Below are 288,358 nucleotides of genomic sequence, written 5' to 3'. Positions count from 1 at the left end.
TATGACTCGTTGAGAGGATATCGTAGACTGCTGGTGTCGGTGATCTCCACCATGTACATGCTGTTGCTGTGGAGGTGCTTCAGCAGCATGTCTTCTGTCTAACTCATCATTCTGCTTTACTTGAATATAAATTAGCTTTATCTTATTTGTATAGTGTGTACAATAAGTGTTAGCTTTAGCATGCTTCGCTGCAGTGAAGTCATCATGGGGTTCTGCTGCAAACAAGGAGATAGCATCAATCAAAGCTTTTCTCTGCTCTGTAGCATCCTTTTGCAAGTCCTTTAGCTCATCAGCTGGAGTATTAGGAGGTTCTAAGTCAACAAAAATGACATCAAAGGTAGTTATTGCACGTTCATAATCAGCAAGAGCCTTTTTCATGGCAACAGTAGATCTTGCCATCCTGGGTTTAATTGTAACAATACTAGCAGCAGATTCAGGTCTCTCCTCTTCACTATCACTCAGTTCAACATCAAGTGGAGGTAGGGTTTTCAAAACAGTAGCACTGGGAAGTTGGAACTGATCTACAACATCATCTTCTATGTATAGGTCGTCTTCATTGACATCTTCTCCATCAGTTGATAACTCGGGTAATGTTTCATCAATGAAGTCGCCACAATCAGCAAGACCATCACACACTTGAGCATCAAGAGAAGTCTTCAATCTGGGTCTCAGGTTAGGTTTACCAATAAACAATTCTGAAGGTAATGGAGGAATCTGTTCTCTAGGATCAGCTGAACTAAAAGCAGTCTTTAAGCTACTATGGCTTTGGTTAGCAATAGTTGATGTACTTTCGTTTAATTCTTCATAAACACTGTTCTCTTCCCAAGGCGCAGCTGGGTCCTGTAAAGTCCCACGGTCCCTTGGGTCGGAAATCACACCTGTAGTGGATGGAGAAAGCTGGTTGACAATGCTTTCAGATGTACTATTCATATGTACCACAGTTACAGTTGTTAATTTTACTGTAGCGGACGGCTCACCTTTGCTTTTCAGAGCCACTTAATCTTGGTCCGCTGGTGTTTCATTTCTGTGGTTTAACATTTTATCAGTTTCTTTCAATGTAGTCTGGAAATAGTAGAGCAGTTATTTTGACTCGAATGTTCGGTAAAATTAACCTAGAATAAAAAAAAACAATATTAATTCTAGGTAGTTACAATAAAAAACGGGTTGGCTAATAAAAGTGCACTTATAAATAAAGAAATGAAAGAATAAAAAATAAATAGAAATTTAATTTACAATTTACATTCCATACTAAAGTCTTTGTTCACTTAAATTTCATTCTACTTAATGTATTAAAGAATATGAGCTATAAAGTACTTACATTGGCTCTCTGTTAGGTTTGAAGTTTGGTTCCAGTAGAATAGTACATATCCAATTAATCCCCTAGTTGCGTTGTTAGGGTTGGTGTTCTTTCCTTGATGGTATTTAGCTTGAGTTATTGTGACTTGTTCTCATTAGCTTTGGTTGTAGCTGTTCTTGTTAACTTCCTGCAAAGATAACAATTGTTAGACAAGGCCAGATTATATTTCCTTATTGACGTCAGATTATTTAAACATTATTTTGAACATTTACTTGAATCCTTGCTACAATAAAGAAATTAAAAAGAGTATAATATTCTATACCTTTTATTTCAGTGTGATAAGCAAATCCCTTTACAGGTAGGGCACACTAGTTTCTCCAATTATCCAAGGCTGGTTTTCCGCCAATCAAATTAGTTCTGCTTAGGGGTCTTTTGTTTAGGGGTCTTTCTAGCATTAGGGGTCTTTCACACAACACAGATCTGTTCTCTGTTTGGGTATCCACCTAAAATGGAACAGTATTATTGGAGGCCATTATAATGGAGGTTTAAATTAGGTACTTTAGCTCTTTATTCTTTATATAATTTACGTTGGTTTGACTTTACCAAAACATTTAATACATTAAGTTTACTTCAGTAGAAAGTTCATTAAGTCACTTGATGTTAGTTTGACTTTAACAAAACATTTGAAACGTTGTTTAATTTAAATTCAATCTTCATATGATTTAGTGTTAGTTTGACTTCAACAAAACATTTGATACTATTTGAATATTTTCACCTTATTGTTCATTTATCTTGCATTGGTGTATCCTTTCAACAACTTCGCTGTTACAAATTAAATATAAAAATTTTCTCACCTAGATAGCCACCCGTTATATTAAATATTTATTTATTCACTTACTTTTACTTTCTGAAATAAGAAAAAGGCTTTAAAACTTTAAGTTGCTTTTGATTTTGCGTGCACATATATTCTTTACAATGATTTCCTATGAACAAATACAGATTTAAATTCTTTTTGGACGTAATTGTCTTTATTTTCTTTGCTTTAATTACTTTGGACACAATTTTCATAGAATAAGTATTTAAGAGTGGGAATGAAATTTAGTAATTTAGAAATTAATATTTAGTACTATAATTGGGTGGCGTGATGTGAAGATAAGCTGTCGACAAAGCAGTTTGTAGGCTCAGGTCTACTCTTTTCTCAGAATCATGTTGTAACTCTTTTCTCCTCTTAAATTTTTCTCCATGATTTCAACAGTTAACTTGTTCATCGTTTACAATGTCTTCGCCCCTTTCTCCAGTAAATCTTTGCCCCTTTTCTTCATCAAATTACTTGTTTCTACACCACAACATTACTACTCTTTACTCGGCACTCTATGGCTTGTGTCAACATCTCAACTGTGGCTCATAACTCCTAAATAGTTAGGATTAGCATACGTCCGTTACACTCCCGGCACAGAAAGGCAACAGTTGAGGTTTGTACTTGATCAGAATTTGTAGGTATTCAGTATTTCTTCATTACAGTATGGGTAAAACATTGATAAAACTTCACAGGATAAATTAATCAGTTTGTACAATATTTGTAGTGGGGTTTAAGCAACCCTGTTGTAGTAGTTCCACAGGTGGTCCATGGCAAATTCAGCCTCTATCTGACCTCCTAGGTCAAGGTCTGTTTCAACCTCTAAGATAGCCACATCTCTAAGGCTCCTCATGACAGTGCTTGTGGTTTTGGACAACCATAATCTGTATTCAATTTCAACCTTGCGAACAACACCATCTTTAGACTCAAAGACTTGCTTGATTCTGCCAATACGGAAGATGCTGGAACCAAAAGCATTTGACAAATCTCGTAGAAATACAACAATCTGCCCCACTTTGGGCTGGTGAGAGGTGTGGGTCCATTTGTTGGACTTAGGGAAAAAATCAGCTAGCCTTGCATTTTTGAATACTTCCCACCAAGCTTTCTCAATATCATCAATAGAACTCATCATTTTACCAGGACTTTCAACAGTAACTCTACCTAGAGCTGTCCTACCTTTGTTTCTTCCCATAAGCAGTCTGCTAGGGGTAAGTAAATCCAAACCATCAAGATTTGTGTACCTGTTTCCAAGACAGAAGGGTAGGTTATTAAGTTCTGATGCAATATAGGCCAATGCTGTCTCAAATTGTATAACAGAGAAATTCCTTCCTTTGAAAACAGTATTTAGCATTCCTTTGATTTCCTTAATTGATCTTTCAGCCATCCCGTTCCAATTGTGAGCTCCAGGAGGGGCAACTTTGAAAGAAATACTTGAACCAGTCTCAACATTTAAGGTCTTGGCAACATCTGCAACATAAATCTTCATATCCTTGAAACCTTTGATCAGCTGGGAACCAGCATCAATGCGGACTTGGAGCGGTGTACCATACCTGTATATATGCCGCTGGAAAGCTAGTAAGAAATTGTCAGTATCATAGCCAATCATCACATAGAGGCCAAGAGCATTGGTAGCACAGCATTTGATTGCGACACCCCAGGCTTGAGCAGTCTCCGTGTTACGTGTTTGTCGTTGGTGGACTTGGCATTTCATCTCATAGGGGCCAAATAGATCAAGTTGGCATATTGTGAAAGCTGGGGCAACATTATAACGGGCATCATCAAGTTTACCCATCTCAATTTGGATGGTTTTAAGTTTGTACCGCTGACAAAAGGTACACTTTGTCTTAATTTCTGTAGCAAGTGACCTTCCACCTATAATAAAAGCAAATTCATAACTTTTCAGTAGAGAAGATACAGCTCCCCCATGATGAGTCAGTTTCTCATGGCAAGTTCTCATAATACAGTATGCTACTGGACTGTTACGGTCCAAGACAGGTACAGCAAATGAAAGTCTGGATAAGTCCAAGGAATTGTCGGCAAGTTCAGCCTCATGACCAGACAGTATTCTGCCAGTATAAACAAATATATCATTTTTCATCTCACCAAGCGCATCAATCTTCTTCCATTCATTAAATTCAAATAATTCTTTAGTTGTCTTCTTGAATAAGTAATTCTTGGCTCTATCTATGTAACTATCTTCAACAATAACCACACCTGGGTTGTCATGAATGATGGTATCATTTCCACTCTTCACACCTTTGAATTTATCTGCAGCAATCAGAATTATAGCAATCCTTCTCAATAGGTGGTTCCAAGTGTATCTCATAGGGTCAACAAGATAGTCGCTAAGGTCATTTCTAAGGCTTATTTTATTGTTGAAAGCCAGTAGGGTTAGCCCAGGGGCACCAGAATTACGGATCTCCAGTAAAGCCAGCCGTTGCTCCTCATGATCCATAGAGATCTCTGCTAGTGATTTAAGTGGCATGTCTGATACTTCCTCTCGCATCCAATCTTTACCCAGCTGCCATTCGGAATCATCTGTAACCATAGAAGCATCAGCAGTGCGGGTAGCAATATCAGCAGGGTTCAAGGCAGACTCTATATGCAACCAATCATCAACATTACATAGCCTGCGAATATCAATGACCATGTTTCTAACTGACGTTTGTAGTGGGCGAGAATCACAGTTCATCCAATAGAGGGCAATGACACTATCGGTGGCAAAGATGACTCTCTTGACACATTCTCCAAAATCTCTTACAACCAGATTTGCCAAAACACAGCCCATATTACAAGCTTTTAACTCTGCCTTTGGGACTGTGAGTTTAGTGACCAGCTTAGACTTGCTCATGACAAGATTACAGATCTTTCCTCCAGAATTAAGATTCATTTGAGCATATACAGTAGCTACTGCTATGGATTGACTAGCATCAGTGACTACCAAGAGTGTTACTCCATTGGTAACATCAACATCATAATTAAATATACTGCGAGGCACTTTAAAGTCAGCAAGCAATTGCACTTGTTGAAGATTGTGTACCCAAACATCAAGCAACTCAACTGGCAACATATCATCCCAATCAACTTTCAGTTTACATATTTCACTTAAGTCTAGTTTCAGTCGGCCAGTAACAGGAACAATAAGCCCTAACGGGTCAAAGATGACTGCAACAGTACCAGCAATCACACGCTTGGTAAATCTACCTGATAAAGCTTCTCGGATATCACCTTCAACAGAGGGTGGTCGTTTACCTCGTTTCCGCTTGCCAAGATACAAAGGTTTAATATCAAGTCCAATCAGATCATCTTTGGGAGCCCATTTGTAGCCAAGTAATCCACAGTTAGCACCATCAGTGGTAACTTTCTCATCAGGTTCATGGCCACTCTTAGTGACAGCTTTCACTTCCATTGTTCCATAATTTAATGTCTTTTCAAGACAGTCTCCAGCAAGATCTCTAACATCATCATTATCATAAGCAGCAAGTATATCATCAACATATTTCTTGTCTCTTAAAGTATCGGCCCCAAGTTTCAGATCTGGCTCTTTCTCTTCAGCAACATCAGCAACCAGATTAAACCCTTCAGCTGTCAGCTGGCCAGCTGGCTTTACGCCATAAATCAATGTCCGAATCACCATCTCTATTGTATCACCATCTATAGATAAACAGTCCTTCCAAAGCATTTTTTGATACTGGTAAAACTCTGATTTCAGTTTAATGGTGTTATAAGCCATACGGATATCTGCAGACAGTGCAGCTTTACCCTTTCGAAATTGGACAAGAAGGTGGAGTAGGTTAGCTAGTTTGGAGTCTCCCTTTGCCAAGCAATCATTCAAGCTGTAACCTGTTCTAGTCCTTGAGCTAGCATCAAACACAAGTCTGCAGGGAGTACTGATGCTTGAACTTGAATACACAGCTCTCCATGGTATCCAGTAGCCAGGCTTGTTAGCTAATTCCTTTTCTGCCTCAGGTAGGTCACTTATTTTCACAAGGTGGCCATTATCAACTAATTTTTGAAAACTTTTGATGATCTCTTCCTTAACATTTTCATCTTTAGTGGCAAGTTTAACTTGGCTGTCAAGGATTTTCATAGCTACATTTTTGTTATCAGTCAGGTGGGTTGTAGGATCACGGATAAAGGGAAGCTCTGTCATTACCACTTTATTCCTTTCATCATAAGACACACAATTCTTGATCTGATATGATTCTTGTTCCTCCTTCAATGACACTTCTTCTAATCTCTCACCATCTTTACACGGATTACAACTTCTACACTTAATGCATCTGTATCCAAGCTCAGCACCTATTTCATCCAACAGTTTAAATTCCTTCACTTGGCGTCCAGCACTTACAGCATACATAGCAGAAATTACAGCGCGGTCATCATCAACTAGAGGATTCTCAAGAAGCTCTCCACATTCACAAAACAATGACCAATTTTCAGGTGGGCTTAGTTTAATTGGTTCTTCATGTACCGGAGCAAGGTTGTTCCAAAGAGTATCACACTGAACACGATAAGCTCTACATTCGAAGGATAGGTAAGCTCCAGGCCCCATAAAACTACTTGCAGCTCCAACATGTTGCCAGAGGTGGTGGGGTCCAGCAAGGACAGCTTGGTTGCCATTCCAACCTTTAAGAACAGCCTGCCTTATTTCAAGACCTCCAGGTAACGAGAATAGTAATTTAGGGTGATATTTATTGAACTTAATACCAATCATAATGTCAACATCTTTATTTCCAATACAGTCTTCAATGGTAGGAAGTGATTTACAGGGATGCAGCTTGTTGAACTCAGCAGAGATATCATCATAAACCTTTCTCAATGGCCAATTAGGAAATGGACAGCTCACATTTTCCATTCTCAATCCAGTAAAAGTTGCCATACGATCCTTTCCAGAATCAGATTTACCATCTAAAGGTAGCCAGAACTTTTCTTCACCATAAGGGATATTAATCTCAGCGCCAGCTGCTACTTGAAGGGTAGTAGGACCTTCTCTCACAGTTACAGTATCAAGGGCTGAGTAAGCACTATTGCTCAAACCTGAGGACCAACAACCTGTGTCATAGAATACAAGGAGTTTTTCATTGTTTTTACCAGAAATGTACTGTAACTGATAAATTGGACAATCCTTAACTTCCGGCTCAATCACAATGGTAGATGGATCCTTACCATTTAAATACACAGCCTCATCAAAGGCATCTGTTTCTGGAGTGGTCTGAGCCGAGGATAAGTAGGAAGCGAGAAAAAACGTTACATCACTCTCTAACTTACTCTTGTCAAGAGTCTTGATAAACTCAGTCTCAAACTTCTTATTCTCTTCTTGATGAAAAGGACAAATTAAGATATGATTTTTTCTGATATCATCCTTGTCACCACATCTGTCCACCTTACACAGCCACTTGTCACTACAATTTTTCATATGATTCTTCAGCCATGAACTTCTGTTGTCCATATCCAATCCTGCATCAGTCCTTAAACAGCGATAACAAGCCTTCATTTTCATGATCTTCCTCCATCTTTTCTTAACAGGGGTGTCTTGGAAATCCTTGCAGTATGCCAAATTAGTATGGCTGTGATCACAAAACTTACATTTTATTGCTCTGGGCTCAGTGTTGTTAGACATAATAGGCTGTGATAAGCAGTTACCACCAACATCAAGAGACTCAATCTGATTATCATCAGAATCCTCCGACACTTCATCCAAATCATACAGGTCCTCAAGATCATCATTCTCTATTGGCATAGCAGAATATTTCTTAGGCTGGGTATGTTTACGGCTGTCTTTATAAGGTTCCTTTGCTTTCTCAGCAGAAGGTGGCTTAGGACCCTTTATTCCATCGAGTAGCTCACGATATGAACTAAAACTGGTAGCCGCCATATAGTCGATATCACAATTTGTGTCAATAGCAATATCCTCCAAAAAGCCCAACATAGCTTCAAGGGTGTAACCACGGGTAATTACCATTTCTGGCTTTGCTTTCATCTCTTCCCTCATAACCTTTCTGAAGTCCTCATGATCCTTGGGTAACATGATCTTCTGTAGCACTCCTACAATGTTTGTGGACTCAAACATCATGGTTAAGCCGTGATCCTGTGCCAATTCAGTTAAGGATTTTATCTTTTGGGTAACATTAAATACCCAGTTGCGTTTTTCAACAATCTTTTCCGGACACTTCCCACATGACTTTAAATCTTGAACCTTGTTCATAAAGACCATCGTAGGTTTACCAAAGTGGGATTTTAGCAAATGCATGGCAACGTCATAAGAACTGGCAGATGCAACACATTCCTTGGCTGGGGATTTAAGACAGTCATTCCGTAGCTTTAGAAGTTTTTGTGCAGTAGACAATGCACCAGTCTGGCTAAAATACTCATCTAGTCGTTTGGAGAAGGTAAAATAGTCAAGTTCTTCTGAAAAGACTCCAGAAAACACAGGAGCTTCAACAGTTATGTTTTTACCACTGATTTCAATCATTCCTGGGAGGATTCCAAAGGAACCAGTAACATCATCTAATCTTTTTCTGGTGTCTCTCTTTGACTTATAGAGAGATATGGACAAACCATCCAATATTTCTATTGAATCAGGGTCTCCAGCACAGGTAGCATTTTTATTTAATTCCTCTATTTGTCTGCAACATTCTTGCATGGAGTCACAGTTAGACTTGAATGCATTTTCCAGCCCTTTCAACTCAATGGTGGAGGTTACAGGTTGGAGGCGTATCTCAGTGAATTTAGCATTTATATCCAATACACTTTGTTTTAGTGGAGGTAATAATCTTATGACTCGTTGAGAGGATATCGTAGACTGCTGGTGTCGGTGATCTCCACCATGTACATGCTGTTGCTGTGGAGGTGCTTCAGCAGCATGTCTTCTGTCTAACTCATCATTCTGCTTTACTTGAATATAAATTAGCTTTATCTTATTTGTATAGTGTGTACAATAAGTGTTAGCTTTAGCATGCTTCGCTGCAGTGAAGTCATCATGGGGTTCTGCTGCAAACAAGGAGATAGCATCAATCAAAGCTTTTCTCTGCTCTGTAGCATCCTTTTGCAAGTCCTTTAGCTCATCAGCTGGAGTATTAGGAGGTTCTAAGTCAACAAAAATGACATCAAAGGTAGTTATTGCACGTTCATAATCAGCAAGAGCCTTTTTCATGGCAACAGTAGATCTTGCCATCCTGGGTTTAATTGTAACAATACTAGCAGCAGATTCAGGTCTCTCCTCTTCACTATCACTCAGTTCAACATCAAGTGGAGGTAGGGTTTTCAAAACAGTAGCACTGGGAAGTTGGAACTGATCTACAACATCATCTTCTATGTATAGGTCGTCTTCATTGACATCTTCTCCATCAGTTGATAACTCGGGTAATGTTTCATCAATGAAGTCGCCACAATCAGCAAGACCATCACACACTTGAGCATCAAGAGAAGTCTTCAATCTGGGTCTCAGGTTAGGTTTACCAATAAACAATTCTGAAGGTAATGGAGGAATCTGTTCTCTAGGATCAGCTGAACTAAAAGCAGTCTTTAAGCTACTATGGCTTTGGTTAGCAATAGTTGATGTACTTTCGTTTAATTCTTCATAAACACTGTTCTCTTCCCAAGGCGCAGCTGGGTCCTGTAAAGTCCCACGGTCCCTTGGGTCGGAAATCACACCTGTAGTGGATGGAGAAAGCTGGTTGACAATGCTTTCAGATGTACTATTCATATGTACCACAGTTACAGTTGTTAATTTTACTGTAGCGGACGGCTCACCTTTGCTTTTCAGAGCCACTTAATCTTGGTCCGCTGGTGTTTCATTTCTGTGGTTTAACATTTTATCAGTTTCTTTCAATGTAGTCTGGAAATAGTAGAGCAGTTATTTTGACTCGAATGTTCGGTAAAATTAACCTAGAATAAAAAAAAACAATATTAATTCTAGGTAGTTACAATAAAAAACGGGTTGGCTAATAAAAGTGCACTTATAAATAAAGAAATGAAAGAATAAAAAATAAATAGAAATTTAATTTACAATTTACATTCCATACTAAAGTCTTTGTTCACTTAAATTTCATTCTACTTAATGTATTAAAGAATATGAGCTATAAAGTACTTACATTGGCTCTCTGTTAGGTTTGAAGTTTGGTTCCAGTAGAATAGTACATATCCAATTAATCCCCTAGTTGCGTTGTTAGGGTTGGTGTTCTTTCCTTGATGGTATTTAGCTTGAGTTATTGTGACTTGTTCTCATTAGCTTTGGTTGTAGCTGTTCTTGTTAACTTCCTGCAAAGATAACAATTGTTAGACAAGGCCAGATTATATTTCCTTATTGACGTCAGATTATTTAAACATTATTTTGAACATTTACTTGAATCCTTGCTACAATAAAGAAATTAAAAAGAGTATAATATTCTATACCTTTTATTTCAGTGTGATAAGCAAATCCCTTTACAGGTAGGGCACACTAGTTTCTCCAATTATCCAAGGCTGGTTTTCCGCCAATCAAATTAGTTCTGCTTAGGGGTCTTTTGTTTAGGGGTCTTTCTAGCATTAGGGGTCTTTCACACAACACAGATCTGTTCTCTGTTTGGGTATCCACCTAAAATGGAACAGTATTATTGGAGGCCATTATAATGGAGGTTTAAATTAGGTACTTTAGCTCTTTATTCTTTATATAATTTACGTTGGTTTGACTTTACCAAAACATTTAATACATTAAGTTTACTTCAGTAGAAAGTTCATTAAGTCACTTGATGTTAGTTTGACTTTAACAAAACATTTGAAACGTTGTTTAATTTAAATTCAATCTTCATATGATTTAGTGTTAGTTTGACTTCAACAAAACATTTGATACTATTTGAATATTTTCACCTTATTGTTCATTTATCTTGCATTGGTGTATCCTTTCAACAACTTCGCTGTTACAAATTAAATATAAAAATTTTCTCACCTAGATAGCCACCCGTTATATTAAATATTTATTTATTCACTTACTTTTACTTTCTGAAATAAGAAAAAGGCTTTAAAACTTTAAGTTGCTTTTGATTTTGCGTGCACATATATTCTTTACAATGATTTCCTATGAACAAATACAGATTTAAATTCTTTTTGGACGTAATTGTCTTTATTTTCTTTGCTTTAATTACTTTGGACACAATTTTCATAGAATAAGTATTTAAGAGTGGGAATGAAATTTAGTAATTTAGAAATTAATATTTAGTACTATAATTGGGTGGCGTGATGTGAAGATAAGCTGTCGACAAAGCAGTTTGTAGGCTCAGGTCTACTCTTTTCTCAGAATCATGTTGTAACTCTTTTCTCCTCTTAACTTTTTCTCCATGATTTCAACAGTTAACATGTTCATCGTTCACAATGTCTTCGCCCCTTTCTCCAGTAAATCTTCGCCCCTTTTCTTCATCAAATTACTTGTTTCTACACCACAACATTACTACTCTTTACTCGGCACTCTATGGCTTGTGTCAACATCTCAACTGTGGCTCATAACTCCTAAATAGTTAGGATTAGCATACGTCCGTTACAAGCTCCTAAACCTAAAGGCTAATTTTATTTTTTCCTTCAAATATATAAAGAACATCCAAATATAAGCTCATTTTGTTTAACAAATATACCATTAACTGTTCAATTGAGAGAAGTTTGATTTTTACCTGTCCAAGTCTGCAGGACCAGAACTTAAGAGGTCGATTTTAATTTTTTTTCTTCAGTTATGTTAATCCAAAAAGATGCATATTCTTTTTTATAAGTTGACCTTTAACTCTTCAAATAAGAAATTTGAAATTTTTACCTGTCCAGAGTGGACATGGAGGCCTACAGGACCAGAACTTGGAGGCCGATTTAAATTTTTTCTTCAGATATGTTCATAGCATTCAAATAGATGCATATTTTGTTTTATTAGTTGGCCTCTAACTCTTCAAATTAAAAAAAATATCTATAACCTGAGTGTCCAGAGTGGACCTGGAGGCCTGCAAGACCAGAACTTGGAGGCCTATTTTAATTTTTCTTCATTTATGTTAATAACATCCAAAAAGATGCATATTTTGTTTTACAAGTTGATCTCTAACTCTTCAAACTGAAATCTAAATTTTTTTACTTGTCTTGAAACCACTTTTCAGAATAAATTCAGATAGCCTGCAGCACCTGAACCTGAGACCTATCCAAAAAATGATTAAATATATGTGAAATACTAACCAAAAGTAAATTTTTATCTTAAATAACCTATAGTCTCACATTAATACCTAGCCTAATAATCACAGAGTAAGCCCCTTATGTGTGAAATTGCTTTGATAACAGCTATGCTTTGAGTTATTATTGATGATGTATATACCATGTATTACTTAATAATTCTAAGTCCGATACTATATCATACTATATGAGTTTTAAAAGATATACTATATATACTATATGGATTTTAAAAATATACTATAAAAATACTATATTTTTTTTGTTTTGGAGTGGTCGCCCTGTATACCTAAACCGTTTATAAAATTAATTATTTTAGACTGCTGAGGAATTATTATTTGGAATATTATTGTTGTACCAGTCAGTACTTGGGTCTCCAAAGAATTTCAGATTAAAATCATAATATATCTAGGTAAGTAGTTTATCATCATTGTATGTCTACAGTTTACTAGCATTGTATTTCTATAATTTATTTGTGCAGGATCTATATTAATAAAGCTTCTCTAATATTGAATAGAAATTTATAATTAGTGTTAGGAGATTCTACTTGATAATTATATCAATTATGTATAGTATTGAGATACAACCATCAAATAATAACAATTTATTTGTTATTTTTAAATTATTTAATATCTGGCATCAGGCTCACTTACAATAATACAGCAGAATATTACTTACCTACCATTAATTATATTTTAATATCATTGAAATGTATATACATTATAATAAAGAATAGAAAGTAAATACTTTAGTTTATTCGAAATTATATAATTTTACTATTACAGATTTGTGACTGGTGCCACACTAGGAATATCAAATATCTATAATTATATAACAGCATAAAATAATGGATATTGAAAAAGAGAAGAACTCTTGTCAGATTTGTGGCAAAACATTTAGTACAGCTCAAAGTAGAGACATTCATTTGAGAACACATACTGGAGAAAAACCATATTCATGTGAAATATGTAGTAAATCATTCTCACATTCAAACAGTAGAGAAAGGCATATGAGAATACATACTGGAAAGAAACCATATTCATGTGATATATGTGGGAAATCATTCTCTGGCAAGCGCGATAGAGATCAGCATATGAGAACACATATGGGAGAGAAACCGTATTCATGTAAAATATGTAGTAAATCATTCTCACATTCAAACAGTAGAGAAAGGCATATGAGAATACATACAGGAGAGAAACCATATTCCTGTGAAATATGTGGGAAATCATTCTCACGGTCTCAACATAAATATAGTCATAAGAGAACACATACTGGGGAGAAACCATATTCATGTGATGTTTGTAGTAAATCATTCGCACGAGCATATAGTAGAGATATTCATATGAGAACACATACTTGTGAGAAACCACACTCCTGTAGTGTTTGTGGAAAATCATTTACTCAATTAAGCAGCAGAAATAAACATGCTAAGACACATGAAGTAGATACAATTGAGAATAATATATCTATGAGTGACAGCAATATTGATATTAGTGACAACAATATTGATAATCCTGAATTTGAACAAGTATTTATAAAGGAAGAGGACAAAACTAATTTTTCTCAAGTGAAAACAGAAAATGTTGAAATGCAAGTTGAAAAAGAAGATTTGGTGAAAAAATATTGGGAAGAATTTACTTCAGATTTGTTCTAGTACCTTAGTATCCAGCTAGCACAGACATTGTAATTTAAATTTTACTAGATTTGAGGCTCAAAAGCGTAACAATTTACTAAAGTAGAAAAAATAATGTAAACATATGAACACGAAGGTTTAAATAATATTTAAGTTTTATATTTTTATAATGCAGAGATTTTTACATGTTTTTCCTTTGTAATAAACTTTGTTTTTTTTTTATAATTTTAAGGTAATGTCATTAAGTTTATTTATTCAAAAATTGTTTTAAAGCTTTGTTCTTTTTAAATTTAAATCTAATATAGGTACTTATTTACCAACTCACAAATATTATAATACCTAATATTTTTTTACATTGCAAATTGTTTTATGTACAGATATGTAAAATTCTCAGATGCGTATAATAAACTCTAAAATATGATCTAATACAATTCTAACATGAGGGGGGGGGGGCGTAATGACATCTATTCTTAATCCGTGAGCAAAATGGTCTAAATATTTAGCTAGACCCTTCAAACTTGGTATATAAGCCTAGTCCTGTAGGTATTACATCTAAATGGCAAAAAAATCCAAAAATTTTTATTTTTAGGCTAGGTTAGGTAAGAAAAACCCTGTGGAAATGGGGTTTTTAGGCTTTTTTTGGTCTATTTTGATGTAGAAACTTATCTTAAATTATTTTTTCTTAGGGTTTTAACTTAAATACACTGTGTCTATTCATAAGGACATTATCTAAGATGATTCAGCAAGTTGGGGACCGACCCAAGGGGGCTAGGTTGATGATGATGAATCTCTCGGAAGGACCGGAGATTGTAGTTGTTGGTTTTTGGCTCTGCTTCTGCTGCTTATGGTGTTGCTGCTGTAGTAGAGGTGGATGCACGGCGTAGACATGACCAACTTAGCATCCAACTAACTAAAGTCATGCCTGTGCGGCCCCACTGTGAAATGCTTAGTAAGCAATTTTTACTCGGCACACAACGGGAAAATCATCCCAACAGAACCATCCTGAACAGACGTCCCCCTCCACGGCAGATGAAACAAACTCTTACATCTAAGTTTGGTAAAGAAATTAAGAAAATTTCTCGTCCTAATCTACCAGAGAAGGAATACAAGTCTAGGTTGAAGCAAATCCACACCAAATCAGTACAAGAAGTTATCAAAAACCTCGATAACAATAAAGTACTGAAAACTAAACCTCCAGACATCAGCAAGACTGAGATGAAGCTGCCCAGGTCAACCAGAAGCTAGCCCCAGCGGGCTAGGTTGGTGGCCCGCAGGGGTTAAATGCATTATTTTTTAATATATATCTTGTTATATATCAAAATATGAGTTTTTAAGGTCAAGAAACTCAAATTCTGAGCGAAAATTGGCATCAGACTTACCTGAAGCTAACCCCCTCGGGCTTTGTAGATTCTCCGCAGGGCTAATGTGCATTTTACCTAACCTAACCTAGAAACTTACTTATTCTTTTTGTTTTTTTCCTTGAATAAACTGTGTATTAATGAGGACATTATTTTAGATAATCCAGCAAGTTGGGAACCGACCCCAGCGGGCTAGGTGGGTGGCCCACAGGGGTGTAGTGCATTTTTTCTTAAGTATGTGTTGTCCTACAATTATAGATTTTTTAGGTCAAGAAACGCAGTTTTATTCAACAAATCCTTAAGATCTGGCACTGTACCTTCTGATTGGAAAGATGCGAATATAACACCCATTTTTAAAAAAGACAGCAAAGAAAAATCTTGTAACTATAGACCAATATCTTTAACTAGTATTGTTTGTAAATTACTGGAGTCCATAATTAAAGATGCTAGCTATTAATGACCATATTATTAGATACAACCTGATGAAAAGCAGCCAACATGGATTCCTGAAAGGCAAATCATGCACCACCAACCTTCTAGAATTCACGGAGCACATTATGAAAAGCCTGGATGAGAGCATACCTGTAGATGTTGTTTACCTTGACTTTGCCAAAGCATTCGATAAAGTCTCAAGAACCAAACTCATGAAAAAAGTCCAAAGTTTTGGAATTCAAGGGGAAATATTTACCTGGATACAAAATTGGCTAACTGGAAGAAAACAAAGAGTTGTTATAAATGGCAAGGAATCTGACTGGATTGAGGTGAAATCAGGAGTCCCACAGGGCTCAGTGCTTGGCCCGCTCCTGTTTTTATTATTTATAGATGATATTGATGAAAATGCTATTCTGATTGCAATATTGAGAAAGTTTGCCGACGATACCAAACTTGGTCATCCTGTCAAAAATGATGATGATAGAAAATTGTTACAGTCTCAATCAGACGCTCTTTTTGACTGGTCAGTATCCTGGGGAATGCCATTCAATGTGGACAAGTGTAAAATAATGCATGTTGGAAGAACAAATAAAAAATTTGATTACACCTTAAATGGTCAAACTCTGTTAAAAGCTGAAAGTGAAAAAGATGTTGGAGTTTTATTTGATAAAAATTTGAAGCCAGGTTTACAATGTAAAGAAGCTGCACGCATCGCTAATGGTGTTTTAAAACAAATTTGCCAAGCATTTCACTAAAGAGACAAAGTAACATTTTTAAATCTCTATAAACGTTATGTTCATGTTCATATGGAATTTGCCACCCCAGCCTGGAACCCATGGCAAATAGGAGACATTAACTGCCTTGAAAAAGTCCAACAAAAAGCTGTATCTATGATTTCAGGTCTATCTGCAAATTCATATGAAGGAAAACTAAAGGAGTTAAAGCTTCTCAGCCTACAGGACAGAAGAGTTAAAGCTGATCTTGTTCAAACTTACAAAATTTTAAATGGCCTGGACAAAGTAGACCCGGCCACCTGGTTTAAATATGTTGACCCTTCCCGACCCACCACCAGAAATATAAACAACGTGAACTCTTTACACATAGAACACAGGAGGACTGAGCTTGGAAATAACTTTTACAGTACCAGAGCTGCAAAGAAATGGAACGAACTGCCAAATGATATAAAAATGCTGCCTAAACTGTCATCATTCAAGAAAAGAGTTGCTGAATATTTAGCCAACCAAAACTGATGACTGCTGCCCAGTAAACCTCTTATTATAGCCCTATGTTTGGGCTCTCAAGAGTATTATCAACATAAACATAAACTAAATCCGTGAAGGACCTAATCAGCAGCACCACCAACAAGGTCTTAAATGCCCGCACACCAGAGATCAGTAAAACTGAACACGACCTCCCCAGAGCCACCAGATCAACCCTGGCACAACTGAGATCTGGATACAGTACTTATCTTAATAGTTACAAGGCCCGCATAGATAAGACTGGTTCCACAGTTCCCACACAACATCACATTTATTCAACTGTCGACAAAACCCAACCAGCCTCACAGACAAGGATTTGTGGAAAAACCCGGTGAAAACTGCCAGATTACTGAATCTGGCAACAGATGTTGATGATCATGGATAGAAGGGTCAGGGCTAAAAGAAGAAAAGAAGAAGACGTACATTGATTAGGCTTCATTAGATGATGTAAAAACTCAAAGAACATTTCTTCTAGCCCTACATTCAGGGATGCAGAGCCGGAGCTGATGAGCCGCCATATTATGCCTAAGCCATTATTTTTGTTGAATAACAACTTCGGCTACGGATTAGCTAAAAAAAGAGGTTTTTTATTAATTATAATTTGGTAACTCTTTTGTGTCGTGTGCAAATGCCCCTTTTAAGTTTTTCAAGTCCATTTTTCTAATTGAATTTTTAAAACCTTCAAAAGTCAAAATTAGACTTAGAAAAAAGAATTTGTTGCGTTTTTCTTTATTTTGGCACCAAAAATCATAGAGTAGTAGACCGACTTGGCTTCATACTTCAATTTCTCAATTTTTATGGATCAAGCAATATAACTTAGATTTTTCAGGTGAGGAAATATTGTTGTACCAATCAGAACTTGGGTCTTTAAGATATTCAGATAAAAATCGTAATATATAGGTTAGTATTTTTAGTACTATTGTATTTAGACTATTTATGTTCATTTAGCTCACCTAATAATGAAAAATTACAATTATTATTCTCAAAATATTCTTACTATCTTCTTGATTATTGTTTCCTAAATATTGCGGAAGTCTTAATGAATTTTTTTTGAATGATTTTGCTTTTAACTTGATATTTCAGGTTTGTAACTGATGTCACTGTAGGAATATTAATTATCTATAATTATAAAACAGCATAGACTAATGGATGGTGAAAAAGAGAAGAGCTCTTGTCAGATTTGTGGCGAAACATTTAGAACAGCTAGTCATAGATACAGGCATATGAGAACACATACGGGTGAGAAACCATATTCATGTGAAATATGTGGTAAATCATTTAGTCGTTCAGATCACAAAGAAAGACATATCAGAACCCATACTGGTGAGAAACCATATTCTTGTGAAATATGTGGTAAAGCATTTTCTTTACCACATCATAAAAAAACTCATGTAAGAACTCATATTGGAGAGAAACCATTTTCATGTGAAATATGTTGTAAATCATTAATCACTGCTCAAAGTAAAGATTACCATATGAAAACACATACAGGAGAGAAACCTTATACATGTGAAATATGTAATATAACATTTACTACATCTAGTGATAAGAATAAACATATTAGATTACATGCTAAAGAAAAACCATTTTCATGTGAAATATGTTGTAAATCATTCACCACAGCTCAATGTAAAGACATACATATGAGAACACATACGGGTGAGAAACTATATTCATGTGAAATATGTGGTAAATCATTTAGTCGTTCAGATCACAAAGGAAGACATATGAGAACCCATACTGGTGAGAAACCATATTCTTGTGAAATATGTGGTAAAGCATTTTCTTTACCTCATCATAAAAAATTTCATGTAAGAACTCATATTGGAGAGAAACCATATTCATGTGAAATATGTTGTAAATTATTCACCACAGCCAAAAGTAAAGATTCTCATATCAGAACTCATACTGGTGAGAAACCATATTCATGTGATGTATGTGGTAAATCACTTACTCATTTAAGCAGCAGAAATAAACATGCCAAGACTCATGAAGTACATATAAGTGACAACAATATTGATATTAGTGACAACAATATTGATATTAGTGACAACAATATTGATATTAGTGACAACAATATTGATAATAGTGACAACAATATTGATATTAGTGACAACAATATTGATATTAGTGACAACAATATTGATATTAGTGACAACAATATTGATATTAGTGACAACAATATTGATATTAGTGACAACAATATTGATAATAGTGACAACAATATTGATATTAGTGACAACAATATTGATAATCCTGAATTTGAACAAGTATTTATAAAGGAAGAGGACAAAACTAATATTTCTCTAGTAAAAACAGATAATGCTGATATAGAAGTTGAAGAAGAAGATTCGGTGGAAAAATATTGGGAAGAATTTACCTCAGATTTGCCTTAGTACCTAGCTACTACTAAAGACATTGTTATCAATAATGACATACTGTAAATTTACATGTATTAGGTATTAATATTAATATTCTATTTTTGCTTGTAAGGGGAAAATTTTTTGAAAAAAATAACGTAGTATCAAATGAGTTTGAAAGATACTAAAACTTGGGGTAATTAGTGACACAACCAAAAAGATTTTACTCAATTATTTCTAAAACTAAGGGAGTAGCACCCAAAATAAAATTGCTGGTATGTGGTGGCACGAGTTACCACCTTTTACCCCCTTTGACACATATCTTTTTTTTTAAATAGAAAATCTATTATATTACAACCTTCCTTCCTCTTGTTGATATCCTATTATAGAAAGTAATAAGCTTTATTTGTCTGTAGTAAATGATCTCGCTAACCAAAGAACAGATATGGTTCTTCTTAACAGTGAAGCTTTTTATAGGTCCAGGGAAGGTTTTTAAATATTTTGAGGAGGGTATCTTAGATTTAAAAAGAGCCAATGGACTTTCCCCCTCCTCCAACTTTAGTTTCATAGCTGCTAGTAAAAGATAAAGTAATTTGAAATGGTTCTTTTAGGTTGAATTAAATAATATTCCAAGAGAACCATTTACATAGTTAAAACTCCACAAACAAGTTAGAAATTATTGATTGCAATGTAATGTCCCACAAGAAAATTTTTTTCAATTTTGTATAAATGGTTCCTATTTTCATTTGTTAATGTTAATGTCGTGTGGGTAAGTTGCACCTGGACTGAACAGTCAACTTGTCAACTCAAGGCCAGACTCTTGGTCCTTCACCTCATACCCGTAGTACAGTACATTACAGACAACAAACCCTTTGATTGCACGATCTTTTTCTGGAGATCCTAACTGTGCATGGTATTGAGTTGCGCCTGTTTGGGGCCAAGGCATTCCCGCTACTCTGCAATTTTTTTATGTACTGTGCCGAACAATGCAGGTAGGTACCACACATAGCGATTCTAGAGCAAGAAACTTTAACTTTCAGCAATCAACAAAGGAAAACTTCAGTCCTATGTAATTTTGGGTCCAGAATCATAATCTGTTAAAACTAAAATCCTATGTCTTCCTATTTGCAATAAAATCGCATTCAAATTGCAACAAATATTTGCGATACCTTATTTTCATCTTATAAGAAACAATAATCCATTTTGCTAAAATAAAAATTAAAGTTAACCATTTATTAAATACTTTCATATCTTTAAATTTGCAAAAAAAAGATATTTTTTTGCAGAATAATGCCATTTATGTCAGCGATATAAAAAGTCTCCTTAAAAACAGATTGTTAGAAAAAAAAGTAAATGTAAGTATTATAATATGTTTTTCTGAAGTCATTCAATAAATTTATACAGTAAAAACCAGAATTGTGCAACTTATTTCAATGAAAAGCCAAAAAACGTAATTTGCAAAAAAATTGCAACCCCTATATCACATAGAAAAATAAACTTTTAACCAAACTAAAGTAATATGTTTTAAAAAACATTAAAAAATATTAATCTTTTATAAAAGAAAGTTTGTTAGAAAAGTTCTAATCAAATAGAACAGGGCAAATGTATTTTTTCAAAATGTAAACAAACACTTAACTTTGAATATTTCTATACTTTTTCTAAAACTTAAAAATCAAATCGTACTTAAAATCAATGTTTTGTTTGTTAAATCTTCTTGTGGCGAGATTTTTAAATGTTATTTTTTCATATGTATTGAATAATAATAAAAAAAGAAAAAAAATTGCATTAAGCCGATTCAAATATATTAAATATTTCCTTATAAAGGCAGCAAAATAAAAAAAGGTGTTAAATAAAAATTATTTATATTTATTTCTTAAGCTGTATAACTTTTTAAAAAATTTTAAAACATGATTTTTGCTAAAATAGATATTTTTTCATTAAAAGGAAATATTGTTTATCAAATCAGCTGTTATCAAAGAATATATCGTTTTCTTATGTTGGGCTACGAATAGTAGTTTCAAGGGATCGACAGCCGCGCACAAGCCTAAAATTCCGCAGGTGTGCAAAATAAGATTTTTATAAGGAGAATTGTCTGTTAAGAAACAAGTTTAGATTTTCAGCTTAATTTTAAAGATATAATATGACGATTTAACTGAGGCTTACCCGCGGCTGTTGAACCCTGTTAATTTAAATTAAAAACTATATATCTTTAACAGTCTTTAACCCTCAAAAGTAGGACCCCTTTCCGCATCTTAACCAGTTGTACTTAGCAGCTCCGCCGCAGATGGTGGTTGGCGGGAAAACTTTTTCATGAAATTTTTTTCATGAAGCTTTAGTTTAAAATTTTTAGTTTCCAGCCTAAAATATAAGAAGTAGGATGTCCTCCTTATTGAACAAAACTCAAATAAAAGTTGGGTACGATTTAGGAAGCGAAAAAGCTATATATTTCTGACCACAAAATGCTGATTTTTACTTTTCTAACAGCTTTTGTTGATATAATTATCATATTCATCTGATTTTTAGATTACTCACAACAATTTTATAAGCGAAGCATCTCTATATTCAAATGTATGTTCTTCAACAGTATTTACGTAATTTTGCAACTTTATGTACAATTTGTTTAATAACTACAAATTAATTGCCTGCTTATAAAGTTCTCACATTCTACTTTTGCATGCATCTGGGCCCTATTTTTTCATTTGCAAATTGAATACATGTTTGCGGGAGATAATTTAAATTTCGTCTTGGTTACCGCAAAATAATGCGGCACTGCTTTGACTGTAATAAAAAAACTCCAATGCTAATTGCCTAATAACACGTTTTTTATAGTATTATTTCTTATAAAATCAAATACGAACGCTAATGCATTAAAAATCTGTTATAAATTACAACAAATTAATATTATTATTTTTTTACCACTGGGAGTTATTTATATGAACATTTAGGTTATGTTGTGAACATTTTAGCAGACAATTATTTATTTTAAATTTATAAAGGTAAAATTTTCAGGGATATAAAAAAAAGTTTAGATTTTTTTTCATTTTAAAAGATAATTTAATTAATTGTCAATAATCGTATTTCAATATAATATATTTTTGATAGGCAATATATTAGTCCTAAAAATTGAAAGTCGTCGTACTGATTTTAATGATAAGGTTTTTAATTTAAAAAAAAAATTAAATATCTCTGAAGAAGGGGAAAGAAGGATTTAACTGTAAATGAAAACATGAAATATAGGCCTTAATTTTATCAACACACTTTGCGGATTCTTGCGGAGAGGTGTGGATAGTATAATTCGCCTCTGACTCGATGTGACCATTATTAACGTCTTTGGTATGACGCGGATTCGAGTCATCCTTTCCAACAGTTTCCTTGACACTTTAATTAGAACCTGTGGGCAATTTACACGTCAAACTTAAGGGTGGAGAGTTAAGGTTTCGTTATTTTTTGGTCACGGTGTTATTGCGACAATTAATGCAACCAAAGCATGAACATGACGCTGTATCAACAATGACTGAAGCCACATAAAATCCTAGGGACTTTTCAATGCAACCTAGGATCTAACATGACCCCTAGTCATTGAACTAACATTTACACATGTCTATAATTATTAACAAAAGTATTACCTACCTAGTGTAAATATTATTCTATTGATATTGATATTTGGATTTCCCATGTTACTTAATTATATATTTTTTTCAGATTAATAAAATAAAATGAAAGAAATGATCTAAATTATAAAGAACTCAATCCAAGGTTGTCTGAATAACTTAAGGTGATTAGTTAGTGGAAATTTTTATGCCTATTTAAAAAAAGTATTTATATAGTATTCACTTCTTCCACCAATTCAAAAAAAAGGTTTTTTAACAACCTAGATATATACCTAGTAATTATATTTTAGGGTTGGCAATCCAAATCCGGAATCCGCCCAATTTTTGGTCAATTTTGGAATCCGAATTTGTATCCGGAATCCGTTTTTTAATAGCGGATTCGGATTCTTAATTGGTAGGGTAAAATTAGCGTCTTGAGTTTTTTCTTTCTACTCCCGCTTTTTGAAGGCAAAGAATATCATCATTACATATAAAATCTTTTAAAATCTGGTTTGATTCTCGGAAGTGAATTATAGAGAACACAAAGAACATTAATTTTAAAGACATATGTAGCACTTAATTTTTTTTAAATTAAAAAAAGCCTTTTAAAATATTGCTAGAATCCGGAATTCGCGGGAATCCGCCATTTTTTTTTTTTTTGACGGATTCTTGTAAGAATCCGAGTCCGGTCCAAAGAATTGACGGATTGCCATCCCTAAAGGTATATTTGTAAATTAGTAAGATTTTTTGTCTGTAGCTTAAGATTTTTCCTTTGAGGTAAGCTTTAGACCATTTTTTCTTTAGATTGAAGTCTAGGTTTGATTTTTGGCTTTGTGTTATTGATGCTTTGCCCCCACTTAGCTTTAGTCATAATTGTCTCCACTTAGGGCAAGTGTCCCATAGTTAGATGCAGTGGAAGGGGCGCTTCTGTAAATATTCCTCTTCTGGATAAAATTAAATGTACTACATGTGTATATTGTTGACAATAATATTATAAAATTAGAACTATCTAGGAATTACAATTCATAAGAATTATTTTATCTAGGTATATTGAGAAGGGCATTCTACTGAGAAAAATTGCAATAAAAAAACCTCCTCCCTCTAAAAACAAGTTTTTCCCGTCTTAACTAATTTTTAAGGTGGTTAGTTGACCTGACCTCACCATCCCCTTTTGTATCAAATATCCTAGATCACTATACAGGCATGGATTCTAGTTTTATTTATCGGAAACTTAAATTTACAATCATATCATTAATAAAATCTGTTGTAGTCGTAATGACGCTGAAAGTATCAATCCCCTTTTTTATGACCATTTAAGCAGAATATGTTATCTTGCTGCACTGTTTACTCATTTGACTCTATTGGATATTAAATCCTGAGAAAATTAGTATGATTCATGCTCTCCATTGTATTATGTTAATTGTTAATTCTCTAAAATTTCAAAAATTGTTTTTGTATCTTTTTTCCCTAAAAAGGGACTTTTTGTACTTTAAATTTGTCCATTTTTTTCAGAAGTTTTATCAAAACATTTTCATTTTCGGACAAAATTTCCCCAAAATTTCCGCGGAAAAAAGGTCTGGGAAATTAAGTCCATTCCTTATCCCAGATGGGACTAAATGCCACATAACATTTTATACTTTTATACATTTTTATACATTTTATACTTCTTTCAATTAAGCAAATTAAATTTAATGAAATCTTTAAGTTTTTTTTAAAGTTTTATTTGAAATTTTTTTTTAAATTTTTAAATATTTTTATTTTCTTATCCATGTTATAAGTGATAATTTTCCAGACCAAATGCTACTCTACATTTGTTATATTGTAATAACTCAAGGCTGAAGATTTTCTGATGATCCGTTGAGAGACCCCTGACTACAGACATTTTAATTCTTTGACAGTCTTAGTCATCCACTTGTCTGCATGAAGCTCCCCTCTCTTTGTCCTTCTGATGCTGGTCATCCCTCTACGAGCCTAGTTATGCAATTAGAAGAAAGCTTACAAACCCTGATATCTGAAGTAAGATTTAATATCAACCAAATTTGAACTATTGAACTTAGTGAATGTAGCTTGGTCTATTTTAACTTAAATTTTTGTTTACTTTAAATTATCTAGTCAATTGTAACTTATAATTCAATTGTAATGTTCTTTAAATAAGTTTAGCTATGTTGTTATAAATAAGGCTATAATAGTTATTTAATCTTTATTAATTAGATTTATCTTTTTTAGGTAAATCTTTTTACCTTTTCACCATGAAACGAGTAAATGTTGCTGAAGATATCATACAATGGGTGCTGTCCGAATTTGCTATCACCCACCTTGGACTATTTTTGACCACAATAATGGCCCACCTATACCCTCTATATTTGGTTGCCAGTACAAAATCCATTTTATATCCTTATTAAATCTTTTTATGTAATACTCTTTTTTTCAGGTGAGGAAATATTGTTGCACAAGTCAGAACTTGAAACTATAAAGATCGTAACATTTAGGTAAGTATTTTAAGTTTAGTTTCCGGAGCTGCAGGCCTCCAGGTGGTCTCTGTACAGGTAAAATGAAAAAAAAAATTTTTTTTTAAGTTACAGGTCAACTAATAAAAAAAAATATGCATCTTTTTCAATGTTATTCACATATTTGAAGAAAAAAAATGCATATTTTGTTTTATAAGTTAATTTGTAACTTAAATTTTTTTTTCTCATTTTTACCTGTACAGAGACCACCTGGAGGCCTGCAGCTCCGGAACCTGGAGGTCTATCCAAAAAATCTTAAAACTTCGTGAAATTCATCATATAAGAATGATTTTATCATTTATAACCTATCCTCTCAGTCCAAAGATAAAGCCTAGGTACCAGGTTTACGCAAATGTGTCAAAACTTCCCCCCACCCCTCTTAACTCCCTTCAGAACTTATGAAGAACTTTTTAAAAGCAAAGTTGTTAAAATAAATAATCTTTGCTTTTCTTGTCATGATTTGATTGAGCGGTAACTCATAGTGGATGAAAATTTAACTTGAAATTTTCAAATCTAATTTTCTCAAAAAGACCCCGCTGAATTTTTTTGGTTTTACCTGAAATCATCATGGTTTTATGTCTAATTTCACCATACATAGGTCCCAGAGCTCGGGACTTACTTTTATCTTGATTCAATTGTAGCCTGGCGTGTGATATTTCTAATTATTTTATATCGGATATCAGACTCACTTATAGTATTGCAGTATATTATTTATTATTAAGTATTGCAGTTGTTCTATTTTAATACCATTTAAAGCAATATACATAATAATAGCAAAGAATAGAAAGAATTAATAAGTATACACTTTGTTTTATTTAAACTTATTTAAGTTTACAATTTCAGATTTGTGACTGATGTTACTATAGGAATATCAAATATCTATAATTATATAACAGCATAGAATAATGGATAGTGGAAAAGAGAAGAACTCTTGTCAGATTTGTGGAAAAACATTTAGTACAGCTCAAAGTAGAGATATTCATATGAGAACACATACTGGTGAGAAACCATATCCATGTCAGATTTGTGGTAAATCATTCTCGCAGTCTGGTGATAAAGATAAACATATGATAACACATACTAGAAATAAACCATATTCATGTGGAATTTGTGGCAAATCATTCTTACAGTCAAGTCATAAACATACTCATATGAGAATGCATACGGGAGAGAAACCTTATTCATGCGAAATATGTAATAAATCGTTCTCAGGCTCAAGCAATAAAAATAGACATATGAGAACACATACAGGAGAGAAACCATATTCATGTGAAATATGTGGAAATTTGTTCTCTCAGTCTGGTGCTAGAAATAAACATATGAAAACACATACAGGAGAGAAACCATATTCATGTAAAATATGTGAAAAATTATTCTCACATTCTGGTGCTAGAAATAAACATATGAGAACACATACTTGTGAGAAACCATATTCCTGTAGTGTTTGTGGTAAAGCATTTACTACTTCAAGCAACAGAAATAAACATGCTAAGACTCATGAAGTATATACTAGTGAGAATAATATATCTGTTAGTGACAACAATATTGATATTATTGACAACAATATTGATATTATTGACAACAATATTGATATTAGTGACAACAATATTGATATTAGTGACAATAATATTGATATTAGTGACAACAATATCGATATTAGTGACAAAAATATCGATATTAGTGACAAAAATATTGATAATCCTGAATTTGAACAAGTATTTATAAAGGAGGAGGACAAAACTAATATTTCTCAAGTAAAAACAGAAATTGATAAAATGCAAGTTGAAGAAGAAGATTTGGTGAAAAAATATTGGGAAGAATTTACCTCAGATTTGCCTTAGTACCCAGCTACTCCTATAGACATTGTTATCAATAATGAAAATACTGTAAATTTTAATGTATTATTAATATTAATATTCTATATTTGTCATATTCTAATTTTACTAGATCTAATGCTTTAAAAGTACTTAAATATGTATCTACTATATTTAAAATTAGAATAATGTAAATACTTTAATGAGAATGGGCAAATAATATTTAAGGTATATTTCTTAATACAGTAGAATTTTGCGCATTGATTACGAGATGGTTGAAATTACCCCTCCCCCCCCCCCTTATTGCCCCAATGATTACCTAGAGTATATTTTATTGTATTGATATTTGTATGTCTTGTTTTACTATAATATATTTATTTCAGATAAATACCTAATATGAAATAAAAGATATAAGCTAAACTTTAAAAACTAAATCCAACTTAAAATTCAGGTGATTAGTTAGTTGATAATGTATTATAATTGATATATATTATGGAAAAAGGCTCCTTGTTTAGTCGGCTCAGTACTATTTGTCAAAAAATTATTTTTAATAAAAACATTATCTAGCTTAAAATATTTATAGTGTCCACTTGATAACACATTTAGTGTAATCGGTAGAATATTTTATTGTCGTGTTAAGATGTTGTTTTCAAGTAATTAATTTTTTTAAAACCAACCTTAAAGCACAAAATTCTACCAGAAAAAATGCATCATATGAAACCTTTTGAAATATTTATGCTCTAAAACACCTTTTCTAAGTATAATGTTCCTTCTAGTTGAATCAGAAAATCGGGAAACGCACTTTATTCTGAATCACCCTGTAGATTATGGAAAACAAAGATCCCTCTTTAGTCGGCTCAGTAATATTTGTTATATAGGTAAATTTGTCACAAAATTATTTGTAAAAAAAAACATTATTAAGCTTAACATATTTATAGTGACCACTTGATAATTATAACACAAAATTATCTGCCATTAGATAACAACAATTAATTTGCATTATATTACTTACCTTTAAGTATGGCAGGTTTTTATTTCAATAACATTGAAACTAATATACATTATAATATTAAAGAATAGAAAGTAAATACTTTAGTTTATTCAAAATTATATAAGTTTACTATTTCAGATTTGTGACTGATGCCACTGTAGGAATATCAAATTGGGAAGAATTTACCTCAGATTTACCTTAGTACCAAGCTGTTATAAACATACTAGACTTGAAGGAAACCATATTCATATGACATATGTTTATAACCAGTATATAAGCATAATCATGTAAATACTATAAGTCTCATTAATCCTTATAAAAAATAAAGGATCTTTTTGTCTGTCTGTACTAAAGGATCTCGCTAACCGCTGAACTGATTTGGTTCTCCTTTACAATATAGCTTTTTAGGTCCTGGGAAGGTTAATAAGGTGGGGGAGGGGGGTGTTTTAATGCAACCATCTCGTAATCAATGCGCAAATGGCACTTAGAATCCGAATTTCAGGATGAAATTTGGTATGAGTAATCCTTGGTAGGTCTATTTTCCCTAAATCAAATAAAAAGTTTGAAAAGTAAAGACTAATGGCTGCCGGCAACATCCTAAGACAAATCGCCCCAAGAAAAAATGAACCCCCCCCCCAATTTTTTTTATATTTTCTTTCTATCAAGGGGAGAAGCCGCTAGTATTACATAGAGTCCTGAAATTGAAGGGAAAAATTTGGATATAAATGTGTTAATAAAATTTTACCTTTAAGATTTTTTAAACTTACCACTTTTTATTTTATATATTTATAATCTAAAAGTAATGCAATGCTTCCTATTTGCTTTCTTGTTTTAATTCAATCGTAGAAAGTTTTTAATTTTAAACATTTTTTATTTATTTTTATTTATTAGCTTTTGATTACATAAATATACAACTTATAACTACAATATAAATTATACATTTGTAAAAATATACTTTGCATTAAATATCATAATAGTTATTTATCGCAGCATATCATTGACAGTCTTCCGTGGATATTAAAATAAAAAATTATAAGTTTAAACCCAGTTTTGTGGGGCCTAAGGTCCAGACTATTAATTTATGATTTTATTTTAATATTTGTAGAAAAATTCTGTAATACGATGCAATACATGAATTTTCAGTATGGCGGAGAAACGGTTCTAAGCCAGCCGATATTAATCGGTTTTTAAGCCATACTGAAATATTTATGCTTGTTAAATATGAGCAACACAATTTCAAATAGCAAAAAAATTTTGTGAAACAGTTTTAATGGTACATTACATTTGTTTATTTTTAACAGAACTTTATTTATTTTTATATGCTTTGTAATAAATAAAAAAATTATTTAAATGGACGGTTTTCAACTTTTTAAAAGAGCAATATTTACCAATATTTTTTGGCGAGATTTCCTATTTCAAGTATCTATTTCACTTAAAAACATAATAGAAGGCTGGGGTGGATTCTTTTTAAAAAATGGTAGCCAGATCACCAAAATTGTCTTTGGAAAAAAAATCCTTCAAAATCATATAAAAAAATCAACCAAAATTAATTTTATCATATGTTAATAACCCTACTATGATTTTTTTTTAACACTTTTCTTTAAATATATAGACAATTTTGTAAAAAAAAAATAAAATTTTGTGATCTGGCTACCATAGCCGTTTTAGCGATTTTTATATTTTTTAAGAAACCACCTCTAATAGTTTAAATAAAGATTCCTAGAAACATGGATTAGAATTAAAAATAATCAATAACATAAAATAAAAACTATACCTATCTATTTGGACATTTTGAAATTAGAAAAAATACCAATAAATAGAATTTTGATATAGATGCTTATTTCAATTAGCCATTATAATACATGTTTTTTAGGAAACCAAAACTTCTATTTTAGCTTTAAAGAATTGTTTTAAGGGACCTAAATAATCTGATTACGAAATATCTACAATACAACATTTCCCCTTTCATTTATAATTTCATTTCATATTTTGTTAACGATTTCAGTTTTAAGTATCTTTTAAAGTTATTTATCGCATCATATTATAGACAAAATTATAAGATAAATACTAGTTTTGTTGGCACCAAAGGGCCGAAACCCCGGGCTAACAAAACCGGTTCTAATCCAGCGGATATTGATTGGTTTAATTACTCCTATCTTAGAAATACTCAATATTGACATTGATATATAGGAATAGTAATTTTATCTACAAAATTCCAACAATATTTACTTTGTAATTAAAGATTTTATACATACCCCTCCTTAACCGAACTTAAGATTAAAAAAATGTTCCTTACATTCGGACAATTCGGGCGTTCAAAGAGGACCTAGTGGTAGTTAGAATCCGTTAAGAACAAAATCCTAGCTGTTTATTTTGCAAGTTTTAAGATAATAGGTCAAATTACACTAAATATCCAAATACAAACTTCACTCTTGTCTTAATTTTTTTAGTGTAATGTCCAAAAATGTAAATTTACACAACTTTGCAAATAATCTATTATCAAAGTCCCCTCTAAGAGATTGTCCTAATGTGTGGGACATTTTAAAATCTAAAGTTCGGTTAAGGAGTGTAGCGTCAAATATAAGTACTTTACAAACTTTGTAATTAATTTTAATTTTATTGGCAATAACGTATTTTTTTCACTTTTAAACGGTTTGTTTTATTTTTATATGAAAAAAATAGTTAAGTTACTTATCTTTAGTTATTTTTAAAAGCGAAGCTTTTCTATGATTAGGGACAGTCGGTCCGTTGAACTGGTTAACCTTTTCCATAAATTTAGACAGGTTAGAGTATTCCTATCGATTTCAAACTTAGCATGGCGAATCCTGTAACAGTTAGGTACGATTAAAAAGCGTAGCAACTCTATAATCGTTACCAGATAGTCCGTACGTTCATTTAAAACATGTTGATTTTTATTCACATTTTATATGTTTGTTTAACTTCAAATTATGCTGAAATGTTTTCACTTTGGTTATGAAAAGCGAAGCTTTTCTATTATAGGGTCGGTCCATCCGTACGTCCGTAACAGATAGCTTTTTTCGTTAATTTAGGCATGTTAGAATTGTCCTATCGACTTCAAACTTTGCATGATGATTCCTGTAACATTTAGGTACGATTTAATATATAATCGTTACCAGCTAGTCTGTACGTCCATTTAACACATGTTGATATTTCACATTTTATATGTTTGTTTAACTTCAAATTATACTGAAATGTTTTCACTTAAGTTATTAATATTAGAATTATCACATAAGCCATAGGAACTGCATGATTTCTTCATCTTTGGGAGGATTTTTACTCTTCAACATTGAGGAATATTCTTCTAGCTTATCTGAAATATTATGTAAATATTATTAGAATAGTTCCGCGCCATGACTAAAGACGTTAAAACTGGTTTCTACTGTTGCTATATCAGATGCGGTACATATATATTTAGAGTATGTGGAATTCCTTGGCCCAAAATAGGCGCAACTCATTACCATACTCAGTTGGGACTTCTCAGACAAAAGTCGGCAATCAAAGAGTTGGTTGTCTGATACCCTGGGCGATTTAGCGCGTTACACTGCAATTCAAAACGTATGTTCAAAGATGACGTGGAGAGCACTTGTACCTGAAGCGTCACAAAGCCCTCTATACTATTAAGTCATGTCTTAAGGTGTAGATTTTCTATAACTAAAGTCAGTCCTTTAGACCTATCAATTTTGTTAGCTATGACCGTAACAACTCTATAATATTAATCATTGCAAGAATTTTAAGGGAAAATTTACCATCAAATTTTAACTTTCTATTTATATATTTTCTATACCTTTACAAATATTAAAATCTTTCCAAGCTCTTTCAACATTCAACTTTTTCAACAATTCTTCCCACTCTTCCAACGCCTGTAAAATAAGATAATCAATAATCCTTATGTAAAATAATCAGGATGTCTTTTGATTTTTTATCTGTCTGTAGCTAAAGATCTAGACAACTGCTGGATTGATATAATTCTCCTTTACATTGAAGTCATAGATGGATCCAGGAGGAAACCTAAACTCATCTAACACCTGGATGTAAATCCCTCCCTCCCCAAACAAAATTTTTAACAAAAAAAAACCTTTTTCTTTTTAAAACGAAATTTAAAATAAAAATATACACCGTTTCCTCATTTTTTATTTTATTTGTTAGGTTAATAATAATAATACAGAAAGTCCCGAAGAAATGTGTTAATTTGGAGAAACAAGTCTAGTTTTCATGGAAAATGGTGCCTATTTGAAATGAAGAAAAAACTACTGTCCTTTTTATGTAAAAACATACAAACCGTAAACATCTAGGAATTAATCAAAAAAAAAATAACCCCAAAAACGCCCTTGACATCTTATATTCTCCTTTGTAAACTTACTCAGAGATATCATGGACATATCTAATGGATGGCCAGACTTACCCTAATTATAGAGTAGCATTACCCTATTAATAAGGCAAAAATATTTATTTGGCAAGGTACCTAAAGATATTATTTTTATATTTTTTGTATACCTGTTTCAACATAGTTTCATTTCTGGCAAGTTGGGACAGGTGGACCAGGGAATTATATTCTCTGAAAGATAATAGTTATTTATTGCATCTTTCCGTTGGTATTAAACATGAAAATTTTAAGATTAATTTTATGATTTCCATTTAATTATTCGTAGAAATTGTCTGTAATACGATGAAGCGGATAATATTCTGTTTCGAAGCCGTGCAGTAACCGGTTTCAATCCAATAGAAAAAAATAGGATAAGAGTCATACTGGAATACTTATTTATCGCATCGAATTATGGACAGCATTCCGCCGATATCAAAATGAAAAAGCCCGTGCCAACAAACTTTGTATTGATATTATTATTTTCATTCTAATGCTCATAGAAAATTGTCTGTTATCCGATGCTATACATGCTTTTTCAGTATGGTTGAAAATCAGTTATTGTCAGTTTTAAAGCCGAACTGTAAAAAATTGTGATTTACCTGAATAATAATAGTTGAGCAGACATTAGCTGAGATACGAGGTCCAGAATTTCTTTCTGTAAACTGAAACATAAAAAAGAATAATTTTTATCATGGAGGAAGAGGACATTGCTAAGTTGATTACACTTGTTCCCAATGTTTTCTAATAACGTTTCTAATTCTTTGATTTAACAACTTTGGTGACTTTTGTTAAATTTTGACTGGTTGGTTCAATAAGTTGAGTTACCAAACGTTTAATACTTATTGTAATCTACAGACGGGGTAATTTTGTGCATCATCAATTGAAATGTAGATCTATTAAAAGGCCTTATCCCTTTAGATTCCCTGCCAGAAGCAATGAAGGAAAACGCAGGGAGTAAGGGAGGGGTCAATGGATCGAATATTCAATTTTTAGGAGTCTCAGACTTTGGGTACTGGCTTAAAGGGAATGTACAAGAATTTAGCAGTTTCTGACTGACTTTGGGTACTAGCGCACAAAATGCCGCGCACTCGTGTGTTAGATTTGAATATAGCAGACAAGTATCAATACACCTAATTTGTTATGATGTGGCTGGTTTTAACAATTTTTTTCTCTCCAGAAAATATCATTTCATAGATAAAAACTTTACTGTGATATTCGTTTAAAAAACAATTTAAGAACCCAATTAAATTTTAGGTTATGGGGCTATGGGTTGAATGGGTTCCAGGGAGATTTTTCTAGTTATTAATTACAGAATGGTTACGTAAGTCTGATGTGCTGGTATTATAATTTTCAAATGAATGCTTTTTTCTTGGAACTTTCTTCTTATTTTATAGTTTTCTGTATTTATTAACTCTCCCTTTACAATTTCCTCCATATTTTCTGGATTAATCTGGATTTCATTGTCTTTCAGCCAAAACTCTTAAATTGAAATAATTGCCCTTTGTCCCCTCCCTTACTCCCTGAGGAAAACGTGGGTAAATTAACAGTTTACATCAGGACATTACAATATTTCTTCTATTTGTCTGAAGTAAAAAAAAATTATCCACTGGACTAATTGGGTTTGCTTTTCAGAGCAGTTTTTTAGATTATTCAGATAATGTTAAACCCATTCTTTGTTTTCTACAAAATAAGAATTCTATTTCAAATGCCCAGAAATAATTCAAATAAATTGAAATTAATCTTGTAGTTATCAAGATCTTACAAAACACATAAATTGAGCTATTTTAGTAGATAAATTTTATTATTTTCACCTAAACATTTTAAAGTAAAAATATTGTAAGTACTTTGAAATGGTCATTTATAATATGCGTGCCGCGTGTCAAAATAAAGTGTCTGACAATAATGGATATAGTAAACGTGGATATATTGACAGGGGAAAATTTGTGGTCCATTTGGGTTGCTATTTTGGACCTCATTTATTGGTCATTCATCCTGTACGAGGGGATGGGATTGGGTTGAAGGAGTAAATGGGGGGGGGGGGGTTATATTATTTAAGACAGCTGCGAGTATCAGTTTATCAGAGTACATGAAAAATCTAATGCAACATCCAAGTAATAATATATCGATTTTTCCTTTCAGCTCAAACTATTTTAGTTTGCTTCATTTGCAATTCAAAATATAAATAGAATTTGAACATTTTTTTCATATAAAAGTAACAGGAACTCTGTTTGTGTCTGTCTCTATCGAAGGATCTCGTTAACCACTGAACCGATATAGTTCTCCTTTACAATGTAGCTTCTCATAGGTCCTAGGAAGGTTTATAGCTATTTCATGGTTGGGAACCACCAACCTGCAAGAGAAATCGCCCTTAGGAAAAAATATTAGATGTTTTAGGTGAGTGGATACCTTAATTTTTTACGGGAGTTGGATACACACCACATCCTTACGCCTCTATATAGAAAGATAGCTAGATACTCACTAATAAATGTTATAAGTATAGATGTATAACCCAGACAACTACCTGGTTAAAGTAGTGGAGACCATTCTCGTCTGCTAGCAAATAGCTTTCTGCTCTTTTGTAGCGTTTGACTGTATTTATATTTTAGACGCTATTAGTTGATATTCAAAGACCCAATTGAAAGTCGGTACAAGGTCCTCTCCCCGTGGGTAGAGTAACATATAGCTCGTGCCGCCTCTATTAGTTAAGTTTAATTACTCACCTACAGAGGGTAGGGTAACATATAGCTCGTACCCCCTCTATTAGTTTAGTTTAATTACTCACCTACAGAGAGTAGAGTAACATATAGCTCGTACCCCCTCTATTATTTTAGTTTAATTACTCACCTACAGAGAGTAGAGTAACATATAGCTCGTACCCCCTATATTATTTTAGTTTAATTACTTACCTACAGAGAGTAGAGTAACATATAGCTTGTGTCCCCTCTATTAGTTTAGTTTAATTACTCACCTACAGAGAGTAGAGTAACATGTAGCTTGTGTCCCCTCTATTAGTTTAGTTTAATTACTCACCTACAGAGGGTAGGGTAACATGTAGCTTGTGTCCCCTCTATTAGTTTAGTTTAATTACTTACCTACAGAGAGTAGAGTAACATATAGCTTGTGTCCCCTCTATTAGTTTAGTTTAATTACTCACCTACAGAGAGTAGAGTAACATGTAGCTTGTGTCCCCTCTATTAGTTTAGTTTAATTACTCACCTACAGAGGGTAGGGTAACATGTAGCTTGTGTCCCCTCTATTAGTTTAGTTTAATTACTCACCTACAGAGAGTAGAGTAACATATAGCTTGTGTCCCCTCTATTATTTTAGTTTAATTACTCACCTACAGAGGGTAGGGTAACATATAGCTTGTGTCCCCTCTATTAGTTTAGTTTAATTACTCACCTACAGTGGATAGAGTAACATATAGCTCGTACCCCCTCTATTATTTTAGTTTAATTACTTACCTACAGAGAGTAGAGTAACATATAGCTTGTGTCCCCTCTATTAGTTTAGTTTAATTACTCACCTACAGAGAGTAGAGTAACATATAGCTCGTACCCCCTCTATTATTTTAGTTTAATTACTCACCTACAGAGAGTAGGGTAACATATAGCTCGTACCCCCTCTATTATTTTAGTTTAATTACTCACCTACAGTGGATAGAGTAACATATAGCTCGTACCCCCTCTATTATTTTAGTTTAATTACTTACCTACAGAGAGTAGAGTAACATATAGCTTGTGTCCCCTCTATTATTATTTTAGTTTAATTACTCACCTACAGAGAGTAGAGTAACATGTAGCTTGTGTCCCCTCTATTAGTTTAGTTTAATTACTCACCTACAGAGAGTAGGGTAACATGTAGCTTGTGTCCCCTCTATTAGTTTAGTTTAATTACTCACCTACAGAGGGTAGGGTAACATATAGCTCGTGCCCCCTTTATTATTTTAGTTTAATTACTCACCTACAGAGAGTAGAGTAACATATAGCTCGTACCCCCTCTATTATTTTAGTTTAATTACTCACCTACAGTGGATAGAGTAACATATAGCTCGTACCCCCTCTATTATTTTAGTTTAATTACTTACCTACAGAGAGTAGAGTAACATATAGCTTGTGTCCCCTCTATTAGTTTAGTTTAATTACTCACCTACAGAGAGTAGAGTAACATGTAGCTTGTGTCCCCTCTATTAGTTTAGTTTAATTACTCACCTACAGAGAGTAGGGTAACATGTAGCTTGTGTCCCCTCTATTAGTTTAGTTTAATTACTCACCTACAGAGAGTAGGGTAACATGTAGCTTGTGTCCCCTCTATTAGTTTAGTTTAATTACTCACCTACAGAGAGTAGAGTAACATATAGCTTGTGTCCCCTCTATTAGTTTAGTTTAATTACTCACCTACAGAGGGTAGGGTAACATATAGCTTGTGTCCCCTCTATTAGTTTAGTTTAATTACTCACCTACAGTGGATAGAGTAACATATAGCTCGTACCCCCTCTATTATTTTAGTTTAATTACTCACCTACAGTGGATAGAGTAACATATAACTCGTGCCCCCTCTATTATTTTAGTTTAATTACTCACCTACAGAGAGTAGAGTAACATATAGCTCGTACCCCCTCTATTATTTTAGTTTAATTACTCACCTACAGTGGATAGAGTAACATATAAATCGTGCCCCCTCTATTATTTTAGTTTAATTACTTACCTACAGAGAGTAGAGTAACATATAGCTCGTACCCCCTCTATTATTTTAGTTTAATTACTCACCTACAGAGAGTAGAGTAACATATAGCTCGTACCCCCTCTATTATTTTAGTTTAATTACTCACCTACAGTGGATAGAGTAACATATAAATCGTGCCCCCTCTATTATTTTAGTTTAATTACTCACCTACAGAGAGTAGGGTAACATGTAGCTTGTGTCCCCTCTATTAGTTTAGTTTAATTACTTACCTACAGAGAGTAGAGTAACATATAGCTCGTACCCCCTCTATTATTTTAGTTTATTTACTCACCTACAGAGAGTAGAGTAACATATAGCTCGTACCCCCTCTATTATTTTAGTTTAATTACTCACCTACAGTGGATAGAGTAACATATAAATCGTGCCCCCTCTATTATTTTAGTTTAATTACTCACCTACAGTGGATAGAGTAACATATAGCTCGTGCCCCCTCTATTATTTTAGTTTAATTACTCACCTACAGAGGGCTCTCCAGTTAACAAGGGCGGGGTTTTTATCACATTCCTAAAACATAAAAAAAAAATTTAAAAGCGAAGCTTTTATATGATTAGGGTCCGTCCATAACTGTTAGCTCTTTTTGTAAATTTAAACAGTTTAGAATTGTCCTGTTGATTTCAAACTTTGCATAATGATTCATATAACAGTTAGGTAAGACTTAGAAAGCGCAACAACTCTATAATCATTATCAAAAAGTCCATTTAAAACATGCTGATTTTTTACTTTTTTGACAACATTTTTTTGTATGTTTCAATTTTGAGATTCATCTGATTTTTGGTATATTGATTCCTATTACAACAAGGTACAATGTTAAAAGCGAAGCATCTCTATCATGAAATCCTAAAAACGTAAGTATGTCTCCTGAAAAAGTAACATGTTCTTAAGCAGTTTTGCAACAAATTTTGTTTTGATTTATGCATTAATATTCTTCTTAATCAGTTCTGACACTCTACAAGTGTTAATGTTCGTTTATCCTTCCAATGGGCTATTTATAATAACGTTTTCTTATTTGTTTGCTTAACAACCTTGTGGACTCTTATGGAATTTTGATTGGTTGGTGCATTTAGTTGATTGTCCAATCGTCCCAACCACTAACTGTAATCTATAGAAGGGCTAATTTTGTGTTTTATCATTTGGGATGTACATCAATTTATCGGCCATTGTCTTATCTCTTATCCCTTTGACTACAGTACCTATATCTTATCTTAGAATTTTTTTGGACCAATACAAACACAGAATATGAACAATCCGACTATATTATTGGGTTGAAAGTGTACACAATTGTTGCTAATAAGCATCCATTGGATAAGTGAGCCTAAGATGATTAAATTTATAGGATACAGCTTTGCTTGGGGATATTTTAGCGTTGGAGCCGTTCTGGAAAAACCTTTCCAGTATCGAAAACGATTGATATCCTTTGGATTAGAACCGTTTCTCAGCCATATAAAAAAAATATTATAGACAAATTTAACGAATAATGAAATAGAATAAATAACTATTAAAAATCTTACTTGAGTCATTTCTTGTTGAGTTTTGACAATTTCCGCTTTGATATTGTCCTCCTTCATCTACAATAGTTTAATGGATATAATATTATTTGGATTTTACACCAGATTTTCATGTTCACGTGAACTCTGTAGCGAGCTAAAATAACGATCTCCCCCTACCTTACCCCATTCCCTCCCCTCCTACTGGATAAACGGCCCGACAAATAAAAGCGAGGGGAAATACAACTTAAATTGACGACTAATATCTAGTAATACATCGATTAAAGGGACTGTGAACGTAAATTTTTCTCATCTTAATATAAAATCTTAACATTATCTCATTCATAATATCTCACAGATAGAGCAAAACGCGCTTTTGTTTGCTTAAAAAACGGCTTTTTCCGACGATTTTTATAAGGTACGGGGAAAGGAAGAAATTTTCCGTATTATATAAAATGTGCATTAAATTGCTTTTTTCTCCCATTATAGCTAAAATTAAACTTTTTCACATAGTTCTAGATTTTTCCTAACAGTTAAGCTGGCTTTTAACATAATCCTTGCTTTAATCCAATGTATAGTTACTTAGAAATTGATAAAATAAGCAATATTTTTTTATTGAAAACCAAATACAATAACAAAGCCAGAAACAGGTTTTTTATTAGTATTCAATTAACTTTAAATGGCCCATCTCTCGCCCACCTTTAATTACAAATTTGTAAATAATAAAGACGCAATATTTCTTTATAAACAGTCTGATAAAAGTGTAAACTAATTCTCCAAAGTGGGTTATTTATTGTTCAACACAATAAAAAAGGATATTATTATTTTATATAACCTATGAGATTCAACCCTTTGTAGACAGTGAGGTATTTTTTTTGTCAATAATACGAATTTAAAATATGTCTTTATTGCCTAATTACTACGTTATAAAAAAACGAATTTGCAATTTTATAGCATAAAATAAATCCTTAACAGTAAGTAAATTGTTTCAACTATATATGACAAGGTAAATATCCCTACAAACATTATAAGAAACAATAACGTTCAGATTTTCCCTGTTTTTTCCTTTTTCCCTCTCAAAATACCATAAAATCAAGGCATTATTTCTGGATATTTTTGTGAATAGGACATTTTTGGTTGATCAGTGTAGTGAAATGTGCTTAGTAAATGTTAAGATTTGATAATCAGATGAGAAATTTTTACGTTCACACTCCCTTTAATAGTTTAAAATATACAAGGACAAATAGATAAGAGCAAAGAAGAGCTTTGTAGGTTGAAGCACAGAATAGACATACATACGGACATATAAACAGACACAAAGACACCTCCTTGGTGTTCAGCCACCCAAAAAAGTAAAAAAAAGGGCTTCCCTAGATTGGTGCAGGGGTGTGTGACCCTGATACCCCCCTTGGCTATTTCAGCGTGGTGTAGACCCTTGTCAAATGAGAGTATTGGGGCAGCTAGGGGAGGGGGGGGGGGGGGGCAGATACACCCCACTAATTTTGTCTGCACAAAAAATAAAGACTAATATACAATCCTTTTACGCTTTTAACGCCCGAAGAAAAGTGTACCTGTAATTGTGAATGTTCATCATTGAAGTCACAAAGATTACAACAACACCTAAATTAAATTACGGTTACAAGTCAGGGATCTAAAGGGATAAGACAATGAACGATAAAATGTTGTACATCCTCCAATGATGATACACAAAATTAAACAATTAGTGGTTGAGACGTTTTGAATATCAACTTGTTGAACCATCCTATCAAATTTTTTTTTTATAAAAGTACTTAAAGCTAACGAATAGTAAAATAAACAGCCCCAAGTCCTGATTAGAAGTACATTCGTAGCAGTTTTTATTCTGACAAAAAAAACTTACTGATTCATATTATAGGTTAAGTTTATATCAATCTCACTATATAATAACTAGCGGCTGCGCCCATAGCATCTAGAAGCAAAGCAGGAAAATGCACAAAACTTAAATATAATGTAATTGCCTAAAACCTTCCTGAACATTTATGGAGCTTTAATAAAATGGAGAAGTCAATCAATTCAGTATTTATCGATATATCAAGCTACCGACAAAAAAACCTACAGCTTTAAATTAGAGGATTAATCAATATTTATTGATCAATTAGGCTAAATTTATATCGACATATTTCTAGACATTTATCTTTAGGGAAAAGTACATTTAATTCATTTTCAGCTGAGGTCAGCTAAAATTTTGAATTGGTAACAAAAAAAAACGTTATTTGACATAACCTAGATTAGGAAAACTCGTGAATATGCCCTGTCAAAATATTGTGTACGAGCAGTTACGCCCCTAGCGTAACTCTAGCGGCACATATGTATTTCTTTTCTAGGGGTGATTTCTCTAAAGAGGGTAGTGGTACCATTGTAAAAGGATTGGTTATTATTAACGAGGAAGTGGAAATTGAACTGTAAATTACACTGGCAACCAAAGATTTATAACTACGTTAAATTATTCGTTGGTTAATAAACTTTGGGTACTTTGATTTTTAATTGGGTGGTTCAAAACAAGTAGTGATTAAAACTAGTAGCTCTGAAACTGTAGAACAGACGAACATTAGTACACTTGTAGGTCGTCAGAAAATATTAATTTACAAATCTAAACAGAATTGTGTATAAATTTAAAGCAGAATTACTTCAATACAGGATACTGTTTAGGGACATTTTAAAGAATTGATTATTTATTGCTTCGCCAATAATATTGAACATTGTTGACCTAGAAATCATTATTTCAAAAATTAAAATTAAAAGAACGGACTGACCCTAATCATAGAAAAGCTTTGCCTGTAAAAATTACTTACGTGAACCCCCAACCATCTAATAATCTCCTCAATCTGGCACTCTGAATTAAATTAAGATCTCAGAAACAACAAAATAATTAATAATTTTAGTCCTTGGATTTTACATAACAGATTTTATTTACATTTCACTCCGGAAATATGTGATTTAACCCCCTTATAAATATCTTTTTTCGTAGGGGGAGGAGGTATAAATGGTCTCATCATTCTCTTTCCAAGAAAAAGTTTAAATATGCTAAATATTTACTATTAGTTTTGTTAGCCCAGGCCTGCGAGAAAACTTTTAAAACCCGCGGCAAATTGTCTATAATAAGATGCTATAAATAACTATTCTAGTGCATCAGATATAAGTATTTAAAATTGCTATGTATAGGAGAAAACTTTTATGAAAGGAATTGCTTACGAGTCACTTTAAGAATGAAAACATCTTTTCTTAAATTATATTTTTAGATTTTTATTCGAAATGCTTACGCTTAAAGTTTGCTTTATTCTATTTCACTGTAGTTTCAAAATAATTTTGTTACGATTTAATAATACAAACACAAAACAGTTATTTATCGCATCGTATTGTAAACAGTTTTCCGCGAATATTAAAATGAAAATTTAAGATTGAAATCAGTTTTGTTAGTCCCGACAGTCCGAATGGCCAGGCTATAAAAACAGGCATTAATTCTATGGTTTTATATTAATAACCATGGAAAATTGTCTGTAATTTGATACTATATATACGAACTTATAAAAAATTAGGGCTTGGCAGCCGCGCGTCAGCAGCCTGTAAGCCTCAAAGAAATCAACCTTTTACAATTATAATAATCGGCTGGAAGTCTAAACCTGACTCAAATATGGAAATCCCCCTTTTTAAAAGAAATTCAAAGCATTCAAATGGGTTTAAATTTAGTGCTTAGTCGTGGCTGATGCACAGCTGCCGAGCCCTGTAAAAATAAATATCTTACTTTATTTGAGAATCTAGCTTCTACAATGATATAGTTTACAGTTACTTCTTCCCCGGCAGATATGACCTAAATAGATTGATAGATTAATTGACAGATAGATAAATGCAGTAGCTTTACTGATAGAAAGATTGATGAAGAACAGCTTATAGATAGATAGATCTTAGATAAAATAGCTGTGTGATAGATAGATAGATGAATAGATGTATTAATATATAGATAGATAGATGAATAAGTGGCTTTATTGATATAAAGAACAGCTTATAGATATATTGATGTATAGATGTTTTTATAGATAATGAATGGATAGATAGATGAATAGATAAACAGACATATTTTTTGAATAGGTGTCATTAATATAGATATGAAACCAAAACTTGGTAGAAAAATTCAGGGGTAGCTATTCTAAGCAACAATTCTACAAAAAAAATCACGAAACCTTATAAAATATCTGGTGGTATATTTTGTTTTTGTTATGTAACTGAAGAGGGGTCGGAAAGAAGGGGAGGAAAAGTGGAAGAGGGTTGTAAGGAAATTTCTCTTTAAAGTTGTTTGTCAGAATAATATTCCCTTGTCCCTGAGAGAGATTAAAAATAAAATAAATGTTCTGATTATTAAGCAGTTTGAACTTAGCAACGTGTTTGATAATTTACTCTGATGTACTTATATTTCAGTTAATTTTCTGTTGATTTTTTAAAAGCAAAGTTTTTCCTACATTCAGTGTAGGTTCGTCATTCCGTACGTCCTTAGGTTAGTCCTAAGTTTAGGCATGTTAGAATAGTCCTAATACATTCAAACTTTGTAGCGTAGTGATTCTTTTGAACAAATTTTACCTTGCTGGGTATTTAAATGTGTAGCCGCTGACGTAGCCGTGGCCAGAGGTAAAGCCACTAACCTAATACCGATCTTTATATCAATTTGACTACGTGTGGACTCGGCTATATGGGATCTTTAAATCACAACCACTTTTTAAATTTTCAGTAAAAATATGAAGAAAAAAATAATAATAATACGTAAAATCTTCAAACATTTAAAAATCAATGTTTTATCGGCAGCACTGGCAGTGTCGACGGCTACGACTACGGCCACGGCAACGGTAACACATTTAAAGATCCAGATTTATGATATTCATTGGATCTTAAAGGATAAGACAATGCACGATAAATTGATATGAATACCTAATCATGATATAGGTTAAATTATTGGTTAAAAAGTTTGGTCATGCCAAGTTTTAAATATCCAATTAGGATCCAATGAAAGTAACCAAAGTTTTCAATTTAGCAGGCGAGAGAGCTTATTTAAATTTTGTATTTTACAGTCCAAATTCCATTCCCTCCATGAATAAAATTAGATGTATTGTGGTAATACGACAACCAGACGGACAGGCAGTTTACAGAATTGCTACGCTGTGACTTATCATAACAAACCCTCTGCACTAATCTTATTATATCACCATTTATCTCATGACCGATGTTGACCCCGCTATCCAGCGGTCAAACTGGCCTGCCTAAATGTGGGGAGGGGCTCAAACACGCAGCTATCACGTGCCCCTCACGCGATTATACAACCGGGAGGCGCTGCCTCCCCTTTTACCACAGCTGCCCCCACAGCCTGTCTACCGCCGGGAGCTAAGCCCTTGCGTCCCACACCCCCTTCAAACCTAACCATTGTTATAATCTGTTGTATATATATAGTAAACATCCATTGTAAATATTATTCAGTTAAATATATAATTTCTGTATGACTAAATCCTGCTAGTTTGTTTTGGTAGAATAATTCAAGGCTAAGGCTCGTTGGACTCGAACTCGCAACCCTGTGAGCTGAAACGTTCGGCTTACCACATCTTGGTGTCAGCGTGTTTCAATCGAGCCTTACAGAAATTAGCCTATTCTACCTCTGATTGGACCCTTTGGCAAGTAAGGGGACAATCAGCCGCCAACTGAGAAGCCAACTGACCCGTGAGACGGCCTTTTTAGGTCGAATTTCCATCATTTTGAACGCAATATGTGGGCCTTTGGCCTACGGCAAGCAGATTTAGCCTGCTAAAAGCGCCAGTTAAGACGCTTTCTCCGTACCGTGTAGGAGTAGCGCTAGGTGCGCAGCCACGGTAATCGGATAATTTAGCTCAAACGGCTACAGAACTGAGTCTAAATTGGCAAGTGTAGCTGGGACAAGCCCCAGGACACCCAGGCCAAACCTACGAGACAGACAGCTGGGTGCTGGTCTCCTTGAGAAGGCAATGTGTGGCTGCGAAGCTTCAGCACACAAGTAAGGCCTACCACTGCGACGGATAGCAGAATTTGAGCCACAGGCACGGCAGGACGGGACATTCCCTGCCGCTGCCTTCCAGGATTCGAACCCGAGGCGCTGTAGGACGGGCCATTCCCTGCCGCCATCTTTCGGGATTCGAACCAGCGGCGCTGTAGGACGGGACATTCCCTGCCGCCGTCACCCCTCTGAACCTTGCAGGACGGACATTCCCTGCTGCCAGTGCTTCCAGAATCACACCTAGAGCTCCTAGTGATAACAACACATAAGTGTGTATAAATGTCAACCAAGTGATAAAAAGAAATATAAAATTGTTGACCCAGTGATAATTGATAAGCTCTAGTGATTCGAAGCTACAGTCTAAGCCACCATGGTAAGCGATACCACCATAGCTGCGGTTCGGCCACCACCGAAGTTTCTGCCAACCCCAGCCGAACGGGAGGCCCCCTTGTCTCAAGGGCAGGACCTCCACTTCCCCTGCCATATCAGGGTGAGGTTTCCCACTCCTGACCCTGCCCAGCATGTACAGGTTGATGCCATGGTCGATTCTGGCAACCGTGTACCAGGGTCTGCTGTAATTTCTGAACACCTCATGCACGCAATGGGAGTGCAACGCATGTTGATTCCAGACAACACCCAAATCCTGACTGCTAACGAGGAAGGCCAGCCCCTCCAGGTAATAGGAAAATTGAAAGAATTATATATGGCAGTCTCACACACCCTTATACTCCATCTGTACCACGTGACTGTGGTACGGAATCTCTCACACCCTCTGAACCTAGGAGGGTATTTTCTCAAGGAGTTCGGAACTAGGCTCTGTTTCGACATGCAACCCCCTTGCTTGTGGGTGCGTGGGGAGTTCATCCCACTCCGTGGCGTTCCCATCGACCGGGAGACAGCCGAGAGAGAGTTGAGTTACGAGGGGCCTCTGCCAGGCCCACTGCCAGAGCAGCCGCGTGTGGTCGAGAAAGGCACGCACTGGGTGGACACTGCACTCAACGCCCATAGGGGGACCAACCTGCTAGCCATGGGGTTGCCCCCAGTGCCCAAGGTGCCGCTGGAGAACCTGCCAACAACGTTCCCTGAGATTGCCAGCCCTCCAGAACCAATCTTCTCCGCCGACACCTTCATCAACGGCCAGCCGTGTCCACCTGGCCCCCTCTACCTGGGACCCCCAGCCATTCAGCCAGCCAAGTCCGAGTCCAGACCCGTCAAGTCGCGGTCTGATGCACCCGGAGCCACACTCAACTCCCAGGAATCAGCCTCTCCCGGCGCCGTGCCCGTCAAGTCGTGGCCGGCCGCCTCCGGAGCCACGCATGGCTCCGCTGCCTCAGCCTCTCCTAGCGCCGAGCCTGTCAAGTCGCGGCCGGACGCCCACGGAGCCCAGGCTGGTCCCAGCGCCCCGGCCTCTCCCAGCACCGAGCCCGTCAAGTCGCGGCCGGTGGGTCCCGGAGCCGAAGCTGACCCCGCACCAGCCACGTATAGGCTAAGCGCTGTCACTCCAACTGACGGCCAGCCACCCCAACTCCGCACGGCCAAGCGGGTGGTCTTGCCTGGCCGCGGTGTCATGGCTGTCCCTGTTGAATTAGTAGGACACCGTACCAAGGATGCCATCCAACTAGCTGCCCCAGAACAGAGGTTTGGGGAGGATCTTGTCATCCCAGAAGGCCTGTATGCCCACAGGCCTGGCTCCGCCAGCGTGTTTCGAGTGCTGGTGGTAAATGAAGGGGAGACGCCCCTCCTGCTGGACGCTGGCCTCCCAGTGGCTGGGGAGCTAGTCAAGCCTGACATTTTAGAGGTTTCTGATAAGCCTCCCCCTCGTCTCCACTCGTTCCAAGAGCCTGTTGAGCCCCCAGATATGCAGGAGCTGTGGGAGGCCCTTGAGATGGAAGACAACGAGTTCCTGCGCAAGGACCCCTTGCTCAAAAAGGAGGTTTGGACCCTGTTATCAGAATACAGGGACGTCTTCTCCAACTCTACCCCCGGCTGCACGGACGTAGTAGAGCTGCAGCTGCGCCTCAAACCAGGGACCCAGCCGATCCGCCAGAGATTTAGGGATCTGAACCCGCGGCAGGAGGCTGAGCTGGAGAAACAACTGGACACCTGGCTACAAGAGGGAGTCATAGAGCCTTCAGACTCCGCCTGGAGCAGCCCCCTGGTGCCCATCAAGAAGAAGGACGGGAGCACCCGCTGGGCCGTCGACTACAGAGCCCTCAACAAGTGCCTGGAACTGGATAGCTACCCTTTGCCCAGGATCCAGCAGTTGGTAGAACGAGCTGGAGGACACCGCGTCTACAGTGCCCTAGACGCGGTGGCCGCGTACTACACCATCTGTGTGTCTGAGGACAGCCGGCCCTGCACCGCCTTCACCACCCCCAGGGGCTTGTATCAATGGAAAAGGATGCCCTTTGGCCTTGCTACGGCACCGTCTGTCTACTCCAGATTTATTGCAGGGGTCCTAAATCCACTAGGCACAGCCAACCTCCAGTCATATCTTGACGACGTCCTGACCTTCCACCAGGATACCTGGGCCCACCTGGCTAGGCTCCGGGAGGTCTTGGAAGCCCACCGCAGGGGAGGAATCCGCCTCAAGCCAGCTAAGACCAAGCTGTTTTGAGCCAAGGTGGATTATCTGGGCCACACCCTCAGCCGTGAGGGGATAGCCATGCAAGAGGATTATATTGACCATATCCTGGACTGGCCGGCCCCCAGCACCCCCAAGGATTTGCTGGCGCTTCTGGGGTTCTTTGGATACTACCGCCTGTTCATCCCAGAGTATGCCGACCTCACCTGCGAGATGAATCGGCAGAAGACGGCCAAGACCCTAGCCTGGATGCCTGAGATGGAAGCCCAGCTGCTACAGCTCAAGGACAAGTTCCGCCAAGCCCCCATCCGAGCGCCGCCCAGGTTTGACTTGCCGGCGGTATTCCAGCTCACCACAGACTTCAGCAGCCGCGCCATCTCTGCCATTCTGAGTCAATGCCAGGACGGCAAAGAGAGGCTGATTGCCGCCGTGGGGCGCAAGACAACCGACTCCGAGACTCGCTACCCGTCCTGGAAGGGAGAGATGGCCGCCATTATGTATGGAATCCGGAAATTTCACGGCATCTTGTCCTACCGCAGCTTCCAGATCAACACTGATTCCTCAGCCTTGCTACAGATGAAGTCGCTGAACACATCCACAGGGATGGTGGCCCGCTGGCAGGAGGAGCTAGCGGCCCTAGATTTCACTGTCTGCCACCGTCCTGGCACCCAGAACACCAACGCTGACGCCCTCAGCCGCCGGGAGGACGCCAACATGCCGACAGCTACCGCTGAAGAATTAGCAGAGCAGGCTGAGTACATCCACAACCTTTGCCAGCTAGGGGAGTCCGCAGCTAGCCGGCCCCCTGCCGCACGACTGGACCCGGCTAGAGTATTAGAAGCCCAGACACAGGACCCTCTCCTGCTCCGTGTCCGCCAGTGGGTGGCTGATGGCAGAGCCCCAACTAAGGCTGAGCTGCGCGGCAAGGAACGAGACGAGCAGCAGTACGCCAGCCGCTTCACAGCCCTGGGACTTGACGAGCATGGCTGCCTCACCACCACTGACCAGACCCTGACAGGGGAAAGAACAAGATACCTGCTGCCTTCGGCCCTCCAGCAGGACGCGTTCTTTTTAGCCCATGGGACCCCCATGGCCGGGCACTTTGGAATGGACGCTACTATCGCCCGCGTCGCCATGCATTTCTGGTGGCCCAACCTGTCCCGTGACGTCCGCCTGATGGTTCAGACTTGTCCTGAGTGTGTCCAGAAGGTTACCAAGGAAAGGTTGAAGCTAGGAATACATGTGCCCTCCCGCCAGGGGTATCCACAGCAAGTCCTGGTTTATTGACCTGGTGGGGCCGCTGCCAGAGACCCCAGCTGGAAACCGCTATATCCTCACCTGTCAAGACGGGTTCAGCCGGTTTGTCAGCCTCTACGCCATCCCCAACAAGCGCACCCTCACGGTGGCTGAAGCCCTGCTGCACCGCCACCTGGCCACGTTCGGATGCCCCCTGAAGATCCACTCCGACAACGGGATGGAGTTCACCGGCCAGGTATTCAAGGAGCTGGCCTCCAAGCTTGAGATTGGCCTGACACATCCACCACCCTACAACCCGCAGTCCAACCGAGTGGAAAGGTTCCATCGGACGCTCAACACAGGCATGCGTCTGTTCCTAGACAGAGACGACAACAACTGGGAGCCACACTTGCCTGCCATTGCCTTCGCCTACAACACCAAGGCCTGCAGATCCACCGGCGTGACCCCGTTCCTGGCCTACTTTGGGAGAGAGGCCAAACTTCCGGTGGACATGGTGCTCCGGCTGCCAGACACAGAATATGCCTCGGTTCCAGCCAACGTCCAAGCTCTCCTGCAACGCTACCATGCAGTGTATGACGCCATCCAGCAGCGAGAGGAGGGAACCATCCGGAGGAGCGCGGCAGCCTACGAAGGCACGGCCAAGTACGAGGTTGGAGACTTGGTTTGGTACCTGGCCCCCCGCCTGGTGCCAGGGAAGGCAGCCAAGATTACCAAGAGATGGACTGGCCCCTGGAAGGTAGTGCAGCAAGCTACAGACGTCCATTATGTCATCAAACCTGCCTCTCCAACCGCCAGGATCTCGGAAGTCACCGCGCATGTAGGCCGACTGCGCAAATACACTGGAGATGTGACTGCCCACCAGATTCCAACAGACATTCAAGGCGACCTGGACGGCGACGAGGATGCCACCGAGCTGCCGGTCGGAGCTGCGGCGCCACCAGCTAGTGACCCAGGACAGTTCCCAGTTTACCAGCCAGCCGCAGCCGCCCCACAGCCTAGCGGCCAGGATCGTGACCCAGTAGAAGAGAACCTGCAGGATCAACCCAACGAACCACCGCCGCCGCCGCCAGCTCCAGAGCCACCCAGAGATGCCATCTGGAATCCTGATACGGACATGGAGAACCTGCCGGCCAGCAGCGAGCCTGTAGGAGGAGAAGCGGCCACTGTGATGGAAGAGGCAGCCCCAGAGGACGAAGCTGAAGCAATGTGCCCCCTGTTGATGACAGCCATCCCCATCCGGGTAGGAGCTAGGAGGCCAAGCAACCTGGATCAAGCAGGCGCCCCCATGGAATTTTATGCGCCTTCCTCCATCGTCATTCCCCCCTTGGGAACCACCAGAGTTAGCCTAGGCCTCCATGTCCAGCTACCCGCTGAGGCAGAGTTAGTCCTGCAGACGAGGCAAAATTTCCAGCGACGGGGCTTGGCCGTCGCCAACCCACGGCTGGAAGCCAACCAGGAGTTGACAATGCTGATATCCAACCACAGCCAGACAGAGCAGCGCGTGTCCCGCGGAGCCTGTGTAGCCCGAGCTGTCCTCCACCGAGCTGTGCCCCAGGAAGAGCCTGTCCTGCGCAGATATAGGTTGTCGTATCCCCAGGTTCAAGGCCTGGTGGCTCGAGAGCCCCGCAACCCTTGAAGGGGAGGTTGTGGTAATACGACAACCAGACAGGCAGTTTACAGAATTGCTACGCTGTGACTTATCATAACAAACCCTCTGCACTAATCTTATTATATCACCATTTATCTCATGACCAATGTTGACCCCGCTATCCAGCGGTCAAACTGGCCTGCCTAAATGTGGGGAGGGGCTCAAACACGCAGCTATCACGCGCCCCTCACGCGATTATACAACCGGGAGGCGCTGCCTCCCCTTTTACCACAGCTGCCCCCACAGCCTGTCTACCGCCGGGAGCTAAGCCCTTGCGTCCCACACCCCCTTCAAACCTAACCATTGTTATAATCTGTTGTATATATATAGTAAACATCCATTGTAAATATTATTCAGTTAAATATATAATTTCTGTATGACTAAATCCTGCTAGTTTGTTTTGGTAGAATAATTCAAGGCTAAGGCTCGTTGGACTCGAACTCGCAACCCTGTGAGCTGAAACGTTCGGCTTACCACAGTATAAGAAAATATACAACATAATTAATAAGATTCAAAATACATTAATAAAATCCCCCTCCCCCTTCCCACTTATATTAACTTTTTGAAAATGTGTTTTTAACCTTTACTAAAATGAGGATGAAATTTCGTTTTTATTTTTTTAATTGTGGTTCATTTTCAAGTTAGAGTGGTTTTGCCGGTTTGCACAAAGAGAGAGGGGACAATGTTATTTGTTTGCATAACAACTTTGGAGACTTTTACTGAATTTTGATTGGTTGGTTTATTAAGTTGAGTGTTCCAACCACTAATTTTAATTTACAGAAGTGTTAATTTGTGTATCATCATTGGGGTTGTATAGTACACCAATTTATAGGCCATTGTCTTATCCCTTTAGATCTCTGCGTTTTGCTCTATTATTCTCAGAAACTCTTAACTTTTGCTTATTATGGAAAATTTATATTCATTTTACCGTATATAAGAGACAGAGAAAGAGAGAGAGAGAGAGAGAGAGAGAGAGAGAGAGAGAGAGAGAGAGAGAGAGAGAGAGAGAGAGAGAGAGAGAGAGAGAGAGAGAGAGAGAGAGAGAGAGAGAGAGAGAGAGAGAGAGAGAGAGAGAGAGAGAGAGAGAGAGAGAGAGAGAGAGAGAGAGAGAGGGAGAGAGAGAACTTAGCGATATTTATAGAAGTAATGTATTACACGCAAATAAAACTTCGTCAAACTATAGATGTAAAAATGGCACCTGGTTCTTTTATATATATCAAAATACAGTTTTGCCTAAATAACCTAATATATATAAAAATTATACCATTTAATAATTCTAATTGAATTTGTTATTCAGAACATTGTTTTTTATCTGAAAAAAAGGTTTACCTTAGCTGCTCGCAGTTCCAGTTGTCGCGGGTTTTTACTTCCTCCTAAAAAAATACATGTAAGTTATTTTAGGGAGGGAGAGCTGCGACAATGGACCTTAAATCGTACTGGTCTCCAAATCAATTATAAACACAGGTCGGGAGGGAGGGAGGGGACACTGGTCCGTAAATCATAGTTACAATATTTTATCTTTTAGTCATAAGAATCATTATTTTTTTAAATCAGATAATATAATGAATTGTTTTGCACGTTTTTAATAGACGTATTGACTTTCTGGTAACTTTCTAGATCGTACCTAACTATGACAGGAATCATCATACAAGGCTTGCAAACGCTAGGAAAATTCTAACGTGTTTTAATCAACGAGAAGAGCTATCTTTTATGGAAATACGGAACAACACTAATTGAAGAAAAACATTGCTTTTGTTTTATTTAGTAAACATAATATTTAAAAATAAAATTAGATTAGCAGGAAAATTTTTAAAAATATTATTGAACAAGTTTATAGATTTGGTCAGTTCGTTCATTCAGTAGGAGGAGAGGGAATGGGGTAAAGCGGGACGATGGGGGGGGGGGAGGGGGTATCGTTATTTTAGCCAGCTGTGAGCATCACTTTATTAAGAGTACATGTAAACCTGGTACAACATCCAAGTAATTATTATATATCGATTCGCACACATAATCTTTTTTACTTCCGCTTAGAAAATATTCTAATTTTCCTAGTTTTAAAGTTGCTGGGAATTTAAAGTACAAGTATTTAGTCGGGTCTATAGACATTTATTCTCAGTAGAATAACAAAAAGATAATAGTCTAAGTAATACTGAAAGTGAACTGTGATATTAAGGATATTATAATTATGAAATCCGCCAATTTGCGTCACACACGGCGAGCAAGCATTTTTTGTGACAGTGGCTAAATTGATGTATGTAAACTTTAGTTTTAAGAGATTATTTTTACACTAATATGTTTTAAAGGCGAAATTTCCGTAAGTTTCAATCTTATTATTTTTTCTGTACTTTGATAATTTTAAGTTTTTAAAGGCAATGTTTTTCTATAATCTGGTTATTCTTACGTTCATAACGGATAGCCCTAATCATTTACTAAGGCATAATAAAAATTCCTTATTGATTTCAATCTTTGCATGATGATTCCTGTAACAATTATGTACAATTTAGAAAGCGTAGCAACTCTATAAACGTTATCTTACGTTTATTAAAAACATATTGAATTTTAAACAGCAATTTTTGTATAACATAATTATCCTATTCATCGGATTTTTTTCATAATGATTCTTAGGACAACAAGCACATAAGCTAATCATTTCTACAATCCTAAAGACATTCGAAACCTGTATTTAAGCAATTTTACAACAAATTTGTGTACAATTTTTGTTTATAATTACAAATTTATATTATGCTTATTATGTTCTGACACTACAAATTTATGTTTTATGCTGTTACAGGGATCTTTGACTGCATTCAATTTGCAATGAAGCATTGATAAAATAAAATACAATATTTTTACAATTTTATGCTTTAGGGTCAACGACACATTTATATTCGATACATTTTCAAATTTGCTTTCTTTTAAACAATAAAGTAAGGAAGATCCAAAAGTAGCGAAACATTTAAAAATCATGGATGATAATACCGACAAGGAGATTTAAAGATCATTTGTTAAAATTAAGAATCATGAAACCGTTTATCATATCACGAAACCTTTCTCACATATTTTCATATTTTTTAATGTTTATATTTTGTATCATGACTGAGAGACAAGTTTACAAAGTAAATTACAAACTGGATGCTCATTAGTATAGAGAAAATATACAAAAAATCGTGAGAAAATCACATTTCCCCCAAAGCGGTAAGGACTGACTGACGGACAGACAAAGTGAATTATATAGTAGCTTCGCAACTAACAAGAAGGATAACACACTGTAGTAGCAAAGCTTTTAAAAAGTAGATAAATTCGCAAGAATGTAGCCTAAAACTAATATGACCTTTCCATGAAAAGCACAACTATTTTAGACGTTTGCTTCCAATAAAAAAATATCCTCTTCCCAAATAGTTTTTAAATCTTCCCGTGACCTGCGGGAAGCTTTACTGCACAGAATAGCCCTAAAAGTCCAGTGGATAAAGAAATCTTTATGATCGGACAGAAATCATTTTAAGGTACTTCTAAATAAGGATATCTTTAATATCCTTTCATAAAATACTAGCAGATGCTTCCCTAGCATCCTGGGTTTCTATATACAAAGGGATATAGCCTAAAACCATACCCAGACTTATTCATAAAAATTAAACAGCCTAAAACAATCTCAGGACCTATAATAAGCCTCACTGTAAAGGTGAACAATTTCGGTTAAGCGGTTAGCGAGATCCTTCGCTATAGACAAAAAGCTTACTACTTCATATACTAGGATCGAGCATAAACTTTATAATTTGTAGTTCTAAGTATTATTTCTTGCTTAAAAATATAAAAACTTAAAAAATATTTCTTTATATTTAAATAATCTTTCATCTGTATAAATTACGAGGGACAATTTAGATAATTTCTTTTCATCAAGCCTAAATAATGGTGTTTATACATTTATTTTTTAAAAATTGGCGGGGGGGTATTTTCTTTCTTATGGTTTTTTATCTTTAGAGCGTGGTGGTACCCTCCCTCAAAATAAATGTAAACTTTCCCAGGACCTATGAGAGGCTAAATTGTAAAGGAGAACAAAGTCAGTTCAGCAGTTTGCAAGATTCTTCAGTACAAACAAACAGACAGACAAATATACATCCTGTTACTATATTATGAGGATTGATATGATAACAGCTGAATAGTTTTACTAATTGTATAAACCTTACTGTTGAAAAATAAGGTCAGTAAGACAATTTCAAATTTTACAAATTCCACGGCCAGGCATTAAAGGGATACATGGATGGGAAAACGAAAGATAAATGCATCTCCCACAATTTTATTTCTAAGTGTCTTTTAAAAATACTTGTACTTTTTGATCATTGGAAGGAAGGAATTTTGTTGTTATTTTATCAACAAAAACACTCTAAGAATTAGATTTTAGATGACAATAATGTATTCTGTATATCCTTATAATAAAGTAACAGGATCTCTGTGGGTATGTCAGCACCGAAGGATCTTGCTCACCGATAAACCGATTCGGTTCTCCTTTACAAAGTAAATTCTCATAGATCCTGGGAAGGTTTATCACTATTTTTTGGGGAGGTTACCACCTACTTTCCTATAAAAATCACCCCTAGAAAAAAAATAACCCCCAACCCCCCCAAAAAAGTTAACTTTGTACTTATATGTTTAACAGTATAAACACCTTTTCTTAGTAATCTAATGAGGAACAAAAAATATGTTCATATAATTAATCAAAAAATAATATTGAAAAAGAGCAAAAGTCTTTCTATATATTACCTATATTTATTAACACCTAGGGGCTCAGTATATATTTGAAGGGAGAGGGCATAAATAGCCGAAAACCAACCCCAGACCAAATTAACTAAACTGATTGTATATTTGAATCTAGATTTTAGATTATTTATGACTCCTTTTGACCTTGCCACTAAAATAAAATAAAAAGTAACATTTTTACTAAAATTATTTACTGTTTTTAAGTTATACCTAATGCATCTACGCCTAACTAAAAGAAAAGATATTTGGTGTGCTATTTATGTCACACATACAAAGTTTTTCATAATCGCAATATACATTAGCAAAGCAGGTATATGAAGGGATAAGACAATGCCCGATGAGTTGATGTACATCCCTTATGATGATACACAAAATTACACCTTGTGTAGATTCAACAAAATAAATTAAACAAACAAAATTCAGTAAAAGTCTCCAAGGTTGTTAGGCAAACGAATAAGTAAACGTTATTATAAAATAGAAATTCAACACTTAAGCAGTATTAAAGTTGCTATTTACCCTTTCAACTTGCTTTTAATAAACCCAAGTTTTATTGTTTTTTTTTGTATGTAGCTTAAGATTTCAATAACTACAGAACCGATTCTTTATTTTATGGATGCTTCTTATAGGCCCCGGAAAGTTTTAGGCTTTCAAGTCTTATATCTTGGTTTTAGGCTATTTTTCTATTTTGCTAACTCCTTCGACTACAGAGCTCCTAGATGCTAGGAGCCAAACCGCTTGTGTATAAATTATGCAGAAGGAAGGGGACACCCTTGATATTTTTTGTTCCTAATGTTAGAAAAGTATTTCCCCGCCTCAACTATCATGTGACTCAGAGATGTGCTGAAAATTGATTGCCCATTTCTTCCCTAATTTCCAAATTTGTACAGCAGAAAACCCAATTATTGCAAACGCTATTTTCAGCTACTCCGGTCAAAGGGAAAAGCGATATAATGTATAAACGATTTATACATTATACATTCAAAATTTAAATTTTTCAAATTTGAATATTTTTTTTGAAGTTTGAAGCTTTTTTAGCTAGTAGTAAATATTGAGATAGGACGCGGAAGCTAGGTACATTTCGGAAACTAAAATTCAGTACATCGACTCAGATCTCAACATGGATTTAGGGATAGCACAATGGAGATAAACTTTATCATTATTGTAGAAAAATCAAGTATCTAGGGATCTAAATGGATAAGACAATTTCCGATAAATTGATGTACATTCCCAATGATGATTCAGTAGATTAAAATTAGTGGTTTAAGTGATTAAAATTACTCAACTTAATCATCCAACCTATCAAAAATGAGCCAACGAATAAGTAAACGTTACTATAAAACTTTGGAAATTAGAGTAATAAACAGCCCATTGTCCTCTCTCTTTCTGTCAAGTATCACTGTTTTTGCTATGCTTATTTGAGGAGATTTTAACAAACAGTTTACTGGACTTATATAAAAGTAACAGGATGTCTGTCTGTTTGTCTGGAATGATATGGTTCTTCTTTGCATGTTGCTTCTCAGAGCTCCTGGGAAGGTTTATAACTTTTTGAGGGGAGGGTGCAACCACCATCCCAAAAAATTCCCCCTAGAAAAAATTAGCCATACAAAATTTTTTCATCCCTTTTTTTAAAACTAAAATTGAAAGTAGGGAAGGGTCGACTCATCCCTCCCCCCCCCCCCCCCAACCACCTAAGACTCTCTTAAAGGGGCGTAATTTATCCCTAAGTTTTACCTACGTTATCCACCGATTTAAAGGGATAAGACAATGGCTAATGAATTGATGTACATCCCCATTTATGATCCACAAAATTAACCCTTCAGTAGATTAAAATTAGTGGTTAAAACGTTATGACACTCAACTAAATGGACCAACCAATCAAAGTTACATAGAAGTCTCCAAAGATGTTAAGCCAACGGATAAGAAAACGTTATTATAAAACTTTGGGGACTAAAAATAAACAGCCCAATGTCCCCTCCCTCCCTGTTCATTATCTCATGTGATCAACAGCAGGAATATAGGGATTGGACAATAAGCAATAAATTAATCTATCTAATCAAAATTCTTTCATAGCAAATCTTTTAAGTAGCCATCCAAAAGTACTTATCTAACTCATAAACGACTAAAAGTCGATGAAAATATTTTTCCAGTATGGCTTTGAAACCGGTTAATCAAGTATAGACAATTTTCCACGAATATAAAATTGAAAATCATAAATACCAGTTTTGTGATCCCCGAGTTGCCAAAGGTTTTAATCATATATTTTTTTCATTTTAATATCCGCGGAAAGCAGTCTATAATACGATGCGATGAATAACTATTCTTGATCTTTTTTTAAAAAAAAGATGGGTTTGTTTATATTTACTTTTGCATCATTATAAGGAATGTTGAAAAATAAAAACAAGGATGACAACATTTAGTTGATTCCCTTTACATTTTGTTAATTTTTAGCAAATAGTCAATATTAATGTAATACATATTATATCACATAAAAGCATTTTTATAAGGAGAAAAATGGGGGGGGGGGGGTTGATTTTTTTCGGGAAAGTGTAAATATTCCCTAAAATAGTTTAAAAAAACCTTCCATGAATCTATAAGAAGCTTAACTATAAAGGAGACCGAAATCGTTTGGTAGCGAGATCATTCGCTACAGACAAAAAGGCTTACTAATTTATATAATAAGATGAATAAGACAATAGACGATAAATTGATGTACATTATCAATGATGATTAACAAAATTGACTATTATGTAGATTTATTTATTGGTTGAAAAGTTTAGACCAACAAATTGAGATTTAATAAGAGTACCCAAGTTTTTAATTTAACAAATAAAAGATAACAAAACTTTTGGATTTACAGTCCAATGGATGTTGTCACCTAGGAATTCTCAAGCTACATTATACTTTCTATTTTACTTTTTTAACTAAGAATAACACCATCCATAAAAGCGAACTCTAAAATCAGAAGGAAGGACAAACAAACAATAACTCTTGTAGAGTGTTATGACTTAAAAGCAAAACATTGACTTTTAAGTTTCAACAAAATTGAATATAAATCTCTTGTAAAATTGAATAAATACAGGATACAAAAAAGGAAACATTATTTTTTTAGATATTGATTATAGAGACGCCTTGCTTATAATACTGTACTTTGTTTTCCTAGAAATCATTATTCCAAAAATAGATAATTATATCATACAAAAAGTTGTTGTTAAAAAAGTTGCTACGCTTTCTAAATTGTAACTGTTATAGGAAGCATCATTCAAAGTTTGTAATCGATAGAACAATTCTAACATGTCTAAATTAATAAAAGAGCTAGCCATTACGGGCAAACGGACGGACCTGGCCTATTTATAGAAAATCTTTGTTTTAAAAATTTATTGCACATATATTTGCTTTTTTTAAACATGCAAATTTTGTTCTAGTAAGATTAGCTTATCTCAACCCTCTTAATTTGATGCTAAAGGGAGGAAATTTACAATGGACAATTAATGTATGAGTACATATGTAAAACCCAGAAAACTACCTGGGTCCAGTAGTGGGGAACTTTTTTACTGCTAGCAATTGCTTTCAGCTCTTTGTAGTGATTTGGCTGTGTTAATATTTCCGACGCTATTGGCTGTTATTCAAAGACCCAATTGAAAGTTGGTACATGGTCCCCACCCTGTGAACATACATTAATTTAACCCCAACCCCCTTTATTATTTTTACTCTAATTATTAAACTGTAAATTATACCTAAATACATTCTCTCTTATTCGTTAGCTTTAAAAAGAGAGTTTTTTTCACACATGTATTTTGGTTTTACAAACTAGCAGTGTTCAGCCAAATAATTTTAATCTACAGAAGGGGTGGTTTTGTTTATCGTAATTAGGTTTGTTGGTTTTTGTGCAATATCATTTAATCAATTTTTATTTTATTATTACATTTGTAGACATTGTCCTTTAAAAAAAAATTTTATTATCATCATTAGTACTTATATAAAAGTTGGATCTTTAAATCATTTCAATGGTGCGCCGAATTACAGCCAATAACAGCGAAGCATTTCGTAAAATGCTGTGATCTCATTGGTGGAAAGTTGGCTCACCCCGATTTGGCGCACCATTGAAATCATTTAAAGATCCAGCTCTGGACCAATGAACTTCTCAAAAAAGTTACACTAAATAACCTTTGCTTTTAAAGCTTGTTTTAACAATTTTCAAGATGATTTTTACGTGGAAACTCTTTTCTTCAAAAATAAACAGGGCATGTTAAAGAAGTTTAAGTTGTTAAATTTCACATTAATCTTTATAATGGCGTGTGTCAAAAAATGTCATTATCAGAATAAAAGTATTATGAAAATCTTTGATGTTGGTGAATAGAAATAGAAGAGTAGAAGAATATTCTGAACCCTTTTTTCGTCAACTCTAAGAGAGAACATTCCTAGCAGACAAAAGTATTGTTTACTTTCGACTCAAGCTGATGTGAATTCTTAAAAAATGATAGACTCGCTATTCGATAGTGAGGCAAAATTATTTTTGTGAAAAATCATCCAAAAGCACATTAAAAATCTACAAAAATTAAACAAAATCATATGTTAATAACCCTCTTAAGATTTTATTTCATTTTTGTAAATTTTTTTATTCGATTTTGGAGGATTTTTCACAAAAATAATTTTGCCTCACCAGCGAGTTGCCAGCCTAACTTTTTTTTTAAGAATCCAACTTTGTTTCAAGCTTTCAAATTGTAAACGAAATTTTTGGGCAATTAATTCTGATTCCGCAAAGCTTTCTACTAAGAAAATATACTGTTAACAGCTGACTTTTATGTATGTATGAAATGAAAAAAAACATGCCTTCGTAGGAAAATGTGTACATAATTTCAACCAATGAGATCCAATGTAAATTCCGATGCGATTCTCCTATTGGCTCAATCAGACATTCCCTCTCTTTCTTAGTACCTTTATTTGTTGGTGTTAATATCAACGTAAAGTTTTATAAATATAAAGGTATGTCGATGATATGTCAGTCTTGAACATCTAAAGGGATAAGGCAATGGCCGAAAAATTGATGTACATCCCCAAAAATAAAATACAAAATTACCCCTTTCTCTAGATTAAAATAAGTGGTTAAAACGTTTGGAAACCCAACTAAATGAACCAAACAATCAAAATTAGATAGAAGTTATTAACCCAACGAATAAGAAAGCGTTATTATAAGATATTGGGGACTAGTGTAATACACAGCCCAATGTTCTCTCCCTTTCTGATGTCGATGATAAGTAAGTCACAAGAACTTGCTCTTTGCTTTTTTTGGCGAACACCTTTTTTTGACATGTTATTGCAAGAAATATTGCATTTTAAAAACGTAGCTGTTCTATACATTTAGGATTTTTAAATCAACTGTCCGAAACATATAGAATTCCAGTTTATATAGCATATCTTTTTCTCCATTCTCCCTTTTAGTGACGCATCATATAGGTCCCAAGATGGTTTTAGGCTATTATATATTAAAATCTTAGTCTTAAGAATGGTTTCATCCTATTTTTCTTAACTTCCTACACTTTCGAATATAGAGCCTCTAGAAGCTAGGGGCACATCCGCTAGTATAGAATATGTATAGGAATCTCATCAAATATATACTGTGTATGAAGAATGATTACTATAACAATAAGGCATAATCTGGTAGGTGTAGCAACTCAATATACTTATTACCATTACTTAAACATCAAATCTATTTATTGATTCTTAGAAAAATTCGGCATTATGTTATTATCGTAGCAAATTGATAATTGTGGATCAAACGAAGGGATCTAAAGGGATAAGACAAAGGCCGATAAATTGGTATACATCCCCAATGATGATACACAAAATTACCCCTTCTGTAGATTACAACAAGTAGTTGAAATGTTTGGACACTCAACTTAATAAATAAAATTTCCAAAAGTTGTTATGCCATGCATTAGAAAACGTTATTATAAAACTTTGGGGACTTCTATAATAAACAGCCCAATGTCCCCTCCCTCCACGTCTCAAACGTCAGAGATCGTACATTTTTACGAGAGAATTAGCATATTTTTTTAATATTTATAATCAATGTCTAATATGTTAAGCTACGCTTTTATTTCAGTTGTCATCCTTGTTTTGTATTATATATGTTTAATAATGTTATTTTAACATTTCTACTTCATCAAGATAAAACTATCATAACTCATAACATGTATTTCAGTATGGCTTCGAAACCGATTTATATCCGCTGGATTAGAACCGCTGTTAACTAAAACATCATGTATCGTATACAGACAATTTTCCCCGAATATTAAAATGAAAAATCATTAATAGACAAAAAATGGCAAAACGGCTGAGCCGCCAGCCGTTAGCCGTTACTTTTCCAATTTTTTTTCGATTTAGGGAAAATAGACCTACCAAGGATTATTCATGCAAAATTTCAGATCGAAATTCGAATTCTAAGTGCCATTTAATCATTGATTACGAGATTGTTGCATTAACCCCCCCCCCCCCTTGTAAATTTTAGTTCCACTATTGGAAGAGTAGTGGTAGGTATCCTCCCCTAAAATAGTTTAAACCTTCCCATAACCAGTTTAGTTAGCCCGGAAAAATTAATCTTATATTTTTTAATTTACTGTCCGCGGAAAGCTGTCTATAATACGAAGCAATAAATAACTATTCTAAACTTAGATTCAGAGATAAAAATACTTTGTTAAAGCGAAGTTTTTATTGTTAATTCGAAAGTTTTAAGAGGTTCTTTTAGAACACTTTTTTTGTGAATGCAAGTTTCTTGTCTGCTATTGAAAATATACAGCTAAATTCCCCCTCCCCCTTGCTTTAAGGGATAGACTTCTGAAATTCTTAAGAATACTTCTGTCATCAATGAGCATCTACCCTATAGCTATAAACGTCCCTTCCTCTGCCTAGCTTTAACATTATGGAATTTTAGAACACATTGATAAAATAATTTTTTTATTATTTAAGAGAAAAATTAAGTTGTACAATAAGATATATAAGTTTTCTGGAATTTTAAAGTTAGGGGGAGATTTGAAATCTGCATCAAATTTTAAGGATTTTTTATGAAATTCGCTTTTTGTATCTTTATCTAAAAGCGGAAATACATTTTAAGTTAATTAATTTTGACCAATAGGATAGGTGGATTTCAAACTACCACCGCTCTAATTGGTTGAATGATGTACGACATCCAATCAGAGCGCCGATTTTTTAAATCCACCAATCACAGATGCCAAAATTAATTAACTTAAATTGAATTTTCGCTTTTAGATAAAGAATTATACAAAAACGAATTTTATAAAAAATCCTTAAAATTTAATGCAGATTTCAAATCTCCCCCTAACTTTAAAATTCCGGAAAACTTAAATATATCTTAATGTACAAATCCTAGTCAGAAACTGAAAAAGTGAGTTTTAGAGAAATAGTTACAGAAATTGATAAAAATAAGGAGAAGATGAGAGGAGAAGTAGGAAAGAAAACCCCTAAAAAATAAATGGATAATCCCTCATTTTTATGACGTCACATGGCTGATTTTTTAGTCACTTAATCCCTCTACAAATAAGGTTTATGTCTTTTGAAGCATGACCGATAGACAAACGGACAAAACAATGCATGGATTACATTACATAAATATTTATAAAAAAATTTATCTTCATAGCAGCCGATAAATCACATTTCCCTTAGAGCGTTACGGACTGCCTTACTGGCTGACGGATGGACAGACAAAATTAATTATAGGGTAGCTTAGCTATACTAAAACAGCTGCTTTTACCTGTCCAACTGCTGTTTGGTGCACAGCTGTGATTTGTGAGGGCCAGCTTCAAAAATAGGCACTACGGTGATCAATATACTTTTAAGTATTAAAATATATAAAATTAGCGGCTAAGCCCCCCCCCTCTTCCGCTTTCTCGAAATTAAAGTAAAGAATAGAGGGGACACAAGCTATATGTAACTCTGTCCAGAGGGCGGTAACTCTATTCCAAATTTGTATTGGGTCTTTGAAATCAGCCATTAGCGTCGGAAATATAAACACACCCGAGTCACTACAACAGAACTGAAAGCAATGTGCTAGCAGATGAAAAGGGTCTCCACCACTTAGGATGGGTAGTTGTCTGGATTATTCATCTATTCTTATACATTTATTGTCTCTGCCACTAGTTTTCTTAATAAGAAAGAGAAAGTACTTATGTCATTACACCTCATAATGGATATAGAATATATAGAATACGTGGATATATTGACAGGTGAAAATTTGTTGTCAATTTAGCTTGCTACAATGGTTCTCATTCATTAGTCAGTTTGCTCATCCAGTAAGGGGAGTGGATGGGGCAAGGGAGTGTATAGGGGGTATTGTAATTTAAGCCAGCTTCAAGTATCACTTTATTAGAGTATATACATGAAACTCTGGTGCAACATCCAAGCGATAAAATATCCATTCACCTCATGCATTTTTGTTTACATGACACAAGACACGACAATTTTCTCTCATCATTAACAATAAATGTATAAGTATTGATGTATAATCCAGACAACTAGCTTCCCCAAGTTACAGAGATAATTTCGTCTGGCAGCAAATTACTTTCTGTTCTTTTGTGTTTATATTTATGACGTTATTAGCTGATATCAAAATGAACTTTTCTATCTACCTATTCTATTTAATTTATCTATGTTATGTATCTTTTCTATCTATCTATCTATCTATAAAGTAAATATTCCTTGCAGTTATCCTCTGTCTTGATGTCATTGTTGAAAAATATTGCAGTTTCCTGAACAAAAAAAAATATCTTCATCATCGTTTCAACATAGAAAAAAAGCTTGATAGAATAGACAAGTAGGTTGCTAATATGGACTTTATTTATTGGTCAGTTCGTTCATCTAGTAGGAGAACTGGGGAGGGTGCAAGAGGATGGATAAAGGGTATCGTTATTTTAGCCAGCGGCTTGTAATATTTTATCAAAGCACGTGAAAATTTGGTGCAACATCCAAGTAATAATACATCGATTGACACGTATGTAGTTATGTATAATGTCCTTATATATTATACAGTAAGAGTACTGAAAATATGTAGATTTAAACTCAAAACATTAAACTAAAAAATTGTATAAATATGAATTTTCTAACTTCTGAAGGGAAATGCAATTTTGTGAACTTCTAACAAATATCATTTTCTATGCACGTGATACTTATGAAAGCATCGAGAAAATATGTAGTATCCATAATATGTTACATTTAGAGCACCAATAACCGCCCCCCCCCCCCCCCCCCCCCTAGCACAGGATATAGTGAAAGGACAAACTTTCATTTTTCGGATTTGATCATAGTACAAAAAATAGCATACTGATTTTCTGGTAACGATTTTAGAGTTGCTACGCTTCCTAATTCGTACCTAATTGTTATATGAATCATTAGAATGAATCGATGGGACAATTTTAACTTGTCTAAATTAACAAAAAAAGTAGCTATCTGTTACGGACGGACGAACTGATCCTAGTTAAAGAAAAGCTTCGCTTTAAAATAAAAACTAAAGGAGGAGGGTTATATTGGCTCATATTTGAAAATTAGAAATTTAGCCGGCAAAAGAAATGCGAATGAATGGAATTGGAGTGTGAAAATCTAGGGATCTGAAGGGATAAGACAATGGCCGATAAATTGATGTACATCCAATTAGTTTAAATTAGTGGTTGAAACGTTTGAACACTCAACTTAATGAACCTTCCAATCGAAATTTAATAAAGTCCCCAAAGTTGTTAAGAAAACGTTATCATAAAATTTTGGGGAATAGTGTAATAAACAGCTTATTGTCCTCTGGTGAAAATCATTTTTCATTACTAAAGTTATGAACCTTATTTATTAGTCATTTCGTTCATCTAGTAGAAAGGATATAAATGATGTAAAGGGGGATGGGTGATGGTTATCGTATATTTAAGCCAGCTGTAAGTATTACTTTATGAATGAGTACATGAAAATCTGGTGCAACATCAATTTAACATATATCGATTCTTATAGCAAATGAGAAAATTAGACGGACAGAGTTTCAATCAATTTTGACATAAATGAGAAATATATTGATTGATGAATTTAGTTGCATAAAATATTAGAAATATATTGATTAATGAATTTAGTTGCATAAAATCAGACAAGACGGATAGTGCAACTCAATGAAAACTATTTTATCCTTTTTTTCTGATAACACTGCATAATTCTAAAGGGATAAAACAATGGACGATAAATTTATGTACATCCCCAATGATGATACAAAAAATACCCCTTATGTAGATTACAATTAGTGGTTGAAACGTTTGGACAATAAACTTAATGAGCCAATCAAAATTCAATTAAGTTCCCAAAGTTATTGAGCCAACAAAAAAGAAAACGTTTCTTTAAAATTTTGGGGACTAATCTAATAAACAGCCAAGGTTCATAAACACGATCTCTCATTCAATGGATAAAAAACTTTGGGGTAAACAGAATATTAGAACGTGATCTTACCTCAATGGTCCTAGCAACAGTTTTAGCCATCTCCAATTTCTTTTCATCATCTCCAGCGGCCTCCAGCAGGTTCTCAGATACCTCCAGCAAACCTGGAATTAATATCAACATGATTAAATCTCCAGCAGGTTCTCAGACACCTCCAGTTTACCTGGAATTAATATCCATATAAATATCTCAAACAGGTTCTCAGATACCTCCAGCAAACTAGATATTAATATCAGCATGATTATATCCAGCAGGTTCTCAGATACCTCCAGCAAACCTGGAATTAATATCAACATGATTATATCCAGCAGGTTCTCAGATACCTCAAGCAAACCTGGAATTAATATCAAAATGATTATATCAAGCATGTTCTTAGATAACTCCAGCAAACCTGGAATCAATATCAACATAATCGTCTCCAGCAGGTTCTCAGATACCTTCAGCAAACCTGGAATTAATATCAACATAATCGTCTCCAGCAGGTTCTCAGATACCTTCAGCAAACCTGGAATCAATATCAACATAATCGTCTCCAGCAGGTTCTCAGATACCTTCAGCAAACCTGGAATTAATATCAACATAAAAGTAACAAGAACTGTGTGTGTCTATTTATACCAAATGATCTCGCTAACAGCTTAACTGATAGGGTTCTTCTTTACAATGTAGCTTCTCGTAGGTCCTGGAACGGTTTATGACTTTTGGGGTAGGGTGAGGATACCACCACCCTCCCAAGAGAAATCCTTTAAAAACTATAAAGTTTTCACTTTTTCTTTCTGAAACTAAAATAAAATAGTTTCATTTACTGTTTTTATCCTTTAGTTCTCTATTAAAAATCATAAATTTATAATACACTTCTATTTAAACCTCCTAGTACTTTAACTTGTTAGATATTAGCCATACATTTTAAGAGTTAATGTATTATCAGAGTAATAAATATATAAAATTAAAAAACTAAGTGAATAAAAAATTTTAATTCGTAGTTTATTCAAACTAAAACTTCTCATTTTTTGAATTACTAAATAGTTGAATAAAGTTTATTTCTAAAAGTTAAGCTTTTTTATAATTAAGGTCCGTTCATACGTTTTTTTCGTCCGAAACGGTTAGCTCTTTTCACTAATTAAGACATCGATACCAGATCGTACATATGTCCATTTAAAACGTGCTGATTTTAAACTTTTTTACTACAAAATGTGTATTATAATTTTCCTATTCATTTGGGCTTTGGAATAATGATTCATATAACAACAAGGTACAATGTTATACGCGAGACATCTCTGTAATCTAATCTTCAAAAAGAAAGTATGTCATTTTACTGTATCCTATATCTACGAAATTTTGTAACAAAATATATGTATAATTGTGTTACGACTTACAAATTAATGTTCTGCTTATTAAGACACTCTACTAGAGGTTAATATGTTCGTTTGTTCTACGGTTTCAGAGGTCCGCTTTTATAGGTGTTGTAATACTTGTTTATAACACAACCTATGATTGTATAAATAGTACAAATATAATACATTAAATAGCAAAGCAAGGACATATTAACAACTTTTCAACTGTAAAAGAAAATAAGAATTGATGGTCAATTACGATAAACAACATTACCCCTTGAACTCTAAAATTTTTAATCCAACTAATGGAAGAGCGTGTTCATGAAACTTTGGGGACTATTATAATTTACAGTCCATTGTCACCTCTATCTTTGATTTCGCAGGGAAGTATTATTTTTCTTTCATTTAGTCCCCAAAGTCTTATATGAACGGTTTCTTTATTTGTTGGCTTAACAATCGTTGAGATTTTTATTGAATTTCTATTGGTTGGCTCATTTAGTTAAGAGTCCAAACGTTTCAACCACTAATTGAAGTTTAAAGTAGGGGTAATGTTGCGTATCATCATTGGGGATACACATTAATTTGTTATTGTCTTATCCCTTTATATCCCTCACCTTTTTTCCTCGTCAATTTGTAGAATTCCTCTTGTTGGGTCTTAGTCAGCTTTTCTACTTGTCTAGATAGATAGATAGATAAGTAGATAGATAGATAGATAAATATAAATGATTCTTAGTAATCATTAGATACCAGAGGCTGCGCCGCTAGCATCAGAGGGAAATAGAGGAGCTAGACAAAATTGTAAACAATCCCAAAACTTAATTCTCAAAATAAAATAGCTTAAAACCAACACAGGACCTATGTGAAGCTTAACTAAAAAGAAAATCAAGTCGGCTTAGTAGTTATTGAGATCTTAAGCTTCAGACAAAAAAACTTACAACTTTATATAACAGTATTATACACATATAGATAAAGGTATGTTTGAACCAAAATGTAGAACTTTCTTGAAGTTAAATAAATAAAAACAGTTTTAGCAGTTTGATATTTCCAAAGCTTTTGACTACATAACTAACAGTTTTTTTTCTAAACCTTAAAGTTAAAGTAATCTCCCTCCAAATCATTTGTTCTACAAAAAAGGTTAATATATTGATTTATTATCTACTAGCGGCTATGCCTCTAGATGCATCAAGCAGCACTTTTAATAATGTTTTCTTTTGAAATAGTAAATTAGTAAAAATCTTTCCAGGATCATATGAAGCTACACTATTTTGGAGTACCATTTTGGTTTAGCAGTTAGGGAGATCCTTTAGTACAGACAGACAATCTGTTATTTTTATATGAGAATTAAAACTCTCCCAGTATCGAATAATCCAATGAAAAACTTTACCTGTATATTTTTTCTCCTGCTTCCCAAATTCCAGTTTCTACAAGTTTTCAGACATTTCAAAAAACTCATCAAATGAACTAAAACATGTTAGAATTGTCCTATACATTTTAAACATTTTTCATGATATAATTATCCTATTTTTCTAATTTTATTGGAACAATGATTCCAAGGAAAACAAGGTACAATATTCGAAGCTACACATCTTAATAACTAATAGAAATAAGTAATTGTGTCCTTAAATAGGATCCTGTATATATACCAAATTTTGCAACAAATTTACATACAATTTTGTTTCAACGAATAAAGTAATATTCTACTTATTAGATTCAGACACTCTAAAAGTGTTATTGTTCATTTGTTCTACTGTATAATTTTAGAGATTCTTTTTATGTGTGTTTCATCCTTGTTTTACATCTTATAACGACCTATTATATAGCAGTTGGATTTGGAGGATTAGCTGTCTGTTACTTACGGATGGTGTCTTTTTAAATTATTATAAAATGTCAAAATTCCTTCTGGTAAAGCGATTGTAGCAGTCTCTCTTAAGATCAACTCTCCCATCTACAATATATTATTTTATTAACCAATAGGGATTTAGCCCCTAGAGGACTAATTTAATTCGACCCATTCTTATAAAATGAAAAGTAAAAAAAAAATTTCTTGTCGGGGGTAATTTCTTTTCTGTGGGCGATTTATCTTGGGAGGGTGGCGTTGCCCTCTCGAAAATTTTTATAAATCTTCCCATGACCTATGAGAAGCTACATTGTAAAGGAGAACCATATCCGTTCAGTTTTTTCTTTGGTAATAAAATATCTAAAAACCTTTTCTGGACCTACGATAAGCTTCACTAAAGGAGAACCACTTCGTTGCAGTGCAGCGGTTAGCGAGATCCCTAGCTACAGATATTAAGATACTTTTATATAAGGACAGCCATCGACTTTTGACTCTTAGAGGCTTCAAAACAAAGTATAGATGTATTACCAGACAACTACCTGGATCCCCCTGTTGAGGACCTTTTTCGTCTGCTAGTAAATTGATTTCTTCTTTTTTGTAGCGATTTAGCTGTGCTAATATTTCCGACTCTATATGTTGATTTTCAAAGGTCCAATTGAAAGTCGGCACATGGTCCTCGGGCAGAATAGCATACAGTTGTTCAACCCCCTCCCACCGTATTGTTTAACTATAATATTAACTCTATTGTTTAACTCTAATATTAACTCTATTGTTTAACTCTAATATTAACTTTATTGTTTAACTCTAATATTAACTCTATTCTTACGATGAAACTAGCCTAAAGTAAAGAATTCTGGGAATTAAAATGTTCTCTTTAATTTAATTGTGCAGCACGCGAAACTTATATAAACTTTCAGGAATCTAAAGGGATAAGACATTTGATATACATTCCCAATGATGATGCACAAAATCACCCAATCTGTAGGTTACAATTAGTAGTTGAAACGTATGGAAACTCAACTTAATGAGCCAATCAATCAAAATTCAATAAAAGTCCCCAAAGTTATTGAGCAAACGAATAAGAAAACATTATTATAAACCTTTGGGTATTATTTTAAGAAACAGTCCACAACAAGGCCAATTAATGTGAAAAAGAAAATCCTTATATGAAAGTAGCAGGATCATTGTCTGTCTGTCTGTCTGTACCGAAGAATCTTGCTATCCTCTGAATTTATATGGTTTTTCTTACTTTTGGGACTTTTTTAAAGCTTGATTGGTCGGTTCTAACTTTTCAACCAATAATTTAAATATACAAAAAGGTTAATATAGATCATTATTATTAGGGATATAAATTATTTTATCATCCATTGTCTTATCCCTTAAGATCCCTGACATAACTGAACAGAATGATCAAATAGTTTCTAAGTATTTAACAGTATCAAATGAAAAAAAAATCTACAAGTTTCCTTAAGTGCAATAAAAAGTTTCTATTACATTGTAGTAATAGTTATATAGCATCGTATTAACAGTTTTACGCAGATGTTAAAATAAAAAAATTAAGATTAAAAACCAGTTTTGTTAACCCCGATACTAGTATCCATATTTAAAAGTAGCAGGATCTGTGTGTGTATGTCTTTTACCGATGGATCGTGTTAACAGCTTAACCGATGTGGTTCTCCTTTACAGTGTAGCTTCTCAAAGGTCCTGAGAAGGTTTTTTAATATTTTTCGGGAGGACCTCCAACCTCTCAAGATAAATCGCCCCTAGAAAAAAATTATCCTACCTAATAAAAAAAGTTTCTTTACACTTTTTTTAGAAACTAAAATTGCAGGGGGCTACTCTGTTCCTCCATTCAAGGGTCCCTAGGGGCGTAGCCGCTAGTTTTATATATTTTTTTACCTTAATTTTTCTGGTTGCCACCTACTCACCATTCTAATCTAATAACTTTTCATATCCGCGGAAAGCTTTCTATATGATGATTAGTTCTTATCATTCTTATTATGAAAAGTTCTTATTGATAAAATGCTTCTTTAATTTATATATTTATTTTGTTACCTTAATTTTCCTGGTTGCCATCCACCCTCTGCCAGCCTAACCAACATTCTCTGTATCTATCTATCCATCTATCTATCTATCCATCAATCTATATATCTATTACCTTAATTTTCCTGGTTGCCACCCACCCCCTGCCAGCCTGACCAACATTCTATGTATGTATCTATCTATCTATCTATTCATTACCTTAATTTTCCTGGTTGCCACCCACCCTCTGCCAGCCTGACCAACATTCTCTGTATCTAGCTATCTATCTATTACCTTAATTTTCCTGGTAGCCACCCACCCTCTGCCAGCCTGACCCACATTCTGTGCAGATACTGGGTAGCATATGGCTCTGTGCTTCGGCCAGTCTGTTCGTTGGCACTCTTGGCTGCAGTAGCTCACTAGTATAGATAGATAGATAGATAGATAGATAGATAGATAGATAGATAGATAGATAGATAGATAGATAGATAGATAGATAGATAGATAGATAGATAGATAGATAGATAGATAGATAGATAGATAGATAGATAGATAGATAGATAGATAGATAGATAGATAGATAGATAGATAGATAGATAGATAGATATATATATAGATAGATAGATAGATAGATAGATAGATAGATAGATAGATAGATAGATAGATAGATAGATAGATAGATAGATAGATAGATAGATAGATAGATAGATAGATAGATAGATAGATAGATAGATAGATAGATAGATAGATAGATAGATAGATAGATAGATAGATAGATAATAGATAGATGCAAAATCTATTATGTTTACTATTTTATTTTTGGAACTCTTAAGTTTAATAATATTTTTGTTTATCAATCAATTTATTTACCATCTTTATATATTCTCTTAGAACGTACTATTGTCAATAAATAGGAAATAAATAGACAATAAATAGACAAGACTCATGGGGCCTTTAAGCCGGGGAGGAGGGGGGAGAGGGGAAGTCCCACTTTCAATTACGGTTTTAAAAAGATTTTTAAAAAAATTTCACTATATAGGGTGGTGGTACCCTCCCCCAAAATAGTTATAAACAGTCCAATTACCTATGACAAACTACCATGTAAAGTAGAACCATATCGGTTCAGTGGTTAGCGAGATCCTTCAGTAAACACACACAGACAGACACACACAGGTCCTGTTTTTTTATAATCTACAAATAAAATTGTTTTGACATAAATAATATTGAGAAAATCTGGTGTAAACCAGAATTTTCCTTTTTGATGAATAATTGATTAATATAATTAGAAAAAGAACTAAACATAAAAATGTATATCAAATAATTATCATGGCTCTGCAGCCGCCCCCTCAGCCGCACATAAGCCTCAAAGTTAAATCCGCTTGTGAGCAAAAAAAATGTTGAAAAGATGGGTTGTCTGTTTAGGAACAGGTTTAGATATCCAGCTGAATTTTAAGGTTATAAAATGATGATTTCACTGAGGCTTAAACGCGGCTTACGCGCAGCTGCCGAGCCCTGATAATTATACCCTTTCAAATAATTGATTTATTATTTCTTGGTTTTTCTACTGAGCATCTACTTTTTAACCAGGTTTGTCCGTCTGTTCAATCAATGTTCTTTTTTTAACCTAAGCATGTTGTCATCCTTGTTATTTTGAAAATAATCAGAAAAATATATTTCTAACAAATAGAAATAGAACATTGAATCACGTAATTTTTAGATTTATAGAAATTCTATACTTCTCTTTTTTGATAGAAAAGAATCAAAACAAAACTGTAAGTAAATATAGGATACTGTTTAAGGACATACTTACTTTTTAGGGCTTGATTATAAAGATGCTTCGCATATAACATTATCCTTTGTTGTTCTATGAATCAGTATGATTATATCACATAAAAGTTATTAATAGATGTCGGACATTATGGTAAAGAATATAGAGTTGATACGCTTTTACCTATTATAATGGAAAATCTTTGCTTTTAATAATTATAGAAAAGCTTGCTTGCAATTAGTACATATCAATTTATTACTTTTGAGGTTTATTTAGTTTCACATATAAATTATTGTTGGTTGGATTATTTTCAAATTTGTGGATATTTTTATATAACAATCGAATAAAAATGTAACTTTTTTATTCTACAGAATATTTTTTCTTCGCTTTTTGGGTCCAGTAAAGTTTTAACAAACTTTTTTTCTGATCCGTAAAACTATCTATCGATCTATCTTTCTTTTTATCTACCTATACCACTATCTATCTATCTATTAATTTCTCTTCCTATCTATTAAAAGAATTAAAAGATAATTGGAATTGAAGATTGCTATAATGCATGAAACATGATGCGTTGCAAATAATCTTTTATTATTTATACTTATTATGTGGACCATATATCTATCTATTTATCTTTAAATCTATCTATCTACTTTTCTGTACCTCTATCTATCTAATTATCTGTCTAACCATCTATCCATCTGTATATCTATCTATCTATCCATCTATCTTATATCTATCTATTACCTTTACAACAATTGGTACATTTTTTGGCTTGAGTCTTACTACACGTGGAACATCCTTCTGTTCCCATTTTTATATCTGAAATAGTTATTTATCGCATCGTATTATAGATTTGTAAATCAAAGCAAAATTGTACGTAAAGAGACCAGTAGGTTGCCGATAAATTCCATAATGGTGTAAGTTTTAAGGACAATAGAACAATAATATTCACTTAATATGTGTATTCCTTATTGAAAAGAACTATAGACCCCAAAATAATTTTAAGTAAAAAAAAATTGTGAAAAAACTCAAAAAAATCATTGAATGCTTCACTAATGTCAAACTGACAATAATAACAAAATAGACAATCATAAAAAATTATTGGAAATAGTTTCAAAAATTACAAATAATGCCAATTATTTTAAAGATATTAATTTTTTTAAACATTATTTGATTGTCCAAGGTAATTCTATGTATTATATGTTTAAAATTTATTATTGTCAACTTGACATTAGCAAAGCATTCAGTGAAAAATTAAGGTTTTTAAAAAAACTTTCAGGTATTGTTAACTGGAAAATTTATTTTTGGCTATGGTTCTATTCAATAAGTAATACACATATGTAGAGAATATTATCGTTCTACTTCTGTTTTTAAGCCTTAAAACTCACACCTTTACGGAATTTACCGGCAACCTACTGGTCTCTTTGTTGCAAAATGAAGAAAATACAGGGTGCATGCAAAGTTTGAATCAATTTGACAATTCCAACATTTCTAAAATAATGAAAAGAGCTATCCGGACGGACAGACCCGAATTGTGGAATGCCTTTCAACTAAAAGGTAGATGAATATTGTAAAAAGATTGTTTTCATAGGACGGATAAAAAGCATGTTTTACAAATCGATATATTATTACTTGGATGTTGCACCAGATTTTTATTTACTCTAATGAGGTGCTACTAGCAGCTGACTAAATTAACGGTAACCCTCACCCACCCCCTTACCACCTAATGGATGAAAGAACTGACCAATAAATGAAGCTCATATTAGTCACCAAAATTGACGGCAAATTTTCCCCTGTCAATATATCCATGTATTTTATATCCATTGTTTTACACTTTAGTACGAATGAAAGCAAAATATAATATGTTTCCCACAAATAACAAATATTTTTGCTGTAATATTTTGTTATTGTTAATTTAAGCATGTTAATATTGTCCTATTGATTTCAAATATGATAATTCTTGTAGCAATTAGGTACAAATAAGAAAGTGTATCAATTATAAAAATATTAGCAGAAAACTTAATTATCGCATAGTATATTAGACAACTTTATCAGGATAGTAAATGATTAATTATTAGATTAATTCCGGTTATGTTAGCCCCTAAGGGCCGAAGAAGTATGTCTGAGAATCGGTTCTTTTCCAGCGGACATTAATCGGTTTCGAAGTAACTTTAATAGTTCTTTATTTTTTAACTTTTTTCGTTATATTATAAAATCCTATTGAACTGATTTCTATGACGATCAGGAACTATGTTTTGTATGTCTGATTTGTTGAGTTTCTCTTTTTTGATGTTGTCATCCTTGTTTTTTTCAAAGAAATGCTAATTTTCAAATTTTGAACAAACGCCAAAACATCCATGTTATAGCAGCGACCTATATTTGAATCTCGTTGTAAAAAGGTACGCGCCGTAGTAGTTATACGGTCAACTAATAACATTATCTGTATATCTACCCCGAGAAAGAGGGGACAATTGCCTGTTTATTACACTAGTCCCCAAAGTTTTATAAAACAGTTTTCTTATTCGTTGGCTTTGTAACTTTAGGGACTTAAGTGAATTTTGATTGATTGGTTCATTAAGTTGAGTGTTAAAACGTTTAAACTACAAATCAATCTACAGAAGGAGTGATTTTGTGTTTCACTATTGGGGATATACATCAATTTATCGGCCATTGTCTTATCCCTTAGTTCCCTGATATCTACCTATCCTTCTTCTAGATAACTATATTAGGCATCACATTATATTCAGCTTTCCGCGAATATTAAAATGAAAACTTTTAAGAAAAGAACCAGTTGTCTAGCCCCGAGAGACCGAAGGCCCGATCTAATAAAACTGGCATTAATTTAATGATTTTTATTTCACGAAAAATTGTCAAAAAATCAATGCTATACATGAAAATTTCCAGTATATATGATAGAATAAAGATTTGGCCGATAAATTGATGTACATCCCGAAAGACCCCTTTTGTAAATTAAAATTAGTGGTTGAAACGATTGGAAAATCAACTTAAAGAACCAACCAAAAGTTGCTAGGCCACAAATAAGAAAAGATTACTATATAACTTTAGAGACTAGTGTAATAAACAGCCCAATGTCCCCTCCCTCCCTGTATAGAATAATTTGTCCTTTCTAAAATTCTTATAATTTTATCTATGCTGAAGAAGAAAAAAACTTTACTACTTTCTGTAATACGATTACATTTATCCTTAAAACTGTCACTTTGAAATCACTAGAAATATATAGTATGCACTGTTGGGGAAAATAAAAAGCTACTGAAACAAAAATTTTCTTTCACAGATTTTTCTCTCAAGTGAAGGCGGGTTTCAGAGTTACTTTATATTATAATATCACATTATGTTTAGAGTATATTAATACTGTTACTGTTTGAGACGTATTGTTCTAGGAATCGTCTTAATAGAACACATATAGAGGAAAGGGTATTCTACAATGTTATGAAAATTATAAGTAAAGTCAAAATTATAGAAAAGTATTAAATTAAAAAAAAATAAAAGAGTTAAAAGAATTTTAAAATTTAGAAAACATTGTCAAATAAAAATATCATTAAACAAAGGGATTCTTAATTCGCCTCACCCTGTGTCATGACTAAAGACATTAAAAAAGCAATGTAAAAACTTCTCATAAGGACTTCCTGACAAAGGTTCAGAAGTAAAATAAATTCCCATATAGGCTATCCGAGGATATTGAACATTTTTACTGTATTATGTTCTTTTCCTAAAAATAGATTCTTAAAAGCATAACTAAAAATTGAATATTTTATAGATTTTTAAATATTACTTTTTTGTAAGATTCTCATGAAAGATATCATGAATAAGAGAAAGGTGAGAGAGAGAGAGGGAGAGAGAGAGAGAGAGAGAGAGAGAGAGAGAGAGAGAGAGAGAGAGAGAGAGAGAGAGAGAGAGAGAGAGAGAGAGAGAGAGAGAGAGAGAGAGAGAGAGAGAGAGAGAGAGAGAGAGATAGGGAAATAGAGAGAGAGAAAGAGAAAGCAAGAGGCTTATAGAGATAATGAGAAAAATGGAAAGTATTCAGATTCAGAGATCTAAAGGGATAAGACAATGGCCGATAAATCGATGTATATTCCCAATGATGAGACACTAAATTACCCCTTCTGTAGATTAAAAATAGTGGTTGAAACGTTTGGTCACTTAAGTTAATGAACCAACCAATCAAAATTCATTCAAATTCCCAAAGTTGTTAAGCCAATGAATAAGAAATTATTATTATAAAACTTTTGGGACCAAGGTCCCCTCCCTCTCTGATTAGGATAACAGATTCCTAGGTATAAATATTTTCTTAATCATAACAGCAGGTTTCAAGTCTAATTGAGACTTATATAGAACTGTTACTGAACAACTTTAGAACCTTGCTTAGGATAGATACACAGAGATATAGAGAGAGAAAGATACGGAATACAGAGATAAAAGGGATAAGTCAATAGCTAATAAATTGTTGTACATCCCCCAATGATGATAAATAAAATTACCCCTTTTTTAAATTACAGTTAGTGGTTGAAATGTTTGGTTACCTGCAAGAAATACCACGCTTTAACTGCTGAAAGACTGCCACAAGTAGACCCAATACCCCAAATTTAAAGACTTCAGCTTCACTAACAAAAAAGTTCTAGGCATTTCAAAAAAAAATTTATGTACAATGAAAATTTTGAAAGATTTACAATCCTTATAAAAAAAAAATATTAAATTACGTCGCCTATACACAAAATTATGACTTTATTTTTGTCAGAAACTAAGATTGCCGGTAACTGATTACATTTTTACAATAAAAACACAACATCTCATGGTCAAAATCCATGGAAAAAATTCGATTTGAATTGCATTTGTAAACGAAAATCATACAGGGGAGAAACTATTACAAGCTCAGCTGTGATTGGTTGTTAAGCTGATTCAACCTTCTGATTGGCTACAGTACACTCGGTACAACGCAAGTTAAACTTAATTTTTTTTAATGATTTTGACTATAAAAATGGGTATTTTATATAAATAGTTACTGGTTGCCTAAATTTATGACAAAAATAAGCTTATAATTTTGTTTCTAGGCCACGTAGTTTAATTTAAAAATTTCTAACATTAGCACTGTAATTCTTTCAAAATTTTCATTGTACATAAAATGTCATTTTAAAATGCCTAAAACTTTTTTGTTATAGAAGCTGAAGGCTTCAAATTTGGGGAATTGGGTCTACTTGTGGCAGTCTTTCAGCAGTTAAAGCGTGGCATTTCTTGCAGGCTTCCTTTAAGGGGTGCCTACGTCACCCCCAGGGTAGGGGTAAATTTTAAATGGGAGGGGTAAAATTGCAAGAAATTCGTTTGGGGGGAGGGGTTATCACCATTTTACCCCCCTCCCCTTGGACGTCTTTGCTCTTATTGTTGATTTAGGTGTATTAGTTAGGTATGATTTATAAAAGATAGCAACTCTCCAATTTTTATTAGAATTTAAATGTTGAATTTCACCTTTTTTACAACAATTTTGTTGTTCTATTTATCTCATTATTGGAATACTAAGGTTATAAACAAAGCATCTCTATATAATCAAGTCCTTAAACAGTATCCTGTAATTAAGTAATTTTGAAACAAATTAACTTACAAATTTAGACTACCATGCTAACACTCCACAAATGTTAATCTTTGCTCTCCTACATTTTTAAAGCTATGCTTTTATTTATATTGTCATCCTTGTTTTGATTAAACTATGCCATTCTATTCATCATATTTTCCCATTTTATTTAAATTTAACAGAAAAAGTAATAATTTATATACAGGGTGTTTTTTTTTAATGGAACAAAAGTATTGCTTAATTTAACCCACTTGCCATTAATAGAAATTAATAATCTATATCTTAAATTCTTCATTGGGTTGGGGAGTTTTGTATAAGAAAAAAATGTTTAGCGATTTTCAACAAATTATGCCTTAAAAACCGGTTTTTCCAAAGTACCTATTTTTGGAAGATCATGACCAATTTAAAGAGTGTGCAAAATTGCGTACATTTTTAAAAATCAAATTGTACGGCTTGTGTTAATAGTAGAAAATTGTTACGCATACCGTTAGAATTGTCATAAACTCTAGTTTTTGTAAATACATGTATCGTATTTAGTAGTGTCAAAGCTTTTCCAACAAATATTCTAGAAAAAAAATTAAGTTTAAGTTAAAATATTCCAATTAAATTGAAGACTAATCAAATATAATTTTTGTGCTCCAATAGGTTTCAATATGGAAAAGCAATTTTATCTTTTTTATATATATAATCAGGTGAAATAGGGTGACGCTACTCTAAACCAAATGTCTATTATAAGCTAGCTTTAAAAGGAGACATCTGATTGGTTATCTATAGTGCAAAATAGAATTATGTCTGTCCGTCCGTCTGAAACTTCATATATCGGTAACCGCTAAACCGATTTGGCTCTACTCTTCTTAACCAAAAACTGATACGGGGGGTAAATATATCTTTAGCTTAGGCAGAAGAGGGGAATTCTCCATCACCTCATGGTGCGACGCCCCTTTAGGCTAGTTTTCTATAACTTAGTACAGGAAGATAAATTAGGTTCCTTATCTAAACTAAATCAATGATATTAGTATTTGGGAAAAGGATGGTCTTGTTACTTCAAATCTAAATTAATAATTTCTTGTCTGTTTAATACACCTGAACCTTCCATTAAACTAATTGCTAAAATTTAGAACAAATTAATTTTGCTTGGATAGATACACTTAAAGTTTGCTTTATAACGTATTTTTGAAGCAACAAGGATAATAAACTATATCCATTGTTTAAAAATATTTGCGAGCAGGGATCTAAATGGATAAGACAATTTCTGTTAAATTGATGTACTTTAACAATCTGTAGATTATTATGATTGAAACATTTAGAAAAATCAATACATAAAACTATATATATGCTATTGAAAATAGGATATTGAGGCGTAATTTATTGAAAACTGCTAAAAAATAAAAGCCAATGAAAAAAATAAGACATTGATTATTATTTTTCTGACAAGGATTACGGCTATGCTATTATATAAATTTGTATGTTTTTTTCTGTAGCTTAAGATTTCATTAAATACTGAACCGATTAAGTTCTCAGTTTAAAGGAAGATTTACATAATTCTCGAGATAGTTTTAGGCTATTTTAGTTTTAGAATTAAGTCTTAGGATGGTTATATATTATGTTTCTGTCATTCCCTACAATTTTGAATACATACCCCCTAGATGCTAGGGTCGCAGCCACTAGTACTGTATAAAGTAAGAAATAACCTTTCTTAGAACGAAGTGTATTTCAAAAATTCTTTTTAGTCGTAAAAAACTGGTGAAAAGTTTCTTTTTGTTTGAATAATTTTATTAACTTCAAAGAAAAATAAATTGTGGTTAAAATTGTTGACCGTCCTATAAGAAGTGTATTTTGTTCGCTATTTTACATACTAATATGAGAATAATACATGTCTCAACTACTACTAACCCCAGAAAAAACTCAAGCTACTTCATTTTAATATTTATTTCCAAATTTTCGAAAGAAGGCATCTTTTCTCATCAGGGCCTAAAATTACAAAATTTATGAATTATTTATAAGTTTTTCATGCACTAAATCAACAATTTTTCAAATATTTAACAAAATTATAAATTTAGTACAGCATTTTTGATCATTAAAAAGTCTAAAGTTAAGCTTCAATTTCAGAGATTCAAACGGCTAATATTTTACATTTTATTTTGGCAGTAAGATATATTTATTCACCATTATGTTTATTTAAAATTAATGTTTATAATTTTTATCAATCTAGTTAATTGGAAAATTGAAGCTATAACATCAATCATCTATTTTTTACTTTCTACTCCGAGCTGGTTAATCTTGTAATTTTTTATTTTGATATCCTCGGAAAGCCGTCTATAATACGTTGTGGTAAATAATATAGGATAATTAACATCTTTAGTAAATCAAACATTTTATTAGTTTAAAATCTATTCTGCATTTAATGATGTTTTGTTGAGACATTGTTTCAACTTAATTTTCAGTTGACATAATTTTCAAAAATAAAAAACCTTCCCACCCAAACAAAAACCTCTTAATCCATTTAACAAAATCCTAACAAAAAGACAACCATCTCAAAAACTTTTGTGATCCCTTTCAAATTGATCAAAGGTTATAATTTTGATTAAATAACTTTGAATGCAGCTAGCTCCCAAATGGCATTATGATTAAGCAATGCTTTAGATTCATTCAAAGGAAACACCGTATAATGTAAAACATATTTAAAGTTAAATTAAATTATTTAAGTATTTTAAAGATAATTATACAAACTAATATAGTTTATAAAAAAAATAATCAAGAAAATATAACCAATTGGTTAAACGGAGATGCGGGTTTAGTCGTATTTTTACAGGTTAGATAAATATTAAAGGGTTTTCTTTCCATGATATGGTTAAACTAATATAATAAATGAATAAGGCTTACCTTTAAGCTAAATTAACCAGTAGAAACTAATAAATTTTAATATTTCCAGTTCATATTTATTAGGACATACAAGTGTTTTGAAAAAATGATTATTTTTGGCAGAAAAATTTTAAATAAAAAATCACAAAACCTTTCCTTAAACCTATAAATATTTTTTTAGAATATTGGGCATTAGCTCCAATCATAGGTTTAATATTTTGAGAATATAGATATATTGTTGAAACAGTACAGAGACATTGAAGTCTATTTGCGTTGCCCCCATTAAATATTCACAGTGTCCAATCAAAAGTAAATTGAATGTGTGTGTGTATCCTATCAGTTATTTAATGGATAAGCCAATGGATGATATATAAATGTACATCCCCATTTTGATACACAAAATTACCCCTTCTATAGATTACAATTGGTGGTTGAATCGTTTGGACACTCAACCAACCGAAATTCAATAAAAGTCGACAAACTTGTTAAGCCAACAAATAAGGAAACGTTATTGTAAAACTTTGGTGACTTGTGTAATAAACAGTCCAATGTCACCTCCCTACCTGGTGTTTTATTTTACCCAATTTTCCAAAGGATATAATTTCGTTGAAGATAACAATGATTCCCCCACTCCTTCTTTGGGAGATGTCAATAGAGGCCACGAGGAAGCCACTATTGTGATACCAAATCAAATTAAGGCCTTTAATACTTTGTTTTTAACACTCATATACCTTTAAGAAATGCTAGATTAGAAATTTGATGACCATTTTGTTAGAATCAAAAAAAATAATTACCTTCCTTTCTCTTGATTGACATTATAGTTATACTTAAACTAGAGGCGGCGTTCTAAAATTATCCCGCTATAAAATAATGGGTCTTATTGTTCCTAGTCAATGAGAGTTTATTATGGATTATTGGAGCACTATGAGTTTTAAACGCTTATTAATTGGAAAACTTGAGCTCATTTATAGATATTTTTTTCCTATATAGATCTGTCATAAATCTTGATGCAATCCAGCAGGCCGTTTTGTAAATGTTAAAAATTGGAAGATTTCATTAAATAAATGTTGTTGCAGATATATTATAGAATGACCCAGTAAAGTTTATTGTAGTCATGTGCCCGTTAGGATGTAAATACATTTCTTTAGAAAAAAAGAGGCAAAAAGTTTTCAGGAATCTGTGTTAAGAACTGTTGGAGAAAACTTTTAGCAGCGGACATCTTATAGGTCAAGGGAATTTTTGGGGAGTTTGGGGTACTTCCACCTTTCATAGAGAAATTGTTCCTAGAAAAATATTCACCACCGCATAAATTGTTCATTTTTTTAACTATGGGTCAACTTAATCTCTTCCCCTTCTCTCAAGCCTTCCTTGAGGCATAAGAGGGTGGCGGTGTCACTAGAAAACAGACAAAAACATACATAAAAATATAAGTATTTTACTGTATGCAATTAAACTTAGGCTAAAACGTAAGAACTGAGTTTAACAAAGGTATTGTATGACTAAAAGCTTACACATTCGTCTGTCCATTTGTCCGTAGGGGTAATTGTGCAATACTTTGCTCTTATTAGAGATATGCATATGATTTTTGTAAAGATTCCAAACCAAAACAGGCGACGCCATGCACAGTTGGGACTTCTAAGACAAAAGTTGTGCAATCAAAGGGTTTGTTGTCTGTTGGATGTTACATAACCTAATATCCTTGGGTGTTTGAGTATTGCATCCCAATACAAGCGTATGATGCTCTGGATTCTCTAGATAATCACTTAAAAATCAGGGCTGTAACTTGCCCCTACGAGGTAAGCAAGTCATTCTGTAATGATATGGAGGAAGTTGACTCAGCTGATAAGCTAAACCACTGTTTTTTTTGACACAATCCCAGTATTATGGAGCATATCCTTTTACTAAAGTAACAGGATGTTTGTCTGTCTGTGTGTCTGTACTGAAGGATCTCGCTAACCGCTGAACCGATCGGGTTCTCCTTAACAGGGTAGCTTATCATAAGTCCCGGGAAGGTTTATAACTATTTTGGGGGAGGGTACCACCACCCTCCCAAGAGAAATGACAAAAAATCGAAATTTTTTAAAATCTAGGGGAGACTTCAACGTCAAATAAGGTGGCATCGTACATAAAAAATTAACTTTAACAAACAAAAACATTTAAAGTGCCACTAGAGGCCACTAGGGGCGTAGCCGCTAGTTTAAATATAAAACATCCATGACTGTCCGACTTCTTTTAAGCAGCTTTTTAGCTGCTTTAACCTTTATTCTGATTTGAATTTCTACTATGGTCCGATTTTAAATTTTTAAAAAGTAATAGAATCAATATTGTATTTTCCTTCGTTCTAAGGGATTTTTGTGTTCATAGATGAAGGACAAGTAAGAAAGTTTTTGTGATTTTATCATTCCTAAGATCTATAATTCTCATATTCTTCTTTATCTTTTACCCTGAAATGTGTTTAACATTCCTCTTTAAACACCCCCCCCCCCCTTTTGACATTTCTTTAAAATAAATTAGATTAGTAATAGGGCCAATGACACAAACAAGTGTATTTAACCTTTCATTAATTACTTTTTAGTGGCAAAGCTAAACTATAATTCCAAATGTCAGTCCGTTTGTCTGTAATAGACGGATTTGGGGAAAACTTGATTTTAGTCAACGATCCCATCATAAGGAGCATTATTAATTATTAGTTATTCAACATTTTATCTAACGGAATAAGGCTGAAACATAGGAGATTTCTTAAATATAAATGGACCAAAATAAATTTACAAGGTTGCTACTTTAGTCTTCATTTATTTGCCAGTTCTTACGTCCAGTAGGAGGGGAGGGGATATCGTTATATTTTCATGCGGGAAAGGCCATTTTATTTGAGTTGGAGAAAATATGGTGCATAAATGTACATAAATGCGCAAAAAAGACTTATTTTACATTTTGTAAGTAAATTTGTTGCAAAACTGATTTAATGCATGTTACAGTTTAAGGACATACTGACGTTTTTAGGACTTGATTATAGAGATGTTTCGTTTAACACACAAAACCTTATTGTAATAGGAATCAGTATTCAAAAAATCAGATGAATAGGATATTTTTAACATTCAAAAATTTGTTGTCAAAAAAGTAAAAATCAGCTTGTTTTAAATGGAAGTACAGACTTTCTAGTAACGATTATGTGTTACTTTCTATATGCGAAATATAGGAAATATTTGTTCAGACTTCGAATTAAAGTTAGTAATGAATATTTTTAAGTTCTATTGCACCAAATGATGAGGGGGGGGGGGGTAAGCCTAATTATAAACCTCTTTATGTTCGAGATTTTAATGTAACTAAATAATCGTTTCTATAGATTATTACAAATATCAGGGATCTAAAGGGATAAGACAAAGTTTGATAAATTGATATACATCCCCAATGATAATACACAAATTATCCCTTGTGTAGATTAAAATTAGCAGTTAAAACATGTTATAAACAGCCCAATGTCCCCTCCCTCACTGCGAAAAGGTAAATTTAATTTGCAAAAAACTTGGTGTTCTTATAATCAATTGAAATTGGAATAAGCAATTAGTCTACCTGTCTATCTATTGGTAATTTTTGATTTTAGATTATGTAGTTACATGGTATTCATGTTTAACGTCAGCAGTTTTATTTAGGAAGGGAGGGGACATTAGGCTGTTTTTTACACTAGTCCCCAAACTTTAAGTTTTATAATAACGTTTTCATATTCGTTTGCATAACAACTTTAGGCAATTTGATTGATTTTTTATTGGTCGGTTCATTAAGTTGAGTGTCAAAACTTTTCAACCACAAATTTTCATCTACAGACGATTAATTTTGTAATATAATTTAATGTATCAATATTTGGGATATTCATACATTAATCGGTTATTGTTTTGTCCCGTTAGATACCTGGGTGTTAATCTAAAATACAAAGTAGCTTGCTGTCTGTTTGTATGTCCGTCCGTCCCATAAGATCTCGGTAACCAATAAACCGATTGAATTCTACTCTTCAGGGAATATATCTACTGGTCTTGTGGTGGTTATAAGCTATTTTTCAATATTTTAAGGCATTTAATTTTTTTCTTTTTAAAAGTGAAGCTTTTCTATAATTAGGGTCAGTCCGTCCGTACGTCCGTTACAGTTAGCTCCCTTCATTCATTTAAACAGGTTAGAATTGTCCTATCTATTTCAAACTTTGCATGCTGATTCCTACAACAGTTAGGTACGACTTAGAAAGTAACACATAATCGTTACTAGAAAGTCTGTACTTCCATTTAAAACAAGCTGATTTTTACTTTTTTGACAACAAATTTTTGAATGTTAAAAATATCCTATTCATCTGATTTTTTGAATACTGATTCCTATTACAATAAGGTTTTGTGTGTTAAACGAAACATCTCTATAATCAAGTCCTAAAAACGTCAGTATGTCCTTAAACTGTAACATGCATTAAATCAGTTTTGCAACAAATTTACTTACAAAATGTAAAATAAGTCTTTTTTGCGCATTTATGTACATTTATGCACCATATTTTCTCCAACTCAAATAAAATGGCCTTTCCCGCATGAAAATATAACGATATCCCCTCCCCTCCTACTGGACGTAAGAACTGGCAAATAAATGAAGACTAAAGTAGCAACCTAAATTGACAACAAAATTTTCCCTGTTATAATATCCACTCATGTTAAAGTTATTATTATAGAGTATAGATGGATTGATAGATGGATAGATAGATGGATAGATAGATGCATAGATAGATGGATAGATAGATGGATATATAGATGGATAGATAGATGGATAGATAGATGAATAGATCGATGGATAGATAGATGGATAGATATATGGATAGATAGATGGATAGATAGATGGATAGATGGATAGATAGATGGATAGATGGATAGATAGATGGATAGATAGATGGATAGATAGATGGATAGATAGATGGATATATAGATGGATAGATAGATGGATACATAGATGGATAAATAGATGGATAGATAGATGGATAAATTATTTCCAAAAATCTATGAATTTTAAAGCCTGCTAGCTGCCAAACGGCTGAACGTACAGTGCATACCCGCACACCATTTAAAGCGGTATAAGAAGGCCTACAAATAATCTGGAATAGCCAAGATCCAATTATGCACAGAGAAAGCTTCACTGAAGAAAAAAGGCGTAAAATAGGTCTTTTTCGCGCAACTCTCTGCACTTCGAGATAATTATGCATTAATGATTATTGCTATTCCATATTATTTGTAGGCCTTTTTATGCCGCTTAAAACAGTGTGCAGGCATGCACTGTACGTTCAGCCGTTTGGCAGCTAGCAGGCTTTAAAATTCATAGATTTTTGGAAATATTGCTTACCAGCAATATTTTACCTTGAACTGCAGTAGATCCAAATTTTAATATATTTATTGGGTTTAAATAATAAATTTTTTGTTTGAACGGGAATTAGTAATTAACACCTATATATTTAAATTCGTCCAGTCAAAAAAGAATATTTGTCTGTGAGGATTTCGCTAACTAAAAGCATCATATATTTAATTATCTTTGTCAGTCAATCCGTCCATTATGCTAAAGTTTTAGTAATTAGATTTTCTCGTATTCATTCGAATCCGGTGGATAGGAACCGGTTCTCATCCTATGTCTAGCATCGTATTATAAACCACTTTCTACGAATATAAAAATGTACAATCATAAGATTAAAACCAGTTTTTTTAGCCCGTTCCTTAAGCACCTTGGTTTTAATCTTATAATTGCACATTCTATATCCGCGGAAAGTGGTTTATAATACGATGAAAGAAATAACTATTATGGTTTTAGAGATGTACGTTTAAAGTTTACTGTATAAATTTCTATTGAAATCTAATGTTTTAACCACATTGTCTATCTTATTAGATTTTTATTAACTTCACAAAGTTTATGGATGTTATCATATGTTTCTTTGTACTCAGAAACCGTAAGGAGTAAACGTGAATTTCTCTTCAGTTATTAAAAAAACATCCCAACTGATGAACATCCAGTATATAACTTACTTTGTATGTCCGTCTGTTGGAAAGCTTTGTTATGCATCTACTATCAAAGATATTGTATAAATCTATTGTAAACCTTTCCATGTTTTTTAGCTTTACTTATAAATAATGTCATCCTTGTTAAGCTTTATAATTTCTTAGAAATTCTTATCCTTATCCTATCAAGAGTAAAGGCACATCAAGTGTAAACAATTTATCTATAATACAAAATCTATAATACAAAGTAGAACAATGTCTGTCTGTTTGTAGCAAAGGATCTCGCTAACCGCTGAACCGATCGGGTTTTCCTTTACAGGGTAGCTTCTTATAGGTCCCGGGAAGGTTTATATCTATTTTCTTGGAGGGTAGGACACCTCCAACTCTCCAAAAAATGTAAAATACCCCCCCTCAAAAAAAAAAAAAAATTTTCTTTTTAAAACTAAAATTAAAATAGTGGGGTCAACTACCCCCCCCCCCAAAAAAAAAAATCCCCCCCCCCCAAATTTAATTTTTTTTTCAAAATCTAAAATACGAAAAATTGGTTTGATTAAACCTCTTGGGGCGAAGCTGCTAGTTTATAAAATACTAGCGGCTTCGCCCCTAGCCTCTAGGGGCATTGCCCCAAGAGGTTTGATCAAACCAATTTTTTCGTATTTTAGATTTTAAAAAAAATTGGGGGGGGGGGGGCCGGGGGTAGTCGACCCCACTATTTTAATTTTAGTTTTAAAAAGAAAAAAAAAATTTTTTGGGGGGGGTATTTTTCATTTTTGGGGGGGTTGAGGGTGTCCCACCCCCCAAGAAAATATTTATAAACCTTCCTGGGACCTATGAGAAGCTACCCTGTAAAGGAGAACCCGATCGGTTCAGCGGTTAGCGAGATCCTTTGCTACAAACAAACAAACAGACAGACAAACAGACAGACATCGTTCTACTTTGTATTATAGATGGAAGTGTATTTTCAATGCTTGATATGTACTCGATATGGGAAAGCACCCTAAACCTCACTTGCTTAATTATTATTAAATATATTTTTTACGCGAACAATTGATGCTAGGAGCGCATCTGCTTGTAAATTTTATAAAGTAGCATACTATAATTCAATACTAAGCTTCATAAATGCACCAAATGAGTCACTATTTTAAATGATATTTATTTAGTAAAACAATGTCCTAATGGGTGGACGGAGTACCAACAAACAGGCAAATTATTTTTTATAATGCTACATAAAATTTATTAATAGTATGTCAAACAGACACTATAAAATAAAAAGTTTTGAGAAATACTTCCGATCAATGTATAGCTTACTGCTAAATTTGTCTTATTTGTTAATATTTTAAAATGTCTTGATTGCGTGTTTTGAGAATGTGATTAGTTTTCAATACTTATCTAACTTATTACAGGAGCATGTTTCTTCATACAGACCTCATCTTATAACTGGTATGATGCAAAAAAATACTGTGAACTTGCAGCTGTAGGTTCACAACTTGCTTCTATTTGGTCATATGACGAAAATCAATTTGTCAGAGGTTTGTTCTAATAATATTTATAGAAAAACTATAGAAAAATGCTTTATATATTCATTGCAAGATAATTGATATACTTTTATATGTTTTATTTTTGTCCTCTTTTATATTTTCATTTTAGAAACTGGTTAAAAGCTTATAAAATTTTTGTTAATGTTATAATTTAGATTTGCTAAATTCAAGAGGAATTACCTCAAGTGTTTGGTTAGGAGGAAATGATATTGAATCAGAGGGTTACTGGGTGTGGTCTGATAATAGCAGGGGTAATTTTTATCTCTTTAATCCCTCACAAACTCACTGACTGTCTAACTAAGATAAAAAAAAGATAAAAAAAAACAATCAGTTATTTTTTTTAATAGAAACCCTACAGTTTTATTAAAAAACTTATGAAAAAATAACACAACCCATGCTCAAGCAATAACAATGAGAAAACAATATTGAATTTCAAACCTACTCACCTCTCCAGAGTACTACAGCTCGAGACCTAGCCCTAGAGAATTTTTATCTACATGGAGATAAAAAATGAAAAAAACATCTTAAGTACATGAAATCTTGTAGATAGACCCCATAATGTTTGGAGTTTTCTATAGACACCTTAACCAGGCAATTCTAGCTAATTTGCATAAAAAAGAAAGACGACCTGTCAAACCTGTCTTAATTTGTAAAAGTAGTTTATTACTGCAATGAAGGTCATTTCAATGTAGTTATATAAAATATGATTGTTTTTTTTGTTCTATTACAGTGACTTTTTTTGATTGGGCTATTGGTGAACCAAACAATGCTGGTGGAACACAAGACTGTCTTTCGGTAATTATAATTAATTATAATCCATTTTAAGTTTTCAAGTAAAATGAACCTAGAAACAAAAATTGCTAGATAAAGGAACACAGTAAGCAAAATATTATAAAATTTATTAATTACAGCCAACTCCCCTTTTCACCATAAAAAGTACAAATGTAAATGAAACTTTGGGAAAGATTAAAACAGACTTTTTCTCAAATTTCTGTACAAACGTTGAAATTCAAATGTATTTGTTAATGTATTATATTAACTTTGTTAATTTTAAGTGGAAGAGCTATGATGGTTGGAAGTGGGATGATAACTGGTGTACATCAAAACAAATTTCTGTATGTAAAATTCCATAATTCCATGTTTACATTCTCTTCTACATATGCACCATGACTATTTTTGCTTCTGATAATGATAATGGATTAATGATAAGCCTTTGAAACCCTACCCAAATAAGAAAGAATAGGTTAAACAGAAACTAACAATGAAAACAGTGTTCAAGAGCAGGGACCTATATGAAGCTTGCTAAACATGCAATCTCAAAATCTGGCTTGTTCATCCCTTTGTAAAAGGATTTCAAATGACTTGTCATGATAAAATATTATTTTATTTCTTGGAGAAAAAGGTTTGTTTTTGAGATTGCTTTATGGTACCCTCTTTGATCAAAGTTTTCAAAATATATTTTTTTGTTCAACTTATGTTTCTTTTGGATATGTGGTATATTTAACCCTAAGTATGAATGTATGTTTGAATGTGATTTTATTATAACCTTGTTTGATATATTCTTGGTTTATGGGAAATAAATATAATTTTGCAAGATAAAATATGTGATCATTATATGAGGGAAGTTTTGTTGGTTTGTCTGTATTTTAATGGAAAAAATTGGCTATGTGCATATATCAATTATTATGAGTGACAGGGGACTCAATTATTGATTAAAGCACATCTTTCTATAACTCTTTCTAGATGGCTGACTAACCATATGTCATGAGAGGTTGTTTGTCTGTTATTGGCAATAAGTGGATGATTTTTTTACTCATATGATCCATTGTTCTGTAATGCTCTTTTGAACTTTTGATACAAATAGAAAAAAAATAGAATAAAATATAACCCTCAATGCTTCACAACTAAAATGAATGAATGAAAAAAATCTAAAAACTTTATTAGAATACATTTTAAAATATTAAATTAAAAATGTATATTGCCAATTTGACAATGTGTCAAATTACTCAGTTTTATATTTTATGACGGTTGGTAGTTTGTTGATTCCAAGGTGATCAAAAACAAGCTTTTCAATCTGTGCAGCATTTAATTGTCAATTATAGAAATACTACTCCCCTAAAATCCTCTAGGGCAACGGATGAGGGATCCTATTGTTGCATTTTTTCTAGGGGCAATAATTATAAACCTTTACTTGACCCATGAGAAGTTAAATTATAAAGGAGAACCATATCGGTCCAGCCCCTAGTGAGATCCATCGCTACAGACAAAAAAACCTTATGTATTTTATATAATACTAGCGGTTTCGCCCCTAGCCTCTAGGGTCTTTGTCCCAAGAGGTTTGATTAACCTAATTTTTTGTATTTTAAATTACACTGTTTATTACACTATACATCAAAGTTTTATAAAAAAAAGTTTTCATATTCATTGGCTTAACAACTTTGTGGACTTTGATTTGTCAATGCTTAATAAGGTAGGTTGATATTGGAATGAGCGACTCTTTATTTATGGCGAGAATAATATGGCCCAATCATAGAGAAAAAAATAACCTTATGGGCCCAATATAACCTAGAAAATTGTATTTTCAATTAAAAATATGTTTTTATAAGCTTCGCAGATATAAAAAAATAAATGTTAACATTATATATTCAGAAACAATAATGACAACATCCATGAGAAGCAGAGCAAAGAAAAAATTATAGATAGACAAACTCAGTGATAGAATTCAGTGGTCATAAGAACAGATATAGTGAAAAATAAAAAAATCACACAACCTTTTTACATAAAATATATATGTCTTTTACAGCATGACCAACAGTCCCACGAATAAAGTGAGTCATATACTGGATGCTCTTTTGCAAGAGGTATCTTCAAATAAAAATCAGTAGTCTATTTTTAATACCAGCTGAGAAAATCGAATTTTCTCTTAGCGCGGCGTTACGGAAGGACGGTGAGACAAAGTGAATTATAAAGTAGACTCACTTCTGAACATACTAAGAATGTACATTATGTAAAATATTTCATAACAATTTATCTTTTAGTAATATGAACTTTGTACGGGTAGGGTCCGTTGGTAAACCCAGCTTCGGGACCTAGATCTGGCAGTGAACCATTCACCTACAAATATAAAATATACAAAAACAGGGAGGGAGGGTTAACATTGGACTGCATATTAAATTGTTTAATGAAGACGTTCTTTCATTAGCTGGCTTAAAAACTTTAGGGATTTTTGGCAAATCTTAATTGGGTTGTACAAACAAAGTATCCAAACTTGTCTCTTTAAATATAATCAATTAAAGAGGGATTTTATTTATTATAATTGGAGTTGTACATCAATTTATCTTTAATTGTCCTATCTCTTACGGGATAAAGTAAATGGACATTACGGAGAGGCAAAAACTAATAAAGTAGCCTCGATGCTAAATACAATTAAAACAAGGATGACAACATGCATAAAAGCGAAGCTCTGAAACGGTAGGACAAACGGACATTAACACGTGTATAATGTCAGAACTGAATAATCAGAATGCGAATGTTTAAGAGTCAAAGCAAAATTGTAAGTAAATTTGTTGAAAAACTGCTTTATACAGGATAATGATTATGGACATACTTACATTTTTAGGACTTGATTTTAGAGTTGCTTCGCTTATAATATTGTACTTTGTTGTCCCAGGAATCAGTATACCAAAAATCAGACCAATCGGATAATTAGGTCACATACAAATTTGTTGTTAAAAATGTAAAAAAATTCAACATGTTTAAAATGGACGTACGGACATTCTGGTAATGATTAAAGAGTTGCTACGCTTTCTAACTCGTACCTAACTATTACAGGAACCACCATGCAAAATTTGAAATCGATAGGACAATTCTAACATGCCTAAATTAACGAAAAAAGCTATTTAAAAAAGTAAAAAAATCAACATGTTTAAAATGGACGTACGGACATTTTGGTAATGATTATAGAGTTGCTACGCTTTCTAAATCGTACCTAACTACTAAAGGAATCACTATGCAAAATTTGAAATCGATTGGACAATTCTAACATGTCTAAATTAACGAAAAAAGCTATCTGTGACGGACGGACGGACGGACGGACGGACGGACCGACCCTAATTATAGAAAAGCTTCGCTTTAAAAAATATATACTTACTGTTTTGAAGCTATAGTTGAGCATAATGTTTGTAAAGAAGAGAAAGCTTTCCATCTTGGCCAGAGACTCTCCAAGACACCTTAAACAGGAATAAGTCAGAAGAATATTAGCAAGAAATTTTAGGATCTCATACAGCAGCTGAGAAAATCATATTTCTCCCTTAGAAATGACAATCATCAACATTTATAATTACATACTGACAGATTATCAAATAAACTGACAGACAAAATAAGAATAGAGTGGCTTGTTGCTAAATTACAGGTTTCAGCAGCTACAGCCACCAAAAAACGTTTTAGAAGCTGGAGAATTATCCACCCTCAGCCACTATCAGCTACAGCTGCACCCTCATCTAACATAACTCATAATCAGCCGCAGCCGTAATATACAGCATTCTGTTTCAGGACATACTTGCATTTTTAGGACTTGATTGTATTTATGCTTTGCATAAATTATTGACCCTTTTTGGACACATGGACTTTCTGATAACTATAGAGTTGCCATGCTTTTAAAATCGTATCTAACTGTTACAGAAATTATTTTCCAAAGTTTGAAATCGATAGGACAATTATTGCAAGCCTATATTAACGAAAAGAGCTAACTGTTATGTATAGACGGAGGTTTAAACCTTAACTATTTATAGAAAAGCTCAAGTTTTGAAAATATTTACTTACTTGCGCCTACCAATTCCAAACGGTAAAATCCTTTCATGCTGCTCATATTTGCCATCCACAATCAACCTGTGGAAGGAATAATCAATTTTAGTGAATATAAAAGTAACAGGATGCCTGTAAGTCTGTCTGCCTGTAGCTTCAGATCTCGCTAACTGCTGTGGACCGACATTAATCTCCTTGATATAAAGGTACTTATAAATTCAAGGAGGCTACAACCATCACCCTCACAAGAGAATTCACCTCTGGAAAAAAATAATACTTTGAGGGTGCTTTTACTACACAAAAAAGCAAATTTTAAACAATTATCAAAATTAAATTACATTACATCCCCAATGATGATAAACAAAATAACCCCTTTTTGTAAGCTAAAATTTTTAGTTAAAAAGTTTGGACACTATCAGTTTGTAATTAACCAATCATAGTGTAATAAAAAGTACCCAAAGTTTGGACATAACACTTTAGGTACCAGTAAAATTAACTATAAGATGTCCCCTCTCTCATGTATAAGGGTAATTTACCTTTCTGGTATATACAATTCCGGATCTTTGAAATACTTGTCATCCATATGAAGTGTATGGGTGCTATACAACACAGCTGTACCCTTCGGAACTGTGTACCCGCCAATCTGTACATCCTTGTATGCTAAATTATAATATAGAAACATTAATATAGTCTTGGTACATCATTCATTGATTTGTTCTAGCCTCTAGGGAATGGCGTGGAAAATAGCCTAAAACCTTCCCAAGAGATTTATACAGCTTCAATGAAAAGTACTGCAGATTTCAACTTTTTCAGAGATTTTTAGCTTCAGACAAAAAAAAACATAAAAAAACCGTAGTATAGTAAAAATCTTAGATTGTTAGGATTTACGCACATGATGTTATGACATTACAAGTTGACCCACAATTTTCGTGGAAGCTACTTTATTCTCATATTTTGACATCAAAGTAGCCTTAAGCTATGGCTATACCTAGTTGTTCCAGGTAAAGCCACTCTAATTAATGGCATACTAATATATAAATGAGAAGCAACGAATAGGGACAGCATGATTACAGTTCCTTGATAAGTAGAATTCCACAGGAAGAATTCCAACTTCCTACAAATCTCCCTCCTTACCACCTTAGGGCATCCAGGAAAGGTTTTGACAAATTGCAACGGCATTTGTCAACTAAATGCAAAGTTTATTGCTTGAATTCAAAATCTAAATTGGAGTTGTTATAGAATTGAAATGATCTTACCAACTCTGGGTGGTCCTAGAGGGGCTACAGGCCAAAGCCTCCAAGCTTCATAAATAGCTGCCTCAGTGTAAGGAAGGTTAACCTATAACATTTATTTAAAAACATATAGATTTTGTATTAAAACTTAGTGTCTATCTCATGTTTATGAAAGATCATATTATAAAGACCAGGATTTTTAACACCCCTTTTTGGCGAAACTGCTTCATAACTTTAAATGTCCGTTTCACCATTTAGGGTTATGAATTTATTAAACCTACCTTGTCATTAAGATCAATGTAAGTTCTTCCATTAGCAACAGAATCAAGTTCAGCATGGATCTTGGCTTGGACATCTGGGTGACGCATCATCAAGGCAATCATATACTAAACATAGATGGAGCACCAATAAGGCAATCAAATACAAACCATAGATGGCGCATCAAGGAAATTATGTATGTATATATATATACTAGAGTTGGCTCGATATAACTATCTCACTATTGGCTAGTTTTCTATGAGTACATATCTATTTATCTATTTCTCAATAAATCAATTTTCCTCCCCCGCCATTACTATCAAAAAAATGATTTTAAAAAGATTTTTTCAATTATATTTTTTTTCACATTACCATCACCAAAGGGTTAATATGATTTAAATTTTAGTTTGAACACACTAAAGGAAGTGTCGCCACAATTAAATTCTTTTAAAACAGAGTTTTCTTAAATTTACTGTATTTAAAATCTAAATTTTCTTTTTTTATGATTAGAAATTAAGTACTTCAATATAATGTAAATAGCAATATGAAACAAAACAAATGAATTTATTTTTGATAAAGTAAAATAATGGGTCTCATTAGTTCTGGCCAATGAGAGTTTATTATGGATTATTGGAGCACTATAAGTTTTAAACATTTATTCCTTGGAAAACTTGAGCTCATTTATAGACATTTATTTCCTATATAGACCTGACATGGATCTTGAAGTAATAAAGCAGGCTGTTTTGTAAATGTTAAAAATTGGAAGAATCTATCAAATAAAAGTTATCGCAAATAATACTTAGTAAATAATATATATGCAAGATAAAACAAGATTTCTTTTCATGAATATAGGCATATTTTAAATGAAAAATTTAAAATCTAATTCTAACAAAAATTTGTAAAGGGATAGTTCCGCGAAGTGCATTTAAAGAGTTAAGTTACTTGGAGTAGTGAACTTTTATATGTCTTAGTAGAATACATTAGGCATTGGATAGATATAATTAAATGAAAAAGAATTTTTAACTTTGACCTGACAAAACTTTTTTTATTTGACAATATCTAAAAGTTACAAGTGATTTGCCACACAAATTACATGAGAATGGTCTATTGTTTTCTAATATGTATACCCATAACACAAGTATAAAAGAATTAATTGCCATATAATTCACAAGAGTTATAAAAAAATTTAACAGGGATCCCCTTTAGGCAAGTTTCTTTAATTAAAAACATAAAAAATAACGTCTGGTTCTTCATGGGACAGGTTTTTAAAAACATAAAAAATAACGTCCGGTTCTTCATGGGACAGTTTTTTTAAAACAGAAGTTTTTTTATTTTTTTTTAAGTAAGTAAACCAGACTGTTTTCTTTATTTTTTTAAAAAAATCTATAGAAAACCTGTCACGTGAAGAACCAGACGTTATTTTTTATGTTTTTTAAGTATCTTTAGAAAACATGCCACAAGGGGAACCCCTGTTCAATTTTTTTATAACTCTTGTGAATTATGTGGCAATTCATTCTTTAATACTGGTGTTTTGGCTATACATATTGGGAAAAAAAACAATTCTCATGTAATTTATGTGGCAAATCACTTTAACTTTTTTAGATATTGTCAAATAAAAAAAGTTTGGTCAGGTCAAAGTTAAAAATTCTTTTACATATAATCATATCTATCCAATGCCTAATATATTCTACTAAGGCATATAAAAGTTCACTACTCCAAGTACCTTAACTCTTTAAATGCACTTCGTGGAACTATCCCTTTGTATTTCTATAGTCTCCCATACATACTTCTACTTTGGCAGATTTAATTCCTGCATAGAACGTCTAAATTTTATTTTGGAACCTTTTAATCAAACAAATATTTTAATCTGATAAAATTGGCCAAGATATGCAAAAATCGACTGACAAACATACATCTTTTGAAGATAGATATTTGATTACTGCATAGAACGGCAGGAAATACTGTCAGACAGAGAAAATAAACCTATGAAAATTAGCTTTATAATTGACGATAAAGTCTTTAAAAGTTTTGAATTCATGGAAAAAGTATAAAGTAAATACCTTTCAAAACAAAATTCTTATACCTGTTGACTTTTACTGGTAGTTTCAGAGCCACCCAGGAAGAGATCAATACACAGATAGACAAGCTGTTCCTCCGTGTACAGACCAGTGGTATCCTGACCAGCCTGGGCCAGAAACATATCTGCAAATATTCCACAGATCTTAAGGGATAAGACAATAAAGGATAAATTTATAAACATCCCCAATGATGATGAATTGAATTTTGGACGGTGCTGGTTTAGAGCTAAATATTAAATTTCAATAAAAGTATCCTACGTAAGAATACGTGGCTATAAATTTTAAGGTACCAGTGAATTTTGCAGTCCAATATCCCCACCCTCCCTCCCTGATTAAAAAATAGTGAATAAACTTATGAGTATAGATGAATGATGGGCCCCCCCTAGTACCAATTCAGAGATAAAATCAATCTTATTAGACGTTCACAAACATTATAAGAAACAAAAACGTTCAGATTTTCCCTGTTTTTTCCTTTTTCCCTCCCAAAATACCATAAAATCAAGGCATTATTCCTGGATATTTTTGTTAATAGGACGTTTTTGGTTGATCAGTGTAGTGAAATGTGCTTAGAAAATGTTAAGATTTGATAATCAGATGAGAAATTTTTACGTTCACACTCCCTTTAAAAGTGTATTAAACTGTATATAAGACATTTGCGAATATATTGATACCATTAATTTGCCTCTTAGATAGAAAAAAGTATGTGTTTTTAATATTTTTCTCTGGCTTCAAATCAAATTTCAAATTTGAGTCACCAAAAATGCTAAACTAATTTTTGCTCTAGAAGAACAAATTTTTGGAGTTAGAAAGTGCTTAATACCTCATTTTAATTGCCTGGCATTGCTTTATAATATACAGGTAATGACTTGGTTGTTTATAGAACAGCTGACTAAAAAATCGAGGTTTTGTGATAAACCCACTTTTGTTGTTGCTCCATAAATGATATTTTTTTTCCCAATTTTTTTGGCTGTAAAGAAGCTTTATATATTCATATAACATCCACCTAAATTTGACTTTTGGTATTTTATTTATAACATCACCAGAGGGAATTGAATTTAGGAAAAAAATATCAATTTATATTTTACATTGCTATGCATTGTTCTTGTTTCTATACGCTTCTATAGGTATGTTTATCATTTTTCTAGGCTAAATATAACTATAATTACACCATTTTAAAGTTAGACATCTTAACATATTAACACAACTATTGAATCGGTCTGTATTATTAAGCTGGCAACCCTTAAAACAGCTGCATTTCATTATCCTATTATATATAGTAATTATTATATGTATAAACACACTTAATTTTTTAACTTTTTATTGATGGAATACAATGTTTCTCTATAAAAATAGATCATCAGTTCCAATTAAGATGTATAAAATAAGAGTGAAAAAAAAATATATATATGTCAATGCATTTTGAATCCTTTTAAAAGACTAAATAAGAAAGAAGTGTTAGAAAATTGTGCCCCCTGCGTGGTTTTTTACTGCTTATATCCTCTTGGGGTTGGGAGGGGAATTAGCATCTTTATATAAAAAGGGGGAGGTGTTTAAAGAGAATCTTTAAAGAGAAAAAAATAGGTCATATTTTATCATTTGCAGTTTTACAAATTAATACATATTATATAAAGCTTTTTTGTCTGTAGCTTAAGATTTCGGTAAAGTATAAGGCTATTTTACTAATTTCCTTACTCCTTTAGTTACAGAGCTCCTAGATGCTTGGAGCGCAGCTGCTAGTAAACAAACAATTCCTGAATAATTGATTTACAATTTTAAAAAGCAAAACATTTTTACAATTAGGATGTGTATATCCACGCTATGGTTAGCTCTTTTTGTTAATTCAGGCGTGTTAGAATTAATCTTAAATGTTGGAAGATGATTTTTGTAGAAGTAAGGTACTTAGCAACTTTATAATCATTACTTTATGTAAAGGGATGTCCCAGTGGGGGGGGGGGTTAGGCGGTTAAGGGGTATAAATTAATTTGGGGCAACCCCATAATTTTCAAATTTTTAATTTTAATCTTCCCCTCTCCCCCCCCCCCAAAAAAAAATATATAAAGCTTTGACGTCCTTGCCTCTATTATATAAAGATTACCCCACAAAATGAACATGGAGATGCTCAAATTTAGATATTTCAATTTCTCCCCCCCCCCTTCCCCCCAAATCAATAAGCTTGGATGTCCTTGATTATGTAATCTCATTTAAAACATACTGAAATCAATTTGTGTACAACAATTATCCTATTTAGTTTTTTAGTAGTGAAGCTACTCTATAATTCAAAATATTTGTCCGTCCATTGTCTGTCCATTCATCTGTATGTCTGTCCATTGGTATGTCTGTCTGTCTGAGACAGAAAGGGGAAAACGAGATTTTCTCGGCTTCTATAAAAGATAGAAGGCTGAAATTTTCATGGATTGAATATTCTCTCTCTCTATCAATACTCCATATTTTCATCAAGTTTCATTAGGATTTGCCAAAAAACTGGGGTGGGCTATATCGATTCCTATATTTCAAGTTTTCATGATTTTCTCTACTCCTATTCAAGATAGATGGTTGAAATTCAGGGATTGAATACTTTGATATTTTGCTTAATTTTATCAAGTTTTATTGAGATTTACTTATTGGGGTTCTACCTCAAACATAGGAGTTCCAAATGTCGGAGTGGACAAATGCAGGAGTCCCAAACATCAGAGTGGACAAACGTAAGAATGGGACAAACGTCAGAGTGGACAAACATCAAGGTGGACAAACGTTGGAGTGGAAAACATTGGAGTGGACATTGCTTAAATAAAACCTAGGAGTGTCTACTATTTTAATAATATTACAATTTTGAAATTTTTTATACCCCTGTCTACAAAATAATGACTATGGCTGCAGCGCTCGGCCCCCTAGCCTATATCCTAACCTAACCTAACTAAGAAAAGTAACGGGACGAAGGTAGGGGGGGCTGTGTTTGTATAAAAAAAATTCTAAATTGAAAAAAAAGTTTGGGACTCCTGTGTTTGTCCACTCCGACGTTTGTCCCAAAAATCCTGCGTTTGTCCACTCCAACGTTTGTCCCACTCCTGCGTTTGTTCCACTCTGACGTTTGGGACTCATGCATTTGTCCCTCCAATGTTTTTCCACTCCTACATTTGGCATGGAACCAATTATTGGTTGGGGTGCTAGTTTGATTCCTAGATTTGTAAGTTTTAAGGATTTTCTTTACTCCTATTAAAAAAAATTTAAAAGGCTGGGTTTATACCCCCCATGATTTATTAAGGGGGGTGATTACCCCCATCCCTAAAAAAATTACCCTTTTACAAGCACCTCCCCCTGGATACTCCTACACTCCCCCTTGACTAGGCCAACTTTATGGTCTCTGGTTTCAGGAAGCCCATTCAATTATGAGAAGTTCACATTATAAGAGCACTCTTATAGCATCCTCTCTATTAGCATTACATGTGTAATGCATTATAGACAGACAGATAGATATTGTGAGGGATCCTACACTTTATAACACCTTGTTTTGCATGGTAAAAATTGTTCCAATAGTTCTTGATATTGATATTTTATTTAAAAATTACAATAACTTGAATATAATGATGTTTAAAAAATGCTAAAATTATAGTTATATTTAGACAAGAAAAATGATTAACATACCTATAGAAGCATTAAATAATTCTCTTTTTAATTATAAAAATATTTTTTAGAAACAAGAACAAGAACAATGCATAGCAGTGTAAATTATAAATTGATATTTTTTTTTAAATTCCAAAACTATCCAGGGTCCTATAAGAAGCATCCATAAAACACAGAACTCAATAGGTACTGTAATTGTCAAATCTTAAGCTGAAGACAAAAAAGATTACTACTTTATATAATAGGATAATGAAATGCAGCTGTTTTAAGGGTTGCCAGCTTAATAATACAGACCGATTCAATAATTGTGTTAATATGTTATGATGTTATGTTAGAAGCGTTAAATAATTCTCTTTTTAATAATATAATTTTTTTTAGAAACAAGAACAAGAACAATGCATAGCAGTGTAAAATATAAATTGATATTTTTTTTCCAAAATTCAATTCCCTCTGGTGATGTTATAAATAAAATACCAAAAGTCAAATTTAGGTGGATGTTATATGAATATATAAAGCTTCTTTACAGCCAAAAAAATTGGGGGAAAAAATATCATTTATGGAGCAACAACAAAAGTGGGTTTATCACAAAACCTCGATTTTTTAGTCAGCTGTTCCATAAAAAACCAAGTCATTACCTGTATATTATAAAGCAATGCCAGGCGATTAAAATGAGGTATTAAGCACTTTCTAACTCCAAAAATTTATTCTTCTAGAGCAAAAATTAGTTTAGCATTTTTGGTGACTCAAATTTGAAATTTGATTTGAAGCAAGAGAAAAATATTACAACACATACTTTTTTCTATCTAAGAGGCAAATTAATGGTATCAATATATTCGCAAATGTCTTATATACAGTTTAATACACTTTTAAAGGGAGTGTGAACGTAAAAATTTCTCATCTGATTATCAAATCTTAACATTTTCTAAGCACATTTCACTACACTGATCAACCAAAAACGTCCTATTAACAAAAATATCCAGGAATAATGCCTTGATTTTATGGTATTTTGGGAGGGAAAAAGGAAAAAACAGGGAAAATCTGAACGTTTTTGTTTCTTACAATGTTTGTAGGGATATTTAACTTGTCATATATAGTTTAAACAATTTACTTACTGTTAAGGATTTATTTTATGATATATAATTGCCAATTAGTTTTTTTATAACGTAGTAATTAGGTAATAAACACCTATTTTAAATTCGTATTATTGACAAAAAAATACCTCACTGTCTACAAAGGGTTGAATCTCATAGGTTATTTAAAATAATAATATCCTTTTTTATTGTGTTGGACAATAAATAACCCACTTTTTAAAATTAGTTTACACTTTTATCAGACTGTTTATAAAGAAATATTGCGTCTTTATCATTTACAAATTTGTAATTAAAGGTGGGCGAGAGATGGGCCATCTAAAGATAATTGGATACTAATAAAAAAACCTGATTCTAGCTTTGTTATTGTATTTGGTTTTCAACAAAAAATATTGCTTATTTTATCAATTTCTAAGTAACTATAAATTGGTTTAAAGCAAGAATTATGTTAAAAGTCAGCTTAACCGTTAGGAAAAATGAAGAACTATTTGAAAAAGTTTAATTTTAGCTGTAATGGGAGAAAAAAGCACTTTAATGCACATTTTATATAATACGGAAAATTCCTTCCTTTCCCTGTACCTTATGAAAATCGTCGGAAAAAGCCGTTTTTTAAGCAAACAAAAGCGCGTTTTGCTCTATCTGTGAGATATTATGAATGAGATAATGTTAAGATTTGATATTAAGATGAGAAAAATTTACGTTCACAGTCCCTTTAAGTCGATTATTTTTGGGCTTTGAGTGAACGTCTAATAAGATTGATTTTATCTCTTCACATTGTCCTATGGTTTAGCAGACAAAAAAGTAATTCAGTATTAACTAGTGAGTGAGTATTAACTCCAAAATGTATAAAATCGTTCTGGCATTGGTTAGCTTAAACTAATTGTGAAAAAACGTAGGATCGAACAAATAAAAAAGTTTTACCTATAAAACAAGAAGACTCTTTTTCTCGTAATGTCTTTCTTTCTTCAATACTCTCCCGTATGAATTTCTTAAGAATTTAAATATTAAAGTCAACAATAGATTTATTATCATAGAACGAAAATTACACACAATAACCAAAGCTTATGTATTTTTTTTACCTATTTATAGATGACTAAAATAGTAACTGCTATTACGAACCAAAATGTGAACCAATATTGGAATTGATCATCAAGACGATTTATAATATTCCCTAGCCAAACAACCTATTGCTTGGGGTGTTAGCCTGCTGATAAGATAGTAATAAATGAGTATTAAAACTTGGCATTATTATCTAGCATTTTTACAGATCTATGTTGTAGATTGACTCACCACCATGCCACAAGAACTCACACAAAAATACAAGAGAAGCTTACCAGAAGTGAAGGGGGAGTTAAAAGAAAGTAAGTCGTAAGTAATAAGGAAGTTAAGGGCAATATAAAGGGAAAGTAAGGGGAGTTAAATGCAGGTAAAGAAGAGTTAAATGCAAGTAAGTAATGCTTATTACTTCATTTAGAAATAAAACTTACCCGAAAAGCTTCTAAATCTTTATCAAGTTGTGCCATTTTGTTTCTAAATGGAGGTACAAACCTAAATTTAAGAGTCATTTAATTTTTAGGCTAATACAAAACTCTAAAATATTAAAAAATAGTGTTCCTATAGTAGTAGCGAAGCTACTCAGCTGATATTAAAGCTAGACATCTGAATTTTGTTGGATCCACATTCCACATTATAGAGAGGGATAACACCAAAATTAGATGTTAATAGATGAATGGACAATTAGTATTTTATTTTCACATATTTTTGATTTTCTGTGCTCCTATTAAGGATAGATTGTTGATTCTTTTTGGTAAAGAAAAAACCGTTTAGCATCCATCTTTTTCTTATTGTCTTTTTATGACCACTGAACATTTGATACATAATTCACTAAGTCTGTTTGTCAATCCAAGATTTTTTGTACTCTGCTACTTAGGGGTGTTGTCCTTCTAGTTTATAAAAAAATATATTAATATGAACTTTCAATTAAATAAAGGGAAAGGAAGGTTGCGGGTAAAATCCGTAAAGGTTGTGTGTTTCAAGTTAAAAACAGTAGTAGTGTAATAGTAAACAGTAGAACGATAAAAATTTAAACACACACTTTTATGAATTTTTTTCCCGCAACATTCCTTTCCCTTGAATTAAATTTTTAATCATTATACCAATGTTTATTGTTTAATCAAAAAAATATATTTTTGAGCATTTGCCTTACTTTCAATTTATTTGTAAAAAGGTGGAGGTTGTTTCAAAGCTTAACAGAAAGATTGAGGAAAAGCACCGGACATTTTTGTCTTTCCGACATATGGGCTCAGCCAAAAGTAAAACAAAACCCTTACCTCAGCCAAGGCATAGAACCAAGGGGTTTTCCAATAACATCTTTTCCAATTACCATGAAGGAATTTACGGCATCTAAAATGGTTATAATACGAGATTTGGTTTTATATACTTTTCTAGATTTATAAGAGAACCATTTATTTAAATTAAATGATGGTCAATCAAGGGTTGGTTGTCTGTTGGTTGTTTACTTTCAAAAATTGTAATCTATAGAAGGGGTAACAGATCTATAGTATAGATGTATATACAGACAACTACCTCCCTACCTTTTTCAAAGACCTCTTTCGTCTGCTTGTAAATTATTTTTTGCTACTTGGCTGTATTGATATAAGCGACACCATTGGTTGATTTTCAATGACCCAATAGAAAGGTTGCCAATTTATCGCCAATTTTCTTATCCCTCAGGATCACTCACCAATAAGTTTTGCCATGTCAGCATCATGATAATCAAATTTTCTTCCTGCAATTAGGTTCCAAACTACATTCAGAGCTGCACAGTTGAATATATTTCCTATAAAGTGGAATTTTGAATTAGATTCCACACTACATTGGAGGTTGAATATATTTCCTATAAAGTGGAATTTTGAATTAGATTCCACACTACATTGGAGGTTGAATATATTTCCTATAAAGTGGAATTTTGAAATAGATTCCACACTACATTGGAGGTTGAATATATTTCCCATAAAGTGGAATTTTGAATTAGATTCCACACTACATTGGAGGTTGAATATATTTCCTATAAAGTGCAATTTTGATTTAGATTCCACACTACATCAGAGGTTGAATATATTTCCTATAAAGTGGAATTTTAAATTAGATTCCACACTACATCGGAGGTTGAATATATTTCCTATAAAGTGGAATTTTGAATTAGAAACCACACTACATTGGAGGTTGAATATATCTCCTATAAAGTGGAATTTTGAATTAGATTCCACACTACATTGGAGGTTGAATATATTTCCAATAAAGTGGAATTTTGAATTAGATTCCACACTACATCGGAGGTTGAATATATTTCCTTCTATAAAGTGGTATTTAAAATAGATTAAAAACTATCACAGAGTCGCACAGTTGAATTTTTTCTATAAAAGGGAATCTCAAATCATATCTTTAACAAAAATGAGGGCTACACAGTATTTTAAATTACAAGGGAAATAGCTAATTTGAGTTAATAATGTGAACAAGTGAAAAATTAAAAATTACCTAAACTCACGGTTCCATTATTTTTATCTGTTTTCTAAAATAATATATAAAATGAAAATACCTGAAATTACAAAAGATTTGCAAAATAGTTTTAAAAGGGTTAACAAATGTTTTAGTCTATGAAATAAACAAAAAATAACTATTTCTATAAAAAAAATAGAAATTTTTGCATTTCTTATATTTATTTCTAGGGGTTGATTACCTTGTTTTGGTGGAGGTTCCCTACCCTAAAACAGTCTTCCCTAGACCTGTGGGAATCTCTACTGTAAAGATGATACACATTGATTCAGTGGTTAGTCTTTGGCTAAACACATACAGACAAAAATCCTGATACTTTTATTTACTATTACCCTGGCAATTTCTTCAACAATGAGGGTAGCTTCATGTAAGATTGCTTCCTCTGAAGCTGACTTTCCATATCCAAGATCTTTCAAAGATTTCAGCGTAAATCTTCGCAATTCTCGCCACTAAAATAGTTATTGCTTTTTGGCAAGGAGACACAACCAGCAATCTTATTTTCATATAAATTGAACATAAGGAGCTAGAGTAGTTTTGCCTTACTATGCTAGGTTAGTAATGTCCCCTACTATGCTTACCCTGTAACCCTGCGGAGTTACCTATAACCTAACCTATAAAACAAACATGAAAATACCATCCCCTTATTTTCAAATTATTTCAAAATAAGGGAGGAGGGGTTCCTCCTGTGCTAGGCCAACAAAAACACTATCATGGTTTAGCTACTAAGTTAAAAGAGTTTCCAAGGGAAAGACAAACTGACAGAAAAAAAAACAATACTTATAAAGAAGCTTCGCTACTAAAAAACACATTGCATCATGAACATCAATCAATATCAATATCAAAGCTCAAATTTTCTCTCACTTAGCCTTGTCAACAGTACAGGGTTCAAAATGTTCAAATTACAGGTTATGTAAAAAACAACCTTATCGTTATAAAAGTGAAACAGGCCAGATGAAAAATATAATTTATTGAAGAAATGGAATAGTATTCAATGTCTATTGTTAAATAGGCATACCTACAGGTTAGGACTTAACAAACAAAATACGACACAATAAAAACTGTCCCAAATTTGTATTAATTTTAAGGAACACGACTCCAGTTACATCATATTTTTCTTTCCCGAAAAAGAGAAGGGGGAAAGAAAAAAAAGGGAAGGGGGGAAGAAAAAAGAGATGGGAGAAAAGGGGTTTTTCCCCATCTCTTTTGAAGAGATTTTCTTCCCCCCTTCCCTTTTTCGGGAAAGAAAAATATGACGTCACTGGAGTCGTGTTCCTCAAAATTAATACAAATTCGGGACAGTTTTTATTGTGTCACAAAATACCCCAAAGCATAGAAAAGCTTTGCTTTTAATAAATTGTTAAATAAATATTATATATACAACTAAAGCAAAACTTCAAAGGTAAAAGACGCTTTCTAATTAAATATGTTCAAATGTGTTTGTGAATTAAAATTCATTTTTGGGTCGTATTTGTAAAATTGCTTATGAACTAGGAATAATTAAACATAAAAGATGGTTATGAAAGCGGACAGACGGACTTGCGCATGATGTAGAAGGGCTTAGCCCTTATACAAATGTTATTGAGGCAAAAAATTAATTTAGAAAGTACAAACAAACTAATGTTTTCTAGTTATGTAAATAGTGTAACATATACAAAAATGTTTTGTATTTAGATTACAGCATAATATGCATAAATTATATTAGCGAAGCAACTATTCACCAAAAGTCTGTCAAGTATGTCAGTCCGTCTTATTTTTTTTTCATGAAAGCCGTATTTAAACGAAAAACTTCTATTTTGTTCTTCGACAATCCTATCCTATTAAGAGTATTGATTATATTATAGATCTCGCAAACGGCTGGATAATAAAAGAATATGGATAGGCCTTTCCCTTCTTAAAAAAAACTTCCGCCTGATTGGGTTATACAAACTAGCAGTGTCTGTCTAAACCTTTCCACAAATAATTTTAATCTAAATAAAGGGGATTTTTGATTCATAGTTTACATAAATCTATCGTCCATTGTCTTATCCCTTAATATCCCTGAATCTAGCCGCTACGCACCTGTGCTCCCAAGTCATCCTGGGGGAAATTATTTTTGAACAAGAATGAGAAAGATCCACGGTTAGCATTTTTCTTGAATAATACCAAATTTGTTGTTGGTGCTGAAAGCCTAAAAATTTTAATAATGATGAAAAAAAACCAAAGAAATTTAGCGTTTTCAACATGTTGTCAATATCATCCTTATTTATATAAAAACCTTAAAAAATTTGACTTTAAAATTCAAACCTGTCGTCCAATTCTTGATTATTCATAGCTTTCTTAATTTCTAAAAATACAATAATCCAGACTGTTTCATACATTTATGTTTGGTTTGTACGTCTGTCTGTCCGTTAGGGATGGCTTTTATCGTGAATGTTTATGCTTGTTGTAATTGTCATATTGATGTAAAGTTTATGTGTAGGTTGCAATCATAAGCGTTTTGGAGGATGGTGTAGGGGCTTGTCATCGCCCCCATTGAAATTGAAATTAGGCCTACCTTACCCTTTTTCATCCATTTTCACACTCCCCTACAATACCCTGTGCACGCAACGCTATCTATAGTCAGGGATGGAGGGGACACATACCATTTTTGTGGACAGACAGACAAACAGATAACTTATTTCTTTACGACACACAGGCATTTGTCTAGGATAAGCAAAGTATTGCAGGCAGACAGACAATCCCCCTGGAGACCTATGTTTTAGAGTTCTATAGGGCCATACTAATGACAAGAAAGTACTTAACTAGTTTTATATACATCAACCTGTGACAGGCCCCTTGTAGTCAAGGGCTGTACGCATTATTATAAGTAAAAGTGATCCATTATTAGTATATTTTACTAAAAGCACAGGTCATGGGAATCATAACTGAAAATTTCAGCTGTCTATCTTGAAAATTATCTAAGGAAATCATATTTCCCCCTTAGCGTTACGGACTGACTGGTGGACGTAAAGAAAAAATAAATAATAGAGTGCTACTAACAATATGTAAAACTTATTAACAGACACAATAAAAATTATAGAATAGCTTTTCTACAAAAAAAGTTACCTTCCATGTCAGTTATAAGAAGCATATTTGTACTTGCCACGGCTAGCCGACACAGTCCACCATACACCTTACTAACAGTTTTATACAAGATTCATTACATTATAAAAGTACGACAGCAGGCATAAAAGCAAAGCTCAACAAAAGACCAAATCGAATAAATATAAACATTAAATTTGTTTTTAAAAAGATACTTCATATTATTTTCAACTACATATGTGACGAAAATCGAATGTAAACTTTGAACAGAATGGTATTGAATAAGAATAACTTAAAATGTTATGACATTTCTATCATGACTTTAAAAGCTAACTGTCACTAAATGTATGAACGTGCCAAATCCAAATAGAAAAGCCAACTAAAATGTAATACACTTATCTTCAAAAATTCACATTATTATAAAACTTTTGGGACTAGTGCAATAAACAGCTGAATGTCCCCTCCCTCCCTGTGTAAGAATACTAACCTGAGTGTATGGAAAGCTTTATAGGGAACAGGATCCAATTTTGCCATGGTAGGTATGCTTCCTGATAATGTTTAGTATAATTTAAAAGTGTTTTCTGTCTCAGTGGCGTGCACAGAATTTTGTCAGGGATATGCGATAATCACATCCGAAAAGACATTTAGGATCTACTGCAGTTCATGGTAAAATATTGCTGGTAACGAATATTGCCAAAAATCAATGAACTTTGAAGACTGCTAGCTGCCAAACGGTTGAGCGTACAGATCATACCCGCACACCATTGTAAGCGGTATAAGAAGGCCTACAAATAATCTGAAGTAACCAAGATCCAATGATGCACAGGGAAAGCTTCACTGAAGAAAAAACGCGTAAAATAGGCCTTTTTCACGTATTTTTCTGCACTGCGAGATAATTATGCATTATTGATTTATGGCTATTCCAGATTATTTGTAGGCCTTCTTATGCCGCTTAAAACAGTGTGCGGGCATGATCTGTACGTTCAGCCGTTTGGCAGCTAGCAGCCTTTAACATTCATAGATTTTTGCCAATATTCGTAACTATTGATATGACTCTCCTTAACAATGAGTCTGTCTGTATATACATTTCTCAATAACTCCTGTATCAAATGGGTTCTTCTATCTATATAACTTTCTTTAGCCTAGTTCACAAAAGACATAGGTCGACCTCTGGAAATTTTAGGTCGACCTAAAGAAGCTTTAGTTTGACCGATTTTATAAAGGCATTTGTTAGTTGTACTTGTTTAGGTTGACCTACAGCATAAATCGGTCGACCTCTAAAAGTTTTTAATGAACTGGGCATTTTTGTCTGCCTGTTTATCTATCTATCTATATATTTATCTATTTATTTATTTATCCACCTACCTATAATAGGATGTATATGAGGCCCAGGGGGAGGGTTCTTCCATGCTCGTAACTTCTCAATGTATAATGCTTAATAAAAGAATTACATTTAATCAGTAATCAATATTTTTTAAAGTGTGGAATTCTTTAACTAAGCTGTGTGTGTTTTTTAATCGAAGATTTTTGATAGAAAAATGTAAAAATTGAATATTTGATTCAACTTAAAGCTGACTATAAAGTAGCTGCGTTTCAAATCCTTCTCTCTGTGTCTGTGTGTACCGAAGGATCTTTTTAACCACTGAACCAATATGGTTCTCCTTTACAGAGTAGCTTCTCATAGGTCCTGGGAAGATATAAGGATACCAACACCCTACAAAAAAAAATCAGGCGAAGCCGCTACTTATAAATAAAGTATCAGGATGTGTGTTTGTTTGTGTGTCTGTCTGTCTGTACCAAAGGATCTCCCTAACCTCTGAACTGATCAGGTTCTCCTTAACATGGTTATAACTATACATACAGCTATAGTGTACATTAGAGAAAACCGAATAAAAACAGAAATTACAGACATAAGGAAGGACATACTTACAACATTACTTATAGAGTAGCTTTGTTATTAAAAAAATACCTAAAAATAGTAGAAGAGTGAATATTAACAAGAAGATAGATATAATCATAATTTCACTTGATAAATGTACTTTTATGTTTTATAAAAATTATGGAGAATTTTTTTTTTAGGTGTGTTTCACTTTGTAAATAAAATACTCAACTGAATTTCATGAGAATTAAATTTTTCTATGTATTTTTTAGTAAAACGCAAATACAGGTTACAATGTGGACTTTAACAATACTAGTGTTTACTTGAGTAGATAATCTATGATATTTTTATTTCTTTTTGAGAGGCGGGGATTTTCTAAATATGGGTTAACCTCCCTCCCTTTACCCTTCCTATTAGTTAAATAGCCCAAAATCAGTAAAGCCAAATAAAAAATTCCAGAATGATCCTTTTGCAAAATTTTAATGCCCAACCATATCAAACATAAACTTACTACTTTATTTTACTTAGTAATAACCCATGAATCCTCCCCCCCTCCAAAAAATGCTCTTTTTCATTTTACAAGAACCATTAAAAACGTGTTCTCCTTTGCCAAACCCCCTACCCCCGACCAAAAAAGTATTTAATAGCGTCTTTGATTAGAAACGCGAACCTTTGAGTTTTTTTTTACTCAAATTCCGCATTGGAAGTTAGATAGTGAGAAAGATAGGTTCACGTACACTACGAACTCTGAGTACGTATACTGTAAGAAATATAAACAGACAATTATGGACAACATATAACCCAGTATAAAAAAGTAAGTTTTTTTTTGTCTGAAGCTTAAGATCCTAATAACTACTGAACTGATTGAATTCTCTATTTTAGGTAAACTTCACATAGATACCGTGATGGTTTTAGGCTTGGTTTAAGATTAATATCTTGGGATGGTTTTATCAATTTAGATTAAAAAAACAGTAAGGAATTGTTCAATAATAATAATGAAAATCTTCAGTCAATTTTATAAAATGCAATATTGTCTAATTATAACGTAAAGTTTTACGTTGAGTAATCCTTGTGTATAAAAGTAAAAGTCTGTCTGTACTTTAAGATCTTGCTAAACGCTAGACTGATATGGTTCTCCTATGGGGGCAACCAGTGCAGGCGTGTTCAGGGTTTCGCTACCTGGGCTCGAGAAACGAATTCGAAAATAGCTAACGATTTTTAGTAGCGAAGCTACTTTATAATTTGAAATGTCCGTCTGTCCGTATGTCCGTATGTCCGTCTGTCTTAGTTTGGGGGAAACGTGATTTTCTCGGCTCCTATAGAAGATAAAAGGCTGAAATTTTTTGACAACATTCCCGTTATTAAGGAGCCTAATTAACTATAAAACATTAACGGCGATCGGACCGCTTTTTATATGTTTTAGACTATTTTTGTATTTCTCACATTTTTCTCCATATCTTTGGTGCTTATGGTCCAATTTCCAAAAATTTTTCAGTATTAGATATCAAAATAAAATTTCCTGTCATTTCAAGAAAACAACTATGACGGTCAGACTGCCTTTAAGCAGGTTTTAGGCTATTTTTGTATTTTTCACATTTGTATCCATACCTTTGGTGTTTATGGTCCGATTTCCAAAATTTTTTCAGTTATAGATATCAAAAATAAATTTTCTGTCTTTTGAAGAAAACATCAATGGCGGTCAGACTGCCTTTTTGGCTATTTTTATATTTTTCACACTTTTCCTCATATCTTTGGTGTTTATGGTCCGATTTCAAAATTTTTTTAGTTAAAAATATCTAAATTTAATTTCCCGTTGTTTTGAGCATCCAGTATGTAATTTACTTTGACCGTCAGTCTGTTAGTCATAGTAATGATATATAAGTATTAAAAAATTAAAAAAACAAATGTTGAAAAGGTTTTGTGATTTTTCCCCAATATACATGTTTTTGATAACTAATCTTTAAATTCTTATAGATAATTATTGTGCTTCGCTACTCATGGATGTTGTCATCCTTGTTTTACATCCCCCTTTAAACCAAAATCCAGGGTGGTGTAGGTAGATGTAAGTTTTTTTAGGGTGTATCAAGGGGGTATAGATATTTGTCAAGGAAGGTAAAGATGGGTGTAGAGGGGTAAATATTTTAATTTTGACAGTGGTGGAAACACCTTCTTTGCACGCCTTGGGTGTTGGGGGCAACCATCCATCCTTCTTCAAGCAACATATCATTTTTAAACAAATCTATCTTAAATGCATTAAACTTTTTAAAAGTGTAAAAAGGAAATTAAAAAAAAATAATTCAATTCTCCATTAACATAATATGATGTCTTAACATATCCCCCACCTGTTCGTACAGTAACCATAATGACGACATGCAATTTTGAAGCAGAATAAACGACATAAAATACAAGTCTGATATGTTATCGACATAAAGGTGGTTTCTCTCAGTGACTAGTCGATTACAGAATCCCCCCCCCCCCCCATCCCTCTTTATTTTGAAATAAATAGGCGACTATCGATCCCAAATGTAAAAATTATAAAATGAATAAAAGCTTATAAAAAGACATAAACATAGATTTTATCTTATAAAAAAAGGGCTTATTTGAAATCTAAATGAAGTTTTTTTTTTTTAAGTTTCATGTACTATCACTGTACATTTGTGGCTAGGGGCCGGAAGCCAATTTAAAATTAGTACCAGAAAAATTAAGCGGAGCTACTCTACAAGTAAAGTACATTGGTCGTTTGGAAGTATGATTTAAATAAATATTATATCTACTACTAACGACTGCACTCCTAGAATTGAGTGAGGAAATCTAGTAAAATTTATTAAAATTTAAAGATAAAGCTTCCCCCTATTGAATATTGACTCTAGGGGCGTGGTGGCGCTTCGGGTACAATTCCTCTCCACTTCACCTTGAACAAACTGTGCATTTTAAATTGTAATGTAACGCGTTCAATCGCCTAGGGTATCAACACCCATCAGACAACCAGCCCTTTTATTGCACGACCTTTTTCTGAGAAGTCCTAGCTGTACATGGTAATGAGTTGCGCCTGTTTTGGGCCAAGTCATTCCCCCTACTCTAACTAATTATGTTAGGGAATGGACAGGGTTGTTACGAGAACATTATGATTGTTATCAAGAATTACTTATACCAATCTATGCATGTCTATCCTATATTTTCGTTCATGCTATTATTTTCATTCTTGACTTTTTGAATTTTAGCCAAAAACTCGATCATGCAATAGCAACAACAACAACAACATATTTTTACGTACCATTTACCCAGTAGTCTTAGAATGAAGGCAAGTATCAAAAGTACGAGGGCAAATGCAGCTTATACCAACAACGAAATTAATTTTAAACTAATCCGTGATTTTTAGCTGTCGTTGTGGGGTAACACATAGTAGAATTGACAACATTTTTACCTGCACCCCCCCCCCCCCAATTATCATTTTAGATTTATTTCATGTGTTGGCTATACCGTATTCCTGGGGCAAACAGATCACTTCAAAAGCTGTCCTGTAATAAAAAGTAGTAAGATTTTATGACTAAATTAGTCCAAATTAATTATACTTTCTCAGGAAGCTTTGTAAATTTCCTATGGTAGTTTTAGGCTACTTTCCCCACCTTTCCCGCCCTCCCCAGAAGCCGAAGAAACTATACTTTGTATATTGTAGTAAACAAAACTTAATATTAATTGTAAAACTGGTGAAAAGTTCATATGTACAAAATATAAACTATACAAAATTGGAACCTAAGTTTATCTGTCATCGTGTATAAGAAAAACAAGATATTTCAAGATATTCAAGATATTTCAAGATATTCAAGATATTTCAGAAGGAAGTTTAATTATATTTCTCATATTCATTCGAATCTGGTGGATAAGAACCGGTTCTCATCCATACAAAAAAAACTATGTCTAGCATCGTATTATATCCAGCTTTCTATGAATATAAAAATGTACAATCATAAGATTAAAACCAGTTTTTTTAGACCAGAGGTGCCGAAGGCACCGGCTAAAAAACCAGTTTTTTTTGGACCAGAGGTGCCGAAGGCACCGGCTAAAAAAACTGGTTTTAATCTATAATTGTACATTCTATATCCGCGGAAAGCGGTTTATAATACGATGAAAGAAATAACTATTCTCGTATTCATTCGAATCCAGTGGATAAGAACCGGTTCTCATCCATACAAATAAAACAATGTCTAGCATCGTATTATATCCAGCTTTCTACGAATATAAAAATGTACAATCATAAGATTAAAACCAGTTTTTTTAGCCGGTGCCTTCAGCACCTCGGGTCTAAAAAATCTGGTTTTAATCTTAAAATTGTACATTCTATATCCGCGGAAAGCCATTTATAATACGATGCGAGAAATAACTATTATCAAGGAAAGGGAGGGGGACATTTGACTGTAATTGTTGTAAAAGCCCTTAAAAGGACTCTCCACAGAAAAATCAACTTTAGATTTTTGAAAATCTAACCTGAAATTATTATTCTCTGTTCAATTTTAGGCATTTTTTGTTTTTGTGGCATCGCGATCGAAGCCCTTTGAAATTTTTTACCTCCTTTAAGTGAATCCTCCCGCCATTTAATTTGTGCTGCTTTAGTGAATTTTAGCTTCTATTTTTGCCGCCGTTGCCGCATTCATCGCCCTTCTCCGCCGCTACTCCGCTGTACGTCGCTTTTTAATACATGCTCCCCTCTCCCTTGTTCAGAAATTAAATGGAGGCTGGGGGTGTTGTGTATAGCTACGTACGCAATGTATAGCGGAGTAGCGGCGGAGAAGGGCGATGAATGCGGCAACTGCGGCAAAAGATGGTTATATTTGGCGGAGGCGAACACAAAATGGAGGCGGCAGGATTGTCCAGTCAAGGAAGAGGATAAATCGTAGAGCGGCCGGTTGCAATGGAGCAAATGTTCTTTAGCGGCGAACACATATTGAGTGGAGGAAAGTGTAGTATATATTTTTATAGCGGCAGTACAAATAGGCGGCGGACAAAATTTTCAAAGGGCTTCGATTGCGATGCCACAAAAACAAAAAATGTCTAAAATTGAACAGAGAATAATAGTTTCAGGTTAGATTTTTAAAAATCCAAAGTTGATTTTTCTGTGGAGAGTCCTTTTAAGGGGATAAAAGAAAATTAATTTTTCAGAAAAGAGAAATTAAATTGGATTAACACAGTAAGAGTTTCTAAGATTCTTACTGCTGTTTGTTTCAAAATGAATAGAAGCAGATTACTGTAAAATGCTGCAGTTTATTAAGAATTATCCAGCTTTGCAGTTATGTTACTTGCGCATCGTCTGGCAGGCAGCTATGGATTGCTTAAAGTGCAAGTCGCGACGGATTTGAACAATTTTTGATCCGATTTCAAAATATTTAGTGGTTGAAAATTTATTAGCCTTTGATTTTCTTAAATACAGATACTCTAATAAAAGCAAGAATTGCATACATTTATATATATTTATTATTTATCTTTAAATAACTATGATCAATATTACATTAGTATGATGGCTGTCAATAAATTTAAAAGAAAAATTAAAATATAACAAACTGCAAAATAAGATAAAGTAAACATCTAAAAATTAATGGACTTGTTTCGTTAGCAAAATAAAATCCTAATACACAAAATTAATAAGCTTTTTTCAGTAGCGAAGAATCTTACTAACCGCTAAACCAATATGGTTCTTCTTTTCAGTAAAGCTTCTTAGAAGTACAAGTTAAGTTTAAAAACTAAAAGGGAAAAGTCTACTTTCCCCGCCGCATATTTCATTGTCCTTAGAGGCCTTAAGGGACTTAGCTGCTAGAATTTTAATGTAATTTTCAATAATAGTGATGCTATTTTTGTAAGGTTTTGTGATTTTTCAAAAAAATTCTTCTCAGCTACAAAATGGTTAAATCTACATAAAATATGAATCCATTTTTGGATTTGTCGACCCTAAAAACCTCCATTTTTGTATATAATACTTATCACTTAACACATAGATTTACGGAAATATCAGAAATTTACCTATAAACTATTAAGATATTAAAGGGAGTGTGAACGTAAAAATTTCTCATCTGATTATCAAATCTTAACATTTACTAAGCACATTTCACTACACTGATCAACCAAAAATGTCCTATTCACAAAAATATCCAGAAATAATGCCATGATTTTATGGTATTTTGAGAGGGAAAAAGAAAAAAACAGGGAAAATCTGAACGTTTTTGTTTCTTATAATGTTTGTAGGGATATTTAACTTGTCATATATAGTTGAAACAATTTACTTACTGTTAAGGATTTGTTTTATGCTATAAAATTGCCAATTCGTTTTTTTATAACGTAGTAATTAGGTAATAAAGACATATTTTAATTTCGTATTATTGACAAAAAATACCTCACTGTCTACAAAGGGTTGAATCTCATAGGTTATATAAAATAATAATATCCTTTTTTATTGTGTTGAACAATGAATAACCCACTTTGGAGAATTAGTTTACACTTTTATCAGACTGTTTATAAATAAATATTGCGTCTTTATTATTTACAAATTTGCAATTAAAGGTGGGCGAGAGATGGGCCATTTAAAGTTAATTGGATACTAATAAAAAACCTGTTTCTGGCTTTGTTATTGTATTTGGTTTTCAATAAAAAAATATTGCTTATTTTATCAATTTCTAAGTAACTATACATTGGATTAAAGCAAGGATTATGTTAACAGTCAGCTTAACTGTTAGGAAAAATCTAGAACTATGTGAAAAAGTTTAATTTTAGCTATAATGGGAGAAAAAAGCAATTTAATGCACATTTTATATAATACGGAAAATTTCTTCCTTTCCCCGTACCTTATAAAAATCGTCGGAAAAAGCCGTTTTTTAAGCAAACAAAAGCGCGTTTTGCTCTATCTGTGAGTTATTATGAATGAGATAATGTTAAGATTTGATATTAAGATGAGAAAAATTTACGTTCACAGTCCCTTTAAGTTAAGATAATTGATATATAAAATGTGAGGGATTCGAGCATGCGCTAATAAAATGTGTCTTCAAGCTGGTTAATATAACAATAAACCCCCATCCACCCCCTTTACCCCATTCTCTCGCCTCCTACTGTAGGAACCTGACCAATGAATTATATTAATATTAGCAATTGACGAAAAACTTTCTGCTCTGATAATATCTATTCTATCTATCTATCTATTCTATTTATCTATCTATTCTATTTCTGTTTCGTTACTGCAAAAAAACATAGCGTATTCAATATGTGTGAGCAGGGAGTAAGGGAGGGGACAATGGGCAATTAATTCAATTTAAGAGTTTTTGAAGAAAGGCCATGAAAACCAGAATAATCCCGAAAATATGGTGGAAATTGTAAAGTGATTGTTGATTAAATCAAGAAAACCATAAACTAAGAAAAAAGTTCAAAGAAAAAAAGCAATCATTTGAAAATAAGATTACCAGTATTACAGACTGACATAACCATTCTGTAATTAATTACTAGAAATATCTCCCTGGATCTCTTCAGATGACAGGGAAAGAGAAAAGAGATGTGAACACAGAAAAAAGGGGCAGGCAGGCGTGTAGCTGGATGGGCAAGTATACGACCCGCACGCCTTCCTGCCCCTTTTTATCCTGTTTATTTCCCCCACCTCCCTTCTCCATTTCCCTTTCTTGTCTACTTTTAAAAAGGAGGTGGGGATGAAGGGAGTGAAATATAGTATGGGAGGGGGGCCGTGTATTTATATTTGAACTACTCTCTGTCTGCAAAACTATATATATTCAAAACTAACATAGCGAGTAACGGCATTTCTTGCGCAAGTCCCCAAACTCAGTCAGAAACTGCTAAATTCTTGCACATTCCCTTTAAGCCAGTCCCCAAAGTCTGAGACTCCTAAAGATTGAATATTCGATCCATTGTCCCCTCCCTTACTCCCTGATGTGTGAGACAGATCTTACACGTACTTTCTGTTAAAGAACTAAGCCAGTTGGCCACCAATCATATATTGAGATGTAAACCGTTGCCTAAACAAGAAAGAACACATTACAAAGAGCACAACCATATCTAATACAAATTATATAATACTTGTGATCAATTACAGCCAATAATCATATACTATGGAAATACAAATTCTCAGAAAATTTCTTACTCGCAAATTTTACTGTTTTCATTAATATAATCTATGATTAGCTTATGTCGGTACAATTAACGAACCTGGTTGATATTCGTGTAACAGAACAGCAGTATGGGAGATTTGATGATAGACATGTAATTCCAATTTATGTTGTTTATCACATCTTTCCACGTTCACGTCTCGTCCGAGATAGAACTTTCTAGATCTCAGAGAGAGAGGCGCATTGTCTTGTCCCTTTACATCCCTGATGTTAAATTCTTGCTTGACTAATTATTTTTAATAATTTATGTCTCTCAGGGATCTTAGGGGGTTAAGACAATGGATGGATATACAGGGTGAGGCACATAAATCCGGACGTTTTTTAAACGGCCATAGCGTCAAAACTACTTGACCAATCAGGACGTTCGACTCCACTATAAAAAGCTTAGGTAATGACCTTTTAGCACAAAAAAATCTTTGGACGAAGATGGACGTGTACAACGAGCTGGCCGCGCATATGTACTACAAGGCAGATTCCAAATGCGCTGGTGGTTTAATCTGGATTCTCGACTAGGGCCTACTAAATCTGACCTCAGCCCATCTGTAGGTGAGGTAGAGTTATGCAACTTGCTGGGGATACTGTTAGATACATAAGTAAGACACTAGAAAAGACTAGAGCTCTCTATCTGAAATGGCTTGGCCGTAGTACTCCAGCAAAGTGAAACGGGGCAGATTTTGAGATGTAAAAAACGTCAAAAACCGTGAAAATTTCTCGGTTTTTCACTTCAGGGACCCATATTGAACCTCAAACCTCATTTTAGACTATAGGTTGCGCTGACAACCCTAGTTGAAACTTTATGCCATTTCTAAAAAGGTAAAGAACATCGTTCTAGCTCAACTGAGGTCTAAATATGAGCCTCCGTGTATAAGGGTAGCTTGAAAGTTGGGCGAATTTGGATCCTGCGGTTACTCACGTTCCTAGGGAAATGTGGCCTCCCAGCAGCTCGATCTTAATTCAATGGACTTTTGGGCCTAGGGCTACTTTAAAGCATGCACCAATAGACGTGCCCATACCACAAAGACCTCCCTCATTGCCACTATCAAGGAGAACTACGCCAGCTTGGACAGGTACATTTTGACCTGGACCTGCCGGCGGTTGAGGAAGCGGGTAGAGGCGGTGATTGAGGTTGGCCGCCATTTTTTTGAATAATCTAATAGTCATATACCTATTTTGCCTCTCAGTTTTTAAAATTCAATAATATCTTTAAAATTGACGGTTTTATGTTCATTTGTTTAAAAAATAGAATTTGTCCGGATTTATGTGCCGCACCCTGTACATTATACATCCCCAATGATTATAAACTAAATTATTAGCTAAAAAGTTTGAAAACTTCTAGTTTGGAAACAATGAATCAAAATTCAATAAAAATAATTCTTAAGCTGAATGCTTTGTGACAGGATACACAATTGCATCCTTAATAATAAGTGGATTAGAATATTTATCAGTTCCCACATCCCTATAAATCATGGTAAAGGGGGGGGGGGTGTTAAAAACAAGACAAAAGACAAAAATAAAAGAATTAATGACTTTACAGTATGATTAAATAACATACAGCCATCTTGATACCAACCAAAAAAACTAAAAATATTATGATATTTGATGAAAAAAATACGTTGTATCTTTTAAGATATCTTTTCCAGTTAGTTTATATCTAGATAATCGTTTTTGTGGTTAAATTTACATGCATGTTGATAGGTTTACCATTTTTGTGGCTTAAAAAACAAGAAAGTTATGATTTTGAGCTTTTACACCAAAACACCGAATTTTAGAGTAGCTGCACGAAAAATGCTATTTGAGTAAAAGTGATTTTTAAAGTTTCAGGGCTTTTAAATTACATATTTATAGCTTGGCCAACAATAAAAGGTATTAAAAACAAAAAAAAGGTTTAAATTAACCCGCCTTAATGCTTAACTAATTATTGCTCTAAATAATAATTTTTTTGAGCTAGATAGTGCTTATTACCTCATTCCCATATAAACAACCCCTTAAATAGTGGATGTAAATATTCATTCCATTGCAAAAAACGCGATCTTTGGTTTGTTTAAATGTCCATTTATTTAGCATTTTTCAAGAATGTCAAGCGTGGGAAAAATTTTAGAATGTTGGAACCATTTATTTTGATTTAAATGGTACATATGATTTTCATTTTAATTCATTTTTTGGACCCGTGAGAAAATTTTTTTAAACGTGAGAACCATTTAATTTTCATTGAATTTCATTTTTTGGAAGTGTGGGAAAAAACGGGAGAAAAAATATGTTTTAGTATAAAGAAATGTTCTATCAGTTTCAAACCTTTTTCATTCGATAGATCATACTGACTTTGGAAAAACTGTCAGACCGATTTTTGAAATTTAATCTGTGAAAAAAGATATTCAAGTTTTAATTTTTTGTTTTGAAAATATTATTTTACATGTATTGACGCCATCTTGGATTATGATAATTTTTTTTTGTTAGAAGATTTTTTTTCTAAAATATTTTTAAAAAATTAACTTTTTACAATAAAAAAATCTTTGAACTTAAATTGACCAATAATTCAAAGATTTTTTCTCTTTGATTTGGAAGATTTTTTATGATTTTTATTTTTAATGTCAAATAAAAACACAACAGTGAAAAAAATGAAAATTAAATGAAAAAACTAATGCTCGATCATTTAAAACCTTGGGATTTAAATATCCATTTATGCTAAATTTTGTTTGCTTAAATAACTCATTTATTTCCCAGAGGTAGTCATTAATTACCCGGAGGTAGTCATTTTTAAAAGATTTTAAATTTTTTTTGGAAGATTTTTGAATTTTTATTAATTATTAAAAGAAACTTGATATCAGGGATATAAATGATCATAGCCGGGAAATAAATGAAAATTAAAAACCAAAATTAAACCACATTTTAGCATAAAAAAATGAGTTTTTTGTTTAAATGAGAATGATACTCCTGTCCTGTCATGAATAAATAATGAACTATTGATCCATCATTTATTCCCTCGGGTAAGAAATATTCATTCCTAAACAAAAAACTGGACAGGAATACCCCATTTTAATCGCATTTATTTTTTACACTGCACTGCTAAAATAAATTATATGATATGGAAAATGAAAAGAACAATTTCTACCATCATTGGTTATAAATTTATGAGATTTTTATGCTTTTATGTAAAACAAGCAGACAACGACCATGAAAGCAAAGCTTATATTCAACAATATCTATTGAACTTGATCCGTTAAATGTTTTAACATAAATCATCCATTTAACTCCAATAACATTCAAGCAAATGACTTTCCATCTCAAGACGGACAGACAGATAGCCAGAAACAGATATTTTAAGCTTTGCTAAATAAAATTCGATGTCATCTTATATTAAATACTAGCGGCTTCGCCCCTAGCCTCTAGGGGCTTTGCCCCAAGAGATGGTAAAAGCAGTGTAAGGTGAAATTTGTAAAAAAAAAAATAATAAGAAGGTCCAAGGAAATCTTCTACAAAGGAAATATTCCACAAAGGAAATCTTCCACAAAGGAAATCTACAAAGGACCAAGGATATTTCTTACAAAAAAAAAAAAAAAAAAAAAAAAATGGGGGGGATTTTTTTTGTTTTTTTGGGGGGTTGAGGGTGTCCCACCTCCCAAGAAAATAGCTTAAAACCACCACAGGACCAATAGGTAGATACTCTGAAGAGTAGAATCCGATCGGTTCAGTGGTTACCGAGATCTTAAGGGACGGACGGACAGACATTGTTCTACTTTGTATTATAGATAATATGCATATAACAAAACTGTTTTATTTTTAAGTATAGACCTACAGATGTAAACAATGCAGAGAAGCTTTGTACATATAATAATCATTAAAAAAAATTTATCTTGCAAAATTATATATTTTTCACACAAAGCAATCAATATCAAACAAGGTTACAATAAAATCACATTCAAACATACATTCATACTCAAGGTTAAATATACCACATATCCAAAAGAAACTTAAGTTAAACAAAAAAATATTTTGAAAACTTTGGTCAAGGAGGGTATTAGGCACTCATGAAGCAATCTCCAAAGCAGACCGATGCTTTTTTCTCCAAGAAATAAAATGATATTTCTTCATGACAAGTCATTTAAAATCCTTTTTCAAAGGATGATCAAGCTTCATATAGGTCCCTGCTCTTGAACACTGTTTCATTGTCAATTTTTGTTTAACCTATGCTTTATTTTAGTAGGGTTTTCAAAGGCTTATCATTAATCCATTAACAGTAGCTAAAATAGTCATGGTGCATATATAGAAGAGAATGTTAACATTAATCCTAGAGTTTTTATTAATTTAAAGTATCAATAAATCCAGCCTCTCACCCCTAACAGAATTTAACCATTTTTATCTTTTTTTTATTCATTTAGATATATCAGAAAAATTATATCATGTTTTGAAAACTTTTTTCCAAAGATGGTGATATTTGTAATATTAATGAATTAAACCAAATTAAAAGTTCATTGTTTTGACAAATAATAGCTGGCAGCACAAACTCTACACAAGTCAATAAAACCAGAAATTAAAAGTCTAAAAGAACAATAAAAGAATTACAGAAAACTAATAACATACGATTTTCATAATCTTGTTGAGCCTCTCAATTCTTGTTCTATTGGTATACATAACAAAATCGTGCTGTAAGCCATTTGGAAGCTAGCTTCATTAAATTTTTTACTGTTGAAACAATAAACTTGTATAGTAAATAGGTTGTGATCAATTGATATACAAAAATAACCAAATTTGGAAACTAGGATTTAGGGCATAATTTGTTGTAAACCTTCAAATTAACTCCTTGATTAATTTCTGTTAAGGGTAAATGGGTTAGATTAAGCAATACTAAGTTTAATAAAAACGAACAAATATTTATAAGGGGGGAGAGACAAAAAAAGATTACAGGAACAGGAGCATAGCATCTCTATAGATTATGGTACCAAATGCTATGTAGGCTAGGCAAAATATTGTAGATGGAGATTGTCCAGGATAATGATCTTCTCTTTTTCATATTAGCCTACAGTACCCCCAAAGACTCTAGTACCTTAAAAAATAGAGAACTTTAAATAAACAAGGATGACAACATAGCATCAATAAATGGACAAACCTGCAAAGTAATTTTACAGATCAGGTGTTCAGTTAGGAGGAAATTAGGATAAAAAGCATAAGGTAGCTTAAAATCAGAAAAGTCATGTAAATCTCTAAGTCAAGCTTAGTAAGGCAAAAAAGCCAACATGTTTCCATTTAATCATCATTTAAACATATCTGTTCATATCAAAGACAAAAAATGGGCCAGGGTGAATGAAATGGTTTAGTTAAAGATGCTAGTTTAACCCTTTACAGTCGGGCCCCTAGCCGCACCTTAATCGGTCGGGGGGGGGGGCGTTCAACGCCCCCCCTAATTATCTTAGTTCCTATTAGAGCTAGAGGGCTAAATTTTTTTGTGCAAGTCCCTTGTTTGATAATGAATTTCCGACCTTTTATAAGTCTAAGTCAATTTTCGCTTCCTTCACCCTTTTATTTAACAACCTTTGTTTTTAGGTCTTTTTTTACTTAAAAATTTCAAACGGCTATAATTTTTTTATTTTTGAAGCTAGAAGAAAAATTTTTTTCCAGAAAATGTTTAACTTTATGTAAATTTTACATTTGAAATGTCAAAATATAAATTTCAGCGGCTGCAGCTGTACTTGGCAGCTGCCAGCCGCCGCAGTCGGCGGTCGGCGGGAAAACGGCGGCGGATCTTCATGAAATTTTAATACGTTATGTAGACATGTCAGAAAAGATTAAGTTTAAAATTTGAAGTCTCTAAGTAAAAAATTGCGGCCACAGGAGACTTTTAAAGATTTCTGGAGACCTGGAGGATAAGGACCTGCAGGATCATACCTGGAACCTGAAAGTGACTTGAACACCTGTATTTCATATAAGGATGTACTACTAGAGGATTTTTTTAGTATTATGGTATGATAAAATGCTTTGTTTTAGTCAAAAAATATTTTTGCTCTTTACCTGGATGACCCTGCCAGGTTTGCTGGCATCCTGTGCCCGCCAGGATGGAGATATTCAAAAAATTCCAACTCTCAGTTATGTGTCATACCCATACTTAAAAAGTCAAGCAGCTTGGGCTCTTTATCTTCCACACACAGAAAATGAGATAGAAAAAACCGGATGGGGGGGCGTTCAACGCCCCCCCCCCCCGACCGTTAAGGGTTAAGGATTTAAGTTCTATATAAAATCTACTAGCTGCATGCAGCTTAGAAAAATACCTGGCATCTTACATACAGCTGACATCCCACTTTTTTCTCCATTATAGTTGTTTTCACAAGGTGTATCATTCCAGCTGTAGCCCATTCCTTTCCACCACTGTAGATATGTAATGAAAATTATAAAATATTAAAAATATTACTTTTTTAATTTTAAAAATCCATGAAAAATTTTATATAGTTATGAAGATGATAAATAATTATTACAACCAATAATAAAAAGTCTTACGTGGACACAGTTTTCATTAGTACCACCATTTGGTTCACCCCTCAACCAAGCTGTAAATGTAACTGAAAAAATTTACTTTATTTCTTCATCTATTATTTGAACCTTTAAAAAAATATTATTTTTGTATTTGACTAAGCTCTCAAAGTTCCTTTAGTTAGGTAGGAAATTTTTAAACTCTAGTACAATAGCTTTTAACCAACAGAGTAAGTATTCCTATATTTTTTGTGTATATTGAGTGATAAAAGTACCTTTAGATCCATCAAGCCAAACAAAGGATCCCTCTCTGTGTATGTCGTTGGCTCCCATCCAAAATCCCCAACCCTCATCAACGTTTTTCATGAGATCTAAATATAAATTAATGTCTGTCTTAGAGAAAAATGTGAAGTATAAAACATCAATGCAGGCTTTTAGCCACTTCGGTCTTTCAAAATGATCTCCTTTTGTCTTTGATTTATAATATTTCTTAGTTCTTAGTATCAAAATTAGGGTTGGGCTGGATATCCGTTGAGGCCGGGTATCCGGCCATTTTCAATATCCGGCCGGATACCTGATATTAAAACTATCCGGCCGGATACCGGATATCCGGCATTTTAGATCAGCTGAATATCCGGTATCTGGTATCCAGCCAAAAAAATATCCGGCCCAACCCTAATCAAAATTAAATTTTTTGATATTACACTTTTGATGAAATGACATTTATTTTATTTTTCATATTTTCTTAAAGGTTTTGCTTCAAATTTTAAAAGATAATCAATATTGTTGTAGGTAATAAAGTATTAAAATATTTTTTATATTTGTGATAATATTAAATTATAATAAATTTTTTAGTTTGTCTAAGGGTTGTATATATATTCATAAAGGTGCAGTAAGCCTTATTTCTGAATAAAATTTGCTATTTAAATCATATCAGATGATTCCAGTATTTATATTTGTTTCATGATATTTCTTATTATTAAAATAATAACCTTTAACAAAGTTGTTTTCTTCTCCTGTGGTTATTTTGGCAAGGCTTGAATCCTTGGCCATAGACTCACAAGCTGCTCTAGCTTCTTTCCAATACAAGTTTCCTTTCAGAGTTTTGAAGCAGGAATCTGAGTGGGTAAAAATGTATTAAAGGGAGTGTGAATGTACACCTTTCACTAAACTGATCAACCAAAAACGTCAAGGATTTATGCCTTGATTTTTTCGTATTTTGGGAGGGAAAACTGTAAAAACAGGGAAAATCTAAACATTTTTCTTTATTAAAATGTTACTAGGGATATTTAACTTGTCATATATAGTTTAAACAATTTACATACTGTTAAGTATTTATTTTATAACATAAAATTGCCAATTCATGTTTTAATAACGTAGTAATTTGGCAACAAAGATTTATTTTAAATTCATATTTTGACAAAAAAATACCTCTCTGTCTACAAGGGTTGAATCTCAGAAGTTATTTGAAATGATAATATCCTTTTTTATTGTGTCGGACAATAAATAACCCACTTAGGAGATTTAGATTACACTTTTACAAGACTGTTTATAAAAAAATATTGCACCTATATTATTTACAAATTTGTAATGAAAGGGGGGCAATAGATGGGCCAACTGAAGTTACTTGGATACTTATAAGAAAACCATTTTTTTGCATTGTTATTTTTTTGATATTAAAAAAAATATTGCTTATTTTATCAATTTCTAAGTAACTAAACATTGGTTACAAGCAAGGATAATGTTAAAAATCAGCTTAACCGTTAGGAAAATTGAGTCAAAAAGTTTAGTGTTAGCTAGAGAAGGGAAAAAAGACAATTAACTGCAAATTTATATACTCCGGATATAGTAAAGCAGAAAAGGCCATTTTTTGAGAAAACGAGAGCCTGTTTTGCTCTAACTTTGAGATTATATGAATGAGATACTGTTAAGGTTTGATAATCTAATCAGAAATTTTTTCGTTCACAGTCCCTTGAAGGATATGTAATTAGATACAAATCAAAATAGTTTTTATTTTATGATATTAATTATACCGGTTATTCTATACCTGTTGCAGGATAATATGACCATCCTTCAAGACATCGTGTTGCTGAAACAAAAAAAATTCAAACAAGAATATGTTGAATTGAATTTGATTTATCAATTTTCTAGAGAATATTAATTCAAATTTAATTATGTTTTTGTCAATATCATTATCTTCGTCATTTGCTATGTTTGTAGTCCATTTCATTAATTTATGGCCAGGTTTCCTATCGTTTATCTCTGTATATTTTTGATATACCTTTCAACAGTGCACATTTGGGTAAATCAAGCAAAAAGGGGATTTAATTATTTAGTACCCTTAAAATTCATCTCACAAAAATTTCATTTTATACTTTTTTTGTAGGCAATTTAACAACAAACAAATTTGCTTTTATGTTTATCCATCTATCTATCCATCTATCTATCCATCTATCTACCCATCTATCTATCCATCTATCTATCCATCTAACTATTCATCTATCTATCCATCTATCTATCCATCTATCTATCTATTTATTTATCCTTTTATCTATTCATCTTTCTATCTATATGTCTATCCATCTATTTAAAATAGGTAGGACATTCCCCCGGGTATATTACAATTTTGATCATTCTATCTATAGCCTGAACTTTCTTTCCACCACTGTAAATAAATTTATCTCAATTTATCTCCATTGTCTTATCTCTTGAGATCCCTGTATGTCAAAATATGATCATGAGTGGCTTAATCTCTAACACTTAAAACTATCCATCACTTGCATTTAAATACAGCTATAACCTTGAATTTTACACAAAGATTTTCGGTTAGCCCTTCCTTTGCATGCTGAATCGTTCCATTTTCCATTAGCATAGCCCCACCACTACAAAATTTTAAAAAAATAATCATTTAGATTTCTTGTTTTCTATTCTGTCTTTATTCTTAGAGTTTTAATTTATTATTATTACCACCATGCAGTCTTCATTGTTATTGGAATCATTTGGTTCATTTCTATTCCATCCATTGAAAGTTACTGAAAGTATTTAAAATTTAGATAACTAGCAGCTTCAACCTTTCCTCAAGGTAATTAAAAAAAATATATAAAAAAGAAAATAAGTAAAAAATTGGATGTGCCCGCTTCCATTTAGAAAGAAAAAAAAGTGTCCCACCCCCCAAGAAAATAGCTTAAAACCACCACAGGACCAGTAGGTATATTCTCTAAAGAGTAGAATCCAATCGGTTCAGTAGTTAGAGAAGGACAGACAGAAAGACGGATAGACAGACGGACAGACAGATATCGTTCTACTTTGTATTATAGATTACTTCATTTTCAATCAAAATAATCTAACATGAAGAAGGTAAAACATTACCATCAGATCCATCTGCCCATTTAAATGTGCCCTCCTGTTTCAGATCATTGCCACCAAGCCAGAATACATTTTCTCCAGTTTTTCTTAGCAAATCTGATTATGAAGCATAATTAAAAACTAACTAGTAAACTATTATAAAGAATGTAACCTATATGAAACACAGATTTATAATTTATTACAAAGAAAAAAGCGTAAACTTTTGTTTCTGCCCTTCTAAATAACAAACTATTAAAAAGTTACTACAAAGGAAATTTTGTAGTTTTACCTTTCACACAATTAAAATTAAATGTAAATGACTATGAAATATTTTACAAAATAACTGTTAAATTTTTTGACCAGATTTTGAAATATAGCTGAATTGTATAAAAATTATTAACCATTGACAAAATCAAACTCTTGTTGAGTTCGGATTGATGCAAGTTCAGCATTCAAAGATACACATGTCTTGTTTGCTGTCTCCCAGTTAGTTGTTCTGTCTTCAATAATTTTATAGCAGGATTCTAAATTAATCAAATTCTATTTTTATACGCTTTGTTTAGACTGTATATGAAAAAAAAGCAGGGGCCAAATGAAGTAATAAGGATACTTTGATTAGATAATTACAGTATGCAGTATATTTCAGTATAAATATAGTTGTATTTTACCTGTCTTTTCACTTACAACCCATCCTTGTGGACAATTCCCTAAATGGAGTGAATTTTTAGATTGTTTAGCTTTCACATTAAAAAGATAAAATTGTCTTTGAAGAAATCAAACAATTCACTGAGATAAAATGAAAATCAATTTTATTGCAGGGAACAAAAAATATAAAAATCAAATTAGCAATACTTAGTAAGTTAAAAGTTTAATTTAAAAAAAAACAAGGATAACATCTATAAGTAGCGACAAACAGAAAAAGTAAGTTATAAAGCGGATATTCAGATGTAATAACAAAGAAAAGAAATTTATAAGAAGGTTGAAAAGTTTAGGTTTATAATCTAACCCTCCACCCCCTTTCACACACACACATACATCGTATTATAGACATTTTTCTGTGAATATAAGAATATTCGAACTTTTCCATCAATAGTTTGAACTAGATATTTATCGCATAGTATTATGGACATTTTCCCATGGATTAAAAAATGTTTGAATTTTTCCATCAATATTAATGAATAAAATAATCCTTAGAAAAATGAAAATTTTTTATAGATTGGGTGATTAATTTAAAAAATAAATGTTATAAATCCTTTGAAAATTGAAAGCAATAAAAATCTCTTGAGGTCCCCCCACGTAACAAACGTTGGACAAATGAATATATTTAAAAAAATATTTGTTAATTAACCCTTAACAGTTTGGGGGGGGGGGAGGCTTTGAACGCCCCCCCCCCCTCAGGTTTTTCCATTCTCATTTTCTGTGTGTGAAAGATGAAGAGCCCATGCGTGACTTTTTAAGTATGGGTATGACACATAACTGAGAGTTGGAATTTTTTGAATATCTCCATCCTGGCGGGCACAGGATGCCAGCAAACCTGGCAGGGGCATCCAGGTAAGGGTATGGGTATGACACATAACTGAGAGTTATAATTTTTTGAATATCTCCATCCTGGCGGGCACAGGATGCCAGCAAACCTGGCAGGGGCATCCAGGTAAGGAGCAAAACTATTTTTTTGACTTAAACAAAGCATTTATCGTACCAAAATACTAAAATACCCTCTAGTAGTACATCCTCAAATGAAATACAGGTGTTCAAGTCAATTTCAGGTTCAAGGTATGATCCTGCAGGTCCTGATCCTCCAGGTCTCCAGAAATATTTAAAAGGCTCCTGTGGCCGCAATTTTGACAAAGAGACTTCAAATTTTAAACTTAAGCTTTTCTTACATGTTTACATAACGTATAAAAATTTCATAAAGATCCACTGCCGTTTTCCCACCGACTGCGGCGGCTGGCAGCTGCCAAGTACAGCTGCGACTTTAAATAAAGATAAACATTTTCTGCAAAAAAATGTTCTTCTAGCTTCAAATATAAGAAAGTTTCAGCGGTTTGAAATTTTTAAGCAAAAAAGGACCTAAAAACAAAGGTTGTTAAATAAAAGGGTGAAGGAAGCAAAAATTGACTTCAACTTAGGAAAGGTCGGAAATTCATTATCAAACAGGGGACTTGAACAAAAAAATTTAGCCCTCTAGCTCTAATAGGAACTGAGATAATAGAGGGGGCGTTGAACGCCTCCCCCCCCCCCCACCGATTAAGGTGCGGCAAGGGTCCCGACTGTTAAAGGTTAAACCCATTTCGTGGACAAAAATATGAATATATTTAATCCCATGAAAATATAAAAAAGTTGAATCTTTTAAAATTTGCTTTCTATTTTTAATTAAAAGTTAATCATAATTCTGATTGTGTACCAGACAGACATATAAAGTTCATGTAAGATTTTCTGCTAAAATATTTTTTAGTAGAGAAGCTACTCTATAATTTGAAATGTCCCCCTGTTTTTTTCTAATAACTCGGACCCTAAGGCGGCCTAAGGCCGCTTCGTCACTAGTAATCTAATATTTCACTTCACCAAGTCAAGTGCGCTACAGCATCAATCAATACATTTGCATTTGAAGTTTAGTTAAATTTTTTTTCTTACACTGTTTTTAGTAGCGGAGCTACTCTATAATTTGAAATGTCCGTCTGTATGTGTGTCTGAAACGTTTTGGGGGAAACGTGATTTACTCGGCTCCTATAAAAGATAGACAGCTGAAATTTTTAGAGATTAAATAAGTTATCATTCTACATATTTTCACCAAGTTTAATTGAGATATGTCAATTAATTTTTTAGTTTTCATGATTTTCTCGATTCCTATTAAAGATAGAAGTCTAAAATTTTCAAGGATCAAATAAATTCAAATTCTGCACACTTCTTTAAAGTTTCAGTGAGATTTGCTTATTGGTTGGGGTGCTAGATCGATTCCTAGTTTTTTAAGTGTTCAAGCTTTTTTTCAATTCCTAGTCCAAATATATGGCTTGAATTTTCAGGGATTGAATAAGTTTACATTTTACATGATTCCACAAAGTTTCATTAAGATTTACTTATTGGTTGTGATGCTAGATCGATTCCTAGATTTCCACATTATAAATCATGAAAGGTTTCGTGATTTTATATAAATTTTTATTTTATATCTAAATACTCTATAGTTCATTCTGGATGTTCTTCCATGATTTTTGAGCTTCGCTACTTATGGATGTTGTCATCCTTGTTTTCTTTTTATTCTTTCAATTTGTTAGAAAAAAAATATTACTTAGTGTATACTCTTCCACAGACATTCCAATAGTAAGTTCTGATAATCTCTGAAATAAATATACAATTAAAGATAATATATAATATAAAGATATTAAATAATAAAATTCTGACTTTTCCCCCTATTTTTCACTTTAAAGAAAAAGAATAAACCTTTTTTAAAGGAAAATGTTTCTTATAAAACTACTCAAAAAAGAAACCTACGCATCTTGTTTAGCTAGATAGCAGTGGTCTAGTTAAACTTTTACAGTAATAAACTGTGAGGGGTGACACTTTGATCAAAAGGGGACTATCCACGAACAGGAGCAAGGGATTCTAAGCACCTTCCAGCAGTGATTCTAAATGTTTTTTTGGTGAATGTACTTGGGTTACGTTTAATATCCTTTTATTGATTTAAAAAGTTTAGTTTCACCGTGGTTTTATATGAATAAAACTTTGAAATTTTAGGCATTTTTGGCTATATAATTAAATGTTTTGTTGAGTTCAAACTGCTGTGAAACAAAAGTAAATTTTTTAAATGAAAAATGTTTTATTAGTTTCTTACTTTCCTATTTTATGGCATTTAATTATGTTTTGGCATATTATTTTATTTGAAGTATTGAACAAAACATTTGATGATATTTTGTCAAAAAATGCCTAACATTTCAAAGTTTTGTTTGTAGAAAACCATGGTAAAACTTAATTTTTTTTAGTTGATATAACGATATTAAACATAACCCTAATATATTCACTAAAAAACATTTAGAATCACTGCTGCAAGGTGCTGAGGTGCTTTAATAACAGATATAATATTTTAAGACCTGAATAGTTTTCTCCATGTTTGTCATTTTTTCCTAAAAACAAAGCAACAAATTTTTTTTTTTTTACAATTCAATTAAAAAGATTTAACTAAATCCTTCTATGGTATCTTGTCTCTGTCTGATAAATATGTTAGAATTACTTTGGCTGGCTCTACAGGAATTCGTTGTAAATAATATTTTATTGATTACTTTGATTTCATTTAGTGAAGTAGTAATTTTTTACAAAACACAATGTTTTACTAATACTCAATGAAATTAATAAAGAATTAAAAACAAACTTAGTTTAGGAGTAGCATTACTGATTTTATATTAACTTAAGTCCACAAAAAAAGCTATTTATATTCAGCAATATATAATATATTTATAATATTGGCTGCAGGCTTAACTTTCTAGTCTTTATTTATTAAAAAAAAACTTTTTTTTAGACAAACAGACATAACTGTCAACTTACTGCTTGTCAAAACAGACCTTACCTCTAATTTTGATGTGTCACATGAACATAAGTGCATTTTATTTCCCTAAAACATTTGTCAATTTGTTACATTTTTTCAATAATACTTAATATTTAGGCTCTTAAATTAGAAAGAATTATCAAAACTTAAAAATTCAAATTTTATGGCACTTAATAGTTTTTTTGTCAAAAAAAGCTAGATAAAGGTTATATTTGTCAAGAAATAATATCATGCTTTTCAATAAAGATAAACAGAGATGGGATCTTAAAAAATCAATCATCGCTGAATGGGCTATGGTGGCCAGATCACAAAATTTTATTCTGTTAAAATTTATCTATAAATTTAAAGAAGAGTGTTATAAAATCATAGATTTTTAAAAGAATTTTTGAGGATTTTAAAAAAAATGATATCTGATTCAGCAATCCTATTTTTTTAAAAGAATTCGCCTCAGACCTGCACTTCCTCATCATCAGGTGTACCAAAAATGCTGTCAAATAAGGTCAAATGGTCATCTATGTTGGCATTTCCTAGTTAAGTTTTACTTATTTGTCAGACTCAAATTATCTTGATGAAAGTACAAGTTAGAGTTTTTGATTATCAGGAATGTTTGTACAAATCTTGAACTTAATACTTAACCTGAGCAATTATATAATAAGCATTATGAATTAAACAATTAAAAGTTGCTTTATGAGCCCTTCAAAATTGATGTCATATTTTTGCTTAAACATATTACAAAATAAATTTGGAAATTTTGCCCCTTCGCTATATCTCAAAGCATTTATAATATAAAAGTCCATTCAGTTTAAACATTTTTAATGTGTACATAACCTCAAACATTTAGACCATTGATTGATTCTTAAATTACAATTATTGAATAGAAATTACAACTAATTTTGAAAATACTTTTGTTTTTAAATATATTTACCTTTTAGTTTGTTAAAAACACTGAAGAAAAGGATGATCCAAAGAAACTCTCTCATTTTCATAAAAAATGCTTTAATTCTTTTAGAAATGTATATGCTTTTCCTATGAAGTGATCTTTAAAACTAAAGAAAAAAACAAAACATGTGTATGTGGTAAACTCAAATTGTACAAAATCTTATCAAGCTAGGATAAATTATCAATCTTAAAAGGATGCTCAGACATTTGGACATAAATACTAGAGGGCCTTCATAGATTTAGAGACTTTAAAGAAAATATTGGATCTCTGAAAAGTTAGTCATGAAAATATATAATTATAGACAGAAGTTTTTAGAAATGTATAATGACAGGCGTTAGTGCTTTTAAACAGCCACCAACCCCCTTTGAGAGTTTTTTGCCTCTCATTAAAATGTGTGAAAGATTACCTCTTGTGGGCTAGGTGACGATTCAGGTAAAGTTCCAACTCACACCACCTTCAAGAGTTTGGGAGTTGAATCCAATTTTATATAAGCAGAAATATAATCTATGATTACGGTTTTGACCCTCTAAAAACGTAATATACCATTCCACTGTCCCCTTTATTGGTGATGATATCATCAACACTGATATGATCGATTTTTGTAATCCACCATTCCAATTTTGCCTCTCTTGGTAATGATATCATCAATGCCGATACAATTTTTGAAATGTACCATTCCACTTTCAAGAGAGGCGACATAATTGAAATCATACTTAGTTTTTTAAAAATTATGTTAATCGTAGGAATGTATAAAATACTATTTATAATTAAAAATTTTTCTATATAAAATAAAAATGATAACTAGAATATACCATTACTGTTAAATCAATTTAAATAAGGAATTTAATGTTTATGAATTCATTGATATGTAAACATAAATGTACCATTCCAGTTTCGGTAATATCCTCTTAGAATTTTTTTTTTCAATTTTGAAAATTTGAATACCCTCCCCCCCCCCCCCCCCCCCGACAGCGAACTATGAACTCTGGCCGCAGCGCTCGGCTTCCTAGCCTGCCTAGCCGCAGCGCTCGGCCCCCTTGCCTGCCTAGCCGCAGCGCTCGGCTCCCTAGCCTAAAACCTAACCTAACCTAAAATAGTTGTTTGTCGTTGTCGTGGGGGGGGGGGGGGGGTGGGGATAGTGGGTACTCAAATTTGTCAAAATTGAAAAAAAAATTTAAAAGGATAACGCCCCAGTTTCGCCTCTATTGAAAGTGGAATGGTACATTTCAAAAATCGTATCGGCGTTGATGATATCATCAACAAGAGAAGGGAAAGTGGAATGGTAGATTACGTTTTTTAGAGGTTCAAAACCGTAATCATAGATTATATTTCTGCTTCTATAAAAATGGATTCAACTCCCCAACTGTTAAAATACTCTGCATGTGAACTGCAGTGTAACACATTAAGTGTATTAAGTACTAACGTAGCGTAACTTAACACCCAAATATTAAGAAACGGTTGCAGAGTGTGAATTGTGAGAAAGGTGCCTAAAGAATACTACATTAATTTCTTTATGTCTTTTATGCTCCAAACACAAAGTAACATTGAAATTCAACTATGCTCAATAAATCCCTTCTTAGGACGTTGTCATGGATAAGTGCCATCAGAAGTACCTGGTACTTGGAGCGTCCTGCTAACTTTGTTGAATTTACCACTTAACCACTGAACCACTTATCATAGTGATTATTTAAAGAACCCCTTTCCCCCTCAATAAGGATTGATTAGGATGTACTTATAATTGAAACCTCTCGACATTTACATAGTATATTTTCATAATAATCACCATTGAAATAAAATTCTAAAATGATATTTCAATCATGTAAAAAATGACTGAAAAATATGTAAAAAGTCAACATGTTTAAATTGAATGTACATCTAAATATATAGGTTTTCTACATTTTTAAAATTTATCTTGAAGTTTGAAATTTATTAGGTTTAGAATAATTGTATACTTAATACTTATAGTCACACTTTATAACCCGTTTGAAAAATTCGGATTTCCCATGCATTTATAAAATTAGAAAAAAAACAGATTTCCTAGATAAGGGCAATAAGATCAATCAAGTTTTTAAATATAAAAAAAATGTTCTATGTTATGTCTGCATTTACTTATAAATATGTTTAAAGGGAATCTCTTTTTCTTTCTTTTCCTACCACCTATATATAATTGATGTTTAATGTAAGAATTTTTACAAATCAATCCTAAGTGTCAATAAGATGATTAATTTCTACAATTTACCAGGAAAATCTTTTTTCTATAAAGTCAAATCTATTATTTTTATTTTTAAGGCAATATACTTTTGTTTTTGGAATTTCTAGCGTTGCATCTTTTTTGGTCCAAGGCATTCAACTTACACAAACCCATCACTACGAGCTGATGCACTAATTGTTGAGCCATAGTAACGGGTTTATGAATTATCATAGTAAAGAGACACTCAAAGAATATCCTTTATATTATATACTATTGTTCAAATTCTTATACAGTCTAAAGGTCATAATTTAAGAACGAGGATGATAAAATAACAAATCATTGAAATAAAAACACTGCAGGGATATTTAACAATAACAATAGTTATCAAATTTCAGTATTATCCTCTTAGGAAATTTTTCTCAAAATTTGACAATTTTTATACCCCCCCCAGGAAAAAAGGCCCCCTGGCCTGCCTAGCCGCGGGCGCTCGGCCCCCTAGCCATATAACCTAACCTAGCCTAACCTAACCCAGTCATTTTAGTCGGGGGGGGGGGGGGCCGGGGGGGGGGTATAAAATTGAATAAAATTTAAGAAAAAAATTCCTAAGAGGATAACGCCCAAATTTCTTTGTCTAACCAAATTTAGTTAATTTTTTACATAGGCCTTAATTACCATCTGTCTGTCTGTCTGTCTGTCTGTCTGTCTGCCTGTCTGTCTGTCTGTCTGCTTGTCTGTCTGTATGTCTGTCTGTTTGTCCGTCTGTCTGTCTGTCTGAAGCTTAAGATCTCAGTAACCACTGAACCGATTGGGCTCTACTCTTCAGGGAATATACCTACAGGTCCTGTGATGGTTTTAAGCTATTTTCTTGGGGAGTGGGACACCCCCAACCCCCCCAAAAAATTAAAATACCCCCCCTAAAACAAATTTTATTTTTTAAATTTTTCTTTGAAAAATTGGTTTGATCAAACCTCTTGGCAAAGCCCCTAGAGGCTAGGGGCGAAGCCGCTAGTATAACTATATAACAGTAATAACTAATTAACTAATTTTTACCAGTGGTGGCGTGGTAAGGGGGGGGGGGGGGAAGGCCTGTTTTCTCCGCCTTCAATTAGAGCTAAAGTCCAAACAAATATGTGGCTGTTTCCCTTTATCTAACAACCTTTGATCTTTACCTGGATTAACACTGCGAGGTTTGCTGGTATCATGTGCCCGACAGGATGGAGCAGATAAAATTTAGTTATGTATAATCATCAAATTTAAAAAGTGACTTTTACAAAGAAAATGAAAAAACAAGAGCTTTAACTTGGGGTTTGGGGGTAAATAAGCACATTGATGGTCCGCTATTTTTAGGATATCTAGCTTATCATTGAACTTTATTTCAATCAGTTTTCTAAAGAAAGGGGCATGAAAACTATCTATCTAAAAAACTATAAGAGATATCAAGAACCATTTAAAAGTTGCACATACTTTAACCGATATAAACGGCGATAACAAAAGAAAACTTTATAAGTAAAAAAATTGTATAATTTGATGATGCTTGCTTAAATTTTCTCTTTATAGGGCAGGGCATAATCTGTCACTTAAACAATGTTTTTTTTTATGCTATGTTTATAGCTCTATAGTTGTTATTAACTTACTTTCCAGTTGCAATAAAAAAAAACCCAGAAACTCCCCCTCTTATTTTCGATAATAAAAGGCGGGGAGTTTTTTGAGATCAATAATGCATTTGGGGATTGTTGCCAAACAAGGATGACAATATCCATAAAAGCGAAGCTCTGAAAATGTAGGATAAACGAATATTAACTGAATAACCATAATATAAATGTATGAATGTCGTAGCAAAATTGTAAGAAAATTTGTTGAAAAACTGCTTGATACAGGATAATGTTTATGGACATACTTATATTTTTATGACTTGATTATAGAGTTGCTTTGCTTATAATATTGTATTTTGTTGTCCCAGGAATCAGTATACCAAAAAAAATCAGATCAATCGGATAATTACGTACGACATTCTGGTAGTGAATATAGAGTTGCTACGCTTTCTAAATAGTACCTCACTACTACAGGAATCGCCATGCAAAGTTTGAAATCGATAGGACAATTCTAACATGCCTAAATTAACGAAAAAAGATATCCGTAACGGATGGACAGACATGCCTACCCTAATTATAGAAAAGCTTTGCGTTAAAAATGAGTAAATGTATACAAATTATGTTGAAGAACTTGAATATGTTTAGTGTGAACTTAGGCCAAAGTTAGAAACAGATAATCAAATTTTTAATTTCTTGGAAATTTTAAAATTGTCATTTATAAAAATTAGAAAATTGGACCAAAAAATTAAAAATACGAAAATGTGTACAAAATATTTTGTAGTTGAGTGTGTTCCTTAACAATGGGCATGTCAAAAGTTTCAGCTTTCTATCTTTTATAGGAGCCGTAAAATTATGTTTCCCCCAATTCGTGTCTTATGGACAGACGGACAGACATTTGGATTATAGAAGCTTCGTTACTCTAAAGGGTTAATCAATTTACACTATTGAAGTGATTATCTTTAGAACCCGCTCTTAATATTTATGTCGTACACCTGAAATAGCAGCAATTGGAACCATTTTTAACGTTACAGATATTTTATGTACTATTATAGCTTTGACTAATAAAACACTATATTGGTGTTACATGTATAACACATTATAGAGTACTAGCGGCTACGCCCCTAGAAGCCTCTAGGGGCACTTAAGGTAGAAAGGGGAAAAGTCGACCTCATCACATTTTAAATTTGAGTTTCAAAAGAGTAAAAAAATAACTTTTTGGGGTAGGGGGGGGGGGGTGAAGGCACCCTCCCAAAAAATAGTTTAAAACCTTTCCAGGACCTATAAGAAGCTTCACTGTAAAGGAGAACAATATCGGTTCAGCAGTTATTGAGATTCTTTGGGACAGACAAAAAACGCTTACTACTTTATATAATAGGATAGATAGACAGATATAGTGTATTATTTGCCAAGTGGACCACTTTTCTGCAATACCTCTCCGATTTCAGTAATACTCTATATTTTCTTCCATTGCTTGGGTGATTACTATTGTCATCAGTCAAAATCTGTATCTATATGACAGGTCTTAGTCACTTATCAAATAGGTGGAATGTCTTGGTGCAAAACAGGCCCAACTCATTACCATACTGTTGTAGGAGGCAAAAATGAAATTGAGTTTGATCGTGTAATACTCAAAATAAAAAAATATTATAAAATGGCACCTCCTAAAGCTTATATATACTGTAGCCAATAACCTTTAATAATAACTTGCAAGTCAGTTTTAGGTCAGTTAGGACATTTTAACACGTAGCTCCTAAACTATGCATAGCACATTAGAAGTTCTTATATTTACAAAAATGGTTATTGCAATTCTAACGGTATGCATATTCATAACTCTTTTCTACTATTATCACAAGTCACGCAATTTGAATTTTAAAAATTTGCAAGAACATAATTTTATTTTTAGGACTGGATGCAAGGACTTCCAAAGGGCGGGGTAAAGGGGTGATTACCCCCCCCCCCCCCCCCCAACGAATGTATTTCATTCCCTCCCCCCAGTTTATAATTCTGTTGGGAAGGGGAGGGGGAGATATTTCCAAAATTGAAAAAAATATCTCTAAGAGGATAATACCGGATAATCATAATATACATTCAAATTTTTAAAAATTAGCATGTTTTAAATAGACATACGGACTTTTAGGTAACTAATATAGAGTTGCTACGATTTCTGATATGTAATTAAATGTAATAGGAATCATCAGTTTGAATTCGATTCTAACATGTCTGAATTAACGAACAGAGCCAACCATTACGGATGGACAGACCGACACTAATTATAGAAAAAGCTTTGCTTGTATTTAAATATTATAAACTGGTCAGGAAAAGGCTGTAGAAAATGAACTAAATTTTATTGGACAGAATAACATTTACATTGAAATTTATATAACCGAAATAAAAAAATTAAAATTACATTACAATAATTATTTTCCATTGGGCAGGTCGAAGGTCAGTTTCGTTCAACTTTGTATCCACATTACAATGCTGAAATAAAAAAATATTAAATAAAACCTAATGTATATGCAATGTGCAAAAAAATTTAAAAGCTTACATGTCACGGAGATTTATGGAAAAGTTTGTACTTAAGTGTGATAAGATATATTTCAAGCATTTGACTAATATTAATTGGTTCAGGAACAAGCATTACACGGATTGCTAAATTTAAATTTAAATTGCTAGCACAAAACTTGTTTATTGGTAAGTTTATTCATCCAGTAGGAGAAGAGGGGATAGGATAAAAACGGTGGTGGATGGTTGGTATCGTTATTTTAGCCCGCAACAAGTTTCATTTTATTATATAGAGTACATGATAATCTGGTGTAAGATCCAAGCAATAAAATATCCATTGTTGTATACTTACAGTAAAGTTCCATGGGATTAAATCATTATTGAGTACAAAAACTTTATGTTGGGAAATCAAAATTTAAATAAGTATTTTCTCACAAAGTTTTGACTTTTACTCTTATATAACACTTAAACTGTTTTTAACCTATTTTTAAAACATATATCAAAAATATACTATGACACCAGGAGAATTAAACTGCAGAGCCTAAATTTGAATTAAGTCCCCAATAAACTTTTTTGAGGGGATTTAAAGATTAATTTTACTGTTGCTGTGGTCTTTTTTGATCAGAGCAAAAGGTCTTTTTTTATTTGGGTAAAATTCGTAGCTTTTAGAGTGTTTTGCTTCATATATATAGTATTCTGGTATAGAGTAAAATTAGGCCTTTTGATTTCATCTAAATTAATTCATTAAAAACTTAATTCATTACAATATATCAATGAATTAACTTTATCGTGCTTGTTTTCCATCACTTATTTAAAACACAAAAAAATTGGCTGTAAAGGGTTAAATAGTGAAAGATGACAACAAACGTTTACGCAATACAACAAATTTTTTTTGTCACATATACAAATATAATAAATATAAGATTATTCAAACTTATTTTTTTTAAATATTTTTAAAAAGCATGTATCTTTTATGTGTATAGTTTTCATTCTTTTCATTTTAATTAAATAAAAATTATTTAACTACATTGGAAATAAGTCACTTTGTGAAAACACTCTTTTTTGAATTGTAAAAAACTGAAATGAAACAAGGCTTCTAATTGGTTCAGACTTCAGAATAATATGTATTATTTTAATGTTAAATTTCTTCTATATAAATTATTGTTTTAGAAAAAAAATATTTGCATCAAACAGAGTAGAGTTTTTATTATTGTATTGATATAATCTGAATCACATCAAATTGTTCTGTAAGAAACAATTTAACCCCAAACTAAAAAATGCTTTTGCTTCCATCAAAATGATCACAGCAACATATAAAATTGATTTTTAAATCCCCCAAAAAAAGTTTATTGGGGACTTAATTCAAATTTGGGCTCTGCAGTCTGATTCTACTGGTGTCATAGTATATTTTTGATATATGATACAAAACTAGGTTAAAAACAGTTTAAAGGGCTTTGCAAGACATTAAATCAGATACCTTACAATATAATTTGAAAGTTTTAAAAATTTACTCTTTATCCTTAAAACAAGGATGACAACATCCATAAGTAGCGAAGCACAAAAAATCGTAGATGGGAAAACATACAGGTAGATTTAAAAGGTTTTTACTAAAATCAAGAATAGATTTATTGGATAAAATAGACATGAAACCTTGTTTTATTTTGCATGATGATGATGGTCAAAGTAAATTATATTAAAGATGCTCATAACAATGGGAAAAATTATTTTGATACTGATATCCCATAAAAGTTTGAAAATTGCATCAAAATAAACAAAGATATGGGGAAATATGTAAAACATATAAAAATAGCCAAAAACCTGATAAAAGGCAGTCTGGCCGTCATGGTTGTTTTATTAAAACGACAAAAAATTTAATTTTTAAATCCTTAACTTAAAAATTTGGAAAATCGGACCATATACACTGAAGATATGGAAAAAAGTGTTAAATATATAAAAATAGCCTAAAACCTGCCAAAAAGGCAGTCTGGCCGTCATGGTTATTTTGTTTAAAAGACGGGAAATTTAATTTTGATATCTATAACTGAAAAATTTTGAAAATAGGACTATAAACACTAAAGATATGGAGAAAAATGTTAAACATATAAAAAACAGCCTAAAACCTGCTAAAAAGGCAGTCTGGCCGTCATGATTGTTTTCTTTAAAAGACGGAAAATTAATTTTGATATCTATAACTGAAAAAATTTTGAAAATCGGACCATAAACACTGAAGATATGGAGAAAAATGTGAAAAAAAAATAAAAATAGCCTAAAACCTGCTAAAAAGGCAGTCTGGCCTTCATGGTTGTTCCTTTAAACGACGGGAAATTTAATTTTGATATCTGTAACTGAAAAAATTTTGAAAATCGGACCATAAACCCTGAGGATATGGAGAAAAATGTGAAAAATATAAAAATAGCCTAAAACCTGCTAAAAATCGGTCCGAACGCCAATGATGTTTTATAGTCAATTGTGCTCCTTAATGATGGGAATGTTGTCAAAAAATGTCAGCATTCTATCTTTTATAGGAGCTGAGTAAATCCCATTTCCCCCATAGCGTTACGGACGGACTGACGGACGGACGGACGGAGTGAATTATAGAGTAGCTTCGCTACTAAAAAAAGCTGAAAGTTTTTTTTAAGCATTGATTTTAAAACTTATGTTAAGATTAAGTTTCTACGTTTATTGTATCGTGCCTCGACCAAAGCTAAGAGAGAATCGTTGAAGGTCAGGTTCCGGCACCCCCGCAAGAATAAATCCTGGGCCCCGAGGTTTATAATGTATTGTACACTGTACAGTCTATTTTTACATACATCATTAAAATTATAAACTAATAAAATATATTTTATCATATAAAAGTAACATTTTTATGAGTCTGTCTGTATAGAAGAATAACACTAACTGCTAAACCGATATGGTTCTCCTTTACAATGTAGCTTCTCATATGTCATATTTTGTGGTAAAGTTACATCACCCAAGAGAAAAAGAAGAATCCCACAACTTAATTCATCGTAGAGGCCTTTAGAGGCAATCAGTTCTTCTATAAATTAGAAACATACAAATAGCTGATCTGATCCATCCATATTTTCTATGAAGCTTAGTATTGGTTATATGCAAAGGCATGATAGGCCCAATGAGGAAGGTGACATTGAACTAGTATCCAATGATGAACGCGTTCACTTATTCATTGGCTTAAAAACTTTGGACACTTTCATTAAGAATTTATTGTTTGGTGAAAAATATCAGTGTCCAGGGGCTGCTATTCAGCCAATTAATTCCACTGAAATTGCCGAAAATGAAATATTTTTTTTGAGTAAAATTGGACTAAAACTTGGTTTTTGGTGTAACTGAAAGGAAAGTGGGTAAGAAGGGGGAGAGAAAAATGGAAAGGGGTCGAGGGGAAATTTTCACTTTGAATTGTTTGTCAGAGTCACATTACCTTTTTCATGATCAATGTCAAAATCTTACAAGGGCATACTTGTTTATCATCATTTGGGATGAACATCAATATCAATTTACCTTCCCTTGTCATATCCCTGGTTAGATCCTGGTTAGATTAATCATGAAGCCTACGTTAAATAATCATGTATTTAATATGAAATTTGATTAATAATGATCCATTTATAAAATTTTATATTGATAATAAAAAGAACCACTAAATATGGTTAAAAATAAATTTAAGTAAAAGCCTTTAACAAGCCTTCATAAGATAATAATATATCCAATACAGTCTAATTTTATATCTATACAATATTACTTTTTACATAAGTTTTCATAGAATAAGGAGGAATGGAAGTGAAAACCATAAAAGTTTCTGGGAAATTAGAAGGAATCTTTGCCATGCGCAGTAAAGACAATAATGCTAAAGTACAAATCACAATGACTAATTGTACAAAATTAGAAAAATTTAATGTGTATCAAAATCTAATATATACTGTTAAAATTTTTTTGATCTTCATGATTTAAAATTATGTATTGAAGTGTAACACACTTGACTTTAGAACAGATTAAAGTAAATCTCTGTAAACAGAAGGTAATTATTTACCCTTTGAAATAAGTATCTAATAGAGACTAACATTTATGATACACACCTCATATTGAAGTGAAGACAGCTAAAGCTTCATGGTCGTATTAGACTAAGATGAAAAGTCCTTAACACTTGTTGATTTAATTTTGGTAAGTACAATTGACCACATTTGTAATTTTCAAGGTTCAGTTAAATGGGTACTGCCCTTTCCTCCCCCCTCCCCTCCTACCACAAGTTAATGTATGGATGTAGTTGCTATCATATATAAATCAGCTGTTTAAAAAAATACATAAGAGCGCAACCTAGTTTTATAATATAAATACCAAGACCAATATATTTTGTAAATTTTCTTACATAATCAAATTTTTTAAGGCACATCAAATTCATTTTAAATCCATTGTGAATAGGGAAGAGAAAGCTGGAAGCTTGGCTACAAGGCTTTTAGTAAATTATTGCAAACGTAATTTATTTTTAATATTTTTTCTGAATAATTACTGAAATCATGTTATTTACTAACAGCCTTATAGCCGTTTTTGTCTTTCAAATGTTCCAATTTTATTTCAGGCTAGCCAGGCAGAATCTTCTACCTGGATTTTATTCTATACTTTATCTTCTTTGATAAGTTTCATATGAAAAAGGATGGCAACCCATTAAATATGGTTAAAAATAAATTTAAGTAAAAGCCTTTAACAAGCCTTCATTAAATAATTATATATCCAATACAGTATAATTTTATATCTATATAATATTACTTTTTACATAAGTTTTATATGAAAAAGGATGATAGTGTGGTATCCGCCGAGGATAAAGGGCAGACACCGGAGTTCAATTAGATTACGGCAGTGTGACAGACGTGGACACCTGACTATAGAGAAGCTACGCTTCTCTAGCATTCACCAAATAATAATCAACATCTATTTCAGTTGTCACTTTATTGCAGGTCTAAAGGGTACTAAAGCTATATACAACAAACAATAACTACACAGATAGGAATAAATAATCATAACATAAAAGCATTATAATACATACACAATAGTCAGTTTGGGCAATAATGATCCCCCATCCCTGGAAAGGGTGGGGGGGGAATTAACAATACAGTTAACCATAATAAACTTGGCAGATTCAATCATTAATTTTAAGCATAGGGAGGGGGTCGTCAGACCCCTTCCCCAGGACTCGGGGGAGGACCATTGACCCTCCACCGAACCCCGGTCAGGGGTGCCATAGGCATGGCTCACGGTTGCCGAATACCACAACTCTCCCCTCGGAAGGCTGGGAGAGGGTTTCCCTACCAGACTTCCGACAGTGGTTGAGGCCTTCGGTCCGCTCCTTAGGGCTAAGATATATACAAACGATAATGATTCAATGGAATCCTAGTGGTGAGTGTTTCTCAGGGTTGATGGGCTCCCAACGTGGGATAGAAGGCAGAGGCTGGCTTTGGTTGGACACGTTGTTCAGCGCCGGCAGGTGTCAGGTTGGCAGGTGGCACAGTTGTTGCTGGGACAGTCAGCAGTGGGGCATGCTGGTTGTTGTTGGCAGCGGCTGGGGCACTGGCTGCCAAGTTGACCGTCTGGGCGGCAGCCTGACCTCCCGAGGGGCCGCGGGGTCTTCCAGAGGGCGGTCCTGGCCTGCCTGGGCGGTCATGCCCGCTATCGGCTGATTGCATGGACACCATTTCCTCGGCTGCTTCCCGGCCGATGGGAATGGCATCCCAGTCTACTGAAAAGTCCCGGGACTTGGCATGGGTGAGCCGGGCTCTGGCCAAGGCCTTCCTGTACAAGGTTGGATGGTACAGGAACACTTGTGACATCGCATTCAGGGCTGCCCGGACACCTCCTTGTGCTGCTGCCAGAGAAATGATGGTCAGATCCCCCAACAGTTTGAGGATTAACAACAGCAGACACAGTATGGCTGCGCCATCTCCCCACTCGTGAATAGCTTGTCTGAACCCAGCCCAGACATCCAGGGCGGCCTCTCCTTCCTCCGCCAGTCGGTCGATGTTGTAGGACACTATCCCATGGTCACCTGTGGCCGAACAGCTGCCTTGCTGAACGCATGAGCCATAGGACAGGCCGGTCAGCATGGCGCTTTTATATGCTGGGAACGCCAGCAGTTGCTGCCAGTCATTCAACTCAGCCTGCGAATACAAGCCCCCTGAACTGAAGTCATCCAGGGGTTCTGTCAACAGCTGCTTAGGCGTATCCAGCGGGGGTGGCCTCTTCTTAGGAGCGGGGGTTAACTCTATCCAGCCTTCCTCCGCGTGCACAGTCAGGGGGTATGTGGAGGAGCAGGGAATCTTGGTGGCGTGGCCGCTATACACTCGTGTCACGGCGTCTACAAACCCTGTGGGCTCTACTGGCACTTTGTCCCAACACTCCTTGTGTTCACGGACAACATATTTGTTGCGTTGGCAGGTAAGCTGGAGCAGGACATCTCCCCTCAGCACCGAGAACGTGCTCCCCTGGACACGCACCGGGTGGGCCCAGTTCTAGTTGCTGGAGCTTCCAGCAGTTGGCCGCTACTTCTTCTGCTGCTGTGCTTTTCATGCGGGTCTCCAGAGTAAATCCAATATAACCTGCATGTATCTGGGCCTGCAGGGGGACATCAACATCCCTGGCCGATACTCTGGGTAGCGCTGCCGCGGCTGGGTCAGCTGCCACGAACAATGCTGGGTGGTTGGTGGCATGGGCCTCAAAGTCGCAGTTCACTATTGAGGTGGGGTTGGTCATGTTGATGAAAAACTGGGCCTGATGGTCAACCAGGAACGCATCCATCACTAGGCTGGGCTGGAGGCTGCGGATCAGCCTCAAGGGGCAATCTCTCCCCAGGTGGTCCCACACGTAGGTTGCTTCCCCAGTGATGCAAGACAGCTCTGAATGGGGACACTCCAAGGTCAGGTGGTCAGATTGGGACTCCACCCGTCCATCCTCTACTACGTAGGTCTCTTCCTTAACCAGCAGCCGGCGCTCCTGGAGCACTAATTCATTGCGGTACAGCTGGCCCTCGAAGTGGATGTCCTCCCCTTCACAACCCACCCCCTCGGGGCTGTTGATGAGGGCGCCCACCATGTCGAGGGTGAAGAACAGGGGATGGTTCAGCTGGAACGTCAGTGGCTGGGTCTTGCCTGGCAGCGTGTAGACTCGGTTCCTGGCCAGGTCTCGGCACGTTTCTGGATCTATCTTGGTTGGCCTCATGAGGGTGGGGACCGAGGTCACCTTGAGGTGACCCCAGACCCCACACCTGAATGTCCACTGGGACACAGTGAGCTGGCAACTGTATCCTGTTGTTTCCCTCACCTTGACTTGCTGCAGGACGTGTACTTCATGGCCCAGGGGCACCTCCTGGTGTAGAGGTTCCGTGTTGCACATCTTTTCTTTATTGTAGGCTGTGACGTGGGTGGGGTTGGCGCAGTCCCATCCCACCAGGACGTAGCTGGTTGTAGGCCACAGGGCTGCCAGCAGGAGGCCCCACAGGACCATCCACCAGTGAGAGAAGCTTCCAGGCAGCCATCTACCTCGCACACGCGGCTGGGGATCTTCGGCTCGGGTCACGGCTGCTTCTTGGGGCTGGACACGGCTGGGCTGCTCCTGGCTAGATACAAGTTTCCATTGAGCGTTATCTTTGTGTGGCCGGGGCACCCCGATACCCTCCCCAATGACAGACTGGCAAGCGACTGGCACTTGCCTGGGTGTCGGCTCCCCTAGCCCCAAGTGGTCCCTTCCCTGGTCCAAGGCATGCCCAGTGGCATGGGGCTGAAGTGCGTGTGGCACAGGCTCGCCCTTACTCACGTCCCTCCCCTGCCCTAGGAACTCAGGTGCATGTGGCACAGGCAAGTCCTTATTTTCCCAAATTTCAATCTCCCCAGCCTCTGGTGCAGGGGGCACAGGCAAGGCTGGGGTTTTACAATGGCTTGGATACAACACATTTATCAAATTTAACTTATCCTGGCTCGACTGGGGTTGCTGGGCAGCTGGGTTCCTTAGGCTGGCAGGGGGCTCTGGCTGGCATGTAGTTGGGCTCTCCCTGCAGGCTGGTGGCGCTGGCTGGCTGGGGGTGACGGGTGTCACCCCTTCCTCTGGGACTGCTGGCTCGTTCCAGGATCCAGGTCTCTCGGTGGCGGCGACGGTTGTCGCCCCAGGCACCAGGTTGGAGGCTGGCTCGTTCCAGGATCCAGGTATCTTGGTGGCGGCGACGGTTGTCGCCCCAAGCACCAGGTGGGAGGCGCTGGATAGCACCCCCCAGTCATCACAGGTGGCGGCGCCGGGTGGCGCCCCATACATCGATGTTGATGTGCTGGCTAGCGCCTCCTGCCTCTCTCGTTCAGCGGCCGCCAGGGCCTCCCCGTACATCGTCTCAGTGACGCTGGGTAGCGCCCCTCCACTCTTGCTGGGTAGGCTCGGCCGAGCAGGCTCCATCATGTTGAGGCTAAAAGGCTGGGGCCTCAGGACTTCTGGCTCGGCGATGTTGTAGGGTTGCACCAACTCCGGCCCCAGGTGGTTGAGACTGAAGCCCAGGCCAACCCGGTTGGGTTCAGCCGCGCCGCCCAGTACGTTGATCCTAGCTGGAACGGTCCCAAACTGCGGCATCCCGTCGGCTCGGTCCGCGGCTTTGGGGGCGGCTGCTTGCTGCGGTGGTGCTGGGGGCGCGCTCCCTTCCATGTGGGCCACTCTGCTGGGCTTCCCTGGAGGGGCACCCTTATCGGCGGTGCGCCTGCGGCTGGCTACCTGGGCCCAATCAGCTCTGCACTCGGCCGCCGTGTGACCGTCATAGTGGCAACGCTCGCACTTGGCAGAACGGTCACGGCGTGGCTGGGTGCGTCTCTCCTCTAGGCTAACTTCCATAGGCGTCGGGCAGTCTCGAGCTCGGTGGCCTCTCCCCTGGCAGCGGAAGCAGCGACCTGTAACCTTGTCATCTGGAGCGACCCTCCCCATCTGGTGGAGACCCAGAGCCAAGGCGCCAATCTCCATTGGCTCCGACTCGTCATATTGGGGCAACTGGATGCAGGCAGATCCAGTCAGCCCGTTGGTAGAGTCCACTAGGCACACACCCTCCTTCAGCTGCTTGGTAATCATGGTGACGGTGAACATGGCTCTACGAGTGTACTCAGGTACACTCGTGATCTCATGTCCCATCATGACGCGTTTCACATTAGCGTTACGAATGCCACGATTTAATTCGTCCACCAACAACTCGAGATCCTCATGGCTGTAGGCGTCCCTATACAAGGCACACTTAGTTGATATGTATGCTTGTATAGGTTCTGTCGAGTGTTGCTTGTAATCCCTAAACGCTTGTTTAAGCGTTTGGGATTCAAAAGCAGGACGAAATAGCATTTCACACTCGGCCTTGACCTGTTCGTAGGTCAAGGCTTGGCCTGCCTCGCCAAACAGATGGGACGCCATTTCCGCCGCTTGCCCTACCAGTGACAGTAAAAGGGCGTTGCGGCGGTTGAGGGAGTCATGGGGTGGCACGCGGTAAGCCGCCCATGACATCTCGAGTCTGCGGATATGTGAACTCCAGGATTGCTTGGGCGGTCCTCTAAACTCCGGCAGGTTACTCAGCATCAGCTTGCGGTACTCGGCTGGAGCCGGCTGAGGGTCATCCTGGAGCCATCCTGGGGCTTGGTCGCCTCCTGGCGCTTGCGGCTGGTCCATTGGGTCAACGGTTCAACGGCGGGACGCAAAGTTATAAAGTAATAGAATAAATGGTTTGTCACTTGAGGCTTTCTAGCCTAACAGCCAACACTATTTTTATCACTAGGTTGGTAGTTTAGTTACAAAGATATAACTTAGCTGTGCTTATCACTAGTTGGATTCTGAGGTTGTAGAGTAGGCTGGTAGGGTAGATAGATGTTGAGGGTCTGAACTGCTGTCAGGAACTGATTTGGTTTTCCTTTATCACACTATAGATAGGAGGAGGGAGCTTGTAATTCCTTATTTTCTAAAAATACCTCTGTTAGATGCTATGGAGTAGCTCCGCTCCGGTGTGTGTGTGTGTGCGTGAAATCTCCTGCCCTTGCAACGCGCTTACGCACCGTCAAATCCGCGCACACAGGTAAAACGCGCACTTATCCCTCAACTCGCTCTCCCATTGGTCCGCTTTGTCCGTTGAATTTTATGATATTTCCGCACTCCGTTGCGTTACCCGTGAATGGCGCTCTGTGTTCCCGGTCACTAGCTCCACACCGTGGACGGACTTAGTCTGGTGTGGGTAGGAGGGGAGAAGCGCGTGAGGGGACGGGGTAAATCCGTCCGTTCCCCCTGTGAGGAAGGGGGGAGTGCTGTGGGTTTGAGGTAACTGTGTGATGGGGTAATGATGCCTTTTCTCCTTAATCCTAGGCTTATCTATTATATCACCTTGATTGTATTTCCTTCAGTGGAGAGTGGGCTCCTCCCTTTCCTCTGGAATAAGGGGTGTATTGTTGTTGTGCTGTAGGCTTGAGGGGATTAGATTGTGTATCAGGGTCCTTGTTATATTACATCTAGCTTCTATTTTTGTCCTTATCACAATTACATAACAGATTTGTTTACCAACCCTGTTCTATTTTTAGTTGTTATTACAATACACAATAATTCCAAGCCTGTTCTATTTTTAGTTTTATCACAACACAACAAATTGTTTGCCAATCTTTGCTCATAAATCTATTGTTTAGCCATCACACCAGGGTGGTAATCCCTGCAATGTGATATAATATCTGTTTTTCTAGATGGGTGGCTGCGTTGTAGCCTCTCAGGATACTTGGAGTTGACGTAGTTTTCGCTGTTTCGGTGCACTACACTCGTATGTTGGCTCGCAGCTCGCAGCTATGTGGCGTGTTTCAGCCTATCGGCGGCAGGGAATGTCCCGTCCTGCTAGCGCCGCTGATCCAAATCCGGCTGATGGCGGCAGGGAATGTCCCGTCCTGCTAGCGCCACTGGTTTGGATCCTGCTATCTCTTGCAGTAAAATTGGCCTATTTTCAGCCGTTTACACTTATTTGGCTTGTTTCAGCCGGTCCGCAGGCCTGTTTCAGCCCTTTGAGCGCTCAATTCTCCGTTAGATGTCGGCGCTTCTCGCGGTTCTTCGTCAAGTTTCACTGTGTCACTTCCACAACTGCCGGATGCAGAGTTAGACCTTGCTGTCCAGGGTGGGTAATTCAGGTTGCTTGTGTCAGTTTTGCCAGTTTCACTGCTGGGAGTACCTTAGCCTCAGCTGCGCGTCTGCTCTACACTTGTGGTTCGCCGTAATCTCACACAGCTGTCACCAAAAGTTGTGGTATCCGCCGAGGATAAAGGGCAGACACCGGAGTTCAATTAGATTACGGCAGTGTGACAGACGTGGACACCTGACTATAGAGAAGCTACGCTTCTCTAGCATTCACCAAATAATAATCAACATCTATTTCAGTTGTCACTTTATTGCAGGTCTAAAGGGTACTAAAGCTATATACAACAAACAATAACTACACAGATAGGAATAAATAATCATAACATAAAAGCATTATAATACATACACAATAGTCAGTTTGGGCAATAATGATCCCCCATCCCTGGAAAGGGTGGGGGGGGAATTAACAATACAGTTAACCATAATAAACTTGGCAGATTCAATCATTAATTTTAAGCATAGGGAGGGGGTCGTCAGACCCCTTCCCCAGGACTCGGGGGAGGGCCATTGACCCTCCACCGAACCCCGGTCAGGGGTGCCATAGGCATGGCTCACGGTTGCCGAATACCACAATAGCATCAATAAAAGCGAAGCTATAAATCAAACAGTGAATCAAAATAACATTAAACACTATAGAAAAATGAATTTTGATAGTATGGTTTAATTGTTTTAACAAAAGTAAATCACAAAATTATCTTATTGGATGCTTAAAATGGACATACCTACATTTTATGACCTAATTATATTGATTTCTTGCTTATTTACTAAGTATATTTGCGATTACTTTTATTTAATGAAATCTTCCAATTTTTAACAATTACAAAACAGCCTGCTTTATTGCATCAAGATCGATGACAGATCTATATAGGAAATAAACGTCTATAAATGAGCTTGAGTCTTCCAATGGTAAAGTGTTTAAAACTCATAGTGCTCCAATAATCCTCATTAAACTCTCATTGACCAAAGCGATAAGATCTTTATCCTATTTGTTTATGGAATGAATTAAGTTTTTCACTTCATGTAGATATTTGAATTACATTGAAGTATTTAATCCTTATTTCATAAATAAAAAATATACGTTCATAATAGAGTAAATCTAAGAAAACTGTATTTTAAAAGACTTCGATTGTGGCGACACTTCCTTTGTGTTAAAATATTAAAACTAAAATTTTAATCATATTAACCCTTTGGTGATGGTAATGTGAAAAAAATATAATTGAATATCTTTTTAAAATCATTTAAATTAATAAATATTTACTTCTTTCTTTTAGATAATAATGGCGGGGGAGGAAAATTGATTTATTGAGAAATAGATAAATAGATATGTACTTAAAGAAAACTAGCCAATAGCGATATAGTTATATTGAGCCAACTCTAGTAACATAATATCTAAGAAGCTAGGAATCAGTATTAAAAAAATAAGTGTTTTATCAATACAAAAAAGCTGAAAATATTCAATATTTTAAATAATCATACGGACTTTCTGGGAATGATTTTAGAGTAGCTATGCTTTGTGAATTGTATCTATTTGTTATAGGAATCCACAAAATTAGCAATATTCTAAAATGCTTAGATTAACATTACGGACACAAAGATATTACCTAGATAATAAAAAGCTTTGCTTTATAAAGATTTTACTGAATATAAAAATTCTAGTCAATGCTTATAATAGGCAATAATTACCTAATCATATCTCCAATACCATTTAATGTTCATTTCTATATATTTTCTAGGAAATTTATTCAAAAATTATATATCATTAAAATAACTGTGACTCAGCGCATAGCACATCTGCTCGTCGTAAAAGAGGTGATATGTTTGAATCTCGGCCGAACACCGCGTAATAAATAAAGACGTTAAAAATGGTGCCTACTGCTGCTATATCAGGTGCACAACATAAATAGTTATTGTAGGGCAAATGCCTTGGCCCGTAACAGGAGCAACTCATTACCATGTACTGTTAGGACTCCTCAGACGGAGGTCGTGCAAAGGGTTGGTTTCCACGGATGGCAACATCATTTAAAAGCGAAGCTCTAAATCCAATTATTATTCCAAAAATCAGATGAATAGGGTAATCATATCACACCAAACGTTTTTGTAAAACAAAGTTAAAAATCAGCATATTTTAAATGGAAGTAAGACTTTATAAGAACAATTATAGAGTTGCTTCTCTTTCTAAATCGTACCTAGTTTTTATTTGTGTGATCATGAAATCTATAGGACAATTATAACATGTCTGATTAACAAAAAGAGAAAACCTTTCTGTACGACTAATTATAGAAATGTTTTGCTTTTTAAAAGTAATCAATTTAAGATATAAAGCAAAAATCATTTTTATTTACATTAATTCTTACAAACCAAATTAAATTGAAATTAGAAATATAAAAATGTACAATATTATTTTCCATTAAGCAGGTCGAAGGTCAGTTTCTTGTTTCAATTTTGTTTTCACATTAGAATGCTGAAATAAAAAAAAGATATTAGTTAAAACTAAATGTATAGATGCACAAATAGTAATTAGCTTGCATGTCACAGAGATGTATGCTAATGTTACCGCCAGGATTTTATGTTTAGTCAAAGAAGATAAACTGATTTTTTGACAAGGCAATAATTTTACATTAAAGGAAAAAAAGAGTTTGCTAATATCAATTAGCAGATAAAAACAACAATTTGTAGTACCTGGCATTTTACAAACAGATGACATTCCATATTGTCTATAATGAGTTATAGTACAACTTGCATCATTCCAATTCCAGTTGTTATCTGTCCACCACTAAATTAAATTAAGGGTTTTCAATAATGTAATTTTTGATTAAGGATAATGTTACATTAGATGTATGCGAAACGAATGAAGTCACTGACACTTTCAGCTAAATGTATCTAATTTCCATAATTATTTTAATCTCTTGTCTTAAATAGTTCATGCCTTATGTAGAATAGAAAGAAATAATCAAATTTATGGTTTATAACATGTTCTACAAATTGTTGATAAACTTATGGCCTTTATCAATAATTCGCTTTTATTAGTTTGTTTACCTTACCATAACTGAGAAAACACAACAGAATTAAGTTTAAAATGTCTCAATGATTTGCACAAAAAACATATTTGAATGAATATGGAAAATGCTAAATACTTACAGCTACACAATCTTCACTAGCACCAGCCGGACTTGGAAATTTTGAAGATTCAGCAAATGTTACTGAAATGTGTATTTAATGTTATGTAATATCATAATTTAAGAAAATCTTTCTATATAAACTTTTTAAAAATCTTTACATGGAGTTCCGTCCAGCCATTCAAACTTTCCTTCTTGTCTTCTGTCATTAAGTCCCATCCAATATCCTACTTTCTCTTTGGCACTGCTTAAAAATCCTACAATATAAACAATAAAAAATGAAAAAATAATTAGTTTTTTTTCTATAGTTTATATGATCCAGTTAAAACTAACCTTTAATGTGTTCGTTTTCTTGTGTATTAGTTACTTTTGCAAGATTTGACCCAATGGCTAATGATTCACATCTTGTTTTAGCATCCAACCAGGACAGTTTGTCTGTGATTATGTTGAAACAAGAATCTAAATGTAATAAAATATGTTATTGACTCAAATACTTTTCTGCATTAAGTAATTTCCTGATTTCAAATTCACCTGTTTGAGAATAATAACTCCATCCTTCTTGACATTTTGCTGAAACAAATAAAATTGACTTGAGTAAAAACTTATAGTCTTAAAGTATGAACTAAAAATCACTTCCATTCTTAACTCAAAGTACATTTTTTAACAGATTTATAATTGAATATAGATGATCCAGTTTATAAAAAGAAAGAATTTAGATTTCTATTTATAATAAGAGAAATTTTAATTTGAGTTATAAATTTTCTATAGAAAATCATTTCAAAATTAATTATGTTTTTGTTAATATTAAAATTTCTGTAATTTGTTACACATAAAACAAAGATTTTATAAAAGAGATTGTATACACAAAGAGTTAGTTGTCTGATGAGTTTAAAATCAAGAAAATTCATATAAGACATGGTGTTAGGAAACTGAAGGCAAATGTAACGTCCCAAATGACTGGTAAAAGGGTTTTTAGCTGAAGATACTAGTTTAAAGGTTTTATCTTTTATACAAAATCAATACAAAATATACATTATTTTCACAAACTGCAGGATAAATACCTGGCTTCTTGCAAACAGCTGACATTGAACCTTTACAGTTGGCATCATTCCAACCATAGTCCCTTCTTTTATACCACTATGCATAAAAAATGAAATTTTTATATATCAATTCATATAAAAAAATTATTACAATTAATAAGAAATATTCTTACGTGGACACAGTTTTCATTACTACCACCATTTGGTTCACCGCCTGGCCAATCTGTAAATGGAACTAAAAAAAAATATTTGTAACATTTCAGCTCTTATTTGAACCTACAAAAAATATTTTTTTTTAATTTTTTGCTTAGATTGCAATAAAACCTCAGGAGTATATTTCTTTAGTTAGACGAGGAAACTTTTTTGGTAATCAGGGTGTTTTAATCACCAGTAAAATAGCTTAGAACAATTACAGTAAGTATATATTTACATACATTAATTGGTAAATTTACCTTCAGATCCATCCAGCCAAACATATAATCCTTCTTTGTCTATGTCGTTAACTCCCATCCAAAACCCAAATGGCTCATTCTCATCAACTTTTCTCATGAGATCTAAATAGGAATGAATGTCTTTCTGATGGAAAAGTGTTTTTCTAAGCTCCTCTTCAAGATACACAGCTGAAGTCAACATACAAAATTTTATCTATCTCATTTTCTGTGTATGGAAGATATAAGGCTATAATTAACTGACTTTTGATTATGATTATGTAGCAATATAAAAATTGAAATTGATTATTAGTTGTTCTAATGGTTGTTTATATATAGATATAGGTGCAGTTAGACATATTTCTGTATCAAGTCTGCTGTTGAAATTATTTAAAGTGATTCCTCTGAAAGTGATTCATAATATTTTTAAATATTTTTGTGCTTGGCTACTTTATGCACAGCAACTCTGATAGGAAATTGATACAATATTCATATGCGCTGTACTAAATCAATCATTAATTGGACTAATTCAACCAAATTAGTTTTTTTAGGTTTTTAATAATTCATACAACCCCCTTAAGTTATTCATTACAATAAAATACAATTTTGAAATTTATTTACTGTTTAAATTTGCATAAATATGACGTTTTTACTGACAATTTGGTTGAGTTTTACTAAAAGCACATTGCATGTAGACGATAAAATGATTATAACTTAAATTCTATTTGAGATAAATTGATGAAATAAAAAGTATATTCAACTTTATTATGCTGTGAAGTCACTTATTGGTTTTAAGAAATAATAAACCCCTTTGATCGGGGGGGGGGGGGGGGGCGTTAAGTATCGAAATAAATAAACTAATGTAAATTTTTTTTATGATGGGTTTTAATGATTCATATAGCAGCAAAACTGTTTTTAGAGAATACCTCTTTGTCTGTCCATCTGTCTAAATGCCTATTTTTCGGATTTCAATGATTCATCTAGCATAGCCTAATTCTAATTAGTTAATATATATGTATGAGAGCTCTGTCCTATCTCAATCACTTTTTTTTACTAAGTTTTACAGTACAGTTGTACAGAATAACATTATTTTTATTATAGTCTGGAAATTAGAAGGGGGGGGGGGGGTTAATGTAACAATCTCATAATCACTGATTAAATGGCACTTAGAATTCGAATTACGATCTGAAATTTTGCATGAGTAATCCTTGTTAGGTCTATTTTCCCTAAATTGAATAAAAAGTTGGAAAAGTGACGGCTAACGGCTGGCGGCTTAGCCGTTTAACCGTTTTTTGCCTATTTTCAGGGCAAATTCATCATTAATTATGTAGGAATCAACTTTAAAAAAAATATTTTTGGTTTAATTCATGGTAAATGATAGCAATAACTATTTTTAAAATTTCTAGTACCAGCCGCTAAACAGCTAGAAATAATTGAACATGGCTGGCGACGAACAAGAGTATTATGTGTAGATAGGGCTTGTGACGTGTCTTTGGATAGGTTTTTAGGGGTGGGATACTGAGTTCAAAAATAACAATAAGAATTGTGACCAACCATCCATATGGCAGGTAGATACGGCTGAATACGGCTGTCGGCAGTCAGGAGTATAATGTGTAGATAGGGCTTGTGACATGTCTTTGGTTAGGTTTTTAGGGGTGCTGAGCTCAAAAATACCAACAAGAATTGTGACGGACCATCCATATGGCAGCTAGGAAATAACTGAAAACAGCTGACAGCGGTCAGGAGTATAATGTGTAGATAGGGCTTGTGATATGTCTTTGGGTAGGTTTTTAGGGGTGCTGAGCTCTAAAATACCAGCTCAGCTGTTTGCCATGTTTTGTAGAAAATTAAGGATATGTGAACATCAAATATTTTTATAGAATCAAACTTTTCCAATTAAAATTTTAACCCTATATTGTTGAAAATATCAATAATAGGAAAGTTAAAAGTCCATACATAGCTTTTCTACATCCAAAACTGATAAAAACGGCCAAAGAAACGACTAGGAAAATCTAAAAGTTGTACAAGTAGATAAGCTTGTGATGTGTCTATATATAGGTTTTTATAGGTGCCAAGTCCAAAAATGTTAACAAAAATTGTGAGCGCCTGTCTCTATGTCATATGGATGGTCAGTCACAATTCCTGTTGGTATTTTTGAGCTCAGCACCCCTAAAAATCTACCCAAAGACACGTCACAAGCCCTATCTACAAATAACACTCCTGACCGCTGCCAGCCATCTTCAGCCGTTTCCCAGCTGCCATATGGACAGTCGGTTACAATTCTTGTTGTTATATTTGAGCTCAGCACCCCTGAAAACCTACCCAAAGACACATCACAAGCTTATCTAAAAATAATACTCTCGATCGGCGCCAGCTGTTTTCTAGCCGTTTTTTAGCAGCTTTGTTAGATTTAGTGAAAATAGACCTACCAAGGATTACTCATGCAAATTTCAGATCAAAATTTGAATTCAAAGTGCCATTTAATCATTGATTACGAGATGGTTGCATTAACCCCCCCCCCCCATTTATTTAAAAATAGGTAGTATATAATTATCTTAATCAGTGGCTTGCTTTTCTACACCCTCCTTAAACACCCCCCCACCCCTCTTTATTTTAAGTGGTGTAAATTTATTGCCATTACACCCCCATTGGAATTTAAAGAGGGGTGTATCAGATGGTGTAGGCTCTTGTCAAGAGGGTGACATGGGTGATCACCTAAGGAGGTGTATCCACCCCCCTTAATTTTACAAGGGTGGTGTAAACAACCCCTACACCAACCTTTTGCACGACTTTGATCTTAACTATACTTTCAGAGTACATAAAGTTGTTAATTCTGTAATTATTCTACAAAAATTATCTTCCTAAATTGATATATAATTTTCGGGGTGATCTGCCGTGAACTAAACACTAAAATTTTATGGAAAAAAATATCTTTGGAAGTTTGGAACATTCATGACTTGAAATTATCCCCCCTGCGTACCCAATACGCACTTATGCGTCAATATTGCATCTAAAGATACCCTTAGTTTAGGCATTAATTTCTCCAAAAAATGATGAAAAAAGATATTTTTTTTGATAAAATGATAAAAGTATATATAAAATAAAATAACCAGCAAAAAAAATTACAAAGTTATGTTAAATAAAACGAAAATTAGAGCGTTTAGTATGCCTTGTAAAATGAGTATTCTTCTTAAAAATTGTTACGATTTCGTAGGTTGAGTAAAACTTTTATAAGTTTCCCATTTCTATAAGTGAGTCAAGCCGCAGTGTATGATAAATTCTCACCTTTTACAAAATTGCTTTCTTCGCTTGTGGTTACTGAGGCAAGACTTGAACCCTGGGCCAAAGAAGAACATTCTGTATTAGCTTCTTCCCAATTCTGTCGTTTACTTAAAGTTGTGAAGCAAGAACCTGATTTGGTTAAAATATATTAAGGGTATGTACTTGAATTCAAATAAAATAGTTTTATTTGATGATATTATTCATAGGAGATACAACTATACCTGTTGCAGGATAATAAGACCATCCTTCAGGACATAATTGTGCTGAAATAAATAAAATAGATTTTAAGAATTTTCAACCCCAATAATCTGTCTTGTGTCTTGTAACTTAAAGGCTCCTTATTAGGTGGATTTCTCTCAAACAAAAATCAAATAAAAATTCTTACTTAAACTATAAAATCTATGGTTGTTTATGCTGTTTTAATTGATATTAATAAGATTAAATTCAACCGATATTGTAAATAACATTAAATGTCTTACTTGCAGTTGTAATTGTAGTTGTAGTTGTAGTTGTAGTTGTAGTTGTAGTTGTAGTTGTAGTTGTAGTTGTTGTTGTAGTAGTAGTTGAAGTTGTAGTTGTTGTTGTAGTAGTAGTTAAAGTTGATACACCTTAAAATAAAAACAGGTTTGTATTTTTAGAATGTTTTTAGCCCCACTCCTGGAGGCTCCAAATAATATCAAGATACATTCAAGACTTAATTGGAAATATAAGTGAGGCATATATTGATACTTTCTTGACTTTCCTTAATACCACAGATCAAGGAGTAATTGCAATATATTTGAATATATTACATATACTGATAGTTACTGAATGATTTTTTTAAAATTGTGATTCATAGAGCCATTGAAATCGGGAGTACTTCTGGTACCCGGTGTACCTGTCTACAGCTTTTCTGAGGCAAAAAATCTTATAATAAATGTTACTTTGTGTTTGTAAAGAAAATATACCTGGCTTCTTACATACAGCTGGCATCCTCAAAGAACACTGTGAATCATCCCACTGCCAGTTTTGATTTTTCAACCACTAAATATAGTAAATCAATAATTTTGTGTAACATTCAAACCAGTTTTTTATTAGTTTTGAAAATCTATAAAATTTAGGTTATATCAATGTAGTGTTAAAAATAATTTGTCTTACATGAGCACAGTCTTCAGTTCCACGTAAATTATTTGGTTGACCAGTATTCCAAGAAGAAAATGTAACTGAAATGATAATGTTTGGTCTATGATTTGCTTTTTGTTTATGTTTAATATTTAGCTGAGCTTTGAAGATTGGAAAGAGGTGTTGGGGTGGAGGCTATAAACTACCCTTCCCCTAGTATCCTATAATAATATAGCCCTATATTTTAAACATTAATACTGAGAAAAAAAAGAAAAGTTGGGTGTTTTTGGCTTCATTAACTTCCCCCCCCCCCCCCAAAAAAAAAGAAGATCTTTTGGACAAAAAAAAGAAAATATACTACATAAGAAAGATGAAGGATAAATGAATAGAAAAAAAAATTTCTCGTGTTTTTAATTTTTATTGGCAATAATTAGTAAAACTTAACCTTCAGAGCCATCCAGCCAAGCAAAGGAACTCTCTGTTTCTATGTCATTAGCTCCCATCCAAAATCCATAAACATCTTTATCAACTTTTTTCATGAGATCTAAATATAATTTAATGTTTTAAGAATTAATTCTTTTTCCACATTCTCTAATGATATGTATCAGTAAATATTAACCTATAACAAAATTGTTTTCTTCCTCTGTTGTTATTTTGGCAAGACTTGAACCATAAGCTAAAGAAGCACATGCTTCTTTGGATTCATCCCAGCTCAATGTATCATTTACACTGATAAAGCAGGAACCTGATATTTAATAAAATGCATTAAATCATATTAAAATATTTTGAATTTTTGAATTTACTGAAAGAGGGTATACCTGTTGGAGAATGATAAGACCATCCTTCAGGACATAATTTTGCTGAAACAAATAAAATGAATCTTAAAGATTTCAACCCAAGTTTTCTGTCTTGTGTACATTTCAGTTTGTTATGAAATATCTACTTTTCACTGTGATTATTGGTTTTAATATACTTTACCTGGCATCTTACATACAGCTGACATTCCATTTTTTGTTTCACAACCTTGATCATTCCACCCATAGCCAGCTCCTTTCCACCACTGTAAATATAAATGAAAAATTCGAAACAATTATTTTTTAAATCCTAAAAAATCTATAAAATTAAATTTTGATAGATATTTTCAAAACAACTAATAAAAAAAAGAGTCTTACGGAGATACAGTCTTCATTATAAATATTATTTGGTTCACCCGTCTTCCAAGCTGTAAATGTAACTGAAAGAAATCAACTTTAATTTTTTAATCCTTTATTTGAAACATAAAAATATATATTTTTTATTTTTTACTTAGCTCGCATTAAGACCTTAATATCAGGAGTATTTTAGTTATCAGGGTGATTTAACATTAAGTTAAATAGCTTAGAACCAATAAAACAAGTATATATTTTTTATATATAATTTGGTAAATTTACCTTCAGATCCATCAAGCCAGACATAGATTCCCTCTCTTTCTATGTCATTAGCTCCCATCCAAAATCCCAAGTTCACACTCTCATCAACTTTTTTCATGAGATCTATTTAAATATAAATAATGTCTGTCTGGGGAATCATGATTTTCTTGGCTCAATTCAAGTCAAGTATTTAACTATAGAACATCAATTGATACATTTTTATGTTTCTTTCATATTATTCTTAATTATCTTTGTGCTTTGCTACTTTATTATTAAAATACTAACCTATTACAAAATTGTTTTCTTCCTCTGTTGTTATTTTGGCAAGACTTGAACCATAGGCTAAAGAAGCGCATGCTTCTTTGGAGTCATCCCAGCTCAATGCATCATTTACAGTGTTAAAGCAGAAACCTGTTTTTTATTAAATCATATTAAAATAACTTTCATTCTTTTGAATTTACTGACAGAGTAGGTATACCTGTTGGAGAATAGTAAGACCATCCTTCGAGACATGGATTTTCTGAAACAAATAATATAGATTTCAAGGATTTTTAAAACCCAATTATCTGTCTTATGACTTGTGTCTTGGTTGAATTGCAATTGCTGTTTTTCACCAAATTGTGAATAATGGTACTTTTAATTTACTAAGGGTCTTCTATTAGGTACTTTTTTATTTCAAATAAAAAATATGACTTGAACTAAAAAATTTAACTTATAATAACCACTAAAATTTTTTTTGACCTTAAACAATTACATGTATACATGATAACTAATTGAGTGTGGTTCCTTTCTAATTTAAACAGCTTAAACAGACATATCTTATATTATAGCATTATTTTTGAATATTGTTTTTTTAGCAAGATATGAAAAAATAAGATGTACTACTTTTTTAGAAATCTGAAGATAAGAAATCTAAATCTAAAAAAAAGAGTAAATGCATTTGAACTTGAATTTAATGAGCCACATATTTTTTCCTGTTCAAAGGTTTAAACTTTATTTATATGACATATATTTAACATATTTTTATGTTCTAGCATGCAGTTTAAAAAATATCAAGACTAGAAAATCATACTCATCTTATATATGCAACTTAAAAATCTGGCCTATTTTTACAAAAAAAAATAGTATTGCGACTATATTTAAGTGATGCCCAACTGTGTGCTACTTATGATAATAAAACATTTAAGTGTTGAACTATATTCTTGTAACTTATGCTAGCAATAATTTGTTTGAATTTGTGACTTTTACCTAAACAAATTAGACTTTTTGGACTTAACTCAAAAATCATCCAATAAAGGTATATTTCAATTATCTTTATAGTTAACCTACTTTTAATATATTCTCCAAAGCTGCTCCAAGTGTCTGTCTGTATGTTATTCTGTAAAGCTATTTTGAATATGCGATTTTCAAGCTGGACAACTGATATTTTTCTAGTGAAGATTCTTATACCAATTTGGATCCAGAATATAAATGATTTAATATGTCTGTGGGTTTGTGAGAAATGCTTAAGAAATATTATTTATCAATATTAAACATGTAAAGGTTTTGTGATTATTTCCAATATATTAGTTTAAAAAATATCAAGACTAGAAAATCATACTCATCTTATATATGCAACTTAAAAATCTGGCCTATTTTTACAAAAAAAAATAGTATTGCGACTATATTTAAGTGATGCCCAACTGTGTGCTACTTATGATAATAAAACATTTAAGTGTTGAACTATATTCTTGTAACTTATGCTAGCAATAATTTGTTTGAATTTGTGACTTTTACCTAAACAAATTAGACTTTTTGGACTTAACTCAAAAATCATCCAATAAAGGTATATTTCAATTATCTTTATAGTTAACCTACTTTTAATATATTCTCCAAAGCTGCTCCAAGTGTCTGTCTGTATGTTATTCTGTAAAGCTATTTTGAATATGCGATTTTCAAGCTGGACAACTGATATTTTTCTAGTGAAGATTCTTATACCAATTTGGATCCAGAATATAAATGATTTAATATGTCTGTGGGTTTGTGAGAAATGCTTAAGAAATATTATTTATCAATATTAAACATGTAAAGGTTTTGTGATTATTTCCAATATATTATACTTTGTTATTTATTATGGATGTTGGCATCCTTGATCTTTTATTACCGTTTTTAACACACAGTGCAGGTCTTATTTGCGAACATTGGGCGTCCCACCATTTATAAGGGCTTAAAGTCTAAAAAAAATACAGATCATGTAAAGAAAACAAAGTAGCGGGTTTTGTCATATTTTCACTTTTGATAGGTTATTTTAGGTTAGGTAAATGTTTATGATTTAGATTTAGGTTAGAGCCCCCTGCAAAGAGAAAAGCTACTGTGAAAATACGATGAAAACTGCTACTTCATTTCCTTTTCATGCTCCACATTATACATAATATTGATATACAAAATTAAATAACCGTATTCTCTCATTTTATTGAATTTTGATTTTTAAAGTGTCTAAACATGTCAACAAATATATCTAATCTCAAATAGTTAATTTTGTTTTGAAAAGGTATATAAATTTCTTATCTTTAAAATTGTTATTTTCAAATAGAGTAGCCAAATAATGCAAACATGAAACAGGCTCTTCTTGAATTTGATTGATAACCATCAGCTTATTTTCTCATATAATCTTGTAAAATTGATGTACAGTGAAATAATAAAAATTTAGCTAAGATTTACAGATTGTAGAGTTTGTAGTTTAATTACTCTTATCAAGTAAGGTTAAAAAATAAACTTATCATTTCTAGCAATGCCTGTAATATGTAAGGCATTAAAGATTAAACTCCAAATAATCAAGTTTCTTAGAGAGAGAAAAAAAACATCATATCAGATAGACAAAATGACTGACAGTTTATCGACAAACATAAATAAAATTTCTAACTTGTTGGGCTCCACATCTTTCCACATTCGAATTAGGTTCTCCAGGCAACCAATTTGTATAGGTAACTTAAATAGAACAGAGTGTTCTCATGTCTTGTTGACAAACATTTACATTGAGTAGCTGTACTACTTGCAAGATAATTAAAGCTTGAACTTGAATTTGAAAAAGAAAATTATAACTAAATGAAATAAAATTTTAAGTAGATATTAAAAGTGGATTACATTTATAAACATTATTAATTTTTTTCCCCATTGTTCATTTATTTACCTGGAAACTTAGCAGACCATTCATAATTTTGATTATCTCCCACAGTATCTTTTAGTCCAATCCAAACCCCGCAACTATTGTGCCACCACTCACCAGAACAAGATCTAGACTGCAGAAAACCTAATAAATCAAATAGTTGTATTGTAGTGTGTGATAGGGGGAGGGGGGTGAGGTGATTTAAATTTTGAAATAATCCAAAACAGTTGAAAAATCTTTGTCCTTTCATCTATAAATGTAAAAATCCCTTAGAATGACAAAAAAATTAATTTTGTTACCATTACCTACACAAAATTTGAAAATAGTTCCAAAAGCACAAAGATAGGTGAAATTAGACATACAGACAATAACGGATAAAAAGCTGCTTAAATGAAGACAGACTTTAAAAGATAATATATTATTAACTCTGCTTCATAATAAGAATTTTGACAAGAAAAATCAGACATCTAATTTTGATAGCAGTAAATATCCTTTCCCCCCCACACCTGAGTGTAACAGAATTAAGGACATACAGACATAGTAAATTATAGTGTGTCTTACTTCTTTACAGTATACGTTACAAAAAATGACCGGTCTTTAAAATGATCTTGGTCTATACATGTATGATGGTGTTTGTTGTGGTCAAGTAGAACAAAGAACATTTTCCGACATTCAGCAGGCTATAAAAGAAGATATTCAAAATGTCAAAATTCCACCGATTCTGTATTTTAAGTGAATTTTACTTAAGGTGAAAAATCAGCTCCTTCGTCCTGATTTCTTCATGTAATATAATGAGAAGCTCAAGTACAAGAAAGCTTTTAATAACAAAATAACTTTAAATGCAGCCAGCTGCATAGCAGTATATGTCTCATTAATAGAACCGAATCAAAAGGTTTAAAAAACACGGAATAGTTATTTACTTGAAACCTACAAACATAAATTTTTTTGCATTTTTGTGTGTTGTGCACATCCTGTGTTTTTTTTTGGTAATTGGATATTCCATATTCATTTTTGATCTTTAAATTTTAGTTCTATTGGTTGGCGAACTAAGCTGTCGGCTACATATAAAGTTATTTTGTTCAATAAATTCCTTTAAAAACTTAAATTGTATTAAAAGAATCAACTTCGTTGGAAAATTATTTTTTTTGTTATATTTTGTCAAGAGTTAATGAATAATAGTACCAAGTAAAAGGATATTTGTAGAAAACTTATGTCTGGATTGCCTTTTCAGGGAAGTTTTCAAACCAATTTGTAGATTAAGCTAAATTATTCCTGTAAATGTTTATATTGAAAGCTCAAACTCTAATGCTAAGTTAATTAAAACATATCTATGAATGTCATGGTTTCTCCATAGGTTTAAACACGATGAAAAGCAAATGGGCTACATGTTATGCTACATTCATGGGTTTAATTATTAGCTATTACTTATGCTAATGGGGAATTTTTAAGAAAAAAATGATGTATTAATCAATTAGACCTCTATATTTTTGTGGATTAAAAACATAACAAAAATACTTTTAAAGACCTGTGAAGTATAGAAAAAAAATAATAACCTGCAAGCACTCCTAGCTTCATCCCATGTCAAGCCTTGCTCAATTATTGCATAACAAAGTCCTACAAATATACTCTATCATTCGGGGCCATTTATTAGATCATCTGAAAATGATTGTAGTCAGTTTTACCTATTTAATTGGGTTGGGATTCTTATTTGATTGAAAATGATCATATACAGAGATCAAGGGCATCAAACTCTTGTAATGGGTTGCAATACTCTAACCCCCACCAGTTGATATTATGTTAAGAAGCACAACCTTTATCTGAGAAGTCCCAACTGTTAATGGTAATGAGTTGTGCATGTTTTTAGGCCAAGACATTCCCCCTAATCTAACTATATATGTCACCTAACCTGAATCCATTTTAAACATCTTTAGTTATGACGCGTTGTCAGGCTGATATTCAAATATTATTACCTGCATCTGGATTTCTTATCCAACCACCTAAAAAAGTAATTTTATTATTATTGATTTCATTAAAATATCTAGGTTCCCTTAGTTGTTAATAAAAAGGAAAATAATTTGTTATGAAAATTAGAAAAAAAATTAATATCACTTACTTGGACAACTTGATAGTGGAGTTATTGTTGTTGTAGATATTGTAGTTGTTGTAGTAGATGTTGTAGTTGTTGTTGTAGTATATGTTGTAGTTGTTGTTGTAGTTGTTGTAGTAGATGTTGTAGTAGATGTTGTTGTAGTTGTAGTAGATGTTGTAGTAGTTGTAGTAGATGTTGTAGTAGATGTTGTAGTAGTTGTAGTAGATGTTGTAGTAGATGTTGTAGTTGTTGTTGTAGTTGTTGTAGTAGATGTTGTAGTTGTTGTTGTAGTTGTTGTAGTAGATGTTGTAGTAGATGTTGTAGTAGATGTTGTAGTAGATGTTGTAGTAGTTGTAGTAGATGTTGTAGTAGATGTTGTAGTAGTTGTAGTAGATGTTGTAGTAGATGTTGTAGTAGTTGTAGTAGATGTTGTAGTAGATGTTGTAGTAGTTGTAGTAGATGTTGTAGTAGATGTTGTAGTAGATGTTGTAGTAGTTGTAGTAGATGTTGTAGTAGATGTTGTAGTAGATGTTGTAGTAGATGTTGTAGTAGATGTTGTAGTAGATGTTGTAGTAGATGTTGTAGTAGTTGTAGTAGATGTTGTAGTAGATGTTGTAGTAGATGTTGTAGTAGTTGTAGTAGATGTTGTAGTAGATGTTGTAGTTGTTGTAGTAGATGTTGTAGTAGTTGTTGTAGTAGTTGTAGTAGATGTTGTAGTAGATGTTGTAGTAGATGTTGTAGTAGTTGTAGTAGATGTTGTAGTAGATGTTGTAGTTGTTGTAGTAGATGTTGTAGTTTTTGTAGTAGATGTTGTAGTTGTTGTAGTAGATGTTGTAGTAGATGTTGTAGTTGTTGTAGTAGATGTTGTAGTAGATGTTGTAGTTGTACTCAGAGTGGTAGTTGTATTTGTTATAGTAGTAGAAGGGGAGGTTGTTGTAGGTGATGTAATTATTTCTCCTGTAATTAAAGTATAACAAGTTTAACTTATGCTCAGTAACAAACACTTTTAGAGTGTCAGAAATGAAAAGGCAGAATATAAATGTATAAGTCAAAATTGTAAATAAATGTGTCGCAAAACTGCTTAAATACAGATTACTGTGAAATGATACAGCACATACTAAAGTTTTGTTAAAAAAGTTAAAAAGTAACATAGGTTATATAGGCAAACGGACTTTTTGATAATGATTATTATTTCTTAATCATGTCTAACTTTTATAGGAATCAGCATGCAAAGTTTGAAATCAATAAGACAATTCTAACAAAGCTAGTAAAAGTGGCTGACTCTGATTATGACGTCAAAAAATTAACCAATGAGAGACCACTATAATTTTATCATTGGTCAATTACATTGTATACTGGCCTCTCATTGGTTAAGTTTTTTTGACGTCAAAATCTGAGTCAGCCACTTTTACTAGCTTCATTCTAACATGTCTAAATTAACGAAAATAATGAGATGAACAATAGTTATTTATCAAATTGTATTATAGACAGCTTTCCGCAAATATTAAAATGATTATAATTTTAATATTTATGGAAAATTATATATAATACAAGGATTTACATGATTTTTTAGTATGGCTGAGTACCGGCTCTAATCCAGCGGATTTTAATCAGTTTCAACGCCATACTGGAAATCTGATTACCTGTTGCATTTGTGAAGATTATTGAAGAGTTTGCTGATATTGTAGTAGTGTAGTCTAAATATGTTATATTTTACAACAAATACTTTGTATTAAGAAACAAGGATGACAACGCCTATAAGTAGCGAAGCTCAAAAATGATGAAGGGATATCGGGAAAAATTCAATGTCATACAATAAACATTAAACTTTATAAAATATTGAAATTACAAAACATTTAAAATCATGAAAACTTAAAAACCTAGGAATCGATCTAGCACCGCAATTAATAGACAAATCTTAATGAAACTTGATGTAAAAATGTAATTATGAGCATATTCAATCCCTGATAATTTCAGCCGCCAATCCTGAATAGGAATAGAGAAATTACAAAAACCTAAAAATCTAGAAATCGATCTAGCACCCCAATTTATAGACAAATCTTAATAAGATATGTGCATAGCATCTTATGAAACTATGTAGAATAAAAAAAATTGATTAATTCCTGAAAATTTCAGCCATCTATCTTGAGAAAAAGGTGAGAAAATAACGAAAATGTTAAAATCTAGGATTCTATCTAGCACCCCAAATAACAGACAGATGAACAAAACTATGTAATATATTTTATGGGCATAAATAATGGTAATCTTCACTAAAAATGTCAGCTGTCTATCTAGAATAGGAGCCGAAAAAATCATGTTTCCCCCATAACGTTTTGGACTGACTGACGGACGGACAGACAAAGTGAATTATAAAATATCAAAATATAATTGTTGAAAATATGAATAATAAAGTGCTTACTTTTGTCTAAGACTAGGAAGGGTTTCTTTTTTGTTGCACCAGACTCAATATACTAAGGGATAGTTTTTTTTTGATATAGTTAATGTATAAAGTGTGTCAGTATAGATAAACTAAAATATATTCAACTAACAGCTTGACCCATAGCCTTCAGAGAAATGTGAGATGTGTCTGGTATCCTCCCCTCCCCCCCAAAAATATTTTGTTATTACCTCATTCCAAAAACGTTCCCACTACCAATGAAAAAAACCCTGAAAATTACATTACAGCCATTCAAGGACGTCCAGGGGGGGGGGGTAAAATGGGAAACCCCCCCTTATCTAAAATTTATCCCAACCATTTAGAAAGGGAGGGGGGGGGGGTAAGACTCAAGGCTATTTTTTAAAAAAGTATGTTATTATATAAGTCTTTTTATTTTATATTAAAAATTGTTCAAGGCAGGTTCTTTTAAAAAAGTAGTAGGGTATCATATATACAATCTATTTACTTTATATTAAAAACTAGCGGCTTCGTCCCTAGCCTCTAGGGGCTTTGCCCCAAGAGGTGATAAGAAAAATGAAGGTGAAATTCGTAAAAGGACCAAGGAAATCTGCAAAAAAAAAGGACCAAGGAAATCTTCTTTAATAAAAAATTGGGGGGGGGGATTTTTTTTGTTTTTTGGGAGGTTGGGAGTTTCCCACCCCACAAGATAATAGCTTAAAACCATCACAGGACCAGTAGGTATAATCCCTGAAAAGTAGAGTCCAATCGGTTCAGCGGTTACTGAGATCTTAAGCTTCAGTCGGACAGACGGACAGACAGACATCGTTCTACTTTGTATTATAGATTGTTCTTTTAAAAAACTATTCCTGTTCACAATAATCAAAAAGTTTCTGGCATATGAATCTGTTTTCTGGCCATCCTGAAAAATAAAAATACTTTTATTAATGACAATTCCCAGCTACGAGTTGTCTCTTAACTTTATTTAAAAAGGAGATCTTTATATATTGGAAAATAAATATTTTTTTAGATTACTAGCAGTTACACTCTAAAGGCCTGTAAAACATGATTTGATAACCTGATGCCGACTAGCGTTTTTTTATATTTTTTTATTTTTTTGGCGATTTCTCTTGGGAGGTTGGTTGTACCCTCCCCCAAAATAGTTAAAAACATGCCCATGCCCTTTGATAAGCTACATTGTAAAGGAGAATCATATCAGCCTAGGAGTTAGCAAGATATTTTTGTACATACATACAGACAAACAGTTAAAGATCCTGTTACTTTTTTATATGGATACTTACCTGGAGCTTGAAAGTCAGTGCATGCATAAAAATAATGTGCACAATCATCTGGAGTTTTGGGGGGATTTGCAGCCAATGAGAAGTCCCAACCTAAAAAAGAAAAACAAGTTAGCTGGGTGATTTATCAAAGTATCCTTTGGTTTAATATTTATTTTTGTAAAATTTCTTAATTCCAAATTTAGCCCTAGATAAATGTTAATTACATTTCAAGTATATTTCCTTGAAACCAATTATTATCAGCTGGATTAGAACCGGTTCTCAGCCATGCTGAAAAATCATGTATGGCATTGTATTACAAACAGTTTTCCTTCAATATTAAAATAAAAATCATAAACCTAATACCAGTTTCATTAACCTGGGCCTTCAAGCCCCTTCAGGCAAACAAAACGGGTTTTAATATTAATTATTTTTTTAAACATCTGCAAGAATCTTTCAGTAATACAATGCGATACATAGCTATTATACAAAAACATAACTCTTTTTTCTAGAACTTTTCTAAAGAAGGCGTCTTAACTTTTATTTTTATAGCTAGTCGGTGTTTTTAGTAAGTAGTAGATGTAAAATTTTCCATAGAATTTAGATACACAATAGTTTTTTTGTAGACCTATTATTTTTAAAGTAATTTAAGTTTTAAAAAAAATTAAGTCAGTTTTAAGGTACTAAAATGCAACAACAAAAAAGAAGAAAATTGCCATTATAAACAAAAATAGTAAGATCTTAAATTTGACACCTTACTTTTTAAATTCTGTTGAGTAATTATTGAAAAAATCTATTTTTTTCAACTCACAAGAATTAAAACTTTGAACTTGAATATATAATTACACAGGCTTAAGAAATAGGTGTTTTATATACTTTTAGAATGAGAAAAATATTACAAATCCATTCTAAGCAAAATTAAAATAAAAAGTTTACAAAATATTAAATAAACTACAATAATAGAAATTATATGAAAATATCATATCATATTATACAGGCAACCATCTTAAATTATTGTTTCGGGGTAAAAATGAGAAAGGAGGTAAAGAGGGGACGAAATAAGTGTTGCCTGTACAACATAATATTTTAGGCCATTTTTGTTATTTATTTTTCTTTTTTTCAATTTTGCTTACAATTAATTTGTAATATTTTTCTGATTCTAAAAGTATAGATGAACTCATTTTTTCATGCCTGTGATAGAATATATTTGCGTTCGAAGTTTTGATTAAACCGAGGTTTAAAAAAATAGATTTTTTCTATAATTACCAGACAGAATTCAAAAAGTAAGGTCAAATTAAAGATCTTACTATTTTTGTTTGTAATGGCAATTTTCTTCTTTCTTTGTTGCGTTTTAGTATCTTAAAACTGACTTTATTATTTTTTTAAAAACTTAGATTACTTAGAAAATAAGAGGTCTAAAAAAAAACAATTGCATATCTAAATTCTATGGAAAATTTTACATCTACTACTTACTAAAAACACCGACTAGCTATAAAAATAAAAGTTAAGACACCTTCTTTTGTGCATTGTATTGTATGAAACTTTGTGTATTTTTATAAACAGTGTATTTTTAATGGAACAAATGTATTGCTTAATCTATCCCACTTACCATTGATAAAAATCAATCACCTATATTTCATTTTCTTCAATGTTTTTGGGAGTATTATACCAAAAAAAAATCGCAGTTTTCTAGCAGTTAAAACAATTGATTTTTAAAAATTACCTGTTCTTACAAGATTATTTGGCCTTGGCTGGTAAACATCAGTCTTGGAATGAGAGGTCCCAAACTCGAGTAGGAGGATAAATAAAGCCAACACCCTCATCTAAATGGTTTTTGTCTGACAACTTGAGGATTTTTAAACATGTTCAAGTTAATATACAGTTAGACCCACAAAAGTATTTTTAAAAGGCTCAGTAATTTTTGTCATAAATGCACTTGATACATTTGTCATAAAACATAAGTCATAAAAGTATACTTGTCATGAAAACATTTGTCATAAAGTACGTTTGTCATAAAGGTACGTTTGTCATAAAGGTACATTTGTCATAAAGGTACATTTGTCATAAAAGTAAATTTGTCAAGAATAACATTTGTCATAAATCATATTTGTCATAAAGGTACCTTGTCATAAATTACTTGATATCCTCCTGAGCCGGATACCGATTGTCCAAGATGTAGAACCCTCCCAGCACAACAGAAAATACATGAAATCCCAAAGTTCTATACTGGTACCCAAAGTTTTATAATGGTACACAAAGTTTTATACTTATACTGGTACCCGAAATTTTATTCGTGTACCCAAAGTTTTATACTGGTACCCAAAGTTTTAAATTGGTACGATTTATAATGGTACCCAAAGTTTTATTCGGGTATCCAAAGATTTATACTGGTACCCAAAGTTTTATACTGGTACCCAAAATTTATTCTAGTACCTAAAGTTCTATATTGGTACCCAAAGTTTGATACTGGTACCCATGACAAATGTAATTTATGACAAATGTACCTTTATGACAAATGATTTCATGACAAATGTAATTTATGACAAATGTACCATTATGACTAATGTACCTTTATGACAAATGTACCTTTATGACAAATATGTTTATGACATGTGTACCTTTATGACAAATGTTTTTATGACAAGTGTATTTATGACAAAAATTACTGAGCCCTATAAGTGTGTACGTACAGCCCATATTTCCTAATATATCATCAAAAGTTGATGTCCTTGTTCTATATACATTTCCACAAAATACTATAAAATTGAAATTTTACCTTAATTAACAACGGAGATTTTTAGAGCTACAGTTTTGAAAAAAAAGACTGAGCAAAACGGGGGTAAAAATACCTTTTTTTGTCACCAGGAGAAACTTTATGCAATAGTGTAATAAAAAAAATAAGGTTTTAAGTTCAAAGTATTTTTTTCACATATTTTTTTGAGTCTTTGTAGGTTAATGATATTTTGAAAAACTTTTCAACGTTTCAAGCAAAATTATATTAGATAAAACAACCAAATAAAAAGGTAGGAATATAGTAAGAAAACTGTGATTGTTTCATTATCCTAATTCTAATAACAAAAATAAAAAAAAGATATCACTAAAATAAAATATCAAATAATGATTTTCTATTCTGAAAAGCATAATAAGCCATTTTCTGAATGATTGACTATTCAAAAAGTGGTAAGAGTAACTGTTATAATTAATCCCATTGCTTTCAAATTGTGAGGAACAAAATAAAAGATTAAAACAGCCTGAAATTCGCAAATAACCACTTAAATGTGTTGTATTTTTTGCCATAAAAAAAGTTATATTTTTTTGTGGAGTAAAACGAAATAATAAGTACATTACATATCCATTAAAAGAAACAAAAAAATTTCTCAAGAGCGTTTTAGAAACTTTGGCCTTAAAAATCTCAGTTGATATATTCTTAAAATTAGATTTTTAATCTTTGTCTTGTGTAACATTGTATAGAGAACAAGAACATAAACTACTTTTGATGATACATAATTAAGAAATAAGGGCTGTACAGTAAACCCTAAAAAATACTTTTTCGTAGGTCTTAATGTATGTATGCTTGTAAAATATATAAAGTATTCTTTAGATTGATATAAGATGCAGACTTTCATGTAATTAGTCTAACTATTGTAACTATTTAAAAATGTAATGAAGTTATCATATTAGGAATTTATTATAATTAGAAACCCCCCCCCCTCCACCCCACTTGGGGTCGCTAATTTTTATTTACAATTTTTAGGTTAGGTTAGGTTTTATGGCTAGGGGGCCGAGCGCTGCGGCCATGGTCATTATTTTGTAGAGGGGGGGGGGGGGTATAAAAATTTATACTTACAAGCAGCCTAAATAAACACTCTTAATGATACATACCCTTAGAGCCTTATCCCAGATCCTATATGAATGATGGACAAAACTGAACTGAGACCATACATTTGAGTGTGTTAACCTTTATACTTTGGGAATTTACAAATGGATGAGTTATGGTGTGTCTTCATATCCGCCAGTTTTTACTTATACCAATACTAAGTAACAATAAATTAGATGCAAAGCAATTAAAAATTATCTAAATACTTTACTTCTTTACTAGCTGATACTCCTCTTGCCTCCTGGGGAGGGAGGAGGTTATATTAAGAAAATATCCTAAAACCATCCTAAGGTATACTTAAAGCTTAAAAGGTATATTAAACCACATCTAATTCGGTCCAGTATCTTCCGTCTTCTTTAGCTTCAGACAAATTCGCCCCTATCCCCAAGAGGTTTGATCAACCTAATTTTTCGTATTTTAGATTTTTTTAAAAGTAAAATTAATTTTTTCGGGGGGGAGTGGGGTTAGTCGACCCCCTTTTATTAAAATCTAGCTTTAAAAATTAATTTCTTTTTTTTTTGGGGGGGGGGGGGGAACAAGATATAAAGTCAAAAACCTTGTAAAAGTTTACTGTTCTTTTTAAAAGCAAAGCTTTTCTATAATTAGGGTGTGCCCGCCTGTCCGTATGGGTAAGCTCTTTTCGTTAATTTATGCATGATGTTAGAATTTCCCTTGGTTTCAAACTTTGCTAGGTACGAATTAGAAAGCATAGCAACTCTATAATCGCTACCATAAAGTTTATACGTCCAAAAAATTTTCTTGTTATTGAAATATAGAAATATTCATGGATATAGGGTTGGAACAATGGACATTTGGTTCAATTTTAGAGTGCTAGCCAAATAATCTGTAAAACCAGATTAATTTTAGCAACTGTGATCTTTATTAAATTTGGAAAATCAGAAGTAAGTATTAACCTGTAATATAATGCTATGAATTGTTTGCAGTAGATCATAAAAGGTATAACTTTAAAACTCTTAAAAACTTCAATTTTTTTAAAGGACGCCTGCAAGAAATACCACGCTTTAACTGCTGAAAGACTGCCACAAGTAGACCCAACACCCCAAATTTAAAGCCTTCAGCTTCAATAACAAAAAAGTTCTAGGCATTTCAAAATAGCATTATATGAACAATGAAATTTTGAAAGATTTCCAATGCTCATAAAAGAAAAAACAATAGTAAATTACGTCGCCTAGACACAAAATTATAACCTTATCTTTGTCAGTAACTTAGATTGCGGGTAACTGATTACAATTTACAATAAAAACACCACATTTCATATTCAAAATCTATGAAAAACATTCGATTTAAATTGCATTTTTAAACGAAAATCATAGCGGAAACAAAGGGGGAAAATAATATTAGCTCAGCTGTGATTGGTTGTTAAGCTGATTCAGCCTTCTGATTGGCTACAGTACACTCGGTACAACGAAAGTTAAACTTAATTTTTTAAATGATTTTGACTATAAAAATGGGTATTTTTATTGTAAAAATATAATTAGTTACTGGAAACCTAAATTTATGACAAAAAAAAGCTTATACTTTTGTTTCTAGGCCACGTAGTTTAATTTCAAAGTTTTCAACATGAGCATTGCAATTCTTTCAAAATTTTCATTGTACATAAAATGTCATTGTAAAATGCCTAGAACTTTTTTGTTATAGAAGCTGAAGGCTTAAAATTTGGGGTATTTGGTCTACTTGTGGCAGTCTTTCAGCAGTTAACGCGTGGTATTTCTTGCAGGCTTCCTTTAATAGGGGTAGAACATAGAGAAGCATATAGTTGTCATATGAATCATTGTGCAAGTTTGAAAGAACTTTAGATCAATTATCCCATTACTGTATCCCTGGGAAAGCATTGAATTATTTTCGCTTAATAAAGTCTGTAAGTAATTTATATGTTCGATCATAACATTACAAGTATTTGGCCATATATCTATCAAAAATGCTTTCAAAACAATCCTTTTCGACCCAAAATACTGAAACAGTTTATTTGTAAGCCCAAGTAATCAGTTTTTAAAAATCTATCTATTTCATGGAAAACTAGTTTAATGTAGATATTAATGGTAAATTGAGAAAATAAGAAATTTCATCCCTATCACTTTAGAGGACAGCTATCAACCTCCAGTTTTTGGATATAGTTAAATACTTGTTATAGATAATGATTTGATTAGCCCAAAAAGTAGAACTAAAAAGTTTGGGTATAATCCCTTTCGTAACATCGCGCCTTATTTCTTTATATTTTTCACAGAAGCTTTTCTCCTATTTCTTACCCCTTGCGGGGGGCTCTAACCCTGCGGGGCCAATTACCTAACCCTGTGGGGCAATCACCTAACCTGTTTCGGTACAACGGCATTTGGCTGGCCGTTTACCAGATCTTTGCGTACAGACGTACGAAACCTGCTACTTCCCACAAGAGACAAAACCAGCATAGTTACTAATACAATTTATTGTATGAAAACGGTCATGCTGAAATAGAAAATAACAAAATTAATAATCAAATATTAAAATGTTAAATACATGATAAAATAAATCTTGTAAAAGAGAATAAATCTTTTCTTATTTGGATCAATCGTCGTTTTAAATAAAGTAAATATTCATTATGAGAGGTTGCGTGCATTCGAAATTATATTGAAAATATATGAAATACTAGGGTTACTTTTTATGCTTAAAATTAATCAAAAATTAAATACGAGTTTGTAATTCATAAACAAAATCATTATAGACTACGATTAAAATATTCTGATACAAAAATAAATTAATTACTTGGTCTAATTTAAGTAAAAATGAAAGATTAATTTGCCGTCTTTTAAAATTCATTCCATTCCATTAAAAATGCTTAAAGAAAGAATTCTTACCGAAGTTTTTGTTCCTGTAAAGCCGGGAAGCAATCAAAGGTATTTTTCAGTACGGACAACACCACAATTCTGACTATTCATGGTTTTTCATCACGCATAATATCCGCACATTTTGAAAGAAAGATCAAAGATGGCTGCGCTGGCTTTGTTTATTATCCATGCGCAAGCATTGTTTGGAATGCCGCGTTCAGTTATGAACATTTGAATTTCACCGCTTTCCAAACTGACATTAATGATAAGGAAAACAAAAGGATAAAGGTTCGAGTTCACAAACGCTTCACACTAATATACTTCCGATACACACCCGCCTGAAAGTGGGGAATCGAACACCACACTATTCAACTTTTCAACTTTGTGTGCAGACAATGTCCACAAAAGTCACAATTCAAAACCACATAAATTACAAGAGTTTTAAATTTTGGCCCTTTGGCCTCAAGTTTGCTAGTAGTAATATTCACGAATACTCGCACTAACACAAAATGACACAATTCCACAAAAATGTAGGAATAAAGGAATAGGAAGTAAAACATTCTTCATTGAAAGCTTACACATTCACTACTCACTCATAACACTTATTCTCATGGCCTCACAATTTTTTCGAAATAAACAAATGATTATTTGAATTTGTTAGACCATGTAATGCAATACATAATAATAATTTCAATAAGTACCCAAACTTTAATTAAGTACCTAATCAATAATAATGATAATAATAATATTCTTAATATTAAATAAACTTAATGCTAAACATATTCTGCATTAATCATCAAATAATTAATTCAAACTTTCAAATAAAAGAAGAATAATTACTTAAAAAACTTCTTTTCAAACAAATATTTTTGCTAAGAAAAGTGAAAATGCATACGTAAATCTTTCTTCGATCAAATCTTTATGTAAAAGATAGACAAGAAACAATTCTTAAATCTAGATAAACAGAATAATCAAATAAAGTAAAATTATCCTTAATCTAAACATATCATCAAAATAAAATATCCTTATATCTAAGAACATATAAAAGAACTGTATTAATTCATCAATAAAACATCAAAATGAAAGTAAAATTGCATTTTTGCATATGCGAATTTTAAATTAAGCTCAAAGTAAAAGAAAAGTCTCAAAAAGTGTTTATTTGGCAATTTCTCTTTGGCTGAAAAGATAATAAGCTTTTCCATGTACTTATTTATACAGTCTCCTTAAAATTAAGAGCAATTGGGGCCTCAGTTTAACCTGAACCTCGAAAGCTAGCAGATCAAACTGATGCACTACAATTATAATAATGCCACGTGCGACGAGTCCTGTTAATGGTTATGTTTTGTTTCTTTTTTGTGTAACCGTGAACAGGATTCCTGGCGCGGGGCTCAATTCACGAACACTTCTGAAAATAAAAGAATGAAAAATGTTCCAAAATTAAAATCCTGAAATAAAGAAGAAATCAAAGATATCATGAAAGAATCTTTTTTGAATCATCAGATATTTTTAAGCTTTAGTTTCCATGCGATCTAGGTTGTTCGGCCGAGGAAACAGAGCTGGAACACCCTGGATCGCATGACTATTGGGCTTTATCCTTCGAATTAATCAAACGAATCAAAGTGCATCTGCTATGTTCATAAAATTACTGCTTTTTTGTTTTTTAGGTAATCTTCAGAACGAAATTAAAATATATTAATCTTAATATAGTCAATATTAAATTATTTTGTAATGCATGTAATATAAAAAGATATTTTTAAAATGTTCAAATGTGTTTCATTTATATTCTTATCTATATATATCATATTTCACGTCTGTTAAACAAGAAACGACAATAATGCTTTGCATCAAAAATTAAAAAAAATACGTACCTAAGATTTTTTACGCGAAAAAATCCCAGGTCCCGATTAAATGAATCCGTAAAGAAAACTTATGTATTCGAATAGAAAACTTTAGTTTTGTGCGTTGGAAATAAAATTCTGAGCTCATTTATAATTTTAAACGAAATTGTAAGGAAATTTGCGTCAATTATGAATTTAAAAAAAATATGCAATTTGTTGAAAGTTTAAAAAAATACGCGATAAGAACGATACTAATAAAAATACTTAATCGTCTTGGGAATCATCTTGGGGTAGGTTTACTTTCAACAATCGTCTTGAAGAAATCTCGTTATCCGTGGCTTCAACATCATCGGACAATTTGAAACGGGCTACAACTGTACGGCCACCGCCTCGTACGTCTTGAACTCTGCCGAGGCGAAACTTCTTAACCAAGTTGGTGCACCCGTCGACAAGAACGACATCTCCAACGCTCAGCGGAACTTGATTGCGCCTCCACTTTACCGTGCGCAATAGCTCAGGCAGCAGCTGCTGCTTGTAGACTTCATGGAACTGTCTTGGCAGCTCATCCAGATGGCTTAAACGGCGTGTAATACGATCTCTGCAACCGGTCTCGAACGAGCAAATCCCGTCGTTAGCTCTGCCACCCAACAAATCAGCAGGAGAAATGATTCTCCATGTATTAACATCATCCCCTTGTGTAGCATAGCTCAAGGGTTTAGAGTTTAAAACTCTAGCAGTTTCAGCAGTCAGCAGCAACAACTCGTTGTGATTGACAACAGCTCCACACAACTTCTTATTGAGGACACGCTTGACCATGGCGACCTGGCGCTCAACACTTCCAACATACGAATGAGCGCCAGTCGGTACAAGGTGCCACTCAAAACTCACATCAGATTTCTTCATAACTTCATCAAGTATTCTTTTCGAGCCCAAAAAGTTGGTGCCGCGATCAGTAGTCATGACTCTGGGCATGTTGTAGAATGCTTGAAGCTTTCTGAGGCCAATAATGACAGCCTCAGTACTGTAATCCAGCAGAACATCAATAAACACTGCTTGTGTAAAACGACAACAAACAATTAGCAACCAAACCTTGTACTTGGCTGGATTCTTTCTGGTGCGGACCCCAGGCCTTGTAACTTCCATCGGGCCAGCAAGGTCCAGATGGACATGAAAGAAGGGAACTGAAGATTGTAACCTGTCAGGCAGGACGTGTGCCATAGTTGGGGCTGAACGACGTGCATACTCTAAACAACAACTGGAACATGACTTGACAACCTTCATAGCTTCCTGGCGGCCACGTGATATCCAAGCATTCCTGCGACTCTGTACCAAAGTCTTTCTATGACCGGCATGGCCAAGTTCATCGTGGGCCTGCTGTAGGAATAGTCTGGCCAAGTTATTGTGACGATCAATCAAAATAAGGCCAGGGGAATCCTTGAACAACTTTCTCTTCCCCTCGGCTGCTGCCTCCAAGGCCTCATCTCCACGGGAACGCATCTTGAGGACTCTGAATTTACGAACAGGATAATAGCCATTATTACCAACGATAGGCCAATACACCTCAGTCTTGTGATAATAAGGTTGAAGGCTATCATATCTACCTTCAGCCTCCATAACCATCTCCTTCTCCTGGTTGTATGATGCCAGGAATAAATCACACACCACATCTAGGAAGGTAATTGAAAAAGTGTGATTGCTATAAAACTTGGAATCAACTAGTGGCTCTTGTCCAGCTGGAACCGCAACATTCATCGGCTCTTGCCTGGCCGGAACTCGTTTCTTAACAAGCAACAACTTAAAACAGTTGGCAGCTCTGATCACCGCCTGCATAGTTTTACGTGCCTGCCTGTAGGTACGTCGTGCTAAAGTTCTCCAGAAATCAGTATCAACTACCTGGACGGCCATACATTTCAATCGGACCATACGCTGATTCATCTCAGCCTCTGGGATAGGGTGATTTACTTCACCCGCCGTCTTTACAGGCCACTGGTCCTGCTCCAGGCGCAGCCATTCAGGCCCATCCTGATACCTGGATCCTGGTGAAACATCTTGAATGGTACAGGCACCTCTGGTGGCAAGATCTGCAATGTTCTGATCTGTTGGAAGCCAGCGCCAATCCTCTGGGCTGGTCAGCTGTTGGATCTCACTCACACGATGACTGTTAAATATATTTAACATCACTGATTCAGACACAATTTGCGATATAGCGCAAGTGCTGTCGCTAAAAAACATCTTGCCTGCTACTGCAAAGGGCAGGGCTCGGACAATTGCATCCGCCAATCTTGCCATTAATAGACATGACAATAACTCAAGTCTTGGAATAGACTCAATCTTAACAGGAGCCACACGACTCTTGCCACTACATAAGATCACTTCGAAGCCTCTGGCCGTTGGCCAACGTAGGTATATGATGGCTGCGTAGGCTGAACTTGAAGCATCAGAAAACCCAATGATGGTTGGGAGCCCCAATGGCTCATCAGGAACTAAAGAACGTTGAAATGGCACATCTGCAAGCTTAGCCCTGTCGGCTAAACTGTCCACAAAATCATCTCTCAGCTTGGCAGGCACATGTTCATCCCATGATACGCCACTAATGCAAACCTCCCGAAGTATAAGCTTGGACTTCAGGAGTAGTGGGCATAGGAGGCCAAGGGGGTCATTTAATTGCTGTACAACCCGCCAAATCTCTCTCTTCGTTACACATTCTGGCATGGCTCTCCATAAATCTAACAGATCTAGGTCCTCCAGCAATTTTCGGCCCTTTATCTTGGCGCCATGATTCACCCGAGCAGGTATAGTAAGAACATCTTCTCTGGGGGCCCATTGTATGCCCAGTACCTTAACAGGATCAACATCATCTCCAGAATAAATAACTGATTTAAAGCTGAAGTTGCCAGGTTCAATCATTTCCTTCAGCTCTTCGACCGTTTTGACGGCTTCTGGCTTGCTATTATGACCGCCGGTATGGTCATCAATGTAGGTACACTGCTCCAGCTTGATAGCTGGAGCATCCTGATGCAGTACAAACTTGGAACTGGTAGGTTGTTGCTCACTTCTCCACAGGTCCTGCTTCGCAACTACCTCTGCTCCCTTGACGTATTCAGATCCATAAACATCATGAACATCTTGGCGGCTGCGCCCTCCAAAAATCTGTGCTGTCAATCTCAGGGCTGTGACGGCGAAATCGCCTGCCAATTTCTCCCCAAAGTTAACTTTTTTGGTCAAGTAAACTTCGGGGTTGGCATGTTCATCCTCTGCAAACCACACTCTCTTCAGCTGCGAATCTTCATACGTGGCCGCCAAAGAATTGTAAAATTTACAGACATCACACAAGCAGGCACACTTGTAACTTCTGAACCGGATAAGATTGTGAAACAAAGTGTAGGTAGGTGGTGGGCCGTCCATCATAATATGGTTTAAACTTGTGCCATTGCAGGTCAAGCTAGAATTGGCGCAGATTCTCAAGGGGGTAGAAATACTATCCTTGAAGGCCGTCACTAATGAATTAAAGTATATTGGCCCTTCATATGCTAAGTCTTGTGGCGTGGCTTTGACATACACCCCACGGGACACCGCCTCCTTGAACACCTTCACGAACAAGTCATATTCGCCGTTTTTTAACATGCGCCGGCGATCACGAAGCGCTATATTATACGCCTGCCGCGAATTGTTCGGCAGCGTATGGGTTGGCAGCCGATATGGATAAGCTGCCGTCCACTCTTTCTTCACAAGATCCAATGTTAAACCTTCCTTTATCAGATCCTGTTTTCGCTGATCAACGGCTGACTTGCCTGTGGCAAGTGCCAGGCAATGCCTACAGCCCGTGCATCCACTGCACAGCCGCGGCGGCTGCACGCCTAAAGCCTCACTCGATAGGAAGTCCATAGCTGCAACTTCCAACTTAGTAACTTTACAAACAACTGGCTTGCTAACAGGCTTTCCATCGGCTGAAACAACAAGGAAACCTGTACCAAAAATGCTGCGGTATAATCTTGACTCGCCGATGAGTTTATCCGCCGCTGGGAACGTCGTGGGCGTTACATGCCCGAGGAGAATATCAAGTGGTCCATTGACCAATGAAAAATCTTGTGGCCTCATATCAAACAGAGCAGCTGCGGCGGCTGGGTCCATGCTGCGCAGCCCATCTGTATGTCCAATTGTGTGCACAACAGCCGCTTCCATAACATGCTTGTTCTTGTTACGGTCAACCAGGCAGAGTTTAACTGTTGGGCATGACTGAACCTTGCCATCAGCCATTGAAATGGTAGCTACACGTCCAGTAGAAGGCAACTGCAACTTCTTGGCAATAGACTGTGTAACCATGGTGAGGTTGGCACCTGTGTCCCACATCCCAGACACAGGCACCTTCCTCTTGTAGACATCCAGGGCGTCCAACTTCTGGAGCATCAACATGTAATTATTCTCACCCAAAAACGGCGCTTCATACACAGCTGAAACCTGGGCGACGGACTCATGGAGGAGGGAGTTATGTTTCTGTCCACAATTTTTGATCCTGCAGCCTCCCATCTTCTCAGTCCGCGGACACTCTGAGGCGCGGTGCCCTTTATTAAGACATAAAAGGCACCCGCCGATTTTCATCACAAAATCTTTCCGTTCTGGAACAGACATGTTTGTAAACTTCGAACATTTAAACAAAAAATGATCTCCACTGCAGCCGTCTGATGGACAGGACAGCTTCTTCTTGAACTTGCTAGGTGTACCAGGTTTACCTACGGCGGCCGCGGCTGCGGCAGGATTACCTTTCCTCTTGGACGGCGTGTCCAAGCCATGACTGGTACGCATCAATAAGGCTCCACGCTGCTGTTCTAGTATATCCAGCAGCTTAGGCACGTCGGGAACGTCCATTGACCCAAGTGCAAGGTCGAGCTTATCCTGAAACTCTTTTGGCAGTTTCTTGGATAACATCTCCAACAATAAAACTGTGAGCCATTGGCTTGTAGAAACTGCATCATTACCATCAGCCTTGGTCATCTGCTCGAGCTGGTTGATGGCACCTGAGAACTCAGCAAGAGCGCTAACAATCTGGCCGCTCTCGGACAATTTACCTTTCTTGTCCCAGCTGTTGAATATACACAACATCTGTCTAGTTCTGGATTTGAATAACTGGTCCAAATATGTCCACTGCGCTGCGTGCGTGGCAATCTGTTGCAACTGCAGCCTCAGCGGTTTATCCTTCATAACTCGTTCACAACTTAACACCATCTGCAGGTAGCTGGGCTCATATCCAGTAGTAAGCTTCTGGAAATTCTCCTTAAATTGCGCATAAGAAGATTCTTGCCCATCAAAGCTGGGAAGGAGTTTTTCGTCAAGGCGTGGCATGTACCCATGAGACGAAAACATTGGACTGGCAGCAAGCGATTGGGCGCCAAATGACGGCAGCATAGGATCTACCGAGGCACCTGAGACTGGCGTAACAGGCTCTTGCTTAGCCTTTGCCAGCGTCTCCATCAGTTTAGTTAAATCACTAATAATTTTAGTTGGTAAAGGTATATAATCACCTTTAATAACTTTCACTATTTGCATGCAACGTTGCTGCAAACTGTTTTTGTGAGCTGCAAGATCGTCACCAAGAACTAAGACCTCATTGTTTATCGCTCTTAGCTCATCAATAGCACTTAATGTAAGTTTTAACTCGCTATAGTTCTTTCGTGCCATGATAACGTCACTATAAAAATCCTTTAGGTTAATATCATCTTGGATTAACACATCCAGCTGCTGAAGACCGCTCATGGTACGTTCCAGATTTAGGTTCGCATCATGGACAAGGATGCATTCCTTGGCGAGATTAACATTAATGTCTGCAGTGTCTGAAACTACCTGCATCACTCTGGCTAACTCTGCGGTTATCACTTCAACTGCCATAGGCAATCTGCCCGACAATAATTCATACCTAGTCTTTTTAGGTGCCATTTTCACTTTTGTTAACACTGATTACAACTATAGTCACGTGTAGAATTTTATTCACATTCAACACATACAGTAACTGTCACTGGCTTTGACTGGCTGACTGGACTTCTTACCGTTTTCATTGTTTCGGTACAACGGCATTTGGCTGGCCGTTTACCAGATCTTTGCGTACAGACGTACGAAACCTGCTACTTCCCACAAGAGACAAAACCAGCATAGTTACTAATACAATTTATTGTATGAAAACGGTCATGCTGAAATAGAAAATAACAAAATTAATAATCAAATATTAAAATGTTAAATACATGATAAAATAAATCTTGTAAAAGAGAATAAATCTTTTCTTATTTGGATCAATCGTCTTTTTAAATAAAGTAAATATTCATTATGAGAGGTTGCGTGCATTCGAAATTATATTGAAAATATATAAAATACTAGGGTTACTTTTTATGCTTAAAATTAATCAAAAATTAAATACGAGTTTGTAATTCATAAACAAAATCATTATAGACTACGATTAAAATATTCTGATACAAAAATAAATTAATTACTTGGTCTAATTTAAGTAAAAATGAAAGATTAATTTGCCGTCTTTTAAAATTCATTCCATTCCATTAAAAATGCTTAAAGAAAGAATTCTTACCGAAGGTTTTGTTCCTGTAAAGCCGGGAAGCAATCAAAGGTATTTTTCAGTACGGACAACACCACAATTCTGACTATTCATGGTTTTTCATCACGCATAATATCCGCACATTTTGAAAGAAAGATCAAAGATGGCTGCGCTGGCTTTGTTTATTATCCATGCGCAAGCATTGTTTGGAATGCCGCGTTCAGTTATGAACATTTGAATTTCACCGCTTTCCAAACTGACATTAATGATAAGGAAAACAAAAGGATAAAGGTTTGAGTTCACAAACGCATCACACTAATATACTTCCGATACATAACCCAATATAACCTAACCTAAAATAACCTATTTAAAGCCATTTTAAAAATACGACGAATCGCCCCTTATGGGCGATGTTACGAATGGTACTATTCCCAAAAGTTTTTTATATGGTAAATAAAAAATGATGGACGATTCTTAAGTTAGACAAAAAATTTACTTGTGTCAAAATTTAGACTTTGACCAGACAATTTGCAAATGGATGAGTTATGGTGCGTCTTTATATCCGCCAGTTTTTACTTGTTCCAATACTAAGTAACAATAAATTAGATGCAAAGCAATTAAAAATTATCAAAATACTTTATTTTTTACTAGCAGCTACTGTTCTTCCGAGATCTTTAGCTTCAGACAAAATAAACCATATTACTTTATATTATAGGATAGGCAAATAAGTTTCTTTCTTTACAATAATAATTCTATAAGAGTAACTTAAAATAAATCATAACAACTATATATTGTATTGATTTCTCCAAGGAATTTGGATGATTTTGAGTTGAATTAGATTAGATTAATTGCAGGTTCAGAATATTTGCATTATTTTTATATATCTTTATTAGAGCTTTTAACCCTTATCAGTCGAGCGGAGGGGCGTTGAGATCCCCCACCTTATCATCTCAGCTTCTGTTAGAACTAGAGGGCTAAAAAATGGTGCAGTTCCTCTGTTTGCTAATGAGTTTATGACTATTAGTCAGTCAAATACATATTTTGCTTCCTTTATCCCTCTATCTAACTATAGACGTCCAAGGGGGGGGGAGTTAAAGTGGCGATTACCCCCCAAGCAAATTTTACCCCCGGGGTAAAAATTTGGGGGGGGGGTAAATTTGCGGCGCGCCATTTTACCCCCCCCCCCCAAAAAAAAAAAAACGAATTACCCCCCCCCAAAAAAAAAGCTTTGACGCCCCTGTATCTAACAACAACAATTTTTTGGTAATTTTTATAGTAAAAATTCTACATAAATTTTGGCGTCCTTGACAGCTGCCGACGATATAACTTGATGATTTTGCCTGCTTTTCTGGAATTCTGTGCCTGCCAGGATTGAAAAATTCAAAATAAAATTCAACTCTAAGCTAAAAAGTGAGTTAGTGATAGCCCTACTTTTTTTATACACATTAAATGAGATTAGCAAATTCTAATGTTAATTGGTTAAAAATTCCATCAGACTGAATAATAATTGTTCATGAGTAAATAATTAGATTGGAAAGGGTTTTAATTCCCAGACATATTTTTGTCAAAGCAAACCGCCCTTTTAGAGGCGCATCTTCTCACAGGGAAATTCAATGTAATAGTTAGTTATGGCATTGTATTATAGACAGATTTCCGCGGATAGTAAAATTAAAAAAATAATATAATTTTTATTTTTGTTGGACCCCAGGTGTCGAAGGCCCAGGCCATCAATACTTCAATAATCTTCTATTCTTTTTTAGTAGCGAAGTTACTCTATAATTACAAATGTCCGTCTGAAATGTATGTCTGACACCGAAAGGGGGAAGATTTTCTCGGCTCCTATTAAAGATACACGGCTAAAACTTTTTGTCACCATTTCCATCATTAAGGAGCGTAATTAACTATAAAACATCCATAAAGGTCGGACTCCTTTTTAGTAGGTTTTGTGCTATTTTTATATCTTTTATAAATATTTTCCCATATCTTTGTTTTTTTCTTCAATTTTTAAAAAATATCCAAATTCAATTTCCCTACCTTTAAAAAAACTTCCACGGGGGTCAGACTGCCTTTTAGCAGGTTTTTGTCTATTTTTAGATTTTCACATATCTCTCCATAACTTTAATGTTTTTGGTTGGATTTTCAAATTGTTTTGGGATGGCAGTACTAAAATGTATCCAGTATGTAATATACTTTGACATTCCGCCTGTCAGTCATCATACAAAATATTAAGAGGTTTTCTCAAATAAATCTATTTTGATTTTAACAAATACTCTTTAAATCAACTTATTCCCATCCAAGATATTTTGATACTTCGCTTCTTATGGATGTTTTCATCCTTGATTACTAAAGTGTATCATTTTTTTGAAAAGAATTAAGATATTATCAGTTTCATTGATATTTTAACCGTCTTCTCCTCAAAATTTACCAGCTATGAATAGACATTTTGGGGCCAGACTGGATAGATAGATAATTGAAAAGTCATTGTTGTGCAATATAATTACGAATATATTTTTATTTCCTTTTAAATTCATTTATGATTGACATTATTCTTGTTATTGAAATATTTATGGATTTAGGGATGGAAAAATCGACATTTGGTTTAATTTTAGAGTGCTATCCAAATAATCTTTAAAACCAGGTTAATTTTTAGAAATTGCAACAATTTTGATACTGGAATCTTTATTAAATTTGGATAATCAAAATTAAGGGAGTGGATACAAAACGGCGATTATCAAAACGGTTAATGTTAAAAACGGCGAAATTACAAAACAGCAACTGTTACAAAACGGCGACTGTTACAAAAAAAATATTTTAACATATTCAACAAAAACATTATGTTGTTATTTATTTATTTAATTCATTAATTCAAACAAAAAGAAAACAATTGAATCTATGAACAATTTATGAATAAACGTTGCAACGTTTATGATTTGGCCGCGACTATCGACTATATGTATAAAACTAGCGGCGACGCCCCTAGAGGCCTCTAGTGGCATTTTTAATGTTTTTTTTAAAAAAGAAATTACGTTACCTATCGTGTTTCATTTATGTCTCTACGATACCTATATATGTTGAGTTCAAGTCTCTGTTTAAAAATAAATTCTTTTTTTGTGATTTCTCTTGAGAGGGTGGTAGTACCTTCCCCCAAAATAGTTATAAACCTTCCCAGGACCTATGAGAAGCTACCCTGTAAAGGAGAACCTGATCGGATTGAGCAAGATCCTTTGGTAGAAACATACAAACACAAAGACATCCTGTTACTTTACAATAAGAATTACAAAAATTGGAAGATTTTCTTTAAAAATTTTGAACATTTTTTGATTTTTAAATGTACATTTTTATTAATAGGTCCTATTTATAGTATATAATTTTTTCGCTGTTTTGTATCAGTCGCCGTTTTTTTCGCCGTTTTGTGATTTCCCCGTTTTGTAACAGCCGTCGCGTTGGTTTGTAGTAGTCGCCGTTTTGTGATTTAGACGATTTTTAACATTAGCTGTTATATAATTTCGCCGTTTTATATCCACTCAGAATTAAGTATTAAACTGTACTAATATGCTATGAATAGTCTGCAGTAGATCATAAACTTTAAAAACTTCCATTTTTGTTTTGTTTTGGGTAGAACATATGTAAAGCAAGGATGACAACATCCGTAAACGCGAAGCTCTGAAATGGGAGGACAAACGAAAATTAACACTTGAAGAGTGTCCGAACTGAATAATCAGAATATAAATGTATAAAAGTCAACTAAAAATTTTAAGTAAACTTGTTGAAAAATATTGTTTATGGACATACTTACATTTTTAGGACTTGATTACAAGGAAAGGTAATTACATAGTTACTAAAATTCTAACCTTGTGCCCAAAATAAGTCACAATTTTGCTTTTAGTTGGTGAAATTTAATTTTGAAATTTTTTATATGAGGACTGAAAAATGTGGGAGTCTTTCAGCAGCTAAAGAAAACCCATTACTATATCCCTGGAAATTCTAAATTATTTCCGCTTTATAAATCCAAATAAGGAAGACTGCTTTTTAAAATGTTAATTGAAAGCATTGCCCTTCTTTAAAGTAAAGTACAGAAAGTTTAGATTTTAAGATAGGATTGTGAAAGTAAACAAGTTTACAAATATGCTTATCATTTTACCCATTTGAAAGCATAAATTTAGAGTTGGTCATTTTTAGAAGCGAAGCTACTCTATAATTTGAAATGTCTGACAGAAATATTTTTGGAGAAACGTGATTTTCTCAGCTCCATAAAAGACAAAACTAAAAAATTTCTCTGATCAGCATTTCCTTCAAAAATGAGATGAGCATCAATTAAGTATTAAATATCCACAATGGTCGGACTGCTTTTAGGCAGGTTTTTAGCTTTTTCTATTATTTCAAAACGTTTGCAGAAAACAAGATTTTCTTGGCTCCAGTATGTAATTTACTTTGATCCCGTCAGTCTGTCAGTTATCATAAAAATATAAATATTGAAAATATGTGAGAAAGGTTTTATGATTTGTGATTAAAATCTTTTCTTCACAAATGTTCTCTAAATTTAATTTTTTTGTGCTTCGCTACTTATGGATGTTGTCATCCTTGTTTATTTTTTGTGATGTTAGAAATGTCCTATTGGTTGTTTTAAACATGTGATGCGGTTTTATTTAACAGTTAGGTACTTTTTTGAAAGCGCAATAACTCTATAATCCTTCATTATGGTCGACCTGTCCACCTGTCCTTAACAGATCTTATCATTACTTTAGGCATGTTAGAATTGTTCTATCCATTTCAGACTTTGCAGCATGGTGGTATCGCTGGGAGAAACGAGAAAGCCCAAAGTGTCATGTGCGACGTCAAATAAATACGTCTAAAAAGGAAGGGTGATTTATATTTGATTTATAACTTTATAACAACAAATTTTTTTGAGATGAAATTATTTAATTGATCAGATTTTATTATTGCTGATTCCTAGGACAACAAAGTTGCAATGTTATAAGCGAAGCATCTCTATTATCAATCATAATAAAACTTTTTAAGGGGGGGGTAATTCGGTTTTTTTTTTGGGGGGGGGGGTAAAATGGCACGCGAAGCGCGCCGCAAATTTTTTTTACCCCCCCCCCCAAAATTTTTACCCCAGGGGTAAAATTTGCTTGAGGGGGGGGGGGGTAATTACCCCCCCTGAAATCTGTTGGCAGGGGTAAAATTTGTTTACCCCCCCCCAAAATTTACCCCCGGGGTAAAATTTTTTGGGGGAGGGGGTAATTTAAATTTTATCAAAAATTTAGTATTAAAAATGATTTTTTTTTGTTAGAGATTTTCTTTTTTTTTGGGGGGGGGGTATTTACCCCCCCAAAATTGTTTGGGGGGGGGTTAAATACCCCCTCCTAAATGGTTGGGGGTGCCTACGGCACACCCAGGATAGGGGTAAATTTTAAATGGGGGGGGGGGTAAAATGAAAAAAAATTTGGGGGTGCCGGGGTAATCGCCCCATTACCCCCCCCCCCTTGGACGTCTATGTGTACATCCCTATTGATGACACACAAAATTACCACTTTTGTATATTACAATTAATAAGTAAAACGTTTAGAATCTTAATTTAATGATTCAACCAATCAAAATTCATTAAAAGCTTATTGTCCCTATCATTCCTGATTAAGAATAATGTATTGTCGGAATATTTTTCTAGACTTTTAAGTGGATTTTTTAAGCTTCACTTTTATGTATTTTATTTAAGGAAAAGAAAGAAGAAGCGATGAATTAATACTACCCAAAATATAAATTAATTTCCTAGAATAATAATGTGAAGCACACGCCAAAACCTGCGAGTTAGCTATGAATAGTTGATGTCCTTGGACCTTTATAGATTATATCCACGAAAAATGTCATCCTGTTACTTTATTGTAAGGATAGTCCTCAAAGTTTTATAATAACGTTGTCTAATTTGTTGGCTGAACATAACAACTTTGTAGACTTGAATTTTAATTAGTTGGTTCATTAAGTTGAGTGTCCAAACGTTCCAACTCCTTATTGTAATCTAAAGAATGGTTCATTTTTCGCATCATCAATGGGGATGTATATCAATTTATCGACCTTTGTCTTATCCCTTTATATCCCTGGGATGTATACAAGTGTTGTTATCCTATATATAAAAATTGTTATCATTTTAGGTATTTCCAGGGATCTAAAGGAATAAGACAATGGATGATAAATTGATATACATTTTAAATTATGATAAAAAAAACTACAATTTTGAATGCGCGTCAAATAGAAAGGAAAGCGGCCTCAGTTTAAGTATACCGGACAACGTTTATATGCTTAGATTCTTAAGATATTTGATTATAAAATTAACATTTCCTAAGATTCATGATATACTATTTATAAATCGATTATAATGCATATTTTCAAATATGAAGGATATTCAGGGAGGGAGAGAACAACATATGAAATTAATTTACAACAGAAGCCTGCAGAAGGAGAGTGTATCCAATATTAAAGGGTTGTATTCACACCCCTTAGGTCAATTATATTTTTAGTTACCCCAGAACTTCGGCCCCTTGGGTCTAACAAAACTGTTTATAATCTTATAATATATCAGTTTAATATCCGCGGGGAAGCTATCTATAATACGATGCGATAATTAACTATTTCAGTCCAATTAAAGTTTTTAATTAGATACAAAGAAAAAAACAGTTTGTTTTGACTTGTGGAAAAGTTCAAAGCAAGAGTTTAACCAGCCATGAGGAGATTAGTGGATAGGTTATTTATTATATCGTGTTATAGACAACTTACCGCTGGTATTTTTTACTTTAGTGTTCGTGGAAAATTGTCTGTAATTCGATGCTTTACATGATTTTTCAGTATGGCGGCCGGAGAAGAAGTTCTAATCAAGCGGATATTAATCGGGTTTGAAGCAAAACTAGAATTTATCTTTCATTGTCCTATACCTATATTCTCATCCACGAAAGTTATCATATTAATGGATATAGAATATACGTGGATATTATGACAAGGGAAAAATTGTCGTCAATTTAGGTTGCTAACATAAACTTCATTTATTGGTCAGTTCGTTCATCCAGTACGAGGAGAGGGGATGGATAAAAGTGGGTGGATGAGGGGGTTCGTTATTTTATCCAGCTACAAGTTTCAATTAAATAGAGTTCATGATAATCTGGTATAAGATCCAAGTAATAATAAATCCATTATCATATTTATGATGCAAAACAAACAAGGATGATAACATCCATATTATAAATGATAAATAAGTTTGGATGTTTTTCTCTCAAAATGACTTGTCGTGCACTGAATCACTCTTTTATTTGAAATATATTAAAAATGTAAAGGCTGTTTCTTACATTAGTCCCCAAAGTTTTATGATTATGTTTTCTTATTCGTTGGCTCAACAACTTTGGGGACTCTTAAGTTGAGTGTCCACGCGTTTCAACCATAATGGGGATCTTTAGGAGGTGTAATTTTGTGTATCATTGGGGATGTATATAAATTAATCGAACACAGTAAAAGAGTCGGACTGATTATCACGTAAAAAAACAATTAGCCAATGAGAGGCCATTATTGACCAATTGTAAAATTTATAGTGGCCTCTCATTGGCTAATTTTTTTTTACGTCATAATAAGCCCGACACTTTTACTGTGTTCAAATTAATCGATCATTGCCTTATCCCTTTAGAGCACTGAAGGTTGTTTAATTCAAAATTTTGTAATCTCTGAGTAAAGCTTCTAGTATTAATCAAAGAGGGACTGTAAATTACTATAGTACCCAAAGTTTTATAAAGTGTCAAAACTTTCCAACCAATAATTTTTGATCTGCAGGAGGTATCATATGTTGATCATCATTGGCGCTGTATATCTATTTATAGCCCATTGTCTTATCCCTTAATATCCCTGAGTTATTTCACAAAATAATGAAAACAGGAAATGAAAATAGAATTTAGAAAAGCTTTGCTTCCTTTTCCTAAAATCTGTTTAATATGTCAGATTATAAATTTGCAGTTGATATAAATAAGTTTAGGAAAAAACAACTTTAATAAAAGATTCTGTTAAAATGTGGATTTTCAAGGCATTATTTTTGGTAAGCTTTAAATCATTTATCTCTTTTTTATTTAGTATTTTATCATGGGTCTACAGGGATAAGACAATAGCCGATAAATGGATGTATATGGGATTATACAATTATCCCTTTTGTAGATAGCATTTGGACACTTAACTTAATGAACCAACCAATCAAAATTCAATAAAAGACCCAAATTCTGTTGAGCCAACAAATAAGAAAATGTTTTTATAAAATACAGAAGCTACAGAAGAGGTATTTTTTTCTCATAATTTGGGCTAAATATCAATTTATCATTTATTGTCTTATCCCTTAAGAACCCTGGAGATTTTAAATAAATCCTTTTAAGCAGAATAATTCAATCAGATTAAGAAAAGTTAATAAATTAGGATTTAATTCTGTTAGTTTTTATAATAGTTATTTATCCTATTGTATTATAGACAGCTTTTTGCGGATATTAAAATAAATAAAAATATAGGATCAAAACCATTTTTGTTAGCACCGAGGGGCAGAAGCTCTTGGCTAACAAACTGGTATTGATTTTATTATTTATATTTTAATATTTGTGGAAAATTATCTGTAATACGATGCTTTACATGATTTTTTCAGTATTGCTGAGAACTGGTTCTAATCCAGCGGATATGAATCGATTTCAAAGCCAAAGAAGGATTACTTAATGGGCGCTTATCCAAATAAAATTTTCAATTATGTTTACCACGTATATAACAATAATTGGTGAAAAGGTTTAGACACAAAAATTATTCAAAATTATCTCTAAAAGTTTTAAGCTTACAATTTCCCCCACTCCCTCCCAGAATTATTCTTATTTTAGGTGCAGCTGGTATGTATCTGCTATGGGTGTAACTTTATCTCACCCCCACCTACAACTACAACTACTACAACAGTTAGTCCTACCACTCCCCCCCCCCCCTCCCAGAATTATTCTTATTTTAGGTGCAGCTGGTATGTATCTGCTATGGGTGTAACTTTATCCCATCCCCACCTACAACTACTATTTCTACAATCAGTCCTACCACTGCTTTGTCAGGGTAAATATATGTTTTTGTAGCGTAGATGCTCTGTAATGTACTATGTCTGTCCGTCCGACAGTCAAGCTGTAACGCTATGGGGGAAACGTGATTTCTCGATTGCTATTAAATATAATGGAGAGCTAAAATTTTCATTGAAGATTCCCATTAAATATCTTTAAATCTATAATTTTTTGTCAGTCTGTCTATAGGTCATAATTCAAAATACATACACCTAATTTTCAAAGGTTTCGTGATTTTCTTTTAAGTTTTTCCTTCGCAGGTTCAAATAACAATAACATCCAATAGCCGTAAGAAACTAAATCAAATTATTGAGGGTTTTGCCAGAAGGGTGTATTTTTAGTGTTAGAGGGGTGGATACTCCCTTATAGGTATTCACCAACTCACTTCAAAATTTTCAAGTGTCCATGAACTGGTAACCCCTACCCCCCCCCCCTCCCCCAACCAATCAATATAAGGGGGGTGGTCGTAGACATTTGTCAAGGGGAGTGTACCTTAATTTTCTAGGGGGTTTGAATAACTAATACTCTAGAAAGCTTTGATTATTAGAACAGCGTCAAGTCTGGCACCAACTATCAGCTTGAATGTGTCATCATCGTCTACCACTGCAAGTGTACCAACAGGTATGTGAAATTTTTAATGGATATAAAATATGTGGATAAATTCTTCGTCAATTCAATTGCTAATATGGACCACATTTATTGGTCAGTTCGTTCATGCAGTAGGAGGGAACAGGATGTGGTAAAAGGAATGTAACAGTATCGGCTATGTAAGATGCTCGAAATAAATAGTTAGAGTAGAGGGAATGCCTTGGTTTTAAACAGGCGCAACTCATCACAATACCTTGCACAGGTAGAACTTCCAGACAAAGATTGTGCAGTCAAAGGATTGGTTATTATATAATCATGTACATCATCAAGCGAAATTTGGTTAATCCGTCATAGGCTATCCTTTCATTAATTCAAATTTTTATGTTCTATACGTTGCACATTGGGGCAAATCAAGCAAAAAGGGGATTTAATTATTTAGTACCCTTAAAATTCATCCCACAAAAATTTCATTTTATACTTTTTTGTAGGCAACTTAACAACGAACAAATTTGCTTTTATGTTTTTTTCTGTCATTTGAAAGGAACATGGAGATAAGGGTCATTTAATGAAGGTAGATAGAAAATTACCGGAATAACACCCCACGAAAATAGCCCCCCTTTACCCTATCCATCTATCTATTAATCTCTCTATCCATCCGTCTATCTATTCATCTATCTATCCATCTATCTATCCATCTATATATCCATCTATCTATCCATCTGTCTATCCATCTATCTATCCATCTATCTATCCATCTATCTATCCTTCTATCTATCCATCTATCTATCCTTCTATCTATCCATCTTTCTATCCATCTGTCTATCTATCTATCTATCCATCTATCGATCCATCTATCTATCCATCAACTATTTATCTATCTATCCATCAACTATCCATCTATCCATCCATCTATCTATCCATCTATCTATCCATCTATCTATCCATCTGTCTATCCATCTATCTATCCATCTGTCTATCCATTTACTCATCATCTATCTATCCATCTATCTATCCATCTATCTATCCATCTGTCTATCCATCTATCTATCCATCTATCTATCCATCTATATATCCATCTATCTATCTATCCATCTTTCTATCCATCTGTCTATCTATCTATCTATCCATCTATCGATCCATCTATCTATCCATCAACTATTTATCTATCTATCCATCAACTATCCATCTATACATCCATCTATCTATCCATCTATCTATCCATCTATATATCCATCTGTCTATCCATCTATCTATCCATCTGTCTATCCATTTACTCATCCATCTATCTATCCATCTATCTATCCATCTATCTATCCATCTATCTATCCATCTGTCTATCCATCTATCTATCCATCTATCTATCCATGTATCTATCCATTTATCTATCCATCTATCTATCCATCTATTTATCTATCCATCTTTCTAACCATCTGTCTATCTATCTATCTATCCATCTATCCATCCATATATCTATCCATCAACTATTTATCTATCTATCCATCAATTATCCATCTATCCATCCATCTATCTATCCATCTATCTATCCATCTATCTATCCATCTGTCTATCCATCTATCTATCCATCTGTCTATCCATTTACTCATCCATCTATCTATCGATATATCTATTCATCTACCTATCCATCTAACTATCCATCAAAGTGTTCAAAGTGTCAAATTTGGGGTCATAGAATTCATTTCAGTAGAAGGGGAGAGGATGGTGTAAAGGGGGTGGATGGGGATTCTTATTTTAACAAGCTACAAGTTTCACTTAATAATAAATCCATTATAAATGTGGGCATTATTGACATAGATTTTTATTAGCTAATATCTATATTTATAATGATATTATGATTCTTTTTTACTGTTTATATGTATACTAGCGGCTTCGCCCCTAGCCTCTATGGGCTTTGATCCAAGAGGTAATTAAACAAGGATGACAACATCCATAGAAGCGAATCTCTGAAATGGAAGGACAAACGAACATTAACACTTGTGAAGTGCAAGAACTGAATATTAATGCATGTCTATAAAAGATTGTAATTAAAACTGATTAAATACATGTTACTGTTTAAGGACATACTGACGTTTTTAGGGCTTGATTATAGAGATGCTTCGCTTATAACATTATACCTTAATGTACTAAGAATAAGTACTGAGTATTCAGTAAATCAGATGAATAGGATATTTTTAACATTCAAAACCATTATTTGTTGTCATAAAAGTAAAAAATCAGCTTGTTATAAAGGACCAGTAGGTATATTCCCTGAAGAGTAGAATTCAATCGGTTTTGTGGTTACCGAGATCTATTGGTACAGACGGACAGACAAACATACATCAAGCTACCTTGTATTATAGATTAACATCCAGGGATCTAAGGAACAAAACAATAACCGATTAATGTATGTACTTGTACATCCCCAATATAGATACATTAAATAATAAATTATATTACAAAATTGATTGTCTGTAGATGACAATTAGTGGTTGAAAAGTTTTGATACTCATCTTAATGAACCAACCAATAAAAAATCAATCAAATTTCCTAAAGTTGTTATGCCAACGAATACAAAAACGTTATTATAAAACTTTGAAGTTTGGGGACTAGTGTAATGTCCCCTCCCTTTCTAAATAAAACTGAAGACGCTAAACATGAAGACCATGTAACTACAAAACTTAAAAACAAAGCATTACTAATAGACAGACAGATAGACTACTTGCTAATTCATATTTAAAATGATTATAAGAACACTACGTTATTTGAATGTTAGCTTTACCTTTCCGCAGCTCAGTGAGGGAGGGGACATTAGGCTGTTTATAACACTAGTCCCCAAAGTTTTACAGTTGTGTGTTCAAACATTTTAACTACTAACTTTGATCTACACAAGGGGTAATTTTGTGTATTATCATTGGGGATATACATCAATTTATTGACCTTTGTCTTCTCCCTTAAGACCCCTGATATTTGTAATAATCCATAGAAACGCTTATTTAACTTTACATTAAAACATCAAACATAAAGAGGTTTAGATTTAGGTTTAGCACCCCCCCTTCCCCCCCTCCCCATCATTTAGTCAATAGAACTTGGAAATATTCATTATGAACTTATATTCAAAGTCTGATCAAATAAATATTTCTCATAACTATGTTTTTGCGTCTTTTATTTATATGTATTACATCTTACATTTGACTTTAAAAGCGCATTTAAAAGCTTTTTCTTACAATCTTTTCTTGCACCCACCTTTAGAAAACGGGCTAAAAACCCCTACGGGGGCGCGGGGGGGTAAATGAAACCAGTACAGGCGATTATAATATGTCTTTGGGCAATCAAATATCGTTTTTTAGTCGGTGGCAACCAGTGAAAACATGTTTCCTGATACTGTCTACTTAAATGTTGATTTTAAAACAGACAAAAATAAACTAAAATCTTGACTTCAACTAGAATTATTTAGGACTAATTTCTTCAATTTGTGTTTTTTTCTTCAATACTGTCAAAATATATGTAATGCATGACTCATCAAAAGTTATTTTGTCTAATTACGTTAATTCTAAGAGATTTTATAATACTTTTAAAATTGTTGGTCAAACACAAAAAGTATGCCTTTTTCTGTAAGAAATTTTTTGCATTTCTTGACTTCCATGCATTAGAATGCTTACTTGAAAAGCGTATTTTTACGATTCCTTTGAAATTTGATGTACATTGGGTATGATAATACTCATAGAATGTTTAAAACTTGATTTGGGGGTGGTGAATTGATGCCCCTTGTTGCCCCTATGTGCGTTGTATCATATATTATGAAATCCTTAATTAATCACTCAATTTCAATTCACTTATAGAAAATCATACAAATCATAATATAGTAAAACATATTCCAGTTTGGCTTCGGCATCGATTATTCTCCGCTGTATAAGAACTGGTTCTCAACCAATCTGGAAAATCATGTATTGCATCATATTATAGACAATTGTCCTCGAATTTTCAATTAAAATCATGAAGTTAATACCAGTTTGGCCAGCCCTGGCCTTAGGGGGTGAAAAACTTGTTTTAATCAAATATTTTTTTATTTCAATATCCGCGGAAAGCTGTCTTTGATACGATGCAACAAATAAAAGTTCATCACATAAACAAAAAATATGGCATTCAAGCAATAAACAATAATCAAATAAGTAAATATGAAAACATTAAATTCAAATAAAAAAAAACACAGTAGGTAAATTACTATATAATTCTAAAACCACAAGAAGTTTTAGAAATGTTTTTATGTTTTGAAAAAATGTATTTAAAAATGGCTGCTGGTTAAAATGGCAAGCTTGAACGAGAATCCATCAAAATTACAAGAAAGCAATATTGACTGAACAATAAGGTAATATATTCCTTATGTAAAGTAACAGGATGTCTTTCTGTCTGTAACTAAAGATCTCGCTTACCAACTAAACGATTTGATTCTGCTCTCAGCCATACCGAAAAATCATGTATGGTATCATATTACAGAAAATTTTCTACAGATATTAAAATAAGAAAATATTCAATTTATTCTAATACCAGTTTAGTAAGCACAGGCATTGGTTCCCCATAATTATCCCTTCCCTTCTGTGGACTAAAGCTATTGGTGAATATGTTTAAACACTGGTATATCAACATAGGCGTCCAAGGGGGGGGGGTAATGGGGCGATTACCCCCCCCATTCAAAATTTACCCCTACCCTGGGGGTGCCGTAGGCACCCCCAACCATTTTACCATTTACCCCCCCCAAACAATTTGGGGGGGGGGGGGGGTAAATAACCCCCCCAAAATAAAAAATCTCTAATAAAAAAAATTTTTGCGCGCTTCGCGCGCATTTTTAATTCTATATATTTAATAAAATTTTAATTACCCCCCCTAAAAATTTTACCCCGGGGTAAATTTTGGGGGGGGTAAACTAAATTTACCCCTGCCAACAGATTTCAGGGGGGTTAATTACCACCCCCAAGCAAATTTTACCCCCGGGGTAAAAATTTGGGGGGGGGGGGGGTAAAAAAAATTTGCCTAGAAAAAAATCTAAGTAACAATAACAATGACAATTTTCTTATAAGGATGGAATGATTCACAATGCATAGTCTACATACTAGCTTCTTATCCTAATAAAAAAGAGGTATGTTATCCTAATTTGTTTATTTGTACATATTTCAAGAGATGGTTTTATTTTTCAGGGAAGTCAAACTAACAATAAATAGATTTAGGTATTGTAAAGTCTCAAAGTCTATACAATTATAAATTAAAGGCTTACAAAATATATATGTATATATATATATATATATACATATTTATACGATGTAAATTATTTCTCTTTTTTGATTGTTGCATGTATAATGGAGATATTAAAATATGTAGTGTCTAACTTTTTATCTTTGTGACGTAACAAAAAACGAAGGATGAGAGGGGAGGTGGGAAAGGAAACCCCTAAAAAAGAGATGGATTTTTGTTACGTCACAAAGATAAAAAGTTATACACTATTACTAGGTTCATGTTAAAACTTTCAATACAAGGTTTTTATAATAGCTGAATTTTGGTCTTCAGCATAGGAGAAATGTAAAAGTTATCAGTGAGATAAATTGAGTTTCAGGGGAATCTCGTTTAATTTGTAGTAACAAGATCCATTTTTTGCCATTCATTGTTCAAATAGAATTATTCAATATAAATCTGTCAGGATTTTGAATTCAATGATCAAGTTGAATAAATTTAGATAGGTATTAAAAATCTTATGAAGATATGACATATATTTTTATAATAATCTATTTAGTTATGAATAAAATAAAAGATAAATTATAGTAACATTTGAATCCTTTTAATTTTTTAAAATAAAATGAAAAGTTAAATTTGTTTTAAAAGTCCTTGAAAGTGGATTAACAATTTTTGGTTAAAGTTTACCTTTAACCAAATAAAAACTTTGTTTTCCAAATCGATATCTATTCAAATACTGCTAAATGTTATTAAACTTAATTAAATTTTTACCCACGCCTAAATACATAAAAAGTTAACATAACAGTAAATCTTTCATACAATTAGTAAGTCTACTACTCATCAGTTGATTAATTTTTTGTTGGAATCTACACAATTAACCCTGAAAAATCGGACCCCTTTCCATAGACGTCCAAGGGGGGGGGGGGGGGTAATGGGGCGTAGGCACCCCCAACCATTTAGGAGGGGGTATTTACCCCCCAAAACAATTTTGGGGGGGTAAATACCCCCCCAAAAAACGAATTACCCCCTCCCTTAAAAATTTTTACTCCCACCAAAATAAAAAGCTTGGACGTTCCTTCCCCTTTCATAACCATAATCGGTTGGGGGGGGCGGCGATAAAGGGGCACTTAAAATTTAATTTTGAGAAATTTTTTTTCTGAAGGACTTTTTAAGAATAACGAAATTCTAAGGACTTATATTGTAGCGAAACTAAATTTAATCGACATACTAAACTTTTTCTCATGTTTTCTGTCGATTAAAAGTATCTTAAAATGATCTATTATCGACATTCCAGGAAAGGTTTGTAATTGTCCGTTAAGATCTCATTAACAACTAAACTGATTGTGTTTTCCGTTTTAGGGAAGCTTCATTTTGGTTGCATGTTGGGGTCAGTCTATTTTATCTTTAAATCTTATTTTTGGAATGGTTTTAGACTTTTTTTAACCACCCATGGTTCCATACCCTCCCCGTTCGCACGCCAAAGATCAGTCAATTTCTATATTACTAGGGGATACGCCCCTAGAGGCCTCTAGTAGCACTTTATATGTTTTTTGTTCAAGTCTCTACGATACCTAGTTATGTTGCGTTCAAGTCTCTACGATACCTAACTATGTTGCGTTCAAGTCTACGTATATTACATAATTTTTCGATTATTTTGTGATTTCTCTTGATAGAGCGGCTGTACCCTCCCCCAAAATAGTTTTAAACCTTCCCGGGACCTACCTATGAGAAGCTACCCGATCGGTTCAGCGGTTAGCGAGATCAATTGGTACACACAGACAAACATCCTGTTACTTTATCATAAGGATTTTGACAGACATAAAAGTTCAGAGTCGAACTTCTGACAAATAGCATATTTGACAAATTTTATAAACATCATTATGAAATGTTCATTACCTACGGACTGACAAACTAAATTATTATTTGGGTTCACTCTGAAACATATTAAGCGTTGTTAATATTCTTTATTAAATAGTTACGCAAAGTTATTCAACTATGGATGGACTAAAAATATTCAAAAGCTTTGTGTTAATTTTCGCGTTATTTATGTTTTTCTTTCAAATGGGAATTTTTATGGCTAAACTAATTGATCCCCCAATTGTAGGTATAAATTATATTTTACTAGAGCTTCGCCCCTAGAGGCCCATTCAGGCACATAAGGTGAGGTAGGGGTGCCGGGGGGGGGGGAGTCGACCCCCACCGATTTTATTTTTTGTCTCTCTTTTTTTCGTTGTTATGATAACTTAACATCTGCTCTATAATAAATGTTTGTCCATTCCATAATGATATATGTACATTGTAAACTTGAAATTATTTAAGATCAAGAAGACTATCTAGATGTGACCACTGTTCAACCACCTTTGCTCACCATTTGTCCAGAAAATCAGGCAAGTTAATAATTTTTTTTTTTTTTTGAGGGGGAAAGGGAGTTGTATATTATTTTAACCGATCCAACGCTTCTTTAGTGGCTTCAATACCAACCTGAGGGAGTAGATTTCCGGTTAAGATATCTTTGCCGAAATCCATGTATACTGACAGATTAAAAACCTTTAATTCAAAATATAATACATGATAGGGGTTCTATCTAAAAATGTTTATTATAGATCAATGAGACAAAGCTTAAGGAGGAATTTGGATTCAGAATCTATGAACATTTTCTGGATGGCAAAACTGTTTTTGGTAACATTGATTAAATAAACAAAGGGAGGGAGGAGACATCGGGATATAAACTATACCAGTTCCTAAGTTTTAATTTCAATTTCTTGAATTGTTGACTTTATTAAATTTCATAGATATTAGTTATGCAAAAGTATGTTTAAAATGTGAAAATTGTTGTTTAGATGTAAAAAACGAAACCTTTTGGAATATATTAAATCAGGTATAATATAATATGTTCATATCATAGTGGAAGACAAACAAAAATGCATTTAATATAAGTCTGTCAAAAACTTTTTCCTAAAATTACCTTGATACCAGATGGTCAAATGGACTTACATCATTAGACTTTATTATAGATACGTACGCTTCGCTTAAAGCATTTGGACTAATCGTGTTAGAAATCAATATTTCAAACTATCAAACTGTATCATATAAAATTGAAAATAATCATCTTAAAAATGGACTTACTGACTATAGAATTGCTACCGTAATCATCTAAACTGTAATCATTATACAAAGATGAAAATTTGTTACTTATTTTGCTTTTAAAAATGTATTTATTTAAACCTTTTAAAATATATTTAACTTAATTTGCTGCAGGTATTGACATACAATCCTGAGGATGTAGTGATAAGGGTGACAAATGGCACAGAAACAGTCTACAACATTTCTCACTTTACTAAAAGGTATTTCAAAGGTCATTAAAGGAGTTATCTATCTTCTAATACAGAAAGTAACTAGACTTTTTGTTAGAAAGATTGCATCTGTTTAAAGGCTAAGGGCGCAGCTGGTTTTCCTATTAATTTTAAAATATGTAGTGGAATACAGAATCACCAAAAAACTATCTCTTTTGCAAGATTTTAATGTTATCACATTATTTTAATTTTAAAAGAAAGCCCATATTTTTCCCGTTATTTACTTACAAAACATTTTAAAGAGAAAGTAAAGAATTTTTTTCATAATAATCAAATTAGGAGGCTAAAATGCTTTTAAATGCTGCTTATATTAACCCCTTCTAAATCACTGTAAAGTTGTGAGTTAGATTCTTTGACACTTTCAACTGTTTTTAACCTATTTTTTAAAGTGGTGTCAAAAATACTAGGACACCTGTAGAATCAGACTGCAGAGCCTAAATTTGTATTATAAGCCCCTGATTTTAACATTTTTGGAGGAAATATAAAACTTAATTATTACTATGATAAATTCACTGAGTTAAAAAGTCTTTGATACTTCCCAGCTATTTATTGAAATATATTTCGGTGGACATTGCACCCTCATCAGTTTAAATGACATAAATCATATTAATTAAATTTACATATTAAAAGATAGGTAAAAATAAAGAAATTTGTAGAACTATAAAGGCAGAAAATGTTGCTAAAAAAAAGAAGAAAATAATATAATCAACCTTGAGTTTAGTTGGATGTTAAAAGTAAACTGGAAGGGATTTTTTTAGCAAGAGACAATATCAGCAGGGGGGGGGGGTGTTTAAAATACATTGATATACATAAATTTTAATATTTAGCATTTTTATATGAAAAAAAAACTATTTTCTTTTTTATTAAATTATCATTCAAAATTAAAGCTTACTTTTATAGATGAAGTATTTAGAATTAGGTTATGCTGCATAGATACTGTAGAATAAAATTAGTATTTAGAAGTCAAGCTTTTATACATTATTGTTGATAGTCAAAAAACAATTATTGAGGTTATTTTGAAAAAACTTTTTTATATATGGGAGTAAGCTATCATTTACTATATCTATTATAGTACTCCAAAGATTTTTAAAGAAGTAACTGTTTATACATAATTATGATAATACAAATTTTTCTTATAAGTTTAGGTCTTGTAAAATAAAAAAAATTTTAAATTGCTATTAGCTATTATTTACTATATAATTATTACTGTTGAATAGGAAATTTTTACAGACCAAAAGGGTCTTTTAGTTTGGGGTAAAATTTTTGCTTACAGAACAATTTCATATAATTCACTTTATATAAATACAATTAAATTTTTTTCTAAAACAATTGTAAAATTGCATTGAAAAATTGAATATAATACAAAAAAAAACTTTATTATGAAAAAATTATTTTGGGCCCTATTCGTATTTTTAGCTCTGCAGTATGATTCTACTGGTGTCATTTTATTTTTTTGATATACCAATATTAAAAATAGGTCAAACACAGTTTAAGGGATACAGCAATGAAATATAAATCTTTATTCATCCCCAATGAGGATTATACAAATAACTCCGTCTGTAGATAATGTATATTAGTCAAAAAGTTTTAAGTTTTCAATCAATGTTTTCAAAAAACCAAACATTTTTGTAAGACTTTGGGTACAAGTAATATTATGCATTACAGTCCTTTGACCTCTCCCTTGATGCAAATGAATCTGTTCTAAAACATTTTCATCTGTCATTCTCTTTACCATGTTTTCTATCAAGGTTCTATCCGAAGTTTGGCTATTGTTGGGAGCTATCTGATTACAAGATTACTGATGAACTCATTGTTGATTCTTTTGAGTTTGGAATGTTTTAGAAGGCGTAGCAACTCTACGATCGTTACATGAAAGTCCATACTTCTATAAAACATGCTGAATTTGCACTTTCTACGATATAATTATCCTATCTATTTGATTTTTTTAACAATGCCTGTAGTATATCTATCCATTTATTCTACTTTATAATAATGTAATCTATCTTTTATTAAGTATCATTTTTTACTATCTATTTATCTGTATAATCTCCCAATCTATCTTATATATTTTCTCTATCTATCTCACCTAAATAATTTATCTAATCTCCCTATCTATCTATCTTATCTAATTTATTTATCTTTTCATCTATCTATTTATAAAGTTGAACAAGGAACAAACAAAGGGTCACAAGATTTTAAGAACAGATGTCAAGTGTACCTGACTGATCCCAACCTGAGAACCCTGCCTGCCCTTTATATCAATAGCCAGAGGTAAAGTTAAACCTGAACTTACCTTAATTTACCTCATAGTGGCGGGATTTGATTTTAATGTGATTATCAAGATCGAGAATCCAGAGCATCATTCGCATGTTATGGGATGCGATACTCTAACACCCAAGGATATTAGGTTAATGTGACATTCTACGGACAAGTAACTCTTTTTCTAAGTCCTAACTGTTTAGTGCAAGGTAATGAGTTGCGCCTGGCGCCTGTTTTGAACCATGACATTCCCACTAATCTAACCAGTAATGTCGCACAACTGACATAGCAGCTGTTGGAACGATTTTAACGTCTATGTTTAAAAGAGTTTGATATAAAAATAATCAAAGTTTGTGATAGGGAAAGAGAAAATTAATTGTACTTCAAAGAGAATTGTTTATTAATGTAATCCCCAAAATTTGACAATAACGTTCCTTATTTGTTAGATCTGTTGGGTCTTTTACTGAATTTTGATTGGTTGGTTTATAAAGTTGAGTGTTCAAATGATTCAATCACTAAGTTTAATCTACAGAATTTTGTGTATCATTATTAGGAATGTACAATGGTACATCAATTTATCGGCCATTGTCTTATAACTTTAGATCCCTGGGTTTACCCCATCTGGAAATGATCTCTAATCATAAATCCTGGATTTAGCAGCTTGCACAAAAAGGTTTTTATTTCAGTTTTGGAAAACAAATTTAATGTATGAAATTTTTAATGTACATATATTAAATCTTTTTAGCTCTTTAAATCTGGAATCTCTTTTTAGTGTCTTTAAAGAGTATTCTTTTATGAAATAAGCTTTACTTTGTGGTAATTTTTTTCTATGGGTGATTTATTTTTAGAGGGTTATGGTACTTTTCCCGAAAATAGTTAAACCTTCCCAGGACCTATGAGAAGCTACACTGTAAAGAAACATATCAGTTTGGCCATTAAAGAGATCCTTCGGTCCAGATAGACACACAGACAATCAACATGTTACTTTTATATAAAGAATTATATAAATAATTTATTTCTGTCATAAAATTGTATTATTTTTTAATGCACTTTTCTATTTGTTTTTGTTGCTCCGCTACTTATGGTCACAATTGTTCTTATTCTAGGGGTGATGATATCATGATTGAAAGGGGTAAACTTAACACCTATTTTGTTGATCTTAAGAAGGTATTTTTTAAAACTTTAGTATTTTCCAGGGAGGGTGGGCGGGGACATAGGACTATAAATTATACTGGTGCCCAAAGCTTTATATACTAGTTCTCTTTTTCCTTGTCCAGGAAACTTTTGTACTTCAGGTAAAAATCTTATTCTTTAAAAGGATTCATTTGTTTATCATCTTTGGCTTGCTGTAAATCAATTTATCATCCATTGTCTTATCACATGAGATTCTTGAGCATTTAATGTAATATATATTTATATGATGCTTTCCATGAAAGTACCTATTGAGCACTTAAATCCCCCTTATTGTTAAAACAAATTAAAAGTTAGGTAGTTTTTTGGCCCGTATGCCCTATAGGTGGACTCTTAAACCTGCAGGGCATATAACATATACCCAATACGACCTAACCTAGTAATAAACAAACAAACAAAGAACTACCCTACTATTTTTTAATTTATCCAAAATAAGGGGAGAGAGGGTTGATTGTGCTCGACAGAAAGCTTTGTGGGAAACTGCCATGCAATATATAATCTAAAATTAATCTTACTTTAAAAGGTTTCTGTGTATGATCCAACAAACGAGGGTGGCTGCAAGGAGTATTCAGAACAACAATATTTGGTGAGTTCGAAGCCTTTTTTAAGCAGAGCAGATACTTTATAACTACAATATTTTCTTTCATATGCATGCCCGTATTTTTGTAAGTCTTTCTATACGCCACAAGGTTTTTACTGTTTATTTAAACCTTATATTTTTTACTTAATTTTACAAACTTGCTGTAGGTTAAAATAAAAGTTAGTTGTGCGTTCTTAATCAAAGCAAATGTTATTACATCAACATCTTAAGTATATTTTTTACTGTAATTATGCTTTGATATTAGGCCAACCACCATTTTTTTTGTTTTGTTTTAAAGATATGTATTTCATAAAGAAAAGACATATACATAAAGAATTACATATTATAGTACGAGACTTTTATTTACATCAACATAGCTTATAAGCTACTAATTAGTAGCTAGAAATTAATCAGAAAAAAAGTAATAACTATGTTATTAAAAAATCAAGAAAATCAGAGATAAAATTAGTTTCTTGCCCTGCATTTTGTAACAGTTTGAAGGAAAATTGGGTTAGGAGAATTGTATGGGCATGCAGGTTGTTTTTATTCCAATTTGAAATACAGTCGTCGTTGCTTAATTTGAGTGATTTGTCTTTTGCAGCTAAAATAAGATTGGATAGTTGAGTATATACATTTAACGAGAAATCATCATAATACATATTAAATAGGTAAAAGCTTTCTTTTAGAAAAATAAATTGAGGTTGTCCATTATTATACTTAATATCTAAAAAGACAGCTAGTTTATGAATAAAATAAGAAGGAAATATACAAAAGAATAATGCATGATCTGTATTACATTTGTTGCAAATATTTGAATCGACTAATTTGAATTTAAATAGTTTATTTTTGCTAGGTAGTGTTCTATTCAATTGTTCTAGATAAAAGTTTTTGAAATGTAATATAATTGGTAAATTAAAAAGTTTCTTAATAGTAATTTCAAAAAGTTCCTTGTCAGGAAAGAACAGTTTGTCTCTTTTTCTTGTCATTATAGAAGGTAATTTTGTCAATTTTAGATTTATACATTTGTTTGAAATGAAAAGAAAAGAGTTTCTTGTTCTTTACCAACAATGAACTAAGTGGGTTCAGGAACAGCTTAGAATAATATAGTCGACGTAAATGTTAATTTAACTTTTAGAAATTGCATGTCATTATTAAGCCATCAACACTTTAGTAGATATTACAGTTAACATAAACCCTAGAAATTTTGAAATGGCTTGGCTATATTCTATTATATGAAGTAGTTTTCTTGTCTATAGCTTTTATAATTTTTTTTATATATTATTATATATTTTTATATTTTTTATTATTAGTTTAATTTTAATCTATTTCATTACTTGCCTTACTCCTTCGAATAAAGATCTTCTAGATGAGAGGGGCGCAGCCACTAGTATTGCACAGAATATAAAATTGTTATTATAGGAATGTGTAGATGGACAGCTATCAAAGATAACCGACCAATTCACCAATCTCAAATGTAGCCCAACCTGGCTCTCAAAAAAGGTTATTGAAAATTTTTTGGTAGCGAAACTGCTCTATAATTTACTTTGTCTGTCCGTCTATAAATCACCCAGTCCTATATAGGGGAAGTGTGATTTTCTCAGCTGTTATTCAAGATAGACGGCTGAATTTCTTTGTGAAGATTTCCTATACACAAGGACATCCAGTATGTGTAATTTGATTTGTCCGTCTGTCTGTCAGTCATGCTACAAAATATGATAATTAAAAAAATAACCTGGCTGTTAAAAAAGGTTATTCAAAATGAATTCTTCTATTCAGACTAATTGACATTTTTTGTTTTGTAAACAACTCACCTTTAAAAAAAACGAGGATGACAACATCCATGAAAGCGAAGCTCAAAAATGGTAGGACAAACGAACATTAACTGAATAAGAAGAATATAAATATAAAAGTCTAAACAAAATTGTGAATTAATGCAAAACTGCCTATCTAAAGAATACTGTTTAAGGCCATACTTACATTTTTAGAACTTGATTATAGATATGTTTATAACATTATAACTTGTTAAAAGGTTAAAAATCAATATGTTTTTATTGAACGTAAAGAATTATAATATAGATTATAGAGTTAATAGTCTTTCTAAATCGTATCTTACTTCTACAGGAAATTATTGTTTGAAATCGATAGGACATTTCTAACATGCTTAAATTAACGATAAGAGCTTTCCGTTACGGTCGGACAGACCGCTTTTAATAAAAAATTATGTAGAGACAAATGGAACAAGGATGACAACATCCATATAAGCAAGCTCTAAAATTAGACGATATGGCAATTTTACATTATCATTTGTAGAGTGTGATAACTGTATATTATTTTTACAGGAATCATTATGATCAAGCTAAGTTTGAAATTGATAGGACAATTCTAACATGTCTAAATTAACGAAAAGAGTTAACAGTTACTGACGTAGAGATTGACGCTAATTATAGAAAAGCTTTGCTTATAAAAAATATAATTCAGAATCAGTGTCCTAATATGGATTGGAGAACCCTAAAACAATTTATTAGCCTTCAACAGGAAATTAGTATTTCAATAATAATTGTTGTAAAGATACATCTCCTTTCACACTTTTACGTTTTTCAATGTCATCAAAAAATGTAATAATTCCTAAGCACCACTAGCGGCTGCGCACCTAAAACCACCTCGAGACCTTTGTAAAGCTACAATAAAACAGAAAGCTCATTCAGTAGTTCAGAAATTATCTTAAGCTACAGACTAAAAACCTTACTACTTTACATAATAGAATTAAATAAAAATTGAAATTGGGAGTGGAAGGATTATTATTTATAATGTTTTTTTATTGTACTTAATTGTTACAAAAATTATCATCCAAAGTTGGAAAAATATTAACTACTTCTCCAGTTAAAATTTTTGTTGAAAACCTATTTATCTTTCTTTTAACCTTATCTTTAATAGTGTATTGAAATATTTGAATAATAGATAAAACATGACTTACAGAACATCATTCGTCTAAACACGCATCTGAGTAAGATTATAGAGATGGAGGATTTCCAGGCCAAGAAAGGGTGTAAACGACCTTGCACAGAACTTACTACAACGGTAGGCTTATATCTAAGACAATTTGTCAGGGAGGGGACATTGAGCTGTTTATTACGCTAGTCAACAAAGTTTTATGATAACGTTTTCTGATTCTTTAGCTTCACAACTGTTGGGACTTTTCTTGGATTTTGATTGTTTGGATCATTAACTTTATGTAGATTTCTATACTCCCCCTCCCAAAAAACAGAGCTTATCCCAAATAATATTAAAATAATTCATAAGAATTCTAAATCGGGTAAATTCTCCCTCCCAAACAAACTATCCTCAACAATCCTAATTCACAAATTAATTGGTTTGATTTAGGTAAAGTATGGAAACAGTAGAAATCCAATGGGAGCAACAGGAGTCAGGTTATTCATTTATCTGCAGTTTATCTATCCTTCAAATAACAAAGGTCAATCATGTTCATAGGTAGCAAAGCAACAAAAGCAGATAAAATTATAAAAGAATGGGTTCAATACTTTGAGTACTTTTTATTAAATCAGGATTGGTTGGAAAAACTACCATTGGCAAAACTTTTCGACATATAGTTTTAAACTTTAGAGGGGGTAATGTAATATTATTTCTCTAAATTGCTAATATAAATCAATTCATCGTCCAATTATTCCTTAAGAGAAATATAGCTTTAAAAACCCCACATATGAGCAAAAATAAAAAGGCATATCTCACGATAAAAACTGTAAGGAATGGTGAATTGTGAGATGCAATATTTCCAATTATTTCCAAAAAAAACAAGATTTTAATGACAAATCAATCTTCCACCAAAATTTTAAGATTGAAATTATGTTTAAATCATTGAGGGTAAGAAATGGATGTGGATTATAAAATTTAACTGTCCATCTCTCGCTTATTAACTGAATGAAGAATGTATATTATAATCTTCATATGTTTAGGTTTCTCTTTGAAAACCAAATGGTTTACAAATACAAGATTGTTTATTACAATTTTTCAAGGTAATTTTAGATGAACAGTATCTCTATAAGTATCAGTTTCCCTCATTGTATGACTAACTCACTTAATCTTTCCAATAGAAGCTGTGAGCGAAATATTTTAGTAGCGAAGTTGCAAAATAAGTTGTTATGTCTGTCTGATCGTTTGTCTGTCAGTCTTACTGCCCGTCTGTCTGTACGTCTGTAAGAGTATTTGTTATTCTAAATAGCAATTATATATAGCTAAAGGGTGAGCAAAAAAATGCGTAGATTTTTAAAATTCAAATTGCGCGGCTTGTGTTAATAGTAGAAAAATGTTACGCATACCACTAGAACCGCTATGAAGTCTAGTTTTTGGAAATATAAGAACGATTCCTCTGCTACGTATAGTTAGGGAGCTACGTGTTAAAATGTCCCAACTGACTTAAAACTTGACTTGCGAGTATATTAGTAAATATTAGACAATAATTCTTGCAAAAAGACGTGCATACATTTTTAAAATTCAAATTGCGCGGCTTGTGTTAATGGTAGAAAAATGTTACGCATACCGTAAGAACCGCTATGAACTGTATTTATTGGAAATAAAAGAACGGTTCCTGTGCTACAAATAATCTAGGAGCTAGGTGGTAAAATGTCCCAAAATTTACTTGCAAGTCAAGTTTTAAGTCAGTTGGGACATTTTTACATGTAGCTCCCTAACTATACGTAGCAGAGGAATTGTTCTTATATTTCCAAAAAATATACCTCTTATCGGTTCTTATGGTATGCGTAACATTTTTCTACTATTAACACAAGCCGCGCAATTTGAATTTTAAAAATCTACGCATTTTTTTTGCTCACCCTTTAAATATGTATATTCAAAAGCACTCAATCTTTGAGTAAAATCTTTTAAGGGTGTGAATAATAAGATTAAAATCAATATAAACATTTATTTACTTGGATGTTGCACTAGATTTTCATGTACTCTAACAAAGTGATAATCTCAGCTTGTTAAAATAGCATTACCCCCCTCCTACTGGATGAACGAACTGACCAATAAATTAGGTCCATATTAGCAACCTCAGTGTATGACAACAAACCTGTCAATATATCCACGTATTCTTTATCCATTGAAATTAACCTTAACATGGGATATTCTTTTCCGTATCGCTTCGAACCGATTAATATCAGGCGGATTAGAACCAGTTCTGAGCCATACTGAAAAATTATGTCTAGCATCGTATTATATCCAGTTTTCTACCTATATATAAAATATACAATTACAGATTAAAACTAATTTTTAAGCCCGTGCCTTCAGAATCTCGGGGCTAAATAATTGGTTTAAATCTTATAATTGTATATTTTTATATCCGTGGAAAGCTGTTTATGATATGATGCGAACTATTTTAGTTTTCTCGTGGATTTTGGAAGCTCTATGGGGCTCTGGTTTGGTCTCAGTGTTTTTGGTTAACATTACAGTTATATTTAGGGATCTAAAGGGATAAGCCAATGGCCGATAAATTGATGTACATCCACAATGATGATTTAAAAATAACCCTTTTAAGTGATTCAAAATTAGTGGTTGAAACGTTTGAACACTGAACTGAATGAAACAATCAAACAAAATTCAATGAAGCTCCAAAGTTGTCAAGCCACTGAAGTAGAAAACGTTATTTTAAAACTTTGGGGATTATTGTAACAAACAGACCATTGTCCCCTCTCTCTCTGAGTTTATGTATTTCTTGATATGTGATATGATGCTCTAATAATTGAAAATATCTCAACGTATTTTAATTGTAATTGAAACAAGGATAACAACATCCATAAAAGCAAAACCTTCACATGAAGGATATGACAAACGAACATAAACACTTGTAGAGTGTCATTTTAGACCCTAAACTAAAGTGTATTTAAATGTGATTAAAAATTACGTAAAGTATTGCAGCTAAACTAAACTAGTCAAACCAACCTCAATAAAAAAAAACGGATCATGGAAAGAAAAAAAAGTTGCGGATTTCATCGCATTTTCACAATAGCTTTTGATAGGTTAGGTAAATGTAATGATTAGCCCGCAGTGTTAGAGCCCCTCGCAGTGGCTAGAAATCAGAGAAAATCTACTGTGAAAATTAGGGTTGGGCCGGATATCCGGCCATTTTCAATATCCGGCCGGATACCGGATATTGAAACTATCCGGCCGGATATCCGGCTCTATAATTTTTTATACTTTACACCAAAAATCTCTGCCTTTTAAAATCTTAAATGGCTATAATTTTCTTATTATTGAAGCTAGAAGAACATTTTTTCTGTATAAGTTTAACTTTATGTAAATTTATATAAGATTTCTGAAGAAATTTTTTTTTACTACTTTAATATCTGGTAATTTGGCCGGTTATCCGGCCGGATATCCGGTAATTTGGCCGGATAACCGTATATTTGCCGGATATCCAGCGTTGGCCGGATATCCGGCCGGTTACCGGATATCCGGCATTTTAAAACAGCCGGATATCCGGTATCCGGCCAAAAAAGTATCCGGCCCAACCCTAGTGAAAATACGACGAAGCCCATTACTTCGTTTTCTTTCCATGATCAAAAATACTATTTTTAGGTTTGGCTGAACTGGCGCAACTCATGATTGGATACTTGAGAAATATTAATTGTAAATAAATAATAAAAATACTCAGAACAGATCTTTGATTTATTGATAATTCTTGTTTTATCTTGAATATTAATTATTTCTTTGTTCAATAACCCTACCTCCCGGCCCCCCTTTTAACAAATTGGAACTTAATTTAAAAAAAAAATTAAATTACTTCAAAAATAAGAGGTCTACAAATAAAAAACGATTGCATATCTAAATTCTACTACTTACTAAAAACACAGACTAGCTATTTTTTAAAATCACAAAAGTTCGGACACGTTCTTTTTAATATTTATATTTTTGTTGACAAACCACCAGACCAACTAGATTATACAATACATATATACATGGATATATTGATAGGTGAAAATTTGTCGTCAATTTAGGTTGCTCATATGGACCTCGAATATTGTTCAGTTTGTTCAGCCATTATGGGATGGGGTAAAGGGGTTGATTTGGGATAGCGTTCCCGAGCCCAAAGTAAAATTGATCATTACTTTGTGCGCTTGAATGTGAGCAGGTTTTTTTTCTAGAAAATGAACCCCCTGAATTAGGGGAAGTGACCAGGACTCAGTTAGGCATCTCCTCTAGAAGCTTTCCAGCACAATAGAACTTTTCTGGTGTAGCTCCTAGAAAATTAAATGAACGGTGCAGGATGGACGGCAGGCACGTCTTTGCATCATCATAAAATTATTAAACTTTAATCAGGAAAAGAATGATGGAGAGACGACCACAAACACTTACAGAGAAGCTTTGTTAATAAAAAAACACATATCTAAATAAATTAAATTTTATTTACTAAATTTCATTTAGACATCTGATAACAGCTTCTTTTGGTATTCTGGCTCTGTGAATTCGGTAACAAGGTTTTTTTAGGCATATAGGAATAGGCAGTTTTGTTTATCATCATTGGAGATGAACATGATTTTTTTCCTTATGGTTTTTAAAACTAAAATTTTAAGTGGAGGGTCGACTCACCTTCATTCCCTAAATTGCCCCTAGAGGCCATTAATCTAAACTATTATTGCCTCGCTTCTTATAAAAAAATACCCTTGGCTAAGAAAAATAAAATAATGTTATTAGTTAGAATCCCATTAAAGTAAAAGAATAGAGAGGGCAGAACTATAAGTAACTCTATCCGATTTTGTATAAGGTCTATTAAATCAGCCAAGAGCGTCGGAAATTTATACAAATCTGAGTCCCTGTAAAAGAACAAAAAGCAATTTTCTAGCAGACAAAGGACTCCAACAAAGGGTCCAGGTAGTTGTCTGGATTATACATCTATACTTATATATTTATTTATTAAGAAACCCTTGTCCCCTGCCTGATATTACACAACTGATGGCTATTGATTCTGTGAGTTGATGATAAATGCGCCAAATTTGGAAGTTTGAACTCCATCTGGTGAGCACTATGTAAACTAATTCCTTCCAGTATTAGAATTTCTAGGCTCTAGTTAGTATATATACATTTAGGTGTAATATTAAATATACCGATCCTTTTGATTGCACGACCTTTGTAGCATAAATATAACAATATAAAAAGCCTGGATTAGAATACAGAAAAGAATCAAAATAGAACTAAAATAAAAAACTTTGGGGTATAGTCCCTTTGGTGGCAACGCCTCTTAAGGGGCGTTTCGTCGCTTTTTATAGGTTATTTTTATAGTTAGGTTTCTTTGTTTGTTTGATAAGATCTAGCAAACCACAGATCATTTTGTGTCCTGGGATGGTTTCAGGCTTTTTAATTACAATAAAAGTCACGAGGGCTGGATTTAGGCTATTTGTTTAACAATTAGGCTATCAATGTATTCCTGAAAGCATTTGTATAACAGCTTGTTTAATCCAGGTATGTAGGCTGGTTCTGAGGGCGGATAGGGTGGTCCAGAATTTGGATAGACTGGTCTAGAATGTGGATAGACTGGGCTAGACAATTGGCAAGACGAAGCAATTGCAGGCAGCTCAGATTTCATTGAACTTGATCCTAAATATTGATTATTTATATCATATTTTTAGAAATATCTTATTTGTTTTATTTAAATATAAGTATTTAAACCTGTAGAGGCCTCTAGTTGCACTTGAGGTAGGGAGGGGAAATCAACGCATTTTTTACTACTCTAACTTTTAAAAAGTTTGAATTTGATAGGACAATTATTTTGTGCCAAAGTCAGAAAACTGTTTCTACTGGTATCCTTATGTGAAAGTAACATGATGTCTGTGTGTGTGTATGTCTGTACCGAAAATTCTCGCTAACCGCTGAACCTATATTGGTCTTATTTACAATGTAACTTCTTGCAAGTCCTGATAAGGTTTATAACTATTATTGGGGAGGGTACCAACACCCTCCCAAAAGAATTTTCCCGTATAACAAGAATGAACTCAACAAAAGATTCACTTCCACCCCCCTCACCTTGTAATGGTTTAATTTATTAAACAAAAAGGAAAGCTATAAAATATTTAATTTTTGTCATTTTGTTCCTATATGTCAAAGTTAGTTAAAGATCATATTCTACTCTTTTACATAAGCTATTAATATTTGTTTAAATGTTTTATTTAACTTTTTTTAGAATTATATAACAAAAATTGGTTTTTAAATTAGCAATAAAATCAATTTTCATTTTAAGATTAAATAATTCAATATAAAATTTATACTTAATTTTAAGCGGGAAAAACTAACGAATTCCCGAAACTTTTGTGATATGTAGTTGTAATTTTTCCCGCTAGAAGTCTCAAAATAATATTGCATCTATACATTTATTAAAGAAAACATTATTTTTCTTTTACACTATTACTTCTCTTATTTTCTTGCACTTAAAATATCTCTACTATTGTTTATTTTTTACAAAATAAGAAATATATTTTTACAATGAAGATAATTGTCCAAAAATATATGTAAGAACATAAATTAATGCAATATCTACACCGCTACTATTGGATATAATCGTCCTTGAACATTTATATTATTAAATTTTAGTAACGCAGCTTACTCTACGATATAAGTGTTATTTTATGGAGGCCGGATTAAAAACGGCTAATAATCATTTTAGATCTCTAAAGAAATAAAATATCAAGATGGTCATAGCTAACTTATTATATGTTTTGTCATGTGCTTCACAGTATACTAAAAAAGATTATTTTACATGATTTAATATACACAAGGAAAGCTTTATTTAAATTTTCAATTTATTTTAAAATTAAGGGTGTTTGGGTTTGTAGGCTCGTTAGGCACTTTGAGGTAGAGAATATCGTTATTACAATATATTTTCTATGTATCCTATTATTTAGATTTTTTGTCTGAATCTAAAGATCTCAGAAATGGCTGTTTCTAATAGGTTGTACTTTAACGGAAGTTTTAAAAATATGTTGGGATGGTTTAGAGCTATTTTCCAGTATGACTTCGAAATTGACTAATATCCATTTGAAAAGAACTGGTTCTCAGCAATACTGAAAAATCATATTTAGCATCGCATTACAAACCATTTTCCACAAATATTAAAATAAGAATCATAAAACAAATACCACAATGCCCAAGACCTTAGGCCCTCGGGGCTAACAAAAGTGGTTATAATCTTAATTTTTTTATATTAATATCCGCGGAAAGCTGTATATAATTCGATTTATAGCTATTCCTGACCTCTCCCGCTATCCCCTAGTGGCAGGGGGACGAAGTAACTATTAAATCATTAACTACTAACCTCTAGGATGGGAAAGATGTAAAGTTCTCAAAGATGATAACTTCAAATTTATTTCATCTCCAGTTGTAAAGTCCATGCAGGGATAGGATAACTGCAGATATTCTAGGCTTGAAGCACTTTTACAAGATTTAAAACATGATTTTTTTCTAATGGCGCTGCTACTCTACAATTGAGGCATGCCGTTGGTCAGACAGGCCGTTGTAGACAATAACGTAAATGATATCTCTTGATTTTTGAAAGGTTTAAGATTAGTTCATTATCGCATCGTATTATAGCATTCCGTGGATATAAAATTGTACAATCATAAGATTAAAACCAGTTTTTTAAGTCCATTCTTAAACCTTTCAAAAAGAATCATTTTACGTTATTTTAATCTTATAATTGTTCATTTCTATATTTGTAGAAAACTGGATATAATTCGATGCTATATTTAATTTTTCAGTATAGCTGAGAACCGGTTCTAATCCACCAGATATTAATCGGTTTCGAAGCGATACTGGCAAAACTTATTATCCTTATACAAAAAAAAACAGGAGTCTGTGTTTGTATTAAAGGATCTCGCTAATTACTAAACCAATATGGTTTTCCTTTACAGTAAGGCGTCTTGCAGGTACAAGGAAGATTTACAACTATTTGTAGGGAGGGTGCCTAAACCTTCCAAAAATAAATCACCCTCAAAATAAGAGCCTAGCCCAAAAGGACAGAAGGACACTGAATTTATTAATGTTATCTTTTTACATAAAAAATCATGTTTAATGCCTTGAAGAAATGAGCTGAATAACTGCTTCAGATTTTAATTCAAAATTTGATTTAATTTCTAATCTTCTCAATGTTGGTAATGAGACAAACATTCTGATTTTTTAAACATACATCTATAATTTTATTTCAAGTATGACTTCAAAACCGATTATTATCCGCCGGTTTAGAACCGGTTCTCTGCCATACTGAAAAATTACGTATGACATCATATTATATCCAGTTTTCTACGAACTTAATAATTCTATATTCTTTCATTATTCTCCAGGCTAAAAAACTGGTTTTTTCTTTTGATTGTACATTTTCTATCCACGGAAAGCTGTTTATAATACGATGCGATAAAAAAACTATTACACTATAACTTCAAAACCGAAGAATATCTGCTGGACTATAACCGGCTCTCAGCCATACTGAAAAATCATGTCAATTCCCATACAAGAATTTTAAATAAGCTTTGCTTCTAATAATGTTAGCGAAGCTACTCTACAATGTATTAAGATCAGATGTTTGTTTCCTTGTTATTTGTATATTCTCAATACAAAGATACTCCAAAGCTGAACTACCACGACAAATAAAGTCCCCAAGGCCAAATAATTGTCCCCCATTATTTGAAGATTCTTGGTATGTTTTTAGTTTCTTCAGTCTAAATTATAATTTATCTTCTTTTTATAAATGAGACTCTGTATTTAAAGAATCAGAGAGGGGCTAGAAAGAATTGCTCAAAACCATCCCATGACTTAAATATGAAAATAGAACAGCCTAAAACCATCATAGGAACTCTGTGAAGCTTCCTAAAAAGAGCCTAGTCTCGGTTCAGCAGTTATTGAGATCTTAAGCTTCAGACAAAATTCTGCATAGCTTCAAAAAAAAAAAACTTACTAGATACCTTATATAATAGGATAAATTTATGTTCTAGTGAATCTTATAAAACACAAAATTTGAAGCCTTTACATAATTTCAGAAAAGAAATTTTTTATCCTTATAAAATAGTAACAGAATGTCTATCTGTCTCTCTGTACTATGCTAGATTGATTTGCTCTTACAGTGACGCTTCTCATAGGATCAGGGAAGGTTTAGAAATATTTTTTTTTTTTTTGGGGGGGGGGGGATCAAGGGGCACAACGAATACCCTCCCAAATTTTTACACCAATTATAATCCTATGAAGATAAATTTCCTAGGTAAATTCCATCTTAAATTTCTAAAACTTCCCTTTTCATCTGAAACAAAATAAAGTATTTGTTAAAATTATTTGCTTTTGGTGAGGGGGGGGGGAGAGGGTTGTAATCATCCCCTAAAACTAAACTGGCCATTTTTGGTTACATCCTGAGGCGAGCAGAATTGGTTGCTCCACCTTCTTACACCCTTCTTGCCAAGAGTCTACACCACCCTAATTTAGCCAAGAAGGGTAAAATAACAGTTAAACTAAAGGATGGTGTTTTTAAAAAAAATTGTGCGCTTCGCGCGTCAGTGATGCTTTTTAGTGGGTGGGTGATCACTACTGATCAGTTTAAGTTTTTTACTTTCATTTCATAATTTAATCATTAAACACAGTGCTCAGCAGCCGCCTGTAAGCTTTAGGGAAATCAATTTAAATAAAGCAGTTGTAAGTCTAAACCTAACCAAAATATGACAATCCATCTTTACCAAAAACAATTCAAAGCATCAAAACTGGTTTAAATTTGAGGCTTAGTCGCGGCTGATGCGCGGCTGCCGAGCCATGATTAAATATACCTTGTTTTAATACAGGCTTTATGGTGAGGCTGTATAAATTAGGGAAGGATAGGTAATGATTTGCTGGTATAGATGGTAGATGGACAGATAAACATATTCTTATCACATTTTCATTGCAACTTTCCAACAACTGAAATTAGAACAAAATTCTAATAAAAAAGTAATAGGATCTTTTTGTGTGTGTGTCTGCTACACCGATATGGTTCTTTTTGCAATGTAGCTTCTCAAAGGCCTAGTAAGGCTTATAACTATTTTAGGGGAAGGTGCCACCCCCCTCACAAGAGAAATCGCCCTAGAAAAGAAATACCAAAACTTTTCTAGAGTGCCCCTAGGCGGCGCCAATGTATGACTTAGTTACATTAGTTTCAAATAGCTTTGAAAACTGACTATTATCCGATGGATTAGAGTCCAGATCTTAGCCATACTACAAAATCATCCATTGTATCGTATAATAGTTAACAATTACCTTAATTAAAGTATCTGCTCCAACATTAGATTTTATTTCTAGACTTTCCAACTTGGGCAAATCTAATGAATTGGATATTTTCATTGCAGAAACATCTAAACAAAATAATAGTTATTTATTACATACAGGGCGACCACTCCAAAACAAAAAAAATATAGTATTTTTATAGTATATTTTTTTAATCCATATAGTATATATAGTATATTTTTTTAAACTCATATAGTATGATATAGTATCGGACTTAGAATTATAAAGTAATACATAGTATATACATCATCAATAATAACTCAAAGCATAGCTGTTATCAAAGCAATTTCACATATAATTTCACATTGAAATATTTCATCATTTTTTGGATAGGTCTCAGGTTCAGGTGCTGCAGGCTATCTGGAAGGTGGTTTTTGGACAAGTAAAAAATTTTAATTTCTGTTTGAAAAGTTAGAGATCAACTTATAAAACAAAATATGCATCTTTTTGGATGTTATTAACATATATGAAGAAAAAATTAAAATAGGCCTCCAAGTTCTGGTATTGCAGGCCTCCAAGTCCACTCTGGACAGGTTAGATATTTTTTTATTTGAAGAATTAGAGGCCAACTAATAAAACAGAATATGCATTTTTTGGAATGCTATTAACATATCTGAAGAAAAAATTTAAATCGGCCTCAAAGTTCTGGTCCTGTAGGCCTCTATGTCCATTCTGGACAGGTAAAAAATTCAAATTTCTTATTTGAGGAGTTAGAGGTCAAGTTATAAAAAAGACTATGCATCTTTTTGGAATAACATAACATAACTGAAGAAAAAAATTAAAATCGACCTCTAAGTTCTGGTCCTGCATACTCTGGACAGGTAAAAATCAAACTTCCCTCAATTGAACAGTTAATGGTATATTTGTTAAACAAAACGAGCTTATATTTGGGTGTTCTTTATATATTTGAAGGAAAAAATAAAATTGGCCTTCAGGTTTAGGAGCTGCAGGCCTCCGGGTGGACTCTGTACACAAATAAAATAAAAATTTTAAATTTAAGGAGTTAGAGGTTTATTAAACAACATTAGCATCTTTATAGATGCTATTTATATGTTTAAAGAAAAAATGACAACCGACCTCCAGGTTTTGATGCTGCAGACCTCCAGCTGGACTCTGGACAAATAAAAATCAAAATTTCTTATTTATGTAGTTAGAGGTTAGTTTTTAAAACACCATAAGCATCTTTTTAGATGTTATTTACATATCTAAAGAAAAAATACAATTGACCTCCAGGTCCAGGTGCTGCAGGCTTCCATGTAGACTCTGTCCAGAGAAAACCTGGAGGCCTGAACTTGAACTCTTCAAAAAAGAAATTTGAGTCTTTTACCTGTCCTGAATGAACCTGAACTTGGATCCCGATATGTTAATATTATTCAAGTAAATGCATATTCTGTTATATAAATAGACCTCTAACTGTTCATATAAGAAATTTGATTGTTTACCTGTTCAGAGTAGACCTAAAGGCCTGCAGGACCTGAACTTGGAGGCCGATTTATATATTTTCTTCAGATATGTTAATAAGATCCAAAAAATACATATTCTGTTTTATAAGTTGACCTCTAACTCTTAAAATTAGAAATTTGATTTTTTACCTGTAGAGTGGACCTGGGGGCCAGCAGGGCTTGACCCTGGGGGCTAATTTTCATTTTTTTTTAGATATGTTAATAACATCCAAAAAGATGCATATTCTGTTTTAAAGATTGACCTCTAACTCTTCAAACAAAAAATTTGAATTTTTACCAGTCCAGAGTGGACCTGGTGGCCTGCAGGACCAGAACTTGGAGGCCAATTTTAATTTTTTTTCTTCAGATATGTTAATAACATCCAGAAAGATGCATATTCTGTTTAATAAGTTGATCTCTAAATTTTACAATTTTTTTACCTGTCCAGAAACCACCTGCAGCACCTGAACCTGGCAACTTATCCAAAAAAATTATTAAATATAAGTGAACTACTACCCAAAAGTAAACTTTTATCCCAAATAACCTATAGTCTCACATTGATACCTAGCCTAATAATCACAAAGTAAGCGAAAGTGCTAAAACTTCCCCCTCACCCTTAAGTTAATTCTATGAAAAATAACTGATATTTAAATCATAATCACAAACAAAAATATATTTTAAAGGATTTTCTTCATCTTTTTTTTACTGTACCTAGAGCTTTATGCATTTTTGTCGTATCACAGTATCTTTTGAGCCCCCCGCAGGGGCTAGAAATAGGAGAAGACCTACTGTGAAAATAAGACAAAACGCTCCTTAAGAGGCGTTGTCACAAAACTGACAATATTCGTTTTTTGTTGTATAAATGTAATATTATATAGTATATATAGTAAATTTTGGTCAAGTAAAGGTAATAATATATAGTATATATAGTAAATTTTGGTCATATAGTATGATATAGTATCCAAATTCATCCTATATAGTATAAATAGTATATATAGTATGCAGTGGTCGCCCTGTACATAGTATTATAGACAGCTTTCCACGTATATTAAAATGGAAAATTTTAGATTAAAACTAGATTTGCTGGCCCCGAGGGGCCGAAATCAACAAAACTGGATTGATTTTGTGATTTTTATTTTAATATTCGTGGACAAATGTCTGTAATACAATGCTAAACATGGTTTTAAAGTTTGTCTGAGAACCGACTCAAATTCAGCAGCTATCAATCGGTTTCGTAGCCACACTGGAAAATTAGTTTAACTCATATAAGCACGTCTCATCATTAACTGCGCAGCAACTCATTCGAATTCATGATTTATATACATTATCTTACTATTAGTCAAATCCTAAATTTAAAGACTATCTATACTATTATGGGCCCTTGAGGAGGGGGGGGGGGGGGGGAGGAAGTCCAGTAAGTCAAACAATGGCGAAGCCTAGCGGCACATTATTATTTTTTTTTTCATTTCTAGGGGCAAATTCTCTATGAAGGGTAGTGGTATCTTGCCACAAATTAGTTATAAATATTCCTAGGACCCATGATAAGCTACATCGTAAAGGAGAACCATATCGGTTCAGCGGTTAGCGAGATTGTTTGGTACAAACAAAACAGACAGACATACAAATACACATCCTGTTACTTTTATATAAGAATAATACCTAATGATAGTGTTTTCAGGGAAGATTGACACAGTCGTAGCAATTTCTCAACTTCTAATTTGTAACCAGAATGTTTCAGGGAAGGTTCACTCAAAGAAAGCTAACAAACAAAATAGATAGACAAACATGTTTTTATTGGGTACAAAAAAATATTTTTAGACCTACTTTCCCTTAACAGGAGTATCTTCATTAGCCTGGGGAGTTTTGTATCAGAAAAAAATATTTAGCAGTTTAAAAAAGCTTAAAACCGGCCAGAAATGCCCAAGAGTAAAATCTTAAAATAGAATGGCCTAAAACCATCACAGGACCTATCTACATGAAACTTCCTTCAATATGGGGGAACTCAATCGGTTCAGTAGTTCATCTTAAGGTTCAGACAAAAAACCTTACTGCTTTATATAATAGAATAACAAAATTTTAGTATTAAAAGTAAAGTTGAAGTACCCTCTGCATGAAAAGTAGTTACAAAACCATCCCAAGACTTAATCTGAAAATGAAATAGCCTAAAACCACTCCAGTTCCTATATGAAGCTTTGCTGTAAAAAGAAACTATGTCGGTTCAATAGTTAGACAAATCTAAAGCTACAGACAAACATCATATTATTTTTATAATAGAATAGTTTTACCTCTAGATAGCTTAAACTTGAAAGGACTGTATTTGAACATATTTTCAGTTGGAAATCTTGAATTGCAGAAACGGATAGTCTGTTAAGAGATGATGACGATTCATTCAATATTTTGGAGACTAGCATGGAGCTTGTATTTTCTACAGTCACTGAGCTAAACATGTAAAAAATCTGTCTTAAAATGGGTTATAATAAGTCTATTGTATAAAAGCAAAGTTTTTTTATGATTAGGGTCGGTCGGTCTGTACCTAACAGCTCTTTTCATTAATTTAGACATGTTATAAGTACTTATCGATTTAAAACTTTGCATGATGATTCTTTTAATAGTTAGCCCCTCCTAAAAAATTGATCCCTTTACTTCTTGAAAGTTAAAAAAATGGGGAGGCGGTAGAATTCAACCCCTCAAGTGCCCCTAGAGGCCTCCAGTAGTTCACAAAATAGTTGCACTTTGAAAAAATCTTACTTTAAAGAAGGAAAGTAAAAATGCTCCAAAACAGAATCCAAATTATTGTTAACATTTCTGATTTCTAGCTTTCTTAACTTTCTCAGTGGCGCTGTTGTAATTTTGTATTTCTGAAATTCGATACCTAAAACATAAGATTTAATCAAGTTATATTACTAAAGTGGTTAGTGGATTTATTAAATTAAAAGCGATGCTTTTCTATAATTAGGGTCCGTCCGCACGTCCATAACGGTTAGCTCTTTTCGTTAATTTAGGCATGTTATAATTGTACTATCGATTTAAAACTTTGCGTGGCGATTCCTGTTTACTTACAATTTTGTTTCGAATTTTATACATTTAAATTCTCATTATTCAGTTCTGACACTCTGGAAGTTTTAATGTTAGTTTGTTCTACCGTTTCTGAGCTTGGCTTTTATGGATGTTGTAATCCTTGTTTTTACAATAATGTATCAAAATTTAACCATTTAAAAAATTTGGATCAAGTGCAGTTCACGGTAAAATGTATCTCACTGGTAACGATTATCTACATAAAACTTATGAGTTTTAAAGGGTTTTAAACTGAAGGTACATGTTATTCCCGGAAATCGTTATGAGCTGCATGAGAAGGATTACAAATAATATGTAATAGCAGGAATAGCCATCAAGCGAAATAAATGTAAAATAATATTTGGGGGGCAAATGGAGAGGTCGTTAATTTTACTATGTGTTGCCTCCCAATGACAGCTAAAACACGTATAGGTTTCGTGATTATTTTTCGTATTAATTTTATTGTTGCTGATTTAATTGCCAAGATCCATTGATGCACAGGAATAGCTTGACTGAAGAAAACGCGCATAAAATATATAAGTCTTTATCGCGCATTTATTTGCGCTTCAAGATAACTGAACGCTATTTGTATGCCTTCACATGCATCTCATTTGTATTAACAATAACACATTATACAGATTCAGCAAATTTGCCGCCAGCAGTCATTAAAGTTCATAGATTTTTAGAGATAATCGAAACCACCGTGAACTGAAATTTGGTTCATAAAGAAAAAATAAAAAAATAAAGAGCTTTGCTAAATAAAGTACTTTTCGAGTATGGCTTTGAAACCGTTTAATATCCGCTGGATTAGAACAGGTTTTCAGCCAAACTGAAAAATCATGTATAGCATCGTATTACAAACAATTTTCTACAAATGTTAAAATAATTTTAATAAAATTGATGCCAGTTTTGTTAGCCCGAGCTTTCGGCCGGTCAGGGCTAACAAAACTGGATTAAGGCTTATAATCTATTATTTTCATATCCACGGAAAGCTGTCTATAATATGATGTGATAAATAAGTATCAAAATAGTTTAAAATTAAATACACCTTGATTTTCACAAATCATACCTCCATTCAAAACCAAAACTTCTAGACAATCTAAATATTAAGAGAATAAATTGCCAAAACACATTAAACTTGTTTTGGAAAAAATGGGAAAGAGAAAATAAATTTTTCTATTGGAAGCAGAACACAATTTTTTTATTAGCGAAGCTACTCTATTTAATCACAATGTCCGTCCGTCTGTCTGTCCGTCCGCCCGTCCGTAATTAATGAATTGGGGGAAACGTGATTTTCTCGGCTCCTATAAAAGATAGAGAGTTGAAATTTTTTGACAACATTCCCATCATTAAGGAGCACAATTAACTATAAAACATCAATTGCGGTCGGACTGCTTTTTAGCAGGTTTTTGGCTATTTTTTTTATATTTTCCAAATTTTCCCCATATCTTTGGTGTTTATGGTCCGATTTTCAAAATTTTTTCAGTTAAAGATATCAAAATTAAATTTCCCGTCATTTGAAGAAAACAACAATGACGGTCAGACTGCCTTTTAGCAGGTTTTTGGCTATTTTTATATTTTCACATTTTTCCCCATATCTTTGGTGTTTATGGTCCGATTTTCGAAATTTTTCAGTTAAAGATATCAAAATTAAATTTCCTGTCGTTTGAAGAAAACAACAATGACTGTCAGACTGCCTTTTTGCAGGTTTTTGGCTATTTTTGTATTTATCACATTTTTACCCATATCTTTGGTGTTTATAGTCCAATTTTCAAAAATTTTTCAGTTAAAGATATTAACATTAAATTTCTGGTGTTTTAAGAAAAGAAACAATGGCGGCCAAACTGCCTTTTAGCAGGTTTTTGGCTATTTTTATATGTTTGACATATTTCCCCATATCTTTGGTATTTTTGGTCCAATTTTAAAACTTTTTTTTCATTAACAGTTTCAAATTTTTCCCCCCATTGTTATGTGCATCTAGTATGTAATTTACTTTAACCGTCTTCATCATACAAAATAAAACAAGGTTTCGTGTTTATTTTCTCCAATAAATCTATTCTTGATTTTAATAAATACACTTTAAATCAACTTCTACGTATTCCCATCCACAATTTTTTGTGCTTCGCTACTTATGGATGTTGTCATCCTTGTTATATTAAAAATTACAGTAAATTCTGATAAAGTTCATAATATATAAAAATACTAGCGTCTGCGTCCCTAATTAATGAGTAAGACTTAATTTAACTTGATGGAAGTATGTAAAAAATGAACTTATTAAATCACTGAAAATTTCAGTTGTCTAGCTTGAAAAGGAGCCGAGAAAATCAGGTTTTCCCAAATGACAAACAAACATTTAGATTTATAGAGTAGCCTCGCTACTAATAAAAAACCTGAGCAAACTATTAGCAAAGTCTTCAACCAATTAATTTCAGTTGTAACTCCTTCCACAGTTAAATGCTTGAGTTTACTTTTATTGTCAACTTTCATATTTTCCAGGGATCTAAAGGGATAGGACAATGGCTGATAAATTGATGTACAGTACATACCCAATAATGATGCACAAAGAGCCCCCTTTGTAAATAACACTTAGTGGTTGTAACCTATGGACGTTTAACTTAATGAACCAACCATTAAAATTCAATAAAAGTGTTCAAGGTTGTTAAGCCAACGAATAAGAAAACGTTATTTTAAAACTTTTGAGACTAGCTTAATAATCAGCCTATTATTCCCTCCCTACCTGATATTTTCACAGGAAATCTTCCAATTAGAAATGTTAAGTTTGAGGGTGGTTAGATTTGGACATTTTGTGAGAATTTCTGTTAGATTTAGGGTTTGCTGTCTCTCATTATTTGTCTATGAATATTTCATATTTTAAAATTTCTTGACTATACATTAACTATCTATAATATGGACTATTAAAATTGAAAGAGGGGAAATATTAGTTACTAGCGGCTTCGTCCCAAGCCTCTAGGGGCTTTGCCCCAAGTAGTAATTTTGAAAAAAAAATAAGTACCTATGGTGCTGCAATTACCACACTTGAAGAAAAAAATGGGGGGGGGGATTTTTTTGTTTTTTGGGGGGGTTATGGGTTTCTCACCCCTCAAGAAAATAGCCTAAAACCACTACAGGACCAGTAGGTATATTCCCTGATGAGTATAATCCAATCGGTTCAGTGGTTACCGAGATCTTAAGGAACAGACATCATTCTACTTTGTATTTCAGATTAATCGCATAATATTATAGACAGCTTTAAGCGGAAATTAAAATAAAATATATTGAGAATGAGATTATATCCAGTTTTGTTAGATAAGGTACTGGCTAACATGATTATTCAGTATGGATATTAATCCGGTTCGAAGCCATAATGGAAGAAATTCTATGTTACAAATCATTCAACAATTTGATAAACATAATTTTCAGATATTACACATTTTCAAACAAGGAATAGAATAGTAGCAGGGAGCGCGGCTTAAGATCTATAATTCTGGTCAGAAAACTACAGATGCAGACCAAATAATATGAAATTCCTGTGAAATTGAAATTATTTCAATATTTGACAACATTGGAAATTCTTGAAAGGAACTTGTGTTTATATTTTGCAGTGTCAAGCTTTTCAGAGAGGCTATGTGTTTTAAGCTCTTTTAATTAAAGATTAATAAGTATTAATCAAACATTAAACTTTCAATAAATGGAGTCATTTTTTGCGCGGATTTGCCAACAAGTTGTGTTTAACTGCTTAAATGCTCTTATTAAGTCAAACTGTTCATAATTATGACCATTCCATCAATATACATTTGGTCAAAATGAACAATTTGACTTAACAAGCGCATTTGACTAAATGGTTACACACAACTTAATGGAAAAGAGGCAAAAAAATCCAATTCTTGTCTAATTATTCTTATTATTGTAAATATTATTCCCCTTTGCTCAATCCTCTTCCTTACTCATGGATGAACGAATTGACCAATAAATGAGGTCCATATTAGCAATCTAAGTTGATGACAAACTTTTTTCCTGTCAATATATCCACGCATTCTATATCCATTAAAGCAAAATAATGCATCAATTAAAATTACAAAAAAAATGTATTTTTATATTGCCTAAAATATAAATAAAAAGAGCTTAACCTTTGACAGATTTCAGGAGTGAATGAACTGCCCTTAAATAATTATTATCGTATCATATTATAGACAGCTTTCAACGAATATTAAATATACATGATTTTTTTTAATGGCTGAAAACCGTTTCTCAATGTTAGTTTTGCAATAAAATAGTTAATCAAAGATTAAACTCCCTTAGTTTAAAGTAGTGGATACGCCCCTAGAGGCACTTGATGGCGAGGGGACCCTTTTATTTATTTTTGGTGAAATAGTTATAAACCTTCTCAAGACCTTTAAGAAACTACATTGTAAAGGAGAACCATATCGGTTAAGCGTTTAGCAATATCCTCCGCTACAAATAAACTTACAGGCAGACATCCTGTTACTGTATCATAATCAACATCTATATACATATTTACTGAAACTAATTAAATATATTTTGTTTAGGTACCTAATATCTTCTGAAGAATCTACATCATAGATTGAAATATGTTCCAGATTTGGTAAAACAAGATCTTTCTTATTTGAACTCGTGGATTTCTTTGAATTTTCATTGGCGGATTTTTTCTGTTTAAGAATCTGTGACAATTTATGAGCAAATGTTCCATTTATTCCAATTATACTGTTCAGCTAAAAAAATTTAAATCAAGTATTTAATATACAATAAGTATGACAACATTTACAGCGAAGCACAAAAAATTAAAGAATTGACAAAAGTCAGTTATAAAGCATATGTTTAGTTTACATAACAATAAAAAATAGATAATATGCAATAACTCAAAGAAAATTACGAACGGACGGAGAGACAAAGTGCTACTAAAAATAAACAGTTTAAAACAAAAATAAAAATAATTTTACATCAGGTTTTCGTGTTCTCTGATAAAGTGAAACTTGCAGCGGGCTAAAATAACAATCACCCCCATCCACACCTTTCCCTCCCCTCCTGAGGGATTAACGAACTGACCAATAAACGAGTTTCATATTAGCATTCTAATTGACTACAATTTTTCGCCTGACATAATATCCACATATATTCTACAACTATTAAAATACCTGATTTCTGGCAGTAAAGAAAATTCTTGAATCACACATGCTTTGTGATGTTATTAGATCCTAGAATTAAATTAATTCTTTAACAAGGATGACAACATACATAAAAGCGAAGCTCTAAAATCAGAAGGAAGGACAAACGAACACTAATTCTTGTAGAGTGTTAGAAATTAATAAGAGAGTGTCATAATAGGTAATTTGTAAGCTTTAACAAAACTGTACAAAAAGGGAGGAAATAAGTTGCGCTAAAAATCCGTAAAGGTTGTGAGTTTTAAGTTAAAAAAGTAGTAGAACGATAAAAATTTAAGTTATAGTTCTTTTCAATAAGAAATACACATATTTAGTAAATATAATCGTTTTACTACTTTTTTTAAGCCTTAAAACACACACCTTTACGTATTTTACCCGCAACCTACTTTTCCCTTTGTTACAAAATGACGTATTTCCATTTTTAGGATTTGATTATAGAGATGCTTCACTTATAATATTGGAGCTTGTTGTGCTAGGAATCATTACTTAAACAATCAGATGAATAGGATTATAATATCGTACAAAACGTTGTTGTTAAAAAAGCAAAAAAATGGACTTTCCAGTAACGATTCGGATTATAAAGGTGCTACGCTTTCTAAATTGTACTTAACTATTATAGAAATCAACATGCTATGTTTGAAATTAATAAGACAATTTGAACATGTATAAAAAAGACCCTAACTATAAGAATAGCTTTGCTTTTGAAAATTATTCAAACGCTGCTATTCAATTAAAAACTTAGCGTATGGTTTCAAATTGAAATGGTCTCCCCCCTCTCCGAAGAAATAATCGTTCCTGTGAATAATCCTCAAGAAACCCTGTACAATTACATCCCAATGAATTAAAATCTTTTCCCAGAGTGGCTTTGAAACCTAATATCATCCTGAGGTGGGTTCTTAAAAAACATTTACCCCACTAAAATCAGTTTGGAACATTATAACCAGTGGGGCAAATAAAAAATTTGGTAATATTGATTCTTAAAAAACTTTTAACCCACTGGTTATAATGTTCAAAAATGATTTTTTGAGTGAGGATAAATTATCCCCCCTAGACCACTTTTTTGGGACAAAAAATTACTTGACAAAACATCCCAAGCTTAAACACAGCTTCACATTGTAATTTTTTAAAAATTAAAACTAATAAATCAAAGTAAAAGGAATTATCTGCTTACAATTGACTCCAAAAAAAAATCGCTCTTAAAAAAGGGAACAAATTGCTGAGAAAAATTGTCCTCTCATTTTAGGTATAAGCCTATACAAAATGGCGACAAAATGGGGTGCCAAGTTTTATTTGAATTAAAACTTAAATTTAAACATTTTTTGTCTTTGTTGGTATTTGTTTTTTTAGACATGTTTTTTATCTTAATTTAGATATTTGAAAAATCTCTGAATTAAAAAAAATATTCCAAATTTAATTATGGCTACCCAACTTAATCCACTGAACTAGGGAACACTCTTTGGAACATTATTTTGCCCCACTTTTTTTCTCAATTGATTTTTTTTTAAGAATGAGAATCACATTTACCTCATTTGATGTTCCAAAAAAATGGGAAAACAAGGGAGCAATTGAGTGTTCCAAACGAGTGTTCCAAAGTTCAGTGGGGTAAGGTTTTTTAAGAACCCACCTCTGGATTGGAACACGTTCTCAGCTTCACTGAAAACTCATGTATTGATTCGTATTGCAGACTATTTTCCACGAATATTGAAATTCGACCCTAAAGACTAACATAACTGGTTTTAATATAATAATTTTTATTTTAATATCTGCGGAACGCTGTCTATAATGCGATACGATGGATAAATATTACCTCCATGTAAAATGTAACTGAACAATTGGGATTCATAATTAACATTTCTTGTAGACGAGCAACAACCTATGAAAAAATGACTATTTCTAGTATGGGTTCGAAACCGATTAATATCCACTGAAATAGAACCGGTAATAAGCCATACTGGAAAGTCACGTATAGCATCCTATTAAAGATATTTTCCGCGAATATTAAAATGAATAATAACAAGATAAACTCTTCGGTCCCTCGGGGCTCATAGAACTGGTTATCTTTTATATTTTTAATATCCACAGAAAGCTGTTTATAATACTATGCGATAAATAACTTTAGTTGTCCGCTTATAAACAAATTAAAAATAAAACAAGGATGACAACATCCATAAATGCGGAGCTCTGAAACGATATGACAGACGAAAATTAACTCTTTTAGAGTGTCAGAACTGAATATACAAAATATGAATATATAAGTTTTAACAAAATTATACGTAAATTTGTTGCAAAACTTCTTAGAATTACAGAATTCTGTTTAAGGACATACTGACATTTTTAGGACTTGATTATAGAAATGCTTTGCTCAAAATATTGTACCTTATTGTAATAGGAATCAGTAATTCAAAAGACAGATCAATCGATGATTTTATCACATAAAAATTGTTAATAAAAAAGTTAGAAAATGAACATTTTTAAAATGGACGAACGGATATTCTGGTAACGATTATAGAAATGCTATGGTTTCTAAATCGTACCTAACTACTACAGGAATCACCATGCAAAGTTTGAAATCGATAGGACAATTCTAACATGCCGAAATTAACGGAAAAAAGCTATCTGTTACGGAAGGACGGACTGAACTATCTAAATAATAGAAAAGCTTCGCGTTATAATTGTTACCTTTTCATAGTCGGGGGCATATAAATGAACCTTCAAATTTGTAAATCTTGAATCTACAGTTTTAATTAAACAGTTCAGTCTAAATTAAATATATCAAAATCATTTCAGAGATCTAAAGGGATAAGACAATCGCTGATAAATTGATGTACATCTCCAATGATGATACACAAAATTACACCTTTTGTAGATTAGAATTAGTGGTTGAAAAACATTTAGACACTTATCATAGTGAACCAACCAATCAAAATTCAATAATAGTAGTTGTGCCATCAAATAAGAAAACAAGCACGACAACATCTAAAAGTAGCGAAGCACAAAAATATTAAATAGTAGATGCTTAAAAAATCAAAAGATTCATCTTAGATTGTAATTTGAAAGCAACACTAAGGACATTCTTACATTTTTTGATTTGTATTGTACCTTGTTGTTATAGGAATCAGAATTTTTGAAAATTAGATGAATAGGGTAATTATATTACATACATTTTTTGTCCAAAAGGTGTATAGAGTTACTACATACCTAAATGCTATATGAATTATCAAGTAAAGTTTGAAATCGATAGTACAATTTTAACATGCTAAATTAACGAAAAGAGCTAACCGTTACGGACGGACGGACAGACCCTAATTAAAGAACAGCTTCACAAATTACCTGTTTACCTTTTTGATGCAAGTCTGATATTTTTCTTGTCTTGGAAGCTTATTAACTCTAATACATATTTAAGAACAACCAAAGGAAGGTCTTCTAATAGAGTCATTGTTTCAGTCTAATTGATAAAAAGGAATAATTAAAAGCGAAGCTTTTCTATAATTAGGGTCGGTCCGTCCGTCCCTCTTTTCGTTTATTTAGGCATGTTATAATTGTCCTATCGATTTCAAACTTTGCATGATGATTCCTATAGGATTAAGTACGGGTTAGAAAGCGTAGCAACTCTATAATCGTTACAAGAAAGTCCGTGTGTCTATTTTAAACATGTTGCTTTTTAACTATTTTAACAAAAAAAAATTATGTGATAAAATTATCTAATTGATCTGATTTTTTAAATACTGATTCTGAGGACAACAAAGTACATTGTTATAAGCAAAGCATCTCTATAATTAAGTCCTAAAAATTTAAGTATGTCCTTAAACAATTTAGTATATTTAAGTAGTTTTTCAACAGATCTACTTACAATTTTGTTTCGTTCGACATTATATTCTGATTATTCAGTTCTGACACTCTACTCAAGTGTTAATGTTCGTTTGTCCTGCCCTTTCAGAGCTTCACTTTTATGGATGTTGTCATCCTTGTTTTCAATAGACGTAGCGCCGCAACAAATATGATACAGTAATACATTGCACTAGCTTTGTATTGCTCTATGGGCAGGTTTAAGACTGTTTGGTGAAAGAGAAGGGGGGGGGGTGAGTAATCTCCTAAGAAAACAATCATGTTCCATGTTTTAAAAGCGAAGTTTTTCCATAATTAGGGTCAGTCTCTCAGTACGTCCGTAACGGATAGCTCTTATCGTTAATTCAGAAATTTTAATTTTGTCCGATCGAATTTAAACTTTGTGAGATGATTCCTATAACAATAGGTGTTAGGGGCCTATACAGACGGACATTTGGAAGACATATTTATTGGAGCGTTGCAAATTAACAAGGATTACAACATTCATAGGTAGCGAAGCAATAAAAGATTAAAGAACAAGTAAGCAAAGTGAGTTATAGAATACATGTTCAGTTCTCATAAGAATAAGAGAGAGTACGGAAAACCTCAGAGAAAATCACGAAACTTTAAAAAATAAGGTTTATGTAACTTGAATCTGATCCGACAGCAGACGGACAAAACAATGTATAATTTAGATGCGCATATGTCATTGGAATCTTCACTAAAAAATTTAGCTGTCTATCTTCCATAGCAGCCAACAAAAATGAAATTTCCCCCATAGCGTTACAGACTAACTGGCGGACAACAAGAATTAATTATAGAGTATCTTCACTACTAATAAACGCAAGGTTTTAGAACGGTACCACTGACTATATCCCTAGAAGGGGAAATCGCACCAATACTTTTCATTTTGAGAGAAGGGTTGAGATTACTCTCCCCTAAATAGTCAAAAACCTTACCTAGACAAGAAGCCTTGCCGTTATTCTGTTCAACAATTAGCGTATCTCAAGCTACAGAAAGACATCCTGTTACTTTAATATATACCGATAATATAAACTATGCACAATTAAAATGTTTTCTCCAAAATTGACATTACTTGTTGTAACTAAGGGCGCAATTTTACTGACACCTGAGCTCATTTGTGTCAAAAATAATCCCTAGGATTTTGCCAGAAGTTTGAGCAGAAAAGGCTTTATCAGGATTTTGTTCTGAAGCTAAGGGTAAATTTATCTGATTTGCGATAGCTTTATAGGTTGAATAAATTTTTTGATTTTCTTCATAGGTTTTAGTAACAAATATAGCATCATCGAGGCATTTTTGAATGGAATCCTGTTCTGGTTGAGATTGGATTGCAACCAGGTCTATAATAACATCATGTACACAATCATAAAGAGGTACACTCGAAGATCCCCCAAAAATTAGTTGATTTTCACAAAAATATCGACCAAGCCAATAAAATCCTTGTGTACGTAATTGATCAATTTTCACTGGTACGAGTTTGTAGGCATCGACCTGGTCGATTTTTGCCAAATAACAGCCTTTACCTTTTCTGATAATAATGTCTGCAATTTGTCTCGATGTTGCCATTGTCACTTTTGGCATTTTATCTTTGTCAATGGAATCATTAAATGACAGGCCTGGCGGCGCACTTAGGTTTAAAATCGGCCTTAATTTAGTTCCTTGATCCACAACAAAAACTTGATTGGTGCAAAATTGAGGTAAAGGTTTGTGAATGAATGGACCACTTACATTTTTTTTAAGTATTGCTGTAGCAAGGTTGTCTGTGAAAATTTTACCAACCTGTTAGCATTTATATTTACTATTATACAAAGGTAATGAAAATACAGGAAACTTTTTCTGTATGTGTATTAATGTAAGTATGAACTCTACTAAAGCAAGTGGCATAAGCAGCATGTCGGAGATTTAACTTAAGTTATATAAAAGTAGAAGGATGTGCGTCTATTTGTTAGTTTATTATATGGAAATAGTCCCGGCTCCGAAATGCTGGGTATAAGAGATGTTAACAATTTTAGAAATGAAATGATGGCAAATAAGTGTAAAGTTTTGATTAAATAAATAAAGATATAAAGAGAAAATAAAAATATAAAAATTTAAGAATTGTTGTAAAATGAAATAGTAAATATGAAACTTCCTTTTGTTTGTACATTGAAGGGCTATTTTGTAATGTGAACGATTTTAATGTTTCATTATCAGTTAAGTTGTCCGCTCCAAATCGTAAATTATGTAACACGTAATAAGCATTTTTTATTTGAGCAGGTGACAAATTTTCTTCATATTGCATGATTAGGTCCTTTAATTTGTCGGTATCAATTGGTGTGTGTACGGAGTTGGGTAATGGGCAACTAGGAAAAATCGACCAAAACTTTTCATCGGGTATACAGTCATAGTTTCTTAAACTCGGAATTTGTTTGTGAATAATAGGTTTTTTAACAGCTAACAGTTTTGGTACTACTAAATTCAGTGTTTTATTTGAAAACCAATCCCGCATTGATGAGCTGTTAAGACCCAAATCGTTATGGGAAACCCAGAATTTATTATCATTATTCATTCTGAAAATTGGATAAATTGTTATTGGGATGATCAATCATTGTCGAAATGGTATAAAAATGGTATTGAACATAATATATATGTACATGAATTACAATATGAGTCATTTATGAGGTAGAAAAGATATATTTTACAAGGAAAATATTTTCTTTGAAGATTAGTAAGCACTTATGTATATAGTATAAAATGTAATATGTGTGCTGTTCGTTATGAAAAACGGTAAATTTTGGAGAGAAAAAAAAAAATTGACTGTGTGAAATATACGTTTATGAAAATGTAAAATTTGTTTGAATGTCAAAATAAAATTTTGTTTTGAAATTAAAATTGAGAAACACGGGTAGAAAATGTAAAGCATAATACAATATGTACAAATATTGAAATGAAAAAAAATGTTGAAATGAAAATACGGTACATTATCACTTTTTTTCTTTCTTTGCCGCCATCATCGTGTCGTGCTGGTGGGCAGGATGTCGTGGTTTCATAAAACATAAACTATCATTGACATATCTATTGCATTCATGGAAAAGTTTTTTATTTTTGACATTACAGAATTTGCTTCCTGGGTCAGTAGAACGAGGGCAACCTGTCGTGTTGTTAAACTGTCGACAAATATTTGGATTAGTTTTTGGCAGATTTGAGGATTGGCCACTGCTGCTGGAAGCTTTGACCTGGTCGGTCGTGTTTGTGTTGTGTACAGTGTAGTTGTCGAGGAAATCGTTGAAAAGGGAAGACAATTTAGATTTATTGGGTAAAGTAATGTCATTTCTACAACAGTTTGCACACTCTGAAAGTACAAAATCTATAAACTTTAGCGCGAAAGTGGCTTGATTGACACCACGCTGTTGTTTAGTAGCCAAGAACCAGTCTTTTTCCGTTAGGAAAATGTTCAGCGTATGATAATGCAGCATGGCTGGGTGAGCGCGATGCATGAAAAGCATGAAATGAGCCCATGCTTTTTTAACTTGGATAATGTCTTTAGGACTTGAGTTATCATTGCCTTCACTTGATTTTTGCATGTAGTTTTTTAATGAAATTTCATGATTAGAAGGATCAGAAACATCTGCCCATGCTTTTGGTGACAAATGCTGGACATTATTAATATCAGAATAATCCACATCACAGACAGGGCGTTTGTCAATATGGTGTTTTGCATCTTTCCTAATTCAAAAAATTAAAATTGTTATATATTTTAAAATTGAAAAAACTAATATTGATATAATCTGATTGGGGTGTGAAAATTTTACTAATGAGGGGTGGGGGGGGGGGGGGGGTTGATAGTGCTTTTGAAATGTATTAGTCCAGATTGTGAAGGAAATTTAATCAAAATAGAAAGTAGAAAATGAAAATTTGTATTAATTAAAATTTTTTGGAATCACCTAAATAAATATCATTAACAATTATAAAAATGCCTGGATAATTCACCAATGCTAATGCTTGGGAGTCTATGGAAACGAATAGGATGTATGATGTTACGAAGATTGTCTTTGTGCTCAGGGAAAATCCTTGTCTTGTAAACAACGTCTTTGTTTGTTTCAAGTGTTGACAGGGATGTTTTTTCCATTTTCGCTTTTCTTTCGACTGCTTGTTTTTCCATTTCGCCTATTTTTTGGAGTTGAAGCATGAAGTTGTGTTTGTTATCTAAAGCTTGTTCTCTGTGCAGAGTAGGGTAAAGATGTTTTAGTAAACTTTTACTCATTATCCCTTTTGCTTTAAAAAGTGTGGTCTTATCTGTTATCAGGCCTTGGCGAAGATACCCTTCGTATTCTACATCATGTTCATCTTGAAATTCATCTGGAGATGAAGAAAATGATGATGATGAGTCATTGGTGTTTGAATCAGTCTCCGAGGGAGAGGATGGAGCTTTTTTGTGTTTCTGTTTGTGTTTTTTGTTTGATTTTGTTTTGACATGGGAAGGAATTTCAGAATGTTTCCTTTTCTTTGCATATTTTTGGCGACTAGACTGTGATTTTGAGGTATCTTTTTTTCGTTTTTTGTTATCGCCATGAATTGTTTTAGTTTTGTGCACAGTTTGATGCTCGTCATTAGATTCTGTGTCAGAGGAGTCTCCGTGGAAAGGGCGAGCATCTGATACATTATCTACATTGGTTTTATGTGATATTCTTGCTCCAAGTATTGGTAAACCAGTAGATGGATCTGTTTCTTTTTCAGTAAAAGCATTTGATGTTTTAAGTAATTGTTCTGCTTGTTTGAAAGTAGATTGTGTGTTGTAGTTAACACCAGACTGCCAGTGATCTGAATTATTTATGAATATCAATATTTGGTGCAAATGAAATTTTTTCTGATTATGTAAACATGTGGGTAGTGAAGAAAATAATTACTAGAATGTATTTTCTGTGATAAAAACAAGACATCTGTCATAGATGCGTTAAGATGTTTACATTATATTTAACAGAAGTATTAACTTATGAATAAAAATAGGCTAATATATTCCCTGAAGAGTAGAATCCGATCAGTTCAGTAGTTACCGAGATCTTAAGGGACGGACAGACAGACAGACGAACAGACGGACAGACAGACAGACAGACAGACAGACGGACCGTAGGTATCTACTAGTATAAAATAGGTATTGTTTTAAATTAAGAAGCATAAAATTTAAACCTGTTTTCGAGCAGAAGAGAGACAATTTTCTTATGCACTGCTTTAAAACCAATTGAATTAAGTTTCTTATATGCTTTCACAGAGTCTGATAACCAACGACCTTGATCTTTTATCATTTTTTCTGTGAAATATTGAGGAAAAGCTCCCATTATACTTGGCAAACCGGCTCTATTATAGGGATAGGTATTTAAAAAAAAAAATTATATATATATATGAAAAACTGTAAAAGAGAAATAGGTTAAAGAATGTAATAAATAACATGATACATGAAGGAAAGAAATGACCGGTATTTATAAATCTTATGGGATACATTGCATTGACAAAGTACACTAAACTTTAGATTGATATTACAAAGAAAAACGGAATTAAATCTTACATTACCCTATCCCTACCTAAAACTGTGACATGTAAAATGTCCAATATTTGGGAAACATGCATCTAATGTATTCTTGAGAACATGATTCATTTGTTTCATAGTCAAAAGTTTGCCAGAGGATAACACAAAGACAGGATTAGAAGAATCATATCTTTTTCTTTCAGCATTCATTTCCGCAAGTTTAAGTAAATTAGTTATTGGGCATAATGCTGGATCTGGGTAACGAAAAATGTCTACAATTTGACCATTATTTCTAGTAGCGGTTTTAGGTAAAGCTAAAAATACAACACAATGTTCAGAATCTATTTCTTGTATTCTCAACCAAGTTAGGGCTCTTATTTTATCAAAACCAAATTGACCTTGTAATAATTCACCCATCCTCATAGATCCCCAAAACGCCACTAACGCTACTGTCCATATAACCTGTTTGTCTAGTTTAGAGTATTGCAATTTTTCGATTTCTTTTCCCAGTATTTGAAGTATAGGCCAAGTGATAACACTTCTATGCATGGGCGGTTCCAGGTTTGTTAGTTTTAGGTTAGTAAAACCTTTCTTAACTATAGATAACAATGGTTCATCAAAGTTTGATGTAGGTATGTTGAAAAGTTTTTGCCAATATTTTAGGCTTGATAAATAATTTTCAACTGTATTTGCAGCTAAAGATTTCACTCTAAAACAATAACAAATGAAACCCAGAAGGTTTTCAACTGGAATTGGGAACAAAAGTTTATTTCCGCTGCGCATTAAAAAGTCTAGATATGTTTTCCAGCCTGTTTGATAACTGGACCACGAAGAGGTTGCGAGAGAATATGATATGACGTCACGTATTTGTGGGGGAATAGTTAAAATATAGCGTGATATATTAAAATTTGCACCAAATTTTGATATTCTATAAATTCCTGATGGGTCAGGAACTTGCATTCTTTGTGGATTCTTTCTAGGTTTGACTGAAGGTCGCAGAATAAACTTATTTCTGGACTCCTTTGTATTTATAGCATCTAGCCATGATTCGTATGTATGATTGTGATGATAAATAATGAGATCTGTGAATGTAGTAGACATAGTTTCTACTAATTCAGTGTATTGTTTCATATCAATAGGTGATGAGGTGAAAACAGTTGGATAAATGTGGAATTTTGTATTGTCCGCGCGACGGATGTTTGTTGGATGTATTGATGTCAACCCAAATGTAGCTACTTTCATGGTTGCCAGGTCAATTTTTCCTTGGTATTTTGTCATGGATGCCAAAGTTTTATTAACTGCGCGCAAAGAAACACTGAAAGAATGCATCTTTGGAGGTAAAACAGTAAGCTCAAAACGAAGGGCAATACTATTAATTTCTTCTAGAAAGATATCTCTGTAGGAGTTTGTGTATTCAACGGGTCCATTTTCGTCGTACAGGACTGCTGTTTGTCTGTCCAATAGTTGAGCAAATGTAAACCAGGTAGAAACTGGTTTGTTGTCTTGAAAGACGACATCTGAGGATCTCAGAGTTGCTAGGGCGTGGACATTTTCCATTGACTTGATGGGAGACTCCAGTAGCGAATTGAAGTCTATTTTAACAACTATAGGTGTATCACTAAATAGCTGTGCTTTAAATTGACCGTTTGCGCTGTATTTTAGGCAAAAAAACCACTTTTCAGGGTTGTCTGTAAAAGGTGAAGGAAATCTTGCATAATCCTTATCTTTAGCTCTCCAGATGTCGTCATAACTGAAAAGAAAGATTGATATTAATTCTTGTTTGAGTATTAGATAATGTAAACTATTAGATAATGTAAACAAGAAGCTTAATACACAAGATATTGTGTGTTTTGAAAGTTACTGTTAAGCAGCAGGTGTACATAAACTAGATGTGTGTCACCCATTACTTGAAAAGTTATTGAAGTTTTCTGTTAAATAGTAAGGTTTACATAAAAGTATGTGTCACCCAGTACTTAAAACAGAACAGATAAGTATTGAACTTACTGTTAAGTATTAAGGTTTACATGAATAAATATGTGTCACCCAATACTTGAAACAATTAAGTTATTGAAACTTATTGCTAAGTAGTTAGGTTTGCATAAAGAAAAACTATGTGTCACCCGTTACTTGAAACAGAGAAGTTATTGGAAAAACTTACTGTTAAGTACTAAGGTTTACATAAACAAAACTACGTGTCGCCCAATACTTGAAACAGATAAGTTATTAAACTTAGTGTTAAGTAGTAAGGTTTACATAAACAAAATATGTGTCACCAAATACTTGAAACAGATAAGTTATTGAACTTACTGTTAAGTAGTTAGGTTTACATAAACAAAATATGTGTCACCAAATACTTGAAACAGATAAGTTATTGAACTTCCTGTTAAGTAGTTAGGTTTACATAAACAAAATATGTGTCACCAAATACTTGAAACAGATAAGTTAATGAACTTCCTGTTAAGTAGTAAGGTTTACATAAACAAAATATGTGTCACCAAATACTTGAAACAGATAATTTTAAAATTGTACTGTTAAGTAATTCGGTTTACATAAACAAAATATGTGTCACCCAATACTTGAAACAGATAAGTTATTTAACTTACTGTTAAGTAGTAAGGTTTACATAGAATTTAATATGTGTCGCCCCTTTACTTGAAACAAAAGATTAAATTTATTGTTAAGTAAAAGAGTTTACATAAAATTAAATATGTGTCACCCGTTACTTGAAACAATTTATTGTTCTAGAGAGAACTTTAAAATGTTAAGTAGTTAGGTTTGCATATTTATAAACTATTACGGGTACGCTGTCCTTGACGTGGTTATACCCGTTTTAGTTTAGTTTAAATCTATAAATCTAAGTATAAATACCTCTGTACGTCTTCAGCATCTAATTCTTCAATAACTCCGACTTCTTCTGTAACTACCATCGATCGGGCTGAACCTCCGCTGTTTTCCGTTTCTGTCATTTTAAAGTTAGAATTTCATTAAATTTCTCTGAAAATAAATAGTACTTATTTATATTTATCTGGGAATTGATAGGAAATACATAAGTCAAATCTATTTTATTAGAAAATCCATCCCCCCCCCGCTCATGACAGCCGCCGACCATAAGGCCACTGCTCCCATTCGCAGAACCAAGGCCGGTCAACACAACACATTATACAACAAGAAAATAAACAAAATATTCTATTGTATGGGACAAAAATTATCCGGGCAATTTCTCCCAATTTTAGATGCATATTTTATGTTCGCGCATTTTAGAATAAAGTAAAGCATTTGACTTTTACAGATTATGAAATGCACCCTATTTTTTTTAGAGCGAAGCTTTTCTATAGTTAGGGTCGGTCTATATGTAACAGTCAACCCTTTTTCGTTAATTTAGATATGTTAGAATTGTCCTATCGATTTCAAAATTTGCATGATGATTCTTATAACAGTTAGGCATGATTTAGGAAGTGTAACATTTAGAGAAAGTCTGTACGTCCATTTGAAACTTGCTGATTTTTAACTTTTTTTGACAACCTTTTGCATAATAATATAAGCGAGGCATCTCTAAAAATAAATTCCAAAAAACGTTATAGTTACACGCGACCGTGGCTCAACACAAAGCGCATAGGCTCGTCTTCGGCAAGGTAATAGGTTCAAATTTCGGCTTAGCACCGCGTCATAACTAAGGCATCAAAAATGGTTTTTACTGCTATGTCAGGTGTGCTACATTAATATTTAGAGTAGGGTGAATGCCAGTAGAAAACAGGCGCAACGCATTACCATGCACACAGTTAGGACTTATCAGACAAAGTTCGTGCAATCAAAGATTTGGTTGTCTGATGGATGTCAACATTCTCATAATTATGCCTAATAAAGTTCATGAGATCCATGGCAGTAGGACTGATATATGCAACTTTTTAGCCGCTTTTACCAATTTCAACCGATTTTTCGGTTCCCATAAAATATAGACGGCTGAAACTTCTTGTCAACATTCCCAAAATTATGATGGGTACGACTTGGGAAGCGTAGTAATTGTATAACCGTTACAAGAAAGTCCGTACGTTCATTTTAAACAAGTTGCTTTCTTACCTTTTTAGCAATAGTTTTCTATGTGAAATAATTAGGTATCCTATTCATCTGAATTTGTAATACTGATTAATTAATATCATTAAGCGAAGCATATCTAAAATCAAGTCCTAAAAATGTAAGAATGTCCTTAATGTTGCTTTCAAATTACAATCTAACAGGAATCTTCTGATTTCTAAGCATCTACTATTTAATATTTTTGTGCTTCGCTACTTTTAGATGTTGTCATGCTTGTTTTGACAACAATTTTAAATGATATTATTATCCAATTTTAATGATTTTTTAAAAATAACAACACAACAGATCTATAGTATAGATGTATATACAAACAACTACCTCCCTTCATTTTTCAAAGACCTCTTTTGTCTGCTTCTAAATTATTTTCTGCTAATTGGCTGTGTTAACATAAACGACACCATTGGTTAATTTTCAATGACCCATTAGGAAGGTTGCACAAGACGGTTGCGATGGGGAGGTACAGTTATTTAACCCTTTCTCCCTCTAGTGTTTTACTCGAATAACTACACTATGCATTTTTACCCCTTATAATATTTTGTTTTATGGATATTGTTATCTTTGATACAAAATATAAACATTTTATAAAAAAGGAAATATCTTTTTCGGAATTTATTTTTAACATAAACAAAATATTTATAATCATTACAAATTGATCCATTAATATTTAAAGTTCAACTACTTTGGAAAATAGATTTTTAAGGCATTATTTGTTGAAAACCATGATTTTTTTCATATAAAACTAAACAATTCAATGAAAATAATAATGATTTTCAATTTATGTCAGGGGTTAAATTAAGCCTTACTTTAGATTTGAAAAAACAAGGATGACAACATCCATACAAGCGAAGCTCTGAAATGGAAGGACGAACGAACATTAACACTTGTAGAGTGTCAGAACTAAATATAAATACATAAGTCTATACAAAATTGTAAGTAAATTTGTTGCAAAACTGATTAAATACATGTCACTGTTTAAGGACTTACTGACGTTTTTAGGACTTGATTATAGAGATGCTTCGCTTACAACACTATACCTTGTTGTAATAGGAATCAGTATTCAAAAAATCAAATGAATGGGATAATCTTAACAAAAAATTTATTGTCAAAAAAGAAAAAAAAACAGCTTGTTTCAAATGGGCGTATGGACTTTCTAGTAACGATTAAAGAGTCGCTGCTCTTAGTTGTACCTAACTGTTGTAGGAATCAGCATGCCAAGTTTTAAATCGATAGGACAAATCTAGCCTGTTTAAATTAACGGAAAAAAATTAATGGACGGGCGTACGGACGGACCGACCCTAATGATAGAAAAGCATCGCTTTTAAAAATCTCCTGCATAATTTGCAAAACCAAATTTTCATCGGATACCATTCTATATTATTGCATGAGATTAATAGCTAGAAGAACTTAGCTTTAAATAAAATCTTTACAGGGAGGGAGGGGATATTGGACTGTAAATTATACTACCACCCAAAGATTTTTAAAGTCGTTGGCTAATAAACTTTGAGGTCTTGTAAATATCTTAATGGGTTGATTTAAACAAGCAGTACCCAAACTTTTCAACCAAAAATCTATATTTGAGCGTAACATTGAATTTGCTCTCGTTAAACAAATCAGGGACCTTAAGGAATAAGTCAATTGACGATAAATTGATACAATCCCAATGATGATTTTTAAAAATTAATACTTTTTATAGATTAAGATTATTATTTGAAAAGATTTAACAATCAAAATTGAATAAAGGTACCCAAAGTTATTGAACTACAAATGGTATAACGTTGTTATAAATCTTTGGGTACCAGTATAATATAAAGTCCATTGTACCCTTCCTCCCTGAACACAAAGAGTGTTATTGTTCTTGCTTTATATGTTGAAGAGGATCTGTTACAATTTCTTCTTTGGTTCCATCCATTTTATATTCCATTGCACCTTAGGACAAGTTATAAATAAATTAGTTTGATAAAGTTTTAAATAGATTTTGGAAAAGAAAAGCTTAACAAAACTAAATGTAAGTTACTTTACTCAATGGGAGGTCGGCGATATTTTTAAAAAGCAACTTTTGCCCTATAGAAGCCTTAATCCGAAATTAGCTTCTCTAGCTATAAGAAATCCTTAGTAAAAACGCCACCCCCCCCCCCCCGCCAGCCCATTATTGTACACATCTTCCTTTAAATCTACAAAAGGGGTATTTTGTTTTTTAACATTGAGAATATACCAAAGTTTATGGTCCATGGCCTTATCCCTTAATTTCCCTATGTTAATACACATTAGGATTAATTAACATAGGCTAAAAACTAAGGAAACCTCCCTAGTAAGATTTGTTAATGTTTAATATTTAAACACAACAAATAAAATCTTTGAAAATAAAAGCCAACCTATTCAGGTAAAAAAAAAGTTGGTTTAGTCCATTTATTTATCCTTGCCTTCGCTAATGTGACCAGCCTTATCCTCCAAGTCATCCCCCCAGTCATCATCCTCCATTTCTTCCTTGATCTTAACATCTACCTCCACACATGGAATAAAATCAGTAATTTCCACTGTTTGGGGGTGGACACGTTTTTGGTGCTTGCGCAAAGCATTTCTACTCGGACATTTTCTATCACATAAATCACATGGATAATCAGATCCGTGCATCCTCTCCTTGTGCTCTCTAAGATTACCGCTCGTCTTAAATGATTTGTTACACACATCGCATGAGAATGGCCTTTCCCTTGTGTGAACTAGCATGTGTGTGGTCAATTGATTCTTCATTCGAAATGTCTTCTCACACAGCTCACATGAGAATGGTTTCTCGCCAGTATGCACTCGCATGTGATAGGTTAGGAGCACATATTTCTTAAATCTTTTCCCACAAAGGTCACAAGCAAATGATTCTCCGTCGTGTATCTATTAAAGATAAATGTATAAGAATATTGATATCATCAAAATTTAAAGGAAGGGGGCGGAAGTGACACATCTAGAAACCAAAACTAATGAACTTAACTAAATAAAGAGTTACAGCTATGAGATTTGGCATGGCAGTTGCTTCAAAGAGGTACACTATGGGACTGTGAAGAAACGGCGGCGGAACAACCACATCCGTCGAAAACCGCCGTTTCCCGCCGAAGTTTTTTTTGCCTTTTCTCGCCATATTAGCCAATTTTCAATCATCTGAGATAAACTTTTTTTCATAAAAATTTTCCTTATATAAATTTCCCTTGACACTTGTAAGATTTAAACTTCACTTGCAATTCTTTTTTAATATTGAAATGCTTGAAATATTATTTAATTCTAAAGTGTCACGTGAAAATATTAGGAAAATTTTTATGAAAAAAAAGTTTATCTCAGATGATTGAGAACAATCTAGTTTGGCAGAAAAAAAGGCAAAAAAAATTTCGGCGGGAAACGGCAATTTTCGGCGGGAGCGGCGGTTCCGCCGCCGTTTCTTCACAGTTCCCTATTGTACCTCTTTAAAGCAACTGCAAATCTCAGAGCTGTAACTCTGTATTTAGTTGAGTTCCTTTGACTTTTAGTTTTGGTTTTAAAAAGTGTCACTTCCGCCCCCTCTCTTTGAAAAGTCTTTAAATGCGAAGTATTAGTTTTTCTGGAATATTTATCATAAAAACTTTTGCCATATAGAAATGCTGTAAAGTCAGGAATTTTAGTAACAAAGCTACTCTAAAATTAACTTCTTCTGTCTGTTCGTCTTCTAATTTATAAAAAGTTGGTTTGCCTTTTCTCTTTTTTTTTGTTTTAAAAGAACTCAGGTTATATATTTTTCAAATTTGACCCTGCTATAGGGGGGGGGGGGGGGGGTGGTAGGTAAAAAAATATAAAAATATGTGGTTGAGGAAAAAATGTAAAAATTAAGAGAACAGAAAACATTTTCTTCCATTTTTCTCCCCTCTTAGGTGAAAAAAAACTAAAAGAATATATATGTAGGCGGGGGGATAATGAGTAAAATAAAGAGTCTTGAAAATATTTTCCCCTTTTTTTACCTTCCTTGCTTGAAAAAACTAAGGGGAAATAAATTGCAGCAGGGGAAAAAATGAATCTTGTTCAGAATATACACCCCTGAAGGAACAGAACATCTGCCATATAACTCACATAGTTCGTCTATCTATTCCATATTTTATGCTTCGCTACATATAGATGATGTCATCCATGTTAAATTCTAGTCCCTGATTTTTCTCAAAATATGCTTGATTGAACTAGCCATCTTGAATCTATAATTGTGAAAATATTTATCCATTTATCTTAAACCTCTTTTTGGTGTATTTCTAATGATTCTTTGTTCAAAAAAGATTTATCACATCTATCACACGAAAATGGCTTTTGCAGGTGTTGAGTTTCCATGTGCTTCTTTAAGTACTTGCTATCAGACATTAGTTTATTGCATATATTACATGTGAAAGTCTTTCTTTCACTTTCTGTATGTGCTGTCTCCAAGTGTCTCTCCAAGCCTTGTGAACATCTAAAAGATTTTAAACACATTTCACATGAGAACGGTTTCTCACCTGTATGTATTCGCATGTGCTCTATGAAAACTCGCTTGCTGGACAAAACTTTCTCGCAAACCTGACATGGATGTGCCACGCTAGATTTCTTTCTCAGTACGCCATCACATCTTGATTGATGCTTAACATATTTTTTTTCATGTATAAACGTCTTTGTACATTTCTCACATTGATAGGTTGTCTTTTTGGAATGCTCTGTGGTGACATGGTGACTGAGTTGTACATAGTATTTGTTACAAATATGACAGGTACCATGCGTCTTCTTGTGGTTATTCAGTTGGTTCAGGGTGAAGAATTGTTTGTCACAGTCCGTGCAGAAATATTCTGGATTCTCTGAGTGGCGCTCCCGCGTGTGACGGTTCATATACCAGACATTTCGAAATCCTTTTAAATAGTTAAGAAAATATATGTATAAGTAATTTCTTGAGTTTTTAAACAGTTGACGGTCTTTCTCATCTTACGTAACGATCACTAATGAACTTTTTAGGAAGAAAAATTTTTTTAATGCCTTTAGGTTAAGTTAAGTAAGTTTTTGTTTTTAGAGCTCAGGAATGTTTGATTAATTTACCGTTCATTGCTTCTTTTTGCTATAATTCCTGAGAAAATTCCTGAAATCACCCCTCTATTAAAGTAACAGGATGTCATTCTGTCTGTATGTCTGTGTGTATGTGTGTGTGGCAAATGATTTCGTGCTACCAGGTGTACCAATAAGGTTCTTCATTACATTTAATTTTTTATAACGCCAGAGATGGTTTGAATTAACTTGGCGCCCTTAGTAAAAATCCCCCAACTAAATATCTTCTTTACTTTTGCTTTCTAAAACTAAAAATGAAAGTGGGGGGTCAACTAAACCTTCTCCCCATCCCTTGAGTGTTTTAGTTGGAATTTCCTTGTCTTAAATTCGGGTGTCTTTAAAGGGGTGGCTTTTGAAAAAAACTTCCTTTAATATCTAGAACTGGATGATTCGCCCCTAGCCGGGGGATGTCAAGTAATTGCCTAAGACATTTCTAAAGATTTTCTGAGATCAAAGCTTCAGACAAGAAAAAACCTTAATACTTTATATTAGAGGAGGATAAGAGGGGGGGGGGGAAGTTTTGACACATTTGCGTAAACAGTGAGTATAGGCTTTATCTTTGGACTGAGAGGATAGGTTATTAGGGATAAAAACATTCTTATATGATATATTTTCCCAAGTTTTAAGACTTTTTGGATAGGCCTCCAGGCTTAGGAGCTGCAGGCCTACAGGTTCAGGAGCTGCAAGCCTCCAGTTGCTCTGTACTAGTAAAACTCAAAACACATAATTTTATTTTTTAAAATTGAAGAGTTAGAAACCATTTTTATAAAAAAATATGCATATCTTAAAATGTTATTTACATATTCGAAGAAAAAAGATGCATATTTTGTATGATAAGTTGACCTCTATCTCTTCAAAAAAAGAATATTATTTTAATTTTGACCTGTCCAGAGACCAACTGGAGGCCTGCAGCTCCTGAACCTGGAGGCCTATCCAAAAAATCTTAAAACTTGGGAAAATTCATCATATAAGAATGATTTTTTCTTTTATAACCTATCCTCTCAGTCCAAAGATAAAGCCTATACTCACAGTTTACGCAAATATGTGAAAACTTACCCCCTCTTGCTAATAACTATATTTCCATGCCTCTATCACAGAAGGAACATTTGTACGGATACTCTCCAGTGTGGATTAATCTGTGGCTATCTAGGGTGATCTTGGAGCAAAATGAGCTTTCACACAGATCACATGGAAATGGTTTTTCTCCTATATTTTGGAATATCTGGATGAGTAATAGGTTTATATACCTACTTCTTATTTTCTAAACCCGCGGGGTAATAATTAACATTTACCTAACCTAACTTAACCTAACTAAATTAACTTATCAAAAGCTACTGTGAAAATACAACGAAACATGGACGACCATTTTAATACAAAATATTATTAAACGATATGTTATTACTTTGATGTTGTACCAAATTTTCAAGTACCCTGATAAAGTAATACTCTCAGCTAAAATATCAATTACCCCCATCCACAACCTTTACCACTTCCCCTACACTCCTACTGGATGAACGAACTAATCAATAAATGAGGTCCATATTAGCGATAAATTGACAACAAATTTACCCCTGTCAATACATTCATACCCTCTATCCAATCTATTATTACTCATCCACTTATCCCTTCCTGTATGAGTCAACATGTGGCGATTAATTCCAGATATTTGATGGAAACTTTTCTCACATTGGTTGCACTTATATGGCTTCTCACCGGTGTGAACTCTCTTGTGCGCTATAAGTGAGCCCAACTGGCTAAAACTTTTGTTGCATATCTCACATGAGTAGGGCTTCTCGCCTGTATGGACACGTTCGTGTTTTTCCAAAGAGTATTTGGAAATAAACCTTTTTTTAGAAATACTCTAAGATTTTGTTTTTGTGTATTTACAACTAGCAGATGCCCCTACATCTAGGCAATCTTCATTCAAAGGGGCAAAGATGGGTAGCAAAATATCTTTAAAACATCCCAATACTTTAATCTAAAATTAAAATATCCTAAAACCATCAAAGGAGCCATAAGAAGCTTATCTGAAATAAAGAACCCAATCGGTTCATTAGTTGTTGAAATCTTAATCTTTAGACCATAAAAACCTTACTGCTTTATATAATAGCCCCATAGCATTTAGTGGCTCTGTAGTATTTGAATAGGCAGAGGTACTATTAAAAATTTATCCAAAACTTAAATACACAAATAACCTAATTCATCACAGTAGTTATTGAGATCTTAAGCCTCAGACATAAAAAATCCTTACTACTTCAAAAATAAGGTGAAAGATTTAAAAGGGTAGGAAAGGGGGCTGGGATAAATAAATGAAAAAGCAAGAAAGAAATTATAAAATAATATAATTAAAGACAAAAACCAAGAATGAGAAAATATTTTTGAAAAACGAACAGGTAGGTATATGAAAAATAAAACAAATATATCATAATCACATAGTAATTCTAAAACAGTTCTTAAAAAAATATCAGAACCTTTATGAAGCCGACGAGGTACAGATTAATCCAATAGTTAGAGAAGGAGGAATGTTTTGGCCCATAAACAGGTGCACTCAATACCATGCACAGTAAGGACTTCAAGACAAAGGTCGAGGTCATGCAATTAAAGGGTTGGTTGCCTCTATTGGGCGAATGAATGCTTTACACTGCAAGATGCGGAGTATTTTCAAGGTGCGCGAAGAGGTTTAGAACCCGGAGCGGCACCAAGCTCGCTAGAGGTCATGTGGAAAATCCAGGATGATATTCACACAACAAAATTGAGTAGGTAGAGTAGTTTCCTTTTCTGACAGACAGTACATTCAAAATTCTTCTCTCCCGTATGAATTAATTTGTGCAGAGACAGAGATTGTTTGGTTGCAAAAGTCTTGAAGCAAATATCACACTCTTTGTCCGCCATGTTGAATTCTAGATTTTACTGAAAACAATATTACATATGGGTATAATCACTTTCATGACACCATCTTGTAATGGGCGTTTCGTTGTATTTTTACATTAGCTTTTCTCCTATTTCTAGCCCCTGCAGGGGGCTATAATCCAGCGAAGCAAATTACCTAACCCTGCGGTGCAATCACCTAACATAACTTAACCTAACCTAAATTAACCTATCAAAATCTACTGCAAAAATACGACAAAACGCCCCCCAAGAGGCGTTGTCCCGAAAAGAACTATACCTATAATTTTCATTACTTATTCTTACTCTATAATATCTGTTCGGAAATCACAATAAAATAATGCCAAATAATCCTTACATAAAAGTAACAAGATCTGTGTCTGTCTGTCTGTACCGAAGAATCTTGCAAACCGCAAAACCCAAAATGGTTTTCCTTTACAATTTAGCTTCTAATAGGCTCTGGTAAGGTTTTTAAATATTTTGGTGGTACCACCATCCTCCCAATGAAAATTGCCCTTAGTGATTGTAATTTGATGTATCTAATCGCACATATAAAATAGTATATTCAATGATAAAAAGTATTCCTTAAAAGTTCTAAACCGGTTTTTTAAAAATCAATATTTTACCCCTAATCAATATTTTTTTTACTAAACACAGAATTTTGTTATAAAAGGGAGGGAAGGGATGACACTTTTAGGAACCCAAAAAATACCTAAAAAATCTTTTTAGAAATACAATGTGGTACTGTGAAGAAAAGGAGGCGGGACAAAAGATTGTCTTAAATTATTCAAGTTTGTCTAATTTGGCGAGAAAAGGCAAAAAAATGTTTGCGAAAACGGCGTTTATTGGGCGAAAGCTGCGGTTTTGCCGCCGTGTCTTAACACTTCCACATTAGACATCAGTAAAGCAACTATTGAGCAAAATTTCAGAACTGTAACTCTTTTATTAGTTGAGTTCCTTTGACTTTAAGTTTTGGTTTCTTTAAGTGTCACACCTACAACCTCCCACTTTTTTAGGGGGGGGGGGGGTAAGAGGAAAGGTTTGTTAAATGTACATTTTACCTGCAATTAAGGGGGGGGGGGGAGTAAGTTTTGCCACTTTCGCGTAATCAGTGTTGTGTGGACTAGGTGTTGATCTGAGATTATAGGTTATTTAGGATAAAAGTTTACTTTTGGGTAGTAGTTCACGGAAATTTAATCATTTTTTGAATAGGTCTCCAGGTTCAGGTGCTGCAGGCTGGAAGGTAGTTTCTGGACAGGTAGAATTTTTAAAAAAATTTAGTTTGAAAAGTTAGAGAGCAACTTATAAAACAAAATATGCTTCTTTTTAAATGTTATTAACATATCTGCAGAAAAAATTAAGATCGGCCTCCAGGTTCAGGTGCTGCAGGCCTCCAGGTTCACTCTGGACAGGTAAAAATTAAATTTTTATTTAAAGAGTTAGAGGTACACTTGTAAAACCAAAAATGCGTGTTTTTGGATATTATTACCATATTAGTAGTTCACGGAAATTTAATCATTTTTTGAATAGGTCTCCAGGTTCGGGTGCTGCAGGCTGGAAGGTCGTTTCTGGACAGGTAAAAAAATTTTAAAAATTTTGTTTGAAGAGTTAGAGAGCAACTTATAAAACAAAATATGCTTCTTTTTGAATGTTATTAACATATCTGCAGAAAAAAAATGACAATCGGCCTCCAGGTTCAGGTGCTGCAGGCCTCCAGGTTCACTCTGGACAGGTAAAAAATAAAATTTCTTATTTAAAGAGTTTGAGGTACACTTATAAAAAAAAATATTCCTCTTTTTTGATGTTATCATCATATTTGCAGAAAAATCTCAGATATAATATTACAGATACTCAGAATGGGGAATGCACCTGAACCTGGAGGCCGATTGTCAATTTATCTTAATATATGATAATAACATCCAAAATTACGAATATTTAGTTTAATAAGTGTACCTCTAACTCTTTAAATAAGAAATTATAATTTTTACCTGTTTAGACTGAACCTGGAGGCCTGCAGCACCTGAAACTGGAGTCTGATTTTAATTTTAACTGCAAATTTGATGATAACATCCAAAAAGATGCATATTTGGTTTAATAAATGTACCTGTAACTCTTAAAATAAAATATTTCATTTTTACCTGTCCAGAGTGTACCTGGAGGCCTGCAGCACCTTGACCTGAAGGCCAATTGTCATTTTTTCTTCAAATATGGTAATAACATCCAAAAAGATGCATATTTGGTTGAATAAATGTACCTGTAACTCTTCAAATAAAATATTTTATTTTTACCTGTCCAGAGTGGACCTGGAGGCCTACAGCACCTGGACCTGAAGGCCAATTGTCATTTTTTCTTCAAATATGGTGATAACATCTAAAAAGTTGCATATTTGGTTTAATAAGTGTACCTGTAACTCTTCAAATAAGAAATTTTAACTTTTACTTGTCCAGAGTGTACCTGGAGGCCTGCAGCACCTGAACCTGGAGGCCAATTGTCATTTTTTCTTCAAATATGGTAATAACATCCAAAAAGATGCATATTTGGTTTAATAAGTGTACCTGTAACTCTTCAAATAAATAATTTTAATTTTTACCTGTCCAGAGTGTACCTGGAGGCCTGCAGCATCTGAACCTGGAGGTCGATTTTAAATTTTTCTGCAAATATGATGATAACATCCAAAAAGAGGAATATTTTGTTTTATAAGTGTACCTGTAACTCTTCAAATAAAAATTTTTAATTTTTACCTGTCCAGAGTGTACCTGGAGGCCTGCAGCACCTGAACCTGGAGGCCGATTTTAAATTTTTCTGCAAATATGATGATAACATCCAAAAAGATGCATATTTTGTTTTATAAGTGTACCTGTAACTCTTCAAATAAGAAATTTTAATTTTTACCTGTCCAGAGTGTACCTGGAGGCCTGCAGAACCTGAACCTGGAGGCCGATTGTCATTTTTTTCTGCAGATATGTTAATAACATTCAAAAAGAAGCATATTTTGTTTTATAAGTTGCTCTCTAACTCTTCAAACAAAATTTTTAAAATTTTTTTACCTGTCCAGAAACGACCTTTCAGCCTGCAGCACCTGAACCTGGAGACCTATTCAAAAAAATGATTAAATTTCCGTGAACTACTACCCAAAAGTAAACTTTTATCCTAAATAACCTATAATCTCAGATCAATACCTAGCCCACACAACACTGATTACGCGAAAGTGGCAAAACTTACCCGCCCCCCCTTGATTGCAATAACTTCTTGTAATCTTTTCTTACGGTTTTGCATTTTAAATCATTGTGTAGTAACCTGAAAAAAATATAAAAAATAAATCTATAGGTAAAAAAAATATAAAAAATAATCACAGCACTATTATTAAAATTTCACCTTACTAGGTAATTTGTATTGCAAAAGAAAAAATAGTTTTAATGATGAAAGATATTTAAAAAAGTAAACTGCTAGGTAAAAAGTTAAAAACAAAAGGGAGGAGGTAGGGTGCGCTAAAGGTTGTGAGTTTTTTCAAGTTAAAAAAGGTAGTAGAACGATAAAAAATTTATGTTAACTTTAATTAAATTTTTTGTCTATAGTTCTTTTCAATTAGAAATGCACATATTTAGTGAATATTATTGTTCTACTACTATTTTTAAGACTTAAAACTAACACCTTTACGGATTTTTAGCGCAACCTACTCCTCCCATTTTCAAAATTACAAAAATACATAGGTAGGTACAATTATACACATTTAAAATACTTTATTTTAGGTTTTTAAAAAAAATTATTTTTATAATGCAAAAGTTTTTAAAAAGAACCAACATCACATATTTTTCTAATGGAAAAAAGAATAATGCGACATATAATATGTGAGGAATGATGATATGACGCTAACTGTATTTCTTCCGTAGTAACTTCATATTAAAGTAAGTTCATCATATTATTGATTTCTTGACAAAAGAGCTCATCAGCTTTACGATACTTTAATCTTGATTTCACTGCCTCGCGTATGTATTCTCCTCCTTCGCCATTTTTCTTCATGATTTGAGCATTAGGACATAATGCTTTGTAAAATTCTCTTCCACTTTCCAAAAATGGATGTTCCTGGAGTATTATGAGGGTGTGCACTTTCTTCAGCTCTACTGTTGGTGGTGTGCTTTCCATATTAAAATGTAACAACAAAAACTCCAAGGTATCAGCATTTTTGATGAGGAAATCTTTTATAATTTCATCCATACACCAGTTACTTCTATCTAATAGGTAAAAATCTGTTAGGTTAGGCATCTTTTCTATGTCCTTCAAATCATCAAAAACATAAGGCTGACTAATCACTAGGCACTGCAGGGATGAAGCACATTTCAAGATATTGGCCAGATTTTGACGATTATAGATAAATAGATTTTTGATATTTGAGAGTGCGTTTGGCAAAATCAAGCCATGTATATCAAATAATATCAGAGTTTCCAATTGACAAGCATTGGCAGATATTATATCTTCTATCATGTATACATTGTATACATTTTTTAATTTCATATACTTGAGTTTTGGAAAGTATTTGTCCTCCATTTCAAATTCATACCTTATTTCATTAAAGACTATTCCTGTCAATGTTTGCCTACACTTTGATATCAGAGATTTTACAGTTTCTCCCAATGAAAAATTATAAAGATCTAAAGTTTGTAGTTTGGGTAGTTCAGGTAATTGCTGGAGGACTGGTCTCCTCTCTTTGTACATAAAACGTATTCTTAATGTAGACAAGGATTCAGAACATAGAGAAAGCAATGAAACCAAATCGTCGGGATGAATATGATCAACAATCAGAGTCTCCAATTTTGGAAAATGTGGATAGTTATGGGGGAAGTTCGGTTCTTTCGGTTTTAGCTCTAGATAAGTTAATTGTGCAGCATGTTTCTTCAGTAGGTTTATTACATGCAAGTTATCTGGTTTCATTGATAATTTTTCCAGAAGTGGAAATAGTGTGTCTTCATGCTGCAAAAATGATACCATATCTGAACCCAAATGTGGTATATCTAATGCAGATATGTTGTCCTTGTAATCATTCAGTATCTCTTTCAATCTACAATCTTGACCATCATGATTTTCAATATCCAAATCCAGTAGGTTAAGGTGTCCATTAGGTTTCTTCATTGCTCTCAAAATAGATTCACAGCTCTCCCTAAATATTTATTATGATTTCAAAATTATAATGATAAGCATTAAGACTTGGTCAGACACAATCCCTCTTATTTTCAGCATATGACATGTTACTATCCTTCCTTATACTTTAATATCATTGAATACAGGGGTGTATATTATGTATTTAGGGGAAGGGGAGGGGTTACCCCACAAGCCCTTAGATGGAAAGTTCAAAATTAAATCTTTAATGGCTGCTTAGTTCAGTTATATGAATAAAGTTTGCATTAAAAAAATCAACTTGATATCTCTAAAATAAGCTCAGAACTTATGATTTTAGTGTTTGCGGTTGTGATTGACCCCACTAGCCCCTAGGAGGAAAGGGCCGAAATTCAATTTTCAAAGTTTTACAGGTAGATCCAATCATTTAGGACATTTTATAAAAAGAATTGGAATAATATCTATAAAAACAAGCCCAAATATCCAGGGCAAAATTGTATACCAAAATTTCTTTCCTATATTAATGTACAAACTTCCCCCACTCTTATAACTTATGTAGGTTATCATGAGAGGTAAATATTTATACTTACCTACTAAGTCGTATTTTAAAACTTCTGAACTTTGATGGCATTAAAGAACAGATTCTTTCATCAAACCTAAAAAAGTTTTTATTTTGTGATTTAACTTTAAAATAAAATCATACCTAAATAAGGGGGGGGGGGGGGGGGTTAATGCAACCATCTCGTAATCAATGTATAAATGGCACTTAGAGTTCGAATTTCGATCTAAAGTTCTGCATGAGTAATCCTTGGTAGGTTTTTTTTCCCTAAATCGAACAAAAAAGTAGAAAAAGTAACGGCTAACGGCTCAGCCGTTTAGCCTTTTTTTTTTTGGCTATTTTTGGGGCAAATCTGTCATAAATTACGTAGGAATCAACTTTTTGAAACATTTTTTGCACAAGCTCTATGTAATGTATGTAACTCTACCCATGTCCAATTTTGTATAGGGTCTTTGAAATAAGCTTATTGGGTTGGAAATAAAAACAAAGCCAAATCCCTACAAAAGCAATTGGCCAGCAGAGCAAAATGGTCACTGCCACTGGGACCAGGTAGTTGTCTGGATTATTCATCTATACTAGCACATTTATTCTTTAAATATTTCTCTAAATTACGTCATTCATTTAAAGAGATTGAGAAGCAAAAAATTCTGATCGGATTACCAGATTAAAAAAAAGGTATCTTACCATTTAGAGACACGGCGAAGTTTAGCAATATCATGGAGGTACAAATAGTTGAGAAACACCAGTAGTAGCTCTGGTGCTAGCTTCATGAACAATCCTCCACCCCCGCTTTCCATTATTCCTTTACTCTTTCTGAAATTAGATATATTGGTTTAATTTTAGGTGAACATATTAACACTATTAGAAAACTGCCGTACTGCTTACTCGAATCTGCCACTGAACCGCCGCCGGCTGCTATTTTAGGTAAATAAATATATTATTTAATTTATAAAACTAAATGTTTTATGGGCCCTGATTTCAAAAATTAAAAAGGGGGGAGGCGGGTGTAATACTTTTTAAAACCAAAACTAAAAGACAAAGGAACTCAACTAAAATAAGAGTTAAAGCATGGCAGTTGCTTTAAAGAGGTACAAATATGGAACTGTGAAGAAACGGCGGCAAACCTGCCGCTTTCACCGAAAACTGCCGTTTTCCGCCGATTTATTTTGTCTTTTTTTGCTAAACTAAACTATTTTTAATTATCTGAGACATACTTTTTTTTATAAAAATTTTCCTTTAGGTATACTTTCACTTGACACATGTTATATTTTTTAAATATGACATGTTTGAAGAATTGTACCTCTCTAAAGAGACTGCTATATCAGATTTCAGTGCTGTAACTCGTTTTTAAGTTGAGTTGACTTTTAATTTTGGTTTCAAAACAAGTCACACCCGCCCCCTACCTTTATTTTAACCGCCAAATTGCTGTCAGTGCAGATTTTTACTTTCATGCAATTTTAAGATGTAAAATTATTATCAGTATTTTTAAAAATTTCCACAAATTAAAAAAAATATTTCTAAGAGGATAATATCAAATCCTGGAGTTAATACTTAAGGCTATGCCCCTAGATGCCTCTAGTGGAATATGTGCTTTTAATTTTGTAAATATCTCTAAAAATACATAGTATAAAAGCAATCTATGAAGTCAAAAATATTTAGCGTAATAGTATTTTTAATGTTCATTGTTCATGTTACAAGTTTAAAATTAGCCAATGAAAATACTTCTTTTAAAAAATAATTCTTATTTTTGTTAAAAATCAATAGGTACAATCTTTAATGTATAAAACAAAATAAAAAAATATTTTAACCTATAGAGGTATTAAACCTAATTTAAAGAAATTAGAAGCGTTTTAATACTCTAAGTATAAAATAACTAAAAAAAAATAAATACAACTGAATACAATTACATAATATAAAAATAAAAATAGTATTTAAAACAAAAGATGCGGTAGAATTTCTTATTTACATATTTACAATAATTACTACCTAAAGAGGTATATTTGTCACATAAACAAGGAAAACAACATCCATTAGTAGCGAAGCACTTAAAATTCATGGAAGGAAAAACACACAAAAAGAATTATAACGAAGATGTATTTGTGATGAGAAAAGTAACACTTTCAGAAATACCATGGCAAGCATAAGTTACAAGAATACCGTCAAAAAAATATCATTTTGTACTAAAAAAATAGCAAACAAAGTTGCATAAAACACAAGAATATGATTAACAAGACTTGATATTTTTAAAACTAAATGATAGGAAATTGAGATTTATTTCACATGTATGCCCTATAGGTAAATGTAGTTTATACCATTGAACAGGAAGAGATATTCTGTTCTCTAAATCAAAGTTTTAATTCATTTCACGCAACTATCAGTATGAATAAAATCAAGTTCTAGCCTTGGATCCCTCAAAAATATAACATTTCCCACCCCTCATTTTTCTCTCCAAAAGTCAGTGTTTTAATGTTAAAAATTTTACCACCATTACAAGATCATTTGAAATGAGTATAATTTTTACCAGCCCCGCAAAAATGAATTAAAAGTAAGAATAACCTTATTTTAGACAATATTAAACAAAGATTTTAAAACAAAAAGAAATGCCATAAAAAGCTACAATTCAAAGGGGGGGGGGGGGGCGAAAGTGACACTTTTTGAAACCAAAACTAAATGTCAACAAAGGAACTCAACTAAAAAAATAGTTACAGGTCTGAGATTTAGCATGGCAGTTGCTTTATAGGGGTAAAATATGGAACTGTGAAGAAACGGCGGCGCAACCGCCGAAAACCGCCGTTTCCCGCCAAAAATTGTTTTGCCTTTTCTCGGCGGTTGCGACGCCGTTTCTTCACAGTTCCATATTGTACCCCTATAAAGCAACTGCCATGCAAAATGTCAGACCTGTAACTCTTTTTTTAGTTGAGTTCCTTTGACTTTTAGTTTTGGTTTCAAAAAGTGTCACTTTCGCCCCCCCCCCCCCCCTTTAGTTTCTTTTAAGTGGTTAGGTATAAATAAACTTTTATTGAACAGATTAGGTTTTACATATAAAATCTATTCCAATTTAATTTAGTGTTAACAGTTTTAAGGAAGCTATATGTGAAACTTTAGCTTTAAAAGGTGTTTCTTAATGTCGTTATTTTGAATAATAATGATCTTAGATTAAAAAACTGAAGGATTAATCCGACATGGATTATGATTGCTATTCCTGGGGTAATGCATGTCCTTCCAAATTAGTCTCCTCCTGTTTCAGATTTTCTTGCCCTGTCTCCTCCTCTTGCCATCCCTGGTATAATACACCTTCATGCAATTTTGTCTTTTTATCCTCATTCATTTTATTTCCAGTCTCCTCAACTTGGACAGAAAGAAAATCATCCATAGAAAGGTCCTCTTCATTCAAAGCAGCGTCTGCAGAGTCACCCAAAGGTTGTCCTACTCCTTTCCTCTTCAGTTTTCTTGCTTTTCTCTTGTGCATCACTGTATCTTCGTGGCGTTCCAAGTCTTCTGTGGAGTAGAATGACATATGGCATAAATCACAATTGTAAACCTTTTCCGTGTGCATCCTTTTGTGCCGCACAAAATAGCTGACCTGAGTAAATGATTTGTAACATATTTCACATGTGTATGGCTTTTCGCCTGTGTGTACTATCTTGTGCTTGTTTAAATCGCCACTTCTAGAGAACGACTTTCCGCAAGTTTCACAATGAAATGGTTTTACATCACTATGCATGACCATATGCTTGTTCAAATCGCTAGTCCGTGCAAAACTTTTTTGACACACTTCACAAGGATATGGCCTCTCACCTGTATGAGTTCTTTCATGTTTTGTCAAATCACCTTTAGTATAAAATGCCTTTCCACATGTAACACAAAAGAAAGGTTTCTCTCCGGTGTGGGTTCTCATGTGGGCGTTTAGGTTACCTGACTGTGAGAACTCCTTTTGGCACACTTCACAAGTATAAACTCTGTTGGGAGGAATGCCGTAATGGGTTATCATGTGCTTGTTTAGATCACCGCTCCTAAAGAATTCCTTTTCACAAATTTCACATTTGTAAGGCTTTACATCACCATGCATTACCATGTGTTTTTTCAGATCGCTCTTCTGATAGAATCTTTTATCACAAAAGTCACAAGAAAATAGTTTCTCGCCAGTATGAATCCTAAGGTGTTTTTTCAATTCACTATTTGTATAAAATGCCTTTTCACATCCACTTTCATTACATGAGAAAGGCTTCTCTCCTGTGTGAATCCTCATGTGTGTTTTCAGATTATATTTTTGTGAGAAAACCTTATGGCAAACTTCACATGAGACTGTACTGTTTTGATTGACTGATTGATCATCCTCTAAGAGAGTCTGGACCAAAGCAGATACACTAAATGAAGGTTCTTCTTTTACGTCATCTAAGGATTCTTGGACTCTTTCCTGAAAAGTGGTAATTATAAGAGGTTATAAAGAATCTCTGTATCAAGGTGTGAAAGTACTATCGCAAAAAGATAGAATTAATAGATAAAAAGTTATTTTGAAGCAAAAATAAAGATAAACTCGATAGGCAACTTTTTTGGGCTCATATATGTACTAAACGTAAAATTTTTTTCTTTATCACATTTATATTCCTTTTTGGCTGAGTTAACTAAAATTAATCTCCTTGTTCATTGACGGACTTAAAAAGAAGGAAAATTAGAAACCTATAGGAAGAAAAGGGGACTAATACTGTAAAAGGAGAGAAAAAAAATAGGTGCTGCCATTCTGTAAATATTAAGCAAAAGTGTTTAACTTACATAGGTATTAATAAGAAAAACAATTTTCATGAAATATAATAAAAATTAAAGACCCCCCCCCCCCCATTTCCGATTTTTATGTAAAAATTAATATCCGTTCAATAGATTAGAACTGGTTCTCAGCCATACTGAAAAATCATGTAGAGTAACACATTACAGACAAATTTCCACGAACAAAAATCAAACTGGTTTCAATCTTGTAATTTTTTTATTTTATATCCAATCCGCGGAACGCTGTCTATAATAAGATCCAATTACCTTTAAGTTTATATCACCATCAAACATTTCTTCTTTGATATCATTATTAGGTATTTCATTCTTTACTGTATCAACATAAAATTTTCCTTCAAAGTCCATGTTGTCATTGGTAATTCATAATCTATCAAACTTTTGAACTCAGTCAATGCTTTTCTTACAAGCTCAAGCTTTGATTTTGCTTCTGTAGAAATACAGGGGTGTATATTCTGCTTAAGATTCATTGTTTCTCCTCCAATCCATTACTTATTATTTACTAAACCCGCGGGGTAATCATTAACATTTACCTAACCTAAAATAACCTATCAAAACCTACTGTGAAAATACGACAAAACCTGCAACTTCATATTCTTTCCAAGATCCAAAAATTTTATAATTTTATATAGTTCAACAAATGCATTCTATTTCTGTATCTGCAAGTGTCCTTTAAATCTGAATTGAGAAGAAACTAAAACAGTTGCCTCCTTTGATTTAGGAATAATATTTTATTTTTATAAAATATGCTAGGTAGTTATATCTATATTCAAACCTTTTTTAGAAAGAATCTTTTTAATGCATACTAATATCAATCGAAATAGATATATTATTACTAGGATGTTGTACCAAATTTCAATGACTTACTTGCAGCTGGCTAAAATAAAAATTCCCCCCATCCACAACCTTTACCCCTTCCCCTACACTCCTACTGGATGAACGAACTAATCAATAAATGGGATTCCATATTAGCAAGATAAATTAACAACAAATTTTCTCCTGTCAATTCATTTATACCCTATATCCAATCTATCAATCTATTATTACTCATCCATTTATACCTTCCTGTATAAGTCAACATGTGGCGATTTATTCCAGATATTTGATGGAAACTTTTCTCACATTGGTTGCACTTATATGGCTTCTCACCGGTGTGAACTCTCTTGTGCGCTATAAGTGAGCCCAACTGGCTGAAACTTTTGTTGCATATCTCACATGAGTAGGGCTTCTCGCCTGTATGGACACGTTCGTGTTTTTCCAAAGAGTATTTGGAAATAAACCTTTTTTTAGAAATACTCTAAGATTTTGTTTTTGTGTATTTACAACTAGCAGATGCCCCTACATCTAGACAATCTTCATTCAACGGGGCAAAGATGGCTAGAAAAATATCTTTAAAACATCCCAATACTTTAATCAAAAATTAAAATATCCTAAAACCATCAAAGGAGCCATAAGAAGCTTATCTGAAATAAAGAACCCAATCGGTTCATTAGTTGTTGAAATCTTAATCTTTAGACCATAAAAACCTTACTGCTTTATATAATAGCCCCATAGCATTTAGTGGCTCTGTAGTATTTGAATAGGCAGAGGTACTATTAAAAATCCATCTAAAACTTAAATACACAAATAACCTAAATCATCACAGTAGTTATTGAGATCTTAAGCCTCAGACATAAAAAATCCTCACTACTTCAAAAAATACGGTGAAAGATTTAAAAGAGTAGGAAAGGGGGAGGGGATAAAAAAATGATGAAGCAAGAAAGAAATTATGAAATAAAATACCTAATTAAAGACAGAAACCAAGAATGAGAAAATATTTTTGAAAAACCAACAGGTAGGTAGGTATAAAAAAATATCTCATAATCATACAGCTGTAAATTCTAAAACAGTTCTTAAAAAAATATCAGAACCTTTATGAAGCCGACGAGGTACGGATTAATCCAACAGTTAGAGAAGGGGGAATGTTTTGGCCCATAAACAGGTGCACAAAATACCATGCACAGTAAGGACTTCCAGACAAAGGTCTTGCAATCAAAGGGTTGGTTGCCTCTATTGGGCGAATGAATGCTTTACACTGCAAGATGCGGAGAATGTTTCAAGGTGTGTTGAAAGGTCTAGAAACCGAAGCGGCACCAAGCTCGCTAGAGGTCACGTGGAAAATCCAGGATGATATTTACACAGCAAAATTGAGTAGGTAGAGTAGTTTCCTTTTCTGACAGACAGTACATTCAAAATTCTTCTCTCCCGTATGAATTAATTTGTGCAGAGACAGAGATTGTTTGGTTGCAAAAGTCTTGAAGCAAATATCACACTCTTTGTCCGCCATGTTGAATTCTAGATTTTACTGAAAACAATATTACATATGGGTATAATCAGTTTCATGACACCATCTTGTAATGGGCGTTTCGTTGTATTTTTACATTAGCTTTTCTCCTATTTCTAGCCCCTGCGGGGGGCTATAATCCAGCGAAGCAAATTACCTAACCCTGCGGTGCAATCCCCTAACATAACTTAACCTAACCTAAATTAACCTATCAAAATCTACTGCAAAAATACGACAAAACGCCCCCCAAGAGGCGTTGTCACGAAAAGAACTATAGCTATTATTTTTATTACATATTTTTCATATTAAAAGTTCAAAACCCGTTTTTTTTAAATCAATATTTTACCACTCCTCAATATTTAATTACTAAAGACATAATTTGTTGTAAAACGGAGGGAAGGGATGACAATTTTAAAAACCTAAAAAGTTAAAAGATCTTCAATGGTAGCTTTTAAGAAGTACAATGTGGAACTGTGAAAAAATGGAGGCGGGACAAAAAGATTGTCTTAAATTATTCAAGTTTGTCTAATTTGGCGAGAATAAGCAAAAGAAAATATTTAGCAAAAACGGCGGTATTTGGGCGAAAGCTGCGGTTTCGCCGCCGTGTCTTTACACTTCCACATTGTACATCAGTAAAGCAACTATTGAGCAAAATTTCAGAACTGTAACTCTTTTATTAGTTGATTTCCTTTGACTTTAAGTTTTGGTTTCTTTAAGTGTCACACCTACAACCTCCCACTTTTTTAGGGGGGGGGGGGGGTAAGAGGAAAGGTTTGTTAAATGTACATTTTACCTGCAATTAATTGATTGCAATAACTTCTTGTAATCTTTTCTTACGGTTTTGCATTTTAAATCATTGTGTGGTAACCTGAAAAAATATAAAAAATAAATCTATAGGTAAAAAAATATAAAAAATAATCACAGCACTATTATCATAATTTCACCTTACTAGGTAATTTTGTATTGCAAAAGAAAAAATAGTTTTAATGATAAAAGATATTTAGAAAAGTAAACTGCTAGGTAAAAAGTTAAAAATAAAAGGGAGGAGTAGGGTACGCTAAAAATCCGTAAAGGTTGTGAGTTTTAAGTTAAAAAAAGTAGTAGAATGATAAAAATTTATGTTAACTTAAAAAAAATTTTTTTGTCTATAGTTCTTTTCAATTAGAAATGCACATATTTAGTGAATATTATTGTTCTACTACTATTTTTAAGCCTTAAAACTAACACCTTTACGGATTTTTAGAACATTATACTCCTCCCATTTTCAAAATTACAAAAATACATAGGTAGGTACAATGATACACATTTAAAATACTTTATTTTAGGTTTTTAAAAAAAAATTATTTTTATAATGCAAAAGTTTTTAAAAAGAACCAACATCACATATTTTTCTAATGGAAAAAAGAATAATGCGACATATAATATGTGGGGAATGATGATATGACGCTAACTGTATTTCTTCCGTAGTAACTTCATATTAAAGTAAGTTCATCATATTATTGATTTCTTGACAAAAGAGCTCATCAGCTTTACGATACTTTAATCTTGATTTCACTGCCTCGCGTATGTATTCTCCTCCTTCGCCATTTTTCTTCATGATTTGAGCATTAGGACATAATGCTTTGTAAAATTCTCTTCCACTTTCCAAAAATGGATGTTCCTGGAGTATTATGAGGGTGTGCACTTTCTTCAGCTCTACTGTTGGTGGTGTGCTTTCCATATTACTACTGTGTAACAACAAAAACTCCAAGGTATCAGCATTTTTGATGAGGAAATCTTTTATATTTTCATCCATACACCAGTTACTTATATCTAATAGGTAAAAATCTGTTAGGTTAGGCATCTTTTCTATGTCCTTCAAATCATCAAAAACATAAGGCTGACTAATCACTAGGCACTGCAGGGATGAAGCACATTTCAAGATATTGGCCAGATTTTTACAATCATGGATAAATAGATTTTTGATATTTGAGAGTGCGTTTGGCAAAATCAAGCCATGTATATCAAATAATATCAGAGTTTCCAATTGACCAGCATTGGCAGATATCATATCTTGTATCATGTCTACATTTTGAAATTTCATATACTTGAGTTTTGGAAAGTATTTGTCCTCCAAATCAAATTCATCAAAGACTATTCCTGTCAATGTTTGCCTACACTTTGATATCAGAGATTTTACAGTTTCTCCCAATGGAAAACAATTATAAAGCTCTAAAGTTTGTAGTTTGGGTAGTTCAGGTAATTGCTGAAGGACTGGTCCAATCTCTTCAAAAATATCAAATATTCTTAATGTAGACAAGGATTCAGAACATAGAGAAAGCAGTAAAACCAAATTGTCAGGATAAATTTCATTAACAATCAGAGTCTCCAATTTGGGGAAATGTGGATAGTTATGGCCGAAGTTCCGTGCAAAACTTAACTTTAGATAAGTTAGTTGTTCAGCATGTTTCTTCAGTAGGTTTATTACATGCAAGTTATCTGGTTTCATTGATAATTTTTCCAGAAGTGGAAATATTGTGTTTTCATGTTGCAAAAATAATAGCATATCTGAACTCAAATTTTTCCAATATCGTAAATCTAATGCAGATATGTTGTCCTTGTAATCATTCAGTATCTCTTTCAATCTACAATCTTGACCTTTATAATGCAGAATCTCCAAATCCAGCAGGTTAAGGTGTCCATTAGGTTTCTCCATTGCTCTCAAAATAGATTCACAGCTCTCCCTAAATATTTATTATGATTTCAAAATTATAATGATAAGCATTAAGACTTGGTCAGACACAACCCCTCTTATTTTCAGCATATGACATGTTACTATCCTTCCTTATACTTTAATATCCTTGAATACAGGGGTGTATATTATGTATTTAGGGGAAGGGGAGGGGTTACCCAACAAGCCCCTAGATGGAAAGTTCAAAATTAAATCTTTAATGGCTGCTTAGTTCAGTTATATGAATAAAGTTTGCATTAAAAAAATCAACTTGATATCTCTAAAATAAGCTCAGAACTTATGATTTTATTGTTTGGGGTGGTGTTTAGCCCCTAGAAGGAAAGGGCCGAAATTCAATTTTCAAAGTTTTACAGGTAGATCCAATCATTTAGGACATTTTATAAAAAGAATTGGAATAATAACTATAAAAACAAGCCCAAATATCCAGGACAAAATTGTATATCAAAATTTTCATCCTATATTAATGTACAAACTTCCCCTACTCTTATAACTTATGTAGGTTATCATGAAAGGTAAATAATTATACTTACTCCATTTTGAATTCCCCCAATTTTGTTTTGAAACTTCTGAACTTTGATGGCATTAAGGAACAGATTCTTTCATCAAACCTAAAACAAGTTTTAATGTGATAGTACGCTTCAAATGAATAAAGAGAAGTTCTATCTATGGAGAAAAAAAAATGTTTAATCCAAATACAATAATTAGGTTCAATATGATTTTGTCGCCTCCTAGAAATTGTGTTGATTATTTTCATTGAGTTACAATCATACAAAGGGGGGAGGGGGGGGAGGGTTTACTAACATCTAAACAGTGAGCAAAATGGTCTAAATATTAAGCTATATTCTTGAAACTTAGTACATAAGCCTAGTCATATAGGCACTACATCTAAATGAAAAAAAATTCAAAATTGTTTATTTTTAGATTAGGTAAGAAACTGATTTTTAGGGTTTTTAAATGTCACAGATACTTATTCCAGAGTCACCCTTTCATTAACCAGAGCCATTACCTTGGAGGCTAGGGGTGGTCAATCAATGACTGTCAACAGACTAAACTGCTGAGCTAGACTGACTTATTTGAAAAAGATTTGCCTTTTTATAAAAAAAAGTATTGGGGTGTTTTCTAAAAAAAAGAGATGGAGAGAGGGTCTAAAAGCTAAAAAGTATGTTTTGTTGTCTAACAAGAACGGTTAGTTTCAAGTAGGTATGGCTTTTATAAGATTACATACGTAAGTTGTTTACTGACAATTATATAACTAGTTTTCATGAATTTAAATAACAACATTTCATAAGTATCAAAAAGGTTTTAGTTGTTGTTTTACAATCAAGAAACATGGGTTTTATCTAATAATATATGAAGAGAGTTTTAGTAAAGTCTAAAAGTTTAATTATTAGATAAAAGGAAAATTTAACTTTTAAGTAGAAGCTTATACTTAATTTCTTTGTTGTGTAAAAGTGCTTTGAAAAAGTAAAGGCCTTAATAGGAGCTGTAACTCCTTTCTTTGATGTACAATCTTGTTGTCTAAAAATACTTTTAAAAGCTTGGAGATACTCTTGAAACAACAGTGGGATAAGATTAAAGTTAAAAAACAGAGGGGACACAACTTTCAATTAAGTCTTTGAATATCAGCCAACAGTGGCGGAAATATTAACACAGCTAAGTAGCTACATAAAAGTAGAAAGCAATCTAATTCCTAGGAGAGAAAAAAGTCACAATTAGTGATCTTAGTTATACATCTATACGAAAATCAATTTAACAAATTATTTTAATTGGTTGAAAAGGTAAAAACTGAAAAAAAGATACAACAAAAAGATGAAGTATTTATACAAGGGGTAGTTGCACGAAATACATTTGAACTTGAATTTAGTAAACCATTTTTTTTTTTTTAATGGTTTAAACTACCTTTATGTGGCATGGCATATATTTGAAAGAATTAAATTTTCTACCACGTAGTTTTAAAATATCAAAACTGAAATCATGACCCCCAAATAATGTAGTTCGTGCAACTATCTCTTAAGCTCAAGCTTAAAAATATCTTACCATTTGGAGACAAAACGAAGCTTAGCAATATCATGGAGGTACAAATAGTTGAGGAACACCAGTAATAGCTCTGGTGCTAGCTTCATGAACAATCCTCCACCCCCGCTTTCCATTATTCCTTTACTCTTTCTGAAATTAGATATATTGGTTTCATTTTAGGTGGATATATTCAAATATTTAGCGTAATAATATTTTTAATGTTCATTGTTCCTGTTACAAGTTTAAAATTAGCCAATGAAAATAAAATAAAAAAAATATTTTATTCTTTAGAGGTATTAAACCTTATTAAAAGAAATTAGAAGTGTTTTAATTAGTGATGGCAATCCGTCGAATTTTTGGGCCGGATTCGGATTCCGGAATCTTAAAAGAATCCGTCAAAAAAAGTGGCGGATTCCTTGCGGATTCCGGATTCTTATTTTTGGCGGATTCCGGATTCGGATTCCGGATTCTAGCAATGTTTTAAAAGGCTTTTTTTTAAAATTAAAAAATTTAAGTGCTACATATGTCCTAAAAATTAATGTTTTTGGTTTTTTCTATAATTCACTTCCGAGAATTGAACCAGATTTTAAAAGATATTATATATAATGATGATAATCTTTGCCTTCAAAAAGGGGAAGTTGAAAGAAAAAACTCAAGACGCTAATTTTAGCCTACCAATTCAGAATCCGGAATCAGCTATTAAAAAACGGATTCCGGATCCAGATTCGGATTCCAAAATTGGCCCAAAAATTGGGCGGATTCCGGATTCTGGATTGCCAACCCTAGTTTTAATAATCTAAGTATAAAAACAACTTTTCTAAAAAGTAAATCCAACTGAATACAATTACATAAACTTAACTGGTTAACATATTATAAAAATATAAAATAGTATTTACAAAACAAAAGATGCGGTAGAATTTCTTAATTACAATAATTACTACCTAAAGAGGTATATTTGTCACATAAACAAGGATAACAACATCCATTAGTAGCGAAGCACTTAAAATTCTTGAAGGAAAAACACACAAAAAGAATTATAACGAAGATGTATTTGTGATGAGAAAAGTAACACTTTCAGAAATACCATGGCAAGCATAAGTTACAAGAATACCGTCAAAAAAATATCATTTTGTACTAAAAAAATAGCAAACAAAGTTGCATAAAACACAAGAATATGATTAACAAGACTTGATATTTTTAAAACTAAATGGTATAAATTGAGATTTACTTCACATGTATGCTCTATAGATAGGTAAATGTAGTTTATACCAATGAACATGAAGTAATAGGTATTCTGTTCTCTAAATCAAAGTTTTAATTCATTTCACGCAACTATCAGTATGAATAAAATCAAGTTCTAGCCTTGGATCCCTCAAAAATATAACATTTCCCACCCCTCATTTTTCTCTCCAAAAGTCAGTGTTTTAATGTTAAAAATTTACCACCATTACAAGATCATTTGAAATGAGTATAATTTTTACCAGCCCCGCAAAAATGAATTAAAAGGAAGAGTAACCTTATTTTAGACAATATTAAACAAAGATTTCAAAACAAAAAGAAATGCCTTGAGAAGCCAAAATTCAAATTTAGTTTCCTTTAAGCAGGTACCTATACATTTTTATTGAACAGAATAAGTTTTTCATACCTATCTAATCTATTCCAATTAAGTTTAGTAATAACAGTTCAAAGGAAGCTATATGTGAAACTTTAGCTTTAAAAGGTGTTTCTTAATGTCGTTATTTTGAATAATAATGATCTTAGATTAAAAAACTGAAGGATTAATCCGACATGGATTATGATTGCTATTCCTGGGGTAATGCACCTCCTTCCAGAGTAGCCTCCTGTTTCAGATTTTCTTGCCGTGTCTCCTCCTCTTGCCATCCCTGGTATAATACACCTTCATGCAATTTTGTCTTTCTATCCTCATTCATTTTATTTCCAGCCTCCTCAACTTGGACAGAAAGAAAATCATCCATAGAAAGGTCCTCTTCATTCAAAGCAGCGTCTGCAGAGTCACCCAAAGGTTGTCCTCCTCCTTTCTTCTTAAGTTTTCTTGCTTTTCTCTTGTGCATTACTGTATCCTCGTGGCGTTCCAAGTCTTCTGTGGAGTAGAATGACATATGGCATAAATCACAATTATAAACCTTTTCCGTGTGCATCCTTTTGTGCCGCACAAAATAGCTGACCTGAGTAAATGATTTGTAACATATTTCACATGTGTATGGCTTTTCGCCTGTGTGTACTATCTTGTGCTTGTTTAAATCGCCACTTCTAGAGAACGACTTTCCGCAAGTTTCACAATGAAATGGTTTTACATCACTATGCATGACCATATGCTTGTTCAAATCGCTAGTCCGTGCAAAACTTTTTTGACACACTTCACAAGGATATGGCCTCTCACCTGTATGAGTTCTTTCATGTTTTGTCAAATCACCTTTAGTATAAAATGCCTTTCCACATGTAACACAAAAGAAAGGTTTCTCTCCGGTGTGGGTTCTCATGTGGGCGTTTAGGTTACCTGACTGTGAGAACTCCTTTTGGCACACTTCACAAGTATAAACTCTGTTGGGAGGAATGCCGTAATGGGTTATCATGTGCTTGTTAAGATCGCCGCTCCTAAAGAATTCTTTTTCACAAATTTCACATTTGTAAGGCTTTACATCACCATGCATTACCATGTGTTTTTTCAGATCACTCTTCTGATAGAATCTTTTATCACAAAAGTCACAAGAAAATGGTTTCTCACCAGTATGAATCCTTAGGTGTTTTTTCAATTCACTATTTGTATAAAATGCCTTTTCACATCCACTTTCATTACATGAGAAAGGCTTCTCTCCTGTGTGAATCCTCATGTGTGTTTTCAGATTATATTTTTGTGAGAAAACCTTATGGCAAACTTCACATGAGACTGTACTGTTTTGATTGACTGATTGATCATCCTCTAAGAGAGTCTGGACCAAAGCAGATGCACTAAATGAAGTTTCTTCCTTTACGTCATCTAAGGATTCTTGGACTCTTTCCTGAAAAGTGGTAATTATAAGAGGTTATAAAGAATCACTGTATCAAGGTGTGAAAGTACTATCGCAAAAAGATAGAAGGGAAGGGGGGGGGGTTTAATGCAACCATCTCGTAATCAATGTATAAATGGCACTTAGAATTCGAATTTTTATCTGAAATTTTGCATGAATAATCCTTGGTAGGTCTATTTTCCCTAAATCGAACAAAAAGTTGGAAAAGTAGCGGCTAACGGCTCAGCTGTGTAGCCATTTTTTGGGTATTTTCAAGAGAAATCCATCACGAAACCTCTCTCCACATAATGTTCTTTTCCACTCCAAAACGTTTTCAAACGGTTCTAGCCGGTAGTTGCGGGTACTAGAAATCTAATAAATGTTTTTTTTGTATCATTTCACATGATTTAAAGCAAAAATATTATTCAAAAAGTTGATTGCTACGTAATTTATGACAGATTTACCCTAAAAATAGCCAAAAAACGGCTAAACGGCTGAGCCGTTAGCCGTTACTTTTTCAACTTTTTGTTCGATTTAGGGAAAATAGACCTACCAAGGATTACTCATGCATAATTTCAGATCAAAATTCGAATTCTAAGTGCCATTTATACATTGATTACGAGATGGTTGCATTAAACCCCCCCCCCCCCCTTATTAGATAAAAAGTTATTTTGAAGCAAAAATAAAGATAAACTCGATAGGCAACTTTTTTGGGCTCATATATGTACTAAACGTAAAATTTTTTTCTTTGTCACATTTATATTCCTTTTTGGCTGAGTTAACTAAAATTAATCTCCTTGTTCATTGACGGACTTAAAAAGAAGGAAAATTAGAAACCTATAGGAAGAAAAGAGGACTAATACAGTAAAAGGAGAGAAAAAAAAATAGGTGCTGCCAATCTGTAAATATTAAGCAAAAGTGTTTAACTTACATAGGTATTAATAAGAAAAACAATTTTCATGAAATATAATAAAAATTAAAGACCCCCCCCCCCCATTTCCGATTTTTATGTAAAAATTAATATCCATTCAATAGATTAGAACTGGTTCTCAGCCATACTGAAAAATCATGTAGAGTAACACATTACAGACAAATTTCCACGAACAAAAATCAAACTGGTTTCAATCTTATAATTTTTTTATTTTAATATCCAATCCGTGGAACGCTGTCTATAATAAGATCCAATTACCTTTAAGTTTATATCGCCATCAAACATTTCTTCTTTGATATCATTATTAGGTATTTCATTCTTTACTGTATCAACATCAAATTTTCCTTCAAAGTCCATGTTGTCATTAGTAGCAATCACTTTAGTTGTAGCTTCTTTCTCATCATGGATGTCATCCACTACCTTTGGATGATTTATTGGTAATTCATAATCTATCAAACTTTTGAACTCAGTCAATGCTTTTCTTACAAGCTCAAGCTTCGATTTTGCTTCTGTAAAACACAGGGGTGTATATTCTACTTAAGATTCATTTTTTCTCCTCCTGCAAAAAAAATTTCAACCCCGCTCCCCCCCCCCCCCCCCCAATATTAAAAAAAATACATTTCCCATCATTTTAAGGGATTTTGTGTCTGTAAATGAGAGGACAAGTAGCTTTTAGCTGACTTTTAAAATATTTCCCCATTTTTGTTTGGATACCTAAGAGTAACAACTGATGTTTTCAGTTTTCTTACTACAATTTTTAAAATTCATCCCCCACCCTGAGCCAGGGATCATATGCAAAATATACACCCCTGAAGAAACATCAACTTGGTTAATTTCTTGACAAAGGATATTGATTTTGTTTAATATTAAAGTTGTGCTCTCAACTATGCTTTCTCCTTTCATTTTCAAATCTTGTCATTATTATATCTGAAAATTAAATCAAATTAATATTAATTAAAATAAACGATGTTATTACAAATAAAAATAGGACATTTAACAGAATTTATCAAGTATATATGTTGATGAGTTAAGGGGGCTTGGTGATGCTTCGGGTACAAGTCCTGCCTAAAGTCACCTTGAACATACATTGTGTTTAAATTGCAGTGTAACGAGCTCAATCGCTCTGGGCATTAAGTAAGGTAACACCCATCAGAGAACCAACTCTTTGATTTGACATTCTTTGTCTGAGAAGTCTTAACTGTGTATGGTAATGATTTGCGCCTATTTGGGGGCCAATGAACTATTATGTCAAATATGTTTGACATAGCAGCAGTAGGAACAATTTTATTATCTTAAGCTATAACGGGCTGAGATTCGAACCAATCAGAGAACGAGCTGATGCGCTACGTGTTGAGCCGCGGTTAAAATTTACAAATGTCAAGTGCAAATAAAAGGCAAATTTAATACGAAATTTATTAAAATGATTCAAAATTGTCTAGGTAATTTAGCGAAAAAAAGCAAAAAAATAGCAGTTTTAAGATGCAGCAGAGCGCTTTCGTCGCCGTTTCTTTACAGTTCATATTGTACCAAATTTGAGCAACTGCCATCAGAAATTATATATTCTATTTATATTTTTAGATCTTAAAACACATACCTTTACGAAAATCATTGTGGGGCAAACTGATTTTAGTGAGGCAATTTTATATAAAAGAATCCACCTCAGGACTAAAACAAGTTTAAACTTTAAATTTCTCAAGGAAAGTATACAAAAAAAAATCCTAATTTAATAGGAAAAAATCCGGCGCTTTAAATCATACGAGCAGCGTTTTATAGATGTTTTTGGATATGTTCGATTCCAGTCATATTTAATAATTTCACCATGAATCAAAAATCGAAATTTCAAAACTGAATACAATCGTGGCCGTGCAGTGATTTTTGTTTACATTAAAAAATGCCGCGAAAATTGTAAGAAAGAAAATGTCGTCTTTCTTCAATCCTAATATAAAAAGCAGTAAGGATTTTTGTCTTCAGCTTAAAAGATCTCAATAGCTACAGGATCGATCGGGTTCTCTATTTCAGGAAAGCTTTACTAAGGTCTTTTGGTGGTTTTAAGCTATTCTATTTGCAAAATAAAGGCTTGGGATGGTTTTAATCTCTTTTTAACTTCTGCCCCTTCAAATACAGAGCAGAGCCCCGGGATATGGTAAAGGCGAACCCGCTAGTAAAAACATACTAAATAGCCTAAAACCAATACCAAGGCATTTTTTAAGCTTCCCAAATAGAATTCAATTAATTAAAATTATTTTAATCAAATAATTAATAATGGTATCGTATTATAGACAGCTTTCTACGAAAATTAGAATAAAAAGATTTAAACCATAAAACTGGTTTAATTATATGATTTTATTGTAATATTCGTGGAAAATTGTCTGAAACAGGATGAAATATGCATGATTTTTCAGTATGACTGTTGAGAACCGGTTCTAATCCAGCAGAAATCAAGCGGTTTGGAAGCTATTCTTGAAATAAAATTTATAGAAAGACGACAATTAGAAATTTTGAAATTTCCGCGGCATTTTTGTATAATAAACACACACACCGACATAAACAGACAGACAAACAGTGTGTGTGTGTGTTTGTTGTGGTTAGGCTAGGCAGGCTTTCTCATGAGGTTAGGCCCCCCGCAGGGGTTTATGTGCCGCCGATAGAGACTTAAACTAGCTTTCTTGTTAATTTAATTTAATGAAATTTGTGTCATAAAAGAGTTTTTTGGTTAATGAAATGATTTATATCATGGAAAAGACAATGGAAAATATATGATGATACACAAAATTACCCCTTCTCTTAATAACAATTAGGAGTTAATTGTAACCGTTTGAACACTTAACTTCATTAGCCAACCAATCAAAATTCAAGTAAAAGTTTTTAAGCTAACGAATAAGAAAAAGTTAGGTATAAAACTTTGGGGACTCCATCGATCGATCGCAGATGTGAAATAGGGCACAGCTAGCTATTCTATAACCATGGGTTTGTATATACGTTGAATTAAGTGTTTATAAATTAATAATTACGTTTATTTTATTAGATTAAAATTTTTAAACAGCGTTTATTTAAGAGTATATTTAAGCAACAGGATATATGTACGTGATACTGTACGTCTGTCTTACCGAAAAAACTTTCTAACCGCTGAACCAAAATGGTTGTAATTTACAATTTATAGCTTCTCATAGATTCTGGGAATGTTTAAAGATATTATATATTACCACCACCCTTCAAAGAGAAATCGCTTCTAGTATTAATACCCCCCCTAAAGGATCTGTGTTCATTTTAAGACTAACATTATAAATGGGGTTGACTCCCAATAAGAATTAAACACTAGAGGGAGAAAGGGTTAAATAACTGCATTTCCCTGTCGCAATGACCTTGTGCTGACTCACATTTGGGTCTTTATAAATCAACCAAAGGTAACATAATATTAACACAGCCAAGTAGCAGAAAAGAATTTTGCTAGCAGACAAAAAAGGTCATTAAAGAGGGGGAGAGGTAGTTATATGTATGTACATCTATATTATAGGTTTGTTCTCCGCCTACCTCAAGTTTTCCTAGAGGCCTCTAGGGGCGTAAGTCCATTATACAATTGAACCCATGTTCAAATATTGATACGCTTCCCAATCTGCTCCATATAATCATAAATGTTCACCAATTTATCGTCCATTGTCTTATCCATTAATATCCCTGCAATTTATATAGATACAATTATCATTGTGTTGATTTGATTTTTGTATAACCATTTCAGATAAAATGATAGGTACAGATTGAAAATGGAGGTTAATTGTAATTTAACCGCAGTAGAAACGACGGCTGAAACTTTCTACATGAATGGGGAAGCAACGGCTTATGATAAAGGTAAAAATTAGATTTCTATATAAGTGGGCTAGTTTTAAAAAGAAACACCCCCCCCCCCCTAATTAAGATAGCCTAAAACCTGCAAAAGGACATTACTTCAGTTTTCACAAATAAATACTGCTCTTATAATGCGATATTTCAGGGATCTAAACGGACAAGACAATTGTTCTACATCCCCAATTATGATACACAAAATGTCCCCCTGTGTAGATTACAGTTATTTGTTTAAATGATTCCTAGGACAACAAAGTACACTTTGTCATATGATTATGTCTATCTGGTCTATATTTTCTATAGCTTATTTACTAAATTGTAATAGTTATTTATTGCATCGTATTATAGACAGCATTCCGCGGATAGTAAATTGAAAACTTATACCTAAGATTAATTCTGGTTTTGTTAGCCCCTAGGGGCTGTAGTCACGGGCTAACAAATCTGGTATTAATATTATAATTGTTCATTTTAATATTCATAGAAAATTGTCCATAATATTAATATGATAGATGCATTATTTTCAGTATGGCTTAGAACCGGTTCTAATCCAGCGAATATTAATGAGTTTCGAAGCCATACTGTTAAAACATCCATATGTATCGCATCATAGATGGTAATATGGACAAGGAGATTGAATAGCATTTGTTATTTTAATATTTCTATTTGGAGCATGACAGACAGACCGACAGACAAAGTAATTCACATACTGGATGCTCATTTTTATCTGAAATCTTGATAACAAATCAGTCCTCTATCTCAAATAACAGCTGATAAAATCACATTTCCCCCATAGGGTTACGGACTGACTGACGAACGGACAGACAACGTGAATTATAGATTAGCCTCGCTACTAAAAAATATTGTTTTAGGATCAGACGGTACAGAAGACGAGAAAGAAACACACCACATATTGGAACCAGTGGAAGAGACGCCTGACATTATTGATAAACTAGAAGAGAATGATGACTTAGAACGACAAGAACAAGCTACGCCCAGTGACCCATCTGACTGTGAGCTCCAAGATGAAAAAATCCACCAAAATGGTAAACAAGAAATAGAAGAAATATACAAAAATGTTGAACCAGAAACTAAACAAGTCTACGAAATTGTTGAACCAATAAGTGAGGAAATCCATGAAACTAAAGAATCAGAATTTGAAAAATTCCAGGAAAATGTTGAACCAATAGAGGAGGAAATACCTGAAAATGTTGAACCTGTAATTGAGGAAATGCACGAAAATATTGATCCAGAAAGTGAGGAAATCAATGAAGTTGAAGAACCAGAATATGAAAATATTGAACCAGGAATAGAGGAAATCAACGAAACTAAAGAACCAGAATTTGAAAAAATCCAGGAAAATGATGATGATCCAGTAACAGAGGAAATCCAGGAAAATGATGAACCAGTAATGGAGGAAATCTACGAAACTAAAGAACCAGAATTTGAAAAAATCCAGGAAACTGATGAACCATTGATGGAGGAAATCCACGAAAATACTGAACCAGAATATGAAAAAATCCAGGAAAATGTAGAACCAATAATGGAGGAAATCCATGAAAATATTAAACAAGAATATGAACAACTTGACACAAATATTGAACTAGAAACTGAGGAAATCCAAGAGAACATGAAACAAGAATATGAAAATATCCAGGATAAAGTGGAAGAGATAGAATCAGTGCAAATAACACCAGACATTGGTTTTAAGTCAGAAGTAGGTATTGACCAACAAGAACAACTTGGTTACTTTGTGGCGACAGCTCCCAGCGATGCAGCAAAAACTACTTGTGAACTTTGCAATAAGGAATGGATAATAGATAGGATAACTACCTACACAGTGAAAGCTTTTAAGGATAATTATTTGGTTAAGATTTAAAACGCAAGTAATCCTTTAAAAAAGAAACAGTTTTATTATTAGTTTTAGACGTGTTAGCTGAATTTAAATATTTTGTTGGCTAAAAATTGTCTAGGTACTTATAAAATTCAAAATTGTCTAGTTAATTATACGAGAAAAAGCAAAAAAGTCCAGTTATTTTTACCATAATTCAACTTAAATGCTCTTAAAAAATTTATTAGGTACTTGTTGATTTATGAAGATACATATAAGAAAGATTAGGTACTTTATTAGGTAAGTCAAAATATAGGGTAAATTAATGAGGAAAAAGTGTACCTAGGTACTAAAAAAAACATTTTTTTTAACTTTCAAAACCAGTTTTTGTTTTTTGAATTCCCTATTTAAACTACATCTAGATGTTTACATTAAAATCAGAGTTTAAGTTAGGTATTATTTTTGGTTCTATAGGCATAAACACTTATTTTGAAATATTTATTGTCCTAATTAAAAGGTATTTTGTAGCGGACAAAAGCTACGACAACACATGATGTTACACACGGGCGAAAAACCATTTGCATGTGATTTATGCGATAAAAGATTTCACAGAAAGGATAAACTAAAAGGAATGCCATGTGAATTTATTTCAGCTATTTAAATACTTTAAATCATTTTTCTCCCCCATTGTCCTATCTCTTATTAACTGCAAAAACTTCTTTCGATAAAGATTAATCCAGTATGGCTTAAAACCGATTAATATCCGTTGTATATGAACAGGTTCTCAGCTGTACTGAAAAATCATGTATAGCATCGAATTCCAAACATATTTAAGAATTACCAGTTTTAATCTTCTAATTCTTAATTTCAATATCCACAGAAAGATGTCTATAATACGATACGAAAAATATTTATTACCTACCTACCTAACAAGAAATTCATATGGTATCATAAATTTAGCTCATCATAAATCTCACACAGAAGAAGCTCCTACATTGCACTGTGATCTATGCGACAGAACATTCTCTCATGTGGGTAACTTTAATTCACACAGAAAAAAGCATATAAAGAAGGGAGAACTTAGTGGTGGAGCTGACATGGAGTTCGCGCCAAAATTGATTGACCTGAAAATCAATTCCATCCTCATGAATTTACAACCTGTCAATCCGTTGGAGAATGATTTCAATGTTGAGAATGGTAATTGTTTTTTTTTTGTAGTAAAGCTACTCTATAATTCACTTTGTCTGTCCATCCGCCCATCAATCTGTTAGGTTAGGGGGAAATTAAGATTTTTTCGGTCGCTGTTTAAGTTAGATTAGGAACTTTTTTTTTATAAAAAGATGCCAGTTTCTAAAGAACAACGGTGCAACTTAATTGGTCCGTCAGTTTTTTGAATAGAACCATAGACAACAAAAGTATGTATTTATATTTAGTAAATATTATCGTTCTACTACTGTTTTTAAACCTTAAAACTCACGCCTTTACGGAATTTTAGCACAACCTTCCTCCCCCTTTTAACGTGATTGCAAGTTTAATATTTGAATCATGACTATTTATATTTTCAGGAGATCTGAATCCCCCGTTTCTAATTTCTGACATCACACAATCAGATGAATTTAATGGACAACAAGAGAGTAATGAGGAATCTGGTATGTTTTATTCATAAAAATATTCATTTATTACCTCCTTTCAATTAAATTATATTTGTGGTTCTGCTAATATTTATTAACATTTTCGGAAGGACGGATTGGCCCAGTTACAGAGTATCTAGTGATACTTAATATTAATTCATAAACTACTAGCGGCTGCGACATCCCGGTTTTTTGCGGCAGCGGCGGTTTTGCTGCCGTTACTTAATTGTTCTATATTTTCCCATATTCGATCAACTGCCTTAACAAATTTTAGAGTTCTACTCCTATTTTAAAGTTTTAAAACACACAAAATTTTCGGATTTCTTGATGTAAATCCCCAAAATTATCCTCTTTGCAGATTAAAATTAGTGGTTTAAACGTTTGAACACTTATTTTAATGAAACAACCAATCAAAATTCATTCAATCCCTGAGGTTGTAATGTAAAGCCAACGAATAAGAAAACACTATTAAAAAATTTTGGGGACTTATGTCATAAACAGCCTATTGTCCCCTCTCTCTTTAATATTCTTATATACATTTTATTTTTCAGGTATAAATTCTTCGGAGAAACAGAATCCTTCAACTGTGGTAATAACAAAAATGAACGACAATAACTCCCCAATAACTTCTCAAGATGAAAACTACATGGTAGAGAATGATAACTCGCATGAATCAACTCCACATATAGACTTGCCTTCCCAAGATATGAATGGTCAATCTGAAAACGATGAAGGTATTATAATAGATATTTATCGCATCGTATTACAGATAATTTTCCACGAATAGGTATTATCAAAATAAAATGTTTTAGATTAAAACCAGTTTTGTTGATTTTTTAATTTATTATTTGTAGAAAATTGTCTAATACGATACTATACATAATTTTTTAGTATGGCTGAGAACCGGTTCTAATCCAGCGGATATTAATAGGTTTCGAAGCCATATTTTAAAATCACAGTTACTTTTTTATAAAAAACTAGCGGCTTCGCCCCTAGCCTCTAGGGGCTTTGCCCCAAGAGGTTTGATCAACCTAATTTTTGTATTTTAGATTTAAAAAGAAAAAGTAAAAAAAAAAAATTTTTTTTGGGGGGTATTTTTCATTTTTTGGGGGGGTTGGGGGTGTTCCACCCCCCGAGAAAATAGCTTAAAACCATCACAGGACCAGTAGGTATATTCCCTGAAGAGTAGAGCCCAATCGGTTCAGTGGTTACTGAGATCTTAAGCTTCAGACGGACAGACAGACAGACAGACAGACAGACATCGTTCTACTTTGTATTATAGATAGTTTCTGTTTGTGTAAGTTATACCTAAAAAATAAAAAGTTTAAGTAATAAAAGGTATAAAATTCTGGCGTCATCCTCTTGAAATTTTTTTTGGCACTCTTTTGAGGATTAGTTTAGGTTAGGTTATAGGCTAGGGGCCGATCGCCCGCGGCTAGGCAGGCTAGGGCGCTCCTGCTAAATCCAGCGGTTTTAGGATTTTAAGATCCCCTAAAAAAACCTAAATATCAAGTTTTCTAATTTTGCTTAGCATATTATCCATTCAATAAATTTATAAATAAAGATTTTCAAACCCCCAGAAAACTATCTGGGTCCAGTGTTGGGGACCTTTTTGTCTGCTAGCAAATTCCTTTCTGCTCTTTTGTAGCGACTTGGCTGTGTTAAAATTATTGGCTGAGAACCAATTGAATACCGAAACAGGGTCCACGGGTTGTTGAGATACAGTTATTTAACCCCTTCCCCCTCTATTGTTTTACTCTAATATCAATTCTATCTATTTTAGATACTGATGAACATTCTTCTCCTTTTGAAGTGACTCCAGACATATTTATTCCGCCAACAGAATGGGGGAGAGAACAAGAACAAGACTTGTCCAATATTATTATTGATGGGACAGCCAAAACTTGTCCTTTCTGCAACAAGGCAAGGACAATGGTTAATTTGTAATACTTCGCCTTTTTTACGAACCACATTGTATTTTTATTTGTTAACAAAAAGTGGCACATTTCCTTTCTTTCTCACCTCCATTTTTTACATCCAGGAAGGAAGGGGATATGTGGATGTTTATTTCATTAGTCCCCAAACTTTTAAAATAACGTTTTCTTATCACATGGCTCAACAACTTTGGGGTACTTTTATTGAATTTGATTGGTCAGTTAAGTAAGATTAGTGTTCAAACGTTTCAAGCAATAATTGTATTCTACATAAAGTGTAATTTTTTATTGAATTTGATCGGTTGGTTCACCAAGTTGAGTGTCTAAACGTTTCAACCAATAACTATTGTTACCCATTGTGCCTGTACAGAGTTACGTTAGCAACCAGAAGCTGCGACATCACATGATGGTCCACACGGGGGAGAGACCCTGGGTCTGCACCATTTGCAGCAAAGGATTCACCAGAAAGGATAAACTCAAAGGAAATTGCTCTATGAATTTATTATCCTTATAATAAAGTAACAGGATGTCGGTTTGTTTGTTTATCTGTCTATCTGTCCGAAGGATCTCACCAACCTCTAAACCGATCGGGTTCTCCTTAACTGGGTAGCTTCTCATAGGTCCCGGGAAAGTTTCTAACTATTTTGGAGGAGGGTATAGCCACCCTCCCAAGGGAAATCGACAAAAATAAAAAAAACGCTGCCCTGCGGTCATTTTTGCAATTAGCTACAAACATAACTAACACCATCTATCGGCGAAAATTTTTTTTTGGTAAATAGCTGATATTGAAATAGATTTAAAAGAAACATTTACGTGTCCCTAGAGGCCTCTAGGGGCGTAGCCGCTAGTTTTAATAATAAGGAGTTTGTCTCTTTAGTTAGTAGTTAATAATATTAATTAGTAAAATATGCATAATGATGGTCAGACTAGGGTTGTGTATTCTATTATCCAGAAACATTTTGAAAACAAGACTAAAAATGTCCAAGATATATGAAAAATTTGAAAAATCAGCAGAAAGCTACTTGTCAACTCGTCTACAGAGTATACACAGAAATATTAAGCTATTCTCTTTTTTTACCTTAGGGAGAAACGTAAAGAATTTATTAAACATCTTATTATATAAAGTATTAATTTAATTCTTCATATCTAAGTTTGGTTTTAGACTATTTTCCTACTTTTCTTACTCCTTCGAATATATAGCTCCTTGATGCTAGGAGCGCAGCCGCTAGTTAAATGATATAAGAATTCATGGAGTATTTTATTTAGAACATTTCCGCATCCATACCGGAGAACGGCCATACACCTGTGACATCTGTAACAAATCATTCTCACACGCCAGTCATTTGATATCACACAAAAAAATTCATGCTGGCATCAAACTATATTCTTGTGATATTTGTGATAAATCATTTCTAGAAAACAGTTATCTAACCAAGCACAAAAGGACGCACACCGGCGAAAAACCATATTCCTGTGACGTATGTGATAAAGTTTTCCTAACAAGTTCAAGCGCTTCCAAACACAAAAAGTCGGCAGTCCATTTTAAAGTGTTGAGAGAGAAAATGATGAATTTAAATACTCAAAATAATTTAGCGGATTTAGTCAACAATGCTGATATCAATGTAAAGCAAGAACATATGGGGGACAACTCAAACGAGGAGACACCGTTTGTAGATGTCAAAGGTGAACCGGTCGAAAATTCACATAGCAATCACAGTTTAGGCCAAAACAGGGAAGCTTTGAGCTTACAATTAAATGGAGAAAGTTTAAACAGGGGCGGAAAAACCGCGGTAAATTCAGTACCCGAGCCACCACCCACATTTTCTTGCACAATATGTGATGAAAAGTTTGCGTTTAAATACAAACTGAAACAACACAGAAAAATTCATTCGGGAGAAAAACCATTTTCTTGTGATTTATGCGGTGAGAGTTTTGCCCACAAGAATAACCTGTCCGTGCACAGTAGAAAAGTGCACGGAATTTTTGAAAAAAATCATAAATGTGACATTTGTGGGAAAATGTTTGCCCGCAACGGCCACCTACTTGTACACTACAACATCCACACAGGGGCAAAGCCATATTCTTGTGATATATGCCAGAAATCTTTCCATGCCGACGCTGGTCTGGCCAAACACAATAAATCATATTGGCATTTGGAAATGGTTAAATACATCACCGGCGAAACGACTGTTAATCCAAGCGAATTGGAAAATGCGTTTACCAGAAGGAAAAAGAAGAAAAGTGAGGAAAATAATGATTCTGAAAATGGTCCTAAAAAGAAAAGGAGAAGAAAGAAAAAAGTTGCCAAGGTTGACGAATCTGAGATTAATGATTATGAAGATTCTAGTTATCTTTTTAACCATTATGATGACGCTTTAGAAACAGATTGGCCACCACCAACTACTAACTCAACCAATGATCAGAATATGGCCATTAAATATGAGGAATTTGAAGAAGAGTATGACAATCTGCATGATGATACTGAAGTTATGACTGGAGTTGAGTGTAATGTGGAAATTAAAGAAGAACCAACCACTGAAATGTTGTCTTAAATATTTAAATGTCAAAGACGCAACTTTTTTTTACTTTAAAACAATTTAGTAAGGGTCATTCAATAGGTTAAAAGGTTGTCAAAATTAATGTTGATTATTTATAGTGTATATTTTATAAATGTAGCTTAAAATAATAAAAAGTTTATTTAAATCCAATTTAACTAACTTTTCATTGAAAAGTCATACAATAAGTAAAGATTTTTTATATAGTGGCTTGTCCTAGGACGTCCAAGCTTCTTATTGTTGAGTGGTAAAAAAATTAGAGGAGGGAAATTTCCATATTTAGGGTAGTTATTTTCTTTTTTTGCGGGTGGAAGGGGGAGGGATCGGTAAAGTTTAAATTAAAGTCAAGACAACAAAACATTATTATAACCGGTTCTACCCCCTCCCATATTCTCTTCCCATCTTTCTGGTTGAGGGGGTGACGCAAATTTCAGATCCATGATTTCGCGATTTGAGAAAAATTTATCTTTATATTATAGCGAATTAAATAATCTTGCAAGCATCGCTTTTATCTTATAAAGAAAAATCAGCGAAAAACGAGATCTGAAATTTGCGTCACCCTTCAAATATGACGCATGACCGTTTGACCGCTAGACGTGGCAGTAAATTGTCCACTATCGAGGGATCTAGGGTAATACTTAAATGGGGTAGTACCTTTCCCACCCCCTTTAAGTTCTGACAAATTTTAGGTTTTACCTCCAAAACTTTTGTTGGTGTCTTAACTAATGCAACCCCAAATTAAATTATTTTTTAAAAAACGAAAGCCAATTCATAAAATAATAAAATGTCTGTTAAAGCGACTCATCTTGTAAATCCTGTGATTTTACAGTTATTTTGCACATTTCCATATGATTTCTTCATATTTTGAATCATTTCTGTGCATTAAAAGCTCAGACTACCCGTATGTTTGTTATTCGTCGGATTTGTTGATCTTTGCTTTTATGGATGTTGTCATACTTATTTTCTCTATTTGTTGGTATCCTGTAGGTACATAAAAGTTAAACTAAAACGGAAAATTCCTTTCTGTGATCAATATTTAGAAGTTTTTAATGATGATTTATTCTTTTCATATCAATAGAGGGGTAATTAAAATATTAATATTATATTTACAAAATAATGTTTTATCACATTTTTTATAACAAGGATGACAAAATCCATAAAAGTGAAGCTCTGAAATCAGAAGGAAGAACAAACGAACAATAACTATTGAAGAACTGGATAAACAGAACATTGATTTGTAAGTCCAAGCAAAATTGTACATAAATTGGGTAATTTTTTTCGCTTATTTTCCTTAAAAGGTGTGAGTTTTAAGGCTTCAAAACATGAGTAGAACTCTAAAATTTTGCATGGCAGTTGCTCTAATATGGTACAATATAGAACTGTGAAGAATCGGCGGCAAAACTGCCGCTGAAAACCGGTATACACCGCCAGATCGTTTATGCTTTTTTTGCTGAATTACACAAAAATTATTTTAGACAATTTTATTATTTTCTTATTAATTTGACCTTTTATTTGCTTTGGTCACTTGTGATTTTTTTATTTTAATATTAATAACATATCCCAATTGTACCAAAATAAGGTGAAAATATGTAGTGGAATTTTTTTACAAAAAAAGTTTGTCTCATAAGATTCAAAATTGTCTAATTTGGCGAGAAAAAGCGAAAAAAAATCGGCGGTTGCGGCGATTTGGCCGCTGTATTTTCACAAATCCAATACAAACATTAAAGCAACTGCCAAATTTTAGAGGTCTACTCCTATTTGAAAGTCTTAAAACACCCACCTTTACGGAAAATATACAAAAAGACCCTCTTTGTTGCAAAATTGCATAATAACAGGATCGATACATAAAAGACCCGTATGCATCTACCATAAAAAGGATAACGTTGTCAGTCCAACAGTTACCAATATCCTAAGCTTTAGAAGGACGAACATCGTTCTACTTTGTATTATAGATAATCATAACTTTTTTGCTAATTGGAATATACAAATGAACTCTGACCTAGTTTCTCAACCTCAGACTGTGTCTTGGCAGATAAATAATCTTAAAAACTAAAGTAACAGGATGTCTATAAATGTACGAATGTTGGCTTAACCCATTAGTGCCGAGCGCCACTTTTATGGACCGATCGAGCTGAAAATCTCAGGGAAGCTTTATAATGGTCAAAACGGAATTCGTATTTTTTTGTTTTGCTCTAGTGGCGTGCACAGGAAAGTTGCAATAAAACCCGGTTCGGCGCGAGTAAAAAAACCTTTCGGCATTAATAACCGTTTTTGGCCCTTTTTGGTGCTTTCCCCCGGCATTAAAGCCCGTTTGCGACCTAAATACCCGGTTTTTTGGCGCGAAAAGTTAAAAATGTGATTTCTGAACGCCCAAAGTGAGATGAACACTTTTTAGAACTTTGATACGATCCGTAATTGAAAACTACACAACCTCATGTAATTGATAGAGCTACAACTAACATACAAAACAATTTATATCACATTTAAGATTTTGGCTATAGGTGCCGCCGTTTTCGGTTAAAAAAGCCCATTTCGAAGAAGTTTTAAAACTTTTGCTAATATTTGTATTGATAATAATGGGAGGGATATTGATAATGTAATTTTTGAACGTCCAAAGTGAATTATAGAGTAGCAACTATTCTAGTAGTATCAGTAATTGACAAATATATAAAAAAATATAATTTTTATTGATAAAGGAAAGACTAGAAAAGACTTATTCCATATCTTTGGCCTAAAGTATTTAAAAAATATCACAAACAAAAGAATAGAATAATACAGTAATATCAAGATAACAAAAATGGCCTAAAACCATCAAATTTGCATAGAATACTGGTTAGTTACGCCCCCATCCTGTGGGGAAATGTCAAGATAAGCAAAATGGCCTGAAACCATCAAATTTACATAGAATACTGGTTAGTTACGCCCCCATCCTGAAGGCGATGACAAGATAATGGAAATGGCCTAAAACCATCATATTTACAAGTAATAATAATTGAATTTTCGTGTGTTATGCCCCCATCCTGTAGGGCTA

General features: G+C 33.4%; 19 protein-coding genes and 7 long non-coding RNA genes across 46 annotated transcripts in view; 7 read left to right on the top strand and 19 right to left on the bottom strand.

The window, feature by feature from the left end:
- LOC145334371 (uncharacterized) overlaps positions 1-1,839 on the bottom strand; it is a 7,884-nt gene extending 6,045 nt beyond the window's left edge. Inside the window, exons 1-3 of the mRNA XM_080179824.1 lie at positions 1,620-1,839; positions 1,319-1,484; positions 1-1,112 (exon numbers count right to left, since the gene is read on the bottom strand). The exon at positions 1-1,112 is cut by the window's left edge and continues 6,045 nt beyond it. Of these exons, the coding sequence (XP_080035950.1) occupies positions 1-930 (930 nt within the window). The 5' untranslated portion in view covers positions 931-1,112; positions 1,319-1,484; positions 1,620-1,839. The remainder of the gene's footprint in view (positions 1,113-1,318; positions 1,485-1,619) is intronic.
- Positions 1,840-2,886: 1,047 nt separating this feature from the next.
- Positions 2,887-10,770, bottom strand: LOC145334370 (uncharacterized). The gene is made up of 3 exons (XM_080179823.1): positions 10,551-10,770; positions 10,250-10,415; positions 2,887-10,043 (listed from the first exon to the last, which is right to left on the bottom strand). Exon 3 carries the CDS (start codon positions 9,859-9,861, stop codon positions 2,887-2,889), a length of 6,975 nt encoding a protein of 2,324 aa, XP_080035949.1. The 5' UTR covers positions 9,862-10,043; positions 10,250-10,415; positions 10,551-10,770.
- Positions 10,771-26,321: 15,551 nt separating this feature from the next.
- Positions 26,322-27,663, top strand: LOC145333671 (uncharacterized). The gene has a single exon (XM_080178879.1). It carries the CDS (start codon positions 26,377-26,379, stop codon positions 27,310-27,312), a length of 936 nt encoding a protein of 311 aa, XP_080035005.1. The 5' UTR covers positions 26,322-26,376; the 3' UTR covers positions 27,313-27,663.
- A 2,284-nt stretch (positions 27,664-29,947) lies between these two features.
- LOC145334044 (N-lysine methyltransferase SMYD2-like) lies at positions 29,948-73,433 on the bottom strand. 2 transcript variants are annotated; one of them, XM_080179322.1, is made up of 19 exons: positions 73,356-73,433; positions 71,174-71,262; positions 70,980-71,015; positions 68,883-68,929; positions 68,369-68,407; positions 67,599-67,660; positions 65,666-65,757; positions 63,894-63,942; positions 62,949-63,011; positions 51,755-51,798; positions 42,672-42,737; positions 41,722-41,762; positions 40,462-40,510; positions 38,915-38,971; positions 37,864-37,910; positions 33,260-33,322; positions 32,792-32,852; positions 32,082-32,157; positions 29,948-31,607 (listed from the first exon to the last, which is right to left on the bottom strand). In XM_080179322.1, the coding sequence occupies exons 1-19, from the start codon at positions 73,420-73,422 to the stop codon at positions 31,522-31,524; spliced, it is 1,134 nt and encodes a 377-aa protein (XP_080035448.1). In that variant the 5' UTR covers positions 73,423-73,433; the 3' UTR covers positions 29,948-31,521. The 2 variants fall into 2 exon arrangements, with proteins under 2 accessions (XP_080035448.1, XP_080035447.1); XM_080179321.1 differs by lacking the exon at positions 70,980-71,015 and having other exon boundaries at positions 71,138-71,262.
- A 14,692-nt stretch (positions 73,434-88,125) lies between these two features.
- On the top strand, positions 88,126-90,201 carry LOC145334515 (uncharacterized). Its single transcript, XR_013884846.1, has 5 exons — positions 88,126-88,264; positions 88,466-88,591; positions 88,756-88,851; positions 89,331-89,395; positions 89,656-90,201. It is a non-coding gene; the product is annotated as an uncharacterized LOC145334515 (long non-coding RNA).
- Positions 90,202-91,164: 963 nt separating this feature from the next.
- Positions 91,165-118,501, bottom strand: LOC145334514 (methyl farnesoate epoxidase-like). Its single transcript, XM_080179974.1, has 19 exons — positions 118,368-118,501; positions 109,661-109,729; positions 108,783-108,843; positions 108,320-108,390; positions 107,519-107,558; positions 107,294-107,402; positions 105,568-105,684; positions 105,218-105,251; positions 104,424-104,519; positions 104,011-104,083; positions 103,168-103,228; positions 102,602-102,668; positions 96,977-97,095; positions 94,917-95,021; positions 94,660-94,741; positions 93,940-94,063; positions 93,422-93,487; positions 92,751-92,829; positions 91,165-91,714 (listed from the first exon to the last, which is right to left on the bottom strand). Exons 3-19 carry the CDS (start codon positions 108,827-108,829, stop codon positions 91,628-91,630), a joined length of 1,377 nt encoding a protein of 458 aa, XP_080036100.1. The 5' UTR covers positions 108,830-108,843; positions 109,661-109,729; positions 118,368-118,501; the 3' UTR covers positions 91,165-91,627.
- A 3,677-nt stretch (positions 118,502-122,178) lies between these two features.
- Positions 122,179-133,751, bottom strand: LOC145333687 (C-type mannose receptor 2-like). The gene is made up of 16 exons (XM_080178897.1): positions 133,594-133,751; positions 133,122-133,195; positions 132,690-132,734; positions 132,217-132,249; positions 131,418-131,466; positions 128,800-128,838; positions 128,533-128,655; positions 128,156-128,248; positions 127,754-127,818; positions 127,587-127,668; positions 126,834-126,875; positions 125,779-125,904; positions 125,062-125,157; positions 124,814-124,875; positions 124,588-124,684; positions 122,179-123,368 (listed from the first exon to the last, which is right to left on the bottom strand). Exons 1-16 carry the CDS (start codon positions 133,652-133,654, stop codon positions 123,337-123,339), a joined length of 1,119 nt encoding a protein of 372 aa, XP_080035023.1. The 5' UTR covers positions 133,655-133,751; the 3' UTR covers positions 122,179-123,336.
- A 19,628-nt stretch (positions 133,752-153,379) lies between these two features.
- On the bottom strand, positions 153,380-155,449 carry LOC145333686 (perlucin-like protein). Its single transcript, XM_080178896.1, has 8 exons — positions 155,392-155,449; positions 155,240-155,315; positions 154,710-154,748; positions 154,512-154,637; positions 154,340-154,435; positions 154,201-154,262; positions 153,742-153,835; positions 153,380-153,523 (listed from the first exon to the last, which is right to left on the bottom strand). The coding sequence occupies exons 2-8, from the start codon at positions 155,262-155,264 to the stop codon at positions 153,516-153,518; spliced, it is 450 nt and encodes a 149-aa protein (XP_080035022.1). The 5' UTR covers positions 155,265-155,315; positions 155,392-155,449; the 3' UTR covers positions 153,380-153,515.
- A 3,662-nt stretch (positions 155,450-159,111) lies between these two features.
- Positions 159,112-162,514, bottom strand: LOC145334471 (C-type mannose receptor 2-like). Its single transcript, XM_080179935.1, has 13 exons — positions 162,511-162,514; positions 161,917-161,958; positions 161,724-161,849; positions 161,460-161,561; positions 161,202-161,263; positions 161,008-161,089; positions 160,848-160,889; positions 160,649-160,774; positions 160,475-160,573; positions 160,066-160,130; positions 159,876-159,951; positions 159,408-159,536; positions 159,112-159,191 (listed from the first exon to the last, which is right to left on the bottom strand). Exons 1-13 carry the CDS (start codon positions 162,512-162,514, stop codon positions 159,112-159,114), a joined length of 1,035 nt encoding a protein of 344 aa, XP_080036061.1.
- A 1,067-nt stretch (positions 162,515-163,581) lies between these two features.
- LOC145334702 (uncharacterized) lies at positions 163,582-164,696 on the bottom strand. The gene is made up of 3 exons (XR_013884914.1): positions 164,608-164,696; positions 164,341-164,405; positions 163,582-163,651 (listed from the first exon to the last, which is right to left on the bottom strand). It is a non-coding gene; the product is annotated as an uncharacterized LOC145334702 (long non-coding RNA).
- Positions 164,697-166,136: 1,440 nt separating this feature from the next.
- On the bottom strand, positions 166,137-166,867 carry LOC145334242 (uncharacterized). Its single transcript, XR_013884777.1, has 3 exons — positions 166,697-166,867; positions 166,554-166,580; positions 166,137-166,197 (listed from the first exon to the last, which is right to left on the bottom strand). It is a non-coding gene; the product is annotated as an uncharacterized LOC145334242 (long non-coding RNA).
- A 3,069-nt stretch (positions 166,868-169,936) lies between these two features.
- On the bottom strand, positions 169,937-172,168 carry LOC145334126 (uncharacterized). The gene is made up of 3 exons (XR_013884724.1): positions 172,068-172,168; positions 170,369-170,458; positions 169,937-169,989 (listed from the first exon to the last, which is right to left on the bottom strand). It is a non-coding gene; the product is annotated as an uncharacterized LOC145334126 (long non-coding RNA).
- Positions 172,169-179,145: 6,977 nt separating this feature from the next.
- Positions 179,146-184,812, bottom strand: LOC145334470 (uncharacterized). The gene has a single exon (XM_080179934.1). The coding sequence runs from the start codon at positions 184,810-184,812 to the stop codon at positions 179,146-179,148; it is 5,667 nt and encodes a 1,888-aa protein (XP_080036060.1).
- An 8,592-nt stretch (positions 184,813-193,404) lies between these two features.
- LOC145333444 (uncharacterized) lies at positions 193,405-195,852 on the top strand. Its single transcript, XR_013884501.1, has 3 exons — positions 193,405-193,487; positions 194,421-194,515; positions 195,065-195,852. It is a non-coding gene; the product is annotated as an uncharacterized LOC145333444 (long non-coding RNA).
- Positions 195,853-202,926: 7,074 nt separating this feature from the next.
- On the top strand, positions 202,927-210,716 carry LOC145334469 (uncharacterized). Its single transcript, XR_013884831.1, has 9 exons — positions 202,927-203,004; positions 203,166-203,203; positions 203,584-203,669; positions 205,427-205,949; positions 207,044-207,104; positions 207,652-207,714; positions 209,128-209,208; positions 210,187-210,250; positions 210,685-210,716. It is a non-coding gene; the product is annotated as an uncharacterized LOC145334469 (long non-coding RNA).
- LOC145334518 (uncharacterized) lies at positions 210,668-214,437 on the top strand. Its single transcript, XR_013884847.1, has 5 exons — positions 210,668-210,786; positions 211,090-211,136; positions 211,680-211,739; positions 213,105-213,160; positions 214,300-214,437. It is a non-coding gene; the product is annotated as an uncharacterized LOC145334518 (long non-coding RNA).
- A 671-nt stretch (positions 214,438-215,108) lies between these two features.
- LOC145333443 (uncharacterized) lies at positions 215,109-218,924 on the bottom strand. Its single transcript, XM_080178590.1, has 4 exons — positions 218,786-218,924; positions 218,027-218,142; positions 215,657-216,315; positions 215,109-215,179 (listed from the first exon to the last, which is right to left on the bottom strand). Exons 1-3 carry the CDS (start codon positions 218,875-218,877, stop codon positions 216,107-216,109), a joined length of 417 nt encoding a protein of 138 aa, XP_080034716.1. The 5' UTR covers positions 218,878-218,924; the 3' UTR covers positions 215,109-215,179; positions 215,657-216,106.
- A 962-nt stretch (positions 218,925-219,886) lies between these two features.
- Positions 219,887-228,356, bottom strand: LOC145333442 (uncharacterized). Its single transcript, XM_080178588.1, has 9 exons — positions 228,241-228,356; positions 227,894-228,003; positions 226,552-226,602; positions 225,198-225,321; positions 224,735-224,888; positions 224,109-224,208; positions 220,981-221,075; positions 220,515-220,644; positions 219,887-220,000 (listed from the first exon to the last, which is right to left on the bottom strand). Exons 2-9 carry the CDS (start codon positions 227,988-227,990, stop codon positions 219,933-219,935), a joined length of 819 nt encoding a protein of 272 aa, XP_080034714.1. The 5' UTR covers positions 227,991-228,003; positions 228,241-228,356; the 3' UTR covers positions 219,887-219,932.
- A 635-nt stretch (positions 228,357-228,991) lies between these two features.
- LOC145334468 (uncharacterized) lies at positions 228,992-234,162 on the bottom strand. Its single transcript, XM_080179931.1, has 7 exons — positions 234,022-234,162; positions 233,363-233,441; positions 232,491-232,556; positions 230,657-230,716; positions 230,055-230,233; positions 229,631-229,662; positions 228,992-229,125 (listed from the first exon to the last, which is right to left on the bottom strand). Exons 1-7 carry the CDS (start codon positions 234,117-234,119, stop codon positions 228,992-228,994), a joined length of 648 nt encoding a protein of 215 aa, XP_080036057.1. The 5' UTR covers positions 234,120-234,162.
- Positions 234,163-238,485: 4,323 nt separating this feature from the next.
- Positions 238,486-243,110, bottom strand: LOC145334631 (uncharacterized). The gene is made up of 4 exons (XM_080180166.1): positions 242,901-243,110; positions 240,088-241,782; positions 239,696-239,863; positions 238,486-239,329 (listed from the first exon to the last, which is right to left on the bottom strand). Exons 1-4 carry the CDS (start codon positions 242,996-242,998, stop codon positions 239,308-239,310), a joined length of 1,983 nt encoding a protein of 660 aa, XP_080036292.1. The 5' UTR covers positions 242,999-243,110; the 3' UTR covers positions 238,486-239,307.
- A 1,608-nt stretch (positions 243,111-244,718) lies between these two features.
- LOC145334178 (uncharacterized) lies at positions 244,719-255,376 on the bottom strand. Of its 16 annotated transcripts, none has more exons than XR_013884741.1 (9): positions 255,344-255,376; positions 251,970-252,091; positions 250,823-251,040; positions 250,278-250,399; positions 248,364-249,001; positions 246,545-247,007; positions 245,921-246,050; positions 245,472-245,584; positions 244,719-244,974 (listed from the first exon to the last, which is right to left on the bottom strand). XR_013884741.1 is itself a non-coding variant. In XM_080179542.1 (8 exons), the coding sequence occupies exons 1-7, from the start codon at positions 255,351-255,353 to the stop codon at positions 245,971-245,973; spliced, it is 1,653 nt and encodes a 550-aa protein (XP_080035668.1). In that variant the 5' UTR covers positions 255,354-255,376; the 3' UTR covers positions 244,719-245,545; positions 245,946-245,970. The 16 variants fall into 16 exon arrangements, 1 of the variants encoding a protein (XP_080035668.1); XR_013884747.1 differs by having other exon boundaries at positions 244,719-244,863; XR_013884749.1 differs by having other exon boundaries at positions 244,719-244,863; positions 245,490-245,584.
- On the bottom strand, positions 255,375-263,443 carry LOC145334181 (uncharacterized). Of its 2 annotated transcripts, XM_080179548.1 has the most exons (4): positions 262,780-263,443; positions 258,433-262,165; positions 257,780-257,845; positions 255,375-257,232 (listed from the first exon to the last, which is right to left on the bottom strand). In XM_080179548.1, exons 1-2 carry the CDS (start codon positions 262,876-262,878, stop codon positions 260,945-260,947), a joined length of 1,320 nt encoding a protein of 439 aa, XP_080035674.1. In that variant the 5' UTR covers positions 262,879-263,443; the 3' UTR covers positions 255,375-257,232; positions 257,780-257,845; positions 258,433-260,944. The 2 variants fall into 2 exon arrangements, with proteins under 2 accessions (XP_080035674.1, XP_080035673.1); XM_080179547.1 differs by lacking the exon at positions 262,780-263,443 and having other exon boundaries at positions 258,433-260,443.
- A 2,281-nt stretch (positions 263,444-265,724) lies between these two features.
- LOC145334180 (uncharacterized) lies at positions 265,725-270,488 on the bottom strand. Of its 2 annotated transcripts, XR_013884757.1 has the most exons (4): positions 269,622-270,488; positions 268,115-268,192; positions 266,081-267,576; positions 265,725-265,910 (listed from the first exon to the last, which is right to left on the bottom strand). XR_013884757.1 is itself a non-coding variant. In XM_080179546.1 (3 exons), the coding sequence occupies exons 1-3, from the start codon at positions 269,732-269,734 to the stop codon at positions 266,331-266,333; spliced, it is 1,437 nt and encodes a 478-aa protein (XP_080035672.1). In that variant the 5' UTR covers positions 269,735-270,488; the 3' UTR covers positions 265,725-266,330. The 2 variants fall into 2 exon arrangements, 1 of the variants encoding a protein (XP_080035672.1); XM_080179546.1 differs by having other exon boundaries at positions 265,725-267,576.
- Positions 270,489-270,632: 144 nt separating this feature from the next.
- Positions 270,633-274,466, bottom strand: LOC145334179 (uncharacterized). 3 transcript variants are annotated; one of them, XR_013884755.1, is made up of 4 exons: positions 274,352-274,466; positions 273,798-274,051; positions 271,082-272,620; positions 270,633-270,901 (listed from the first exon to the last, which is right to left on the bottom strand). XR_013884755.1 is itself a non-coding variant. In XM_080179544.1 (3 exons), the coding sequence occupies exons 1-3, from the start codon at positions 274,440-274,442 to the stop codon at positions 271,403-271,405; spliced, it is 1,563 nt and encodes a 520-aa protein (XP_080035670.1). In that variant the 5' UTR covers positions 274,443-274,466; the 3' UTR covers positions 270,633-271,402. The 3 variants fall into 3 exon arrangements, 1 of the variants encoding a protein (XP_080035670.1); XR_013884756.1 differs by having other exon boundaries at positions 271,117-272,620; XM_080179544.1 differs by having other exon boundaries at positions 270,633-272,620.
- A 2,788-nt stretch (positions 274,467-277,254) lies between these two features.
- On the top strand, positions 277,255-279,255 carry LOC145334467 (uncharacterized). Its single transcript, XM_080179930.1, has 2 exons — positions 277,255-277,385; positions 278,249-279,255. Exons 1-2 carry the CDS (start codon positions 277,301-277,303, stop codon positions 279,253-279,255), a joined length of 1,092 nt encoding a protein of 363 aa, XP_080036056.1. The 5' UTR covers positions 277,255-277,300.
- A 911-nt stretch (positions 279,256-280,166) lies between these two features.
- On the top strand, positions 280,167-285,469 carry LOC145333633 (uncharacterized). The gene is made up of 6 exons (XM_080178802.1): positions 280,167-280,404; positions 280,773-280,856; positions 281,390-281,572; positions 282,622-282,761; positions 283,143-283,254; positions 284,039-285,469. The coding sequence occupies exons 1-6, from the start codon at positions 280,305-280,307 to the stop codon at positions 285,322-285,324; spliced, it is 1,905 nt and encodes a 634-aa protein (XP_080034928.1). The 5' UTR covers positions 280,167-280,304; the 3' UTR covers positions 285,325-285,469.
- The last annotated feature ends 2,889 nt before the right edge of the window (positions 285,470-288,358 follow it).

Source organism: Acartia tonsa, chromosome 12, assembly GCF_053477335.1.
Source record: "Acartia tonsa isolate MP-2025a chromosome 12, ASM5347733v1, whole genome shotgun sequence".
In the NCBI taxonomy this organism is placed as follows: domain Eukaryota; kingdom Metazoa; phylum Arthropoda; class Copepoda; order Calanoida; family Acartiidae; genus Acartia; species Acartia tonsa.
Note: the sequence above shows the minus strand (reverse complement) of the source record. Positions and strands in the feature narration are given on the sequence as shown.

What these genes read in the sequence shown, in the direction of transcription:
- LOC145334370 (XM_080179823.1), bottom strand. Translation starts at nt 9,861, where the DNA reads ATGAATAGTACATCTGAAAGCATTGTCAACCAGCTTTCTCCATCCACT.
- LOC145333671 (XM_080178879.1), top strand. Translation starts at nt 26,377, where the DNA reads ATGGATAGTGGAAAAGAGAAGAACTCTTGTCAGATTTGTGGAAAAACA.
- LOC145334044 (XM_080179321.1), bottom strand. Translation starts at nt 73,422, where the DNA reads ATGGGAACAGAAGGATGTTCCACGTGTAGTAAGACTCAAGCCAAAAAA. An exon ending in CTGTTGCTAGGACCATTGAG is followed by an intron (nt 63,943 to 65,665) that starts GTAAGATCACGT and finishes TTTTTTGTTCAG; the next exon opens with GAAACTGCAATATTTTTCAA. An exon ending in AAGCTAGATTCTCAAATAAA is followed by an intron (nt 41,763 to 42,671) that starts GTAAGATATTTA and finishes AATTTAATTCAG; the next exon opens with AGTGCCAGATTGAGGAGATT.
- LOC145334514 (XM_080179974.1), bottom strand. Translation starts at nt 108,829, where the DNA reads ATGGCAAAATTGGATCCTGTTCCCTATAAAGCTTTCCATACACTCAG. An exon ending in TGACATGGCAAAACTTATTG is followed by an intron (nt 104,084 to 104,423) that starts GTGAGTGATCCT and finishes TAACCATTTTAG; the next exon opens with ATGCCGTAAATTCCTTCATG. An exon ending in GGTTCTATGCCTTGGCTGAG is followed by an intron (nt 103,229 to 104,010) that starts GTAAGGGTTTTG and finishes TCTTAAATTTAG; the next exon opens with GTTTGTACCTCCATTTAGAA.
- LOC145333687 (XM_080178897.1), bottom strand. Translation starts at nt 133,654, where the DNA reads ATGAAAATGAGAGAGTTTCTTTGGATCATCCTTTTCTTCAGTGTTTTT. An exon ending in TGTTTTTAACAAACTAAAAG is followed by an intron (nt 133,196 to 133,593) that starts GTAAATATATTT and finishes AAACTTAACTAG; the next exon opens with GAAATGCCAACATAGATGAC. An exon ending in ACAATGAAGACTGCATGGTG is followed by an intron (nt 127,669 to 127,753) that starts GTAATAATAATA and finishes AAAATTTTGTAG; the next exon opens with TGGTGGGGCTATGCTAATGG.
- LOC145333686 (XM_080178896.1), bottom strand. Translation starts at nt 155,264, where the DNA reads ATGTCAGCTGTTTGCAAGAAGCCAG. An exon ending in GAGTTATTATTCTCAAACAG is followed by an intron (nt 154,638 to 154,709) that starts GTGAATTTGAAA and finishes TATTACATTTAG; the next exon opens with ATTCTTGTTTCAACATAATC. An exon ending in CTAGTGAAGATTGTGTAGCT is followed by an intron (nt 153,836 to 154,200) that starts GTAAGTATTTAG and finishes AATTTAATTTAG; the next exon opens with TGGTGGACAGATAACAACTG.
- LOC145334471 (XM_080179935.1), bottom strand. An exon ending in GTCTTACTATTCTCCAACAG is followed by an intron (nt 161,850 to 161,916) that starts GTATACCTACTC and finishes AATAAAAAACAG; the next exon opens with GTTTCTGCTTTAACACTGTA. An exon ending in AGCTGTATGTAAGAAGCCAG is followed by an intron (nt 159,537 to 159,875) that starts GTATATTTTCTT and finishes TTTTATTTTAAG; the next exon opens with GTGTATCAACTTTAACTACT.
- LOC145334470 (XM_080179934.1), bottom strand. Translation starts at nt 184,812, where the DNA reads ATGGCACCTAAAAAGACTAGGTATGAATTATTGTCGGGCAGATTGCCT.
- LOC145333443 (XM_080178590.1), bottom strand. Translation starts at nt 218,877, where the DNA reads ATGTTTGTCTCATTACCAACATTGAGAAGATTAGAAATTAAATCAAAT. An exon ending in ATTCAGCTCATTTCTTCAAG is followed by an intron (nt 218,143 to 218,785) that starts GCATTAAACATG and finishes ATCTTGTAAAAG; the next exon opens with TGCTTCAAGCCTAGAATATC. An exon ending in ACATCTTTCCCATCCTAGAG is followed by an intron (nt 216,316 to 218,026) that starts GTTAGTAGTTAA and finishes ATCAATATTTAG; the next exon opens with GATCAAGTTCAATGAAATCT.
- LOC145333442 (XM_080178588.1), bottom strand. Translation starts at nt 227,990, where the DNA reads ATGAAAGTTGACAATAAAAGTAAACTCAAGCATTTAACTGTGGAAGGA. An exon ending in GAGCAGATACTTTAATTAAG is followed by an intron (nt 220,645 to 220,980) that starts GTAATTGTTAAC and finishes TTCTAATTTCAG; the next exon opens with TTGTTGGAAAGTTGCAATGA. An exon ending in AAAGCCTGTATTAAAACAAG is followed by an intron (nt 220,001 to 220,514) that starts GTATATTTAATC and finishes ATTTTGTTTCAG; the next exon opens with ATGAAAAGGGAAGTTTTAGA.
- LOC145334468 (XM_080179931.1), bottom strand. Translation starts at nt 234,119, where the DNA reads ATGACTCTATTAGAAGACCTTCCTTTGGTTGTTCTTAAATATGTATTA. An exon ending in ATGCCCCCGACTATGAAAAG is followed by an intron (nt 232,557 to 233,362) that starts GTAACAATTATA and finishes ATTTTTTCATAG; the next exon opens with GTTGTTGCTCGTCTACAAGA. An exon ending in ACTCCTGAAATCTGTCAAAG is followed by an intron (nt 229,126 to 229,630) that starts GTTAAGCTCTTT and finishes TAAAACACATAG; the next exon opens with CCTCTCTGAAAAGCTTGACA.
- LOC145334631 (XM_080180166.1), bottom strand. Translation starts at nt 242,998, where the DNA reads ATGACAGAAACGGAAAACAGCGGAGGTTCAGCCCGATCGATGGTAGTT. An exon ending in GATGCTGAAGACGTACAGAG is followed by an intron (nt 241,783 to 242,900) that starts GTATTTATACTT and finishes CTTTCTTTTCAG; the next exon opens with TTATGACGACATCTGGAGAG. An exon ending in TTTACATGTCACAGTTTTAG is followed by an intron (nt 239,864 to 240,087) that starts GTAGGGATAGGG and finishes TCCCTATAATAG; the next exon opens with AGCCGGTTTGCCAAGTATAA.
- LOC145334178 (XM_080179542.1), bottom strand. An exon ending in ATGTTCCTTCTGTGATAGAG is followed by an intron (nt 249,002 to 250,277) that starts GCATGGAAATAT and finishes ACTATTTAAAAG; the next exon opens with GATTTCGAAATGTCTGGTAT. An exon ending in GGCTGGTCACATTAGCGAAG is followed by an intron (nt 246,051 to 246,544) that starts GCAAGGATAAAT and finishes ACTTGTCCTAAG; the next exon opens with GTGCAATGGAATATAAAATG.
- LOC145334181 (XM_080179547.1), bottom strand. Translation starts at nt 258,545, where the DNA reads ATGGAAAGCGGGGGTGGAGGATTGTTCATGAAGCTAGCACCAGAGCTA. An exon ending in CTTCGCCGTGTCTCTAAATG is followed by an intron (nt 257,846 to 258,432) that starts GTAAGATACCTT and finishes AAACTTTTTTAG; the next exon opens with GTTTGATGAAAGAATCTGTT. An exon ending in TTTAAAATACGACTTAGTAG is followed by an intron (nt 257,233 to 257,779) that starts GTAAGTATAAAT and finishes ATAAATATTTAG; the next exon opens with GGAGAGCTGTGAATCTATTT.
- LOC145334180 (XM_080179546.1), bottom strand. Translation starts at nt 269,734, where the DNA reads ATGGAAAGCGGGGGTGGAGGATTGTTCATGAAGCTAGCACCAGAGCTA. An exon ending in CTTCGTTTTGTCTCCAAATG is followed by an intron (nt 268,193 to 269,621) that starts GTAAGATATTTT and finishes AACTTGTTTTAG; the next exon opens with GTTTGATGAAAGAATCTGTT. An exon ending in TTGGGGGAATTCAAAATGGA is followed by an intron (nt 267,577 to 268,114) that starts GTAAGTATAATT and finishes ATAAATATTTAG; the next exon opens with GGAGAGCTGTGAATCTATTT.
- LOC145334179 (XM_080179544.1), bottom strand. Translation starts at nt 274,442, where the DNA reads ATGAAAGGAGAAAGCATAGTTGAGAGCACAACTTTAATATTAAACAAA. An exon ending in TAACCAAGTTGATGTTTCTT is followed by an intron (nt 274,052 to 274,351) that starts CAGGGGTGTATA and finishes CCCTGTGTTTTA; the next exon opens with CAGAAGCAAAATCGAAGCTT. An exon ending in ATGGCGATATAAACTTAAAG is followed by an intron (nt 272,621 to 273,797) that starts GTAATTGGATCT and finishes ACCACTTTTCAG; the next exon opens with GAAAGAGTCCAAGAATCCTT.
- LOC145334467 (XM_080179930.1), top strand. Translation starts at nt 277,301, where the DNA reads ATGGAGGTTAATTGTAATTTAACCGCAGTAGAAACGACGGCTGAAACT. An exon ending in AGCAACGGCTTATGATAAAG is followed by an intron (nt 277,386 to 278,248) that starts GTAAAAATTAGA and finishes ATATTGTTTTAG; the next exon opens with GATCAGACGGTACAGAAGAC.
- LOC145333633 (XM_080178802.1), top strand. Translation starts at nt 280,305, where the DNA reads ATGGAGTTCGCGCCAAAATTGATTGACCTGAAAATCAATTCCATCCTC. An exon ending in TGATTTCAATGTTGAGAATG is followed by an intron (nt 280,405 to 280,772) that starts GTAATTGTTTTT and finishes TTATATTTTCAG; the next exon opens with GAGATCTGAATCCCCCGTTT. An exon ending in CTTGTCCTTTCTGCAACAAG is followed by an intron (nt 282,762 to 283,142) that starts GCAAGGACAATG and finishes GTGCCTGTACAG; the next exon opens with AGTTACGTTAGCAACCAGAA.